The sequence below is a fragment of the Idiotropiscis lumnitzeri genome, chromosome 10 (genome assembly GCF_059441095.1).
Source record: "Idiotropiscis lumnitzeri isolate Australia: NSW breed Sydney's pygmy pipehorse chromosome 10, RoL_Ilum_1.0, whole genome shotgun sequence".
In the NCBI taxonomy this organism is placed as follows: Eukaryota; Metazoa; Chordata; class Actinopteri; order Syngnathiformes; family Syngnathidae; genus Idiotropiscis; species Idiotropiscis lumnitzeri.
This window is the reverse complement of record NC_142400.1, coordinates 405,863-689,452: the sequence shown is the minus strand read 5'-3', so window position 1 is coordinate 689,452 and position 283,590 is coordinate 405,863. Positions and strand designations below refer to the sequence as shown.

At 46.8% G+C, this 283,590-nt stretch overlaps 10 protein-coding genes across 21 annotated transcripts; 6 read left to right on the top strand and 4 right to left on the bottom strand.

The window, feature by feature from the left end:
- Positions 1 to 1,220: 1,220 nt before the first annotated feature.
- On the bottom strand, positions 1,221 to 62,156 carry LOC148328426 (uncharacterized). 3 transcript variants are annotated; one of them, XR_015845665.1, is made up of 4 exons: positions 57,486 to 57,961; positions 39,836 to 40,010; positions 4,800 to 4,925; positions 1,291 to 1,348 (listed from the first exon to the last, which is right to left on the bottom strand). XR_015845665.1 is itself a non-coding variant. In XM_088307459.1 (3 exons), the coding sequence occupies exons 1-3, from the start codon at positions 62,065 to 62,067 to the stop codon at positions 1,277 to 1,279; spliced, it is 300 nt and encodes a 99-aa protein (XP_088163585.1). In that variant the 5' UTR covers positions 62,068 to 62,156; the 3' UTR covers positions 1,221 to 1,276. The 3 variants fall into 3 exon arrangements, 2 of the variants coding, with proteins under 2 accessions (XP_088163585.1, XP_088163584.1); XM_088307459.1 differs by lacking the exons at positions 4,800 to 4,925; positions 57,486 to 57,961 and adding an exon at positions 62,015 to 62,156 and having other exon boundaries at positions 1,221 to 1,348; XM_088307458.1 differs by lacking the exon at positions 1,291 to 1,348 and having other exon boundaries at positions 4,395 to 4,925.
- On the top strand, positions 44,817 to 53,262 carry LOC148328427 (polycomb protein SCMH1). Of its 3 annotated transcripts, none has more exons than XM_088307417.1 (16): positions 44,819 to 45,028; positions 45,532 to 45,622; positions 46,326 to 46,398; positions 46,556 to 46,633; positions 46,905 to 46,975; positions 47,051 to 47,285; positions 47,356 to 47,444; positions 47,748 to 47,994; positions 49,116 to 49,354; positions 49,684 to 49,869; positions 50,096 to 50,222; positions 50,750 to 50,950; positions 51,018 to 51,188; positions 51,956 to 52,060; positions 52,127 to 52,260; positions 52,550 to 53,262. In XM_088307417.1, the coding sequence occupies exons 3-16, from the start codon at positions 46,374 to 46,376 to the stop codon at positions 52,667 to 52,669; spliced, it is 2,028 nt and encodes a 675-aa protein (XP_088163543.1). In that variant the 5' UTR covers positions 44,819 to 45,028; positions 45,532 to 45,622; positions 46,326 to 46,373; the 3' UTR covers positions 52,670 to 53,262. The 3 variants fall into 3 exon arrangements, with proteins under 3 accessions (XP_088163544.1, XP_088163543.1, XP_088163542.1); XM_088307416.1 differs by having other exon boundaries at positions 45,501 to 45,622; XM_088307418.1 differs by having other exon boundaries at positions 44,817 to 45,622; positions 47,751 to 47,994.
- Positions 62,157 to 64,858: 2,702 nt separating the features above from the next.
- cited4b (Cbp/p300 interacting transactivator with ED-rich tail 4b) lies at positions 64,859 to 66,468 on the bottom strand. 2 transcript variants are annotated; one of them, XM_088306726.1, is made up of 2 exons: positions 66,150 to 66,468; positions 64,859 to 65,708 (listed from the first exon to the last, which is right to left on the bottom strand). In XM_088306726.1, the coding sequence occupies exon 2, from the start codon at positions 65,670 to 65,672 to the stop codon at positions 64,881 to 64,883; it is 792 nt and encodes a 263-aa protein (XP_088162852.1). In that variant the 5' UTR covers positions 65,673 to 65,708; positions 66,150 to 66,468; the 3' UTR covers positions 64,859 to 64,880. The 2 variants fall into 2 exon arrangements, with proteins under 2 accessions (XP_088162852.1, XP_088162853.1); XM_088306727.1 differs by having other exon boundaries at positions 64,859 to 65,623; positions 66,150 to 66,464.
- A 50,282-nt stretch (positions 66,469 to 116,750) lies between these two features.
- ctps1b (CTP synthase 1b) lies at positions 116,751 to 127,266 on the top strand. 2 transcript variants are annotated; one of them, XM_088307348.1, is made up of 18 exons: positions 116,751 to 116,931; positions 118,769 to 118,949; positions 119,030 to 119,200; positions 120,174 to 120,274; positions 120,460 to 120,576; positions 120,986 to 121,069; positions 121,144 to 121,224; positions 121,342 to 121,493; positions 122,297 to 122,429; positions 122,517 to 122,605; positions 123,439 to 123,533; positions 123,867 to 123,929; positions 124,024 to 124,067; positions 124,456 to 124,552; positions 124,619 to 124,674; positions 124,798 to 124,894; positions 126,509 to 126,653; positions 126,728 to 127,266. In XM_088307348.1, the coding sequence occupies exons 1-18, from the start codon at positions 116,917 to 116,919 to the stop codon at positions 126,810 to 126,812; spliced, it is 1,806 nt and encodes a 601-aa protein (XP_088163474.1). In that variant the 5' UTR covers positions 116,751 to 116,916; the 3' UTR covers positions 126,813 to 127,266. The 2 variants fall into 2 exon arrangements, with proteins under 2 accessions (XP_088163474.1, XP_088163473.1); XM_088307347.1 differs by lacking the exon at positions 116,751 to 116,931 and adding an exon at positions 117,230 to 117,498.
- A 2,144-nt stretch (positions 127,267 to 129,410) lies between these two features.
- On the top strand, positions 129,411 to 132,031 carry LOC148328423 (ras-related protein Rab-39B-like). Its single transcript, XM_088306903.1, has 2 exons — positions 129,411 to 129,839; positions 130,598 to 132,031. Exons 1-2 carry the CDS (start codon positions 129,622 to 129,624, stop codon positions 131,031 to 131,033), a joined length of 654 nt encoding a protein of 217 aa, XP_088163029.1. The 5' UTR covers positions 129,411 to 129,621; the 3' UTR covers positions 131,034 to 132,031.
- Positions 132,032 to 133,876: 1,845 nt separating this feature from the next.
- taf12 (TAF12 RNA polymerase II, TATA box binding protein (TBP)-associated factor) lies at positions 133,877 to 136,471 on the bottom strand. 2 transcript variants are annotated; one of them, XM_088306851.1, is made up of 6 exons: positions 136,286 to 136,471; positions 135,298 to 135,489; positions 134,889 to 134,966; positions 134,650 to 134,764; positions 134,245 to 134,333; positions 133,877 to 134,177 (listed from the first exon to the last, which is right to left on the bottom strand). In XM_088306851.1, the coding sequence occupies exons 2-6, from the start codon at positions 135,376 to 135,378 to the stop codon at positions 134,142 to 134,144; spliced, it is 399 nt and encodes a 132-aa protein (XP_088162977.1). In that variant the 5' UTR covers positions 135,379 to 135,489; positions 136,286 to 136,471; the 3' UTR covers positions 133,877 to 134,141. The 2 variants fall into 2 exon arrangements, with proteins under 2 accessions (XP_088162977.1, XP_088162978.1); XM_088306852.1 differs by lacking the exon at positions 136,286 to 136,471 and adding an exon at positions 136,047 to 136,271.
- A 1,755-nt stretch (positions 136,472 to 138,226) lies between these two features.
- LOC148328421 (uncharacterized) lies at positions 138,227 to 148,693 on the top strand. The gene is made up of 7 exons (XM_088306902.1): positions 138,227 to 138,365; positions 138,676 to 138,797; positions 139,819 to 140,017; positions 141,293 to 141,438; positions 144,168 to 144,309; positions 145,248 to 145,386; positions 147,185 to 148,693. Exons 1-7 carry the CDS (start codon positions 138,314 to 138,316, stop codon positions 147,276 to 147,278), a joined length of 894 nt encoding a protein of 297 aa, XP_088163028.1. The 5' UTR covers positions 138,227 to 138,313; the 3' UTR covers positions 147,279 to 148,693.
- Positions 148,694 to 151,787: 3,094 nt separating this feature from the next.
- cadm4 (cell adhesion molecule 4) lies at positions 151,788 to 266,745 on the top strand. 4 transcript variants are annotated; one of them, XM_088307315.1, is made up of 9 exons: positions 234,972 to 235,224; positions 241,827 to 241,973; positions 244,439 to 244,792; positions 245,189 to 245,350; positions 246,238 to 246,328; positions 248,699 to 248,871; positions 260,745 to 260,873; positions 262,253 to 262,315; positions 263,032 to 266,745. In XM_088307315.1, exons 1-8 carry the CDS (start codon positions 235,089 to 235,091, stop codon positions 262,291 to 262,293), a joined length of 1,233 nt encoding a protein of 410 aa, XP_088163441.1. In that variant the 5' UTR covers positions 234,972 to 235,088; the 3' UTR covers positions 262,294 to 262,315; positions 263,032 to 266,745. The 4 variants fall into 4 exon arrangements, with proteins under 4 accessions (XP_088163439.1, XP_088163441.1, XP_088163438.1 ...); XM_088307313.1 differs by lacking the exons at positions 234,972 to 235,224; positions 262,253 to 262,315 and adding an exon at positions 151,788 to 152,239 and having other exon boundaries at positions 263,032 to 266,743; XM_088307312.1 differs by lacking the exon at positions 262,253 to 262,315 and having other exon boundaries at positions 234,974 to 235,224; positions 263,032 to 266,744.
- A 2,326-nt stretch (positions 266,746 to 269,071) lies between these two features.
- LOC148328419 (adenosine receptor A1) lies at positions 269,072 to 270,553 on the bottom strand. Its single transcript, XM_088305848.1, has 2 exons — positions 270,213 to 270,553; positions 269,072 to 269,876 (listed from the first exon to the last, which is right to left on the bottom strand). The coding sequence occupies exons 1-2, from the start codon at positions 270,551 to 270,553 to the stop codon at positions 269,072 to 269,074; spliced, it is 1,146 nt and encodes a 381-aa protein (XP_088161974.1).
- Positions 270,554 to 274,702: 4,149 nt separating this feature from the next.
- rps19 (ribosomal protein S19) lies at positions 274,703 to 279,235 on the top strand. 2 transcript variants are annotated; one of them, XM_088306030.1, is made up of 6 exons: positions 274,703 to 274,790; positions 275,494 to 275,564; positions 276,040 to 276,140; positions 277,574 to 277,757; positions 277,930 to 277,984; positions 279,183 to 279,235. In XM_088306030.1, exons 2-6 carry the CDS (start codon positions 275,494 to 275,496, stop codon positions 279,210 to 279,212), a joined length of 441 nt encoding a protein of 146 aa, XP_088162156.1. In that variant the 5' UTR covers positions 274,703 to 274,790; the 3' UTR covers positions 279,213 to 279,235. The 2 variants fall into 2 exon arrangements, with proteins under 2 accessions (XP_088162156.1, XP_088162157.1); XM_088306031.1 differs by lacking the exon at positions 274,703 to 274,790 and adding an exon at positions 274,828 to 274,851.
- Positions 279,236 to 283,590: the final 4,355 nt, after the last annotated feature.

Here is a 283,590-nt window from a genome sequence, read left to right as displayed (position 1 = left end):
ACGCGACAAAAGCATGGTGGGAAGTAACAACGTGCTTAAAAAGAAATCTGTGAAAAATAGATGCTGTACAAGTAATGTTTTTTTTTTTATCATTATCTGAGTTAGCATTTTTCATGACTCAATTGTTAGCAAAGTTAAAACTATCACGTATATATTAATAAGTTGCCAACATGCGCTCGTTCTTAAACAACATGCGGCATAATATAAGATTTGAATTCTTTTCAGTACCAACGCTAACCGAATTCATAAAAGAAGAAAACTATTTTGTCATCAGACGTTCGGGACGCTAAGGGAATCTGTTGCTTTGCTAGCATAAAAGTTGAGCCGCCGCTAGCTAGCTAGCTAGCTCCTCAAAGCCACGCGATGTATGTATGATAATTTTTGTCTTCTTTTCACAATCACGACGAAGCAAGTTAATAAAAGCGGACTAGTATTTTTGTTGTGCCAAACTATCCAAATGCTTGAAAGGCACATTAAAAAAAATGTAATGACATTTACAGTGTTTTTTTTTTTGTTTTTTTTTACCTAGCAGATGTTTTTGGAATTTGGGGGAAAAAGCTCCACCAAATCCACAAAAAGGCTGGAGCTGATATCAAAACCTCAGATTGGTGAGGCTTACAGTCCGTAAAAGTCCCCCCTCACAAAAAACAAAAAAAAAAGTCCCAAATGTGTGAAAGAAACGTCTTTGCCAGTGGAGAGGACTCGACAGTCACCACGACCCCCCCGGCGCCGGTCCCTGTGGTTGATCTCCACCGTGGGTTTGCCTAGCAGGAAGTTGCTGCAGGCTTGGCTTTGACAACAAGGATGGTCGCATTTGGAGGGCATTCGCCGGCCCCCTTTTTTTTCGGGCAATAGGCAATCAGAGATGTGGGATGAGGGAGGATGAGGGGTGCGTGCCAGGGCATCCATCACGATGTCGCGATGCCGACCCGGCGGCCCGCCTCCCAATCGCGCCATTTCCAACACACACTGTCGACATATGCGCACAAACAAGCATGCAAAAAAAAAAAAGCCCAAATCCATTGCCAAGTGCAGCTCCTCTGCCTCCCAGACATGCTGGTCATGTTGCACACACACACACGCACGCACACACACACGCACACACACACGCACACACACACACACACACACACACGGACTCACTTACTATTCCCTGGGCTGTGCACAGAGTACAGTGTGTAATACATTGCCTGCTGGTGCACTGGTGCTCCTGGGCTCAATGTGTGTGTGTGTGTGTACGTGTGCATGTGCACGTGCATGTGTGTTGCAGTCCAGTCTAGACGTAGGCGATAGACATCTCATTAGGGCCTCTTCTGCGGCTGCCACCGGCAAACGGCGCGTCCTTGCTCTGGGGGGGTAAAGGAGGAGTGGGTGGTGCGGGAATTGGGGGGGGGGGGGGCACAAACAAGGGACCAGAAGGGGGCGACAATCAAAGGCCGAGTCAAGTGAGGAGAGAGAGACGCACATTAGACAATGATAATAGCAATAATTGTCTTGATCCTTCAGGAGAAGACCCCCCCCTTCCTCTCCCCCCCCCCCCCTTTGGCTACCGCAGGCGTTTTGGCCCCCCCTTTGTAAGGCTCTCGTTTCCTTTCCTCCCCCGCCATCTTTGCCTCCTGCTGCTGTTTCACTCTTAATTAATTTCTCACTCCTCAGCTTCGGCTCACAGCAGGCGCGACGGCAGACTGATCTCGGATCTCGGCGGCGCCGAAACGCCTCGCACTCGACCGCACTCGACCACAATCGGCCATGTCAGGTATCCAACAAAAATACTTTCGTTAAAATCTCATGCGGCATTTGAAAATAAAAGACCAAAGAAATCTCAACTTCACCACTGATTTAAAAAAAAAAAAAATCGTTAAAAATTCAGTTTTCCTTAAAAGAATCAGCAGGGGTGGGGGGGGGGTCTGAATTCTTTTTATTTTGTGTGCTTCAGAACTGGTCTGCTTGCACGATAAGGCGCTTTTTAAAATTGTTTTGAAAGGAAGGACCATGTTTCGTTTTTTTGGGGGTGGGATTTAGAGTTTGTCAACCTGGTAAAAGTTCTTAACATTTCGATCCTTGTTCGTGAACATAACGGGTGCTTTTCTGTTTTTTTTTTCTTTTTAAAACCACATCTAGCGCTTTTGCTTTGATGAAGAAACGACCATGTTGTTTTGGTTGTTTGTTTTTTTTTTTTTTTTTAAAGTGACCATATTTAGCAAGGCGCTTTTTCATCATTTTTCCCAAACGTTTACCCTTAGCGAGTTCGCACATGTGAGTGTTATTTTATTTTGACAAATTATTGACCAATCTAAAGTGCTGAAAATAGCTTGCAAATGTTTGAACAAAAAAAACCAAACATTTTGGGGGTCTCCTGCATTTATGTGGCGTTTCTGTCTCGTGGCTTCTTCGGAACGCCAAGTTGTTTTTGGAACGCGACCCCCCCCGCAATAAAGCAGGTTGAACTTGCATTTGTGCAATTGTGCTCGTCGTGAGAGCGAAGCACGGCGACGAAGGACGCTCGCACAAAGGAAGCGAGGAATCTCCGAGGTCGCCGGCAGCTGTTGCAAAAGTGATGGAGGATTGGAACGGCGAAAGCGCACGGCAGCAGCGCAAGGCCAACTTGTGCATTGTGACTCGCCTCCGGGGAACCGATTACGTTGGGCCTTTGGGTTTCACCTTTAACCGCCACGACCGGCAATCGCGGCGCGGCGCAAAGTCCGGCTGATGTGCGTGCGTGCATTTCACTCCCATCTTTTCACTTTGCTGTTCAAAGACCACTTTAGCTTCGCTCATTCATTCCTTTCATTTGCACTCACAACATTTCCTTAAGTGGCTCTTTCAAAAAAATAGAAAAGTCACATCTGACATCTTAAGAAAGAACTACGGAGGGATTTTTTTTTATATATATTGAAATGTACAAATACATGATTTGGTTTCAAGTACATGGGACGTCATTATCTCTCTCTGATGTGTGTGTGTGTGTGTGTACGCACATATTTTTTATGCTGTGCAAAATATTTGTTTCCTTGCTGTTCTAATATCTAATCAATTTGAATGATACTCCCCCCTGGTGGCCAGGTTGTGCACAACAAAAGGAGCAGCACAATGTCCGTTAAATGAAAGCACGCAATCCTTGTTGACAAACTTTTGAATTGTTTGTGTTGCATTTGATTTCAAGTGTTTTCTTCTCTAAAGTTCATCCAATTCATTGCCAAACGTTTTTGGGCGTGAAATGTGAGAGCAACCCCAAGCGTGTTGCCCTACCAATGAGAGGTCCACTTTTCTCGCCTCCTTTGTGGCTTTGGCGTCGGACGAGGCCTCGTTAAGCGGGCGGCTGCACTTCGAGCGCCATCGAACGAGCGAGCGGCCAGACGCACGCCATCGTTTTGCAAACGCAAAAGCTTCCATTTTGCTGAGCAGCGGGACATACTTTTTGATTTTTCTTTCTTTTTTTGCTGTCCTACGTTGGTGGGAAAAGCAAAGCTTTCCTGTGTTGCGTGACGGCGACCTCGGACGTGACCCCGGCGTGACCTCGCTTCTTCTGAAGTGGGCGACGGTGCGAAAAACGTCTTGCTTGAGATTTGTCACGTTGGCGCGATGAGGCAACGTACACGCAGACGCCGCGTCGCGTCGCATCACCCGCCGGCCCCCCCCAACCAGATCACGCTCGACCCGCCCGCCAAGGTCAGCCGCCGTGCTTCGGCAAGGTCACGTGACCGACGGGAAGACGGAAGGGATCCCGAGTGCAGATGCCAGATTTGTGTCAAACGATTGAAGAATTTCTTTTGAATGTCAATAAACAGTTTGATCATATTTAATTTGATGACCTCATTATTTAATTTTATAATAACACAGATAAACACAAAATCTGCAAAATAAAAAATAATTTAGAAAAAAAAATTACAATTAGCCGAGAAGACTTTGAGCTTGCTAATTTTGTTGCAGAAAAAAAACATGTACTTCTTTCATTTGATAATAAATGTGTGATTTATTTCAGCTGGTGATAAATATCGCAATAATATTCCTATCGCTGTGGTCAACATCCAAATCGCAGATCACACGTTTGTCCAATATCGTGCAGGCCTACTTCAAATGATAAACTAAAAATAAACAAATTATTTAAATTTCCATTGTTACATGGAATATTTTTAACATTTTCAACGCTAACAGAAATTTAACGTCAGTACGTTTTAAGAATTTTTAATTGCGTATTCAAAAAACAACAAACATTTTCACAATTATTTACCATTGTATGAATTACTCTTTTTTTCATAAATGCATTTTAATGATTATTAGCATTAAATATTTGAACTTTATTCACATTTTAATCATGTAACGTTTAAAAAAATGAAACGTACTTGACATAAATTTCAAAAATAATTTGTAAATTTGACTTTTGTTTAATTATTTGAGATATATATATTTTTTAATGATCATTTTTGGCCAAGTGTCAAACACACTATTAAATAATCACACTATTTTAAAAGACTGTTTTCACGATGGTCTGTGTGTTTTTGTTTTAAATTTTAAAATCTTGAAATCGATCAGCAAGAAAGGCTCATAATCATCGTTCCCTTCAAATGCTGATTTCAAATTGGGATTGCTCGGCCTTGGCGGAGGTCTTCCAGTCAGTAAAATGGTCAAATCTCCTGCTCGCTTTCGACGTTGTGGCGACGCACCCGTCCCCATCCAGGACGTTCCCGTCTGTCCGTCTCATGAGAATTCCCTGAAGGAAGGTTGACACCAGCGCCCCACACACACACACACACACACGCACACACACGCACACACGCGCACACGCGCACCACCCTCACCCCCTCAGCACTTTGCCGCGTCTGTCAGTCGTCTTCGTCGGCGGGCTCGCACGCCAACGTCAAGTCCATGTCGGCGTGTGAGAACACACGTTGACCCGCACAGCACGTGTGTTTCTGCTCTATCAGCTGAAAAAAAAATAAAATAAAAAAAAAACTCAGTTTCTCTTTTTTCCGAACACGGACATTCTGGAGCTTTTACAGAGTTCATTTTAAAGTATCGGGTAGTTACGGAGGCTGTCGATACCAGCCACCGATACTTAAGGTAAAAAAAAAAAATTGAACATTGAGTAAATCCGCTTTGTCACTAGTTGGCGCTATACAGCGACAATTTGACAATTTGGTGAATAAAATTCATCACAAAGAAAACGTGTGCAGATGGCCTGGTTGTGACAAGTTTTGTTCAGTCTAAAAGTGAAAAGTGATCGCTTTCATAAATATATATAAGTTACACTGATGAAAGAAAATGTGTGCTGAATTTACTCAATGGATTTTTCATCATGTGGGGGCACAAAATAAAATCTTATGGATCTAGTTAACTTTTTTTTTTTTTTTGCGCAACCACTTGCTGAAATAAATTAGACCAAAACTTTTTTTTAGCGTAGCTCAAGCTTCTTGACTGATTGTGAAGGTCCATGGCAGATTAGACTGGCATGGCAACAACAAGATAGATGCTGAAATCTGATTGGACAGAAAAATTAATCAATAAAAAATGACAAGAATCGGGGCAGCCAAGAGAACGCATTTAAAAGCTTGCACGTGAACGTCTCCACTTTCTAATAGCGCAACCAACTTGGTGCAATAAGACGAGGTAAACACGCGATTGACCTTTTGGAATCGTTCGTATCAAGTACAACAAAAATGCAGACAAAATGGCGCCGATTGGGCCGAAGCCGAACAGCGCTCGTCTCAATTTTGCGCCGCACGTTCAAGACAAAAAAATCAAAAAGTCCGATTGACGGCATGTAAGCGGGGTCGTCCATTTTGTGAGGCCGATCCTGCCACTTTTATGCGACATGAAACGCGACGTATGAGTTTTTTTTTTTTTTTTTTTGACCGAGTTGAAATGTGGCCAACATTCTAATTGGACACGCACGAGGAGGGAAGAAGAAGAAGGGAGAACAATTAGCACAAAGACGTGACGTGTCTGCCGCCCGTCCCTCGGCTTCAGCCCTACCATGCCCCCCCCCCCCCCTCCCCCCTCGCCCCCCCAACTTGGTCGTCAGCCTCCAGTGGCACGCCTGCACTTGCACAACGCCGCGTGCTGAATTATTGATGTGCCCACGTGAAAGTTTGATGGCTGACTCGCGGGCATGTTGGACCTGCAGGCAGGCAGGCAGGCAGCAACGCCTTCGCCCGTCAGACAACTCACGCACACACTCACACGCACACGCGCACGATCACGCACGCACTTGAGCACGCAGTTCATGTTTCCCAGTGGACCGCCTCCATTCTTGTTTCCCGAAACTCTGAGAGATTTGTTGGAAGTTTTCTGCAACTGTTGCACATCACACCGAGAATGTGCGCTACTTTTAGTCGCAGTTGGCCCCCGCTCGCCCGCCTCAGTCGGCATTTTTTTTTGTTTGTTTTTTGGGTTTTTTGAAGGTTACTCGGGTCACCATTCCACTCGCGCTAATATTGCGCAACATTTGACTTAGACAGACAGAGACAGCTCAATAAATTTTGTAATCCCATTCATAAGATTAAAAATGATAAGTGTAATAAAAAAAAAAATCAATTCCCAAAAGATTGTTGACCCTTCCTTCTTCTGCACAAATGAAAGACATTTCAAATGAGTCCCGAAAGCTTTAAAGGTTTCATATGACTTGACCGAGTCGTAAATGAAAAACATTTTCACCATCATTAAATTGGCAATCGGCAAATTTTAATCAGCCATCACTTGACGTGTCGCAAAACATGTTTTTGTTTTTGAAATTGACTTAAAAAATAAAATTAAAATAAAATTGTGGACTTTTTGGAGACATTTTCATTTTTTTTTGTTTGACCTCTAAAAGCTTACGCAATAAGGATTTTATGAGCAACCATCCAAACACAACCTGGAAACAATTCAGTGTTCAATCAACCTACCATGCTTTTTGTTTTTGTTTTTGTTTTTTTTGGGGGGGGGGGCGATATGGGAGGAAAGCGAAGTAACTGGAAAAAAGCCTCGCACGCAAACTTGAAACTTTGCACTTTGAGGTGCTAAGCATGTTGCCACTGTAAATATTACCTTGAATTATTGTTACGATAGTGTCATTATTATTCTAATGAAGACCGGATGTGCTCAAGGAGAAAATGAGGACAGATTCGGAAGCAGTACCAAAAAAATAAATTGCTTGCGTCTCTGATTGAAAAAAAATAAATAAATAAATTCTTCAATTGTGTTGAGCCGTGTTTTACTTACTTTAAGTTTGTTTTCTAAATGTCAAAAGGAGATTGAGTTTTTTTTTTAATGTATTTGGGTTCTTTAATGACCTTGAAATGACCCCGCCACCTTTGCTCAGCGAGTCAACGCGGCCCGTGGTGTTTTTTTCCAAACGATTCCAGCGCGTTTCGGGCCCAAATCCCAAAAGAGGCCACTGAAGCCGTTCCATTTGCTCACATTGCATTTTCCAAACCTTCTCGGTTGGCGTCACGTCGTCGCAAACACTAATATGACCTTCAAGCCAATTTGTTGGCTCCTCTTTGAACGCGAGGCCTCCTCGCCCGCCTTTAGCATGCTAACAAATAGCTGCAGGCTCCAAAACGCAAAAACGCCTTCATAAAGTTGCCAAATGTGAAATGCGCCGAGCAGCTTTTGCGATACAGCCTCGAGTCATGTGCGCATGTTCTGACAACTTCCGAGACATTAAGAGAACTAAACGGCCAACTAATCGCACATTTAAGCGTTCAGCTCCATTTTGGTGGGGGGGGGGGGGGGTATTCATTTAATTTCCAAGGCGCCCCCAGTCGTGCTGCCGTGTGATCCTTTACTGTGGAAATGAGAGTTCATCGCCTCCAGAGTTGAGACTCATCTTTGAGCGCAGAACCCGCACGAGCCCGGAAAGGGGAAAAAAAAAACCTCAACTCGGTTCCTGATGGAGCTCGAAAATGTCTCGGAGCGGCGGCGACTTTAAAGGTTTACTGGCTTCGTCTTCTCCAAACGCGCTTTGGCCACGTCAACGAGCGTCTTTCATCGCACAAAACAAAACCATTTTTGGCCTTTACCAAATAATTCCTTCAATCATTTCTTTACGATGACAATGACTTCAATCGTAATCTACAAATCTGGAGAATTTTTTTTGAAATAACAAAAAACTGCCCAATGAATTTGACGTTTTTCCCAAACTTTTGCCTGGCGCCGTACATGTAGACAGAAAATATAACACCACTCACGGCTCGATCTTCTTTATCTTCCGTGCGCAACAAATCATACGAATGCCGTACTGAGTTGAGATGCCTCGAAGAACCGCAATCATTTCTGCACACGACAAAGAGCAACAATCCATTGACGCAAAAACTTTGGAAATCTTTTTCACTCCATTTAATGACGTCACGATGCGTTGATAAAAGACAAAATTATGGAGTGTGATTTTTTTTTATATTGCGCAATCACCGCGTAAAGCTCGTCACACATTAGGCAAAGCAAAATCCAAAATATATTAAATGGTGAAAAGACACACGCACGCACACACGTCTCCTCACTCTCCCCCAAAATGGATGCGTGTGCCGCACGCCGCCACCCAAAGGTGCCTGCAGGCCTATTTAAGATGCAGACTTCCATGTCCCAGTAAATGATATTAAAAGTCATATCATGAATAAATCAGCAGGCCGCCTCCTGATGTCTCCTCCATGACACATTCACATACAGGATGCGGGAGGAGGAGAGGAGGATGCCATCATGCCCATCGCGGCGCTCCCGGATTAGCTGGTGACAGCGCGTTAGGCGCTCAACGACGCGCAAACTTCAACTTGACGCGGCTCGCCAAAAAAACTAAGTCGGGGCTTCGTTAGAAAGACGAGCGCTGTCGTCGGAATTTCAAGTCGTCGTAAGTAGTCGTGAGATTGTTAGCATTGATGCTAATGCTAACATGTTATGAAATGTGTCCGGGCTGGTTTTGGAGAATAAAGAATATATGGAATGTTGCGGCTGATCGGTTCGTGTTCTTTACATTGTATTTATTTCCGCCATTACTGCAAGTTTGGAAATTTTGAAGTTTCAAAATTTAGCACAGGGGGGCGTGGCTTGAACCGATGAAAGGCTTTTCCATTCATTTCAAAGGGGAAAGACGATCTCATTTACGGGGCATTGACATGTTCTGAAACTTTTTTTTTTTTTTTTAGCAATATCATGATGGCTTGTCGAGTTTCTAAAGCCGTTAGACCGTTTTCACCATTGCTACGAACAGCTTCGGCATCCATCTTCCATCGGTTGGCGGGCGACGCGTGTTAAGCGCCGTACATTTATTCAGTCAATTATCTTGACGCTGGCAAAGTTTCTGCACTGGTCTTCCTATTAGCGTCTATAATTAAATGATGAGGAGAAAAGGTGGGAGGATGGAACCGGAGGCAGACGGAGAAAGGGGGCGGCGGCGGGAAAGCGCAATTTCATTTGGTTAGGATCTAATTTGCTTTGATTAAAAATGGATGCAAATCCCCGTCGGCATTCGGGATCAGTGAGGAGAGGCGACACCTCGCTCGCGCTCGCTTCCGTTCTCGAATTTCACTTCTCCTCAAATGGTCCAGTCCAAAGTGTCACGCCTCCCTCGCACATTGCATCTTTGGCCGTTCCAGCGGCTGACCTCGAGTCCATCGCAGGACTCCGCCGTCCATCTCCCCGTCAGGCCGACACTCTGAAGGTCACACACGCTCGGATATTTTTATTTTTTTTTTCCTTCTGCTTCCCAAGCGCCCAAAGCGGCGCTCGAGCGTGCTCGCGGGCAAGCGCAACCTTCAGCCGGGAACTCACTTCCGTGTTTTTTGTCAATATGTGTGTGCGCGCGCGCCATCGCACGTGTAGAAGGAGCAGGTCGGCTCGCTAACTGCATCGATTTGCATGCCGACCGGCGCTATTCTTGTCACTCTCCATTTTCGCTGTCCGAGTTGAGCGTAATGAACTCGGGTCCGCCCCTCCGCCTAACTCGTTGGCGCTCTCTCGACGGCTTAATACGATTTTTTTTTCTCTCTCGGGTATCAGCGAAAGTTTCCTGGAAAACTGGAAAAAAAAAAGACAGCGTATATTCGAGGACAAAAACGTTCAACCGTACAATGTCGATTCATCCAACAGATTAGTCGATTAATCGGCAATTAGTTGACTAAAAAATGAGCGACGATTTGTTCATCGATTCATCGCCAAAGAGCCGTCGTTGAACTTCAAATAGTCCAAATAATCTGAATTTCCGCTCCTCTCAACCAAACAGTAAATTGTCGCTGACCTTTGACCCCCCCCATGAAAGCAGACCGATAAGCTTTGTGTAGGAGCAAAATAAGACATTTGCAGACGTCTGCTGTTGCGTTGGAAAACTAAATGTTTGTCAATTTTCGGACTTCACAAACACAACCGTGGATCAGAACAGCTTTTTTTAACTTAAATAGTGGAAAACCTTTCGGCGTTTCCGTCGACGACGACCGAATACACAATCTCCTTGCGTGACTTTGAGTTTGCTGAGTGATTGGCAGCAAACTCAAGCAATGACTGAGCTCCAACTCAACCATGTGACATCCATCTTTGGTCGAATCCCAATCCCGCTTTTGGAATCCCAGCGGGGCAATTATTCCTTCATCACGAGCGCAAGTAACAGAAAAGAAGAGGAAGTCTTTGAAATGGCTCTCATTAGGATGCGCAGGTGTACTCGAGTACGGTGCGGCGCCGAGCTCATTTGCATGTCGGCGGGTCGTTAGCGTGTCCGTCAAGCGTGGTTTCGCCGTTCGGTCATTCATCCTGCAAGTCAGCCGCTCGGGCCTCATGTGCGGCTTCGCTTACGTAACTACGGCGACAGATGCTGAATCATCAGCTGTCGGCCGGAATGCCCTCACTACACACGGGACCGCGCACGCACACACACACACACATGCATGCACAGTGAGCATGTCATGCACTATTTCCCATCCTGAGAGCGAGGGAGCGAGATGGCGAGACAAAAGGAAGCGGGCGAGGCGAGGCGAGGCGAGGCGAGGCGAGGCGAGGCGGCGGTGGCGGCGACGGCGGCGGAGGCGGAGGCCCGGCAGATAGACGAAGAAGAAGAAGAAAGGCGAGCGAGATCTTCCCGCAGCTGCCTGTCAGGGTTTGATGTGCTTTAAGAGCTTTTTCATGTTACGCAACTTTGAAGACGACGCTTTTGATGTTTCGCCCTCACTTCCTCCTTCTCATGGCTAGTTTGTTAGCTATTGGCTAAATCTCGCTGCAACTTATCTGATCACGCTGCTTTTGTCGCCATCTTTTTTTCCATTTATTTTCCAGCTCCAATGAGTCCTTCTTCACAGCAAAAATCGAAAAAGTACTCACACTGGTCAACGCCGAAAATTTTGTATTTTTTTTTACCTCTTGAAAGATTTGAAAAAATCTTGAAAAAAAAAAAGTAGGCATTGAATAGTTTTGGTTGTCTGTGACTGAAATATCGACAGAACAACTATTTTCTTTTGTCTCATCTCACGTTTTTTTTTTTTTTTCCCTCCTCACCGCCGCCTCCAATCTCGCCCCCCCCCGCCTCCCCCCCAGCATGGGTGATTCATTTGTCTCCGCCACGATATCTAGCAACAACGCCGGCGTCCATATTGCCGCCATGCTTATTTGGTGAGCGGCGGGAATTTCATATAAATGCGTTTTCCACGCACGCTCCTTCCAGCATCGTGCCCTTTGTCGTCGCGCCCCCCCCACCACCACCATGCGCCCCCCCCCATTTATTCATCCTCTTTCCTCCTCTCCATCCTTCTCTCTTTTGCTCTCTCATCAGACGGATGTAAGAATAGAACAGGGGAAGCCCTCTCACCTCTCCCTGCATGTTGGCTCATTAGCATATTCATGAGCCAGGCCCATAAATTATACATGAGATCCGGAGGGGGGAAACAGAAGAATGAGACGCCGAAACACACACACACACATTCTCTCACACAAGCTGCCATATGCGCGCGCGCACGCACACACATCCTCGGGTTCCTCTTTCAATCACACAACACAGACGGAGCCATGCAGACAGGTAATTGGTGAGAAAGAGTGTGTGGCGGTTCGACGAGACGCCATGCGCAACATCCAGAGAGGGAGCGAGAAAAAAAAAAAAAAATGCAGCAACACACAACTCCACTTTTGGAGCTGGAGTTGACGTTCACGTGATGAGGAAACGGAGGAGAAAGAGTCAACCGAAATTCAACGGCGGGCAGAAAGAACGCACACTCACGAGCCAATCTTTGGACGGGCTCACGAGAGCACGAGCTCCGAGGTCTTCCTTGACTCTCGATTCGTCGGTCCGATGACGCCGCAATTTGACAGCATCTCGCGATCGCAAACTTTTGCGTGAAAGCGGTTGAAGCTCGGCAATGCCGGTTAACGGCCGACCGCGCGTCTTGACCACATCAACTCGGACGCCTGGATGAAATCAAGAGGCGGCAAACGACAAAATCTCACTCGAGTATACGTGCACGCGCATAAAAGTCGGAGCGACTGCCGCACAAAATTTGCACAAGCAGAGAAGGCAAAACCGCCACTTTCTTTGTGCGCTGACGTGAATATAACAAATTTTAGGGATAGAAGGACGTCACAAGCGCAAAAGACGTCTAATTGAGTCCGAAAATCAGGAGGCCGGAGTATCTTTGTCTCGTCACGCGTGCCAACGGAACCGGAATTTGGACCTTAACCCGACGAATATTGACCGCTTACAAACATTGTCGTGAGCTCATTTCATCAAGTCCACCGCAGAAAGAAGCAAAATAAATCCCATCCGCTGCCGGCACACAACCTGCACGCTTTCAACACGCTACGTGGCGAACACGTTAGCCACGTAGCAGCCAACCAACCGGACACTCGGATTGGTTGACGTGGACGTCCCTCCTCAGGGCGGGCTCCGCCTTTTCAAGTCACACAAATTCAGTCACAACTCAAGAGACGCCAATGGACACGCCCACAACCACGCAAACTGACCTTTTTTTTTGCGCTTCTCTGCAAAATTGCCAGCTCGCCATCCGCAAAAAGTGAGGGAGATTTTTTGCACCTCTGCAACCACTCACACACGCATCTGCGGGAACTAAGATCAGATTACGGATGTAAATTGTCAGAGCGTCTCGCTGCGGCTCATTATCGCTAATAAGACGGAGGCCTCGCCGGCCGCGCCCCCGCTCTGGCACTCCAAAAAGTGGAGGGCAAAGGTCACCTCACCCTGTTTGAAGACGACCCGTACGCACGCACACACAAATGTTTCCCGCTACACGCTCTTCGTGCAAGCTGAACGAACAACACGAAAGCTTTCTGTCCTTTCACGAATGCGCCGCCAAGGACGCCGCGTCTCACTTGACATTTTGTGGCAAGGGAAGCCGCACGCAAACGCACAACTCGCACTTGGCCTTGCCGCCCGTTTTCAGGAGCGGCTCGGCGCCATTGTTAACGTCGCTCGCTCGTGAGCGCGAGGGAGGACGCGATCGCCGCCGCTTGTTGTACGCCGCGTTCACGCGCAACAACATCATCGGCAAAATCTCATCGTCGCCGTCTCAAGGCGGCGGGACGCTTTCATCCCAAATAAACAAGAATAACAAAAATAAGGTTTCATTTTGAAATTTGTCAATATCGAAATGAAATCCATTTTCTCCATGCCAACGATCACCATTTCTTTCCATCCAGCATGCAAATCCGTACACAAGCATGACCAAGCACTTCTTTCAAAATGCAATCTTATTTTCAGTATAATGTCAAATTTCAGAAACAACAACACGCATGTTGTCATCCGTGCGTGTCATCGTCTGTCGCCGCGGCGGCGCGAGGCTGCGTAATTGCGCGCCGGCCATTACTGTCACGTTAATCACGGCCACTTTGCCGCCGCGCGAGGGTCAAAGTGCGACCATCCAAAGAGCTGCCGAGGCGTTCGTGTGCATGCATTAGCTTCATTTCATTCATTCGTCCGGCGGCGGCGGCGGCGGCGGCGGCTTGTTTGTTGTCCAGCCAAACGCGTGAGCGCCGTTAAAAGACATTTCATCATTAGCATGCTTGAATATTCATCCTTTTTCTTATTTCACGACAAGATTACGGGCGACACCGACGCCTTTGGCGGAAATGATTTTTCCAGGCTCATGTGGCAACAAAGACAGAATGTCCAAAGTTTGGAATCATTGAGAAAAGTGAGAAGTGCGATGAGCTGATTGCGAGCGGGAAACAGCAAAGTAAACACGGCTCGCTTACTCGGCCCTGTCGTTTCGCCACAGCCGGATCGGCTAGAAAAGAATGAGATGATGCGGCGATGGCAAAATGGCCGTACGGATGAAACGGCAAGCAAATATATTTTGGTCAGCATTCCTGCGATGGCCTCCGCTGACGGCGCGACGGCGAACGCTTCGGCCACTTGAGACAACTTTGCGTTCGTTGAGTCCCAACAGGCTCGACGTGTTGCGAGCACACGTTCAACGTCTCAGAATCGCAAGTGTGGCGACCCCAAGTGGACAAAAAAATAATAGCGGGCTCTCACGTGCATGTCATTGGCTAGGAATGTTTTCAACATGGACCAATCATAAAATACACGCTCGCCATTTTGCGGACTTTCATCCGCCCACGAATGACTGAGAAAGTCCAGAACCGAAATTCAAACGCCAAATATCAGAAGTAAAGCGCTAACTGCTGGCCCATCGTTATTTCCTGGCAAAAGCCGATTGGCGTGCATCTGCAAATGCAAAAGAATTTGAGAATTTCCCGTGGGATGTGAACGTCGCCTTGCCGGATTTTCTCCGTCTGCCTCGTCGTGACTGACGACGTAAAAAGGAAATAAGGTCACAAAGTCTCGGCCTCGGAAGCTCTTGTGCGCGTGCGCGTGTCAACGTGGCCGGCGTCTGCTCGCGCCGCACTCCGGCGCGGTCCGTCTGCTGTCTTTTATTTGGACTTTAATGACCTATAAAGGGACTGTTACTTTTTCAATAAACCATAAAAAACGGGTCATAAAAGGGGAGTGCACGGTTGGGCGCAGGCCAAGACGGGCGAGGCCAGCGCGTCCTCCACCGTCGGGTCTTTGCATGACGCGTGTTGGTGCGTGCGCGCGATGAGAAGCGGTGACCTCGCCTCACACTCCGTCGGGATCAAGATCTTAATTGTTAAAAGGCGGCGCGCTTTCATCTGCAGCCAAAATTCCAAACGAGATTTTCCCTCCGTAAATGCAAATATGCAATCCGGATGTGGTTCGGACGAAACCCGGTTTGACGCGACACCTCAACATTGGGGCGCGACGAAGCGCGCGATCTTCCAATCGGGTAAAGAAGTCATCCGGTTGTAGTCACGAAAAATATTACCAGCATAAAGTTGTACTTTTTACAGAAAAAAATAAAAGTATTGGCAAGTTGAGCAAAGTGAATAAATTTACATTTTTAGAAAATAAATCAAAAGATCTATATTGATTTATTCTGAAAAGATCTGACTTTGCAAAATAAAATGAATGAAATTTGACAGCGATTAATTACTGAGATTTTCTTTTTTTTTTTTTCCCATTTCACCAAAAGGACAAAATCTTTGTTTGTTTTTCTTCAACGTCGTCGCACCGCCGAGACGGAAAAGCAACGGGAAGTGTCTCAATTATGTGCCTTTTACTTTGTCGTTTTGTTTCGTCCATTGCAGAAAATATTTTTCAAAATGTGAAAAAGAATTGAAGCGAGAGGCTTTTCTCTTTGTTCGCTCATTTGCGAGAATGACGCGGGACAAAAAAAGCAAACTTGAAGCAGGATTGCCGACATGGTCTCAAATGCAACTTTTTCTAATCCTTCATTCCGCATCTTAATCGAAATTCACCAAGCCATTCTGCTCAGCGTGCGGACCGCCACCTTGGCGCTCCGTTGCAAAACTTTCATCAACAATCGAGCTTTTCTTTTTCCCAAATAAAACGTTTCTCTGTTTTGCGATTAGAAAGGAGCCGAATGATAAAACGAGACGTAAATGTTCCATCATCGCAACTCAATCGGAACGGAATTTGATTTTGGTTTCTTTTGTCAATCCGAACGAGCGTCACGTAAAAAGCCAGCCGCCACCGGTCCGCGATGCTCCGTCGTGCCGGAAACGAAGTGACGTGGTCGTACGCGCGCTTGAAAATGGCCGCTTCTCAGTTTGCGACGGCAGAACTTGTTTTCAAGTCATTCTCAGAATGGCGTTGCGTTCATAAAGACGTCGCCAAAGAGATGACTTCACGTCGATTTCGGCGTGTCACGCGGCTGGTCTGGGAGGAGCACGGAAACGGCGGAACGGAAAATATCAGGTGATGACAAAAAAGTCGCCATGGAAACTATTGATGAGAAAAAAAAGAAAGAAAAGACAAAAGGTTCTCTAGATTTGCACGGATGATTTTCAAGTCGCAAACAAACCATTTTGATTCTCGGTCGGACGGCGAGCGTTGTTGCCGTGACGAAAAAAAAAAAAGTGTCCCGCAATCCCTGATGGCCGTCACCGGCCGTTGCGGGAACATCAGGACACGGCCAAGCGAATAATAAGCTCCTTGGTGGAGGTAATAAACATCTTTATGGCGCCTGGTATCCCCAAAGACGCTTTTCTTTTCGCACCAGTGACAGCGCGAGCTTATGAAGACGAGAGGCGCCCGTGACAGTAATATATGAGCCTTAATAGGTGCATGCTGCTGATATCTGCGGGAGGTGTAATTTCTGTAATACTTGTGACAGGGAGGAGGGCAAAAAAAAAAAAAGGAGTAAAGCGGCTGTCTCAAGTCAGGAGCGAACGGGAGTTGCATCTTTTCGGCTTCGTTCAGAGCAAGCGTGTGACTGCGAGGCAACGCGCCCTGTCGCCCTCCTCCGACGGATGCAAAAATAGGAAATCAAATCAAATCCAAAACACCACAAGAAGAATTGTCCTTTTAAGGAAGAGTGGAACGAGGCGAATGCGGCGGCGCTCAAGCGGGCGCAAGCTTCAAACGGGCGCGGCGAGGAACACAGAGCAAATCTTAGCACGCCGCGTTTAGGACATCAAACGGGCCGCAATCAAGAACTTTGCAGTGGGGGGGGGGGCTGCTTGGCTCATTTCCTTTGACGCTTATGCGCTTCTTTCACGAGTGCATGCATCGGTGCACGCCGATGCCAGGTGAGGATGGACCATTCTTACTTCTTATTGATTGATTGATTTTATTGGGGGGGGGGGTCATGAATGAAAATTTGGCGTGTTTCAACTGCGCCTCACCTGACAAAATTGCAACATGAGGAAACGACGTCCGTATATTAAGAAGACGAGAATTTGCGAATTAAAATGTCGTCTTGTATGCGGAGTTGCATTTTTTTTTTTCCCGCCTTTCTTGTCAGCAAAGTTTTACAACAACACACACGTTGAAACGCTCGCGAGCTGAAATGTTCCACATCTTGCCAAGCGTGGCTTTTTTTTTTCTTTTTAAATGTCCTGATTCGGCCTGGTCAACTGTGGCAAAAATCAAAATCCCGACGAATTGAACGTTCGACCTCGATTCCGGCGAAAGCACGATGAGCACGCTGAACATGGAAAGTGGATGTTTTGAAAAAGAGACAATGGAGGCTGCTCAAGTGAAACAATTGAATTCAAAACAGAGCAAGACGGGAGCGGACAAAAGGCGAAAGTCACACGCCGTGGCTTTTTGTTGTTGTTTTTTTTTTTTTTAGAGTAGATGCCGACTGGGTAACATTAACTCATTTACTACCAATGACGGCTAAAGACGTCAAAGATCCATTTTTTTTTTTTTTTTTTTTCAATCTGTTCTTGACAACTTTTTATGGACTTTTTCTCGACGACAAGCTACTTTGTCGCTTGAAAGGGAAAAAAATGCAGACCAAAGCTCGCCGACGGACGCGGCGATGAGCCTCAAAGAAGTTTTCCCTCCTCCCCGGCGCACTTCACTCATTCCAATCTCAATTTGAACTTTTTGCATTCCAAAGATCGCCTCCGCCTTCCGCGCGTCATCTCTCCTCGCCTCGGCTCACCCTTCCCATCCCTTCGCCGCGCCGCCATATTTCACCTGTGATCTCAGGTCGCCGCCCCCCCACCACACTCCTCCGGCACTCCATCTTTCTTTTCATCACCCGCCTTTCCTGTCGCCGCTTTTGTCCTTGATTACCTGCTGGCGAGCTGGTGGCGGCGTCGCCTCTCGCCACAGCCGCTAATGGACTATTTGCATGCAAATGGCGGCGCCAGGAGAGATTAAGAGGAGGAAGCAAGGAAGGAAGCGAGGGAGAGGAAAGGAGGAGGAGGAAGGCCATAGGAGGCAGATTTCATTGAAGAGGCAGGAAAGGCGGATGAAAGGCAAGGACGCGTACGCTTCGCTTTCTGCCTCGGCTTCTTCTGAAGGTCTGCATGATTGTCTTGCTGAAGACGCTATTATTGACAGTTATCTTCATGCGGACGTGCGCGCGCGTGTGCGTGTGCGCAAGTGTCGGCAAGGCGAAGCTCAAAGACGGCGGGGGGGAAAAAAAAAAGTTTGAATGTCAGAGCTTCTGTATTTGCATGTTTATGTGCGCCTAACTAGCTTAGCTCTGAACTCGGGGAAGATAGGGCACTGCGGCATCTCCATTTCTGAAAAATTAAAGCAGGAGACCAAAAGGTTTTTCGTCTGGAGAGAGAAGCCTGCGCAGGCCCGCCGCCGCCGCCGCCGCCGCCGCCTCCCTCCATCCCTCCTCTTCCTCCAAATAAATAAGAATTTTTGATTACAGTAATCAGGGCTATTAATAATGCAGGCGCTGTGATGATGCAGAGGAGATGAAAGATGGCTCTTCGCAACCTTTCTGTGTTAGGAGCGAGGGGAGATGGCTGCGAGCGAGCACGCACCCGCAGCACGCGAACGCGCCTCAACGTCAGACAGCAACAACGGTTCGCAACTTTCAGGGCGACGGTATGGCGCCACCTGAAGTCACCCGCTTCATTTTGGACAAAAATTGGAGGTACGGGCGAGAGTCGGCTGCATCGCCGCTAGGGGGCGCCAGAGAGTGCCGCGACATCCACTCAACGTACGTTGATTGGAGACCGAAGAAAATTCGATTACGAGCTCTGTCACAGACGCAATTACACTTACAAGTCACCTCGAATAGTGAGTGCTTCTCAAACTGCGGAGCCGGAACAACTGGGCTCAGAAAGCCGCAGTCCACAAAATTGATTATTGTGGTGCTACACTGTATGGGTGCATATATATATATATATAAATGGACAGATCATTTAAACTTCTCTTCCATGCCTGATGAAGGCTGAAAAAAAAAAAGTGTCCACATTTTTCAAATGTGTCAAAGACCTCCGGCCGCTCGAATTGGTTTGCGGCATCTTTGGCACTTTTCAGAATGCCTCTCTCCTCGGCGTGGCGCGCACACACATAATTAGAACATATTACATCGCTCACCTTCCACACACGCACACACACGGAGACGTCGACGTCGACACGGAAGCGGGAGTACACCTCTCCTTCCCTGAGGCGGGCTTGGCAGCGGGCCAGCCGACGAGAGAGAGAGAGAATGCATAAAGAGCGATTGTGGTCGTTGTCGTTAATCAGGCCGCCATGCTTTCTGACAGCGGCGTGCGAGAAAGGAAGAGCGTCTCTCGTAGAGGCTCGCCGCGCACCTCCATTCAGGAAGGCCGCAGCCGCCAGACAGGCCGACTCCGGCACACAACATCCAACGGCGCGTCGCACCCAAGTGGGAGAAACTGCAAGTCCGCTCCAAGAGCACATGCCAGATGTCACGTTGTCACGTGACGTCGTGCACACAACGCCATCGGAAAGCTTTGCGTGCGCTTTTACATTCGGGAAAATATGACCAAAAGGGGGAGCGGCTGGCTCTTTTGGTCACTTGGCAAAATCTGTCTTTGGCCGCACCAACACGTCCATTTTGGCAAAATCGTTTCCACGTTGACGATCAGCAATGGAAAGCTTTGAAAGAAATCCTCTCAAAAGGCCACGCTCGATGACCTCATTTCTTTTTTTTCTTACCACTTCCTTAATATTTGCTTGATTTTTTGGGCGCTTTTGGAAAATCCCCGAAAAAAAAAATGTCATGAGTTACAACATTTTGCTCGTCGCAACTTTTGACTTTTATTGCAATTATCTTCATTGATCCATTTTCGCCGGCAACAGAATTCTAGACAAATATTTGTAAACGCTAAAATGATTTGTTTTTATTTTGGTAAATTGCACCTGGGGGGGGAAGTTGGTTTCGTGTTAAATAAATTCTTTCATTTTTTGTTTTTTTTTTTCCACTTCTTCAGTTCCGATTGTTTTCGCATTATTTTCGATACGATTGTTATCGGAGGCGACGTGACGTGACGATTGGATGTCGAGAACGACAGCCCTCATTCAAAATGGATGCCCGCAGTATGCGTGTGCGGCATCTCGTCTCGTACAGGTGGAGTCCCTCAACATCTGCCTGGCCGCATTTCAAAAGCTAAAAAAAAAAAAAAGGGCGGGGCTGCAGCGCAGTCATTAAGCAACGGAAGCGGCCCGACAGCGGGAAGCGCCACCGCGCCGCCGCCGTACACCTGCTCCTCGCATGCCGCGACGTGCCGCATGTCGGTATTTTCACCGCCGCTGCCGCCCACAAAAGCCGCAAGCGGGTAAAATAAGGCGGACATCTGGAGGCAATCAAGACCTCGGTGGGAAAATCGCACGCTTATTTTAAGTCGGCGATGATGACACTTCATCTTCGTCTTTCAAAGAAATTTCAAATGAAAGCTGCACTTTTATTGATATGCCGTGCAGAGAGCCTCTCGTCTTGCTCTAAAATCATCAATATTCTGAAAAAAAAGGAGCTCATCACCAGCATCCTTCAACATTCAAGACACAATTTTCATGAAAAAAAAAAAAAAAAAAAGCGGTGCCTCTAAAATGGTCTCGAGACGGTTCGAAAAAGTTTGGCTGGTGTGGACGCCGCCGCGTTCAAGCGGAACAACGCGCTCACATGACGCGCGGGTCGTCGGAAGGTCCGAGCTCGGCGCGACTTTTGAGCTTTGGCTGGCCAATTATTTATTTCTTCCTGTCTTTCCCTCAAAGGACAAATATCCGATTTCATTTCCAATGTGGGCGGAGCCGCGGCGCTCCCAATTCGCTGTCTTTTCATCGAGCGTCGCATCAGGCGCTCGCGAGCAGCGCCTCGCTCTCGTCAGGCCGCTCGGGTTGACATCAGGCGCGCGGATTGCTGGCGGCGTCGTGCGGCACGTCACGTCACGCCAACGCCCGCTGAGGCTGCAGATGACGAGGTGACCGCCGCCCTTCCCTCCTTTGTGCTAATCACATTCAATCTGTCTCCCGTCCTCATTACCTCACCTGCCCGCCCCCCCCCAACGCTCGCGACCTCAGCTTTTCCACTCCAGCTCATCAAATGCGGCCATTACTCGCATGGCCGCGCACCGAGCGCGCAAAGCCGTCGCCGACGCTGAAATGTGAGCGCGGCGCCCATCGCACGTCACCGTTTGTTAGTCTCAGCGCGCTGCGGAAGACACAAGGCTTGTTAGAATAATTATACACTCCAAAGCGCGGCCTATCATTTGGAACAATCGGCCGAGAGGAACGCGTCTCGACATAGAAAGCGGCAGCGTCGTGTGGTTCGCAAAGTTTGGTGTCAATACAACACCTGTGGTTCGCCACCAACGCCATGGAGGAAAACCAAAAGAGTTGGTTTGTTTTTTTTAAAAAAAACACAATCGTTCGTCTCTCAAATCATCTTTGCTCATTGAATGGAATGAAAATGCCATCAATGCAACTCCCAAAAAAACAACCTCAAAGTCTTGTGTTTTTGTTTTGACAGAAAAAAAACTGCACTCTCTAATCAAGTAATTAAATACAATATAAAGAATTTAACGGTTTGTGTCTCATGATTTAATGCGGCACCCGAGGACATTGTGTTGCTCCTTCTGGCCACCAGGAGGCAGTATAACGCTGTCATGCAGGCACAGACAACAAAGAATTTGAATTCCTATTCAGTACGTTTCTGTAATCTTGATCGTTTTTCGTACAGGATAAAAAAATATTTGCCCGTCACCAAGATTCTTGTTTGTCCACACGAGTTGTTTGAATATCTTTTGCTCCAAACCGTTTAAAAAAAAAAAAGTTGTTAGCATGGGAATGTCTTTTTCCTTTTTGCTCCCTATTTTGTTTGACAGTAAACTTTGAACAGGTTGAAGCTGCTTTTTTTTTTTCTTTTTTGGGGGGAAATGATGATTTCATATTTTGCCTCTTGAAAATGAGAGCCGTGCGCTCAAATGGCCTAATGGATGGAAGAAGCTCAAAATATTTGCGATGAAAAGCGACAATGTGTTGATCTCCTCATCCAAAATCAAAAATCGCTCCGGGCAGTTTCCGGAATGTCGGACCCTGGCGTGCACCCCAAATTAAAGTTCCGCAGGTAAAATTCAAGACTTTTGAAATGAAACTTGACGACGTTGCTGCTGTCATCTTTGACGACTTTTGAAGTACCCGTGAGAAGAAAAATCCAAAACGCCAACGCAGAGAGGATTTGATGATTTTTTGGGGGGACATGCTGATGTGAGATCTCGTCGTGTGCACGGAGGTCATAAATGAGAGCACTTTGAACTCTTGTCGTTTGTATTTTCCCCAAATTTGGTTTTGTCCAATTCCGACTCGGACGATCTCAGAGACGTTCATCGAGCGGACAAACGAGCAGTGCGGCTCTTTGAAGGCATTTCAAAGCAATGGCGTTGCAACTTTTTTTTTTTTTTTTTAAATAACGGGCTTTGGCCTCGTCTGTATGCTTTGCCTGTGATGGGAGCGAACTGTGAAGACTATAATCAGTGTCAGCTCACGCAGCCAGACCTGACACCACACACTGCGACGCAATATCTCCCCCTCTCACAAACACACACACTCACTCTGCCTGCCTGCGTCAGACTCTCTCGCTCTCACACACACGCACACACCCCGGCAACATTACGGCGAGTGACCAAACACTCAGACATCAGGGTTGAGGGAGCGGACAAAGAGATTGTCACTCCACATTGGCTGAAGTGTGTATTGATATGAGAATGGCAGGATTTGTGTCTTTGACAGTGGATGTGATTCTCGGTGGGGTGTGTGTGTGTGCGTGCTTTTCCTTTTATCTGGGTATCGCCGCAGAGCAATTCACAGCCTGTCAGTCACTCTCCAGGACTTGCAGCCAGGCTGAGAAGGGAACGAGATGGACGGGAGAACGGGGATGGGAGGACACGGGGGCCTAGCGGTAGAAACTGGGCTGAGGGGAGTTGTGTTTTTTTTTTTGTCGGGCGGCGGCAAAGATGGAGAACATAGAGGCCGTTCGCTCCCTTGGGTGCGTGGGGGCCGGGCTGCCCGCGGGCGCAGTTGGCATGCAGCTGGGCACACACGCTGGCGCTAGGCCCCCGCGGCGGCCTGTGTGCTAGCGCTTTCTCGCCTTAGAGCAGAGGTCAAAGGGAAACATGAGCGCGTGTGTGTGTGTGTGTGTGCGTGTCTCATCAAAAATGCCTTCATATCTGTTGCCGCTCACGGGGACCATTTGCACTCTCACTTGCATAATGATAATAATAGGATGACTTGCTATGCGTGTGTGTGTGTGTGTGTGTGTGTGTGTTTTCATATGTTCATGGTGATCTCAACACACCTCCGCCCGCCCAGCCTCAAGCGGGCACCCACAAGGAGGCCTGCCCATCCAACGGGCACACCGCAAACCGCCATACGTGGGACAAAAGGTGACGATTGCACCCCACACCCGCGCCAACCCCGCCCCCCGCCCCCCCCCACGCTTCCCTCCGCAAACCTGTCATTAGCTCACATGCCACCGCATTGGTTACATTTTCTTCTTCTTCCTCCTCCCATTTTCTAATTTTACAGAGCTGGGATCTTTTTTGCAGCCAATGTTCTTTTGGAAGGGTGAAGCATTCCAAGGGGGGAGTGGAACACAGGAGAAAGGCTAACCCAGAGGCGTCAAGAACTTTTATGGCTTGCGAGGGGATGTGTGTGTGTGTGTGTGGGCTCACAGAATTGTCACAGTAAGTACAATTTAGATTATGTGGCAAAAGTATTGATTGTATTGGAGCACTGCTTACATTGTGTGCGTGTGGGGGGGGGGGGGGGGTTATAGTTTGGGGGGAACTGCACATCAAATTTGTGCGAGCAGTTTTCACGAATTTTGTTTATTTTGTACTCCATTTATAGTCAACCACACATTGATTGAAACCAGAAAAAATATTTAAATGATAAATTTGGTGAGTGGAACCGATTCTTTGCATTTACATTCATTTGAATGGGAAAAGTGACCTCAGTTTGTGAACCTTTCAAATGAGGACACGGAACAAAATCATTTTGCATCTTGTCGCACCACCGCACGACTGGGTTGTCACGGACGCTAATTGTACAATTATCAAAATAAAGTCATAATATATAAAAGTTTCAATATGAGAGCTGCATTGAAAAAAAAAAAACCATCAATCTCGAGTCTCCCATTGGCTCTTTTTCTCGCTTGTTTTTAACTTGCAATTTTTTTTTCAGTCTGTCAATTCATTTGAAGAGACGTCGCAGCGCGTCAAACATTTTGTTTGAATGTCGATAAGAAAACGAGAACGAAGCACGACGTCCTCCCGCCGAATCAAGGCCGGTTCGTCAAGAGGCAACGATCTTGATCACATTAAACGCAGCAGGTGCTAATTGATTGGCGCCACGCGCTGCGCCGCTTCAACTTGACCTTCAACCTTCTGCTGTTCTTTTCTTTGGGCTCCGTGTGCCATTTGAGCATCTGCGGCCACATATGTGCCTCGGAGCGCCACGCCGCATTCCCGCCGTCCGACCCACCGCATTCCTGCCATAGCCGGAGCAATTAAGAGGCTTTTACCTCCGAATTCCCAGCGCCGCGCAAACTAAGAGCAGGGAAAGCCCATTAAAATGGCGAGTGCGTGCCAGCTTCTTAATCGAAACACATGTAAGCCGTTTGGGCTCCACTTTGAACTCTCGGCTCTTGTTAACTAAAAGGGAGAAAGCGCGGCAGGGAAGAGAGAGCACAATTTGGGACGCTCGGCTCACTTATGCAAATGTAGAAAGCGGTCGTGAAGACAGAAATGTCAGGGGGGGGGGCTAGGAGAAAAAGAAAAAAAAGAGAAAAAAAAGACAAAGGCTGGAATGTGCGGAGGCAACGGCGGCAGAATCCGGAGGCGCATCCGCATTCCTTTTTGCTCTTTGCGTGCCTCACATTCTGCGGCCGGGGGCGCTTTGAATTGGATCCCGGCGGCCGACACTGCGACGCTCCTTCATGATGCTGTTTGGAAGCGGCGGGGGCCGCCGCAAGGCCACTTCTGAGCGCTGCCTCTCACGGGGGGGGGGGCTTGCTGTCCTCATGTTATGTGGCGAATCTGACGCATGCTCCAACTCCCTTCACCTAACCCAAGTCTTTCGAAAAATAAATCAATAAATAAACAGCGGACGGACGGACATGTTGCCGAGATGGAACGGTGGAATCTGTCCAACATCGTTCATTCGTTTGTGCAAGGACACCGGTCGGCGGGATCATTGGAATTAAAGTGCCGCCTTGAGAGACGAGCGACGCCATTTACAAGATTTTCGAGAGCCAAGCCGAAGAACGGATGATTGTTTTTTTTTTTTGTTTGTTTTGACTTGCTCTTCAGTGTACATTTGAGATCGACAACCAAGCCGAGCAACGCTTTGAGAAGCTAACAACGCTAACGAAAGCTAATCGGCACGTCCGACAAAACTCCGCTGCAAAAAAAAAAAAGATGACTAAGTCGGAAAAGCACAAAAATACGTCGACGCAAAATGTTTGCCCAAAGCACAAACTGTAAATCCAATTGCACGATTATTCGACGGAAGAAAAAAAGTAGGTGACTCGGTGTCTTTTCAGTTGAAAACTTTTGTAAAAGTTTCAAAAGAAATCTGTAAATTCACTTTGCCGAATCTTTAATGATGCTAAAACAAAACTTAAAACATTAACCTGAGCGCCATTCGAGTTTTACGATGGCCGAAGGGCAAATTCATTTTGCGTCTTTCTAATTGGCAAAATGAAGACGCGGCGTGAAAAGGTTTGCGTTTGAGGTGGAAAGTTCTCCTCCAAATCCATCTCATCCAATTTTGCTAAAACGCTGCGAAAAGGTCACATTTCAAATAAAGCGGCACGAGCGTCTTCCCATTTGAAGACTTTGACGGTGTCCCCTAGACGTGTCGAGGCCTCGCGCCCACCCCAAAAAATAAATAAATAAATAAATAAACATTTTTATGGGCTACTTCCAACGTCCTCCTTACTGATTTTCTTCAGCTTTTGTTGTTTCAGTGCCACTGATGTTTTTTTTTTTCTCCTTTCTTATTGTCAAATCCCTCACGCGCCGTCTTTGAACGTGCGGACGCGCTCAATTTCAGAAGCTCACCCCGCCAGCACTCCTTTCCTTTTGGACTCTCTCATGTGTCCCTCACAGTCCTCCATCCCTCTCCTTTGTACGTTCACCTTCCCAATTCTTTATCGCCCTCGCTTTCTTCCGCCTTTGTCAGCCTTCTCGCGTCGTCGCTCGCTTAAAACGCCAACGCTGCCCCGGAAGCGTCCCGCATCGGCCAATGAGTGACGGGCAACGCGGACGGTCACGTGACAACTTCAAACAATCATCACAGCCGCCTTCCCAATCGTTCGCTCATTTCCTGCTCGCGAATCACCAAAAAGGCATTTTTGTGACGAAGCTTGAGAGACGGAAAAAAAAGTTTACTGCCACTCACAGTTGAAGTTTTCTGTCAAACTAAACGTCAAACAAAGAGAATGACACTTTTAAAACAAGCCTTTCGTCTGCTAGCTTAAGGCTAATGCTAGCATACGATTAGCAGGGCAAATTGTTGAATTATTTTGAAATCTTACTGGAGTATCATTTTATAGAAACTAATTTTCTTCATTTTGGTATTTTCATTCCTTTTGGAAAACCATTTTTCATCCGACGATTGAGTCAAGTTGAATTTTGTTTGGTGAGCACTCGTTGACGGAATTGCTGCGGCAGAATTGCAGCGGGTGGAGCTTCCAAAATAAAAATCAGGACATGACAATTGCATCATATATTGTTCAACAGCGGACGCGTTTTTTCCGTCTGCGTTCTCGTGTGTCGCTCTACTTGTACGAAAACAAATCTCATGAGTTTGTCTCGAGTAACGACGTCGTTAGCAACAAAACACCCGAACGGGTCGCCCGGCCGATCGCACGGCACGCAGACAACTTTGCACATTTGGTTCATCGTGATGTTATTTCTTTCTTTTTGTCAAATGCCGACTCACTTTGAACGTCGTTTTTGGTTGAACGTCAGCATCAAATGACAAATTGTTCAAATTTGAAGGCAATTTAGTCAGCAAAAATCAAGCCGGATTTACGGGGAGACGCTGCCATAAGCGCCATGTGAGTCAGGAAACGACGAAGCCTTTTTTTATTTTCTCGTTGCTGTTATCACTGTAACCATGACAACCAAGCCAAACTCAAAACCGTTTTCCCATTGCGCCAACCAGGAAAACGCTGCTGTCGCGATTGGCGTCCGACACAAAGACAACGACAGAAATACACAAATACGAGCAAACCACGCTAGCGACGTAGCGGCCGTGGCGAACGTGGGCGGCACGTGAATGTCAAGGCAAACGAACAAAGCAAAGACGTTTTTACGCGCAAGCGTGAGGAGAAATACCAGCCCCAAAAAAGATGACGGGACAAAAAGTGACTTGAAATTAGCCAACTAGAGAAGAACAAACAAAAAGTGGTTCCCACACCACATGGGAAGGTCGGAGTCGAGATTCCAACGCGAGACAAGCGGACGGCGAGGCGGACGCGCAAACCACGACGGCGCCGGCCGTGTTCTGCTGCGTGACGTGATGTCGCATCCGACACGTCACGTCACACGCGAGACAAATTGAAAAGCACACTTTTGGATTTTCTTACTCTTTCCTCTAAATTCAAATCAGATTGAATTTATCCCCGCGTGCCGTCGGCGTCCTTTCAAATAAATGAGGCCTCCGTCTCGGCTGGCTGGCGTCGCATGCTAATGTCGGGCGTGATTGACAGCGGCGCGCAGATTGACGGCATGACACGGCGCAGCCGGTAAAAAAAAGACCGGCGCGGCAGCTACACGGCACGAGCAGGCGCCGCGTCACCTCGGCAAGATCAAACTGGCACCTCAAGAAAAAGCCACATTTGCGCCGAGCCGTCGGATGCTCCCAAGCATCTTATTAGCGAGCTGGCCCGCAACGGACGTCAGCGGATCACTCAATGCTGATTTGATGGCTCTTTTCTGCAACGTGCTTGATTCGGGGTTTTTTTAGATCATCTTGAGCTGATTTTTGCGTGCATGTTTTTTTTTTTGTGACTGGCGCAGAGCCCAAAATGCAAACAATCACAAGGAACAACATTTTGAAGCGAGGGGAAAGTAAATGAACAAGAAAGGAAAGAGGTTGCCACAAGGGGCGGGGCTTGGGTAGGAACAACTTGCGACATGAACGGCAACATTTTAAGCATTCAAAGCAGCTGCCAGGAGTCACAAATCAAATCTTTTTCATATGCGCTCGATTATAGCTCCGCCGCCATCTTGGCGTTTCCAATCCTTTACCGATTCAGGGCATAGATTTTAGAAAAAAAAAAATAATTCACAAGAAGTTTATGGAACGGAATTGTCTCCATGTCGTGAAAGTCCTCCTTCAACAAAACAAAAAGAAATATTTTTGAAAGTGCATTTTCGGTGCCATTTTGCTTGCAAATATAACATTTGAAAATTCCCGACGAGCAGACGCGGAAGATGGCTGCATTGCGACTTGAGAGTGTTGGCAAAGTCTCCACTTGTTGGCTTTAGTTTATCAAACATTTCATTTTGGTTTTACACTTTCTAAAAATGAGCCAATGACAATTTTCCAAAATGTCATCAACGCTTCAATTTTTGGAACTTTTCCCGTTTTTTTCTGACCGTACGAACCGCACGTACACGTCAACGCGTTCGGCTATGCCGCAACCGCTCCTTCAGATGCGAATCATTTTGCAATCCGACCGGCACGAGACGCGTTTGCGCTTTTGTGACGACAACGAGGTCGCTTCCGAAATTGGACTTTGGTGACATTCGTTGCATGCCAAAAAAAACAAACAACGTGACTGTTTGTGTTGTCCATTGTCGTTTCCTGTCGCTCTTGTAACCATGGCAACCGAGCCACAACTAAAAAATAAATAAATGCCGGTCCTTTTTGGGGCATCTACTTGTTGGCCTCGCTGTGCTGTTCTTGCGCGTCTTTGTTCAACGAGTCCTTGTCAGTCGTGACCTGTTCCACGGCGCCGCCGCCATCATTGTTGCTTTGTCGCACAAGCGTCTCAACTCGTCTCAAGAACAGCGACATGACGTCGGCGAGAGCTCTTACAAAACACTCCCGTGCAGCACTTTTATGATCTCGCTTTGACTTGCGAGTTTTCGGCTCCAAACTTTCGAGACGCTTCTGAGACATTTGAAAAACCCGCCGAGCATTCGTGACATTTAAGTGGAATTCCCGTGCAGTCGAGCACGCCGACCTGCGGTTTTTGTGGCTTTGTCTCAGCGTCTGCACGCCGGGTCAGGTGGAGCGTCGGGCCGGGCGAGATGAATGAAAACCAAAAGAAAAAAAAAGCGCGTGATGAGGAGAGACAAAAGAGCAAGCAGATGTTAACTGCCCAATGACAGCAGAAGGGTAATTGCACGCTGACTAGATTCTTCTGGAGCCGTCTGCAATATGCGCGTGTGTGCGCGTGCGTGTGCGTGCGTGCGGCCGCAGGCAGACACATGGGAGCCTGAGGAGTGGCGAATATTACAGAGGAGTGGACCACAGAGGGCCGAGCTCGTAAATCCTCTCCACACTGACGCCTTTCTCCTCCATCTCGGCCTTTTGTCGCCTTCGACAGCTGCGTCCGCGCGTGCGCGCGTGCATGCGTGTCTGTTTTCTCTCACTTTCTGCGTCTTTGTCGCCTTGGCAGGCTTGGGAGCGTCGTGGGATCCTCGAGAATTGGAACAAATTGCAACTTCCAAATCAATGGACTCGACGAGCTCATTGGCGATAATCTCAACACTGCAAAAGATGACATTTTGACGCAGATGTGGAGAACGCTTCAAAAAATTGTCGCCTTAATGAGAGTGGAAACAACAACTGCAGATGCTTCCATTCAGAATAGAGGTCCTTTCCTTTTTTTTTTTTTTTTCTTTGATGAAAATAATCTGAATCACATGCTGGAGTTTTAGTCACGATCCCCAGATCTCATTCCAATTGAAAAGCTTTTCAGCATCACCAGAAAATATTTTGGGACAATGGCCTTCATCTCACCAAAAGAGTTCCACATTATTGTCCCAACGCCAACATGCAATCGAAGCGGATCGAGAATTCTCGTGGCGGCGGCGGCAAAAAAAAATGACCATTTGGATGGAAAGATGACCCGATTATTATTAGCCGGATCTGAAATCAGCACGCGGCGATCATCTCCGTCTTTGGCGCTTCTGTCGCTTGCGTGTTTGTGATTTCGCCGGACACTCGATGGAAGCAGAAAGGCGCCATCCCAAGGAGCAAAATGGTTGTGAAAGGGAAGATATTGATTGCAGTTTTTGTCATTTCGAGATTTTGCGTTGTTTCAACTATTTTGTCTTCATCAATTCAAATCAACGGTGTTCAAAAAAAAAAAAAAAACAAACTCCACTAAAAGCAGTGCGGCACTTGAAAGTTCCTCCACGCTACTGCAACAAGTTGGAAAGACCTCCTGTTGTTGTTCGCATTGTTGACGACGCTCACGGTCATTTGGAAGCAAACGCGTGTCGGCTCGGGGGCGGCGCCGGACCAAAAGGGGGGGCTTGGACTTCACACTCGGGAATGCAAACGTGGATTTTGCCCTCGGCGGGGATAATGCAATGCACGGTTCTTCTTCTCGGTCGAAACGTACGAGGCGTCCGAAAGGCCGAGAAGCCACATCGGTTGAGATCAAGCGAGAAAAGTAGCACAACTTTCTGCGTTCCACGAAAACGGAGTCGTCATTTCTTGACGATTTTGCGGAGGGCGCTTCATCGTCTTTGAGAATCACCTTTCATTTGTCACGTGATGATCCAATCAAAGCTGCCTCAATATCGTCACATTTGGACCTTCACCGTAAATTGGAAGCAGGTGAAGACCACAAAAAAAAAAAAAAGTTGGGACAAATACGCAGCAGATTGTGCGTGCCAAAAAGACACGTGAGGAAAAAAAAGAAAGTTGCTAAATCATTGTTATCGTGTCCCTGTAGCGACGTCGGAACTAGCTGAGGTCACAGCCAGCGAATTGCTTCGGTTCTCATCAGTCGCCTCAACTTCAGAGGCCGACTTCTTTTGAGCCGTTGTGAGCGGCAGAAATGAGATTGATTTTTGATCGGAGCGCCCGTAATGACGCCGCCGCCGTTGTCATCGAAGCCACAACAGGCGTCGTCACGTCCGTCCGTCGTGAAAGATGCGAGCGTTCGGGCCGCCCGCTGTCGTCAACGGCGACAAGTCCGATCGGTGCCTCCGAAAGGAATTTGTTGCTTCGGATCGTGACGCAATCCGCATTTTCGATTGGCGTTCAAGCCGTGCCGGAAAGGTCAACGCCAAATATGTGCAACAGAACGGAAAAGTCGCTTCATGAAGGGGCCGGCGCCGACTGGCCAGCGTTGTCAATGTTTTATACTTGGGACATTTACGAACGCGTCAATGAAGGTTTCGGAACGGCGGCACATTTGGACCGACAGATTTGGTTTACGGCTGAACCTGGTCACGTAAGTTACGATTTATACGTCCCAACAAGACGGCTGCGGTGGTGAAAGCAAAATAATGGCGACTCCCAATTTTCAGCGCAACCAAAACTCCACGCTATAAATTTGGAACGATTGCCAGGCCAACAAGTTTGGAACACGTGTTCCTCGCCAGCGCTCAATTTGGAGTCTTGGAATTATTTCGAAATGTCCGAAGAAGTTGAGCTGCCGCGGGTTAGCAATTCGCCAACTTGAGTTTGGTGTCACTGCCACAAGTTCAATTTAAGCCCGGTTCAAATTTTGAACATCTTTCAAACGTGACAACCGAAGGAGGACCGACGGCCAGCGAGAGCGTTGACACAAGTTGAAGCGGTCGCCAAAACTGTTGGCTAGCGAAGACAAATCGTCTTGACCCAAAATGGATTTGTTTGAGCACGACCAATCGAAATCTATCATCCGAGAAGACGTGACGATGGCCATAGATTGATTTGCAAACAAAACCCCAAAACAAAGTTCAAGACGGTCTGTCCCAAATATCTTCTGAGCAGATGGAGGAGGAAATATCAACTTGGACACGTCGCACGCCGCAAAAGAATCGTCTGGAGACGTCCGATCGTTGGATTTTTGCTATCTCGGCTCAGAAGGAGGCTAAATGCTAACATTTGGCGCGATTCGCGACATGTTTGCTTTCTGCTTTAGCTGGTCCCGCACCAGCATTGTCGGCGGCGTAGACGCGAAGGTTTGGATTCCAAAAAATAGCAAGCGCGGTTCAGAACAAATAAAAAAAAAAAAAAAGTCCCCACGGCTCCGCTTGTTCACGAGCCGGTGTGAGTGTCTGTCATGTTTGGCGCCCAAATCCATCGCCGCCGCCGCCGGGCACCACGCGGGACACGGCTGATCCCCGTTCGGTGAGAAGCCGACGCCACCGGCACGACGGAGGTCAACTCCTCGTGGCCGCGCCGGCGGCCATCGGCAACTCCCAATTAAAGCGCTGAGATTTCGCCCCATCAAGGAGGTCGCGAGAGGGGACACGCGGACACATGTAGCGACGTGACGCGGCCAGATGCACGGTCGAGGAAAAAATGAAGAAGCGAACGACCAGGAAAAAAAAAAAGGGGGGGGGGGCGGTTGAGAGACAGAAGGAAAAGGCAGTATTAATATTCACAGACTCCCAGTGCTTCCTAAATATTTTATCACTTCCAGCTGTTTGATGTTAAGGAGACTCACCAGAGAGCCCACACACACACACACACACACACACACCCACACACACACACACACACACACACACACACGCACGCACACGCGCAAGTAGACTTCCACTAATAAAAAAAGGATAAATGCATCACAAAGCCGAATGCAAGTCAATCCAAAGTTGCCGAAAGAAGAGCGAGCGACTCCTGAAGATGCTCTCACGTCGAGCGACAACACGGATGCTGCATGTGTGCACATTCGCCACCTTAGCAGGCAAACGTGCAGCGAGGAATTTATTTATTCTTTTTTTTGGGGGGGGGGATGAAAAATTGTAAAAATCAATGTACCAAGTCGGGAAGGCGCGCAAATGCTCACCACGACGGCATATCGATCACGATCCGTCCTTCGCAACTTTGATCATGTTTATTCAGATATTTACAGACTTATTTATTTATTTGCGTATTCATTATTTGTCGGACTGACTTTTTTCTTCAGATTTTCTTTTTTTGCATGCGCTCAATTCCGCGGGGATCGGCGGAGAGCATTCATCTTCTGATGAGAGACGCCATTAATTGGCCGAGCGTCGCCTCCGAGAATCCCGTCTCGCTCGCTCGCTCGCTCGCTCCGTCCGTCGGGCGGGCGGCTCCTTCGCTGTCTCGCCGTGCACATCGGCCTGAATTCCTGCCGCCGTGACTAATAATTTGGTCAAAGACATCTGCAAAATGTTAAACTCACGGAAGCAAAGATCTGTAAGGAAAAACAGCCCCTCTACGCTGCGTTTTGTTTCGATTGTGCGTCCCAAAATTGGAAATCAATGAGATTGTGCCGCTCTGAAAACGAAAACGTGACGACCGCCACCGGAAGAATAAAAACATGATTGTAACTCCCAAAGACTGATTTGACCTCTGCGACCTCGATGATCGGGGGTCAGATAGCATTAGAAAAGCCCACAGACGTTTTATCGTACTTCTGAAATGCAGTTTTGAGGACGAGCAGTTCAATAGAAACTCCTCCGATGAAGCGTTGGAGTTTTGAAGAGCAGTTCTCAAGAAACGGATCCAGAAAACTGGGCTTCCGGGTCCCAAAGGAGATCAGTTCACACGAAACCCTGACGAAGGTTTGCATTAGCGTTTCGCGATTGCGATCCAGGGACGGATTTTCAAGATTTTCCAGAAGGCCGTTCGCAGGACACGCGCACGAAACCGGTTTAGCTTTGGGTTGAGGCTCTCGCGCCCCGAAAAATACGAGGGCAGGGGTCAGAGTTGGCCTTTTGAAGAAGATGAGTTGACGAGACCAGCATATTCATAAAGTTCAGGTTTTCGGGGTCAAGGTTGGCCTTTTGAAGAATGAAATAATGAGGCCGAATTGTCGGTTCGGGTTTTGAAAAACAACCAATGTCGGGAACAAAAACGTCAAGGCATAAACGGGCGGGGCCAAACGTTGTAGTTTTGTCATCCGTCAACATTTTTTCTTTTGACATCAGAATGCCGAATGTCTAAAAAAATGTGCTCGTGCGCCCGCTTTTTTGTTTCCGCGGTCCAGCAAGCCCGCAATTAATTAGGCCTCAAACGGAACACAATAAGCTCCACTGAAGTCCAACGAAACAAACATTGAATGGCATGCCGTCAAACCAAATTTAACTGAAGCTGCACTGAACAGATTCCAGTTGTCGCTTCCATATTTTATTTTTTTGGGACGGGGGCAATCATAACAATCAAACTGAACTCAGGTCATACGTTTGGAATTTGACTGAAATTTCTCATTAAAATATGCCTCACAAAGTTAAAACTAAAAAAAAAAAAAATCATCTAAAAAAATAATTCAAGACTCATTTTATCACATAAGAGTGTATAAAAGCCTGAAAATAAATTGCATCTCATGAAAAGCCGCAAGGCCCAGAGTTTGTGAAAAAAAAGTAGCGCTCGTAATGTAAAAATGAAGGTCATCGTTTTTTGGGGGTTTTTTTGCAAATGAGAACAATTATTTGCCTGCGAGCGTGTGGATGCTTAAAGCCTTTTGAGCACGCTATAATGCTCTTTGTTAGCCTGTCTATGGCATTTTGCATTGTTTGGACTGCGCCTAAAGTCGGAATTTCGATCCGTACGACGGTTAACAAACGAACTAATCGTTGAAACAAATTGACCTTCGAGGACTTGACATTATTCCGAGCGTACGCCGAGCTTCCTTGTGTTGCGGCGAAGTTTGGGCCGTGTCCAACTTTTCCATCGGTCTTTTATGTCGCCCCCCACCCTCTTTTTTTTTTTAATGAAGCTGTATTTTTAGTGTTGTTGCCGCGGCCGCGTGGAAATTAATATGCCGTCTGAATGTGGCGGCAAAGTGTGGATGCAGTCGAACTTGCATGCCGCTCTTATTATTTCTCTCGCTGTCTATGTGTACGCCTGTGATCCATCTACAACCCCCCCTCGCACCCCTCCCGCGTGTTCCCCAGCTTGTTCATCAGCAGATTGTTAATGAAGGCCTTAGTTCAAAGACAGCGAGCGAGCGAGCGAGCGAGAGGAGAGAGCGTGAGAGAGAGAGAGAGAGAGAGAGAGAGAGAGAGAGAGAGAGAGAGAGAGAAGAGAGAGAGAGAGAGAGAGAGAGAGAGAGAGCGGTGGCACAGCGCGCTAAGATAGGGCGGAGTTTTGGACCAACTGTCTGTTTGTCAAAACACGTCCGTCCGTCTGTCTCTCGGCCTGTCTTCTCCTCTGATGTGAGTCCCACAATGAGCTCCCCGCAAGGACCACAAGATCGCATTTGCTCTTTGGGTTTCCCTTTCATGTCCCATTAATTGTGAGCGAGCAGACAGACAGACAGCCATAATGGATGAGAGGGAGATTCATGACATGTTTCCAGAACGGAGATTAATTAGTATTGTTTAAACATTGACGGCGCGACTTGGTTGTCAAACATTTTATTTTTTTTGGGGGGGGGCGGTGGCACGCGCTGGCTCTTTTGACTTTAATGGGCGCCCTCGCATCTTTTCCCTTTTTTGCAAGTGTTCGTCAAGCCCGCTGGCATCGAAAATTGTTGTTTTGCTCCCTATCTTTTCATGTGTAGTCCTACCCGTGTTAAGCTTTTGCAAGATAGAAATAATCTGCCTGACATTTATCGCATCTTTCTTTTTTTTTTCTTCCCCCGCATAGACAAACCGCATCTCCTGTTCGACAGCATCGCACAGAAACCTCTGAAAGTGGAAATGGTCAATTTAGAAGCACTCATGAGTCAAAGCCTTCCCCCCCCACTCGGCTTTAGTGGATTCCTCAACACAAAAAGGAAAGCAGACAGAAAGGAGAAAAGAAGGGGGGGGGGGTGGAGAGGTGGGGGTTGGGGGGTTGCGACAGCGCAAGTGTGAAGATGTCACACAAGTGGCCTCAAAAATGCCAACGCCGTTTCCACGGCCCCACTTGGAGTGGGTGGCAGGAAAGGCAAAGGAGAAGAGGGCGGGGGGGCACCCAACCAAACCACATCCTGGCACCGCGGGCTGACTTCACCCTTTTTTAACAGCATCATATTTCCCCAAATGTATCAGCCAGAGTGGGCGGGAGCCAAATGGCAACCAAAAGTCTCCGATGAATCCAAGCAGCAGATTTTCTTTCGAAGGAGGCGCTTGTCTGTTACAATCGTTGCAGCTCGAGTGACGGGAAGATCCGGAAATGTTCAAAAGAGCGGCAAGAACTAAAAATAAACACAATAAACACCAAAATAACATTCGGGCTCCGAGACACATTCCGCACACGCGGGCGCTCGTGGACGACGCGCCGCTTTCCGATGTTTCGAGTCGAGCCAAAACGCGCGTGAAGCTCAACTCATTTGCTTTCGACTTGGCCTCGGTCAGCCGTGGAAGAATTCCTCAGCCGGACCAACGAGTCGGACGTCGGGCAAGATAAGAGGAACGCGCGTCCTTTCGTTGCACGTCGTCGTGTTTTCGAAACTCGGGATGAAAAGGAAAGCTTCGGGTGACGACGTTCGAGTTGGTTAAAGAAACAGAAGACAAAAAAAAAAAAACATTGCTACTTTTCATTTTTAGATCATCAACAATTTCTACTTAAATTGATATCTCATCTCTGGAAAATGTCGCTAAATGTCTCCCCGTCGGTTTTGTTCTAAGAGACAAAGTGACGTCAGAAGCGCAGTCGCGTTTCTTGCCGGCAAAAAAAAAAAAAGTGTTCACTCGCTGCTTTTACATCTTAACTTGAGCGCTAGCAACGTTAGCGGCTAGCAGCAAACTTTGGTGACAGACGCCGTACGATACAAAGTCGATTTGTTAGCGCACTCGATTAGCGATTGGACGTCATTTTACGACAATGCGGCGTCGTCGTCGTCGGAAGCGGCAGTTTGTGGCGGCAGCGATGCTCGAGTGAAAATTTATATTGATGGGGCGATTTATGGTCAATGGACTCAATGAACTTAAAAAAAATGTTTTTAAATTCCCTTAGAGGGTTTTTTTTTTTGGTCACTCTCCTATCCGGCATTCGCAAGTTTTCAATCCTGAGCCCCGGTGAAATTGCGCAAGATCCCGCCCGGCTCGTGACGGCGCCGCGTCACGTCATCGGTGAGCAAACGAGGACAAAGCGAGTCAAAGCACCGCGAGCACCTTGAAGGGAGAAAGAGCGCTTTCGAAAACCCAACTCATCCATTTGAAACATTTCAAGCGTTTGGAGCGGCCGGGTCACAGACAATGTCACGGTGGAATTTCAGCAGGAATGCGTGTTGTTCGGGTTATGCGGGTCCACTTCAGCATCCCGACCGTCTCCATTTCAACTTAGTTTGCTTCTTCTTCACGCCAGCGTTGGCCCGCGACGTCCTCACCGGAAAAGTTCCACCAATCTTCACACTTTCGCGACTCAAAGCCTTGATTTGATCACACGAGTGAAAGTTTTGGCCGAGAAGCAAATGAAGAGGAGAACCGAGAGCTCGTCAAATTGTATTTTTCGGTGCTCAGATTTAACGAAACGGATTTTAAAATGTTGCCAAAGTGCATTTGTTGAACCGGTCTGCTCTTCCCATCCCGATGACGTGAAACTGCTTTGGAGTGAGGGCATCAAATCGGATTGGCAAACATTAATTAGCGGCTATTTTGTCCCAAAATTTCCGCAAGTGAACTTTTTCCTCTTGATTGTAACGTGCTTCCGAGTTTGCGCTCCTCCATTCACAACAACATTCAAGTCAATTCCGTCATTCCATCGGCAAACTTTTGGGCGGTAGATTTGGAGATGTATTTTCAAGTAAAAAAAATAAAATGAAATTAAAAAAAAAAAAATGTCTGCTTGAACTCTCAGAAGACGGAGATGAGGGAGGGTGAATTTGCGTGCGCATGTTTGTAACTTTTGGTGTGTGTGTGTGTGTGTGTGCGCGTTGTGGGTGTTTGTGTATCCTTTCTCCAGCAGGACCCCAGATCAAAACCGCAAACCCACTCTCCCTCCCCATGACTCTCTTTTTCGCCCTCCCTCTCTCTCTCTCTCTTTCTCCACCCCCTCTCTCATTAAAAACTGCAGGCCCTGGCTTCTAATTAAATCCCACTTGAAAAGTCTTAAAGTCAGCCTCAGATTGATTCAATTTGCATTTCTGAACAGAGAACATCGCCTAAAAGGATTAATAAATTGGACGGGGGAAGAAAAAAAAAAAAAGAAAGGCCTTCTTTCCGCGCCACGCCGCCAGAGCTTGTGAGACAACATCCAAAGAGAAATATCCCCCCTCCGACAAACGTCGATCCAACATATGCTCTCGCTCGCTCTCTCGCAGGATGCCAGCAGAGATGGGGAGTGTGTACCACGACTCCAGTTTGTGTGTGCGTGTCTGTGCAACACACACACACACACGGTCCTCTGAGGCACAGTTGGGAGGGAACACACGCAATCTGACTTTCGCCGTGTGTGTGTGTGTGTGTGTGTGTGTGTGTACTAATGACGCCGTGGATGTGGATATTTGTGTCCGTGTGAATAAAGGAGGGGTTGGTGCGGGGGTGACTTTGTTGGAGCGTGCCAGAGTGCTGCAAGTGACAAGGAGGCGCAGTGGGAAAAGATTGTCGCCGCCCCGCCTGCGTGAGCAGAAACAGGCCGCCGCGATGGAGCTCGGCCATCGGCGAGCGGACACCTTGGGCGACATGTTTGGGAGTCCAAAAACACGTTGCCAGCAAGCCCAGCCAGGCTCAATTAGTGCGATAAAAAGGAAAAAAGAGCAAGCAAGACGTTCGGAACAGACCCAAAAAGGGAGCGTGCTGCCAAAACGAGAAGCTGCGATTCGGAATATCGTTTAACCTGGGACGGGTCATCGGGACAAAACGGATGAGGCGAGTGAAAGAGCGAGATGCAAGCATTCCTCGACACATTTTCACATACACACTGTAAAAAACAGCGTGTTGAATTTATTAGGGGTGCCCCGATCTGATTCCGTTATCACAAAGAAAAAAGAAAAAAACAGGATCCGATTTTTCGGACTACGTCCAAAAATTAGACGAAGAAATCTCCGAATCAGAATTAGAATCAGAAAGTGCTGTTTTCAAAAAGTCCCGGTCTGAGATTTGTTTTCAAATGTTTGCATTCAGAGTCTCAAAATGACAAAACATTTTTTTTTTATCCATTTTCCCAGAAAACCAGTTTGGTGTAAACAGCTCCGTTCACACGTTCGCCTTTCGTCAAGCAAACGTTTGTCTTTTTCTTCAAGTTTTAAAGGTCAGTTGCCAATCGTTCATCCAACCTGACCGAATCCACTCAAGCGAGGGAAAGTGTGAAAACTGTGCTGCACCGCCACCTACAGGACTGGAGTCCCAAAAAAAAAAAAAGCCTCGAAAGCATTTGAATGTCTCCCAGTTGCGGCGGCTCGCTCATCGATCTGCGAGCTGGAGCAGAGGTACGCGCTCCCTCGGTGCTCTTGTTTACTTTTGTATCGATGTCGTTGTGCCGCATCAAAAATGTCTCTTTGTAACCAAGTTGACCAAGAGAGAATTAAAAGGCGGCCGAATTTGCCGGTTTGAAAACACATTTGCATGAGAATCGGTGGAGCGGACAAACCTTTTTAGTGTTGTCAAAATCCAGCCTAAGAAGTTCCCGAAACGGTCGCTTGTGACATTTCCATCCATAAGAGCAGCTTTGCGTTCGCCGTGACTTGTATCGTTCCATATCGGGAGTCCGGAACGGCGACGTCCAAAGTCCTGCTGACAAAGTGATGCAAGATGGCGACGCAGGCCTGCGGAGAAAAAAAAAAAAAAAAAAAAAAATCTCATTGAAACTTGCGACTGCGAAAGCGCGAGCGAGAGCAAAAAACACATTTGAGCCCAAAATCCGACGGGATGTTCACACTCGACACTGCGCTTTTTTGGGTCGCCAGAAATGCACCCGCCGAGTGTGAAGTAAAAACAGAAGGACACACAAACACACACTTGCAGCCGGAGCCCCTTGAAGAACGTCGGGAGAAGACACAAGCACATTTTTTGTTTTGCTGATGGGAATTATCACCGACACGCAACGTCGAGATCCATTTTTCAGGTATCGCTCGTCCATGGCGGGGATTCGATTCGGACCACCTCGGCAATAAAGCAAACGAGTATCTTGAGTATTTCGGGCCGGATTTCAAAACAACGCCGAACCTCGAGTACTTGCTTAATGAAGAAGAAGCCGACAATTGTTCAGGCAATGTGGTCAGAAAGCCAAGTTGAAAATAAACGTCAGAATATATGGAAAGGAATGCGTCCTTATGCTTTTACTTTGAAGTTGTTGCCGGCGTCCTGTCACAATGAAACGGCTGACGTTGGCGCTCCTAGAATAGGTTTGCATGTAACGAAAATGAGGCCGCCTGTTGCCAGCAAGCTCGCAGCGCTCGAGTGTCCCGAATAGGCGAGCGAGAACGTTTCAATGTTTTCAAACGCCGTTTAACAGACGTGAACGGTTCATGCAAACAATTATTGTGTGTGCAGAGCAACAAGAAATTGCTTTTTCCTCTTCTCAAGACAGCGATTGAAAGCGCATCAGTGGCTGCCCTCATCCGCCCTCCATCTAAACCACCAGTTGAGGATTTCAAAATGTTCTAACCGGCAATGTTAAGCTCTAAGCAATTCGCTAACAAGTTGTGCTTTGCAATGAGCACGTTGCGCTTTTGCTCGTTTTATTCAGTGACGAATGATCGCAAACTTAAGACATTCTTTGTCTTTAAAGCACTCTTTCGTCCTCTCAAATCATCTTTCTCCATTGAAGTCAACGGAAATGGCCTCAGTTCATTCCAGACTCCGCAAAAATGTTCAAATGTGCTTTTAATGAAAAAAAAAAAAGCAGTGTACAGTTTGAAATTTTATCCAAATATACAGTCAGGTAAATACGTTAAAAATATTCTCCTGCGGCCGAAATAGTGAAACGTGGAAAGCCTCTTTGAGAATGTAAGTGTCATTTGTCAAAATGTGCACTTGGCCTAACTGGGCGACCAGTCCAAGGTGTGTAGCCCGTCCGCCAACTGCAGCCCCGATTAGGGCCAGCGCTGTAGAAAAGAGATGATTATGAAATGGTACATTTTCAGGAGCTCAGACACGATCGAGAGGCGCGTTCATGCCGCTAGCTTTTAAAAGCACCGTTGCAAGACTTGTCGGACCATAATTTAGCTTGAAAGCGTGCGCTTCATAAAAGAAATGGCCGCTGAGCAAGGCCCATTGTCCGCACGGTTAATTGGCTCTAACGAACTTGTATGGCGGCTGTAATGGAGTTGGTTGCCGGCAGCTGCGTGGTTTATGGCATATTAATAAAGAACTAAGATCACATGGACTTATTGAGGGACACGCACACAATAACACTGGAGGGAAACTTGACAATGAGCCACTCGCAAAGACAAAATCGACTTAAAAAAAAAAAGGAGAGAGAGAAAAGAATGGCATAAATATTACATAATGGAAGAAGACGATCATTATTAGGATTTAACGAGTGATTTGAAATGACAGAACAATGTGCCGTGATGGATCACGTGGGTCCTCAGAGGATAGCAAGATGATGATGATGATGATGATGATGACGATAACGAGAGGAGAGCACCGGAGGACGAAAGTGAGAATGAGCCTTGATTGAAACACCACTGCCCCCTAGTGGTCAAGGCGAGAACTTAAGCGTGCTCACATCTCAGCATGAGCAGACTCGTTGAAAAGCGCCGCAGCTTGGAGGCACACAACCCCCCCCCCCATGATAAGAACGGCGTCTTTTAGGAACGTGCATGTCCACGAGGGGTGATTGTGTGAGTGCCCTAATAACCGTCTCCCGGTGGACTGGGGGAAGGGGGGGGGGCTTCCTTTGACGCGATGAAGGCCGACAGGCGTGAAACAGGTCCAATCAGGCGCGTGGGCTCTGCCAATTAACCCTTTTCACCGTGTGAAACCAAACATAATTGCCTGGGCTGCCAGGAGGACGAGGGGGGGTTGCCACGGGGTCACGGCCTGCCCAACGTAGGATGAAGCGGGCATTAGTCGCCCTGCCAGGTGACCATTACACACAAGCCGAGTGCTGGGGGTGTGTGTGTGTTTTGTTCATGATCTCCAAACCACATGGCATGGCAGCTCATTTCAGATTTTGCACACCTACATCTGAATAAAAGCAGTTTGGGACTGCGGCCTCACCAGGTGCAATTCTGGGATCAGAAGTTGCAAGGTGCTGAGCTCCCAACCAGGCAATCTGTTCTGCATGTCACGCTTCCTGAACACTGTAAAACAATTCCATTCTACATTGCTGAAAGAAACGCTTCCACTTCTTGGGAATGTCTGCCACAAAATTGTAAAAATCTGAAAAGGGTGATTCAAACGTTAAGCCACAGCAAAGGAGGAATGGCTAACATTTATAAAATCAACAGATTGTAAGCTCACTCATTTCTGACGCAAGACAACTCGACTCAGCAGCACCTCTTCCTTTCCCGGTTGTTGTTGCAGATTAAGAGGATAGAGGTCTGCATTTCACTTCATTATTGGGGAAGTGTCCTAAAAAATTTAAGAGACATTGTTGCATAAGATTTCATTCCGGGCCTAATATAGTCCGTGAATGAAATATTAAAATTCTCTATTTGTCAGTTCGCTATGTTAGAATATTTTTTTACTGGAACAAATAGTTATAAATAATGCCAGGATTTGCTCTTGGCAATCTTTAGTTATTTAATTTTTATTTATTTATATATTTTTTTACAACTAGAACACATCTTAATGTGCTTAAACTGTGCCAAGGCACTCTTACTGCAGTAACGTTTAAAACAATCATGACTTTCTTGCAGTCATTTTAATGAGGACGGATATTTATACAGTGGATGATAAGAGCATTTTATGAAGCTCAAAGTCTTTAAGTGTGTGTGGAAGCGATGAATAGTATTTGGTTACACTTTTGCTATTTAAAAAAAATGAATTATACAAATTGCAAATACTTTTTCAATCTATCCTTTACATTTCTCAATCTACGTAACAACCAATTTACCGTAAATGTGGGAAACTGTGTAACTTCACAGGCGCTTTGTATGATGGATGGATGAATTTATTTATCACAATGATACACATTTGTTCATCTATTTATGCAAGCGACGTTTAGTGATAGAATAAATGCAACGTGGTTCCATTACATAGCAGAAGTCACTTTAAATCCGTTGATCATGACTTTATGCAAATCCGCTTTATATTCAATGAAGCACACCGATTACGTCGGTTTGTGACTAAACTAAAATGAGATTTTTGTCTCTGTGTTTCAATATTCATGCTTTTTGTTACATTTATGTAAGGTGGTGAGCAGTGAAATTCAATGTTTTTATTCAAAACGCATGCCTTGGTTTACTAAAATATGGGACGCAATTGGCCAATATTTTTGAACATTTCAGGCCTTTTACAATTTGAATAGGAAGCAAGTTCCAAAACAACAGAGATGAGAGCGATACTTGGTAAATAAATCACCTTTTGGGGTGAATTAGAGCTAAGATGGTCAGCCAGGCCTCCTTGTCCAATATCCGTGAGTGACCTCAAGAACGGTTAAAAGGTCCCATTATCCCGTTCTGAAATCTTGTGGAAAGCCTTCCCGGAAGAGTTGAAACTGTTTGGGCTCCAAAGCATCGACCAATGTCACATTCAAGCCCAAGAATTAACAATGTCGTGTTTGATGTGATTTTATTGTGAAGCAATAATAAGACAGACAAGTAATAATTGTTAATAATACATTAGAATTGGTGACAGTGACTGTGGGTGTGTGTGGGTGCAGCCAGGTGGAGAGGGTTGACAGTATTAAAAAGAATAATATGAATTTGAATAATAGTAGGGATATTGATACAGTTTTGAAAACTAGCAGTAATTACACTTATTGGCAATAATAACAAAATTGAGAAACAAAAATAATTTTGCTTGTAAACTAATATGATATAAAGAAAAGAACAGTGAACAATGAAATAATGAATTTTAATCGGTATGTGGTAGGTGTTTTTTTGTTTTGAGTGATTAATGCTTTGAGTGCTTGTGTCATGTGAGCAGGCGAGGGGGCCACAATTTTTCATCAATGTTACTGGGGGCCACACAAGAACGCACACATCACAAGATATTTGCAGTGCAAGCGCCGAACATTTATTTTTTATTTGACACTGGGCTCTCCTATGTCAAAAATATCATTGAAGAATGGCAAAAAACTGCAGAAGAAACCAACAGTTTTGTTTTCACAAAAATCTTATCGCTCAAACTTAGTGAGGTATTATGTTTGTCCATCATATCATTCTAAATCCACCCTAAAATATTAGGCCTATTTACGTTGAAGGCTAATCAAGTAAGCGCAACGCCCATGTCTGCCATCTAGTGGTCAATGGTGATATTAAAACTTAAAAATACAGTCAACTCCTGCATTTTCGCAGTTTGCGCCCATGGTTTCCCCTTTTTTAATGGTTTTTTTTCTTATTTGGGATTTTTCCCCCGACTGTTGGTGTAAAAAGAAAACATTTTGTAGCAACGTTTTGGCCACTGGGTTACGCCATTTCCTCTCGTGCCCATTTTGCAAGCTCTCAGCGAACCCGCCGGTAAGCAACCCCCCCCCCCCTCCATCACTCAAGCCGATCGACTTCCAGTCGCAAAAATGGCGGCGTGGCGGTAACTCCTTGGCAACAACAACAACACGCCACAAAGCCGGCTCACGTCTCCAAACAAGACTTGAGAGCTTCGCCTTCTTTCAGGACGCGGCGCCGTTGCAGAGGCGCAAAAGCAAACGCGAGCGCCTCACAAAGTGTTCCGGGTACGCTTTCCTTCTACGAATTGCCATTATGTGATTTTTTTTTTTCATAAGGTCAACAACTAGCTAGCCTATAGCATGCTAAGCTAGTTAGCATCCTAGCCTAGCTTGCCTGCGTTGGCATGTATGCGTTTGTAATAACACGCCAATTACGCTCACGTTTTCCCGCACTGGCTTTGTTTTTCTTTCTTTTTTGCGGGACTTACGCGTTGGTTAGTCGAGGTCCTGACTAGTAACGCCGCCTGTCAAGCCGAGCTGCCTGGCACGTCTCCTCGGCTTGCTTGTGTGGGGTGGGGAGGCTTTTGTACTTTGAATAAGGCGCCGCGCGTCTGCCGTCTGCGAGTCACAACCGTGGGCGACCCACGCCAACCGCGCTCTGTTTCGTTTTTTTTTCCTCCCTCTGGCCGATTTGAGGCTTCCGCGGCCAAGGGGGCTTTTTGTTGAAGTCGAAGCCCCCCCGCTAATGTTGTTGCAGTTATGCGTTTTGTCACTCGTCGTGTTGGAAGGTGCCGGCTCGCTTGGATTTGAACGCAAGAAGAACAACGCGCACTTGCGGGGACGAGAGAGAACATCGCTTACTGGTCATGAGCTTCTAAGGTAAGTCCGTGCAATTTGGTGTTGTATTAGCAGTGGGGAAATAAAGTTGTTAGTAGCAATTCTTTAATCATCAAATTATTGCAAGAGCTTCATTCGGTTCACTTTCATGCAAAGTCGCGAGTTTGACATCCTTTTCAATTAAACTGACTGGTATTTCGAAGTTCCTTGTTTCATCAAGTGTCATTTTTTCAACTTAAAAGCAGATGATAGCAAAACAACGTACTTTGATTAAAAACAGGAGAACTGTACCACTTTCATAGAAAACTCCAGAAATCTGAATAATTACTGGTCAAGATGAGATAACAAGGAATCTTAAATTAAACAATGGTGTTGAATGATTAATCAATGATCAAATTAGCGGAAGATGATAAACAATTAGTTGTCACATAATTGACATTGTCGCACCTCCACCCGTGACTTTGCTGAGAACAATTTCATCACTGTACGGACAATGGATGAATTTTAGAAACGTCCACGAATGACGCAGTGCAACCTCAATTCCAAACCTGTTCGTAAATTAATTCCTTATTCTTGTGGCTGGCGTGTATACTTGAAGGGTCATCGAGGACTCCGAAACTTTTTCACGCGCCCCCTGTCATTCGCAGATGCTCAAAAGTTGAACCATAATAAATGTTTCTCACGCCCACAAAAATGTTTTTGCAAAGAAAATGTATAACCGTTTTTTTTTTTTTAAATCTTGTAGGGTGGTCGGCATCTTTCGTATCCTGAGATTGTTCCATACCATTGGAGCATGAGGAAGCCTGCGCCGCAAAAAGGTAACGTTATTACTTTGGCATTCAAAAGATTTAGTATTCATTGAATAGCTGTCCGGTCAAATATTTTCAGTCGATTACATTTTTTCAAACGGCAATTTTCATGGCAGTTCTTGAGTAAGAGGTATGATGAATTTATTTTACTGTCAAAACCTTTTAGCGATAGAGTGGAAAGATGCAAAAAGGATCAAGCACGCCAGGAGTGGGCGGCCCTCCCGGTTGCCTTCCCTCTTCCAAGGTAATTTTTATTCGTTTGTCCGAGAATATTTTGGGTCGCCATAAAAGTCACTCACATAATGTGACATATGGTTGTTATTTTAAAAAAACAAAAAAGCAAGATTGGTGTGTCAATAACTTACATTTGAGTACTTGCTGTTTCAGAGTATTGATACTCGATAAGTCGTCACGTCTTGCAAATTTGATGATCATGTGCTTTCGGAAGCTCCACTCGAAAAGCAAGTCGTGCACAAATATGTGTTGTTGACTTTCTTTTCTTTGTACCCCCACAGGCCATTTCAGTTGGGAAAAGTACCTAAAAGAGACGGGCGCCAGTGCGGCACCTGCGTCGTGCTTCCGTCAGGTAAGCAAGAGCCTTGTCGGGTGTACAAAAGAAGAAGCGAGCCGCTCACACGTGTCAATCGACAACGGCGTTTAGAGCCTGACGCCGCCACTTAATGAGTTCAAAGCGGGCATGAAGCTGGAGGCTCAGGACCCGCGCAACACCACGTCCACCTGCATCGCCACCGTGGTGGGCCTGACGGGGTCGCGGCTGCGCCTGCGCCTGGACGGCTCCGACAACAAGAACGACTTCTGGCGTCTGGTGGACTCGCCCGAGATCCAGCCCATCGGCAACTGCGAGAAGAGCGGCGGGATGCTGCAGCCGCCGCTCGGTAAGCGTCGCGCTGTCAATGGCCGTGATCGAAGTTTGCTTCGCTCAAATTCCGAACATTTGTGGGGCAGGTTTCCGTCTGAACGCATCCTCCTGGCCCTTGTTTCTTCTGAAGACACTAAACGGTGCCGAGATGGCGCCTCCCCGCATCTTCCACAAGGTAAGTCCAGGCACTCGCATGCGGGACCTCAACTTTTATGAACAAGGCCGGAGGGTCGGGGGACTGACACATGCCCAGCTATGCATTTACCTGACACGTTGCGGCCACGGAATTTGACACGTGAGTCACGCCTTCTGCTCCGTCCGTCTCTGACAAAAGCCAAACATGTCAGGTAAATAATCGACATTAAAGAACAAACGCGTTCAAAGGCACATGTGAGTCTCAAGGCCCACGCCATGTATTGCGCAAGAGCAGGTCCTGCCATCATGTGACCGTCTTTTGTTCCTGCCGCATCCTCCGCAGCAGGAGCCCCCCGCACCAGAGCACAACTCCTTCCAAGTGGGCATGAAGCTGGAGGCGGTGGACCGCAAGAATCCTCACTTCATCTGCCCGGCCACGGTGGGCGCGCTTCGCGGCGTCGACGTGCAGGTCACCTTTGACGGCTGGCGGGGGGCCTTCGACTACTACTGCCGCTACGACTCGCGCGACATCTTCCCCGTCGGCTGGTGCGCGCGCACCGGGGACAACCTGCAACCGCCTGGAACTAAAGGTGCGCGTGTCAAATTTGGGCTTGAATGTGGTGCGGGAAGCAAATATTTGAATGTAAGCTGACAAAAGCGGAGAGCGGTTAGCAGATGATGGGAGGAAGCGAGCAGGCGTGGGGGCGCACAGGACCAGTGTCACTGAGGCACGAAACGAAAATGAATCTGCGGAACGGACCAGAGATGACGCGTGACTTTGAGCGGGATACGAAGAATGAAATCCCGGAAATTAATTTCAAGTGACGAAACGAAGTGTGACGGGCGTGAAAACGACAAGTTGCTTGCTCACAAATCTGCCTGGCCAACGGCTGCCGCGGCTCAACAAACGTGGAAAACGTCCTGAAATCTATGAACGTAAAATTAAAAGCATCGTTAAGATTCGAGCAGCTTTCAGTGCTGCAGTTGTCGATTTCAAGATAAAGATAAAGATAAAGATGTCCTTTATTAGTCCCACAATGGGGAAATTTGAAGTCAAAGTGGTTTTCATTCCAGATCCCGCAAGTCGCATCCTCTACGCAACGTTTATTCGTTTCTGACTGTACTTCCTCGACGACATTTTCCTGGGATGTCTGTCGAAGGCGTTTGATTGACCTCGCCTCTGTCGGCGGCTGCCTTCCTCACCCCGGGTGGCGCCTTCAAAGCTTTCATTCACACCGTTGGTTGCTCTGTCGCGCTCGACCGCCGTTCGGGAGAGTCACAGCTCTCGAAAACCTCCTTCAGTGTGGACAACTCCATGAAATGAGTTAAGGCGTTAACTAACGTTGTGACATTCCCACCTCGTGTCAAAAGATTTTGAATTAAAACTTACATTTCATGACTTTCCCTCTTTGCCATCACAAAAAAAAAAAGCAAAAAGCTAAAAAGGGAAAGGCACTAGAAGATCAACACGGCATCGTTTGGCATTGAGATTGTTGTTTGAACCGTCTTCCAAGCAAATCATGTGACAATATTTCATAACATGAAGCGTTTTTCCGACAACATTTCGCAGTAAACAGCCTTACGTAACCTGCAGCTCTTTCCCTCCCTCGTGATCAAATGGCTCGGCTTGTCATTTGTTTTCATGTGCTGCATTTCCCCAAACATTCCTTTTGACACCCTCCCTGTTGTTTTGGTTTTTCCGTCATTGCAGCGGTGATGCCAAAGGCCGTCGGCTCGTTAACCGACGCCACCGTGGAGACCTCGGCCGTGCGCGCGCCGCTCGCCGTAAGCAAAAGTGCCGGTCTGAGGGGCCGCAAACCCGGACGCAGGAAAGCCAAGGGCTCTTGGAGCCAAAAAGCCTCGGCCTCGGGACCGCCAAGCATCCAGACGGACAAAGGCCAGGAGCCCGTCAAGATCCCCAAGAAACGCGGACCCAAACCGGGACGTAAGGTACGTTGCCGACGCCGACGCCGAGTGGTGCTTGCTTTCGACACGACATTCACAATTCTCAATTTGTTCCCCGAAATTAGATTCATTTATTGCCAACCGCTTCATTTTGGAGCAGCCGTGCTGGCCATGACCAAAATATGTCTCAACACGTGCATTAATACATTAAATAATCCGTATGAAGTCTGGGTTTTTTAGCGTTTTATGCTTTTGTTTATTTAAATGATGACGTCCATTGTCATCGTATCGCATTAGCCGCAAATTCGCCACCATTGCTTTTGCACGTTTTTGGCCGTACCGCGACCCTCAAGCTCTTTTGTTTCATTTTGCAGCTGGGTTGGGTAAAGAGAGACAAGTTCTTGCCGGACGCCACGGCCGGCCCCGGACGGCCGACGGCGGGTCCGGGTCGACCCCGCGGCAGACAACCGGTCAACTGGGCGCAGAAGTTCGCGCTGCCGCAGACGCAGGACGCGCCCGTCAAGACGCCAAAGAAAAGAGGCCCAAAGCCTGGCAGCAAGGTAGCGGGCGGTCACACGCACGCAAACGTTTTGCAGCGCATCGTTTTACGTGTGACGCTTCCACTTAGCGAGATGGCAAACCTCATAAAAGTGCTCATCAAACACTAATTCTAATAATAAAAATAATAACAATAATGGCGCCACCAGAGACTTGATTGACGAGCAGCCAACATTCATGTTGTCTTTTTAACGATGGCTACAAATGCTGTGCTGTTTCTTTGTCCAGAGAAAACCTCGCCTGGTACCTAATCGAGTCCCCGCGTCTCCCACCAGCAGCACACCGGAGCCCGACACCAGCACCGTGCCCCTCGACAACGCCACCATCCCCAAATCGGCACTACAGGCCCCCACAGGTAGAAAAAAAAAAATAATCCAACCACACTCCTTTGCAGCGCCGCTATATTGTGTTTTGACGGGCTTTTACGGTTCCTGCGAATGAGAGCGAAATGTGGCAGTAAAAGCAAAAATCAGCAAGTAACTGAGACTTCTGTGAAAAAAAAAAAATGTATACATCCATGCATGCATACTTCCTTGGTACCGAGATTGCACCAAAGCAGCAAGTTTAATACAGAAAAACGGAAACATTTCAATGAATCTGCGAGTAGTGAATCGCAAATTTGAAGGGCGACGCCCTCACATGTGAGGACGGCGAGCCGCAATCGCCCATGCCATTTCCAGATTTCCTGGAGCAACACGATGAGCACGCTCGCACAGGAGCTGCTGCTGCTCACCGCTCACGCCGACGCGTCCACGTCACAAAAGAACCCCAGCAGGCCCCGCCTCTCTAAGGCACATGCAGGCCGTGAGAATTCACTGCTTGTGTCACTGTCGTCATCTTCAAGTGCAGTTTAGACAGAATACTTTTTTTTCCCCCTCCTAGTATGCGTCTACCTAAACAAGTACGGCAAGGTCGGTCCCCATCTGGACCAGCGGCGCATCCAAAAGCTGCCGGACCACTTTGGGCCCGGCCAAGCGTCGGCGGTGCTTCAACAGTGCGTCCAAGCCTGCATCGACTCCGCCCACAACCAGACCAGCGTCTTCTCCTGCCTTAAGCCCGGCCAGGGCGGTGAAGTCATTTCCGGTGAGGCGATTTTGCAGATGAAATCAACGACGTCGCAAATACCCATCGATTGAATTTGTGTTTGCAGCTTTCTTCGAGAGGCAGCAGCACACGCTGACGCTGCCCACCGCCAGCAGCGTCACCTTCGTCCTTCGCTTCCTGGAGAAGCTCTGCCACAACCTACACTGCGACCCGCTTTTCGGAAGTCAGCCTGTGGCCCGCGAAAGCCTGCGTTACGACGGACGCACCTTCGCCACACGTACGCATCTCATCCGTCGTGGTTGCGGTCTTCACGCTTCCGCTGGCAGACAAATGAGCCCGCATTTAGCGCGGGGGACACGCCACATGAGAAAAGCTGCAGTGAGCCAACTTTTGAGTTGTCATCTGCGCAATTTTTTGTTTCGACTCACGAGCTCAAACTTGAGATATGAGCGCCGTCTGGTGGCACTGGCGTCAATTCATCTCACTTCACAATAAGTAGATGTTTGGAAAATTCTTTCAAAAATACGTTTGAATCCGACTTCTGTAAAGCTGAAGCGTGCATTGAGAAAGTGGAAGAGAAGAGAAACATGAGCTTTAGAAAATGTTTGACATGAAATCTTGAAAGGCGAAATTTTGAACACCTGACATTCGTGAAGCAGAAAGTTACGATGGAGTAAACGAGCTTGTCGAGTCATCTATAAAGCGGACGTTTCAAGAGACGCCGCCTTCAAACCCAAGTAAACAGTGGCGTTCAAAGACAAAGTGTTCGGCTTGGCATGCAAAGTTGAAATGAAAAAAAATGTGGCAAACGTAAAAGTAGACAAAAGTGCGCTCATGATATCTGTAAAGCTGATGTTAACGTCGATTCAAAAGAAAATCCTCAAAAGTGGCGACTGCAAAGCTCAATTTTGCGTCCGTTCTTAATCTGTAAAGCTGCGCCATTTAAAGAAAAAAGTTCTTAGGGTGGCATCTGTAAAGCTGACATTTCACTTGGCTATTTGTGCAATGATCGCATTTAATCACTGAATGTGGTGTGTTGGTCAGGGGAGTCCGTGGAGAGCGGCGCTGTCGCGGCAACGTTAGAACACTTGAAGGCCAGCTCGTTGACGCAAAAGTCGGGGAGGCGCGTACATGACGCCAGCTCCTCAGGTAAATAGCGACGCGCACACACACACGATCAGTCCCTGCAACGCGTCAGTGCTTTTGCTCCTTTAGGCTCGAGTTGTTTCGGGGAAAGCCCCAAATCTGGTGGCCAAGACCCCAACCTGTGGAGCGTCAACGACGTCATGCGCTACATCAAAGACATCGACCCTGTGCTGGCGCCGCACGCCGACCTGTTCAGGAAACACGTAAGCAGAAATAATATCTGCCTTCCAGAAATTAAATGATTAAAATACACCCGGATACATTTGTAATCGTATTTATGCAACACGCATTAAGAGATAAAGAGCGATGGATAAGACAAAAGTGTGTGTTTTTTTCCCCCCAAAACACTAAATGATCCTCTCGCAATATCCATCAATAACCAGGCCCAAAGTTTTTCTGTCGGCGTAAAAAGCAGGATGGCAGACAATAATTTGGACGTTGTTGAGCTCTGTCCGTACGCACCGCATGAACGTGAAATGTCTTTGGTGGCAGGAAATCGACGGCAAGGCGCTGCTGCTGCTGCGTAGCGACACCATGATGAAGTACATGGGCCTGAAGCTAGGCCCCGCCCTCAAACTCACCTTTCACATCGACAAGCTCAAACGAGCCTGACGCTGGCAGATTTGCCTTCCAAAGGTCTTCACTTGCTTCCGGGAGCACTTTTTGACTCGTTGCCATCTTTGGAGCCACGTCCGCCTCATCCAATGAGGACGCTCGATTTCATGTAGCACAATCCAGCCCCAAGGCAGTATGGGATATTTATCTACTTTCAGGTTTTTTTTGTTTTGTTTACTGTTATGACATTTTTTTCAAGGTGGCCTTTTTTTTTTTTTTTAAATGGGCTGCTTTTACATTTTCACCTTTCGTACTTTTAAGATGCGTTTTGCTGAGGAACGTTCATTGATTGAATCAGTCCGTTCTGTCCCAAAAGCGGGCAATGCTTGTCAGCAAGGTTTTTCCCGAGAGGCGCACGCAACGACCACAGCATTAACGACGGCCTCACATATGACATTTTTATTGTTAATTGACAAATTTGAAGAATTCTGCCGTGACAAAAAATGTTTCTTGTTATGGATGTCGTTTACATTGTCGCAACTTATTTGTACTTTAAAAAAAATGTTTTGATACTATATTATTAGAGTTCCTACATGAAGAGAACTATCATGTGTTAACATTGTTTAATAAATATATAATGCAACTTTTAATTTGTTGGAGTTTTTTATGTATTGGAAACAAAAGGCAGAAATACATCATCAAAGCAGGTATAATAATGTATATTTTCCTTTGTCTGATAGTATTTAGTATTTCAGTACCTCAAAAGTAATCAAGTTACATTACTTTTAAATGATGTCACTTGGGATACGTTGTGAATTTCTTGTTTTAAAAAAAGTAACTAATGATTTTCAGAATGAATTTTTAAAGCAAGCCTCTCAGCTCCGATGCTAACAATGTGAAATCCTTCCGATGGCACCAGAAAGTCGGATGTTAAAAACGGATGGTTTGACATTCCCCAAAATAAGACAAGCAGGTATCGCAACGGCAAAGCAAACTGACTGAAGTGTTGATTAGAAGCTACGTCGGAAGACCAGAATTGGCAAACTTTCACTTTGACACTGCACAAGCGCATTTAAAGAATGCCCAAAAAAATCGATCAATCCAACCCAACAACAATACCAAGATCCGCCAGATGAATACTATTTATTGCGATGGTGAACAACAGAGGAAAGTAAAAAAAATATATGAAGTTCACGAAGGCTGAAGTATGAGCTCTGCAACGTGCTTCATGTTTTACACTGACACGTGTTAACCTGCAGGGGGCAGCAGAGTCTCACTCGGTCTTCCTCCCTCCCCCCTCCTTCCTTCCCTTCGTCTCCTTGTTGTTTCTCCTTGGGACTTGTGACATGTGCCATGGGTGGGCCACATCTCCATCTGTTCCCCTCAGCACTATCATCACCGTGTGACATTTTTTTCTTTTCCTACTCGGACGCGTCACGAGCAGCCAGCCAGCCAACCTTTTTTTTTTTGCATCCGCCGCCGCCGCACCATTTTGTGCGCGCTCGGTGATGACAACAGTGGCCTTCGCTGTCATTGTTTGTCACCACACCAGTGGGCTTATTTGAGTGAGTGCGTGTGGAACGCGTGACGTGACGTCGGCAAAAAAACGTTCAACCGCATCCTCTGAGTGCAAACAGGAAAAGAAGGACCCAGCCCACTGATTGGAACTGACGTGCATGTGTGAGCGAACACATGCACGCTCGTGTCACAAGCCAGGGCTCATTGTTGATGCGAGCCGCAGCGTGCGTGCGTGTGTGTGTGTGTGCGTGGAAGTGGCCTCTATTTATAGCCCGAAATAACAGCTCTTTGTGCTCAATATTGCGTGTTTGTGAAGGTCCTGCCTGGCCGACTGTCACCTCTTAAAGCGCATTCGAGATGTATTGTAATGACACTTAATGGCACATAGATAGCAAAGCTTCGACCTGGATGTTTACGCGCCAGATTGACTGACTCATACATCACACCATGTGAGAAGAAGCATGCGCGCGCACACACACACACACACACCCCTATTTCCTGATTGGTGGCTTTCCAACTCAGCGCCTAGCATATCTACCTAAGAGTCAGGAAATTCGGGTTCAAATCTGTGTTGTGCTCCAGTTTCGTCGCTTGCTCCGAGTAGCTCGCCATGGCCACCTGGGGGCAGCATACGACTCACAGATAGTGATATTGTTCGCTGAGATTTCGCAACTCCTCTCAGCTCAGAGTTGCCGCACTAAAAATCGGTTGTTCCATTCAGAGGATGAAGAAGAGATGCGGTTGAGAAGTGTTACGTTGTCTGTCTACATGTGTTGCTCTGCCGTTTGTGTGCAGGCCATCTTCCATCCTCAAAAGTCATCTCGGTTGGACTTCAGATCACTCGTCACCTTAATGGCGATCAGCGCAGTCGAAAATGGATCGCTGGGAGGGGCTTCACACTCCACCGTATGCAAAAGCGATTGGTCACTTTTTGTGAATCATCTCTTAGCTCAACGTTTCAGTACGCCGGCGGCATCATTCTAAATTGAAAATGTATTACTTTCCACTCAAAATAAGCAGCAGACCTACTTTTGTGCTCTGAGAGTGCCAGTAGATGTTGGGGGGGGGTTTAATATCTTGTAATCTTGACAGCCCCCCCCTCCCCCTCCTCCCATTCTGCCCACAGATGAAGCAGGCCAGCTCATCACAGCCACGTTTGTCCTGGGAGGTAAACTGCCCGTTGGTCTACTGTAAGCGTTCGTAATAATCCAAGTCGCCGGCCGGCCGTGCGGCATTACGAGCTCCCTCGACGTTTCATACAGCGTGAAGACATCCAGTTGGAAGCAAAGTGATGGTCCAAAAAGAGATCGTGACAATTGACAAAAAATAATCATGCCCAAAGACACAAAGCGCCATCACTTTCTGTCGGTGTAAAAAGCAGGATGGGAGAGATTATCGTTTTTGCATCGGACTTTTCCTTTCCTATCCAGTCAACGCAAGATGACCCGGAAGTTCTAGGAGGATCGGATTGTTGAAATTCTCAAAATGTTTAGCAAAGGTGGTTGGCTGCAACCTTTAAGGCACCTCAAGCAAACGCAACTCCTCGCCAACCTTTACAAAAGGAAATTATAATACACAATTCTTGATGGCAGCAATATTAAAGCAACAGGGCACCGACCTAGTTGACAGATGCCAAATGAGGTCACAGAGTGAAGCGCGAAGAGGTCCGAAGGTACAAGAGCGCTACGCAAGTGACTGCCAAAAATGCAGTTTTAGCGAACAGTAGAAAATGTCAATGGAAAAATGCGCCTTAATCATTCCAAGACAACATTAGTCCATACAAAAAAAAACAGCAGTAAACAAGAAAAGTGAAATTTAAGATACATTTAGAGAGAGAGAGAAAAATGAAAGAAAAAAAAGGACGCTAGCATGTCATTCATATTTTTTCAGAAAACAGAACATCCAGCTCACTTGCCAAAAATCTTTTTTAAAATTCAGTCTCAAACTACATAATATGCCACCATCTGGTGGTCAACAGTGGAATTACACCTAATCTAAGCCCGTCCAGCAGAGAACTAGCAAGACCGCGACCCCCGAAGCCCGTTTAGCAGTTGAAGTGGAACGGCGACGTTTTTGTGACTTGATGAGCAGGGCGGCCCCACGTAAACCCTGACGAGACGCACTCTCGTCTATTAATTCCACCCCCACACTAACAGACAGCGAGTGTGCCTTTGCAAGCATGTGCTCGCCGCTGTCACCAGATTAGCACGTCGCTTTAAAGCTGCGCTCATGAAGACACTGTGTACAGAACACAGGCCGCCCTAATACTCTTTGGCTCCCTTCGAGCCGACCAACAAACCTGACAGTCGGCTGGCCGGGCCGGCAAAAGCCCCCCCGCCCCCTCTTCTGCTCTCATAAAAATTGGACGCGGCCGGCCGGGTCATATAAAAGCCGCGTGTACACGGTGTAAACAGAATCATATGAAGTCCTTGCAACATAATGCAATTCAGTGAGAAGGCCCCCGCAGCAGAATTGAGCCTCAGTCATTATTGATCGGCTTGTGAAATATGTTACGGCGTCAACGCGCCAATGCTTTGCCCATGAAAAATGAAAACAATTTTAGCAGTCAACACGCTCCGATTATTTGTGTTGGTTCATTCGGCCGGGTGTGAAGGCAGCACAATGGAATAAGTGTTCCTTTAAAAAAAAAAAAAACAGCAAGAAAATTGCCCTTGTTGTCCGCAGGCTTGTCGGAACAAAATCCGTTTGCAGCTCTGCAGCTAACCGGGCGACTCGGTATCACTCGCAGTCGTTTTTGGAGCCGGATTGGCGTACCGGCCTGGGCATCTGCACAAGCAGTAGTTGTTGGCAGTGTTTGGACAAAATCAAACAATAAAGATTTTTAAAAAATCTATATATTTTGCTGCATTCAAGTAAAATGCACAGTTGGAAATTTCGGACTTTCCAGTTTCCAATTCCACTCATGGGAATTTCAATGCACCTTGACCTCATTTAGCTTTGTTAACCCGAGGTGGAAACAGGCTTCAAAAGCTGTGCGGCGATCATGCACAGCATCCCTCAGTAAACGATTTTTAAACGATGAAATTGGGTGAATGCAATACGTCTGAAATTGGATCAAAAGTAGTTCATAAAGTTGAGGTTGGTGGTATGCATGGTGAGCAAAGAACCAAGCTAGTTCGTGCTTTCGATGTTTGCCACTTTGACAACAAATTAATTCTATTTGGAGCCTGTAGGGGGCGCCCAAAACAATTAATGCACTTTTGCAATCTTGGCATGTTTGGACAAACCACATTAGAAACTGAGGGGTTTTTTTTTTACGGGGGTGGGGGGGACTTCATCTGGTGACAGAATTCGTACAAGGCATAACATTTTCATTCCAAACTTTGGGGCCTACCTCTGTGCGAAAAGCGCAGCCGGTGTAAACATTTCCCACGGTCATTCGTCGTCGTGATGCCTCGACGTGAACTGCGTGAAGTTGGCCCCCATTTCACGCAAACGTGCTCGACGTGCTCTGATCACGACGACGTGTCAGCCGCGTGAGGCGCGATCAATTATTTACGCCGCCTGCGTTTGACTTGAAAGAGTTGGCAAATCAAGCGAGGCCAGATTTTGGGAGGGCGGCGAAGGGGGGAGGAGTCTCCCGTCGCCTGGCAACCTGTCACCTGCCTCGACATGCCAAAATGAGCCACTTAGCCGCCGAAGCTTGCATGTTCTCCATACATGGCTGCCTTTTAAAGCCCCCTCAACAGCTTGCGGGCGGAAAACAAAACAATTAGCTCAACTGAGTGTCTCCCGGAAAGAAGGCGGCGTGGATGCGATTAGGAGGCGCCCCCCCCCTCTCCTCGCTTGGCTTCTTGCGTGAAAACAACAGTCACGTGTCAGGAAGTTGCGCCCGAATCCAAAATCCAAAATGAACCTTAACCCCGGAGGGATTTGCTGTTTTCCCGCCAGCAAACTCCTAAACCGCCGATGTGAAAAAAAAAAACCCTGAAATTGTCTGACAAGTTCAAACGTGCTCCATCGAGGCCCCCCCCCCACCTTCCCCATAGAAACCGTCAAACAAACAGAACGAAACATGCCTGTGTTGTCAACAAATAACTCAAAGTTGTCTTGTCATCTTTCACTTTCTCTTCTTTGTGTTCAACGCGGATCGAATTGTGGCCTTTGTTGCAATTCTCACATTTTGTTCAAGAACTCATTCTGTGGCATTTATTTAAGTGATTCAGAGTAAGGGTGAAGATTTTGAAAAAAACAATCTGTTTAATAATATTGTTTCCCCCCCCAAGCTCTTCTTCCCATTGTTGCAGGAACGGTGAACATCATGTTTCTTTGTTTGTTTCTTAAGACAAAAAGCAAAACACTAATCTGAGTTCTAATTTTAAAACTAAAACAGATTTACGATCCATAAATGTTTTGGTCATAATTGGTTTGGCTTACACTAATATAAAGGCAAACGACCAAAGAATTCATATGAAAGGCAGTTTTGTTTTGTTGCGATGAACTTGAATCCCAGTTATTTCCATCCAAATCACAAGTTAGACGTGCTTTGAGCTCCTTCAATATTTTCTCTACTTTTTGCCACCGAATTGGAGGGTGCGCCAGGGGTGTGAAATGGAGCCAACGCACTCAGTCCTTCGAACGCCAAGCGACGTGCGGTGCGGTCGACCAAATTCACAAACAGCTCGACTTGCCCCGGCCCCAAAATGAAGACGCACCCATTTTTACTTTACGTCACATTTTCGGAGCAAATTGGTCAGGTGCGGCCGAGGCGTGGCATCTCCATGCGCTGAAAGGCGCACCGCGGTCCCAGGCACACTAAGTTGGACTTGAATTGTTGGCCGTTTTCCAAAGTGTCGCTCCTTGTGAGGGGACGAACAGAACAAACTCCAACGTGAAATGGATTTGTGGCATTTCAATTCAATTCAAAGGGAGGAGATGATTTGGGTTGTGAACGCCCGACTGTACTTGCAAAGCTAACAAGTGAGCGTCTCTGGTGTAAAAACAACAGTCAGAATTTTGTTTTGCATGTTTCAGACTTTGAGACCTTGACTTGCCGTTTAGTTGACTTTGTTCAGTGTTGCGCCAAAGGCTCTTGCAACGCCACCGACGCGACGCGACGCAACGCGACATCGAGCCTGCTTGTCTCCACGCCACGCCGATACTGAGGCGTCCCTTTTAGCTCGTTTGATCACGTTGTACACCGAGCGCGGGTTTGTGTTGGTGTGTGCACCTCCTCGAAGGCCTGCTCATGTGTGAAAAGTGCAAACGGACACTCGGCCTTCCCTGGAACAAAGCCGACCAATCGTAAAATTTCCATCGGCATCGTAAAAGTACCTGCTGGGAAAACCCACAACACAAAACACAAGACTTGTTTTTTTGTTTAAATGAGCTGGCAAGGTTCATATATTACCGAGCGTACAAATTGCGTGTGTGTGTTTCTCTTTTGCTTCGCCTTATTTGTCAGCATGCGGCTTTTCCCCGCTGACTTAAAACCAGAAGCCGGTGAGTCGACACAGGAAGACGGTTTGCAGCAAAAAGCAGAAGTCGCGAACGCATCCTGACTTTCAGCCGGCGGGCGGGCAGGTGTCCTCGCCAAGGCATCATTGCTTCCCGCAAAACCAGGGGCGGGACCAGCATTTTGGGCCCCCGGTGGGGACTTGAGTGACCCGATCGGCCCTTTAAGAGCACCGCCATCAATTGGATTGCATGTTGCTATTCGATGAGTTCCAGATAAAAACAACAAGCCCAGAGAAACATTTTGTGCATTTACGATGAATACCTTTTGTTATCTTCCTCGAAATTCACTCCAAACTGCGACACTACAATTTTTGGGGAGCAGCTTCCAACCAATATTTGCTTCCGTCGCCGCGACTGCTTCTTCTTTCCAGCCCCGGAAGTCCCCGTCTTTGCGCTAGCCCGCAAATTCCTAAAAAGTCCACCGAGAAAACGAACTTTGGCCCGATGTGCAAATTGCAAAACTATGACACAAAATGCTGACGTCACTCCAAGCCTTGGCCAAGGCCAGCGTTTGTCAAATCGGATTCAGGAAAAAACAAAACAACCGTCCAAAGATAAGACACAGCGACTGCTTCAGCTAACGTTAGCTTGTAAGCTAAATTAGGTGAACTTTGCAGTTCTAGCTGAGTAGCCTCACATTTTCTCACTGCCCTTAGTCTCCTCCTGGATAAGATGTGTGTTCTTGCCAGTGTCAAGTGGGGAATGTGGAGTATAAGACTGCACAGTCGTGAGCGATGGATGCTGTCCTGAGTCTTCTCTTCAACGTTTTTTGTTGTTTTTTAAGGAGACTAAGGGCAGCAAAGTGTCGTTTGTTGCGTGATTCTTTTCTTTTTTGGATGGAGTACGTGTATTGCCAAATGAGGAGAACGAGGGCAGCAAGAAATAGCCGTGATTGGTCGTTAGCGAGGCGCTGAGGATTTGTGATGTCATTTTCAGCAACAAAATGTCAACATTTAAAAGGGCAGCGCTCTCCAGCCGTAAACGGCAGCCACTTGAAATTTGTCACGCACGCGCCGAGCTTAATGTCGTCTTCGGGAGAAATCCTTTGAATGCTGCAATTTGTCTCACCATTAAGCCACAAAAAGTCAACTTGAAAAATGTGGCACGCCTCATCCAATACAGTCAATGCCAATGACCGGAAATTTCTCGCACAAATCTCGAGCTCGATGATCTCGGCACGAAATTCGGATCAGACTCGCTGCTTTTAAGCCACAAAATGGCCAAAGTCAAAAGGCCGCGTCAGTCGCCACACAAGTCCAGCTCAGTTTTCAGCAATAAATCCCCCCCCAAAAAAAAATGCACCACAGGATTTTCTCCTTGTTAAGCTGTTTGCATAACCGCACGCGTCAATAACTTGAAATTTGTCACACGCAAGTCCAGTTCAATATTTTCTCTTTTGTGATCGAGCATTTCGACAATGATTGTTAACGAAAATGTTTGCAGCTTGGCTGGAAAGCACAACAAGTGAAGGCCAAAAATTGGAGCAGCGACTATTCCGGGAAACGCTCGTTTTCCCCTAATTAGCGCTCGCGCCGCTAAAGAGGCTTCGGTTGACAATGCGATACGCCCCCCAACGTGACCTCCAATCAAGCGCCTCGTCGCCCGCAGGCACACAAGCGGCGCAAAAACTTGTGCGCCGCGTCACTCACTCTCTTCACCGTCACATGCAAAGGAAGGTTGCAAAGTTTGGGCAAAAAGACGCAAAGTCCAAAGTTGAAAATTCAGCTCGGGAAATGAAAAATCCAAAGTAGAATCTTGCTCGCTCATTAAGGCACAAAAAGACGCACGAAAGCCACAAAGTGCGATCCACTTGAAATTGGCATCACGCTCGACCTCCGAAAAATATGCTTTGCCTTTCGTGAGATTACAAAATCGTAAATACGCCTTTAAGGGTGACGAGCCTGAAATTTGTCACACGCACGAGTCAAGTTAAACGTTCTTTACAAGAAAAACGCTGGTCTGATTTTAGTAGCGGCCATTAAGCCCCAACATTGAAGAGGCCACACCCCTCAACCAATTTGTTAGCAAGATGGAAGCATACCAATATAAATTCATTTCCAATTTGAATTGTTGGAATGCGAAACGTTGGGGGGGATCAGCTCGGAATGAAGACGGCTTGACAGCGAGAGAGAAAGAAGTCTGACGGACTTGAAATTTGTTACACACGACACAAGTCCAGCTCCGAGAAGAAAAACATATTTTGCATTCACGACACGAACAAACGTCGGAACGGACAAAGAGAAAAAGAAAAAATACAAAATGGCCGAACGCGTCTTGCAGCCACTTTTGTTGACTTGCAACGTCTGCCGCAAGTCCACCATCGCCTTTTTCTACAACAACAAAATCTTTTGCCAGACGGGGGCGCTCTTTTTTAAACGGCAACATTTGAAAAGACGTACGCCTCACCCAATTCGTCGGATTTGAAATTTCCGGCACAAGTCTTGTAAAGTCCTCAACATCCATTTGACTTGTCCGTCCACCTGGTGTGTGCGTGTGTGTGTGTGTGTGCGAGCTGTGAAAAGGCACCAGGCCTCTTGTGAGTTGCGGCTTACGAGCTTTAAGTCACTTAAACCCCCATCAAGGTAAGCATTCTTTGGCCAGTCACACCTCCCCCAACACACACACACACACACACACGCAAGCAAGCAAATGTTTGCAGGGCTGTAAGTGAAACTAATGTTGGTTAAATACAACATTTTAAAGCGTCTTCCGGTTTGGTGGCTTTTTTTTTTTTAATTGAAAGTCAACATTGTGAATGTTACCTGCCGCTGGATTTTGCAAAGTAACCTCTGCCAAGGTTTGATTTCAAATTGATGGCCACAAAAAATGAAGGAGTGAAAGTAATCATAATTCATCAGCAGGCACAAAATGTGACGCTCTGCAGATTGTGCGCCAGAAAATTGAAAATTTCCCTTGAGTGGAAACATTGTCTACATTCGTCCGGGATTTTTTGTTCCAAGCGTTATTTTTGCATGTTGACAGTTGATGAGAAACCAATCAGCAACACAACCTCCGAGCGACTTCCATGTTCAATTTTTTCCAACTACAATAAGGTCCCATCTGGATAAAATCTGAATTCAATTTGGATCGACTTGAAATTTTTCCTTTCCACGTCGGAAAATGTGCTTTGGATCAGAACGTTTCACCAGTTGGGGGCGCTGCTGAGAAGCGTCATGATCAGCCAATTTCAAACGCGGCGCCTCTCACCCAATAAGCGGAGGAAATGAAATTTCTCAAACAAGGCCAGGTCAATCTTGTCCGCGTGAAAAATTGGATTCCAGCACAGAAGTTTGCACACGCTCACCCAAAAATGATCTCAGGCTTTTCCACAAGACACATTTTGACTCGGAAGATTTTTTTTTCCAGGTGAAGGCGCTCTTACGTAACCTCAAAATGTTTTTGGAGAAATGCAAACCACAAGTACATGAAATTTCTTCCAAAGAAGATCAGTCGAATAGAGGCCGCTGTTTTTCACCACTAAAATTGGATTTCCACTTTGAATTGGTTCACTTTTTCTCCTCCAATAACCGTTTGGATCATAACATTTCACTACGAAAACTGTTCATCTCCCTTAAGAAAAAAAAAAAGAAGACAAAGTCTGACCGACTTGAAAGAGGAAACACACAACCGCAGCGCTACAAAATCTTTGCATCGTACAATCTTGCCCGAAACAATTTCGACTGTTAATCGCTCGTATCACGTTTCGGCATTTAAAAAAAAACAAAAAAACGCAAGCCACACATTATTAGTCCGATTGACTTGAGACGGCTCACACAAGTGGAACTTGCCAAAAACAAAATCCGGCAGAACGTTGCCCAAATTGGGGGACTGTCTTGAGCGGCAAAACGACAAAACTCAAATGGGAACACACACACACACACACAACAAGACTGCTTGATTTGAAATTTTCTCGCCCAGGTGAGAAAGTCGTTCCCAAGTTGAGCAAACGAGCGGCAACATTACAGCAGCTCTCACGAGTTGAAATTTCTCAAAAATCGGTCTCATGGTCGTCTACAAAACAATCTTTTGGAATATGAAATTTCAAAAGGCTTTTCAGCTTCAGTAAGTTGGACTCGACTTTTCTTGCACAACTTTTAAACCCGGAAGACTTTAGCAAAGATGGAACTCCAACGTGGCGTGTGTGACTGGTCCCAAAAAAGAAAACGACTCGTCCATTCTCAGCGACTACATTTTCACGCGAACATCATTGGAAGAATTCGTTGCCATCCTCCTAAAATTTGTCTGGCAAGTTGCACACAAACAAGAAGAAGAAAAACAACAACAAGTCTCGCCGTGTGGAACAATCGGCCGACCTTCGCTTCTGAAGAAATATTGCATCACGTTTCCATGGCGCTAGAAAGCGAGGTGTCCCCTCAGCTGCAGGTTAAACCTCAGCACTTAGCTTTTTTTTTGGGGGGGGGGGGGGGGGCGAGAGGAGGCTTTGCAATGAATGGAAAAGCAGGCCACACTTCTATCCAGGCCGTCTTTATTGATCGCCAAAGACCGTCCCTCCCTCCTTTCCAAAATCTCAGCCACCAAAAACAACAATGACAACAAAAGAAAAGGACTAGAAACAACCAAGAAGAACAATAAATAAGAATCGGCGTGATTAAGGCGGTTCTACGTCTCCATGAGAACACAAAACAGTGTGGACATGTTGGAGTTAGTACAGCTTCATACAGTACAAGCAGTTGATTTCTGAGAACAGCACATCTAAAAAAAAAAAAAATCAAATCAAATAAAAATGAGAATTGAACGCTTTCCAAATGTGGACGTCACCTCGCAAAATTAAAGCTCCTTTTTGGACCTTCTGAGCTGATTTTAACAGCAAGCTGGAGGATGAGGAAGGCGAAAAAAATGCTGACTAAAGAAAGTCAAATTAGGACCAATCGTTTGGCCCGGCCGGGCGACGACGACGACGACGACGACGGCAACGACGACGGTTCTCCACGTCCGATTAGAAATAAATACACCTCGGCGGAAACACAGTGTCATTGTTCAGAGTGGCTTTGTGACTTCAGGGTTTTTTTTGTGTGTTTTTTTTTTTTTTTTTTACATTCACGTCCAGGAAGTGGGAGGCGAAACGGTATCCCCCCCCTCCCCCCGCCCCACCCACCACGTAGACCACAACGAACGGCAGAGTCCTCGTTTCACGCGCCCGGCGCCGCGACTCCTCGGCTCGGTGGTCGGTCCTAAGAAAAAAACGAGATGAGCGCACCATCCTTTTTTTTTTTTGCGGGGCGGGGCGGGGCGGGGCGGGGCGGGGGTGGTCTCAGCAGCTGACCGTACTAGGCTGCTGTTTGCTGACAAAGTCCGAGATGAAGTCAAACTCGTTCTGGCCCAGGAAGAGTTCGGGCAGCTCCTGGACTCGGTCCAGGCCGAGCTCCACCACCAGCGAGGTGAGCGCCTCCTCGTCGATCATGTCCGCGTCCATCCCGTTCAGCGCCAGCGCCGGGACCGCCATGTGCTGCATGTTGGCCAGCTGGGCCGGGTTCATTCGGTACTGGTTGGCGGGGCCGCCCATGTGGCCCCCGCCCCCTCCCCCCCCTCCCATGGGGCCCAGCGGGTGTCCGTGATACTGCGTGTTGAGTTTCTGGAGCTGCATGCTGGCCATGAGCTGCTGCGACGTCAGGCCTCCGTTCATGAACTGGTTCTGCTGGGCCGCGTGTTGTTGCTGGACCTGCTGCTGCTGCTGCTGCTGCTGTTGCTGCTGCTGGGCCTGGTGCATGTGATGCTGCTGGCCGTTGTACATCATCTGGTGGTGGTGCCCCATTTGGGCGGCGCTCATGGGCCCGCCGGGTGGCACCATGCCCTGCCGTTGGCGCATCTCCATGCCGGCCTGGGCGCCGGCGTAGTGCATCATCTGGCCGCCGGGCATGGCCCGCATGGCCGACGTCTGCTGGCCGTGCGGCGGGTGGCCCGCCTGCAGGCCGTTCATGCCCATCCGGTACGCGTGCAGACCGGCGCCGGCCGAACCGTGATTCATGGGCATCATGAGGTGCTCTGCCATGCCTCCTGTGGGGACAACACACTCAAGTGTTAGGATGTCCTCACCTTGCGCCATTTAGTCAGCAGGCTTTCTTCTTCCTCATCGCACCGCCTTGCAAACGTGTCACAAAAAGGACAATAAGCGTCGCGCAATTGCCTTTGAAAATGGCTTCAGTGTCCAATTCAATGCGATAGAGCGGTAGGAGGAGGGGGGGAGGGGGGGCACGCACGCGCACGCACGCGCACACACACACACGGGCACATTTTTACGCACGCAAGGTTGCAACAAAGAACACTGACATCATGCAACGCGCGGCGCGGTGCGTCTCATTTCGGAGTCTTTCCAAGCAATCGGAATCATCACGATTGTGTTTTTAAGGACGCCTTTGACACAAACGAGCAAACAATGGAGCGACGCGACGCGCAGAGGAGACAGCGAACGAGCGAGCGAGCGAGCGAGCGAGCATGCACGCGCACACGGGAGAGAAACGCCAACATTGTCCGGCTTGCAATTCAATGCCACAGCAACAACAACAAAATGTGCACCACGTACCGTGTTCGGCTCCACACGCACGCGCACAAAAAAGAAAAAACTAAAAGTTACTCCGCTCAGAGATCGGTCCGGTCCGGTCCGGTGGTTCGGTGGTCCGCTGCGGTGAGGAAGGAGAGGGAGGGAAAGGAAAGGAGAGGAGAGGAGGGAGGAAGAAGGGGGGCGCTCAGTGTGAGGAGTCCGCGGGGCCGCGCGTCATTGCCGGGTGAGGTGCGCACAAAGACTGCAGCAAGAGATCTTCAAGAGAGCGACTGACGATTTTCTGGGTCAACTCGGGGATTATGCACATCTAAAAAGCTCGCGAGGAAGGAAGGCGGTCTTCTCCGTGGAGGGAGCGAGGGGGAGGGGAGAGGAGGGGGAGGGGGAGGGGGGTGATGGTCCTCGCTTCCCATTGGCCCATTAGTGCAATTGTGCAGGGGCGTAACGGAGAAAAGGGCAGTCTCCAAAGCGGTGACACTGGAAACACATTTAAATAGTCTCCTCCCCGCTGTTTCACTCTTAAAAAAAAAAAACATTGTTTTGCTTAGATAAAAAGATAGATGAAGTCAGAATGTGACTCGCCTCCATTTCCAAATTGTATCCAGGAGGAGACGAAGGGCAGTGAGAAAACGGGCCATCAGACAAAATGGAGACTGTGGAGTAGAATAATATTTTTATTTTGCATGCGCCAATCTCGTTGTAAACCGACTCATGACAATAAAGGGCATTCTGATTCTGATTCTGATTCTGATCAATGGATGGACTGACAGATGTGTGTCGCCAACGTCCGTCCGTCCGTCCAAATATCACGCAGCTCGCTGTGTCGATGCATGATTCCATCAAGCTTTCCTTTTCTATTCACGATAAACGTGAAGGATGAGATTAAAAGCGATGCAGACGATGTAAAACATAAAACCGGTTTCCAACAAACAATGACAAAGAATCGAATAGTAGTCCAATTAAAGAATCAGCTCCGTAACGTGCGCGCGTCCATTTTGTTTGCTCAGCACTTTTCACAGCGATGACGCAAAAGTGCTTCACGAGCTCAAAGACAAAAACATTCTCCGGTTTTGTTGTCACAAAAAAGTTGAGGCTAAACGAGCCACTGGTGCATTTTGGATCTCGACGCGCAAGCACCAAATGTTCTCGGGCCAGCGATGTCCAAACGTGACCTCCACACAGGAAACGTTTCCACGAGGACACGTCGTCATTTCATGAGCACTTTTTGCTCACTTGTTTTTGTTTTTTTTTTCAACCTTGGTTGAACTCGACATCTCATCTCCAACGCTGCACTGGCTGCTCACAAAACGCACTTTACATGGCAGTGTCATTTTTTTTCTTCTTCTTTTTCCAACGTCGACTTAATGCAGCCTGAGTGTAAATGTAGCGGCTGTGATGTCATCAACCGGATTATTCAAGAGGGGCGGGGGGGGGGGTCAAATAGGAAAAGGCCCTGCAGCCAGCTGACCTCTTTTCTTTCCTTTTTTTTCTTTGCTCAGGAGACATGAGACGTGTGTTGCAAGCAACACAGGAAGCAAGTCAAACCTCGAAAGGACATTTTGGTGACGACCACGCGAGCTTGTCGTAAATTTGTGGGCGAGGAATTCTTTTGTGGGAACGAAGGCGTTTCATGTTTTTTTGCTCTTGCGTTTGTTTGTGCACATCCACTTGTGGTCCATGTGAGCTCGCAAGTGGGTCCTTGCGAGGGGGGGTGGGGGTGGGGGGGACGTATGGAGGAATGTGCTATTCTAGGCCATGTAGCTACAGCTGTGCGCCGATGTGCTCCGTGTGCAGACTATCGATGCGGCCCTGCGCTCGCCAGATGCACGCGTTGACGATTGCCCACTTGAGGACAACGACCCCGCGCCTGCTTTTGCAAATGAAAAAGCTCCATCCCACCCCACCCCCGAGTGAGTATGCAAAGACATGAGGGAGACGATCTATCGTCCGGGGAAACGCGTTTGTAAAAAGCAGTCGGTCGCCCAGCAGGCCTTTGTCATTGTTTGACATTGTCCGGGGCCATTTTAAGCGAGTATTAATAAGCCACTCCCAGGTGAGGGGCACTCTTCAGTCTCGGCTGACAAACTCGCCCAGCCAGTCAGTCAGTCAGTGCAAATAAAAAAAAAAAAGAATCAACATTGAATGCTCTTCTGGGCTCTGCTGAGCCACAGTGAAACAGTTTGATGGCACACAATCGCTCTCAGGCAAAAAAAAAAAAAAGAAATAATATTCACAATTGCACCACATTATTGATGAAAGAAGTAAAAAAAAAAAAAAAGAGTGCACTCCCATGACGACTGTTCCCCAAATAGTATTCATCGAAATTGAAATTGTGTGTATTGTTCGTGTACGTTTTGTTGAATTTGTAAAAATAAAAATGAAAATAAACAAAGTTAGTAGAATGCTGCGATCCAGCGCAGTCATTCAGACACAAACGATGAAGAACACGACTGGATATGATTCGTTATTTATTCATGGAGGAGTTTCGACGTTTCCGTGTGTATTGTTAAACTCTTTTTCTTTATGTGTTGCTGCACCATTTGTGTTCAAATTGCCGTTGCTAACCGTTAGCTTGTCGAGGATATTTTGCATCACTAAAAGTTGCTAGCTTAATGCAACGTTTTCTGTCCCCAAAGTGTAATTGTCTTATTTTTATGTTTCAGTTGACAGGAAATCGAAACGGACGCTGTCAAGTTTGCAAAAATGCAGGTCGAAGGAAAAAAAAAAAAAATCCAAATGTGATGTGTTGACCTTTGACCTCATTTCCACCACTTCGCGTTTTTGCGCATTTCCATCAGAATGGGAGACAAATGATCTGACCAGATTTTAGTTTTTCTTTCACTCCATTATTTTATTATTATTTTTAGCACATGTCAGACAAACAAGAAATAATTGCACCAAACGGCGCCGAGATTCTGCTTTGTGTACATTGACTGGATGGATCCTGCCCGCTGACTGGAGTCCACAATTTGTGGGCGGGGCCAACGCTCAACACAAACAAACACGCACACACGGCTGCCTGGAGCCATTTATCGATCCCCAACGAGCGTGAGCGAGCGTGCGTGCGTGCGCTTGCCGGGGTGGGTCATGTGACTGCGTTAATAGGAGCAAGCGGCGCTCGGACTCTGCGTTGGCGTCGCTCGCTCGCCGGCTGGCCGAGGCCTCCGAGTGACTCACTGAAACGCCGGGGCCGCATTTCACATATTTGGAGACGACGGGGCGATGACGCTCTCAAAGTCAATGGATGACTCATCTTTAGTGACAGCGAATAATGCGCAAATGGAAATTTGCCCCCCCCCCCACCCCCACATGTGATTTAGGGACTTAAGACCCACAAAGTGATCTATCTGCCTACCTTTGTAGCGCTGAGGAAAATTGGATGAAACAAATGCTCTTCACACATGCAGTTAATTAGTGTTGATTACGCATAAAGAAGGGCATCGTGTAATCGGACAATTACTTTAATGAGAAAAAGGGAAAAGCCGAAAACATAAAAGTTAAAAAAAAACAAAAAAACGCCAAGCTTTCTTGGCCTGCAAGCTCGTTGACACCAACCGGTCGGTCTCGTTGGATTCAGCTCAGCACGCGAGCATTTTAAAATCTCAAAATCATTGATTGAAATTGTCTCATTGTTGATAACCTTTTGTAGGTTCCATTAAAAAAAACAAAAACATTTAGAAAGTAATTAGACGTGCAGTCTTTTGACTGCACGGAATGGTGTCAAGTTCCTTTCCTTTGTTCAATTAATTGCACGAGGATTATTATGGTTAAAAGCCAAAAGACTTTCAGAAGCGGCACCGACACCAAATTGGAAGCGGAGATCGTTTTCACACCTTTTGATCTTGGAAACAAAAAAATAAATAAATGCTCCGCCCCACACGCCGCACCTTCTCCCAAAACATTTGGTTCAACAGACGGCACTCACCACGTTTACATTGAATTTTTTTTTTTTGGGGGGGTCACTACGTTTCGGGGTGAAGATCGAAATTCCGATTGAATTGGGAATACGTCGGCGTTTCCGTGGCGTCGTCCTCGTTCCAAAAGTGTGCCGTCGTATTTGCTCGAGCTTTCGACGTGTTTTGCTTCTCGCTACTTTTTGCGACAAACACCGCGCAGACAAGAGCTTCCTGTAGACATCTTTTTTTTTTTTTAATTTTTTTTTTAAACAAGCGCTTCCTGCACTCCAAAGACCACAATTCCTTGCGCTTTAGCATGCGTGCGATCGGGCTCCTCCGATTGGCGTACGCATGAGCGAGTTTTCGGTTGAGAAAAGGAGTGACTCAGGCAAGATTTTAAAAACCCAATGAGGGCATATTCGGGTAATTGCGTACGTTTACTTGACTTTTAAAACCCGAATGGTGTCAATGTTTGTCTGTTAAACGGTTGACTGAGAGCACGTCGACAAAGTCCGACAGCAGAAACGTTGAAAATTGGTCACTGCCACACGACGACTGGCGTGACGTTGACCTCGGCGGGCCAACGTTTACGTGCGGCCTTCTCGTCCCAAAAATGAGCCGTCCCACTTTTCAGTCGTCCTTCGTCCATCTGGGCTCCACTCGGCTCAATTGCGCAACGTGATGGATGGAAAGGACCGAAAACAAACGTGGCCCGCCGACTTGTTTCCGAAATGTACGTCGGCGAAGTCATCGGCCGATCCCACGCGGACGGCCGCAACGGCGAGAGAAACGCCACAAAATTGTTTCGCTTGTTTTGGGTGCGGAAGACGCCAAGGCTGCGTGTGGCGCCGCCGCTTTGCCCAAGTCGGGTCCAGAACCAAGCGGTTGTTTGTCGATGTTCACCGCGGGCCGTTTGTGTCAACGTGCCGTCAACACGCTTGGCCAACGAACGCAGTGAACGTGCTCGACATTCCAAAAAACATCAAACACAAAATGCAGCTGCTGCTGCGGCTTTATTCTCTGCCGCGCCAAATTCAGTATCCGGCACCTGGAATGACACGCCCCCGTCTGGCTAATGTCCCGACAATTTTCAACAGACGTCGAGTCACAATGTTGACTTTCGTTTAAATTGCGGATGAGAAAGTTGCGTTTTTGTTTGATTGAAGCGAGGTCCATAAATGGTGCCCGCACCAATTTGCATGTCCGACGCGAAAGCGCGCACCGCAACAAAAGTCACGTCCCACGAGCGTCTGCAAACGGAGGCAACAAGTCGACCGGCCGCAGTCCACTCACCGTCGCTCGCACATTTTCAGCCGAGCACAAACGTTTGCGTGACGACTGATTGAAACGATGTCGTTTTGACGGGTCATTTACACGAAAACATTTGTTTTTTTTGGGGGGAGCCTTCGGACGCAAACATTTGAAAAAGTCACCCGGTTGTACTTTTTAATGACTTTTTTTTTTTTTTGCGACGCCAACTTGAGACATTTCAAGCTTTTGTGTGATTATGGGCAAAAAAATAATTTGGAAATTGAAATCAGCACCAAAGATGATTTTTTTTTCTGAAACTGCGTCTTGGCTTTCGCGAAGCATTTGAAAGGCGGAGTCGCCGCGCTTTCACATTCGAATTTCAACTTTGAGCCGCGATTCGTCGCCGCCGTCGGAACGAAGCTCCGCCGTCAAACAGGACGTTCGCTTTGATCGTGAACGCAAATTGAAATGGTTCAAGAAAATACAGAATGTTTTCTCGAACGTGTTTTTTCTGAGCATGAATGTGCAACGACGTTTTCATTTTGCTATTTACTAAATTCTTCAATCACTCAAAGGCCGTCCAAAACACTTTTATTTCTTTTTTGTCGTCGTCGCCAACTACTGGCCTGGCGCGCGTGATGCAATTTTTACTTCCAAAGTTGTCGTGCGTACCCGAAACGCTTTCAAAGAGCAAACAGAAAAGTTGCTCAGACGTGAGCGTCGGCCCCGTCGTGCCGCTTCCTGAAAGTGGACGGTCGTCACGGCAGCTGCGTGTCGCGTTCGCAAACAAAGTTCACGTTCGAGTTTTGTTATCGCCGCATGTGAGCGACGTCAAGTGTCCCACGTGAAACCTAAAAGTCATGTGGCCTCTTCTCTTTGTGTGTGTTGGGGGGGGGGGGGGGTTGTTATTGTTCTGGTAAATGAGAGACTCTCTATAAATACTCCCAAGGCTTCCTTCTCCTCTGGCGCACCAATCAACAGCCAGCGTGGAGCTGAGCAGCTGAGCCGAGCGAGGGCAATAAGCCTGAGTCAAGGCCGGCGGGGGTTGGGAGGGTGGGGGGTGTTCTGAGTCAAGCGCACCGTGCTGGAACACACAACTGGGTGAGAGGGACTTTGGATTGGAGGCCGGAGTGAAAGTTAAAACAAAACAAAAAAAAAAGGGGGAAGGGTTGGTGGTCGGAATGTCGAAGTTTAGGAAAACGCACATTTGTGATTGTTTCACATGAATGCTGACTCATCTTGTTTTTTCTTGTACTTTAAGCTTGACGCGATTGTGCTATCTTTCCTTTTTTTTTTTTTCCTCCGCGTCCGCCCACAACTAAAATTAAACACGACCCACATCAGCTTCGAAGAAGTCGAATGCAAACGTGAAAATGGAACGCCAAAGCTCTTTTCACATTTTTACAAATCGCGTGGGAAAAGTTGAGCGACTTGCTCGCCGTGAGCAAACACCACCAGAAAAAACATTTTTGAGCGTTCCCGACACACGTGGACAGAAAAACATTTTGAGAGGAAGCAAAGTGAAATGGAATTCATCCGAATCGGAAGTTGCTTTCGAATCCTCTCCCAAGTCAAGAAAAGGCCAAAATGTTGGAAGCCAAAAGAGTTTGAAGCGTCCGCCGCAAACTATTTTGGTCACCTGCACCTGCAGCCGCCGCACAAGTGTCATCGCGTTTCGATCAGGACGTCGCCCGATAACTTGTTGGTGGAAGTTGCTCACCGTTTTCAGCTGTGTCATCCTCCCGTTGCAGAACCCACGGGTGACCTGCGACCCGGACCGAGCTCTCACGACTCAGCACATTTTGCGCCAAAACGCCTCGAGAGTCATAAACAAGCGTCCTCCACGTCTTCTTTTGCGTTTTGAGACGGAGAGACAACGTTCTGTTTTGTTCCGTCAAGTGGAACGCAACGTTTCGTGCGCGCTCACAAGTCGGCTTGCATGTTGCAGCAAAAATAAACTCATTATCAGCCGGACGCGACGGTAAACAAACACGAGTGACCTCGATTTGAATTGATTCAGGAAGTAATCCGAACAACGCAAAGTCCGCAGCCTCATTAATGATTCGCCAACCGCCACTGAGCCAGGAATTCTTTTTCTTGGCTTTTCTTGAAATTTGCCGTAAGGCTTTCACTAACTGCGGTCAAAGCGAATATTTTCATCGGCGCAAGCAAGTAGACGGCCCCCGTTTGGCGGCGGCATCAAAACGCACGCATCCGACCTCCATGCAGCCATCGTGGCTTGGGTTTGCAGTCAGCGACGGCGCCGAAGGACGTCCGCGCTGACATCGACCCCGTCCATCGAAACTTGCAGACGCATTCACCACGGCGGACTTGGTCCCGGAAAAAGTCCAAAATGTAAAGGGGGGGGCGCGGCGGCATTCAATTGCGGAAATGCTTCTGCCGAAACGTTACGGAGCGACTTCCAAACGCGCCGCCTGCGTCGCACTCGCAATTCATTTTAGCCGGTCATCGTTTCAAGCGCATTGGAATGAGCGACCGGGCCTCATCGCTTCTTTTCAGTTCTTGAACGAGTTCAAGACACCAGAAAATGGGCGGAATTTCTCAAATACTGATTGGCGGCCGTCCAAAAATGAAAGCCAAATAACCAACGGGGAGCTTTGCAATCTTCTTTAATCTGGAGCGTAAAGCCAGATGATGAAGTGGGCCCACTTCATTATAGAAAAAAAAAAAAAAAAAGTTCTCTTGAAAACGGGTCTGAAAGCGCAACAGCAAAACAATGAAGTTGTTTCGGTGCCGAAACGCGACGGCAAATCCTGGCCTCCATTTTCTTCTGCTTCTCTGCAGCAGGCATCAAAACCCGAATTTCCGTCTCCCCAATGGCCACAATCTGTGACTCGCCCTCACACTGACAAAATAGGCGGCGCTCTTATTTTGAAAGTTGCGCTTTTTCTGTGCCGCCGCCGACGAGAGAGCGAGAGCGACGACTTGTGTCTGCCGTCCCGCCAACTTTTCAAAGTGTGGCTTATATTCAAAGCGTCGCCCCCCCCCTCCTCGACTTTGAGGCGCAAATTTCCTTTTGCAACCGTTTTGTGGTTGTCAGTTGACGCGCGATTGCCAGATCTTGGACGGCTTCCGACAGCGGCGCCGTCCACATCCAAAAACAAAACCTGTAAAAAAAAAAAAAACGGACGCCAGAGTCGCTTTGGATCGGGCCCATTCGCAGCCGTCATGCGAGGTGCGAAAAGATTTTTCTGAAATCTTTTGCAAGCTTTCTCTGTCAAGTATCGTCGCCTCCGAGGACAAACGCTTCAAAGTATTTCTTCTGCCTTCCATCCTCCAGTTTTCACGGCGCGTGAAGATGGGAGCCGTTTGTATCGGAAACACTTGAAAGGCGTCGGCTGCAAAAGTTGAGGCCGTGAAGGGAAGTCTGAGGCGTCAGATAAGCGCTAAAACAACGTTCCCCGCCACAGCTGAGCATTCCCTCCGGCCTTATCTCCGTGCCGGAGGCGTGATAAGTGGCCTCAGCGCCGGCAGGTGTTCGCGCACGCCGATGACGACTTCATGCGAGCTTCGCAAACAGCACGGCGGCTCACGGAGCCGTCCTGCCGATGGCGTTGGTTTCCGGTCCGGATTCTTGGTCGTCGCTCGCCTCGGGCGTCGTTGGCGGCGCACACACTCATCACGTCCCCTCCGCTGCACTTCCTTCCCGTTCGCTCCAGGAATGCGCACGCGGCGCGGACACCAGAAGCGCTCGTCCCACCGCGACTTGCTCAGGAAGGAGGGAGACGAAAAACTCCAGCGACCTATTAAATCATTCCTCATCTCCGCAGCAGTTCATGAGGTGACGCGTCTTGAATAATTAGCAACGTGACAAACAGCAGTAGCCTGGAGGCTGTTGGGCATCGGCGACCAACGGGAAAAAAAAAAAAAAAAGGGGTGACGACGCGGTCTGGTGGAACTTGGCGGGGAAAAGAGGGCATCGGCAGTTGAGCGGGTCCGAGGCAAAATATTTCGGAACAAGAAAGCAACAAATGACGCCCAACGGGCGCGCGTGGAAGTTGATCAACTGTCGGCTTTGCGGCCACGAAGGCTTTTCGAGGCCGCAAGTCAACGGGGAAGCCCGCCGAGCGGCCCCGACGTGGCGTGGGCCGATTCATCTGGCACAAAACACACAAAAGAGTCGACCATGGGCCACATTCTTGACATCCAACCTCATCACCCCACCGCCCTGAATGTCGCCCCTCCCCCCACCGGCGCAGGCCAGACCGGGGCGGCTTCGCAACACGGCCGATGCCGGCCGGCTGGCCGGGTTGTCCGACGCTTGGTGGAGGAAGGGACGCACGCACGCACGCACGCACGCGGAGATGGAGGAGGGGTGCGAGAGACGGGGGCAGGGATGTTTTCTCTTCTTTCAGCTAATTGACTCCCAGATGTCAGGAGGTGCTGAGCAGAAGGTGCCACTCCTCGCGGCTCGCACGTGCACACGCACGTGCACACGCACGTACCCGCAGCCTGTTTGTCTTGCTTCGCGCAGGACTTTGGTCTCGTCACCCAAATCTTCTTTATGCGCCGCTCCAAACGAAAGCGCCGCAGGCCTGAATTGCGACAATCTGATTTACTCGGAGCATTTTTCAATCCAATTTACGATCAAAAGTCGGCAAAGGGCCAATTACCTCGGAAAGATTATCCTGAGCGATTATCCCTCGGCCTGGGCGGCGTTAAGAGTGACTTTTCCTCCCCGGGAAACGGTCGAGGCCGGCAATTATTAAATGTTCGACCGGTTCGGCATTTCTGGACTTTACGATCGGGAAGCTGAGAAAAAAAAAAAACTTTCGCAAACAGACGCGAACGGAATATTCGGAATAAAACTTTTTGCCGTTTGCCATCTGCGGCGCTTTCAAAAGTGAAGTCGGTCTCATGGTCGGACACACGGCCGAGCCCGTCCGCGGACCAGCAAACGCTTCTCTCGCGTAAAATAAGCAAAAGAAAAAGGAAACACCGAAAAGCGCTGTCAGCTGCGTTTGCGTCCTCCGACGAGACGGCCAAACAGCTGAGCCCAAATTGAACGTCAGCGCTGTCATTGGCCATATTTACCCAAATGACGAACAGCACAAATCGCTCAAGCAGCCAAATCATCCGGAAGTGCGTGTGTGGATGCTGAGGATGTCGCCGGATTATGAACACAAAAAATAAAACAATTTTAAAAAAGGAACGGGACGGAACACCTTTGCTTACGGGCTTGAAGCGAAAAATTGTTTTGAGTGCACTTTAGATGACAATAACCAAGGGGGGAACATTTTGGAAAGTTTCAGGCGCTGTCACACAAGTTGTTGTTGGCGTCTTAAGGCAAATTTGGCCCGCCGTGTAATTACATTTGGCCGGCGAGGCTGTACCAAATGACAACTACACCATTTTACATTCAAAATGATCATTGTATTTTTCAAAACTAAACACTGTATTGCATTAATAAATCCACTTATAATAAAAATGTTCAATAAAAGAAAAATGATATTGTTTATAAAAAAATGTTTGTTTAAGTTTGACAAAAAGTCAAAACGGCGACTGGAATTGGGCCGAGCAAACTTTGGTGTCCTTGCCACGCTCAGCCACAGCGACACCGTCTGACTTGGAGGGAAACTGCAACACATTTTCAAAACGTGGTCGAAAGGCAAACTGTGCGACGACCGATTCATCGTTTTTCTGTGGTGTTCGCGCTCACTCGGGTGGAGGGGGCGCTGGAGACTCTCCTCGCTGCTTTTTGGGCGGGAGGCAGCATTCGCAGCGAAATCGTACAACTCACGTTGACAGAGAGTCAACCCCAACAAACGCTTTGCTCCTTTTTTTCCCGGGTGAGGACGATTTCCAAAAGACTACGAAGGAAACGGACAAACGCGCAGCGTCGGGACGCCACCTTTTTGCCGGTCCGTCAATCTCACGTTGCCACGACTTCGGCTCTCGCCCGAGCGCTGACATTTCGACGTTGCCCTTTGACAGGAAGCGACGAGTTCTCCTTCCTGTCCGGGAAAGCGATCAGCGTTGCGCCACCCTCGCTTTGACATGTTGAGCAACGTCCTGGTGAGGCTTTTTATGTTCAGAAAAATGTGTGGTGAATTCAAGTGGGCCTTCTTCCTGTTTTGGCTCCCAACTTGTCACTGGAGGAGAAACGCGCACGGCGAAGTCTCTTTTGATGAAAGTGTGGCAAGTGTGGCGTACGTTACGCAGGGAGGGAGCGAGCGCCATGGAGACGGGGGCGGGGACCTAAGCCACGAGGCTGCCGGCTTATCCAAGATCCGCGGGATACTGCGCTTTCCGTCCATGAATCGTCTTTGCCGCACGTTTGTGACCAGACGCCAGAACAAGACTTGACCGGCGGTTTTGTCGTTCAATGGCGTGTACGCTGCTCACGAAGACGGACCGATTGGCAGCGTGTAACGATTGCTATCTCAGCCAACGACGGAACCGGCACGGAACCGGATTGAGTTTGCGGATTTTCATCTCGTGACGGAACGTGCGGACGAATCGCGACTCGAGATCAAAAAGAGCCACGAAAGATCGAAGAAACAAGTGGATTTACATTTTGGAAAGGTTCTGGGTTGGAATCTTGGCGCCCTTTTCGCACTGCAATTAGCACAGCGCCACGACACGGCGCGGCGGCCGGCACGAAACGGTCAGAGAACGTCGTCCCCGAGGTCTCCTCCCGGTGGGTCGTGCCCAGAACACCTCACCAGGGAAGCATCGTAACCAGATGCCCGAGCCGTTCACGGATGACCGAGCGTCAAACGGTTCCATCCCCCGAAAAATCGCCGCAGTAAATAAGCAATCAACCTTTCTGCTTCGTTGCCTCTAAAACTTCTGACGGCAGAGGACACATGCTCCATGTGTGGCTGATAACCGGCCGGGACAAGATAAGACATTGTGCTGTGCGGTCGGGGAGTACGCCCCGCCCCGTCTTATCCGCAGTGTGTTTTGACCTCCACCCTGTTGCGCGGTGTTCAGTGGCGGACGCGGAGGAGGGCGCGGTTCTTGCCAACAGCGTGAGACCGGGAAAAAGTACGAGGCAATCGTCTTGAAGACGCTTCCCAGAGCATTCCGCTTGAGACAAAAAGTTGAGTTGAGCGCTCTTGCGTAACACCGCCTCTAAATTTAGCCATCCTCAAGACGCAAATCAAATCGCCACGCCAGTGAATGGTGCGCTTTGTCAACATTTATCGCCCAGGGTCGTCCCTTTTTTAGTGCGGCTCTCGATCAGGAAGTTGCGCCGCATTTCCAGCCACGTTTTTCATTCTCACCGCGCGCGCTCGAGTAAAAGTTGTGATGGGAAAAGACAGACGGACAAAAGAATGCGACAGCCGCTTACGCGTTGTTTACTTTCACCACAACGCTATCGCAGCAAATCAGACGCTCCCTTTCAAAGGTTTGCGAGCGGCCATCTTGTTCGTCTTTGACAAGATGACGCGACAAGCGACTCTTCTTGTGGCGAGACGGAAGACAAAACTCGCAGTGTTTGTCTCCAAGTTGCATAAAAAAAACATTTTTTTTTCCTTTAAAGACTTTTGGACTCTTAACTCGGCTCACTGAAGGACGACCAATCGAGGCCAAAGATCTTGGTCGACAAGTGGACGAGTTGGGATCTTTTTGATACGCTGACAATGAAATGAATGACGAGAACCGCCGACGGGAAGTCCAAAATGATTTGGGGGAATTTGATTGAGACGCAGACAGAAAGATGAGGAGCTCGGCAGCCGTGCGTGGTGGACATCGTGTGCATCTGCGCAAATTTAAAGATGGATTGCATTTTTTTTCCTTTTAAGCTCATCCGACATCTCCCATCGGCCGCCACAGCAAATGAAATCGGACAACAAAGCAAATGAAATCTGCTGCGTTCACGCCCACAATGATGCAAAACGTCCGCCACTCTACGAAAATACCAACACTCGGTCTAACCCGCCTCCATGCAGATTTAGACGGCGCCTCGTCCTGAATGGTTTCTACAATTCCATTCAAATATTTAGGCGAGGGACAAACAACCAAATCGGACAGCATTTCTTTGAAAGAGAGCAATTACAAAGTCAAGCAAGGATCAAATAATTGTGCCCCCCCCCCCCACTTCACTGCAATTGCATTTGTGCAACAAGCTGAAGCTGTCATGTGGTCGTCACGCGACGCTTTGCAGTGTTCCCACGGGAGGGTCGGCACGTTGTGGCAACTAAAAAAATAAATAAATAAATCACCTTAGAAATTTGTCACCAAAAAGTCGTCATAATGGCCGAGCACGGTGTGCAAATGAACTTTTTTTTTTTTGCCTGGGAAATGAAAGCACTGCTGAGTGAGCGAGGCCCCGGCGGGAGATTCCCACGCACGCAATCCACGAGCGTGATTCGAAACGCGATATCGTGTCAATCACATCCAATTCATTGCGGACGCTTTTCGCCATCACGAGAAGCGGCAGACAGTCAAGCGCTCCGTTGGAATCAATACGACCATTATTACCCGATCGACGGCGTTTAAGCTCCGGCGTATTGTGCGCTCGTTACCATAAAATATCCCAACGGTCCACCGGGGGCCACTTTTATGCGCCTCTCCATTATCGGCGATGGCGGCGGCCCGCTTCAAAGCGTTCAGCCGATGAATTGCGCAGTTTTCGTCTGCTCGCGAAAGACCTTCAAAAGCGCAACCGGGTGCATTTTCTTTTGTCGTTTATGTTTTCAGAAGAAAATCCTTGAATTTTCTCAAAACGGGACAGATGGACGTCAACTTTTCAGTCTTTAGTTGAAATTGTCATCCGTCACATTTTGAAACTTGAACTTTCATGTACTTCCTGCTTTTGCGACATGTCAATCATGTCAAATGGCGTCCGACTCGTTAAATGTTGCGCCGACGGAAGCTGAGCTTTTCTGCCGGCACATTTACAACATCCAAAAAGTTTGGATGATGATGAGTGCGTTGATTGCTTTACGGACGTTGAACTGTCAACCCAGAACGTTTTCTTGGAACGTTTCTCTTTCTTGATGCAGGTCGGCGTTTGCAATTTTTTTTTTTTTCTTTGCACAAACACATTTCCAAAAGCCAGAGGAGCGATGTCACTTGTCGTGGCGGAGACTCGAGCGCAAGTGAAGTGAACTTTGTTAAATGAAAACATTTTCATCCCCCGTCGCGCTTCCGGCTGGCTCGGCGCCCACATTTTGAGCGCTCGATCAAGCGGTTTTGCGCTTCCGCTCGGATTTTAGGGAGCTGCGGTGAAGTTCAATCGGAAAAAACAACAACAACAAAAACGGCGAGGCGGCTTTTCCAAGCGGATGTCAAATAAAAAAGTTGAAGCTGCGAAGTAAACGATGACCTGATTGTGACGCTCCATTTGGACGCCTTCCACAGAGCACAACAAACACATTTCAAAGGCTGCATCCTCGCTGCTTCTCTTCCAAAATGTTTTTTTTGTTTTTAGGGGGGCGGGGGTCTCCATCCATTCGTTTCCAACTTGCAGCCGCGTGTCAGTTGCAAAAGGCCTTCGAATCGGGGGTGAGGCGCCACCAGCAGCCCTCCTGCTGATGTGGTGAGCAGGCGCGCACACTTCCTTTCACACGCACAAATACTTTCAGCCAGGCCGCCCCCCCCCCCCCCCACCTTGCTACGACCAAGCGCCATTTGACTGTCGTGACGCCTCGCCTCGCCTCGACAAACAGTCGCAGCCGTCTAGAATTCCTGTCCTGTCAACGGCGAGATTGATTGGAAAAAAACAGTTTGCATCTGAGCGAAAACCAAAACGCTCGAGACGGGAAAAGCGCTTTGACTTTCTTGGCGACGCCCAACGGCCACATCATTAGGCACACCCTTGCCATCAGATTCCTCGTTTCCTCACCACAAGAGTGCTCGCGACCACGATGCCGTTTGCTCGTCTCACGGGACACAATGACTTGATGACTCGTCGCAACATTTCGGTTTTGCCGCACGTGTGGTCCCCCGACAACGCTTCGAGGATATTTGGTGTTTCGTGGCTTCTGCCAGTCAGTCTGCCTTTAAAAACTCGAACGGTGTCAATTTTCGGGTTTCGAAATGTGCGCAAAAACACAAAGACGTCCGCGTCACCACTTTTCACACCTGAAAATTCTGTCACTTAAAAGCGATCGGTGAGTCTAGCTGGACGACTTTGATTTCTCTGCCGCGTTTTTGTGTTCAGTTGTGTCTGGACTGTGAAAAGGACACCGTTTGTATCCAGGCACGCTTGTATAAGTTTGATCGTCCGTCCGACCGGCACTAGCAGAGGTGAGCACAATTTTGAGCTAAACCCAAAAAAGTGATGTAACCTCAAAGGTAAAAAAAATGTCATTCGTGAGCTAGATTGATACGATTTTGTGAACGTGAAATGAAAGTGGATTAACCCAAAAGTGCTTTTTTTTTTTTCTTAGCTCTCGCATTTGAAGTCAATCGATTGCGCAGGTGTTCATCATGATGATGATGAGTGAATAAGGGAAGTGCAACCGGAAGCTTCCGACATGTCCAGATAGGACAGTCAAAGTTGTCGAGCGAATAAGTCATCGTCTCCTCGTGACTCATATTTTCGTCCCCAGTGCAGAAATGAAGAGGAAAAAAAAATAAAAAAATACGAAACAACGCATCACGACCACGATCAATAAGCACGTTGGCCGAAACGTGTTTGGCTCGTCATCGATTGGCTGAAATTTGCTGGCGTGTCATCCGATGGCCTTCATAAAATTGTTTCCCCTCGTCAGCCGAAGTCTCCGAGTTCAAGTGTCAACCCCCCGAGAAACAAATCCATAAATGCATATCTGGACGGCACGCTTGTTTGCGTTGGCCGACCTTTAAGGCGCCGCTCCGTGATTGGATGGCGTGTCGCCGCATGCCGCTGACAGTTATTGCTGTCCGCGGATTTTCACCAGTCAAGTCACATCGCCGCGCTGGATACACTTCTTAGCGGCGGGCAGCGCGTGACCTTTACAGACTTTTATGAGATTGCATTTACGCGCCATAAAAACGTCGGCCAGCGTTGGTCAGCGCAGACGAACGCTAATTGAAAGGCAGAGGCTACCACGACTTAGCAGATGATGACACTTTTACTGCAGGCGCTTTTTTTGCAACAATTTGGATATGGAAGAAGAAAAAAAAGCATGAAACTGGATTCCCCGCGCAGCCGGTGTGGCTAAAATCCAAAATGCATGGCACGCTCGGAAGAAACGAGCAGGTATCGTTGTCGTCGTCGTCAAAAATGACCATAAAAAAAAAAAAAATTTCATGACAATAACATGACGGTGATGTCATCAACAAAATGTTGGAAACTGAAGACAAGACGGGGCAAAATGTTATTTCAAAGCAAAGTTACGCCAACAACTTCTCTTAACATTTCGTATACATCGAATGTGACTCAACTTGCGATAAATTTTCCACATCGCGACCAATCACCAAACGCTGACGATCTTGACAAAGTGCGCATTAGAATCGTCTCGAGCATTCCCGGGTCATCCCGACGCAAACAAACTTTGGTTATTTTTGTCCAGGCAGGCCGTCGTTTGTTTTGCGTTGATTTTGTCATCTGGGTTGCTCCAGCGTTGTTGTTTTGGGATGGCTCTGGAGCCACTTTGGCTCCAAGGCTTCTTCTTGGCCTTCTACTTGATACGCGGTCCCCGAGTGGCAAGTTATCGACATGCAAGCCTTCGCTCGACTTCTGCTTTTGGCATCAGAATGGTCTTGAGCACGAGGTCCCGGTTTAAATGCAAAACACGAACAACAACCATCGGAATCCAATGCGAGGAAGAATGATCGTTTTTAAGTCTCCGGTCATTTTATGATTTCTATTCGCAAGACTGGCATGTAAACTCCAGCTGGTTTTGACCCTCTCATCAGTGCAAAAATATCAACAACGATGACGTGCTTTTTTCACACGGCGGCAGAATTAGCCCGATTTCAACCGATCCCTCCTGACGATCTTCCAGACGCTCCGATTATCGTAATGTCTCCAACAATAATTTGATCCGATATTAATCGTGTGTGCGGTGCATTGAGACTGATGTCACGCGCTCGGAAGGACATTTGGGCCGCTCCCATCTCCGATCTGCTTAAATTCAGCATGTTGGATTGTTTACGCTGAAGTCTGGAGAGGTTTTGCGAGCTTTCCCGTTCAACTTGAGAATATTCAAATTGACCACATTGCAGTTGGGCCCGTAATTTTGTTGTCTTTTTATTCATCATGTGTGAGGTCGATCCATTTTCAAACCGATTATATTTTCCGCCCATCCAGTTCTTAAGCAACAAAGCGCTTGAGAGCGACGAGCGCTTTTTTTTTTTTTTTTTTTGGTCTAATGTCGGCTTTAATAAAAAGCATCTTGTCCATATGGATGTCAATTTTCCATTTAGCCTTCAGCGATCTCGTGAACACATTATTGAGCGAAGGGGCGACATGGAAGCCGAGGTTAAGAGCACCCCCCTCGCCCTCACGTCTTTCAAGCATCAAGCCATTAAAAGGAAGAGTCCTCTCCGCTTCCAAGACAAAGTGTCCCCTCTCTTTGGACGGGACAAGCGATTATCAATATTAAAGTGGTGAGGTAGCAAATTTATGGACGGGAGCAGCTCGGCCTCGCACGACTTCCGGCGGGAATGCTCGTAAATAACCCGTGTTATGTGCTGTGTGTGTTTTGGGGGAAGGTCAGTGGGCCGGACGCATTGATCAGCCTTCAGCGCGTGTGTGTGCGTGTGTGTGCGTGTGGGGATTGTGCCCAGACGCAATATTGTCCCCTCTTTTGCGCTTTAACATCCGGAAAAGGAGCAAAGCGAGCCTCCATGTCCACCCCCAGCAGGCTTATCTCGCCGCCAGTTGATCCTTGCGAGGAGCGACGCTCGGCAGAAAGAGACATCTGCTCACTGAGAGAATGCCCTAATTATTCATGAGCATTTAACCATTCAGGATTTGCTCGGCGCGGCATATGTGGCATTTCTCATAAGTGTGTGTCAGCTTCACTTGTTAATGGCTCGTCCATTTGCGCTCGCCGACTGCAAAATGATCGCCACTAATAGTGCATTGACGCTCTCCTTAAGGACTTGCGACCATTCGGAGGGGGAGACTTTTTTTTTTTTTTTAATGCAGACTCTCGAATTGACATGTTGTAGAGCTTCTTCACGTATCAAACACGTTTACAGCCAAGCTGTTGTACGAGCTCAACGACCAAAAAAGAAGTTAGTTGAGTCATTTGAGATTTCTTGAATTCAACGTTGCAATTATTCATTTGCTGGAATTCCCCCCCGATCGGTCGGGCCGATGAGCAACATAAACAAACAAGATGTCTTTCGTAGTACCAAGAGCGGCCTGTGAGAGGCAGCGCCGTGCCACCGTGTAGCCAGACGAATGGAAAATGCAATGAAGAAGAATTAATGGCATCGGCGTCGCCGTGTCCAGCTGCTCAAAAGCGATTTTAGCGCTCTGGCCAACAACCACAGCAACCACGAAAAGCGCGGAGATGTTTTCGATTTAAAAAAAAGTAAGAATCAATACTTAACAGCCGCTGATAAAGTTGTCTTGATAGCTTGGGTTTCGTTCGCCTTTCAAATGAAGTCACATCAAAACGCACATGCGCTTACTCATTGTGCTGGAAATTTGTGTGTTTATTTTGGCTGGAAAATTTCCGACTAAATGGCAGCACAGCCGTTTAAATGTCACCCGATCTTCCAGGAAGGGCCCTCTCATGATGCTTTGCGCTCTTGACAAACAAATAAAACCTGTCGTTGGTTCTTTTCGTCTGACTTGATTGGCTCTCCAATTCCGTGATTGGGTCGTCCACAACAAAGCCTTGCCGCGGCCACGGAAATGCGCCGGCCGGCATCATCTGTTGCCAGCTGTTTACCTTTCGCTAAACAAAGGAGTCTGCCTTTTTGTTGTCGCCGGGATGGAGTGCTGCGTCGGCTGAGAGCTGTTATTCAACATACGCCCCCCCCCACCCGTCTCTGAAAAGGGCCAATTCAACAGAGAGAATCGATGGCGGCTGGAGGATACGTCAATGTGGGGGGTTGTTGGACTCTTTTAGGAGCCACGAGCAAAAGGACCCGACTGGACACAAAAGGAGGGAGATCACAGGAGAACGTGAAAAGCAAACGTCCGATCAGGTGTGCGCAGGAGGCGTTCTCCTGGGAGCCAGGCTTTCGTCTTGGACTCCGGAGGAGGCTTAGCAAGCCTGCGAGGTCGCAAGCGGGCTGGCCCGCGTCACCTAGGCAACAAGCCATCAGCGCCTCCCAGCCCGCTACGTTAGCAGCCACGCTTGTCAGTCTGCACCCCGCCTCGCTCCGTCCCCGCACGACCCGCCTCATCGTCTACCTGACTCGACCGGCGGGGGTATGCGTCCCCGTAAATCTTTTGCACGGGGACCAAAAAAAAAAGAGAAACGGCACAAAAAAGAGGAACGCGGCGTCCGCTTGCGTGGCGACGGTCATGAAATGGACGTGCCGCTGCGCCTCCTGCAAAGTGGCGGCCGTCGCTCGCTTGACGAGAAGCAAACAAGTTGCATGATGAAAAGCAAAATGGCCGCCGCGTGACACTCAGACAAAAGACGACACGAGGACCGGCATCATGGACGAGCCGCCTCCCTCACTTCGTGGCAAATTTGCTCAGATGGCAAAGCAAATTCAAGACTGGATGAACCAAAATGTCCTTCAGCTCAAGCAAAATAAAACGGAGGGAACCGTTTTTAGCAATCAAGAATAGAAGATTGCTGTGAAGGACAAAAAATCCAAGACCAAGACAGAAATCTCGAAAACTGACTTTGATATGCAATCAAATGATGAAAACGGACCGAAGAGTCGCATGCTCCAAAACGACCAAGAGGAGCTTTTATCTCCAGTAGACGTGCTTCTCCAAATGTTGTGCCGACCGGACTCGCAGCGAAGAGACCCCAAATTCTGCGACCGGTCTAGAATTTGGAAACGCTTTTTTTCACGACATGGTCGTAGTCAAGGAGGCCATTTTCTGACAATATTCCTTTGCAGTAAAACCACAATTTTGAGCCTCGACGCGGACATTTTCGCAAGAAAGCTGCGGAGAAGGTTCTTGCTGCAAAACATCCCAACTCGCTTGAGATGTTGGCCGCGTTCAACAAAAGGCGTACGAAAAAAGAAGTGCTGACTCCGCCTTCAATTCGTCATTGTTGGCCTCCAAGTGATCGGCTGCTTTTTTTTTTTTTTGGTCGCATCGTGAGTCAGTCGGTGAATGAAAACAGCTCGAGACGTTGTCAGCAAAATGATGTGTGGCCGTGGCTCCAAAAAGGCCGATCCGCTCCACTTAGCTTTCTTTGCTCGTCTTTCGGAGGCTTACGCCTCCCCCCCCCCCCCCCCCCCCCCCCCCATCTAATACGCTGCACACATCCTGTTTACTCTTGTGACAACTGGCAGAGAAGAAGCAGCAGACTATTATTTGGCTTGGCTTTGGTTCCTGCCCGCCAAAAAATGAAACATCCCTCGAGACATATTCCACAAGTCGCTTAACAATCGTACTTTTTTTTTTTTTCTTTTATAAACTTCCGCCTCACTCATGTGATGATAAACGTTGCGTCATCAAGCCGCTTGTCTTTTCAAATTTGCGAGGGGAGTCACCGTTGGCGAGAAGTGCGGCCCCGTGATGGAAAAGTTGAGCGCAACGTCTCGCTGACCGCACGACGCTTCACGTGGAGTGATGCAACTCGGCTTTCCTGAAATTTTCACCAAACGCAGACGCGAGCTTTGAAGCCACCGGAGCTTGAAACCAACTTGGCCATTTTGAAGGCCATTTGCTCAGACTTTGACGTCTTCAGCAGCGACGATACATTTCAGCTCGTTTTCTAGATGATTTTTTTTCCTTTTGTCACACGTGAACGGCAAGAATGATTCGAGTGGATGTGACGTGCGCGCGATGGCTCGGTGTCGCCGCCGAAACATTTGTCACCGGCTTACAGAATGTTTCGTGTCAGCTCATAAAAGCTCGGCTCAGGCCGCCATGACACTTACGTGTTCAGACTCACGCCCCAAATCGTGTTCCCGACTTGCGGGTGCCTTCCGAAATATTCTCCAAGCTCAGATCGTCGGTTCAAAGGCGCCGCTCGATTTTTCAAAGTGAGGGAAAGCTGCCGATTGCTTCCTCAGTGACGGCGGAAATGAAGGCGAGGCGAACACACGCCCGCTCTCAGACGGAATTTCCGAACGCACCTCGCAAACGAGTCCCCGTCGGATTTGAAACTTCCGCTTGTGACAAGTTGGACTTTTTCGCTTAAATTGGCTGACGTGGCCTTGGGGTCAAAGGTCGCATCCCGGTGGGTTTTTGCACCTTTTGCTGCCGTAACTGGTAAATCTTTGCTGCGGTGGAGGGAAGCCGCATGCTCAACTAGCGATATGTCACACATGAGTTGCCATGACAACGACCGCTACTTCTTGCGTGACTCCGTCTCCTTTCTTTTGGCTGTCGGGAAATGCGTTTTTGCCGGCGGCGGCCATGTTTTTGCAAACAAACCAAAAGCAAGTCAAGCAGATTTAGTTGAAACGTATCACACCGGAGTAGAAGTTGCAGGAACGATGAACTCAAGTGTGAAATATGGTCGGAAGAATATGCTAAATGTTAGCATTAAGCTCTCGTTGCACACTTGAGTACAATGACAATAAAGGGATTTCTAATTCTAATTCTAATTCTAGTGAGGCATTTTTAAGGGGACGCTGTTTGAAATTCACACGTTTGATCTCACCTCAAAAACGCCAGAAAAATCGTTATCCGGCTATGAGATGACCGAAATCAAGATGTCAAATTTGGTTCCGATGAGTTGAAAAAAAAGGATCTGCAACTGGTCATGTGACTTGCTCATACTTCTCGCACGTCAGTTTGCGTCCTTGCATTTAAGACGCAAGCGAGCCTTCGCCCTGCGCTGGGGTGGGTAACTTTCTCACGTGGGCTACGATTGGCCGCGTTGATGAATGTCCACTTTGTTAAAACAAAGAGCCGCTCTCGCTCGACTTCTGCTTGCCTGCACCGGCGGAGCAAATCCAATTGCTAAGCCATCCCCACTCGCCTCCCGTCAGGTCGTATGCGAGCGCTGCCGCTGTGCGCAGACAAGGATCTGTCCTCCCACACGCGTGACCTATTTTTCCTTCCACGACGTCCTGCGGGCAGTGAGCCACACCTCCGGCTGCCTTCGCCGCAGGTCCCGGCGCTCCTCGCCCGATCCGACGCGGCCTCGGCGCTCGTTGACGTTCACCGTCGCATTTTGTCGAGGATCCGTTTTGTGCTTCTTCTGCAAAACACACCTCGCCAACATTCCCTCAATTCTTCGGGAGTGTTTTTCAGATAAGACGGCTGAACAAACAAAGCCCCCCCCCCCGTCGGCGAAATGCTTCGGAAGGAGGTCTATACATGCAAATGAAATCAATTAAGCCGTGTCAAGAATGCAATCGGACCGTGACAAGATGTTGAAAAAAGATCAATGAAAAGCCGTTGATTTTTTTTGTATTTTGCACAATTACGATTTGAGGAAAAAAATGGAATTGCGATTTTTCTGATCGATATTGCGATTTGGATTTGATTTGCCATTTTTTTCCACAATGTCCAGTAATATTTACAAACATGACAGAAAATTAAAAACAATCAAAGATATTCCTGTCATAATGCAAGGAAATCCAAAGAGGGTTTGGTGACTTTTTACAAACGTTTTTCTGTCAAGTCTTATTTTGTATTAATGTGGAATTGTGTAACGTTGTGCAACACACAGCTACTCGCCTCCTCTCCGACGCAAAAAGAAGAGCAAAGGAGCGTTTTCCGAATGCGGCCTGGACCAATGGAAGAGCAGAAAGCTGCTCGTCGCACCGTGGGCCACGTGCGGCTTTGCCTTCAGGGTACGCGCGAGTCAGCGGGAGCATCTCCGGCTTCCTCTTTGCACAGCCAGTCTTTCCAGAAAGTTCAGCCAGTCCAGCGTTGGGCCAAAGACACACACGGCGCGCCGCCTTACACGAGACACGCCAACTCAAAGGCCTCATTTGCATATGCAAGTTGCACGGTGCCTGCAGCTTTTGCTGAACCTGTTCCGAATTAGGTCACTTGAAAGCGCCGCTTTTTGTTTGCGTTGCAGCAGGAGGACGCAAACACGTCTGCGACCAGTTCCACCAAATTGTGAGCCGGGCTGGCAAAAATGAACACATTTCAACTGCGGTCACCATGACGAGGTGATTTCCTCACTGACTTTTTCCCAGAATCACGCAGAAACCGATTCAACAATGAGCAGGACGCTTTGGAAAAGAAGCAGTGACAGTTTGCCGGAAATTTGTTGGCCTTTTGGTGTCCTTATTGTTGTTTCAAAGTTTGACAAAAGCGGCAAGTTTTTGCGATAAAAAAAGTCCTTCGATTCAATGCACACCAATTTTGTTGCTAGGATGTTTCATTTCAAGAGAGATTTGCTTTTTAATTGTTTTTGGGGCACATTTTCGACTTTTTAACCATTTAAAAAAAATGAGTGTGACTCTGACCCAAAAGTAAGCAAACATTATTTTTAACAATTAGCAGTTACACAAAATTCACGCACATTTTAAAACGATAGCAATACGGGAGGATATTTCTTCATAGCGGCTTTTTCGGTATTGACAAAAATATCAAAAAACAATTGCCTCAAAACTTAAAATGGAGTGCATTAAACGTGAGAGTGAGTCAAGAAAATTGTCCTTTTACTAAAGTGGCGAGGATTTTTCTTTTTCTTTTTTCCCCAGAGTTCCACAAACACCACTTTAGAGATTTCCATGAAGCTTTGTGTTGGGGTGTGACATCAGCAAAGAAAGAAACCATTCATGTGTGGCGTGGATTGAGGACATTTTATGTTCACTTTTCGCTTCACGCTCATTTAAGGAAGGACCAAAGTTATGCAAAACCATTTCTTCATTGGCGGTTGTTCTTTTCTTTCCAAATCTAATTAGCAGGATGATCAACGTTCATTTCCACAAATATTTGAGCAGGATGGCGCGTGGGTCCCAAAGAAGAACCTATCAAATTTTCATGTCGACTAAGAAAATATTCTTCCCTTTTAGAGGATATTTTTGATTAGCTTCTGAATTAGCTGGAAAAAAATGCATGACCCAATTGCTTCAAAAAGTTAACAGCCGAGAATAATAAAATGTTTGTGTGCATCAAAGAAATGTTCCTTTGACTAAAAGTTGACTTACACAAGCACAAGCTCCATGAAACCAGTTTGAGCGTGACATCAACAAATTCATTTTGCTGTGGATTAGTGAGAACGCGATTATCGGCCGGGTTGATTATCAACATTGGCCTGTTTTTTTTTTTTATAACTTGTGGGGCGGATAAATTAAAAGCTGGTTTATTTTGGCTCGCCGCAGCACACTCTCTCTCTCTTTCTCTCTCTCTGCTGTGCTGGCGGCCCTGCCTCCAGAAGCAGTTTGGCCCGCCCACTGCACCGTCTGATTGGTTCCTTGTGCAGTGGGTAGCATCCAATCAGCAGTAAGCTGCCCATTTTCTTTTTCGCCGAGAGTTTTTTCAACCAATGAATATCGGCTTCGAATATCGGCGATCGCCCTCCATGACTGCTCAGAATCGGTATCGGCCTGGAAAAAAGCATAGCGGAATATTGCTACTGTGGATTGGGGTCCTTTCATTTTCACATGCAAACTTATTTTTTTTCTAATAAGCAGTTATGCAAAAGCAATTTCTTTATTGATTTTTTTTTCTAAACACATTTAACGGGTTTAAGAAACGAATCCACCCAACACTTCACGACTAATTTGCACAAATGAAAGTGAAGGAGAAGCCAGCACATTTTGGTGCCGATCCAAATTAGGACCGGTCGACCTTGGCCAATGTCTGTTATTTGGAGTGGGATAATTCCGCTGGAATATGCGGTCCAAATTTTGGATCGAAACGCCGAACGAAGCCGACCTTGGAAGACTGCAGCAGAGTGAGCCAGGACGGCGGTAAGAAAGTAACGCGTGGCAGATAAGGAGCGCTAAAGACGCGAAAGCCTGAAGGTCAGGCCCGCTGGTGCTCGGAGCTCCCGAGCGCCGAGGATTCTGCTGACATCCGCTGTCTTTGTTCTGCGTAATTGGCTAAAAGACTGAGCAACTCTATTTACACCCCCCCCCCCCTCCCCCCAAGAAGAACATTAATTACAGGCTGAGGCAAAGGAAAAACGTAGCAAAACCTTTGGAGAAAGAGCCGTCGTGGCAACGTTTGGCCGCATCGCCGAGGTCGAGCATGGCGCACGCACGACCAGCATGAAAAAGTGCCACCCAAAGAGATTGGATCCGACATGTCGCAGCTTAGCATTAGCAACAATCTTGCAAAACGTCATCGGATTGATTGCTCATGTCGATCTTTATCTGCTCCTTGGCCACCTCCTTGTGACAGGAAAACAAAGTCATCCATCCACACGAGGAAAGAAAGCACGTCAAAGAGGGAAAATGCCTCCTCACCAACACAACGTGACCTTTGGCGATGTTGCATCATCGTTTACCGAGAGAGGGAGAAAAAAGAAGGCAACAATCTCTTCTCATTTTTTCCATTGATTAGTCACAGTGCAATGCCGCCTCCCCGAAATAACTCCACAACATAAATTCCAAACCGCAAATGAAAACACGCTTCTGTTTTGAGCGTTTTGTTTGTCCGCTGAGGTGCAGAAAAAAAAAAAGAGGAAGTGCGCCCGCTTTCCCTCCAGTAGCCACTCGCAGCCAGCCGAGCACGATTAACATTCACATAAACATGACGGCGCTCGCTTCATTTGTATGCGCGCAAGGTAAAGGTCAGCGCTTTTGGAAATATACAATAAGTCAGCCCTTGCCTGCAGTTTGCACGCGTGCTCGCATTATTCTCGCGCTTTTCATTTCATATTTTGGTTTCCATTCAATTTCATTTTGGGTTGTGAGGTTGTTGCTGAGGTGGGAGGATGCGGCCAATTTCCCCGATTGGACATGACTGGCGGGTACCTTGTTAACCGCTTCCTGTTATTGTCTGGAACGGGAACTTGATGGTCATTGCACGGCGGGAGTTCAATGGCAGACTGTCAAACGTCAGCGTCGACCTCCGCCCGGGCTGAGGCGTAATGGCGGGTAATGGAACATCTCGCCGCTAGTCGAGTGACTCGTGTCATGTTGGACGTACAAAACAGCAGGAAAAAGCAAAGTATGCAGTAGAAATGTCGGCGGTTGTTTGTAAAAGCTGGCGTTGTTCTGATGGTTGTCAAGTGGAAGCGGCGTGCAACCCCACGTGGAACGAAATACGCATTTAAGGTCGTCGACGTACAAAGAAACAAGTGACGGGGGGAAGCGATATTTGCACACTTGACAGCTGCAATAGGATTGATTGGCGACTCAATTGAAATTAACGCTAAGATGTAAACATTTGCACTTCGCCCCGAACACCTTTTTTCAAATAACAAATTGCAAAATGTCATCTTTCCCAAACAGATTATGTTTGCTCCGCTCGATTACAAAATATTCCTGAGAGTCGTGAGGTGGGAGTCCAAGCACCTGACCCGACCTGAGCGACTCGCTCCGGTCATTAAAACTCTTCGATTTAGTAGGACCTTTGTCATCGTTTGTCGATTTAAAAAAAAAGTGAAGCAATTGACCGGAGCACAAGAAACCAAGATGGCAAATCACGATAAAAGCCAGCAGGCAGCGCATTAAAGTGGATGATGGAGCCTTTAAAACAACAAATTGTCCAACTTGACAAAACTGAGCAAGTCACCGGCGTCGGATTCAAAAGACGACAGTGATGCAAAAACGGCAAATTCAAAGAAATCAAATCCGTATGAATGATTTCCGACTCGCTCGGATACCAATTCTTCACTTTATGGCGCACCTGCCAAGGGGAGGGGAGGTGCGCGCTTTTTTTTTTTCGGGAGGGGGCGCTTTGCGGCTCCGGGAAAGGCAGCGGCGTGTAATTAGAGGCGCATGTAGCGAAAGCACTAAATTATATCTCACGGGCATCTTTTTTTGCCCGTTGCAAGTTTCCAATGCGTGACCACCACCACCTTATTATTTGGTGGAACAAAGCAAGCCGGAGTGCTGACGCAAGCCAATGAAACGCTCCAATTTCCCACTGTCGCCATGCTCTGGCGTTGTGCGACTGACACTTTGTTTCTGCCTTTCAGAATCGGTGCCAATCACAGTCTTGCTATTTCTTGGATTGGTTTTCCTCCCCTTGCGTTATGATTACGGCCTGAGCGTCAAGCGCTACTTAGGCCCACTTGAAAGGTTTTTTTTTTTCTTAGGCCAATGACCAACCAGATTTTGGGGGGCCTCGACAGAAAGGAAAACTAGATCTTATATTTGACGCGATGGCCTCCTCAAACTCACTCGATGGCGCCCCCTGAAATGGTGGGAAAAAAAGACAGTTGCAGGGATTGACGCAAACATTTTGCGGACGTCCCTTTGAACAGAACGCACAAAAACGTTTTAAGGAGCCGTGCACAAAAATGGCCATTTAATTAAAAGCAGCCATGTTGAATTTAAGGGAACACATCGCGATGAGACTTTTCAAAAAATGACAGTCGGTCAAAATGCTGAGTCAACCCGAGTAGAACGCATCAAAAATTTCGATAATGGGAGAAATTGAGTTTTTTGTAGAGGATAAAAAAAAGGGGCACTTTCCCCCATGTCACTCAATCAAATTGCAAATAAATTTTAAAAAATCTGAAATTTTGTGGAAATCTGCAAATGGGCGTGTTTTTCAGCAGATAGTGTCGATTTCTCCGCAACATTTCCGTAGGTGAGTTAGTCGAGTATTTATTCTCTTATTCCTCTTCTTACTCAAGGCAGAGTGCAGATTGAGGTCGACAACGAGGGGGGCGAAAGAAAACAGTTGTTGGTGAGGAGGAGAAGGAGTTGGCTGATGTAATTGAGATGGAATTAGATGCTATCAGCAACGGGGTCGTCATGAATAAACACACGGAGGGCATCCAGGACAATTGAGTGTGTGAAGGAGAAAAAGGCCGCCCGCCCCTCCGCGAGCATGTGTGTGCGTGCGTGCGTGCGTGCGTGTCATATGCCTTCAAGCATATGAGTGTGTGTGCGAGCGAGAGAATCATTGTTGTGTTGTGTGTGGGGAGGGGGGAGGGGCAGCCTTCAACATAAGCTTCACAACTGACAGACTTTTGGCTGTTTGTGCAGCACGGAATGAAAGACCTCGCTGGCGGGAGGAGAAATACCTGAGGGACGCTCACCTACACAAAACCGCAGCACAGCGCAACAACGTTTGCCGCTCTTTGTCCCGCCATCTCTCCTGACAAACTGCGCCGCAGCATCGTCCCCATCAACACGCAACGACTCGCGCACAAAACTGACACCGGTGGTTAGAAGAAAAAAAGAATTTCATGAATCTGGAAAGCAGGTGCCAATCGAGAAATATTTGCAAATCAATGTTATTGACGAGTTTGCGGTATCGCAAAAATCCAATTTTAGGCCAAACGACTTGGAAATTGTCGCAGGGTGGCTAAAGCTAGCAGTTAGCGCGCACCAAATATCCGTTTTTTTGTTGATTGTGTTGAAAACTTCAGAATTAGAATCAGAATGCCCTTTCTTGTCATTGTACTCAATGAGATTCGAGAGCTCCCCGCTCCAGTGCAATACGACAAGAATTTCATTATATATATAAAATAGATTCATTAATGATTAAATAATTCAATAGAAAATAAATGTGAAAAAAATAATGGATGACGGAACCATTTTTTTTCTTTTTGTTAGTTGTTTGTTTTTTTTCGTGGAGGGCTAAAATCATTGCTCGAGGTCATGTTTAAAACTTTTGTTATAAGAAAAACTACGGCGAAAGCTGAACAGTGTCAAGTTCCGAGAAATGTAACGTTGCATTTTCAGCGGCAGCTTAAGTTGTTGATGTTGGCCTTTGTGGATGCTTTCAACACGTTAGTGGAACAAAAGCCAAGCTAACACTTTCATGGTCAACGCAACGTAAGCAACACAAAAGGACAATCTTGTGCAAACTTTTGGTGTGTCTTGGCGTGCAAAACGTTGCCTCAAACTACCAAAAAGTAAGAAAGCCATCGACTGTGAGTAGCTGAGATTGTGACCCATTTTGGTCAAAACGTTGGATTTGAAGAAAACATCACGAGAGACACAAAATGCAGCGAACCGCCACTGTTACAGTAAGCTGCCCTTTTTAAATTCATTTTCCTACGACGCCAAATCTCAAAGAGCGTTGTGATTTGTCAACGCATGTTAAAATCAGGCTCAGCGAACCGCGCCGTTCACCAAATATTTTGGTCACTGTGGGTGCAATAAACAAAAAATAAAAGATTAAAGAAGCCAACGTTAACAGTTGTCCATCAATTTGTCTTTTTTTTTCCCACCGTGCTCTCAACACGTAATCCTTTGACGGAAACAAGAATCTGCCAGGATAAAAATCAAATAAATGCTTGCTTGGTATTTGTTCAGCGCTGACGTTGGCTCGTTGCTTTTAATCTCAACTTTGTGAGGTGTGCTCGCCGATGTGGTCTGCTTGCGGATTGACGTCGAATAGCGAGCTTTAGAGCTCGCCTTGTTCACCGCAGAGGCTTTGAACATTGTACGGCAACAAAAGAACGGCAAAGCCTCCGACACTAAGACAAAAACAACACGGGCCGCGGCACAAATGATTCCAAGAAGTTGTCTTTCAACGAACACAAACTAACTAAATTCGTGGGACGATTTCTTGTCATCGTTTGCTCGCATTCAGTCGACATTTTGCTTCTTCATTTGAATGTTTCAGATGAAGGCTAGCTAAGTCATTTGCAATTTCATGTTGCATCCACTTCAAAACGCTTCCTGTCCATTTCTTGTTCCACATTTCAGACCGAAAATCAAATGGATTTTTTTTTTTAACGATTGAAGTTCGAGCTTGACTTTTCGTGACCACTCACAGATGAAATGCTCACGCTGATTTTCCAAGAGCCAATATAATTTGAGGACGAATCGTCACGCACGGCATCGTATTTGGATGGACATTCGATACGTGTGGCATCGACGTCGATTATGGGGCCGCACGTTCTTCGATTGTCGGTTGAACAAGCGAGAAACGACGTTTTCATTGGCCATTTAGACAATATTCACTGTGACATCATATTTAATGGCCAAAATCATATGTATCGCGTATCGGATGTATCTTTAGTCGGCGCTTGTGTATCAAGACTCTGAGAAAACCGATATTGATATTTTGTCCCATCCGTCCGCTCAACTTGAATATTCACCATACTGTCAACATTCATTGCCAAGATTTTTTTGTTGGTGGTCCACGCAACAATTTGCTCCACCTTTTGTTCAGTTTCTTGATGGCTACGTTGCTATCAAGTTAGCATCAAGCTTTAGCTTAGCATCGGCGTACGATGGCAATGGAAAAGACGCTCGCTCGTTGTCCCGAGCAGCAATCGACATGTGGGGCATGTTCTGGCGAGTCTCCCTGGAAGCGGCCCTTGAGGAGTCACAATGAGCCCCCCCCCCCCCCCCCCCCCCCCCCCCCCAATTCCTTTTGAGTCGTGGCTGGTGAGGGGCAGGTCCATTGTTAAGGACAGCTGGGCCTCCGCTTTCTTGGATACTCTCTGGGGTAATGTGCACCCAATCTGAGGGGATTGAGTTTCTACCACCCACACGCCCTCCACCCTCGCATGCTGCCCAACCCCCCGACACATCTGCAGCAGCATTGACGCTGAGGACACCGCTGGATGAGAAAGCCATTAGAGTAAATGTGCACCGAGGAGCCTCCCGAGACCGCGAGCTTTTAATATTGCCTGGTCAGGTGACATTCATTAGACTCCAAGTAACGAGCACTTGAAATGTTGCAAAATCGCTGAATTATGGCTGAGGCAATCACATTTTCATTTGTATGATTCACATCTCATTTGATCCTGATTTCAAACTCGAAATTCAATTCAATTTTGCACGGAAAGGATACGGATGACTTTTATTGTCAATGGACAAGATAAGGTTCATTTCTTTGAACGTTCCGAATATTCTATTTTTGGCCACCAAAATCTCTCGACAGTCACTTGCGGCTGAGAAAATTCAGGGGAAATAAGCGCATGTCGTATGAAGGCTAATGTTAGCAGCTAACCGTCACACTTTGTTAAGGAGAAGTTGCAGCTTGAAACGGTTTTGTTTTATGTTTGAAATTCAAACAATGCAACCAAAACCGTGAGAAATTTGGAACGCTCTCATGTTCAAAGCAATCCATTTTTTTTTCGTTGTAGCGTACTTTACCATCAAAAGTTTGGACACACCGTCGAGTGCTATGAAATGTGATTATTTTTCAGGAAAAAAATAATTGTTTGCAATTGACAATTAGCCGTGTGTTGGAATATCTCAGTCGGCCTGAAGATCTAAAAGTGGCGAATTCAGCACATGGTCAACAATCTGGTCCCTGAGCGCTCAAGCAGAGCGCCACACAAAAAGTGTGTTTGTTGCGTCCACAGACGCGATGGCTCAAATGCACATTTGGTGCAAGATTATTCTCTTCTATGTGTTGTGGCCGACAATCGGGTGGCGTTCCGCAGGGCATTGCTCAGGACCCGCTCTACTTTGCAGAGTGACAGATGTCAAACGACTTGCTTTCGCCACGCAGCGTTCGGACCCGAGTCCTCGTCGGAAGCCGGAGTAGAATCGCTTCAGCTTCAACGATCTTCCAAAGCGAATCGTTGTCAACAGAGTCAACAGCGTCCAACGAGCAGACCGTTTGATTTTATTTTTTGGATTGACTGGGACGTTTTTGAGGTCGGGTTTCGTAAACGTCAAGCGGGAGGAACGAAGCTGCTTCCTACGTTCAAAACGCTCACACACCAAAGATCCCACAAAGGTAAACGGTTGCGCCGTTTGCTTCTATAATTCCAACAACACGGCTTGCAGCTCCTTCTCGTCACCCTTCTTTCCGTCCAGCCCACCGCTATTGTTCCAGCGCCCCTCCTTTTTCCCACACTCTCCTCCTTCCCTCTCGGCCCGAGGGAGCGCCGTGATTGGGTGAATGGAGCCGCTCTCAGCGGAGTGTGCGCCGTCTGTCACTAGACTTGTGGCAGCAGAGTGGATTGGAATAAAGCTCCCCAAACGGGGCTATTAAAGGCTATTTTCATCCCTGCACGTCTGTTTCTGCGGGCTCGCGCTCCATATATAGAGCTGCCGCCGGTGACGCTAATGAAACGCGGCCCCGTTTTCGCCGCTTTAAATCTCCTTACGTAATCCTCCGCCTCGCATCGACACAAGTCGCCTCGACCTGACCATCTGGGCGGGCTCAGGCCCCGCGGTTGTCTTACTTACAACAAGCAGTCAGGTACGCTCTGGCCTCACTTACGCAAACGCCGACCGCTGCTGCTGGAAAGCTTGGAGTTGGGCAAATCCAAGAAAAACACAATGGGTGTGACCTCCAAAGCGGCGGTTCGGCGGCCCGGCGGCCCGGCAGCCAGGCGGCCAGGATCCTGTCTTTCCAGTGCACAATGCAGGGAGGTGACACATCCCTGAAGCACTTTGTGTGGAGAGGCCGGCACAAATGTGCTGGATGCTGCACGTTCAAACAAATCAATGACGGCGCCATTCACCTTGTCCAGCCCAACGCGAGAGCGAGAAACCAAACGCATGCAAGGGAAGCTTTCAATCATGGGAGTTTACATAACCACACGAAAGACGCAACTGAGAGAGGATTAGCTCGTTCCTAAAGAGAACATTTTCGAAACAAAGTGGCATGACTCAAATAAATGATGGAAGCGCTAAATTATGAATTGTCTTGCTGGCTCAAAATATCTTGACAATGAGCTTTTTGACTCATTGTTGCAAAACAAAAAAAAAACGAAAGAATGTACAGTACTGTGCAAAACTAATCCGTTTAGCTTCTAAAACGTAAGATAACGCGCTTCTAGGTGTGCTTAACTTACGGCGGTCTCGGAGGTCAAGAACGACACGCGGCGTAAGAATATGTTGTCACGTGCCACAAGAAGATCACGGTTTTTCATTTGCTTGCTTTGGATGAATGTCCTCAATGGGTTTTTTCCAAGTCATTATGAACTCTGCTGAATTGGCGCAAATTTAGGTCACGGCCATCTAAAAGTTAAGGCAAAGAAAAGGATATGTCGTGAACTTAAAAGACCCGATGAACGGCATGACCATTGAAATGCCGAAAATTAACAAATGAATGTCGTCTCCGTCTTTGCATTTTGGGCAACGTTGCCTTCGACTGTCAGACACGCGTCCAATCAAGTCGTAAATGGAGCGACTAAAAAGCGAACCGGAACACAATGTCCCTAAATGAGCGTCCCGATAACGTAATCAATGGTGGCAAATGAGATGGATGAGAGGCGAGCTCCTCCGACGGTGCGCACGCGGCGGCGCCGCTGTGCTGAGCCGAACGGGGGTTGGATGGGTCAGTGGAGCAGCTGGTGACTGGGAGGAAGAACTTAACCAGCCCCTCTTTTGTGGATCAGCTGTGTCTGGCGGAGCTTTGTCATTCCAAATTGGGTCCCTTACATCCCGAGCCCGGGGAGGTTTTCACATGTAAATGGAGGATTGGGAGCTGCAAATCCCAACGATTACTCACTAAAACGCGACAAGAGCCCCCTAAAAAATGATCATAAAATTTGCCGAGATGCTCAGTTGGTTTTGGGGCGTGTGTGTGTGGTGCGCGCGGCGGAGGCGGACACACGCAGGCTCACCGCCGCGAACTGGAGTGTGCCTCGCAGTCTGGAATTATGTTAATGCTTAAGCTTCCGTCTGGTCACCAAACAGTCTCCACCCTAATTGTATTACTTATGGATGATATGGCAAGCGGCTGCGTGGGCACCGGCATGGAAGGAGACGAAAAGTAACGTCAAATGTCGTCCGTCTCTGGCCCTGATTGCCTTTGAACATGACGCAGTTGAACTACTGCTGGTTCACTTCAAAGATGGTGAGCGCAAAACACGGCTTGACAATTAAGCTCCAGTTAGTCTTGTTTCATTATTTTGAGGCTGCAATTGTTGCAAAGGTTACCTAGGTGACCAAGGTGAGAGAAAAGCACAATAATAACTCACGCTATGATATCATTTGGCCGATGATACCGCAATAATTCATATTCTGAAAAAACAGCTACGTGCTCGAGGGTATCAAACATGCAAAAACTGAATATGAACATTCGGAATTAGTCAAATGTGCAGTGCCGATATGTTCTTTTAACTGAAGTTAACGGAGTTCTTTTTTATGACACCACGACATTTAAAAAAAAAAAAAAAAAAGATATCCTTTTGAATAAGCAAAATGTCAATCATCTCCATGAAATACAAAGTGATTCAAACTCATTTTAGGATGTCAAACTAAATTGAATCTGGATTGGATCCAATATTGAAAAATTGCTACAATATTTTGATGAGTATGGCGTGCTCTAACAAAGTGTAATTGCACATCCCCTCCAGTCGGGGGCAGTGGCGCTCTCCTTGCCTATCGTGCGCAGCGAGTATTAACTCGACGGTGTAGGTTTGTTTTTAGTATTTAGAGTTACGTGGGTGGTGGGGTGGAGTCGCAAATTGTTTTCTTCATGCGGGGGGGGGGGGGGCGTAACCGGAAATAATTGAGAAGACTCTCTTGTGGCAAAAAATGTTGGACAGTGACGATACTTTTTTTTCTCTATTAGTTGTTTCTCCATTTACACAGTTTAAAAATAGGACATATTCTTGCATACAAATTGTGGCGTGTTTGACGTGTGGCAAAACGACGACATCTTTTGCCAGATGAATATTGCTGAAAACGGAAGCTGTAACGTAATCAAGAAATGCTCGACGGGGTTGTCGGCGTGGAGGCGGGCGCTAATTGTGTTTGGCTATGTGTCCGCTGCCGGTGCCACAATTAGTGTGCAGGCAGCAAATGGGCACACTTAATGAGTGTCATTTGCCAACGTGGTGATGAAGTGCTCCCGTTGCGGTCAAAACGCAAACCGTGCTTTTACTTTGTCGTTACAGAGTCTCGCTTGCGTCTTCAGACTCAGGGCCGTTTGCAGCTCGCCTAGTCGCAGAGCCCGACCGCCACCCCGGTTGCTAACCCAAAACAATATTGAAAGCAATCATTTGCATCGGCTTTGCAGCACAGGACGGCTGCGTGAGCAGTGGCATTTGCATGAGACAAAGCGCTGACGACTCCGCCGCTGCCAGGTGCAACCCACCTTGGACTCCAAATTGCGTCACACCGTGTCGTTTCAGCCACAGCCAGAACACCCCCCCCCAAAACTGAAAACGGTGTAGTTCTCCGTTTCAGCAATGACTTGATCTTCAAATCGGCATTTACAAACAAATCTTGGAATTCACTTGACATGGGCAGTTTGTCTTTATCCTTTGCGTATTTTGACAGAAAAAAAACAAAGTCTCCTTGGAGCCGCGTTCGCGGTCTCATGCCGTAAAGGCGCTCTTGCTTTAAAGCTAAAATGACTCCAAATTGTTGCTTGAAGCACCCCCGGGGAAAAAGCAACTGCTCAGAATTGTTTTTGTTGTCCTCGTCTGTAATTAACGACATAACGTGCAGCCACATTGTCCGCACTCTGGCGCAGGGAGGCGAATCTGCGAAATTAGATTGCGGTCCAAAGAAATTGGCTTGTAGACAAAGTGAAGACGGATTTGTTCCGTGTAATACAAACGCGGTCTTGCTCCGAGCTCGCCTTGGTTGAAGGTTTCGCTTGATTTTGAAAGGCGTTGAAAAGTCGCTCATGAGCTCCTCATCGGTTGCCGGCAGACAAAACATCTGCGGATAGAATTCAGGTCAAGAAATGTTTGCCCGCTTGGTGCACTTGAGGATAAACTAAGAACTAGAATAGCACTCGTGAGCGCAGACCTCCGCCAAGGCAAAACAATCGTGCTTGAATGCCTGACGTTTGCCTTTCAGATTCACGTGCTCTTCCTTGAATCGTCAGAAGAAATGTCGGAAAATAAAAAGAACGGAGATAATATGGACGAAAGGAAAAAACAAAGAGACTTCCAAAACATGATGTGAAAATCATTGTTTGCTTGTTCCCGGTTGACCGCAATCAAACTCTGGTAAAAAGGTGACTTCGAAGGAGCTGCTATCACAGCTTCTCTTAAGTTTGTTTGACGTCATGAGTGAAGTTTCTCAAAAGTGTAAAGCTTGTGCGATTCCGAATTCAATGAAAAATGTTGTTGCAAACGAACAACGACATCATGCAAGAACACAAAAGCTTCTTCTTGCGATCAGACGGCACGGCGCGAGCTCGTTATTCCATTTGTGCGTTTAAGACAACGCTGAGGCCGACGACCGACGACCGGCCACATTGGCACAAGACAAACAGTCGAAAACAAACAGGAGGAAAAGCAACCGGCGCAACCTTTGATCACTCGGCTCGCTCAATAAAATGACGCCAACGGCCAGACAGCAGCGGGCCCTCGCCTCGGAGCACATCTGCGTGCCACATGTGTGCGAGCCGTAAAACAAGCGACACCTCCAGCGCAGGAGATGCCGTGTAGCAAACAAGAAGAACGGCGGGCGCATTTGGCCCAGCGCCACGGCTGCAAACATCCCGCTCTTACGCAAACACTGGCCTCAATCGTGCAAATCACGCACGCATCCGCTCGGACGAAACATATCGAGTGATATTTGCCGCATTGGGGCTACAGTAGCCTGCGGGGATAAGCGCTAAGCCCGCTGGCTCGCAAGCTAGCGAGCTACTCCACGCAAGCTTCCGTGCGAGAGGGAGAAAGAGCCTCTCTTCCCGACAGCTGTCTTAAGCGGCGCGCACACGCAAGACGCACGTCAACACGGACTTAGCCGTGTCCTCCGTAGCGCACGTACAGTACGCGAGCTATTATCCGAGGCGATAAAGCCGCAGCGGCTGCCGACTGTGACGCGGGCTGCCCTACTTTCCGAGTGGCGTCGATGACTTGGATATCGGCTCCGAACGGCCACTTATTGCCGTTCTCTTTTTATGTTTTGCCGGTTCGGAGAGCAAATCAAGTGGCCCTACAAATGGGGACAGCGAGCAGAGCGAAACCCGCGCGCTGAAAATGAGGTGGAGACGTGACGGACGTGATTTGTTGCCATCTTCAGCGGCGCAACAAACCGATGACCTTGCCTGCGATGGCACGCGTGTGTTTGGTAACACTCGCGAGCGTTTGCATGCGCATTGGCACGTATGAGCCGGTACGGCTGGCTCACTATATGCTTTCGTAAGGAGCGGTTTAAAATTTATGGTTTGGGCTTAAAAAAAAACAAAAACAAAACCATTATTAGAGGCGGGCCTTCTGCCAGTCCGTCGCTGACGGATCTTGTTGAATGAGGTGCAATTTAAAAAGAACTGACGGGCTACGCATGGACAGAAATGGGCTTTGGTCTGTCACCGGAATCGTGACTGACCGGGTCAGCGCAGACGGACCTTCTCAGTCCATCACCGACAGACTCCCGTTTGGCTGACGTGCCGCGTGTTTGTTGGAAGGCGTGAACATACACGCGACGCGGTTGCTTCGAGCGTCGACGATGGGGGCTCGTCTCGTTCCGCTAATTGCGCGTTCCTCTGCCCTCGCTCCGCTGTTTGCATGCCGGCACCGGAAAGGGATGAGGTCAAAATGTTTTGGGGTCAAGAGACGCCGGCTCGTTGGATGGCAACGTCTGCAAAGGATGACGTCACGCGATTGACGCGTGTCATAAATGTAGCGACTGCGTGTCCGAATGATCACTTTTACCGCAAAAACGAGCAACAGGCAGAGCGAGATTAGCGCGGGTGTGTCTGGGAGGCGTGTCTCTTGACATTAAGACTAACCGGAAGAGACATTGCACTTCTTGTCACGTTTGATATCTTCCGTCCACAGCAGGACGAGTGCACGACTATCATCTCTAGACGAAGGCTACATTTTGTCCTTTGGTTTGGTTGCACAAATACATTTGGGAATTGGCTCAAACTTCATCAACGTTGTAAATAAAATAAATAAATCAAAATCTGACCGCGGCTGTAGCCCGACCCGAGGCACGGTTCCATTGCTAAAATTATTATTATTTCCCATCTCACAGCTTCAGCGGTCCGAAATTTGTTTGACCGACAGGAAAATGAACAAAATGAACGCAAAGTCGTCGCGCGTACCGAATGTCGAGCACAAATGTGGCTCAACTCATGCCGTGTTCAGGTACTGATTGACTTTTTTTTTTTTTTCCGTTTTAGCTGGATGTGAAGCTAGCGAGCAGATAATGACCTCGGCTTCCATCTGCCGGGCACGCTGGGGCGGAGACACCTTCAACCTGCCACCGCAATCTGCCGCTCCCCATCGTCTTGGTGACATCTGCTTTTGGGTGACGGGGAGATGAATGCATGCAGCAGCCCGCACCGGGCTTAGAACAGACGTCACGCAGGCCAAGAGGCGCACGCGCACGCACACACAGAGCATCACTGCGGCACAGATGGCCACGAGCGCACTACTGTGGAGATTACAATCTAAGCATTCTGCGTTGCCTCCAACCACTCGCTAACATGGACATGATTTCACTGCAGATTTGTTGTTGGGCTTTTTCCTATTCCTCAAAAGTGGCCCTCTGGAAATGTTGCGGCAATCACTTGCAACACGCCCACAATCTCCCGATAATAAACGACCCGACAGACTCAATGACCTGCTTAAAGAAGGACGCGCAACACAAATTGCGGTTCTGGCTTCACATTTGTTTGTGTTTACGCCACGGGGGAATTAAGCGTTGTTGCTGACTAGTACTCTGTATCTATGGCGATATCGTTTTGCTTGACGAGAGTCCCCAGCCACAGCTGTCACAGTTATTTAGTGCCTCTGCGGTAACCTTGGAAACACCCTCCCCACGTAGACACACGCACACGCCAGAGTGTTTGCACAAAGTGAAATCCTGATAAACAGGTGACGCGCAGGCAATGTGTCAAATTCACACCGAGTGACGTGACAAAAGCAACTTCATGTGTCAGAAAAGGGCATCGGGAGCAAAAGAGAAAATGGCTGAGTGCCACTCACAAGAACACTGAAGCACAAGTAGCGGAGGACGGCGAGGCGAGGCGAGGCGGAAAAAAAACAAAAAACGAGAGGAATTCAGGTCAGCGTTGGGGGATTATGCATGCCAGACTGGGCATTTTGGTTCCACCTCTGGTCTGGATAGACCGCTGGGTGAGGGAAGGCCAAGCGGATGACCGACGCTTGAAGAGAGAAGACGATCAATTGGAATCGACTTTGATCATTCCTCAGCGGGAGTGAGCGAGTGAGCCAACTCGGTCACGAGGCAGCTGATTTCGGGTGTGTGCGCGTGGATTCCGGTCCCCTCAAAATAAATACCGGTCACCTGCTTTGAAGTGCGTCTCAGCGCAACCGGTGGCGCTCGAAGCGCCCACCAGAACAAGAAATGCAATTTGTGGCCGTCGGAAGGCAAACGCAAGCGAGTTGTTGCATTTTCAATTTGTCTATCTGCACTTTTATCTGGAGTTGCACCAAGATTTTCTTCACGCCTCTTACACGATCCCGCCAGCTAATGGACAGACTGACCGACCGACCGAGTCGAGGGGAACCATTCACTTGTGATCATCACACGTCAATGTCATGTGAACAAACTTAGCGTTAAGAATGGCATTTTTCCGGATGTTTCCTAGATGAGAAAGAATCGCTTCAAGGTGTTGCGATGCGCCATGTGCCGGAGGCAGGCTTACCTCGGCCAGGCCCGGAAACTCCGCAACGTCTTGATCTCACCAGATGAGCTCCAAAAGGCTCAGGAGCTGGCAGGAAGAGGAAAGGAGAAGAGCAGAGGACATATGATGAGAAGCCAAGAAGAAGAAAGACGACGATGACTTCATTTCAAGCCTTTTCAGAAGCAGAAAATAAACTCGAAATGTTTGCATCCCACAAGCATAGACAACAAGCTGAACCGCTGAACCCGATCTCGGAAAGACGGGAGCTCTTAATACTCAAAGAATACTTGGCAAACGTTGTAGAAGGTTGCTTTGGCAAGTGAATGCTAGGCTAGCTAGTTAGCACAAAGTGTGCGTCCGTTGCACAATACGAGTCGCGTGCTCGTGCCCGAGCTCACATTCACATCTCGGAACAGTTTTGGCTCTTCGATTAAGAATGTTTTGGGGTGGTGGGAGGAGCTAGGAATACCCAGAGAAAAGCCGTGGGAAGACATGGCAACTCCACGCAGAGATGTGAGGCAGAGGCAAGAACCACGAGGACACCGAGTGAAAGCAAAATGTGCAACACCAAACAACAAAGCACGTTGCATCAACTTTGATAACAAGCGATTGCGTCAGGGCTCGGCACTTCCGCTCCTCGAGATCCGTTGCCCTGCCGCTTTTAGAAGTTTCCCTCCCCTGACACACATTTGTCCTTGAGGCAGCTGGTGAGCACCACTGCCTCACATCTTTGTGGCGTTGGCATCTTCTTGCATGTGCTTTCGCTGCCGTGTCGCACCAAAACATCCTCAATTCAAGACCCCAAATTGTCCACAAGTATGCACTTAAGTGACAGCGATTGTTTGTCGTTAGCGTGAGGGGTTTGAAAATTGTAATCGTTGGTGCATGTCCGTGATTATTATGATGGTTTTAGATCATCGTGTAAAAATGTTTCAATCGCCCGTGCGGTTAAAGCTTTCATGAGAATGTCAGTCTAAAAGGAGAACTGCTTTATTTCTTTTCCGGTGTTTTCAGCGGAGTCACTGCTGGAGTCTCGGTAGATTCGAATCAATTCCGTGGAGGCAGCGTGGGAACAGTTGCCACTCATCGGTGGTGTGAACGTGAGTGTGAACGGTCGCCTGTCTTTGAAGGACTGGCAACCACTCAAGGATGGAGTCCGCCTGTGCCCAAAGTCAAACGGGCTCGTGGGATGCGGTCCAGTTTCCTGCTGTTTGTGCGAAATTTTGGATCAGCTGCAATTGCCGGATTTTCTTTTTTTTCTAAGACCTGCCAGGACACCGTGACAATAATCTAGCCGACTGCAAATAAAAGCAAAAACATTTTTCAGATTTAGTGTTAGCTTTTAAGTAGTTGTTCAAATTCAGACCCGAGTCGATTTCTGCCTTGATTTATAATATAATAATATTCCTTTATTAGTCCCACAATGGGGAAATTCGAGATTCTAACCCAGGCCTCCTGGGGAGACTGGGTCCTGAACGCGGCGCCTTAGACCACTCGGCCATCCTGGCAGCCTTCAATGACAACCGGTTAAGACGAGCGCCAATTTTGATTTCATTTTTTGGGCATGTCAACCGACCTCCTGGAACAGATTGTGTTTTTGTCCCGGAGATTACACTGCTTTCGAATGCAAACGTGTTTTACTGTATTTATCGGAACTGCAATCAAACGGTTGTTTGCTCCCAAAATATTGTCATCCAGCAACAGAGTTGCTGCAAATTTAGAAAATTTAACATCCCACGTGGAAGACTCCAGCCACTAAGCCGAGCCAAGTGTCGAAGTAGCGCGCTCACACACGCACACACTCCAGATAAGCACGACTGGCCCCACACTCACTCGACTCGCTGACTTGCACATGCACACTGCAAACTCCTGCCGTGCTTGTAAAAAAACAAAAAATAAAATCTGCACTGCTCTCAGAAATTCCAGCAACACATCCCGCCCTATGTGGTCGCACACATACACGCAATTAACGTGAGCTCACATCCATCTCCTGGTGCCTCAGCCCCTCCCCCGTGCTCTCCATTACAAAGAGCTGAGGATTGCAATCCTTGCCCAATGTTGTTTCTTTTTTTTTTTTTTAACGTCTTGTTGTGTGCTGCTCTCACCCTCGTGCTAGCCATAAAATTGCCCATCATGAGCACGGGGGGGTTGATGGCACGTGCACGGTGCATTCCAAGCTCATTGGGTGCGGAGGGACAAAGAGCGAGGTGAGATCTTCTGATTCTTACTTTTACGGCAGCCGCGCTTCAGCGCCCCGGCAAAGCGGAAGGAAGCGACTCGCCGGCGCCCGCTGAGCTGACGGGAGTCCTCAAAGTCAACAGTCTTTAAGTGGATCGTTTCCTTGTAAGTTCAAACATTTCCTTGAGAAACATTGAGTGAGAGGCAGGCCATTAAGATGCCGCTTGGCCTCCGCAAAGTCACGGCAAGCCCAGGACTGAATTCAGGACGGCATACGGACAAGAGAAATATTATCGAGAGGTACTGTGTACAGGTAGTGTTTGTGAGCAACCGAGAGTGACGCGGGCCCTGTGACAGGGAAGGTCGCTTTTTGTTTGTCGTCGGCAACAAGTGGGCCTTTTCTGCCGCACTGAGCCACGGGAGGCTTTGAAGCTCAGGCGAGACCTTGATGAACCTTGCTCCCGATGCCTTCACACTCGTCGGGCTTGTTCGTAGATGTTCACGGTCCGCACGGGGGCCAAACCGCATCGGTTCTGGCTGGTCATGCTCCCGCATTCCTCTATACATGTGATCCAAAGTGAGACGTCGTTCCGATCAAGCCGCCCATTGTCCCCCGTGAGGACTTCTCACAGACAAAGACGAGGCTGAGAAGTGGAGAAACAAGTCCCCTATTGATGCGGCCACCAAAATAGGACACGGCATTGTGTAACACTGTAGCGTCTTTGTGGCCATGATGCTCTGACATTTGACTTATGATGTCCGGGTGGCAAAATAAAATGTGTTTCAAATTGCGAGATTGTGGGGCAGCGCAGTTCAAAGAAGAAATCATTAGAATAAAACCAGGAATTGACATTCATCAACATTTTGGCGCGGGCGCTGACAAGAGTTTGGAATACATGTCATATGAATGTCTAGTTATGGAATTTTCCTCCTGGAATCTATCTATCCATCTAGCTAGCGAGCTAGCTGGCTAGCTAGTAAGTCAACATTCCCAAAACAAAATGTTGCCTGCTTGCAAGAGTAAATGTTTGCTTTGGCTGGAGATGGAGGGGACAGGGGGGGTTGGGGGGTGCTGGGGTTGATGATCAAATTAGCTTATTTCCTTGAGCAACAAGTTCATAACGATCTGATTCCAGCAACAAACGTCATTTGGCCACAATTTGTTCTACAAGGAAATACAGTTGATTGTCAAGATAATAAGCACTAATCTCGCCCCGCCACTGTTCCATCTAAATACCTTCAAGGAACTCAAAAGTGTTTTCACAATCTTGCCTCATTCATTCACTGGCAGTTATGCAATCTCAATTAAAAATCATAAAATTAATGATGACATTGAAATATTTTGGTGTATTTTCCATCCATCCATTTGAGCCGCCTCTCGGGGGTCGCGGGGGTGGCTGCAGCCTATCCCAGCCGTCTTCGGGCAGTAAGCGGGGTCATCCCTGAACTGGTTGCCAACCAATCGCGGGGCACACAAACAACGAACGACCATCCGCTCTCACAAACACACCGAGGGACAATCGAGAGTGTTCAATCAATCAACCTACCTTGCATGTCTTTGGGATGTGGGAGGAAAGCGAAGCACCCAAAGAAAAGCCACGCAGGCACAGGGAGAACACGCAAAGCCCACATAGGAAGGCCGGAGTTGGAATGGAACCCACGAACACGGCACCGTGAGGCCATCGTGCTAACCTGTCGTCCACCGTGCCGCGATTGCTTATTTTATTGCACAACTAATTTCATTAATCCATCCATCTTCTGTACCGCTTCTCCTCACTACGGTCGCGGGGGCTGCTGGAGCCTATCCCAGCGACCTTCGGGCAGTAGGCGGGGGACACCCTGAACGGGTTGCCAGCCAATCACAGTAATTTCATGAATACAAAAGTTATTCATCTTCATTTGAAATGTTTTCAAATTAAAGTTTATGACTTTCGACCCACTCCAAAATTAGAGCTAAACATATCAAGTGTTCGTTATTCAATGTTTGTGTGTACGACTACAGGTCATGTGTCGGCTGCGGCATTTCTGTAGGAGAGGAACAACCCTGACAATGAGAGGTCATGCGTGTTTTTTGTTTTTTTTTCTTTTCCTATCAGCAGGCAGAGCAGTCACAGCTCTGGGCCCGTAAACGGCGCCGCCACAGCTGAAAGGTGTAAGCGAGCGCTTTTCAATGCATGAAGAGGCCGAGAGTTGTCAATAAAAGAGCCACTTGTTCGGCCGGGCCCGCCATCTGACTTGAGAGGGACATGTGGTCGACGTGCCCCGATGCACACGGTCACAAGTCACCAGGGTTCATCCTTATCTCTGCTCCCCTCTCACTTTCCATTCCAACGAGTCATTTTAGGGCCCCAAGGCGGCGAGCCGATGACCATATTTCCAAGCGGACTTGAATTCAAATCACTTTGGACGCCGACGACCCGTACACGGCAATGGCTACAAGATTAGTTGTTTTTTCTGAAAAAAATTGTTATTCTTTACGGTCATGTAAAGCTGGTTGCAGACACACTTTTAACATCTTAACTGATGTTTCCAATGATGACCAAAAGAAATATGTGTATTTGTGATGTTACTGCTCCTAAAGTGTGTGGCGAACCAAGACCCAATACCCTCCTCACGATTTGGCTGCCTGTTGCAGTACCAAAATTGACCTGTGAGAGGCGGTACAAGATTCAGAAAGTAATGCGGCTACTGGAATGAAGATGTTCAAAAATGTGGGTGGTGGTATGCATGGTGAGCAGGGGGCAAAGCCATTCTGGGGTCTTGCCAATGCGTGTTTTGTGGCTACTGTATTTATTTTATTAAAAAAAAAGTGGTCCTGACTCCATCTGCCCACTGTTGAAGTGTCCTTGGGCAAGACAATGAACCCTACATTGCTCCCAGTGGGACAGGCAGCATGTGGCTTGCAGGACAGCAGTCACCCATTGGTCTATCAAAGTAGGTGTGAATGGGTGACTGAGAGGCCCTGCGAAGTACCGAATGGTGTAGATTAGGGCGGGGTTAAAAAAAAAAAAATCAATTTATATTGATATGAATTGATTTTCCATTTTATAGCCCGATATGGATTCATAGAAACGTACGGTGATACTTTTAATAACGTCTCTTTCTCCCAAAAATGTACATGACTACACACGCCACCCGAGATCTTAAACAAAATGGCGGAAGCAGTGAAGTCAGCGTCAACAACTGCGTGAAATCTTTGAATCGAAAATCAAAGTGAATCAGGAATCGAAACTCAAATCGATTCGAAACCTTGTGTGTATAGAGTAAGAGGTTTTATGTTTGTATGCGATTGGTGGGGGAGGGGTGGGAAACTGTGGACAGAGATGTGTTTTATGTGTTGTGATGTTTGATACTGTATGTTGGAGCCACTCTAAAATGAGATGCTCATGGATCTAGGAATAATAAAAGAATAAATGAAAAAAAAAAAAAGATTCAAAATTAAAAAAAAAAAAAAAATTTAACAAACAAAATGAAAGAAATGCTCAAAGTTATTGCTATTGTGTAAAACGACGTCCATTTCATCCACCTCCCTCTGGGGACGTCTCTCATTGATTCCATCTTTCCTGTCCTATTTGCGTTCAACTCTGTCAATTTGTAATTCTGGTCATCGTCATCCGCGCCCACTGATCCACACAATCGAGCATTGAACAAGCTCAATCCCTCCCCAACGCTCGTAATCAAATTAGACTTGCCGCAAGTTACGGGAGGAGCAAGCAAAGACTTGAGTGTGAGCGCAAAACAAACAGGAAACGCCCTTCAACCGACATTGGTTTTCTCAATATCTGGCGGCTTATGTAATGAGAAGACAACGGTGGGTGTCTCACTCTGCCATGCGGCGTGCATGCAAATACAGAGCAGTTCAAAGTCGCCACGAGACAAAGCACAGACAATTATGGAGCGATTGTTGACATGCGACTCGGAACGTGTCCAATTTTTTTTTGTTACTAGAATTTAATGGCTGCCTGTCAATTAAATGAAAAAGTGAATAGACGAGTTGAGAGCGGCGAGTACATCGACACAAAACATATGCTAGATAGATTCTAACATGGCACACATTTCACCATTTTGCAGAATTAAACAAAAAGAAATCATTATTTATATTGATGTCATAAGTAGCAACGTGACAAGATTTGCCTTGCCAACAGTGTAAGTCTGGTAGGACACACAACACACCAAGAATTTTTTTGAAATGAGTCATTGAGTGTTTAGTGTCTTAAGATTTTGTACGACATTACCCATACAAAGAAAAACTGAATTTTATTTCATTTAACATGCAATAATTTTTAGGGGAAGGTCCTCTGAATCTTGAATCTGTATTGCAATACAAATAAAAACTGTATCATAATGTTTTGGTCTTATAGGTTAGTGTTAAGATAGAATAAAAGCAAATGCAAAATGAATGACTTTATTATTACAAACATTTGACTTGTAGTCTTTTAAGCGCCACTACAACAGTTGACAAAATTCGTAACAAACAAAAGACAGTACGTCATAAATCAGATGACAACAAAACCCCAAACGGATAAAACACATAAACTATTATTTTAATTTGCTTGACCCGTTTTTTTTTTTTATTTTGTCTTGGGGTATATGCTGTTTGGATTACACTAATCATCATCTTTACAAACAGCTAAAACGTTGGCTCCTTTTATGTTGACTTAACAAGAGTAGCAGAGCACTCTTAGATGGCACTTTGCATTAAAAAAAAAAAAGAAAAGTCGTTTTTACTGAATTTGGTGTTGAAATAATGTGATGGACACAAACGAGTCCATTAATACCATTTTCCGAGTCACTTCCCTGTCTGACTTCCTGTTTCTGCCAAACTATACTTGAGCAAATTTGCAAAGAAAATATCATCATTTATAGTTTGCCATCCTCAATTGTACGCTACTGTAGTATCTGTGACTGAATGCGTGTGACTTTAGAAGGTGCGTCAGCAAACGTGAGTGTGAATTTGGCTCGCTGTTGGCCGTCTAAACCGTTCGTCACGCTGCGTTTGAGTGACCTGGCGTCAGTGTGGTCATGTGTGAATATTTACTTTTTGGTTATTTTGTTGCCTTTGTTGAACAAAGCAAGCGCACGTGCGCCAGCAGCTGTGACTGTTCTTGACCACACATAGAAGGATTACAATTTGGTAGCCTAACTTAAATCAGCTAACAATGTTGACTTTTTCATCGACGTCTAGTTGTGGAACTTAAACTTGTGACACTTTGCAATAGGCACACTGCACTTTAGCTTCATCAAGAATGGCGTGTTCATTCTCAGCCATTAACACACTCTTTGCCTTTTTTAAATATGAGCGAGCCCATGTTTGTTTTTATTGCTCTTATAGCGTGTGCACGTACGTGCATGTGTTTGTTGTGCACTTGAGGTGATCAGCATAAGGCACATCTACGTTGATAATCACAAGTCTACGAACCTCAATCCATGGCTGTCGTAGTACCAGCACTGACCAGTGAGAGGCAGCATGGTTCCACAGGACACCCAGTATGCCGGAAACTGCAGAGAAGAAATTGCAAGGCGGACTGTTAGTTTATCTGCTGAGTACATTTGGGAGAAGAACTTCTGAGTGGTGAATGACTTGTGCCACACGTTATCCAAACTTTCAACACAATCGGTTGCTCCTCTATTCGTGTTTGGTAACAGCTTCAACGAGCATCCTGATTGGCTGTTGTCGCATTTCATGTCACAATCACATGGCTTACTGCGAATTGGTGTTAACATCCCACAAATGCCTACTCGAGGGAATAATAAATACATATCGGGCATGTTTCACACTTGTATCAACCATTTTCCAAGCAGATAAAAGGGGAACAATCCCTATGAACACATGCCCCACATGCCAGCACAGAATCACTGACAATCATCTTTTCGAGACGTCCGAAAAATGAGGGCTTTGCAAAATTTGATCGCAAGGGGGAAATTGCTTACGTTGGGCCCGATCATCGGCACGTGTGGACTCGGCTTTAGTGACGGTAGGAGGGTGAGGAGACAAATCCCTCCCGGGAACATTAGCAAACATCCGTTTCTTCACATTCACGCTGCAGCCACTCTGCATCAGACCGTGCAAAGACGAATGCAATTTCACTTTTAATTTGCTCAATTTTAATATCTCCATAAACCTCGCTGAGCGTAGCCGTCACCGGCGCAATCACATTACGACAGCCCGGTGTCCGTTTTAATAGTGGCAAAGTCAATCAATTTTATACGAGCTGAAATAGGTGCAAGAAGTCATTTGAGGTGGGTCGTCATCGTCATCATCATCATCATCATCAGAGCTGGGCAGTCCGTCCCGGGGGCGGAAGGGTCCGACTCTCCGGATGCCCATTTTTGGGACGGGGGGCATGGAGTGACAATTTTTAACAAAGGCCGGAGGTGGATTTTAGTCCTGCCCACGAATCGGCCCTCGTGCGTGTCATGTGTTTGCGAGGCAGACAAAAATTACCTAGTCAGCAAAATGGGCAAACGACAAAAATTGCCTTTGAACGCATCAAAAGCGCCACTACCAACTGTGCGTACTTAATTGCATTGGGCACGTTCGCGGAGAAGAAAGAAGAAGAAGACTAAGAAGACGGAGACGTTAACCCACTTCAGTTTGATGAAACACTTCCCACCATAATAAGACCATAATCAGGTAAGCGGATTTGAATAGTAAATTAGCCAACGAATGATCTTTAAATAAACCTCTGCCGTTAGCATCGCTCCGTTGGCGAGGTCTTTTCTTTTGTTACGGGGTCAGGGGCTGACAATTTTTAAGAATAAGAATACGCCTGGAGGACGAGGGACTGACCGGCAAAACAGGGCCAAGCGCCAAGCTTTGACAATCAACATCCATTTCTGAAGTTTCGTCAGTCTTGTTGTTCCCAGACGTCACATTGAGAACAGGTATAGACAATAATTAACACTCCAGCACGTGCCCTCGCACCTGACTTTGCCAACACTAGACCATGTGACCAAAACATATTGCAAAATATGGCATGACCTTATCATCATCTTTGCTTAAATGTGATTCGCGCATTCCAAAGAGGTGGAATTGCCTTCGGTTTGTCCGCCCGCCGGCGTGTTCTTTGCAGGGAGAGACGGTGGGCAGCCAAAGGAGCTCTTCAACGTAGGAGGTTAATGTGTGTCGGTGCTCACTTGTCATCAGTAATTGAAGGGAGCGACTTTTGGAAATGAGGTGGCGAGGATGAGGCCTTTAATTAGATTGAGACTGGTGCAGGATTAGAAAACTGGAGCATGCACCACAGTGGTCTATACATTAAGGCAGACTTTTAATGTGCCAATCTGTGTGGCATGAGTGACATTTTAGGGAGCACCGGTTGATTTTATAACACGTCACTTAACCACAGAGATTACCTCCTGGAACAACAAAACCAATCCTAGTGTCAAACGGATGTTTCATTCCCCCTCCATTATATGTGTGTCTAACCTTACCCATGTTATTGTTGGCTCATTTTGCTCAGCAGCTCAAAGTCAGGCAACGTATCGTGGAATCGCCATGACATCTAGTGGGGAATACCCGTGTCAATTTTTCAACTAAAAACAACTTGGGTTTTTTATATTAGGTGTTTAAACCAAAACCTATAAACGGACCATTTGTTTTAATATGATGACAAAAATAACCCACGTTGACTTGTAAGGCCTCCGTTTACTTGAATAAAGTTATACAACGCAAACCACATCCACGAGCTTCCAATCCGGAAGACTTTCTGTGGAATGAGCGGAAACCACGGCTACTGATTGGCCGACCTTTAAAGGGGCGCGGCATGGAGGTGAACTCATGAGTGACTCCGGAAGTAAAGAAGCTTGCTAAAACCATGTGACAACAACAACGGAAGTGTAACCCGGCTGTTGGGATACAGAAGCAAAACGTATTTATTTATTTGCTTAATTCGATTGTGTGACTCTATACTACCGAGACTTTAAATATGGGATGGTAAACCAACAATAATAAACTGGAAATGTTGTAAAACATATTAATAATAAACCTGTTTATTTATAGGTTCAGATTCATGAATTAGGTCACTGATAGTGTAGTGGTACACTCGCCCGAGTTGTGTGCGGGCAGCGTGGGTTCAGTTCCCACTCAGTGACGGTGTCTATGTCTACCCTGTGACTGGCTGGCGACCAGTTCAGGTTGTAGTACGCCTTTCGCCCGTAGTCAGCTGGGATAGGCTCCAGCACCCTCCCGCGACCCTGTACACGATACGCGGTGTGGATAATGACATGACATGATTCATGAATTCTATCCATTATCTGAGCTGCATATCCTCACAATGATTGCGGGCAGATTTATGAATTGTCGCCCGTTGTTTTTGGATTACTTGAGATAAATTGATAATTTTAGAAGGACATTGAAGAGGCTGAAAACAAAACAGGCAGTTTTACGGTAGTATGATTTTTTTGTTTTCTGAGTCTACCTCAATTTCGTTCATATTTTTTCTTTGTTTATTTTTGGTGAGACTGCACAGTTGGAGTATGTTGTTTGTGTACTCAGTTTCCAATACAAATGTTTCATTGGAAACGATTGTTATCACAAGTATTGATTAATGATTATTTTTGAAGAAATAGTTTTATATTTTAAACTATTGCATGTATAAGAACACATCGGTCATTGTGAAATATGAAAATTAAAATAAAATAATTAAATAATTGTTGTATTTATGAGACAATATACGCAAAAATGTAAGGTAATTTATTATCCAGACTGCAATGTAATCTAATATATACGCAATAAAAATACTAACCAGTAGGAGGCAGCAGTCCACTGAAAGTCCTTCAAATCGAGGCAAAGTGTAGTCGAAGAAGAAACGTCGAGGAAAGTCAACCTGTCCTGCACGTGTTGCCGTAAGCGTGTCAAACATCCTCTCGAATACAAACAAAAGGTGCGAATCGCGCTGATAAACGCGACGCATCCGTTCAACTTGACTGGCTGTCGATGCGTACTAGCTTGGTAAGGAAGCCGACCTTGATTTCGCGCACTTGTTGACGCACGAACCTTGTCGGTTGTTAACAACGAGTTCTTCCCACTCGTAAGCTAACGAGACTCGAGTTTGCAGCATTGTCGGAACATCGCGATGATTCAAATCAAGTCAATTGACGTTTGCAAATGAATGCAAAAACGTGAGTGGTCTTGTTGCTTGAGTGCGGAACCGCCGCTAAGCTAAAACTCCCGCCATTTCACTTGCACGGCCACCATGCTTGAACGACGTCTTCGTGCACACGTCCGGTCCTCGAGAGCCCCTCTTCAAACTGCTTGTCATGTTTGCCTCCTCCAACGCAACAGATTCAAATGATCCATAGCAAGCTTTGCACGAGCCGGATAAACATCCCGATCATTTGAATGAGGTGTGCTGAAGGAGGGAGACATCTAAAACTGGCTACATGGGGGCTCCTGAGGCCCGGAGCTTTAAGTAATATCAAGTCAAACTACTCTCCGTTTGAAGTCAGTGGACAGCCGCGAACGTCAAAGAGTTTGTTTGCAGGCTTCTTTGGATCATTGTCATACCCTGACCTAAAGGTGATGCAACTAAAAAAAATCAGTAATCAATTTAGTCCACAACTACTTTGATAATTGATTAGTTGTAGAGACCCATTGGCTAACGTAATATTATTCTGTTCCTCTCGTTTACGCCATAGTGTCTGATTTTGTCTGTCCTCTATCAAAGCCAACAAATTTGCTTGTTTGACCCAAGTAAGACATTTGCACACACTTTCCCTTTGGAAATCAACTAATGATGAAAGGAGATTTCAGTTTCATGTCTCCCTCTTGTGCGATATTGCTATCTTTGTGTTACTTTGGTTTTGTTTAATCATTGAACATACCAAATGAAATGCAGTAATTGGTTAATAATAATCAGGGCAAATAGATTTTGCAATAAAGTTGAATGCATTTTCTGAAATTAGTAATTCCAAAAACAGTTTGATTGTGAGACAGCTCTTGTTGGGATGTCAAATGTTAATTTATTAGTGAGATTTTATACTGCCCAACAAAAACATTAAATGCAAAACTTTTAATTACGCAGAAGTGATGTTCCCCTGAAATCTTCAACAATACATAAAAACTTGGCTTTCTGAAATAATTGAAACTTGTCATATGATTACATCATGAATGGAACCGTGTCAAAAATATAAAACAATGAGGGAAAAATGGTCAGCAAGGCGGTCGCTGAACATGATGTATTCTTTGGGGATTTTTTAGTTTTGGAAAGGAATTTTCTGATGTTAAAAGTGGAACCAGAAAAGGCACCTATTGCGACACAAGAATGTGGGAGGCTGCTCTGTACACGATGAGCAGTGTGGCGAACCCTCGCTTAAGTCCTGGTGTGGGATTTGCTTCTTCCCATTTTTTTTGGGGGGAGGGGACCCTGTCGTGCACTCTTCCCTGAAAGGTCAATGCCATGAAAGTAGTTCTTTGTTGCCTTCTAGTTGAATCAGGTTTGATTATTTGAGTGTTTGTTTGGTCAACAGGCCTTGAATGCGCCTCGTGCACAGTGAAAGCGAAAGTGTGCTTGCGCTTCTCTCCGGATGCACCTGCGTGCGACCAAATAATTGCCCCTCTACCTTGCTGTGACAATTTGTCTGCATTGGCTAACATTTATTTTGGTGTGTAACTGTCAAAATGTCTTCTGTAAAGTGCTTGCACGTTTTTTGCTCGTGCGTGATTTTGGCTAGTACGCCATCCAATACTATTGACGAGCCTCACGTGAAAGTGTCGAATGATCAAACCGTTGACGACGGTCCTTTTTATTCTTCGTCGTATTTCGACACCATTTGTCTTGTGCGTCCAGCTCTCCTATGCCACTATGAAGTACATCCTGGTCACCGGCGGTGTGATTTCCGGCATCGGCAAGGGCATCATCGCCAGCAGCGTGGGCACGCTCCTCAAGTCGTGCGGCCTTCACGTCACAGCCATCAAAATCGACCCGTACATCAACATTGACGCCGGCACTTTCTCGCCTTACGAGCACGGTCCGTCTTCCGGACGTCTCGGCTCCTTTTTGTGCCGTGCGTTGATAGTTGACAAGATGGGTCCGAATATGCGTTCTCAGGTGAGGTTTTTGTGTTGGACGATGGCGGCGAGGTGGATCTGGACTTGGGGAACTACGAGCGATTTCTGGACATCCGCCTGACGAGGGACAACAACCTGACCACAGGGAAGATCTACCAGTCGGTCATCAACAAGGAAAGACGAGGCGACTACCTGGGCAAGACCGTGCAAGGTGAGAATGAGCTGATACCCCCCCCCCTCTTTTAACATCTCTGTTATTCGAGGACCAATAGACTGAGAAACAGTTTCTTTCCGAGAGCCATCTCCATTCTGAACTCTCACACACACACGAGAACACCCTTACCTTGCAGAACAGCATTGTGATGTGTTTTTAATATACCCTATTCAGTACTAAATTCCATTGCACTCTCTTATTTATTTATCTAATTTATATATTTGTCTGTATTATTGTTGTATTGCACTGGAGAGGGGAGCCCTCTAATCTCGTTGCACACTTGAGTACAATGACAATAAAGGCATTTCTAATTCTAATTCTAATTCTAATTTGTTGACTTGGTTACCGAACGGTATTTTTCTGATAAAGCTTTATGTTCTGAAATCTTGGTCATAAATATAGACTCCATTCTTTGGCAAAACGTTACCATATAGTTACATAATATTCATTTATGAAGTCCATTAATTGTAATTAAAATGTTTGAAAGAAAAAAATTTGTCATTGGGAAACGGAAGAAGCTCATAAAGCTTCATTGGACACTTCATGCAAATGGAAGCAGGAACTAAAAACAAAAGTTTAAAAAATATTTTTAAAGTATGCAGCATAATTTTTTTAACTTTTCTTTGTTAAATTTTTTTTTTTTTTTTTAATTTTCAAAATAGCTCTTTTTTTTAACTCAAAGGCAGTAAGTTAGACATCATTTGAATGCCGATCTAACAAACTACAAAAAATGAATTATATTAAATGGATTTTATGTTTGTTAATTGTGTAAAATAGATGACCATTTCGGTACATTTATTTTTTTTTCTCACTATGCAATTTTTTTTTTCACACTAATTGTGCTGGCCGTCAACTCCAGTTTTTTTTTTTTGTACAAAAACCTGACTTCCGCTTGCTGTGATGTTTGCAAGGCTTTGCCCTTTTCAGTAGTTCTAAGAAGGTTCTAGTTGTCTGTTTCCCCTTCGTCTAGTTGTTCCTCACATCACGGACGCCATCCAGGAGTGGGTGATGCATCAGGCCAAGGTCCCCGTGGACGGGGATGGCGTGGAGCCTCAAGTTTGTGTCATCGAGGTCAGTTTGCTCGGCTTTTAAACACAACTGGCAAACAAGACTGAATGTTTTGCAAGCTGCGCGTTTCCCGAGGCGTTGACGCGCACGGACATCTGTCGGGTGCGCCGCTATAGGCGTGTATGTTGATTTATTTTTTTGTCCAATTACGCCACAACGCGCTCCGAGCCAATGTGTGTTGTCCGCAGCTGGGGGGCACGGTGGGCGACATCGAGAGCATGCCCTTCATCGAAGCCTTCAGGCAGTTTCAGTTCAAGGTGAAGAAGGACAACTTCTGCAACATCCACGTTAGCCTCGTGCCGCAGGTGAGCGAGAGTCGAGCCTCATTTTTGCAGCGGTCGGATTCAAAGTGCTTTATATTAATTGGAATGTATATTTCAAAAATAAAGGTCTAATGCTCGTTTCAATTTTTTTAATGGTGATTTTCCTCGCCCATTGCCAATAAATAAAAATAGATTGATGTTTTTTTTTAATTGAATGGATGTGTTTTTTTTTGTGGTTGTTTTTCAAATATGAAATGCAAATTTGGATGGGCTACATTCTTGAGTTTTTTTGATGATTTTAAAATAAATGTATGCACCAATCAAAAAAGTCATCCGCTTAATTTTGAATATATTTGTATGACAAGTATTTTAATACAGCGCTCAAGACTTGATATTTGATAAGAATACACGTGAATGTTGTTCAATGAGTTCTTTTTTGCTTTTCCTCCAGCCAAACACGACAGGGGAGCAGAAAACGAAGCCGACGCAAAACAGCGTGCGGGAGCTGAGAGGCCTCGGCTTGTCTCCCGACCTGGTGAGGCAAAACATCCGCAATTCAAGATGTGGTAGCGAACACGCGTGAAAAGAGAATTCCGATGTGTGCTTCAGATCATGTGCCGTTGCGCAACGCCCTTGGAAACGGCGGTGAAGGAGAAGATATCCATGTTTTGTCACGTGGAGCCCACGCAGGTGACCGAGACAACTTTGGGGCCAGTTGCTGAGTTGTTTATTGTCTCCGACCCCCCCACCACCCAAAAAAAAAAACCAAAACCCACAAGGCCATAAATCTGAAACGGTGTCTCGCAGGTGATCTGTGTGCATGACGTGTCCTCCGTGTACCGAGTGCCTCTGCTGCTGGAGGACCAGGGCATCGTCAGCTACTTCTGCCAGAGGCTCAACCTGCCCGTTGAGATGAGGCCCAGAAAGATGCTCTCCAAGTGGAAGGAGATGGCCGATAGGTGGGCACACTTTTACTTTTGCTTTGTTTGTGTCTGTTTCTGGAATTGGATCAAATCTGGCTTTTTAAATGTGCATCGTTGTTTACGCCCCAGTTCTCCATGAATAGAAATAATCGAATTGTGCTTCACAATTGTATTCGAATGTCTATTGGTGAACATTCTGATGGACTTGCTCTTTAAAGATAAAATGTCAGATCAACGAGTACAAATAAAAGGGATAAGAAAGGCCATCACGGGCTGTGATTGGTTGGTGAGCTGATCAGGGCGTTCCCCGCCTCTCGCCCAAAGCTCAACCATGACCGCAATGAGGACAAAGGCGATCGAAAATGAAGATGGCCTCGGGTTAAAAAAGAGAAATAAAAGTCAACTAAATGCTGGTACGGGCGGGGAAGATGAATTGCGCGGGCCGTAAAAGATTTTGTGGCTCGATGAGTTTTACTTCTTGGTGAATGGAAACGGAGAATTTATCTTTTCAGCAGCACAAATAATTTATTGCCCTTTTGTGATAGCTTTCAGTGTTGCTGAAGAAAAAGAAAATGTTTCCGATGAAATGCTCATTTTAGTCTGTTCATATATCCAAAAGATCTTCACTCGTCTCCCCTGTCGTGAACGTCTTCTAATGATCGACTGCGTTTAGCATATTTGACAAGAACAAAAAGACCATTTATGGCCACTAGAACATAATTGAACGAGCTCAATTCAGCAGCTGCCACAGTCTTTTGAGTTTCGACTTGAATCCATGTTGATGATTTTTTTAAATTAATTTATTTTTTATCCCTCGCATGTCCTCCTTCACATTGCAGGTCCGATCGTCTGCTGGAGCACGTTTCCATCGCGCTGGTGGGCAAGTACACAAAGCTGTCAGACTCGTACACGTCTGTCATCAAGGCCCTGGAGCACTCGGCGCTCGCCATCAGTCACAAGCTGGAGGTCAAGGTATGGAAGGAGGAAAATAAATAAACGTCTCGCCACGGCCTGTCACGGTGTTTGCCTGGCATCTATTTGAACATGCTGCCATTCCAGTACATAGACTCGGCCGACCTGGAGCAAGCCACTTTGCTGGAGGAGCCGGTGAAATATCACGAGGCCTGGCAAAAACTATGCAGCTCCAAGTAAGTCTTTTCACGACCATGTTTGTTGTAGCCACAAGATGGCAGCAGAGAGCCGCAGCTTCACCCCATCTTGCGCTGTGCTTTTTTTTTTTTTTTTTAATTCAGGCTTCTTTTTTTTCCCCTCTAACTTTAATAGTTCATGGGTGTCTTGATGGCACGTATGCGAAGTGTTTTCCCTGAAAAGGACCAAGAATTTTAGCTCGCCGTATTGTCAACTTGACCGAGCTATCGATGACTGCATTTTGGGCTAACGGAGGATAACGCTCATCTGTGCATCCAACAAAACTCACCGCAGCTCTGCTTTCCATTTTAACTGCAGAACGGCTTCTTCACAGATGAGATGCATGTTCATAAATTAGAAGAGGAAAACAAATTGTGGTTGTGTAATTTCACTCTTGACAAGTGGCCGGGCATCCCCGAGATTATTTGCATATTGTCCAAACGAACCTTGAAGCCCCCTTGCAAGCTTTGTCTTGCTAATTCTACCACAGGACTTGTAGTAGCAAAGTGCCTTTTTTCCCTCCTTCAAACTACTGTTAAAAAAAAAAAATTGAACGGTTGAGCTCGACCTTTTTTGTGTCTCCATTTGGATAACAAGTTTCAGTTAAAAATGTTCACCAAAAATGTTTATTGAGGCCAAATTGTGAGGTTTTTTTCTTGTCAATTTAGATGTTACAGCACATTATTTTTCTTTTATGTACGTTCCATCATTTTTAGTGAATTCCACAAGTCTGGCGGCCTCTTGTCACGTTGCGTTTTCCCGTTTTTGTTTTTTTGTTTTTTTACGTCATGTTCATGCTGTGTTAATGCCGCAATGTTTCGTTTCCCTCCAGCGGCGTCTTGGTGCCTGGTGGTTTTGGTGTGAGAGGGACAGAAGGCAAGATGTTGGCTATCCACTGGGCAAGAAAACAGAATAAACCCTTCCTGGGTAAGAAATCAAGCACTTGTCTCAATCGCAACACAAGTTAATGAAATCCAACGCATTGGCGTGTTTGTCAACCTTCGAAACTTTCACAACAACAATTCCACTCTGTTAAATTAGTGCTCGTTTGTCAAGGCCAAATTTTGATGACGGCCTGTCTTGATGAGGCGCACCGGCGCAACTAAAGTCTCTCGTCATCGTCTCGCTGCGTTGTTTGAAGAGCACTTAAAATAAAATCCATTGGACGGAAGTGCTGCAAACGAGCCGTTGTCGTCAAGCAGCAGCGGCAGTTGAGAGCTCTTCCTTTGAAAAAATGCCGTCGGTCTTGTTTGCGTGCAGGCGTGTGTCTGGGCATGCAGCTGGCCGTGTGCGAGTTTGCCCGCAACGTTCTCGGCTGGGAAGGTGAGCGCTTGCCGATGGCGACACACAAATGTTTGATTCCGTTTTCAGTTTGGAGGGAGGAGGAATTTGATTTGCGTTGCTTTTGTTTTCTCAGACGCCAACTCCACAGAGTTCAACCCGGACTCCAAGTACCCTGTGGTAGGTTTCTTTGTGTCCTGCTGTGCTTTTAAAAAGGAAAGAAAAACTCTGACATGCACAAAACTGAATAAAATGACTCCTAAAAAAATTGTTGGCCCTCCAATCACCATCCAAATTTGGCAACAATACGTTGCAAGTAGAAGAGTAAGCAAAAGTGTTTGTCACAACAAGGTAAAGGTTTTTATCACTTGTAAAAAATTAAACTGTAAAATGCATGCACTGAAATTATTGCGTTAAATAAATATTTGACTTCAGTAAATCGAGTTGACTAATTGTTTTGCGTAGTGTTACTTGTATCAGCCTCGCTGTCGTTTGGCGGGAAAGACGATTTGCTGGCGTCTGTTTGTCCGGAGTTGCCGTTTTAAATGCCGTCGTCGGTTGTCGGCAGGTGATCGACATGCCAGAGCACAACCCGGGCCAGATGGGAGGCACGATGAGGCTCGGTCAGAGGCGAACCATCTTCAAATCCCAAAACAGCGTTCTGAGTACGTGCACATTCGGGACCACCGCCGTCTTTTGCAAGCCGCTTGACTTTGAATGACCCTTGACAGGAAAACTCTACGGCGACGTGGACCACGTTGACGAGCGCCACAGGCACCGATTTGAGGTGAGTCGCGTGCCGTTCCCAAGCGGCGGCCATCTTGGATCAGACCCATTTGGGCTCCGTTGGAATCTGCGGCAGATGATTTGATGTCTAAACACCCACCCCTCCTCCTCCTCCTCACTGCAGGTGAACCCTGAGCTCAAGCACCACTTTGAAGAGAAAGGCCTTCACTTTGTCGGCCAGGACATGGAGGGGGAGCGCATGGAGATCATTCAGTTGGAGGGTGAGTTCATCACTTGATCCGTCACACTCTTGACGAAATCAATCAAAGTTGAACAACAACTCGCGTTATGCCGCCATCGACGTGCCGGTCGAGATGTAACAAAGGGGTGGATTGCGCTTGTGAAAAGCGAGTCGTTACCTTAGTCAGCTGCCTAAGGGGGGGGGGGGGGGGTCGGGTTGGAGCTGGATTTAACGACAGCGCTAATTTGCCGGTCGAATTTCAAACAGCAATTGGAGCCTGTTGGCCTTGGGTGAGGCGCCAGAAGGTCCCAAGTCAACCGGGACCGAATGTCGCGACGTTTGGTGGCGTCCAGGATTTGGATTTCTGCCAGGCAGGACAAAACTGGCCACAATTCGCATCTGTGGCTCAACCGGCAAAATTCTGTTTTTTAATGATGAATATTTTGGACTAAGCCGCAAAAAAATGAAGCGAAAAGTGGTGAGGGAGTACTGTAATGAGTTAAAAAAAAAAATTTTTTAGATCTCATGGTTACAAGAACGATATCAATTCCAGGCAGAACATGTTACAGTTTGATGCTGCTTTGCTGGAAAGTTAAACAAGTGCTCAAGAACAACAAAATAATTTTCAAAAGCTGGAACTCGTTGTTGCTGACGGCAAGCGTCATAGATCTCAGTATTGTTCCATCTCGTCTCGTCTCGATCACGAGCCACGAACTTGTCCGTCCTTTAATGTCCTGAGCTTGCAGTTTTCACCCTGGCGTTTGATTGGTCACATTTGTTGTGGGATGAAGCGTTGAGAACGGCGACTTCCCTCAAGGCCAGCGGTGCACAAAAGCACTTTTTCGGCGTGTTCAATGCTCGCGCTGCAATTCACTTAACGGCTTTGTCTTTGCCTCACGCTGAGGCTTGTTCAAAGAGTCGCTAACACGCCTCCACTTGCAACGCCGACGTTGGGTGGCTGCGATTCATGATGCTCTTTTTGCAGTCTTTGTCCAAAATGAATGCGTCCTCGCAGTTTTTACTTTTGCAGTGATCATGTTATTTGCTTTTGCTTTGTACTTTTTATTTTTATCTTAATATCCTACAGGGATGCATCTGATTTTCTTTTTTTTTTTTCCTCCCATTTTAGGAGTCTGCCACATACAGATTTGTATTTGATATTTAGAGCCTATTTGCAATTTGTGTGTGCCAAAATAATTGAGATCTCTGCGTAGTTTGGTTTTGTTTTCACCAACTTCTCCACAAGTACGCCAAATGACTCCCGATGACTTTTTTAACGTGCGCTGGAACATGTGACTGACACGCATGCGTAGTTTCATATACGAGCGGTCGGTGATCGGGAAAAAAAATCATTGTGGAGGTCAGCGATGGAAAAGCCAATGAATTTCATTTTTGTGACGCGTTTCTTTTTTAATGAGCAAATCGATTATGTCCGTAATGAACGCATCCAGTCATGGCATTAAATAGATTGAATAATTAATTACGAAACCATTTTTTGTCACACGTTGGCCTTCATTTTGCTTCTCAAACAACTTACAGCCTTTCTCACCTTCTCAGTAGAACAGGAATATTAGTCGTTGTTTGCAGAGGATAAAGAATAGATGACTGCCAGTTTGAAAATGCGTTGCTTGAAAGCTAACAACTTTCTTTTCAGAGCATTGCTACTTCATCGGAGTGCAGTATCACCCCGAGTTCACCTCCAGGCCCATCAAACCTTCTCCGCCCTACTTCGGCCTCCTGCTGGCTTCCGCCGGCAAACTCCAGAGCTACCTGGCTAAGGGCTGCCGTCTGTCTCCACGGTAACTCGCACAAAAACAAAAACCTTCCCTCGTTGGCCTCGCCGCGGTAACGCCGGTCCTCCCGCTTTTCGCAGGGACACGTACAGCGACCGCAGCGGAGGCAGCTCTCCCGACGTCGACGTCGACATCGCCGAGCTCAAGTTCCCGTCCTTGTCGTGAGGCCGCAGGCGGCGCAGCGCCGACCGCTAGACAAAGTGCCGCTCAAAACGACTTTTCGTGCTTTTGGGGAAAATATTCCGTTGATTTACTTATCCTCTTTGGTGGCTTCGAGGGACGTTGAGAATAACGATGATGTGGTTGTTGTTCATGAGCAGCTGCATCGCGTTTTATGTCGCGGGTGACGAGGGGAGTTTAGAAGGCATTTGCCTCTCAAAAGGTTCGACATAAATGACTCCTTTTGCATTGCCGAAAGTTGCGGGCGTCGTTGGTTGTCCTGCACACTCCTCCAGTCGGTCGTCTCAGTCCTGCAATTTGATGTACATATCGATCATTTGCTCACTGACATTGAGTGTATATACTGTACAAGTTTTGTATGAACACACAAAAAAAAATACTTCAGGTTCAGTTTGATCACCTCTGCCTTGATGTAATAAAGAAACGGCCTTGGCGTAAAGTTCCTTGCTTTAACTTTTGCCTTATCGTACGCTTGGAGCATTTTCATGGCGTGGTCATTCAACTCTTGAATTTCATTGTCAGTTCAAGTTTGTCCTCCGTCACAAAAAGGTCATGCAGCTTAAACGAGCATCCTTGAAGATTTCTGTTGCAAGTATGTCGTTTTTCAAATTATTAATATTAATACGGCCTGCTCGCTCTCTGGCATTGCTATATTAAAGTCGTCCGAGATTTTGATTGTAATTGTATGCCCCGACCTCAGGAAAATGCATGGACAACATTCTGTTCATTTTCTTTTTCTTTTTAGGGCCAAGCAGCATTTCCGTTGCGTTCAATGAAGAAAGATGATTTGAGCTACAAACGTGCTCCGGGAGCAAAGTTAGCTCGTGTCTCAAGGCATCGCTGTTATTATTCCTGATTTGTAGGAGACGCTTAACAAAAAGAAAAAAAAAAATATCTGAGGACTTGTTGAGGGTGCACGTTCAAGATAAAGCAATTTCACTTACGCGCTGTTGAACGAAAATTCCAAAACAAAAGAAAAAAGCTTTCCGATATTTGGCAGCTGAACTTGATTTTCTCCAGTCGCCGTTTTGTGTTGGCTTGAAATTTGCAAGACATTTCCCTCCTTGGCACAAGCGGCAGCTTCTGCTCTTTTTATTGATTTTTTTTTCTTGCCTTTTCAACCTGTGTTGCAAAACTCATGTGATCCTCAACTGAACTGTGCACTGCTAGTTTCTGTTATGTTCAACACTTAAAGGTTTGCCAGCCCTTGCAGGATCTCGGTTTTAATTGACAAGTTCACTTGAGTTCAGTGCCTCGCGATACGAGTGACGTGACATTCGTGGGGGGTTTTTTTTTTCTTCCTAAATAACAGCTGTCCATCATCTGAAATCCCCGTATTAATGTGACCTATAACCTGGACAACTTTTTTTTTTTTAATCATTTTAGATGGGGAGAAAAAAATATCAACCGATATGTGGTTGCACAAGTGTGCACATCCTCTTCGAAAGATCATGTGCTTGTGATGTCAAATGAGTCAAACGCTCAACTGATACAACTCAGAATAAAGTTCAGCTGTTCTAACGGGATTTTTATTTTCTTCTTCCTAGCAGATGCCTGAAAGTTTAGATGCTAACACTAACTGCTTTGGACAAGTGTTCATATTTCCTTGCACCTTATTTAAGGCTTCACTTCCAGCTGAAGAAAAACAGAAGCACGTCGAAAAAAGCCGCACAAACATTTGGCACGCAAATAAAAGAGAGGGGCATTTATTTTTCTGGTCTTTGATATACTGTCCTGTCATCTTTGTGTACTGTGCCTTTCCCAGAAGGCCTTGGAATTGCCAACTTCCTCTTTTGGGGTTGTATTGTTGGCCGCAAGCGGATGAGCGGATCAAGATAAGGTCATCATGGGTTGCTCACATTCATGCAAATGGTGTACAGCTTCTACTCGACAGACCTTTTTGAGCGTTCGTAACGTGTGAAAGCCTTGACAATGACTCGCGTAGATAACGGAAAATCACGGCTTACTCGATCAATAAAGTAGGATTTTTTTTTTCCTTTCCCGATGAGATCATTGGATTCTTTTATTTGAATATGATCTTGCAAACAAAACAAATGTTGCCTTTGAAAGCCTTTCTCCTTCTAGACGTGGTGAATAAAATGATACCAACAAAGTTTGAACATGTTCTAATGAAGCTGCTCTGCTCAGACATTTCTTTCTCCACGAAACGTTATATTTCATAATGAAGTTCAATGAAAAGTTTGGTATTCCGCTAACCAGCTAAAATCTTCACGAGAAGTTGCAATATTTGGTCGTTCCCAATGACTTTCTGAGCGTGTTCATCAAAAAGGAGCATTAATACTCAATGTGTCAACGTCACGGCAGTATTTTTTTTTGTTCAATTCGATGTTTGGACTGTGCAATATTTCAATACTTGGACAGGCACATGCCTGCATCTTTGCACATCATATACTGTTTTTTTTTTTACTAGGCCCTCTTTTTCCCTTCCGCATTTATCTTTTACTTTTAAAAGGGAGACTAAGAAATGAACCCATTGCTCAGTTCTGTTTTTATTCCACGTGTGACAAATTGACGTCTTGAATCTTGTCTGTGCGCCTGCCCAAATGTCCCTAATCAAGTGGCCACAAACCACGCGCGTGTGGGCCGCGCCTAGCAATGACGTCACGGCACTCCTTCACGCCAATCGTGCGCGAGCGAGCAAATGTGAGCGACTTGGCCAAAGTTTGCATGAAAGGAAGCGCGTCGTCTGGAAGGGAAAATGCAAGCCACAAGTCGTCGCCACATATGGCGCACAATTCGACTTTAATTTGCGCGCCTCGCACGTGTCGCGAGTATGGACCCGAGCCTGTGGCAGTACCAGTTCCGCATCATCATGCTGGGCGACTCGACGGTGGGCAAGTCGTCGCTGCTCAAGCGTTACACCGAAGACCAGTTCTTGGAGGCCATCGATGAGACGGTGGGGGTGGACTTCTACGTGCACTTCCTGGAGGTGGAACCCGGCGTCCGGGTCAAGTTGCAGTTCTGGGACACCGCCGGCCAGGAGCGCTTCAGGTGAGCCCAAAGGAAGTGACTTTGAAGTTCGCCATTTCCAAAAAACTACAGGCCGTAAGTTTTTGATTTTTGTGACGTTGCCAAACGTCGTCACAAGAAGGCACCCTCCCAAAATGACGAAAAATGCCGCTTTGCATTCGCTTGTGCTTGTTTGCTGGATATTTGATCTCAGAAGCAGGTACCACCTTGAAAATGATTGGAAATCAGTTTTTTTTTGTTATTTATTTATGTGGAAATGGTCTTATAGTTCACCCCCTTTACTCGAATTCATTTATTGTGAAAAAAATACAAATGAATAAAATCACTAAACAAATGAGGTGCAAAAAAATTACTTAACATTTTAAGTATGGAGTGGTTTTAAAATAGGAACTTACTCTAAAATGATCCCGTTTATGGAAGGCACAATTTTCACAAACGCTGTTAAATCCTGCGCGGCGTGACTGCGTGGAGCCGGCTTTTACTCCTCAAAGTGTTGGTTGAAAAAAAACAAAGCAAAATCACAATTTCCCGGTCCCCGTTTTTGTATGTGGAAAGTTTCTGAGCACTCCTGGACCTGCAACCTCCAAAGGCGCTCTAATTTCCGCGTTTCCAGACTTTGTAATGCAGAAGCAGCAATGCACTTTTGTTGCATTTCGGTGACTCCCAAAGCAGGCAAGTGTTCAGATACGCTTGTGGAAGAAGCAAATTGCAGCCAGGAGGCAAACGTGGCGTTCATCTTCTTAAGCTGATTGTTTGGTCTGACGTCGGCACTCTTTCAGGTCGGTGACGCGCTCGTACTACCGCAACTCTGTGGGAGGCCTTCTGGTCTTTGACCTGACCAACCGCGCCTCCTTCGAGCACATCCGGGACTGGCACGCCGAGGTGTGCGAGCACGTGCTACCCCACCGCGTCCTCTTTGTCCTGGCGGGCCACAAGAGCGACTGCGACGGCCACGCCAAGCGGGCGGTGAGCCGCGACGAGGCCGAGAAGCTGGCCGCCGTCTTGGGGGTGCCCTACGTGGAGGCCTCGGCCAAGTCGGGCCACAACGTCAACGAGACCTTCGAGCTGCTGGCCGGCCGGATCTACGCGGGCCTGGCGTGCGGGGAGGTGGATTTGCACGAGGGCTGGGACGGGGTCAAGTGCGCCGCGCCGCTCGCTCTGCAGGGACACAAGAGCAGCTTGGCCCGCAAAAACAAAAAGAAATGCTGTGACTAGACCGGCTAAAGCCGCCGGCTCCGACCTCGTGAAGCAATATTTGGATGGATTGCCACACAAACCTATTGAAATCAACATTAAAAGCACAACACACTATTACTCTGAATGAAGTTGCTTTAATTAGTGGCAGACGTGCTCTTGTTTCGCGTCTGGTGGGACTGGAAGTCAGTAACACCCCAAGTGTGTTACGGCACGCTGGAACTTCCATTTTAGGGACTAATTGGGACGAGCGGTTGAGCAGTAAAGCGTTTGCATGTTTGGCTCCTGCAAATGGTCATTTTCCCCTGAGCTTTTCTGGGACTATCGCCCCTGCCAACATGGCCGCCGTAGAGGCCCCTCCGTAAGCCGGCCCGAGTTTTATTGTATGTCTGACAACTGCGTTGTTAAATGTTGGAAAGGGAATCCCTCCATCTGGGGTCTCCTCTCAAGGTTTTCCCCAAATGGCATTTTGAGTCCTTCCTCGCCTGTTTTGTTCAAATGTGGGCTTGTGAAACCTTTTGTGACGCTTTTGTGATCAACGGCTCTACAAATAAACTTGACTTGATGTGTAGCAGTCTTTGTCTGTTGTTTACGCCATTAAACAACTGCAGCCAATTCTGGAACTCACAGACTTTGACAACTGCTGCACGACGGTGCGTTTTGGCTGCACTGGACGCTTATTTTCTATTTCTGTTGAATCGGACTCCTTTAAATCGAAGCGCCGCTGTACTCGCGTTCGGGCTATGTTGTCATTTTGTTGTGGACGCCATTATTGGTAAAAACATGTTCTACATCCACTGTAGTATCTGTGATGTTGAATGTGTGTGTGCCTTAAAGGGGCGGACCTGGCCTATTGAGTGATGTGGACGTCAATGAATGAGAATGTAGTTTTGATTGGCTGTTAGCCGGCTAAATTGTTAGCCGTTCTGCGTGCTCAGTTGAGGCCATCGGCAGGTCTTCTGAGAATGTGCTTGTTGTGTTTCCTGTATTTTCCTACCTTTTGTTCAATAAAGCGCTTGAAAGAACAACCGTGGCTCTGTCCCTCCTTGACCACCTGATTTCAGATTTCAATTCATCCAAACTAATGGTGGTAGTATATTTTAAATTGTCTTAAAGCTGTAGATATCCACTTGTGTAACTTTAGCCAACCAAATGTCCTTTGCACTGTAGCTTCTTTTATTGTTCCTTTTTTCCTCTTGACTCATGCTTATTTTCTTATGAGTCTGCAGTAACAGTCCATGTGGAAAATAACCAGCAAAAAATAGCAAAGAATTTATTAAAAAAAATAAATAAATTCACAATGCAGTCAATTAATCAGCATGCCGGACAATCGTATTTTTCACACTTCTGATCAAAGTGAACAAAGGCTTTTTTTAATCGGTGTCCGTGAACGATTAAGAGGAATTTTCCTTCCTTAAGCCACCCAGAAAATCCAAGTTGTTAAAACTCTTCTGTATTTACCAGTTTTGTAAATGTGCTGCCCCGTCCAGGTCAGTATTGGTACTGCAACAGTCATCTCGCTGAAGCTTAGTGTTCGTAAGAAATTCACGTTAGTTCTTCAAAGAATAAAATTATGCGATCGATTCGACCACTCGTGCGTGCAGAAAAACTCATAATCCAAATATGTCAAAAGTGTGCTGTTGAAGAGCATTTTTTGCACCGAGCATCCAACGACAAGATGCTCACACTGAGCACATTTGTTGGACATTATTCCAAGAAGGTCACGTGGCGCATCTGAATGTCGTCGCAGAGCAATGTCGAGAAGTCATCAAGGCAATTAGTGCCCCCACCCGCCCCCTCCCAAAAAAAAAACCCAACTAAAAAAGCCAATTAGTGTCGCGCTGGCTGTGACGAATGAATCTCTCGTGTCCTTTGCAACATTTGTTTTTGCCTCGAGGACGCATCACCTTCCCCAAAGACTCACATTGCGCGTGCAAGAGGTTGGCGAGTAAATAAATGGCGAGCCAAGTGATTAAATGGCACTTTGTAGCCCCAAAAGTCAGCCGGAACAACAATGCTTGCCTGTCATGTGCATTCATCAACAACTTTTTTTTCATGGGAGGGAAAACTTGCTAGTCTTCTCATTTGGATGAATACCACCTTCATAGAATTAACATTCACGTTCGACAATTGTTGAACTTCTTTTTGTGCTGATTTGTGCGCGTTGGAGATGTTTACTTGATGTATTTTTGACATTGGTTGAGCATAAAAAAAGCACACGGACTAAACATTTCCAGATTTCGGCAAGCCTTCATCATGGATTTTAATTTGCGGTATCACTTGCCATTGATTTATTGCAGACTCATTTGGAAAACTCCAATGAATATTAATTAACTTTTTATAAACTTAACTGAGAATATTTAACAACATAAAAATCTCTCAAATATCATGTGCTTTGGTTATGAATGATTGATTTTGATTAATTTTCAAGCAAAAAAATCGTTTTTGATCAACACATCATGAGATAGTATTTTGATCTCATAATTACATAGAATTGCATTTGGTCCAACTTGTTTTTTCAGTGTGTCACAGTGATATGACTTTGGTGCTTTTTTTTTTTTAACTTTAGAACTGATAAAACAAATACATTTGTTTTTGTCCTTATATGATCCAATGATTGTATACTGACAAACTCAAAACCGATCGGAAAAATCCTCATCGATATGACTTGATTTCATGGGAATGATTCCATAAAATGTACAGGTTCATCTATTTTTTCTTTCCAAGTGGTTGGCCCCTTGATCCATTTTTTGAAGACGACAAAATGCTCGTTAATATTTATCCTACCAAAATCGAATTAATCCTGACAAGTGTTAGGCGTATTTTTGCAGTTGTTGTCATTTGGACGAGCCAGACAAATTGAGTAGTGGTCACAATCCAAACAGGTGATGTTGTTTATTGACATAAACAGCTGAACGTGTCAACAAAACAGGAAGGAAAACTAAACTAACGAGTACATGATGATGTTGGCAATATACTTCAAAATTAGGAAGACGTGACAATGAAATACTAATATCAACATATTATTTTCACCAACTCATGAGACCTTATTGAGGAACCCCCCGCGCCCCCCCGCCCCCAAAAAAAATACAATTACAAGGAGGGCTCGACAAGGAAAATGGAGTCTTGCTACTTTTTGGTCGTCTTGCGGATCAAGGCCATCCTCTGGAATAAAAAAAGTCAAAATAAATCATTTGCTACAATTCACATGATGAAGAAATATGCGGCTCACCTGTTTGTGAGCCTCTGTGGTGCACGCCTTCTTAAAGGGCCGGATCTCGTCTGACCCGTAACCCGGGATCCACATGTTCCATTGACGCTCTGACAAAAACAAAATATTAAAAAAAATAATGGAAATACTAATTTACAATCAAACCCAATTGTATTATTGTAAAGTGACACAAGGCCCATGCTCATTATCACACAACTTTGAAATCACTATATTGTGATTTATTAGCATTTAGCAACAAGCGTAAGTGATTCCAAACGACGACACATGAACATGCCACAATGTATTTTGCCTTCTTTGAAGTCATTATTTCTCAACCAAAGCCATGTGCAATTTGCAAGCGCTCAACTCTTAGGTCACAGAAAATGTCACCTTGACGTAGTGAAAACGTGCGAAGGCAAAGCTCACCGAGGTGCAACTGGACGTCTTTGACCTCCAGGCTGTTGGACTTGCGGTGGCGCGCAAGCTGGCAAGCGGCCGTGACCACGCTCTCGATGAAGTCATCGGCGATCTGCAGCAGCATCTGCGGAGACGCGTTTCCAAATGACACTTGAAAATGGCGCTCGATGGATTAGGGAGGGCGGGGGGATAAAAACAAAACAAAAATAAAAAGGTGGGGAAACGTCAAAGGCAAAACGCAGACGGACCTCCTCGACGTCCTCGTCGAGCTGCTCGTTGGGGTCGATTTCTCTCACCAGGTCTTGAAGCTTCTTCTTGCTCAGCACCTGAAATGAAATATGTCAATAATGAACACAATACTTATTTTTTTTCCTCCCCTTCAGTCATCTAAAAGCGACACGAGGGAATTTAAGTGTCACTTTTAAAAAAAATGTAATTACCGTCAGATGTGCAGTGCCCGAAAACGCTGCTTCCCACTCAAGCCGTTTTACCGTCGCGCATGTGAGCGTCAATGATGAGTCGCCAATAGTACTTCACGACCGCCCAGTTCTGTCGCGCTCGGCCGCATTGCTCTATGTGCTGCGGTCGGCCCAATTTCGGAGCGCAACCCCCCCCCCCAACCTTGTGATGGCTATGCACGTGCTTGCACCGACCCACCTGAGATCCTTCGGGGCTGCTTCTGCCCGCAGGGCCGGGCGCTCCCATAACCTTCACTGCCGTCGCGGTGCTGTTGGCCATGCCGGGGCCCTCCGAAGGATTGGCGGGATGCACAATGTTTGAGTGCCGAATCACTTTCAGAACGAACACTGCAGATTGGATTATATGCAAAGCGGGACCGCGTCCATATATCTGCGGAATGGGAGGGAAAAGTGTGTCAGCACCACAATACCACTTGCTGGATCATTACTTTGTGACTGCTTCTGATTCTTTTTGGCTTTTAGCTACTTGCTTATTTGACTGATTCAAGTCATTCAAAGATCCAAAATATTCAGCACGAGTGGTTATTTTCCACTTTTCAAAAAGAATGCCACTGCCGTCCCAGCCCCAAAAAAGTAAATGAATGCGACGTTACATGACAAAAAAATACTTTCTTCTGCATTCCTTTGAGCCAATCCAACTTCAAAATATGCCTCTTATTTTCTCACATGACTTAATTCCCAAAAGTCCCACTTTATTTTTTATCCCCAACTTTAAGTGTTCACATTTTGACCCCCAGGTTCCACGTTTCACTATTTCTGACTTTATTTATTAGACTCCACACTTGTTGAGTCCTTCAAGCTAATTATAAATGTCAAGTAGTAAATTTGAACATCAATTCCAACGCACTTTGGATATCCAAACGCAACTTTGAGCGAAATGTCATTCTCCAATTCTTAAAATCTTGTGACGTTGCCTGCAAAACTCACCGCCACGAAAACAGATGTAGCGTCTCTTCGAGCGCTATCCTTAAAATGAAATGTTCTCACCCCAGAAAAAAACCCCAACAGCGAATGATTTCAAAGGAAGTTGACGCGCAAAAAGTGATGGCGTGTTATGCTAAAAACAATAGCAGCCGCCTAGCTTTGACGTTAGCCGACGAAGCTAACGTTAGCATCGGTGCCTTTTCAACAGCGATTCATGCAACTCGCTGATTTAATCTTCTTACCCAACTACGCAGACATTATCTGTCCATGTTTTGGTGCTGCTCGAACGGGGAGTTTGGTCGATAAACACACAGAAAAAATACACACGCGTTGGCGCTGCTTTAAAGTAGCGAGCAAAAAAAAAACAAAAAAAGAGGCAGCGAGATTGTTTTTTTTTCTTTTCACCCCACTACTTCCGGTTGCATGTGTCTACTTCCGGTACTAATCTAGCTTCTCTCTTGCGCCACTTGTAGGATATGTTGCGTCATTACAGCTAAGGCAGTTTCCACAGTTGACGCATCGTTGAGGAAAAAAACAATTCTCAATCGTTTTAGAGCGGAAAACATCCACCTATCATTATCAGAGCCATCATTATGATTAATATTAAAATGCAGTCGAGTAGTAGGCCAAGGTGTTCATGGTTTCCTAAAAAGTATATGGTAAGCCATTGTTACGTACTGCTTAAACATTAACTTGCACTTTTAGGAGCAAACATGCACTTCTAAAATGATCAAATAAAAACGGGCATTATTGAAATTAAATTGAGTTTGTAGACAAACAGTTCTTCAAATGTAACGCTAATGTAGTGAACTAAAAATGCAAATACAACTGAACTGTATTTAAGCAGTGATTCGTGCTAAAGGAAGTTCAGGGACCACAAGTGCAACTCGGCCGTAGAAGTTGATATTTGGAGGAAAATAGGGATATGCTAAATGAATACCAATTGATACATCTAATTACCGAGCATCTTAACTACTCTTGTGCCACTGATGAGCGGAAGTAATCTACTAATAAAAAGGAGTGTAGTTGCAATTGTATTATTCTTATTGACTATAATGCAAACACAATTTTTTTTTATCTCATGCACTGATTGGCTGCCTAAAAGCCAATTAGAGACTGACAAATTGTCACAGACGGCCGGCATTTTGCGTACTGTCGCTTTCATTCAAATCATCTAAAAAGCACAAGGACGCCCACTTCTCTTAATTCTTCACAATTCGAAACTCTGCTTTTTTTCTCAAGCTTGTTTCTGTTTGTAATTTGATTGTTTTGAGCAAGGCATTTTTTTCATGACACCGCGACTGTGGATGGTATGACGAACAATGACTTCTCGGCTGTGTGGTTTGCATGCTACAACGCGAAAGTGATGATTTCGTTTGAACAAATCAATGTTCTTTACCAGAGTGCAATTATTTTACAGTTTGCATTCAGATCAATCTTAAACTTATTATTTTAAATCTACGGGTTTGGGTACATTATGATGGAAAGTTGGGCTGCACAATATCGGAAACATTTTGTCACTGCAATGATGACAAGCTGTACAATGCATTAATTAAGATAATAATACAATGAGTATTATTATTATCATTATTGTTATGGAATTGTCGGCTTTCACTTGACTTTGACCAATTCGATGCAACCTTAAATGTGCGTTGACATCAAATAAAAGAACAGTATTTAAAAGACAATAATGACACTAAATCATTTCTAAAGTTCATTTTGCTGCATGGAAGAACAATTTTCTTCCATCAGATGATCAAAATGTCGTCAATAACATCGCTGTTAATGGAAGGCGACCTCAACACCAAGTAGAGATGGCTTAAAAAAAGTGCTTGAATACAGCAAGAAAGCATTTGTCCGTGCGTGCTTACTTGCCACCACAGATTCAAAGAATTGGAATAGCTTTGAGCGGCACCAAACGCCGAGTGGCGTCACGATGATTCAAATATCCAACAAACACACACACAAAAAGCAGCAGGTGGAACGTTTACAAGCCACGCTGCATCATTTTACTGCTTGCAGAAGCAATCTGGAGCTTAAATGGCTCACGTAAGCACAAAGTGGAGGCTATAAAAATGTGTCAATATGATCCGAGCGTCCAAAAGGGTTTGACTTGTCTGTCCACATTGGTAAGCCACACCTGCTCTGGCGTTCGACAGCTTCTAACTTTGTAGTTTCGTTTTCAAATCACACCAAGACCTACTTATCTCGTGCATGTTTATCCAAACAATTGGCTATTTGGATTCAAAGTCTGGCTGGGTTCCCTTCAAATGGACTCACTCTTTGTGGTTCTTTGCCTTGCAGCGGCCTCCATAGTTGATGGTAAATATAATTTGCGCGACAAAATCCCGAGTCATTCTTCTATGTTGATATTTCTCTTGTTGAACATCTACTAACAACATAAAGTTCCTTTTGGCACGGTGGAAATTGTACAAATTCTATACAGTAAGTCATATTATGGATATTGGTGATATATTTGGCCACTCCAGTTCAATTATACTGTGGGCTCAGTCACAAAGAACCTGTTTTTCTTCTCCACCACTGGATCCCCCGCGCGTTCAGGTGCAGTAGTTATGCAGGACATGTCAAGTTTGTGGGATTTCATCCTTGTTTGCTTTTGGTTTGTGTGCAGGGGCGTTGCTCATCGAAGGCCCGGACAAAAGTGTTCTGGAAGGTGACAGTGTGACGTTGGAGTGCTTCTACTCAAACAACGAGGCCAACATCAGCAGCGTAAGATTTGAAAGCTTCTCACAGGTGAGCAGCCTGGGCCACATGTTTTTTTTTTTTTTTAATTCAAGCACCTCCTTGTGAAGCAAACATGCTGCCTTCAGATGGAAGTTGAATTTATTTTGTGGGCCAGCTCAAATCATCTTTCCACATTGAAAGGAATGAAAATTCCATTCAGCTTCTTCTGCCCACTGATCACTTTTTTAATATGGAAAAATAGCCCCCTTAAATTGTACTTTATCAAAGCAGAGGAACGACGTAATTAAATAGAACGTGAAGCAGTGGTGTGCACACTTTGGCCACTGGGGGGCAGTAATGTATATTACGAATATGCACACACGAACAGAGAAGAATACACTTCTACTGTAATCAGTAAGTTCCGATAATTTTATTCATTTTAATCAATAAATGGTTATATTGTCTGTCTATATGTTTTTGAACCATTCTTCCTCAAATATTTGTAATTTAAATTGCTCTAAAATCACGACTATCAATGCTAACACTAGCATGTCAATGTCATTTTTCATTCATGTTAGCATAAAGCTAGCGGGGCCATTCTTAAAACAACAGTTTCTTGTTTGAAATAGCACACAAAGTGTAAACTGGGAGTGGCATTACACAACTCGAATTTTTTTTTTGTTGTTGTTGGAAAGTTCACATTGCTAACTCATGCTTGTTGTGATGTGAGTTGATTTTTTTCTGGCACCATGCGTTGCTCCGATTAGCTCAAATCTGCACTTGCAAGTCAAATTAAATAAAAGACTGTGTTGGGTTATGGCTCGTAACTGGAAAAGATTATTAGAAAGCTCTTATGTTGATGGCTGCGGATTTTTTTCTCTGCGCTTTATTGCAATGTCCTGCCTCGTGGGCATCTCATGTCAATTCAACATCAATTGATGTCATATTCATGCCCACTGGGAGAGAACATTTTAGTTGAAAGAAAAACAAAACATTCTATTTTAAAGCTCTCATTTAATATCTTTGAATCCATATATTTTGATGTCAGTATTTTCCATCACGCCTCCTCCTCCTTTTATCACCTGCACAGAGCCTCCAGATGTGGCACACCTTGTGGCCGACCTCTTGGTGCTTCTACGACCTGAACGTGGAGCAGGTGGACGACAAGATGCTGTTGCACATTGGCCACGTCGCCATGTTTTACGGGGGCCACTTCCGTTGCGTGTCGGACGACCGCACGTTGAGCGCGCCGAACGACGTCTCCAAGACGCTGGCCTTAAAAGTGCACTGTGAGTGTTGCTGCAGTTTATTTGATTATTCATTTGGAAATGTAAGTTTTTACAGAAAAAGGAAAGCCGAACAGTCCTTTGAGAACTTGATTAGACCATACTTGGTGACATTTTTGTTTAATGATATTGCGTGCGACAAATACTGCATACATTTTTACCAAATAAAACAAATACAAAGACTAATAAAACGTACTACTATAAAGCTTTACCAGTCTGGGCCTGATACCGATCTCAGGTATCGGTACTCACCCATACGCGTCATATACAAACTTGACATTCCACAATAAAGGTAGCAAAACGTTGTTTTTGCTCCTGTCAAAGCTTGCGCATTGGAATCCAGAAATCAAATTTTGTTCAAATTTGTGGCATTTGCAGTGAGCGAGGGAAGGACACCAGAACATCTCAATAGTTAATAACCAAAGAAAAATATCCCCGCGCTGCACTTACAGCCAGCAGCACGACTGTCGCCCTTTGCAGATTGAAACTTTTTCCTTTGTGAGCAGGAGCTGCAATCCATCAGCACGCTTTGCGTTCCGAAGCATCTACGGCACGGCCGCTCGGACGATCGGCGTCCTCTATCTTCTCCGTGGCCGTGCAATCGACCGGCGCCACCGCGCGATAGCCTCCTCGGCCTCACGGGAGGAATCAATAAGAAGTTGAGATTAGACGGCGGCGCGAGGACAGTGAGGACGAAGGGCTTCTATTGAGACGGAAGAGAAAAAGAGCCATTATTCACAAGACTTTGTCTCAATAAGTCCATTACGCTGCTCTCATTATTGATGACTCCGCATTGTGAGAGTCACCGCGAGGCTTTCTCATTTGAGTCGATCATACTCCAAATAAGGCACTTTAAAAAAAAAAATGTTTAGCTCAAGGGAACCCGCTCTAGTGGCAAAGTGAAACATTTTCATGTTGAAAAACAACTCATTTATAACTTTTTAGAAAAGAGCAATGTTTTCTACAATTGAAAATCAATTCAAATGGTTGCCAATGGTAAAAAAAGAAACTATTTACAAGAAATATTTCAACATCTTTCCAGCCAAAATGTGAAGAAAATTCTTTTTTTGTTTTGAGTTAATGAGAGTTTCACTTTGTGTATTTAAAACAACCGTTGCTTAGAATTAGAAATCCCTTTATTGTCATTGTACTCAAGTGTGCCTTTCAGTCCGAATTCCGTCTGTGGTGCGCTGCTTTATTCATTTAAAGCCACCGATTTTTAAAGTGCACAAAATGATGTTGTGCTATTTTGCTTCTTGAAAATGTGTTTACTTGTAGATTTGGGAGATGTGCAGCTTTCCAGGGTGGGCTTCAGCAGCTTCCTGGGTCTGTCGCAGGAGCTCCGCGTACGCCAAGGAGACAACGTGGCGCTCGAGTGCTCGGCCGGCTGCTCGGAAGAGCCCAACTATTGCTGGTACAAGGAGGTGAGCCTTGAATATTGCTGTCTGCTTTTTCTGTGCATAGATATTTGGGGGGAACGTGATCAAGCCCCCCAAAACACAATAAAGTAAATTACAAAAAACAAAAACAAATGACCATAATTGTTGAAATAATTATGGAAAGCGACAATATGTCTTGGACTTTTGTATTTATTTCTTGTAACACAAACAGCAGAGCCAATAATACAACTATGACCAGAGGTCAAGGGAAGCTGCAGTGCAAAAGTCTACACACCCTTGTTCAAAGTGCAGGTTTTGGTGACATAAAAATGAAACGAATATAAACCTTTTTAAAACTTTTCTTTTGACTGTTAGTTAACTTGTAACCCAGACAACGCAATTTGAACAACAACGAGAGAGCGGAACTAAGAGAGCAATTTTATTTTTGAAAATATTGATCAAAGAAGAAAAAAAAGGCCACTTGTTTCCTTCCGGGCAGAAAGGCAGGTGCTTGAGCGCCCCCTGCTGGCTGTGTGTGGCATGTCATCATTTTGTCAAGCTGCTTCCTTTGCCTTTTGTCGTCTTCACGCTCGGCTGATGTGAAGTGAAGCTCGCGTATTTGAAGAAGGCGTCGTGCACTAACGAGGTTGACCTCCACGCAATGACGCGCGTCCATTTGTAACGACGCTTTCTTTTGACTCTTGAGCAAAACCGAACCTTGAATTATTCACGCGCTGCGCCGGCGTCGCCGCTCGAGGGAAATGAATGTGACGCCCTGACAGTGAACGTGCCAAGCTGGCAAAAGTTGATGAATTGGCAGACGCATGCCAGCGTCAAAGTCAACGTCAGAGGCCAAGGCAGACAAAACAAAAGGTCAACTCAATAAGGATATTGATTGTGAGCGCTATCAAAGAGGGTCAAAGGTCAAGGCGGTGTCGACATCATCATTCCAGTCCTCGCCGAGCCACGATTGCTTCCACAATGCTGACGGGCACTTCTTGCTCGCTCGTGAGTCCAGGCACGTGCAGCAAAAGATTATTCACATTTTTTTTCATGATATATGATCAAACAATTAGAATACTACAGTTTACTGTTGGGAGCCTGACATTTTAAATTAAACAAGGTCCTTAAACGATTAATAGTTAATTTTGATAATTGATCAGTTGGCGATGAATGGTTGCATCTCTGAACTTTATTAAAATACAATTTATAAAATACATTTGATGAAAAAAAAAATAATAATGATGGAATGAATTAAATACTAATAAATTCAATAAATGTATAACTTGATTGAAATTTTGAAATATTTTTATTTCAATGGAGGAAGCAAAGCGTTTTTGTCTTATAATAGAATTAATTCAATGAAATATTTGAACATTAAATGCATAAAATACATTTAATAAAAAAAATATGACAAACATTCTATATCATATATATTTTAAGGACAATTGAAGTAGAATTTTGTACGTTCTGACATGAAATAGCAGCATTCTTGTTCAAATTGTGCCTAAAGTTAAAGCGGCATAAGAAACTATTCAAGAATCCTTTCAATAAGAACAAGCCATTGACGGCTCTTCGATTCAAACTGCAAACGTTGCTTCTGAAAGACAATTTGAATATCGCAAATATTGAACACGATTCCATTTTGAACCGGCTTGTTAACGCTCTGTCGGCTTTTCTTCTTTTCTGACGTGTGTCGTTCGCGCTTCCTGGAAGGTATTGCGCAACCGCCGGCGTCCTGGCTGGCCCGTCACGTGACCGACACCTCTGCGGCAGCGAGCGCCGCGTGTTGGGCCGCGATTTCGGGCGTCGCAGCTTCCCGTGTTGACAGACTGCAAAGCGCTCCACGGACACAATCGGGGCCGCTCGCTTTGCCAGCCTGCAGATTTGCATACAAAATGCGGCTCGCTTATTTGTTTCTTTTTTTGGGCTTGGGTGCAATCCTCTTAATTCTCATGCATTCCAATTGAAATGGTTTTCCTTGGCAGGTGCGGCAGCTCCCGGGAGCCAAATCATTTGCATGGTGTAATGTCTTTTCTGTTGTTGTTGTTGTTGCTCCTTCGCGCCACGGCCGCGTTTGTTTGCCCGCTGATTTGTCGAGAGCGCCGTCTGGTAATAGTGATGCTATTTCCGTGTCCAGATTCATCCCTTACTCCCTTGCCATCTCATTACGCTTTGTGTCGTTGTCGTCATTGTTGCGGCGGCGGCGGCATCGCTCATTTCTGCAGACGGCGGAGTTATCTAGGTTATTGGCTTGTGGCAATGCGTGCGCAGTTTTTCCACGTCGCAACCCTGCTAAATTGATTCTTAAGTGGTTGATTTTTGTTTATTTTTTTTTTTCCAGTGTAGTTGCACATTTTGCCGTTATTAATAGTTGTTGTTCCCACAGAGCAGCTATATGTCTGCAGGTATTGTCCTGCTCCGTTTGTTCTTTGTTCACATTTTCTTTCACAGATTTTCTGCTCTCCGCCACGATCAATGAGGATTCACTCATTTTAGATTCACCTATTTACAACTTTCAAAACAACATCCTGTCCTCGACGTGACGTTATTCTTTAAGATGCCACCAGATGGCACCGAAGCTGTGTCTGTTCAGCCTGGGTCGTTACAGAGAGTCTTTGCCACGCGGGTGTTTCAAGTCTGACTTACTTCACATGACCTTGACGATGATAAACACAACTTACGCCAAAAAACCCAAGTACACACACGTACGGCACGACCAGGCTGCCGATGAACTTTTTTTTTCTTGAACTTTGTGCTGCTGTTCCCTTCAGGGCGATGACTGGATCCTGCCCTCGCCCGTAATGACGCTGAAGAAAGTGAGCGCCAAGGACAGCGGCGTGTACACGTGCACGGCCGATCACCCCACCGCCTCGCTCGACAAAATGCGCAACATTAGCCTCATCGTTCTGCCCGGTAAGAAAAACTTTTCCTGTCTGCATCCTGCGAGGGATCACGAAAAGGGCAAAGTGCGCCTCACTCCTTAAACGGGAGTGAGGAAGAAAAGGCCCAAGCGCGAGGACGATACACCGGCAGATTCCGATCACAACTGGGGCAGAAAATGAAAATGGGAAAATAACGGCATAACGCTACACTTCAAGTCACGTTTACATGTGTAATTTTTCCCGTGCAAAGAATCCATCGTAAGTATTTTGCCGCCCCCTGTGGCCAAGGCTCACACACAAGAAGGAGCAGCGCAAAATCCATTGAATTGAAACAAAAAAAGTAATTATGGCATTCATATCAATTTTTATAAAGTACAATATTATGGTATGCGATTTTTCTCTTTCGAATCAGATATTGCGAGTTGTTTTATGAGAAAATGAAAAAGTGTTTTGAGTTGAGCGTGGTCGCGGAACAAATTCAACTTGTGTCTCAAAGCACCACGGGAATGCTATTTGTAGTTTTGACTTCATTTGTTTGGAGACTTTTTATCCTTTCGCTTTGGAAAAGACAAAGTCATTCATGGCACTTTCCTGCGCTCGGCGACATCATTTCATTCCCCGTTCTTCATTTTCTTCTGTCGTCCGAGCGTTTCCCATCTGTGTTGTGTTGCAAAGATCCCGAGAGACGCCGCGTTTCCGAAGCGCTCGATCGCAGGCGAGCTTCATGAACCGTGAAAGTCGCGCAAGTCACGTGGGCGCTCTCGTCCCGCCGGACTGACGCTGGTATCGGAATGGGCCCAAATCACCCTTATGTTATGCTATCGGATACTCACGGAGGCCGCCGACACCAGCCACCAATACCAAAGGCAAAAAAAAGTCCATTTGACCTATCGGTACTCAAAGCAATTGCACTGATAAAATGGAAAAAAACAATTTGCAAATAGTTGAAAAGTTTTCTTTTTCTGGAAGACGCCAGCTGGTTGGAGACCAGCGCGGGCCGTCTGGTGCTGATGACCTCGTTGGTGGTGATCTGCGGCTTCTCCGTGCTCGTCGCCGCCTTGAGTGTGTGCGTCTACCGCAGGAAGAAGCGAGCCGACCACAAGCCCATGTGAGCCGCCGCCAACGCGTCACAATATTTTGATTCCGTCAAAAAAAAAAAAATCGAAATCGCAATTTGATTTTCCTCACTTTTTTTTCCTTTGCCGTTGTTTTGAACTGATTAGCCTTATTTTCATATCATTTTGTAACTTTATTGCCATTTTCTTCTAGTCAACATAATCCTCATTTCAACTTTTTGTCATAAAATTCCAACTTGTGATTTTCTTCTCAAAATGACGCTTCTTTTTCCAAACTTTACGACTTTTCTTATAAAACGCCGACTTGATTGTTGCTACATTACAACATTATTCTTGAAATTTCGTTTTTTTTACTCTGTTCTCCTTATTCTTTCATTTTTTTCCTCTCAGAAATTTGGACTTAATTTTCGTATCATAACCATTTTTTTCCGATGAGATGAATTCTTGTAAAGTGGAATGTTTTTCTTCTAAATTGAAGACTTATCTTCCCGTACAACAGCCCGCTTTATGCTCAAATTTAGATGTCATTTTTGTTAACTTTATTCCCTCACAATATTACAACTTTAATCTTTTATTCATTTATCCGCTTTAAATTGAAGCTATTCTTGCTTTTTTTTTTTTTTGTTAAAGCTAAAAATGGTCCCACTCCATCGCAAGATCGCATGTTGCTTCTTGTCCTCATCAGCTGCAGCTTGCGTGCCTTTTTTTTTTTTTCACTTCAGTTTCTCGCCTCTGTGTGTGAATTTGAAAGTGGATCCCAGCAGGCTCGCCTTCACCCTCGCCGGCGCCCACCGCCGCCGACCTATTAGCATCGCTCGCTTTTCAAGTGTCCAAAGCGCCTCGGCAGCCAAACGTTAATGAAAGTCACGTCAAAGTTGGCCGTTGACGGCGAGTTCATGCGCACGGTGACCCTCGCCGCTGCTTTTGTTGGAAAATTTGCATTTTCATGGCAAATTGCCGGAGTCATGCATATGGATGGCGTGCAAGAAAATCTTATTGACCCTTTACATTTACATCAATCCCAAGACAATTATTAGCATGAACATTTCTTCCATTTTGATGCCGTTTCTTATCTTAGGCGTTAAAATTCGCTTTCATGCAAATTCCAAATTCCAGTGCAATTGGCTGGCGATCAGTCAAGGGTGTAAAGTCAGCCGTGATCGGCTCCGGCTCGCCAGCGACCCCGATCGGGACAAGCAATACTGAAAATGCGTCAAGGAAGTTTCAAAATAGAATGAATATATAGAAATATATATATTTTTTTGCTACGACCAACCATCAGTGCTGAAAGTTGAAGTTCTCAAATGAAGAGAAATGCAACAGTCGGGTCGATGACGACGTTTCCCCTCGTCGTCATCGACAGCAACAACTTGACTTTTTCATTTGGAGTTATCCTATTAAAAAAAAAAAAGAAAAAGACTCTTTTCATATCGTTCAAAATAAAAGAAAGAAATAAAATCTACTGAAATGACTAAAAGAGCGTACAGATTTTCAAAAATGTGAAAAATGCTTTGAAAGACTTTAATCGGAGGGACGGGAAAAGCAAATCTTGATTCATCATCATTTTCTTTATTGAGCAAATAAGTTTCACAATATTTCGGAAACTCGTATAATAGTAAAAATGGAATCGTTTCTATTATTCACGTGACAATAAAGAAGAGCGGCAAATGGGGGAACCTTTTTCTACACAAGTACTGAGGGAGAAAAAATAGTTTTTCCGGGTGATTTATTGATTTCTTTTTTGCATCTGACCCACATGTGGTTGTTGCTTGTTTGAGCAAGTTCCTTCAGGTCCTAATGGCGCCCACCTGTCTTTTTTGGCTTCCGTAGCGACGACCGTTCCCAGAGCCAGCCCATCTACAAGGACAGCACAGACGCTCTCCACTCCAACTGCGACGACAAACAACCTCTCGTGGTCGTGTGACGCTCGCGGCCAGCCAGAGAGTGACGGATGGCGTCCGGTGGCGACTCAAGAGCCACTCTGACGGTTTGCGATGATGAGCTAGTGAGCCAGCGAGCCTCTATACTCCAAATAAGTAGCTAGTTTAGGGGAATAGCAAAAAAAAAGGAAAGGGTGAGTTTGGGTGAGATTTTGCGGGGGCACAAAAGGCGTGCAATTTCCTCCCCATTTATTGAACGGCGATGAGCTATCCGCTTTTAGCGTTGTTAGCTGCTTTTCGGGTGTATGGACTTGAAAATCAATTTCCTGGCTTTCCAATTTGTTGATTTGCGCGCGACGTCTTCATCGGGTTCCCGTGACAGCATTTAACACTTTCTCAGCAGTGTTGTGCTCGACCTTTGCACTTGTGGATTGTTGATTTCATGAAGGCCATCTTACAGACCGCCCACAGCTGCAGCCGCCGCCTGCGCATATTTCATTGCATTATGAATACTAATCAGCAAAATGTACAATCGGGGGGAGTCCACTCACACTTTTGAACACACAAATGCTTCATGCGTAATAGAAAATTGAGGAAAATTGCTATATAAAAAGACTTTTCCTCTAGTTGTAAGCCTCTGACGCACTTTAAACACATTCCTATGCATGAACACACTTTGCAAATTTATTCCAACACCCAAAAAATGATGGGAAGCATAAAATGGATCTCAAAACATATCTACTGTACTTCGAGTTGTGTTGGCGTTCGATATATGCGTGTGCCTTTAAGAGGCGGGGCCCAGTGGTGTTGTGACTTTTACTCTTCTCCCAGTGTTCAACAAACAGGCTCTCATTTCCACTTTTGACAATTTTTATTCTTATGATTGACTTCTCATCAAGAATCAGGGTTTGATTTTCATTCCAACCGTTCCAGACTATTATGATGACAAGTAGAATTATTTTACGGTTATTTAATTTGGGTATCTAAACTGATAAATAAATTCAATTTTTTTTCTCATGTGTAAAATTTGTTAAGCCAGCAATTGAAAGTGTCTTCACTTGTCTGCCTCCCGCATTTTGGTTATTGGGTCTATTTTTTTTTCCCCTCTGATTCTTATTATTTGAACAAACTTTTGTGAGTCTCGACTGCAATCATTTGTTTGCTAACAAGCGACAACACGGATGGTGACACAGGAGCATGCAATTTTGTTTTCTTTTCTTTCATAACAAAGGGAATAGAAAATCAAACCTAACCCAAAAACATGCAAGGACAGATGATGCTTTTTCAATTGACGTCACACTGTAGACATATTTAGCGGAAAACGTTCCAAATCCTCAGCGGGCATTTGACTGTAAGACTTTTTGTTTTTCTCCTGAAACAAAGACCAAAAAAAAATGACTGGACAAATAATCTGGTTCTAAATTTCCAATGTGATTGCTGCAATAAAATGTAGAATTAATTAATTCTAGTGCTATTCTTTTCAGGTTGTTTGTCTAGTTTGTAGTTAGCCCGGCTACTTGCTGCTTGTAGCTAATGAGCTTGCTAGCTTGCTAGCTTGCTAGCTAATGAACCAGTTGTGTTGTGCTATTTGCAGTGCTCAACTTTTCCGTTTGTCCGTCCGTTAGTTAGCAGGCTACTTGTTGGTTCGAGCTCATGACCCGACTGCACAGGCAAGTAACCAACTAGTCCTGAACTTCGTCTCCACACTCCAAACATGAATAGCCACTCAAAAAGTGAGCATTCGTTTTGTTCCGCCGGTTCTCGTGTTGTCGGGTATTGAATGTGTGCGCAAGTGTAGCTAATGGAAAGTCACGCATAAATAGTCTGAGTGCAAATAAGACTTTGTACAAAAGTCAGGTCGCCTTGAAAACACGGCCGTTTATTCGGATTGCAGGCAGCTAAAGTAAATGAGCTTTGTTCGAATTCTGCCCTCCTCCCCCAAAATAACCGTCACGGACCACCCGTTCATCTTTTTAATTTTCCACGAAGCCGTCGTCGTCGTCGTCGCTTATTAACATGAGCGTGCTCGCCGTCCGGATCGTTTCATCATGCTTGTCGGCTCAAGTTATGTTGGCTTTTATGCGCTTTTATTATCCGTGCGAGGCTGAGCGTAGGCCGCCGTTAATAAACGGGAAGAAGCGGTGACACTTCATTAACGGCCCACGTGTCCGCGCAGCGCCGGGATAACGTTATTAAACTAATTATTCAAGCGCCCGCCGTGCCACGCTGGATGTTTTACACACTCTATATGTATCTCCACTCCAAGCGGAAAGACTTATTGGAGCCCGACGCCTCGGGGGTGCTCGGAGAAACAACTTATATATCTTAAGCGACCCGTGGAAGTCAGCTATGCGGTCCAAACTGAGGACCGACGGAAAAAGAAAAAAGAAAATTTTTGCCAGGATTTCAAGCGGCGCTGCGCAACTTGCAGCGACGACGCTGTGCTTATGTAGCGTGCTGAATCGTGACCTTTTTCCTCGTCACGGTGCCCTGCGGATGAACCTTTGAATAAGAGCTTCGAGATACATTTATGTGCAGGATCATAAAAAAAAGAGAAGTTAAGGCACCAGACAATAAATTAGATTAGGTTATATAATATTATTATCTTAAAAACATCTGCGATTGCTTTGTGAGGAAGTGTTGGGTTGACAGTGAAAGGAAATATTTCCTAATATTATTTTAGTGTAAAGGTTCGGAGCTTTTTGTATTTAGGCGCACTTTCCCTCAGAGTAAAAACTGGCCCGCGTTCATTTTCATGCTGGTTTGCTGCGTTTCGGAATTTGGCCGATTTCTATGACTCGCGTGACAATTTGGTGACCGAATGTCGGCTGAACCTTAGGCCGGCTAAAAGCAGGTCTAAGTTGCGGCGCAGCATTTTGGAATATTTGATGGAGGCATTCAAAAATATGACAACAGCTTGCATCGAATCATTGTAGGAAATAATTGGTTGCATTTATTCGTTACAGCGGCTCACAGTAACGTTCAGGCTACTTTTTCGAGTTTTCACTGCTGTCTTCCATTTAACGGACACTTGGGCCTGTTGCGTTTTAATGTTGGTCGCGATGATGGCACTTGGAATGTTCTTTTTGGGGGGGGGTGTAAAAAGTTTGAGAAGCTCTGCTGCAGGCAAGTCCAAACAGAAGCGCACTCAAGGATCTCCTTGATGGATGTTGAACTCTTTGTGCACTGAAACAATCGGTCCGCGTTGACTGGCGACATGACATCATCGACGCTTGCCGGGCCACCGCCTAAGCGGCCCTCTTTCCAGGCCGTTGTGCCGAACGGGACACGGGGGAGGGGGGGCTGCCAAAACTGCCGCCGTCACGCTCACTTTGTTTTGTGTGCGCTCGCCGCATATGCTGTGTCACACGGCTGGGAATGAAGCGCGCACAAGCAGGTGTTTGCCACTCATTACTCTCTGACAATGACCCATCTGCTGTTGGGAGGCCGTTCGGGTGGGGGGGGGCAGCTCCCTGCCAAAATGGGAACAAACACTCACCGAGAGCTTGACGAGGAGGAAAGGAATGACATGGTTTTTGGGGGAGCGAGGAAATAAGAGAGTGGATGTTACTTTTGCTCATGTGGTGACAACAAAATGTTTCACACTTGGAGCTCTCCGGAAGGTTCCATTTTACGACCTCGAAAATCAACTTAGTTCTGCTTGATCATCTCGCCGACATCGGAGGGGAAAAAGGTCTTGATGTGTTTTTTAGTTTTTGTTTCCCTGTCAGTCTCCGGTTAGGTTTTTGTACTTTCCACCTGTTCTTGTCAGCCTCGTTCCTTAAATCAGTTTCCTCCAGCCACTTGAGTCTTGTCTTCTCCACGTGTGTGCCTTATTGTCTCTTCAATGTGTTTGTATTTAATTCATTTTTTTTTATAGTATTAGTATTTAATTTGTCATTTTCAGGCACACTTTGTATGTTTCCAACCAACAGTGTTTTTCTTCAATTAAAAAACATTTTTGGTTTTCTATAAATTTCTATAAACTTCAAACTGAGTCATTGGCGTGCTATCTTTTATATTTATGTTGGGAGCAACGTTTGGGAAAATAAATGAATAAACAAAAGTTCGGGTTACGTCGCAAACCGAGTCGTAAATTGAGAATTCTTTTACAGGACAAGTTAAAGAAAGTGAGACCCGACGCTATCCACCATGCTGCCTGTGGAGGGCGCCAAAGATACAAGTTTGAAAAATGCTGCGTTTAAAACTGCGGGTTAAAAAAAGACAAAAAAGAACATATATATATATATATGTACATATATATATAACTCGAGACCACAAAGGGCTAATATTGTTTTTGACGCAGACCACCAGTTTGTGCTGAAGCTCTTAATTGTCTCTGACCGCATAATGTCTCTAAAGCATGACGTCACTGTTGACTTCTCCCAAGTCCTCAGCACTTTTAATGCACATTTGCGAAAGCAAATAAAGAGAAATAACCTCTAGCGTCCGTAATCTGTTTCGCTCTCTCACCGCGCGCTTTATTGGAATCAATTGCTTATTTGCATCGTAACGGTATCATTGAGGGATCGATCACGTTTTGGGGAGGGAGACGGCGCCGATTCCATTTATTCGCCGCCGCCTGCAGATGTTATAAAATGTCAGCACCAGGAAAAACCGGCCCGAGCCGTCAGCTCGACCCACTCGATCCCTCCTTGCGTGTTGACATTCCCGCGGAGAGAAAGTGGGCGTAGGCGTGCGCAACCGCAAGAAAAGACGCACACGGACGCGCGCGCACGCACACCTCGCGAGTGCGCGCCAGGCCAGCCGGAGCGAGCGCGTGTTCCCGATGCGAGTGACTGAGTGAGTCGAGCAAACGCCGCGCAAAAAGCCAAAAGGAATTACGACGACTCACCGCCGGGAAAAAGAAGCAAAAGAGGAAGAAGAGGAGGAGGAGGAGGAGGAAGACGAAGAAGAGAGGAATACTCGACCATGGCGCTCGCGTCCGTGTGGAAGTACGGCGTCCTCGTCGTCGCCATCGTCGTGATTTGCCTGGCGCACACCGGTGAGAAGCTGCTTTGCTTTGCTTTGCTTTGCTTTGCTTTGCTTTGCTTTGCTTTGCGTTGCTTTTATTGGCCTTTGCGTTGCTTTTGTGTTCCGCGTGCAAGTTTGCGTTTCGGAAGCTTCGACCTGAGCTGGCTGTCAAGTGGCAAGTGGCAAGTGCACTTGACTTGTTTTTGCGTTGCTTGTGTGTCACTTCTTGGAGTCCTTGAACGCGTGAAGAAGAAGTATGGGCCCATTATTGTAGCAAAACTATTTATAAAGGTGTCAAAAGAATCCGTACCTGTAAGCAGAGTCACAAATGTGTACCAAGCATCTACAAACGTGTACGTTGATTTGTATGCGCACTGGGCCTCTTGATTGGCTGCGTTCTTGCATGTGACTTTTGCTCCAGTCCTGCCGTGGACGAGACACAAATGCGTGTAGCGATTTGCAAAATGCGTTTCTGGAGACTTGTGTGGCGGCTCAGTAGCTACACATTCAGACCACAAGAGGGCGTAAATCCATGACATCATATCCTGCGACATTTTTGAACGGCGAACTTTCTGCAAATGTATTTAAACTAATGAAGGTGCGCCCATGCCAAGAAGGCAACAAAAGGGGCAGTTTTGGGGTCGCTCGGTCATGAAGTTGGCGTACGAATGTCTTGTGGTTAGCATTTGTTTATTTTTCTCCCGCGTGCTTTTCTGCATTTGTTACACATTTGTTGGTGGCGCTTTCAAAAAGTATTCGGTTGCTTTTCAGGTTATTGTCCATCTGCACTGCGAAGCGCCGTCCAGTGAGTTCGGAAGCTTTTGTCTGAATATGAGCCGAGAACGCTTCCGAATTTCTTTTGTCAGCCGTCACTTTGTCAAAAAGGGCACCGGTGCGATGTCACCGCCATCATTCGAAACGGGACCGAACAAGCAAAAAGAAGCCCGATGGGGAAAATGAAGTGCCGCTATGTTGGCTGCCAATCAGGAGCAGTAAATACTTTGACGTCGACAAGGAATGAGAAATTTTTGCGCCTGATGGCGGAGAAGGAGGCATTTACTTGTGGGACGCGTTTATTTTTCATATGTGAACGACGCTCCTTTGGTGCCACTTTGCGGCGCGACCGCAAGTCAGGCTGCCGGAAGTCGGCTCGGGATTCGTCCAAGAGGACGTTTCCGTGCCTCGGTGGGCGCTGCTGTTTTGGTGCGCAACCGAGCTTGACCGTCCACGTGGAGCCGAGAGCGGCCGCCCACGGAGATGGCGACACCTTTGGCCACGTTTCTCTCCTGATGCGATGAGGCAATAGTTTGTTTTTCCGACGTGGCTGACACACACGGCCGCTATTTGCGGGAAATATAGTGCGACGGAAATAAAATGTCTGCCCCTGCTGCTTGTTTTCTCCTGCCGGGCTGGTTAAAGGTGTGAGGTTGCTTATCGTCTCACTGCTGCGTTGTTGTTGTTGTGCAGGTGGGAGACCCGCACGGCTTCCGCATCAGCTGCTCTCATGCCAAGCTCACCCTTTTATAGCTTGTGTATTGATTGATCCCCTCATGTGTGTGCGTGCGTGTGCGTGTGCGTGCGTGTGCGTGAGCCCCTAGGAGTGATGCAGTGAGGATTTATATGCATGCGTTTGTGTTTCCTACCAAATGTGTGTGCGTGTGTGTGTGGGCACCTCTTTATGAAATTGGCGGTGCGCTGCATTCAAATGCGGCCCACGTCACCGTTTACATGTCGCTTACAGCGACGTCTTCTTTGCATCAGCGCCTCTGGGGGGGGGTGCTCCTAGCAGATCACTTTCATCAATCTCGCCTCAGTCAGACAGCGTCCAGGAGAGACGGCGAGATGAAAAGGTTGTGCTGGGTTGACGGTCACGGAAGAGCCATAAAGCCGCGCTCTTTGTGAATCCGATGCATTTATAATGTGCGGGAAGGGCTTGATTCATGGGAGGAAACGGGCAGAAGCAATCTTGAGGACAAGATGACGGGCGTATCGGTTATGGCAGCGAGGAGGCCAACGCACGGATGGGTCGGCATCGACGGACGGGAGCGTGTGCCCTTCATGTTTTACGCCTGCAGGAAGCGAAAAGGAAAGGAAATGAGCAAGTTGGGTCGTCTTTGTTTTCTTCAAAGATACGCATAAAAAGATTTGCTTTTAGTTTGGCGCATCCAAAGAAGCAAGTCCCGTAACAACGGCGCTTGAGGGGCCATCCCGCATTATGGAAATGCATTTTTTAATTGCTTGTGTACAAATAATTTGGTCTCCCGAGTGTCTCGCTAGCCATCAAGTGTGAAATTAAAGTGCCAAGTAAATCTTTTGCTGCGAGCAAATGCGTCGTTTTGTTGACTGGGTGAAGATTCAGAGCCATTTCCAAGCAATCGTTGGCATCTGTTCCAGCTGCGAATGGCGAAAATGCGCACGCAATAGAAGTGACTTCTCCTCAGAAGCTTCAGCATGCATTTTTTTCAGCAATAAATGTTCCAAAAAATATTTATTTTCAACTAGTTGAAAAAGATTTTTTTTTTGTGTGGTTAAAGACAACCCCAAATTTATTTAATTTATAACGAGCGTCAATTATTGGCTCCTTTTCACTTTTTGCACTGGATCGTTCCCACGAATAGCCGCACGTCACGAGGGATGGTGGCAATGCACTACTTTTGTCGAAAGGAAGCTCCCCAAATGACGTTTCTTGGCCCCCGTATGCCGCAAAAAAATGACGTTGACATGGCACTGAGTGCAAAAGCAGCTACATTTCAAAACATTTGCTATACGCTGATGCGCCATGTTTGCTTTGGAAGCATACAGTCGTCCGATGTGTCATTTTTAATGGATGTCGAACGGCGGGAGAAAGTTTGGTGGCGGAAACGGCGACAGCGCTGCAACGTGCCGGCGTGTGGAAAGCGCACACGCCGACATTTTGCACATCAAATGCCTCCTGAGCTCACGCCCCAAACATCCTCATCTGTATTGGCCGCCATTTGGAGGCTCCATTCGCACCTGGCTCATCGCCGGCCGCACGAAATTTGTTTGCTTGAATGCTCGCAATGCAAAGCATCCGCTTTGCGTCGTTATCGTCGGACCTCGCTCGGGCACTTTTCTGTCCGTGTGATGCCATTTGAATAGCAATTCCGTCGGGCGGCAAAGCCGAGTGCCCTTCCGTGCTCATGATCATGCAAAAATATGGAAAAATGCATTTGCTTACTCAACCGCAGATGGGAGACGAGGACATTTTCATCTTTTTCGATTCAGGTCACTTCCCGAATCATTTTCACTCCCGACCTCTACCCTGCTTGAGTGCTGCTGTTTTGGTTCGCAACAGCGATCTTACGGGACCTTGATTTGTTTCTGCGCGACTCAGCCATGATTTGAGCGAATGCGGCATGTTGAGGAAGACGCTTGCGTGCGTTTCCTTCGGCGTCGCGGAGGAGCGCTCACGGCAACGTTTGTCCGAGGCGCCGCGCCGCCGTCGACGCTCGTCAGATCGCATCGGCGGACTTCCGAATGACCTTCGCTTGGCTTTGCCGCTACCTCGCCGCTCGCTGCCTTTTGTTCCAGCGCACTGCGGCTCCATTCAAGCTTTATCCTTTGATCCAAAGCTTGAAGGGAGAATTCCCCCACAAATAAACTTGTCAACAATTTAATTAGAACGAGCGCGGCTTCTCCGCTTGCTCGACTGGACGCCGGCCGGGACTTGAGAGGAATACGCAATTGTCTTCTTTTCTTTAGCGGAGTAGCGAGCAAAGAACGATTATCCTGACGATGCTGTCGTGTTTTGAGGAGGATTTTTGTCTCTCGGATGTCAAAGATCTTGAGAGATGGGTTCTATGAGTTTTGTTAAGAGTCAATTTTCCTCTCCAGATTCTTCTCTGCTGGGATTAAAAGAATAAAAAAAAAGAACAAATTCTTACCCAATGTGAAAGATTGAAAGTGTGTATTTCTGTGCCGTGCAGTGCGTTCAAAGAGATTTTTCCTTCGCGACTTCATGACCGATTATATTATTAGGTGGTGTTTTTCCGACATGATTTCCTCTCTCGGCATACAATCGAAAATATGAAAACTGCTTAATAGTTACGATCCTTGTCATCTTCAAGAAATGTGGTTGGGTCTTGGCACGATGAGTTCAAATAGAAGCAGAAAGTCGGTTAAATGTTGAAAATGCTTGTGGGCGTGTCAGTCGATGACTCGCAGTTTCAAAGCTTCGTCCGAAAAGGCAAATTGGCGCATTTTGCGAGTCTTGACCGAGGGAGTGTCGCAGCTCATTGTGGGATGGCTTTTATTCCCCCGGAGGATTTTCTGGCTGGATTACTCAGACGAGGCTCAAGTTCCTCACGGCGGTGTTTAGTGGCGCTGAGGTGTTTTTCTGGGATTGGCTCCTAATCTGCCCCGTAGCGTCCGATACGATTGCTAATTGTTTTTGGAGCGCTCGTCCAATTGTCATCGTGTGCGAGGGCATCGCCATTCGGGATGTTTGGACGAAAAGCCGTCTGTGCCAGTGTGAAATGAAAAAAAAAAGTTTGTGCTCATTCCAACCACGTTATGCAAATTGACTTCACCTGCTCTAATTTGCACGGCTTCCACTTCGCGTGAGCGCTTGTTGCCATCTAAAATGGAAATCACATGCAAACGGAGTCATGGATTGGTCCAAACGGTAGGTTGTGTTCCACTTTGGAGGTTTCACAACAAGTCCAATGTAGAGTGCTGATCACTTTTATTATTGGCGATGTAAACATTTTAACGTCAAGAAGCCCCGCCCCCAAAAAGGCTGCAGATTTTTTTTGCGCTTTGTGTGAAATGAAAAAGAGAAAAATGATAAAGTGATGCTTCCTCAGGTGAGCCGCAGCCACCGATGCCCTTTCAGATGAGAATTCAAACGCACAAATGTGAGCCGTTTCCATGGCAACGGCGATTCGCAAAAAAACGTTTTGCAAACTTTGTGTTTTCACATGCGGAAGGCCGAAACGGTCCAACCCACAAGAGTGACTCAGGCCACGCCCCTTAAAGGTGAAACACTGGAATTGCACTTCCTAATACTGGTTTCCTTCGTTACATTCTCTTTAATTCCGCTTCATTCTTCATTTCTTTACAATCAAGTTTCATTGAGCAAATGAAATTTAGGCGGCGGCTACCCTGGATCACTTCTCAAAGATTTTATTGATTTATTTATTTTGACCGCAAAGAGGCGTGACTAATGGAGGGCCGTCTCGGCAGGTCACGTGATACGAATGGGCTCCTCGTGGCCAACAGACGAGGTGAGATGGCGTGATTGACGTGCGCACGGGCGGCTAATGGAAGCCCTCCGTCTCCGTTATTTGCACGTCGGCCAAACGTTGCGAAGCTAATCGAGTCGCCGCTAACGTGGACGTGCGTTTACGGCCGCCACCTCATCACCTCGCCATTACGATTCCCCCGACGGGGGGCGGCTGGCGCTCATTCCAACGCTGACAGATGTCGTCCGCTTGCGTGCCGCTCGCCGCTCACAAAATGGCTTCCTCGCGCCCTCTAAGTTTCCCGCTCACTTTTTGCCGAGAACGACGGCAAAGACGTGGACTCGGTTGACCAAGTGGCCTTTTTTTTTGGGGTCTCGTCCTTGCAGCTGCTTTCCTTGCTCCGCTTTCCTCCAAGTGGTCACGCGGCGTCGTCTTTATCAGGGTCGGGGGGGGGGCGGGGGTCCACATGTAATCCCTTCGCTTCACAGCGTCTTCATGTGAAGGTCAACACGGAGTGACGTTTGAGGTCCGTCCGAGATGAACATGGGATCCAGAAGCCTGATTCCACTCGGGGCGAGCATTCCGATGGGTTGCCATGACGTCCACGTTTGAGCTTCGCCGTCTGCTCTCTCGCCGGTTTCGCAGCAACGCTCACATTGTCAAGCACTTTGCCGTTCTCTGGTTATCGTGACGTCTACGTGGTGCTGCCAGATGAGAGCCGAAATCTGAAAAGTAGCCACAGAGTATTTATTTTGACGTCAACCTAACAGCTTTTCAAATTCCAAGTTAATACCGCCTCACCGCGTCTGCACGTGAGGCGTCGGTTCTATTTTTGTGGCCGTACTCGTCGTATTCCGTGTAGTATCTGTGACGCTGAATGTTGTGCGCGCTCTTCCCTGCTGAGCGTTGCAGAATGGACGGAACAAAAATTTGCGCTTGAAATGTCGTCGTCATCTTAACGAATGCGCTCGTCTTCCGCTTTGTTCCTTAAATCAAATGAAAGACGACCAGCGGCTGAAAGACGACCAGCGGCTGTTTTCCGTCCTCCCTCGATCCGAAGCGCCAATTTGTCGAGCTGCCGCTGATTTATTCAATGAGCTCAAAATGTTAGCGTTAGCGTAGCCGTTGGATTTGTCGCACTTAAGTCCGTTGTACTTTGACTTTGAAGAATGAAATGATCCCAAACGTTCAACATTTCCAATCATCCACAAAATGTCGAGGGATGAGCGTAGGTCTTAATTTCCTGAAATATTCTGTTGCAAGTTTGGATCGGTATCACCCGCTCTTTTTCGTTTTATTTAATGAGTGTGCCGTCTTAAATGTGATCGGACTAGCCTCAAAAAAAAAAAAAAAAATGTCCGAATTGTTTTCCTTAAATGCGCAGACAGCGTGGGTCGCTTTTTGCTTAGCAGAAGGATAAAAAAAAAAGCAAAATGATGTTTGGGAGGGGAGTCTCTTCCCATCAAGTTGAAAGACAGAAATCGTCATCAAGTTGTCGCCAAGTTATCGTTATCCTAAAAATGAAGAATCAAAATGTTTGTCATTATTTTAGGTCGCAAAATAGAAATGAAATTTGATTTATGAATTAGATATCTGTCTTTTTTATTTACTTTTTTCAAATCCTTTATTCAGCTTCTTCTGAAGGTCGAATTTTGATGTGCGCAGTTTAAACGAGCAACACAGCTGCAAACCGAGAGGAGCTACTTTACAAACGCTGAGTCACTTTGGCCTACTTTACCCTTTAGTCACTTTTTTCTTTTTTTTTTTGCATAAGCAGAATCTTTTTCACCAAAGATGCTTGCATTGTGCAAATAAGCCCCATTTTGATTTGCCTCACTTGTGAAATATTTTGTGGTTAAGGCTGGACGGAGCTCAAAATCCATTTGCTTGGTCTTCTGTCATCATCGCAAAATCTCAAAACATAACGTGTGGCGTCTAAAACTGGAAGCGTCAGCACGCAAGCCGAGCGTTTCCATGACGACTTGCGTAAACATTTGCCCCCCCCCCCCCCCCCCCGCCCGGTCGGGATGCTTGTTTAACAGCCGCCTTCACTCTCGTGACACCTGTCTGAGCATCCGCTGTCGGGCGCGTCGCCAACACGGTGAGACAGCCGCCCTGCGTGATTAGCCCCCCCCCCCCCCCCCCCCCCCCCCCACCCCGACTGCAGATGCGGCCATTGAACAAGAGCGGCTGATTGGGCTGAAAAGGCCAAGTCGGCAAAATTGAAGGCTTGCGATCTGTGTACGCTTCCAGTCAACTGGAATGAAGAGGTGGAGTTGTAACGAGGTCCTCATCCCAGATCAGGAAGTGGCGCCAATTTCTCTCGTCGCCCTCTGGAAGGAAGGTCTGCGAGTCCAGTCGGGCCCGGCTGATGAAGAGCGAGCGGGCAGATAGCCTGGACCGGCCGGGGACTGATGAGGTCACAGCCGGCCGGCTGGACGGTGTATGAAAGAGCCAAGCAAGGAGGGGGGCAATTGAGAGTCGCCAAGGGGCAGACGTCGCAGACCACTGAAGCGCAAACGTGCAAAAGCTCAGGAGGGGAATCCAACAAACGAGTGAACAATGGCGCCATTTGGGCTGTCAGATGAAGGGAAAAAAAAAGCAGGAGAGGGAAAATAAAAGTGCGGAATGGAAGGAGTGGGCGGCAGCTGGATGGATGGTGATGAAGATGAAGTGAGGGGGGGGGGGGGGAACTGGAGAGCATCGCGGACGCTCGTGACGGATGAGGTCGCAAAAGCAAACGACCGTTGTCGTATTTAGCTTTAGCAACTAGAAATGCGTGCTTGCGGACGACCGCACGGAATCTTTTGGACTTTCTCAAGCGTTCCACTTGAACCGGCGGGTGTCGTTGTCCCCCACAACTGCTTTGAAAGCCTTTTTTTTTTTTTAGATATACTGAGTTGCTAGACAGATGTCCAGCGGGCCGCAAATGGCCCCCGGGCCGTATATTGGGCAACTCTAATTTATAACAAGTGGGTGGGGCTTCACAGGCGTCCTCACACACACGTACACACGAACAGACAGGCGTCAAGTTCCCGCCCGCCGCCGTGACGTCACGTCGCTCGTGTTGCCTTGAGAGCGATTCGTACGTTTGCCACATAAAAAAAAAAAAAAAAAAAAATCATCCTTCCCAGTGTCATTGGCGTTCATAATTTGGCTTTGATGAGATTGTCGCCGGCTGGCAATTGCCAGTCGTAGCTGAGTGCCATCTTCAGGGAAATCAGATGCAATTTTTTTTTCTCACGAGCGAGCGAGGCGAGCGCAACAACGACAAAAAGGTCTCGGAAGAGTTTTGTGTGTGCGCGAAATGCTCGTCTGCGTCTTTGCCTTGAGTGGCGAATTCATTTGAGCCATCGTCGCGCGTGACGAAGACGATGCGCCGATATCGCCGACTGGGATTTTTTTTTTTGTTTCTCTTCTTTGCTTAAGTGTGATCAGGTTCTTATCGCCGTGTCGTTTCAAACAACACTTTGAGCTCCAAGAGTGACTCAAGTTCATTTCTTCAAATGAAAAGGATGGCAGCTCTCTTTGGAAAAATCAAAAAACGCGTTTGACTTTTTTTGTGTTGCAAACGCTTTCACGTGATTGCAAATGAAACTAGCGGAATAATTGATCAACTTTACTGTGAGTAAAATTCTCTTGTCACAATTTTGCCGGATGAAAAAAATACAGATAGTTGCAAGTGAAGTATTTTCTTTTTCACATTCCGGCAGCCAAAATAAATGTTCCTCGACGCAAGAGCGCCATTTTGGCTCGCGTCACCTTCTGCTGTCGACACAAATGAACGTCGCAACTTGATTGGTCCGGAAAAAAAAAAAAGAGAAAGAAATGACGTTGATTTGAAGCTTGGCAGTCAAGCAAAAGACAAAAACAAAGAAATGAAGACAATTGAAATCCTTGATTCCGATTTCATTGAGTTTGTAACGTGGGTTTATGTTTGCGTCGGTCGGCTTTGAAGGTGCCGACTGAGCGCGGCGTCGCGTCCTTCTCCTTTCAGAAGCGCTTAAAACGGGAGCGACGATGGTTTCCATGAGGTGTGAAATCGTTTCACGCTTCGTCTCCATCAAAAGAAATTCCTCAACTTGCATTTTGTGAGGACGAAAGCGTTGGCTCGACTTTCTTGCGCTTTTCTGCAGGCACGGAGAGAAATGCTCTTTCATCCGCTTCAGTAGTCGACCGCAAACAATCGTTAATTAGAGACAATTAATTAGCGGGGCAGCAAAACAATCCGGGCAGAAATAAAAAAAAAACCCAACCAAAAAGTTGTCAGTTATCAAAGGCCCAAAGCGCCGACGGAAGAAGCTGAAAAGGAAAATGTGTCGTCTCCTGACTGCAGATTGACTGCACGGTCTTTCTTTCTTTCTTTTTTTTTTCCAATTGAGAATTCATGAGGTCGTCGATTGACGGCGGCAAAGAAACGACGCGGCCGCGAGCGCAGACGGACAAATTGACAGCGTTTGGACACGAAGCACAAGCGCCTTCAGGCGACTGCGGCGGCTCACTCGGCTTTTTGGACCTACTTTGGGGGGGGGGGGGGGGGGGGGGGGGGTCATGTGTCGCAAGCTTTCCACCACGTACGTGCACGTGCACGTGCACATGTCCATAAGTGCAAATTTGAATCCAAGACAACTTGATGGATTTTTGATGCCCATTTCCCAATTTTTTTTTTTGGGGGGGGGGGAATCTTTTGACCCTTTTTAGCTTTTGGAAACATTTTCACTTGTGAACTTTGACCTCTAAAAGCTTGCAATTTTCGTCGTCATTCGACCTGAATTCATTTAATCCTTACGCGGACGACCAAAAACAAGTGCGCATTGGGAAATTCATTTTCTGAGGAGCTCATAAAAAAAAACCCAAAACATTTTGAGCAGTGAAATCCAAATCTTGTTTTCTTTCGACTTCTCATCGCTCAGCAAACTGAACGTTTTGGTGGCAATTTTTGTAGTGGCGGTCCACGGTGCGACCGCCATCCGATGCCCGCGAAGACGATGGATGGCGACACGCGAGCCGCTGATCCGACGCATGTTTACACTTTATCGAGACAAAATGAGCGACCAATCGTTACAAATGCGACCTAATAAACATTTTGATTGGTTGGCAAGAAACGCCGCGTCAACGCCAAGACATAATCCGAAGAAAGTCCAGAAGCGTGGACATGAAATTGCCACAATATTGATATTGGGCGCCGTCGTGTGGCGCTAAATTGCGACGTGGCTTTTTTTCGCGGGGACTGGTTTGCACTCAGAGTGGCTCCCGCGTGGATTGAACGTCTCGGACCGGAGTCGCGCACGGCCACGTCGCCAGCGCCAAAGGTCCATCCGTCACGGCTCCTAATCGCCAGAAGTCGCTCTGCGGAGACTGAAGCGCTTTGACGCCGTCAGCGCAGTTTGCCGCGAGGCCTCGGTTGCCGAGGACACGTTGGCCGACGGAGCTGTGCTTGGCGGGGGGAAGGGGGGGGGGCGGCGGTGCCCCTGCAGGGACCGGTGGGGTTCTGCAGTCAAGCTTCCGTCCAAGGGCATCCGGTGCGCTCTGTATCATGGCAAAGTTTTCATCCCGCGGCGGGGCGGCGTCATTTCTTCTCCGTGCGTACACTTGGAAAGATTTTATTTTCAGAGGAGCTCATAAAAGTGAGCGCATTTTAAGGGCGACCGAATCGAGACTTCCTCGGCCCAAAATTACACATTCAGCTCCCCAACTATTATTGGATTGATTATTCGAACGGTAGCGTTGGTCAGTCTTGGAAATTTCTATGCAGTCAAACTACTTCATTAAAAATGATTTTTTTTTTTTAGGATGTGTAACAATTTTGCATTTTGCCTTGGTGACTCCAATTAAGATTTGAGCATTTTATTGCTTTGGTGTCCCGAGTTTGACCGTGGAACAAATAGTTTAGAAATTGAACTACCCGAGCTTTGGAATGTTTTTTTTTTTTTTTTTGGCATCTGTCTGTGACTTTTAGTAAAGTGACAGTCTCCATTTACAAGGCTCAGGTAGCAGCCGAGTGCCGCGGGAGAAACGATTTACGAGCTTAGCGGGGGTGGAATTAAAAACAAACATAAAACACTAGTAATTAGGAAGCAGGTGGATCCCAAAAGATGACTGATGTGTAAATCACGGACGGGGCGGGGGAGGGGGGGGGGGCTTTATTATTGCACGAGGAGCACAGAATGTGCGGCGGCGGACGACATGAATTTGCATGTGGACGATTTTACGGGCTCTTGGGAGGCTCCCTAAAATTTTTGGCAGCTCCTCCATTGCAGTCTGCCAGTTTAAATGCCACAAGATGGCGCCAAAGTAATACTTTTAGACTAGACGAGGCTTTGGCCTGCGCATTGTGAAACATGAAATTGAAAAAAATGTTTTGTAATCATTTCCAACGTCTTCAGCTCCAACTTCAACATTGAAACGAGTGAAAATGCCAATCATTCGTTCCTGCGACCCTCAAAACAAACAACCCCCCCCCCCCCCAAAAAAAACATCGTCTTTGTGATTTTCTTTTCTTTTTTAAACATGAAAATTAGCATCCGGCATATCGTATTTTATCAAAGCATAACTTATTAACAGTAACGATTTGATGTTGCAATCCAATTGACTGTGCTGCTCCTTCTTGTGGCCACCAGGAGGCAGTATCGCTACTTTGTCTCCCACGACTCGGAGTAAACCGTAAGATGATGCATTAGTTGTGACTATTGACGCTATCGTTAGCATGTGAATGGCTTTTTGCATTATTTGTTAGCATTTAGCGAAGCTGCCTTTTTCATATCAAAGCTAAAAAAACAAAAACAAAAACAGCCCAATGACGCTCCATATCTGTAAAAATATTCACTTGTATCTCAAGGCACCGAGAATCTAATTCAGTCTCTTTAATGCCACTTTGAAAATCCTCCCCAGTGTGGGGCCACTAAATCAAGTCGGCCCCCCAGCGGAGGCTTAGTGTCCTTTTCCATGTCGGCATCGTCCTCATCCAGCTCCCCCCCGCCTTGCTGCCTTTCTGCCGTTTTTGGCTGGATTGCGGCTTAACCGGCGAGGCCGGCGCTTGTGCACAGCGCCGACGTCGGAGCTGCAGGTGCACGCGCGCCCACATGCATCTGCCGCCACTCTTAGCGAGGCTTGCATGACCAAGACGGCGGGACAGCTTTCGGTGAAACGTGCCAGCCGAGCGATGTCAGCGATGCTCCCTGCACGCGCGCAAATATTTTTCATTTTCATTCGGCCGGTTTTGTTTTTGCGATTGCACGACACGCAAACGGAAGAGTTTGAAATAGTGGCAAAAAAAATTCAATATTGTTGACATACCACAAGTACACATGAGATCACAAAAAGTTTTTCCAAATATTAGCCATCGTTGGACAAATTCTTTGCCTTGACTTGCAAGCAGAAATTTGAGATGAACTCAACTCAGTAAAAAAAAAAAAAAAGTAGCAATTTGGCAGAGAACAATTGAAGAAAAAGATTCTCAAGCTGTTTTATGCCACTCTCACGTCAAGTTAACGCTCAAACTAATCAGAAAACAAAGACACAAAATAATGTCGCCGTTTGGCACACTCATCGATTTTTTTCCAATGATGACGATTGAACAATGATGAGATGGCAAAATCGGGATATTACAAGAGCTCGTTTTCTTGTTCCTTCCCAAATGTTCACTTTTGCAGGAAACCCCCAAAACGGCATTTTTGTTCAATCAGGATAATATTAAGATTGATTTCGTCAAAATAACACCCACATGTGGTCTGACTCCAAGAAATTAGTTGAGAACAAATTGTGACGGTAGATGGAAAATGTCAGACGCTTTTAGTTTGATTCCAGTCTCGCGGGAATTGCGAAATCTTCCTTTCTGTCCACATGACTGCGCTATACTGCCCCCGGTGGCCGAGTCATGCGCACGAGCAAGACTCGTCATTAAAAAAAAGAATGAAAATAAATACAAATTCAACGTCAGTGATGAGCAGCACATCTTCCAACTCACATGCAAGAAATTGTTTGGCGATCCGCTGCATCCTCGTTTGCATAGCTCTTCATTTTTTCCATTTGTTTTCCTCCTTTTGTCCAATTTTTACTCCCATTTCCTGCTTCCGTTTGATCTTCTCGCCTTTTGCGTCTCCAGGCGGGCGCCGGGATGCTGACGCGGGCGTTTTCATGGCACGGCCGCAACATTCTGGAGGCGGCTTTACTTTTTGCAGCGTGCACTTAAGGGACCCCAGTTGACGGTCTCCCAGCCAGCTTGCGTTTCTCCCACGGCCGCTTTAAGCGAGGCCCCGGCGTCTTCGGGCCCGCGGCTCACCTGCCGCATAACGTCGACGTCTCGCTCTTATTTGCAGTAAAGTGCAGTTTGGCTCCCTCGCAGGCCTTTTCAATTCCCTCGGATGCTTGCCTGATCTCTCGCATCTCACATCTTGTTCCTCCTCCACTTTTTTTCCATCTCTCTTACTCGGCCCCTGAGGCACTTTGCATACCCTCAATTTAAGGAAGTCGGCATACTATCTAAAACTATAAAAAAAAACAACAAAAAAAAAACCTCATTTCATGTCTTTTATCTCATCACAACTAAAATCTGTTTCCGGGTTCAATTGTCGGCATAATAAAACTTGACAAAGTGTAACAGGCAACGTTTTAAATGGCACGCAAGTGTAAAAATATGTTCACCGCGGTAAAACAAACATCTACCTCAAACGTTTGATAATGAATCGAATGACGCAGGAAGCGGAAGTCAAAAAGTTTTTTTCAATAATGGATTGAATTTTACGCGGCCTCACTCGCTATTTGAATTGTAATGTTGCTTTTGTGAAATAAGAACAAAGCGGATGAATTATCACGCGATGTTTGCAATGCGAGCCCGAAGGCAATGTGACGTCAATTCCAGGCGACAGCCGAGGGCGCTAGAAAGTCAAAATGGCGCCGCCCTTTTGATGGAGGAATGGGCGGAATTGTTCTCATCCATCCGAATGCGGACTTTAGGCGGGTGGGGGACATTGAATATTTCTTTCTTTCTTTTTTTTTTTTTTTACATGTCTTGGGAAAACTCGTCAGTGGTTGAATGACAGAAAATTGGGACGTGCCTTGAGATACAAGCGAGCCGCTTTGACTTGTGAGTGCCAACTTGACTTGCGTTTCCGGGATGGCGGCGGTGGACTTAAGTCAAGTCACTGACAGTATTTCAGATTCGGACGTAGGATGTCTTTTCTTGACAAGATTGGTTTGGATTTTGAAGTAAAAAAAAAAAGTTGATCGAAAACGAGGCATCCGGCCGGCCGTTCACTGGCTAAATATTCCATAAAGCTAAACGTACAAGAAAGGTATTGTGTATTGAAGAGGACAAGCTTTGCTTTCTGAAATAACTCGATGCTAACAAACGTCTTTGACATGCAAACGTCAAAAGTCGGTCGCGGCCAAAAATAGTTGAACACAAACGTAAGAGAATGGAACCGTTTTTCTTTATCGTCAGGGAAAAATGACTTTTGCGTTTTTGTCAGTCGCAGTTCAACTCACTTTTGTTTCCTTTGTTTTGTCACTTTGACTGAATTGCAGCTTTACAGATTGAATTCTTTACATTCTAATTTCTCATTTTCTCTTTTTAGTACGTACAATATTAGAGTCAACCGTGAGCCACCGCACCCCCCCCCAGCCTATCCGACCGATCACAATTCTTGGACTCGCTTCTTTTTGCTCATCCGCTCGTCAAGTGTGGCGAATGGCCGGCGGTGACGGGCGCTTGGAAGACCGCAACCCGGGGATGTGAAACGCGTTCGTCCAAGCTTTCCCTAAAATGCCGGTCGGCGAAGGCGAAATTTTGGAGGTTGCGCACACACGTGTGACTCACTTGCACGTCAAAATACATTTCCACCGACGATATCGGAATCCTCACGAGGATATTTTCTTTATCCTCTGTGAAGAACAAGCATCTGAACTTCAAAATGCAAAATCAATTCAATTCTTTTCAATTCCATCGAATAAAACCTCAGAAATGTCGGCCTAATTTTTTGGGGTGTAAAGTATGAACTTGTACGCTCCAATTTTTTTTTTTAAACTTGTTTTCAGTGCTGATTATTGGAAGTCATGGAGTGAAAATGTTGCCCGGCAGTTCCCGAGATAATAGAGCATCAAATTATTTTGGGGTGTGTGAATTTGCCACTAAATCCTCGTGAGAATGCATCGAGCTGCCGCATTAACGTCATCGCACCAAGATGGACTTGATAACTGCAGGCAATTTAAGACGCGCACGCGCACACACACACACGCACGCACGCGCACGCACGCACACACCTATTGGGATTTTGCTGGTTGCAGCAGCTGTCTCCTTTTGTTCCTTTTTTTGTTGGCTTTTCCATCTTTTATTCATATTTTCTTTGTTCCCTTCAACCCATCGCCGTGTCTCCCGTGTCACTCTGCCTTCGTTTGTGTTTTTTTTTTTTTTTTTTCCCTTTCTCCTTCTCTCGCCACTCGTCCACTTCTGAATTTCTCACCTGCTTTCTTTTCTCGCCGTCCTTCCGGTCTTGTTCCTTCTTGGCCTCGATCAGTCCTGCGTCGCTCCATCTTTGTGTTCGCTGCACGTTATCAAATCGCCTTTGTCTCTTGGGACCAAAACCTTCCGCCCCTTCTTTTTTTTTTTGTGTGATCTCCGGAGGGCCAAATTGATGAGAGACTTGAGAAGAAGAAACCTGCTGGATTGAAGCGTGATCACGAGCAGATAGCCACGGCGACTTGATGGTTTGTATTTCCCACAGGAAATTATGCGAACCGGGTTAAACGGTCCCAGAGGAAAAAAGAAAAAAAATCTGACATTTTCAAAGTGTCGTTGGAAAATTGCTCGGTGTTGATAATTATACAAATGTCAAAGTAAACAAGAAAACTTGTCATAATCGTGGCAAATAAATCACAAAGATCACCAAAACACACATCGTCACGTACGTATTAGAAAAGAACACAAAAAAATGGCGCCGGTCAAGAATAAAAATAATCTCATTGGAGCAAAAAGAGAAATTTCAGAAAATTCATTTCAACACGTGAACAGAAATGCTGTGAAAATAAATGAAACACAAATCTTAGCGAGACGAGCATTTGCCAAAACATATTTCGCAAAGAATAATAAAAAAAAATGAAACAAAAAAAAAACACTTGAGCCAAGGCAACATTCTACATGTTCTTGTTTTTGTTGTTCTGAATTTTCACCATGACTGAGAGGAAGAGTTTAAAAAAAAAAATCTCCAAAGGTCCCAATCTTGCTTAATTGCTGCTTTGCATTCCGGACACGGCGGCAGGTTGGAATCAATATTGGGCGTCATGCAAGGTGAAAAGGGGGCGGGGTTAGCAAGGGGGCGGGGTTGTCCCAACTCGCCGGGACGAGGCTACCTTGACGCGTGGCCGCTTTCCGTTTTAATGAGACTTGTTTCAAGTCACCTGCGGCGTCCGAACGCTCGCCGCCAACAGATTTGCGCAAATCAAAAGTGTGACGGCAAAAAAAGTTTGATTTGTCTAAACCGGATGCGATAAAAGCCAGGCGGGATCTTTTACGGCCGCCCGTAAACGAGGCGCGTTGGCGCTTGTTTGTCATTTAGCTCGCCCCTGCAGCAACTTGCTTTTACGGGCGCCGTATTCATTACAGCAAAATAACGAGCCGATGGCAACGGAGGAGGCCCGCAACCCGGCAGCCCCGCCCCCCTCCGACTTGGGATCGTGGCCTACTTGTGAAACGTCTCCTCTTCGATATGTGATGTAATTTTGCACGCTGATGATTTAACGCCGCACTGCGGCGGCTGCTCCCGTGATGGGAAGTTCTTCTTTTAGTCGAAAGGAACTTTGGGGATTTTTTTACTGTCCGTAGCGCCGCTCCAATATTGTCCAACACTGCGGCAGCAAAAGTGAACTGACAATGGGCCGGATGACGGCGCGCCACTCGTCCGTCTCTCTGCCAGTGGCGGCGCTAGACTTTCATCCTGGGGGGGGTGTGCAAAACAAAAAGTTGGAAACGCGTCATCATTAATTGAGATGCATTTTTAGAATCAGGAAAATGTTCATACGTGCACGTCAAATATTGGCAAGAGAAGTCAAAGCAAAGATTTTTCACGAGGTTGGACGGAAATAAAAATCAGAAATGAAACGGGAATTGACGTTCCTTTTCCTCACCGTCTTTTAATTTTCTGTGCAGCCCGTGAAAAAGATTTTATTGATGAAGTTTTGTTACTTGATCACACGGCGCTCTCAAATGTGGCTTCTTTTTGGCCAAATTGTTTGACTTTTCTTCATCCAAATGAACAGGTTGAAAATTTGCACGAGTCTGCAGCGAGAAATTTTTAACATTACCGGATGTCTTCGTTAGCGTTATTTCTGAGTCATCTTGGTGAACTTAATCCCGCCCCTTTTCATCACTTTGCTTGGAATCTTTCTGTTGAGTTTCAATTTGCAACGGGTCGCCATCTTGCTGGAATAAAAACTGACGACTAAGGTTTTGATTTTTGATTTTTTTTTTTGTAAATGTCTCAGGAATCTTGGAGAAAATATTCATTCCAACATAGCAGCTCATTGTTGGTTCATTTTTAACTGTTTAACTCGTTAGCCAATCAGAGAGCAGGTTCCCCTGAGTAGCAGCCAATGCGGAAGATTCAAGTCAATGTTGACAAACAATCACGTTAGGCTGATTTGCTCGAAATTGGCGTTTTTTTTTTTTTTTTTTTTTAAACCATTTTTCTGTTGACGGAGAAAAAAAAAAGTGATTTTTGCAACTTGTCGCCGCCTTGCGACGGCACTCAGCCGGCGACGTGCTCGCGAGCGACCCCAGCCACGTTTTGCCGGCGAGCGTCCTCGTTGGCTTGGCGTGCTTTTTCTCTGTGAGCTCACGCCGAGCGACTCTGCCGGCGAGACGACTCCCGGGTGACGGAATGCGCTCGTAAAAATGTTCTCTTGTTTGCGCTTTTCACGTTCATGGCGACGGCGGGAGGCCAGCGACAATCTTTTTACTGCACAAAAATGACTCTTGTTTCATAGCCAACGGCTTCTTGTCCTGTTGCCAATTAAAAAAAACAACAAAAACTAACGCGTTTTCCTGCGTGCTGAACTTATGACAGCGACAAAATCTGCCAAAGTGCGTCCATCCAAAATGTGTTTCCGTTCGCAAACCCAATTGTGCTCCGTCGTTGTTCGTTCTCCATCGCAGCCTGTCATTGACATCGCTCGATATAATATTCCAACTTACGAAAAAGAGAAACATCAAGACGGTGTGGTAGCGCTTTACTCTTTGTTGCCACCTGGGGGCAGCGTAAGACAGCCGGCCGTCCTCTTTCTCGAGACGCCTCAACTCGTCTCGGCTCATCACGACGACACTAATATGAGTCGTTGTTTTTTTTTTCTTTGCTGAGGATAAAGAACGCATGACCAAGCAGTGGTATGTTGTCACTCGACAAATGTTGCTGCACTCTTTGTATTCACTCCGCTGCTTAAAGTGTTGGCCCTGCAACATTATGCTAATTAGCGTTAGCACGATTATGCGCTTGTTTTCAAAGCACAAGTTGTCGTTGAATTTGTTTGATGTGACGGCAGACTTGAGCTGGGAGTGGCGGCTTCTTTTTCTCACACAAGTGAGTTGAGTTCACTGCCACCGCTTGCGTGTCTCAAGTTTGCGCTGGCAAATCAAAACAAACCAAAAAAAAAAAAATCAAGTCGGCTTGTATCTTGAAAGTGGAGTGCAAAAAACGGCGACCGAATGAGAAGGAAGTCAAATTAGCATGAGAAGAACAAGTGGTCCATACTAATCTTATTTCAGTTTGCCGGTCAAGTTTTGAAGTCATGCGGCGCTTTTGCAGCGATTGCGCCAAGAGCCGCTCGCTGCGTGTGATGTGATGGAAAGATTAAAGAGCTCCAATCAGACGTCGCCCAAAGCGGGCGCTCCCACCGCGACGTTATCGCTCTCGTCGCCAGATTGCCGTAATAAAAAAAAAAAAAAAGCTTGGCGCTCGTCTCGGCTCGCTGCGGCCGGCCGCCGATGTCTTTTGAAAAACGTTTTCAAGTTGCTTGCCGCCAGACGTTTGGTAGATGTTGAAATTGACCATCAATTTTTATTGTTGACGGTCAGGAAAAGCTCGGGACGGACGAGTTGCGACATCGGCGAACTTGATTCCGAGGATTGTTTCTAGCTTGGGGTGAAACATTGCGGAACTTCGCGTCCGGGTGAGCGACGTCACGCGTGACCCGCGTCACGTTTTCGACCACGTGAAAAATAACGAGGCTGCGAGGCCACAGATTTGCAATTTGGAGGACCAAATATAAGAAAATGCTAAGCTATCTTGCGCATGACAAAGTGTTAGCTCGCTTCGAAAACGCTTCCAGGATGTCAAACCGAAAATGATCTCCATCGCAGCACATTCAAGCTTGGCGAGAAAAACGGCGTGATTAGATTTACAAACAAATTCAAATGATCACAAACAGTTTAAAACTGACTAACTAAAAACAACTTGGGATTTTTTGGGTTTGCAAATAAAAGGAATGTTTGTCAATATGTCATGCTTAAAAAATATTCTTGAAGGTTGTGCTTCAAATCAAGAATTGGCAACACAATTTTGAATAAAGTAACTTAGTTGGTGTTCTCAATAACGAGTTCCTTTTTCGAGGTACGTTACTACGGCAACCGTGACGTCGACTTCAGTTTCCGAAAATCTAAAAATCTGAATTTGCCCTGAAAGCGTTTTTGGGAGCTGAGCAAAAATGGAAAGAAACAAAAAGCAGTTTTGCGTGTAATAAATCAGATGAGGGATGCTTTCGCCTGCGCATCTTTACTTGAGCTTTTTCATTCGAGTGTATTAATGCGTTTCAAGGGATGTGCGGGCGTTCCATTTTTTTGTGGGTGAGCGAGTGAGTGTACGTCGGCTTGGTGTTTGTTGCACTTTTGGTGGGAGGGAGTGCTCAGTGCCGGTGGGCCGTGATGGAGCGATACCGGAGCAACAGAGCTGCCACATAAAGAGTGTTAATTAAAAGCAGCGCGCGAGATAACGGAGCGTGCAGGCAAACTATTTCCGTGCATTATTTATCGAGCGGAGCCAACGCAACACTTTTGAACCCGAGGCCGGGAGGACGACTTGAGCCGTGTTGCCAAAGTGCACGAAAGGGAGCATCACTTGCGAAGCCGGCAGTGGGAGGAAGGACGGAGTCATTCGGACTCTTTTTTTTTTTTTCTTCCCCAAACCGGTTTTCTGGTGCAGCTTTCAAGGAAGATAAAGCAGAGAAAGAGTTGCCAAAGGATGAGGTGGCAGGTGTGAACAATTCAAACAAAGCAGTCGTGTATTTCTAGGAGGAGATAAAATTGCAAATGATTTCACTTTGTCAAGTAGCGTCATTATTTGCTGCAAATGGAGGCCACGTCAGTTCGAGAGTCGACGGCCGACTAGATGGCGCCCATTTGTGGTCGAGGATGAAGAGGAGGACCGACGAGACTATTTCCAGAATGTTGACGCGGCAGCGTTTGGATGGACGAGCAACGCCAACGTGCTCCAAACCATTCAAGTCGAGTCGCCCGCATTTGTGGACTTTTATGGGAAAAATCCTGAAATCCAGCCGGTATTTGGTTGCATGAAAACGTTTCAGATTTGTTTTGAAAATGTGATGCCATAAAATGCGACAAACGAAAAAAAAGTTCCCATAAAACAAAAGCGCCGGTTTCATTTGTCTTGTTAACGCCGTAAGATCATTTAGCGTCCAAAGACGTCCAACTCGTATTGTGAAATATTTTCGACGGGGCGTGCCGTCTTCATTTCTATTGTTTGAAACATTCCAACATGGCCAGGATGAAAACTTGCTGCTTGTGTGACTCGCCGTTCGCAATGTCGCCGACAAAGCGTTTGATATTTTTGCTTTGTTGTCTGCCATTCTTTGTCGCAAAAGTGGAATCGTTTTAAAATGCGACCTTTGACCTCTTGAACTCACTCGATTTATTTTCAAGTTGTAAACGACAAAAGTAAAATTGTGCGCGCGTGACTTTGTTCAAAATCAAGCCATCGCGTCCAGACTCGCGCCAGTCGGCCAACGCGACAAATTCGCGGGCCCGAGGAAGCCCAAATCCATTCCAGATGCCTCTTTTACTCTTCCCTGTCAAGCCGGCCGTTGAAGCCCTCTTGTGGCATCTTTGGGTATTACAGCAAACGAGCTCCGTGGCGGCCCTTCGGCGAATGGTCGCGCAAACGTTTCATCTCAAACGAGAAGCGCGAGTAGCTGTGTTTATGCCGTTCTATAAATACTCGCTCGGCTTTGACAGAGAACAATTCGATGATGCCACAAAGGTGTTTTCAGAGCGCATCGAGTGTGTGTGTGGGGGGGGGGGGGGACAGAAAACAGACAGTGGATCACAAAAATAAATTAAAAAAAAAGGTGAGAATTTTATTTTTTGCGCACCGGCTTGCCTGTGCCTGCGTGTAATTACTCTCGGACCCGTCGCCGGTGGCGCCGTCATCGTCGTTCTCATGTGGGCCACACAAACACGCAGCGGCCTCCTTTAAATCCAGCCCAGGGCTGCACAGGCAGGCAAGAAAAAGCACCTCGGAGACTCCTAATCTCCTCTTTTTTTCCCCCCCTTCTCTCTGATCTCTCCCACTCGTGAACGTCGCCTCCCTGCTAAATCCTCATCTCCATATTCATAGATTTGGGGGGGGGGGGCCTGCAGCATCATCTTGTTTGCGGCTCTCCAAAGCTGGAGAAAAAGTCATTTCCTCTGGTCGTCAAGCATGGAGGTGTGCACCCGTGCTCGGATGGAGGCCGGCGCCGTGTTGTCCAAACATGTGAGACCACGACTGAAAAAAAAAGTGTCGCTGTAAAGTGTCGGCAACAAATCCAGTCTATTAGCGCCCTCTATTGGTGGAAAATTGCGACTGCAGCCAAGCCATGAAAAGTCAAGTCAGCTTTTGCTCCAACGATGACAGATTTGACAGCGGATGCGCTCGCTGAGGCCGTGCACGCATTATTATTCAGATTGCGACCTGAGAGGGCGACGCGGACCTCACCCAAATGTTGCCGTTTGTTTACAAAGACCGACTCGATTATTTGTTGGATTAATCGAGAGGGCCCGACTGATTACATCGCACATGAGCTCTTTTATTTCTCTTACAACAAATGACAAACACAACGGCATAAAAAAAAAAAAATCTCGAACCCCCCCCAAAAAGTAAACACCCAATATGAACATTTTTTTATTGCACATTTTCAAGATCTTGACGTAAAAACATTGCCCCTAAAAACAATCGGCAAGATATTGTTCAACATTTTTTTGCACATTACGACGACGGTTACAAATTTTGACATGAAAAAAATCTCCCCTTTTTCTCTCTGTTGTAACGTCAAACAAATACGACAAAATGTGGTAAGTCACCAAGATTTTATTCATCATGTCGTTTTTAAATCAATCATCCAATCAATCAGTTATCCGAAGAGTTTTTGCCTTCCTGATGCAACATTTGAATGCGAATTTGGGACCACCCTCGTGTTGCCATTGGACGGATTTGTCCGTCCAATTAGTCGATTATGTCATTGACTAATTGATTGAAAAAGAATCGATCGTGACGGCCCCACTGGAAACTGCGTCCGCGTGCAGCGGTGGAGGAAAAAAAAAAATCCCAAAAGTGAAGACCTTGACTGCGTGAAAAGCGGCCGGAACGATCCCGAGATGAAAGCGACATCGCTCGCAACGCGTCGCTTCAAAAAGCGATGACAGATGGATTATTTGTGGGGGCTGAACGCGCTTTTGTGTTGCCAAATGAACGACGCAAACAAACACACTCGCGCTTGTTGGAATGTGTCAACGCAAAAAAAAAGCTGTCAAAGATGAAAACAAGCAACTGGTGAACTGAAAATAATCCTGTCCATTTTAAATAATGCATGTCCCGCAAATAACATCTGATGCCTGCTATAAATAATTGCGGCAACTTTGTCGGTGCGCCGGAGTGACGCAACACCACGGGAGCCCGAAATTGAGTCCAATCGCAACTCGTCAAACAAATCTCGGAACAATTCGGCGGACGGAATTGCAGACTTGCTCGCGTTTTGACCACGTATCCATTGGCAATTTTGTTCCCTCCAAAATGGTTTGGTGGCACAAAAGCGGCGCCATCTGTTGTCTTTTCATCACTTTTGCTCGCAAACGTCTCGACAGCTCGGCGGATTAAACGAAGCGCCAAAATCAAAGCAGCTTGTTGGCTACTTTGTGTTTGGGGGGGCGCCAAAATGGTGGCCTTCCGTGTTCAGTTACAAAACAACAACGTTGCCATGTCAACCCACCCGTGCGAGTGCGAGTGCCTCATTGCTTGTTTTTGGCGCTTTACAAATGAGACGGACCCTCATCAAAAACGTTGCCCCTCAATTTTTCTTTCGTTTGCTGTGAAAACAAAGCCCGCCTCGCACGCTTGCACATTTCTCCTCATTTCCTCCCGTCTGCCCCGCCGCCTCGTCTTCTCGAATTCTTTTTTCTTTGTCCTCGGCGGCGTGATTTCCGAGCGCCGGCCGTCGTTCTCGCGCTCCTTCCATTTTTCAGCTTCTTCCTCGTTGATTTCTCCTGACTTATTCCCCTTTCCGTCGCTACTCGCCCCCGCCCTCACGTGCACCTGCTCGGCTCCGCTCGGCTCGTTTTCCCCCCCTCGCGCATCGCCGCGGACTGGTGTAGTCAATTATCCGTTGTGTTAATGAGCAGATAAATCTAATTGCGCTTGACGGCGTCTCTCTCGCGCGGTCCCGACGGATGAGCGTCGTCGCTCAAAGGGGGCTGCGTCGAGCCGTGTCACGAGGGCAAAATATTAGGAACGGCGCCGCGTTCCATGCCCGACAAGCGCATGAAAACAAATCCATTGGTTGTGGAATGTTTGCCAGACGAGCTGAGAAAAGCCGAAAAAAAGTTTCAAACTTTCCATTGAAGTCAAACGGAATGTTTGATTGTCACAATTTCCGTTTTGATAACAAAGCGCGACAAAAATGCGGGGAAAGGCCCTCGGGCTGGCGTTGCCGACGTCGCGTTCGCGACATTCGCCTCAATTTCAAAGTCGAAAGGCCATTGAAGGAAACGTCACTTTTCGAAAAGTCCACTTAAGAAACAAAACAAAAAAAAAAATCAATCTTTGTTGCTTTGTCCTGTCGCGAGGAAAGGAAAGCGCGCGTGACACCAAATTTGTCGACGTGAAAGCGGACGTTGCGATGTTTGCTCTCTGTGGCCCTCGTAGCATCAGATTCCAACTTCTTGTCCAGTCGACAGTCGCAAACTCGGCTTTGAAATCGGACCGCGAAGAAAAAGATAAAGATGTCGTTTATTCGTCCCACAATGGGGAAATTTGAGGTGTTACAGCAGCAAAGATCGAGATCACAAAGTTGGCGTGGTTTATCAATTTTTTGGGGGACTTGGATGCGTCTTTGTCTTTCGACGCCGTTATCGGAAGAACTCGCAAGACGCAATCGAAAGAGAGCAGCCCAGATATCTTGGCGTTTTTTTTTGTTTTTTTCCATCTGGTGCGCCCCGCCAGGCCCTCCAAGGTCGCGTTTCTTTTTCCTCTTGCTTCTCATGCCGTCTGTTGACTCTTTTCAAGCATTTTGACCTCGTCCTTCTTCACTCCTTCGCTTTGCTGCGACCGACGGTTCGAGTAGAAAGCGCGACCCCGGGCCGCTTTATCCACTCGCCGTTTGGCGCTGATAATCTCGCCGCCGCCGAGCAGAACCTAATTTGGGCTTATCAACAAAAGCGCAAGAACGCCGCCGCCGTGTTCAAAGTCGTCTGCCGCTTGTTGTTTGAAGCGGACCAAGCTTTCACTCTCCACGGGAAGAACTTTTTGCTCACTTCAGGAGCTGCTGAAAATGCTCACCCTAATCAGGCATGTCTTGCCATTGGCTGTCCGTCTGCCGCTCCTAAAACGCTCCCTTGCCATATGAGCCACCCGACGCAGCATCTAAATTTTGTTTTTGTTTTTGGGGCTTTTGAGGTCCGAGCAATATGTTGGCAATGAACTTGAAGCGGCAAATGCGGTGCAATTCTTGAAAAAAGAGGCTTGGAGCTGTTTAATGCCAAGCCCAGTTGAAGTTTTTGTGTCAAACAAAAAGAATTTCTCCTCAACAAAAGCACTTGAAGCTCGCCTGGAAAGCAAAACTTGCTCATGGTGAGCATCTATGTGGTGGTTTGCTTTTAATTTTTAATTTTTTGGAACGCTGCAAGCAACTGCAATGCGAATACAAACGCTGGAGCAACACGTCGACAGACAATCTGGCGATACCCACAAGCGTGTCTTCTTTATCCTCCGCAGAAACGCGACATCATTGCCAACGATCGACTCGGTGAGAATCGCAACGAGATGATTTGAGTTGCGCGCATGAGAGGCCAAACGTCTCGGACAAAAAAACCAGATGTCTCGTTTAGTCGTGTTGGACTTCTTTGTCTTGAATCGTATTTTGCGTTCACGTGGCTTAGATCGGATATCGGTCAAGTCCGAAAGAGAATATATTTGGGGGCCGCTTCTTTTCAAACCAGGCTTCAAAATTTCTGCTCCAACTCACAGACAAATTATTCAAGTTGTGAGGCGGGAAATATTATCTTTATTTTGCCAGCACTCAAGGAGAACATTTCAATTTCAAGTGGAAAATTGACAAGGTTAGCTTTTTTCTTTTTTCTTTTTTTCTTTCCCTCCCCTCTTTGCCACTCCATAATGGATGTGCGACGCCGGCAGAAGAAGCGTCTTGTGGCCGTAATTGATGCTGTTTGGACGGCGGGGCGACGGTAATAACATGCATTACAGTGTGGCGGCAAATAGCCCCGAATGAGCCGGTGGGGGGCGGGGGCGGGGGCGGGGGAGGGGGTGGGGGGGGCTCTCACTTACCGTCGCGCTGGAAACAAAGCGAGTGTGGCGAGCGTGCAAATCTGGAGAGATGCTCCAAGCAGTCCGATCCGAGTCTGGCGCCGACGAACCACATTTCAAGATGGCCGTCGTTGGCGAACGTCGCCGACGGGATGATTCCAAAGTGGCAACGCTTTGTCCAGCTGGAAGAAGAACGCAACTCAGCAGCTCTTGTCTTGACAAATTCGTTTTGGTGCAAAACGGACTTTTTATTTGCCCAAATGATGATCCCAAAGAAATGTTTGACGTTCATCCCGATGCAAACTCATTTTCGAAGGTTGTTGATATCGAATTAAAAAGCAATGAATGGGGGTTAGAGCGCCCCCTGTTGCTTGGTCGACAAAAGTTCATGTGATTTGTTCCGAAATGTTCAACGGTCGTGTTGAAAATTTGCCGGAATAAAGTCGCAGGCGGGCACTTGGTCCGGCCCTCGCGATTTCGGTCGCGATTTCGGTACCGTTCTGGTTTCCACCCTCCGACTTTATTCAGAAAAAATGTCGCTTCCTGACTTTGTTCCTTTTTTGAAAACTTTTGCACACAAAAAGGCTCGTCCGCGATCATCGTCACAATCACTCATTTGCATGTGCGGACGTCACTCGCGCCTTCGATATTGAAAATTTATTGATTTTTTTTTTTTTAATTCATTTTTAAGCGACGTATCACGCATGGATGGAACCATTTGCGATGTCGCCAATTACCGGAACAAAACAATCTGATTATGCAATATCATAAATAAATCTTCATCGCAAGGAGACGCAGCGTTTCGCGTTCCAGCCCATTTCAAGCACTTCCCGTCTCGCGAAAACTCGTCTGCGACGTGCGTTTGTCAAACTATCCCGACGGCCAAGAATCCTCCGGCGAAGCTTTCGGGCAAAAACTCGGAACACCGATAGCCCCACGTCAGCTTTCTGCATTGAACCGAAACGCAAACGAGGCGGCGCGGTGGCGAGCGGTTGGCGCGGTCGCCTCGCAGTGCAAAGCTCGTGCGTTCCATTCCGGACTCCGGCCTTCCAGTGTCGAGTTTGCATCTTCACTCCGTGCCGGAAACTTTAGGAAATGAAAAGGAGAAAGGCTTTGGAACGATTTTTCTTCTCCCGATTGGAAGCTTGGCCGTATTTCAAAGTGCTCTCCTCGTCGTCAAGCGGAAAGGAACGCTTTGACGCTTTTTTGGGGGGATTTTGGTTTTTGATCAACCTTTTCGGCATTCGCAAAGCGGCCGACGTTGCGAGATGATTACTTTCTTTGTGGAGGCAAACGCACGCATTGGATCTCCTTCGTTTGCGCACAAACGAGAAATTGTGAACGTCTCGTACGTTGGCCCGCGTCTGCGATGAACATCAAAGTGCCTCATCGGAGACACGAATGCCAAGAAATGTGGAAATACTCGACGGGGTCGGTGCAGATGCAGGAAAGCGCCGTACCTTCAACACAGCGGGACGGACAAAAGGAGTGCGTGAACATCTCACACACAAAAACTGGCAGCAGGTCCGCGGGGAATTCCAACACGAGCGCAACCTAAGTTGTTGTTGCACATCCGCAAATGAAGTGTCTCTAATTTAAGTACAAATTACATTTCCTCTCAAAGCGTAGCCGTCGAGCTTTTATCAGTTCATTATGGAAGGTGCGCGTGTGCGTGCGCGTGAGTGCACCGAAGGTCAGCTTTAGTTCATTTCCAAGCGCGTGAGCCTCCAGCTCGCCGTTCCCGGCCGAGCCAATCGGCGTCCCCCGAGACAACCCGAGTCTCCAGCGGTGCCTCGAGAGCCGGGCCGCTTGATGAAGCAAATGTCATTTTTTTTGCACGCGCACACGCACACGCACACGCATGGCGATGCGTGATTTGCCCGCACTCGAGTGGGGGGGGGGTCACGCTTGGCCGAACGGCGAGCCCATGACGGGGGAGGCCGATGAGGATGGTTGGGTCGTGACAAGAGAGGCCGTTAAGGCTTCATTTGGCGACGTTCCCGCCATCAAACACGACTCCAATCAAGAGCCAGTCACGCGCACGTTCGCACGCACACACACACACACGCGCGCGCAGGCCAATGGGCGGCGCCAACGATGATCCGTCTCTCTGTGAGCTGGAGGCCGCGCCAGCGGAGTCGCCATCTTCCGAGGCTCCGACTCTCATTTGCCACCTGCCGACGCATTAGGTGCCAAATTAGGAAGCCTGTTGTTTCATCAGGAGTTGTGCGTGTGTGTGTGTACGTGTGTGTGCGCGTGTGTGTTGCGACGGGAAAAGGGCGACAATCAAAGTCTGTCTCTTCAGGGTTGAGCCATTACAATCAGTGTTTTTTTTTTTTTTTTGTGAAATGTGAAGTCAGGCCTATTGTGGTGGAATTCTAAGCTCTGCCTCGTGGCTGATGAGATATATAATAATAATAATATAATAAATATGGAACTTATGCACAACAAGTTATCTGCCGATGCTAATAATAAGGTTGCCCCAAAATTAGGACTCATAACGATGCAAGTTGTCGGCTTCCTTTCTGCGCCAGAAATTAGCATGCTAGCACAAAAAAAAAAAAAAGCAAGTCAGTTGAGGTCGATTTCGTGAGCCGACGGCACAAAAAATATGGAATGCAGAACGGCACAAATACCGTAAGACAAGGCAGCCAACTTCCCATAATTTCAAAAGGCAACATGCGACATTTCAATGCAAAAGAGTTGAAGACTTTTCAAAAACTGAAACTAATTCGGACATTTAAAAGCCAAGTAAATGAGTAAAAAGTCGTATGAAACAAACGTAGTTCGACGCGTGGCTCGGCGGACATTTTTTATTTTTTTTACTTCGGAGTGAGCGAGTGAGGATGCGAGCCCGAGGAACAAAATAAACGTGGGTGGCTGTCAGTTAGCGTTAGCCAAGACGCTAACGTCAAGCCTGCCAGTCAGTCTGGCCTTTTACGATCAAGCCGTATAAAATGATGGCAGTTTATTGGCGCGTGATCTTGCCGGGCGTCAAAATGGACACCGAACGCTTTGAAAAGAATAAATGAGCTCAATTTGTTTTCATTGCGCCACGTCTTGCTTCTGAATGACGTCTCTATTCCCTCGCCGCTGGTTTTGATGATCGATAGGTGTGGCGTCCCACGAAATCTCTTGGAAATCCACTCCCGCCCGACATTTTGGAAACGGAACAAATCCAAAAGCGGTCACGTGACACTCCACGTTTGGCGGATTCTCGTCGGCTCGTCACGTGACACTCCACGTTTGGCGGATTCTCGTCGGCTCGTCACGTGACACTCCACGTTTGGCGGACTTCATTCACGTTCCGCCATCGGGGAAGCGTCACCTGTGATTGATTTCATTGGAAGATGGACCTTGATACGATCGATCGTCTGCCCTGCCTTGGGAAATAGCCCCCCCCCCTCGCCGCCGCCACAAACGGCTTGCAGCCAATTTTAGAGCAGCTCGGTCCAGTTTGTCTTGCGAGGAATGAGAAAACTTCAGTCAGCTTTACAGCCGGGCTATTTTTTTTATTTTTTTCCATTACAGCCGCTCGTCCGAATTTGATGACAATCCATTCCGTGATGTCGGTTGTCTTCCAAGTGGAAATCGTTTTCCATGAGCTGGAGATGATCGCGGCTGACTTGGTGTCCATTTCCAGTTCATTTTCGATTCCGGCTGAGCTGAAATCGCGCCAGATTTCGCCTCAAGTTTTGCCGCAAGCTCACCTCAGAGTTTCCATTTCTTCTTCTCCGATTATTGTGCGCAAAGAGCAAACTGGCTAGCGGTTAGCAGTCGCTAACTTGAACAGCCAACAAGCTCTCATTCGCTGACGCGTGTAACTCACCAGTCCAAGCCCCGCCTCTTAAAGCCACACCCACTCAGAGTCACAGATGTGAGGATGGCGACGCCTAGTGGACATTTGCAACAAATGCGTCTCACGGGCACGTTTCAATTTCAAATGTCGCTGCGGCCTAATTTAAGATTTGCGAAAAACGTTTTTGCTGCAGTGGGTGAACGTCGCAATAAGTTCTGGACTCCGTGGAGGTACGCTGCGCATTTGGTTGCGTCATGCGAGCGCTGAAGACGCTGCCGGACAACAGAATGCAAATGCGGCTTTTAAATCTCAGGCGGAACTCTGCTGGGATTTTCTCGACTTCACAGGCGCCTTCGTTTGCACTCGGGGTGACTTTGATCAAAATTGATATGCCGCAGCAAATCCGAGCGGCAAAACAATGAATTCATAACTTTTGCTTTTTGAACATTGACGTTCGTCGAGAAGGAGAGTGAGGCTCCGCTTGGATGTGAATTAGCATAAGATGAAGTTGAATTTATTATTATTGATTTTTTTTGGGACGTTTTTTTGCATAGAGCGCCTCCTTTAGCTGACCTCAGAACTCCCCAGAGTGTGCCGACTATTTTTTTTTTTTTCATGTGTGGGGGAAAAAAAAAAACAAACAAAAAAAAAAACTAACTCGATTTCTCAGGAGGCGCTCACGATTATTTCCGCTGTTCGCCGCACTCCGAATCAAATGCACTTTACTGACAAATCGAGGCCCGGATGCGCTGCCGTGTCTTTTTCCAAATCAGTGTTTTTTTTTGGGGTTTTTTCTTTCTTTTTTCCAGCATTATGCAAAGCGAGAAGAAGATAGACAAGACTGTCAAACAAAGAATCTCCAAAGAGACCATTTTTTTCCGCGAGCGTGTTTGAAAGGAGCGGGGAAAATGTTTGCACAGCGTCTCGAATCGGCAAGTGCGGAGATTTAATTTGACTGCCGAAAAAGTGTGCAAATGACTTCATCTGGCAACCCGGCAAATGAAAATGTTGCCTCATTTGCGAGGCTCCCCCAAGCCCGATCGCGTCTTGATGGAGCACTTTGCCGTCGGTTCATTAATTCTCGCTCTTCTTTTGCGCTAATCGCGACGTTGCTCACGTCCCGCCGCCGTTCAAAGAAAATCGGCTCAAATGTTTTGCAACGTCAACTCTGGACGATGACAGCAAGCGAAAAAGCCGCCATTGCTGCCGTGTAGTGCTTCGAATGGCCTCCATGTGGCGCCATCACGGAGGAAAAAAGCAAACGTGGAATTCCAGCATTTGGACAACGTGTTGACGGGAAAATGAAAAGCGGACGGTTGGACTGCTTCACCGTTGCAGAAGTTGGCATTTCGAGAAAAAAAATGGACAGATGGAGTTTCAATTGAACAATATTGATTTCATTTATGCGCCGACATTTTGGGACATGACGCAGGAAATGAAAATGGGGCTGTTGTCGTGGTTCGCGTCGCGGACACAAGATCACCACGTGGAGGAACGGTGAAAGAATTTTTTGGAGCGATTCATGAGGTCGAAATGACTTGAGAGCAGTGGCGTGGTGAACGTAGCTGACTTGGAAGAGCAAGAAACAAAATCCGCAGATGCGGCATCAATGAGATGAGTTTCACAATATGCGGTAAAAAAAAAAAGGAAGGAAGTACAAAAGCGGCATTAAAATATGCGCCTGTTGCCGATGTTGAGTGGCGGCTTCAGCGCTAGCAGGCGCTAGCAGGCGCTAGCAGGCGCTAGCAAGCGCTAGCAAGCGCGCCATAAAGGCTGGCGAGAGTCGTCGGATTACTTTTCAAAGGCAGTCGATGAAAATTTGTGACGTCGACATGACGGTTGAGCGTTCATTCATATTGATCACTTTTGAACTCAGCAGGCAAGCTGACGCAAATGTAAAAATGCAACATCGCTACATCTCGTCGACCGAAGAGATTGAACAAAATCCTCCTCGATGTTTCTCGAGCGGAAAATATTGTGTTGCTCTGCAAAGTTGAAATTGAAGTGTAAAAAGGAAAAACATTTGGTTGTTTCTTGGGAAGTGCAAATGTGTTTTGTTGGTCTTTTGCGTCTTTAACCAAGCAAAAAAAATTAAATAATAAAATAATTGGACAGATCTTTGAATTTGTCGATCTGCTGTCGAGGACGTGGAATGCGTCGCATGGGCTCGGTCGGGATGGCATCGCGTGGCGTGGCTTGACGTGGATTTACGGTGACGACACGTCTGCCGCTCCACTGGCTGCTTGCATCGTGCTTTATGGCGGCCGCTGAAAGGAGAGCGGCTCGCTTTTCATTGATTGATTGATTGATATGTTTTGTTTTTTTTGGTGCTGCAGACGCTTGTAAAAGTTTGCTTTCCCGGAAGCGCTCTCGGTCCGCCTTTATGTCGGCAAATAAATATGAGAGAAAGCAGCAAGCGATTCATTCAAAAGAAAGAAAGCAAAGATCAACAGTAAATAGCGATCAAGTTTAAAGGACGAAGAGAGCTGACCCAAAAAAAAAAAAGACTTGTTGGAGCAAGCGTCCGATCTATCAGCGATTTCGTTTGGGGAAAAAAAAATCATTGTCCACGTTTGTTTGTTTTTGTGAGCTTTCATTTTTTTCAAAATTTTTTTTGAACATGAATTATTTGTTGAAGGTAGGCTTGAAAAAAGTGAAACCAAACCAAAGTTTGAACTTTGGAACTTTCAGCAATACCCAAATAAATCCATTTCAAATGAACCCTACAAGATCATTTTGAACAAGGAACTTTTTTTTGGAGCGTTGGTTTTAGTTAGATGTACGTTTTTATGAAGCATTTTCGTTTATTTTATTTTGTTCACCAAAAACTTTACCAATTTTGTCTTCATTTATTTTCGTTCACTTTAATAACCGTGCAAGTCTTCAGTAAGCTGCACAATTAGTCTTTGTTTTCCCGCAGAGGAGAACAAATACAGGATTCCTTGATTTATTTATATTTTTTTTTAAATATATTATCTTGCGTGGTTCTAAAACGTAAAATGCATAAAAAAAAAGAAAAGCATTTTGTTTCATACAAAAGTCTTTTTTCTTTGTCTTGGCCCTCGCGTGTAATTCGTTGTCGTGGATTGTGAAGATGTCGACACATTGTTTTTGTGTTATCGCCGTCGTGCTGCGCTTGAGCGATTGACTTGAGCCCAAATAGCAAAAGATTAGCACCGGCGTTGTAATTGGAGTGGAGGTCGCCCACCAATCGCTTTGAGGGAGCATCCATTTGATGCCTTCCCCGCAGGCCACCTCATTTCCCCAAACAGATGTCGCTTATCAAAAAAAAAACAATGAGGAAAGAAAAAAAAAAAAAATGCAACCCCCCCCCCCCCGCTCGACGTATTGCAGCTGCAGATTGACACGATTGTCAACGTTGCGTTTGTCTGATGGCGTTCCAAAGTGTGTGTGTATGTTCCTTGCAGACACACACACACACACACGTTACACAGCAACTTCCCACAACACAATTAAACGTCGCACGGCACACAATGACAGCATGTCAAAAAAAAAAGCGCCAAGAAAAATGGTGGTGATAAGCCAAAGAAGAATGCCCAATAAAGCCCAAACTTTTTTTTTTTTTCTCCTTGGTTGGCGTTCGTTCCTTTTGGGAAGTTTTTTGTTTTTCGGCAAAATGACTCACTTGCAGTGCAGCGTCTGCAAACGTTGACACGCTGCCGCAATTGCCGACGTCGGCCTTGGACGGCGAATGGCGGTCGTGTCGTCGCTTCTTTTCGGGTTCGTGGTGGCCGCACACGCCGGCATCTTTTTTTTTTTTTACAAAAAGTGCACAAAATGCGTGTTTGAAATGTGAGGGAGGGGTGCAACCGAACGAAACGAAATTGGTTTGGCTAATGTGGACTTTCTGCTGAATTCCCGCCGGGCCGAACTGGAATATTTAGTGGCGCGGGAATTTGCTTGTTAAATTATCGCCGACGGTCTGGATTGGGGGAGGTTTTTTTTTTTTGTTGGTTTTTTGAGTTTTTTGTCCTTTCATGAGTATGTTCATCACACACACGAAAAATCCGCCTCGTTCATCGAACCCTTTTTTAAAAGTTTTCACCCCCCCGCCCCAAAAATGGATCAAAACATCAAATGAAGTGTTTAATCTCGTTAACTTAACAAACGTTTAGCGTGAATGAATGCGCGCTTGCCTTTGGGTCTTGAAGGTGGGCTCCACGATAAAACGGGAAAAGGATATTTGGATCGCTCAAAGTCGACTTTTGACGCGGGTTGTCGGTGAGCCGGAGCTCCGTCCGAAGCGGGCAGATGGCGAATTTGGAGGCCAAATCAAGTCCAATCCGATTTGTCCGAAATTTGGCGCGAGGACGCTTGAAAGCGAGAGAAATCCGCCGAGCGAGCGAGCGAGTGGCGCGCGGACGCTGTGGCCTTAAAAGTGTCGCCGACATTTCGCGACCTTCCGCGCGTGCTCGCGTCTCGTCTCGTCTGGCCGCGTCGTGTCCCTTCTTTGCAATGTGGCATCAATTTTTCAGCGTCAATCTGGTCCCCTCCGTGGTCTCATTTCCAATTTCTTGGGCTCCCTTTTTTGGCTTTTGTCGTGCCTCGGGTTGCTCTGTTTTTATTTGTTTGTCCCTTTATTTCCCATGGCTCCATTTGTCTCTCTTGTTTGTTTGCGATAGATAAATATAATTAGACAAATGAAATAGCGCCGCGGCTGCTTTATCTCTCTTTGGGCTCGTTCGGCGCCGCGTCATCCGTCTGCGGCGCCTTTGCCACCAACCTCCATTTCCCTTTTTTTTTTCTTCCTTCTCAGCCTCGCCCCCCTTGCCCCCCCCCCCCCAGCCATTTTGGTTTTGGCCTGCGCAAGTTGCTGTTTGAATAGGCATATTTGTCCTGCTTAATCGCATACCTCGGCGCTCGCCATGTGATTTAGCTCCTTGGCCTTATCTCGCGCAAACACAACCACTTGGCTTTCAATATCAGGGTGCTTCTCACACTCTCGCTTTCTCAACCTTCTTCCCTCCCGCGTGGTTGGCTTTTTTTTTTTTTTGGATTCCGCCCACACCTCCAGCCGCCGCAAGACCAGGCGTTTTTATCGCAATTACGAGGGCCGACGACTTTTTTTTTTTTTTGTGCCACCAGATATGATAACGCTTCCATTTTGAGTGTTCCAGAAGCCGTCTGGTTATTTATCTCATGGACACCTGAATACGTCTTTGTGAGGGCTCAACATCCTTTTCTCTTTCTTTTTTAATCATTAATAGACGAGCCAAAGACCCGAATGTGAACTCGCGGCTGTAAAATGCACACAAGCGAGTGGAGCCTGACAAGCGGCGGGCGCTTTTTGCCGCGTGCTTCATGTCAGCAGCGTTGCCGGCGCATGACGATGATGTCTTTTTTTTTTTTTCCTTGTTCACTCGCATCTCACCTTTGCGCTCTGCCTGCAAACATTTGAAACGTTTGCAGAGCAACGGAGCGAAATACCGAAGCTAGAAAAAAAAAAAAAGAGAGTCTCCGCTGCTATAAATCATCAGCAAGGTGACGTCCTCGCAGTCGCGCTCGTGGACTCGTTAACGGCAGCGGAGTGAAATTTTCTCCGAAAAGTGGGTGCCGATAATGTGCCTGAAATTCACTTGTCCGTATTTCAGGAATATTTTGGGGAGAATTTGTGCATCTGGTGAGCATCGCTGACGTTGCCCATCCCGAATGGAAATCTTCCGTTAAAGGTTCCTTATGAAGTGGCAACTGTTGTAATACGCAAAGACTTTGCGAGACAATCTGGATTCTTTTTTTTTTATCTCTTCCATGTTGACGTCCAAACTTTCCGTTTTTATTTTGTTTCTTGTCAGCAAAAATGTATTCTTGCTGCTTTTTTAGTTTGCATGAAACTTTTTGGCCAGTCAGTCCCTCGCACTCCAGCCGTGATTTCTGGCCTCGACCCTGCGAACTTTTTCCCCCAAAAATTGTCGGCCCCCGCCCCCCTCCAAAAAAGCGTTTGTGCGTGACGCCGCCGCAAGAAGATCAGAAAAAGGAGTCTCATTCTTCATTCTTCTTCTCCATGAGTGGCCCAAGTTAGTGCGCACGGTTGGTCGTGGCGCATTGCGACTTTTGTGATGACTTGCAGGCGACGTGCGCGCGTGTGAGGAAGAGGAAGAAGCAAAAGTGTGGGAAAATAAAGCCGAGCGACTCTCGCGTCTTCTTGAGCGACGGGGCTCCGCCTTTCGACGACAAGCGCCGGCCGGCCGCGAGCGCGGAGGCATCTCGCGTTTCTGCGTTCTGTGCCCGCCTCAGGCGACCGAAGCAGGAACGGACAACAGGCGCGCGGGAGGCCATTTTGGAGATGAACTTTTGGCCGCTCCATTGGTGGGCCGGACTAAAATCCATCTCTGGCCTCGCTTCATTAAAGCCATTTGAAAAATTGTCACCAAAAAAGGGCACGCGCCATCCGTCGGCCGTCAGCTCTCGGGGCTGGCCCACTTTTTACGTGTTTTCCAAACGGAGTCCAAAATTGTCTCGGCAGGACCGCGAGGAACAAGGTTGGCTGGATTTCCGCTTTCCATTTTCTTTCTTCCCTTGGCTGCAAATGAAAGGCGGCATTTTCCCGCGCTGAACATTTTTCCAAAATGTAAGCGTGACCTTCTCGTCTTCGATTGACGTCCGATCGGAAATCACCTTCCGCCGTTTGTCTTCTTTTGTTGCTGCCGATTATTTCGGTCAGTGTGGAATTGTTATTTGCTGAGATTTCCATGCGCGACACAATGTCAAGGTGCGATCGGATAGCCGACCGCGTCTTTCGTTTTTCCCGGCCGAGGCCGTCGTCTTTCTGCCGTCGTCTTTCCGACTCTCGCTGCGTTTATGACGTCCAAGTACAAAGTCACATTTCAGCGCCGCCGGGAAATGCGCTTGTTTGTTTGCCGTGATTGGTATCATTTCCAAAAACAAAGAGCGTGTCCTCTAAATTGGACGGCGCAATCTTGCACGGACGGATGAATGCACGACGACCTCCGTGATTGCGTCTCGCTCGAGTAGGCAAGAAAGGCAACGTTTTTTTTTTTTTTTTTTTTGTCTTGCGGGTCCAAACGGTTTCCTGCCAGGCCGGCTCTGGCGCGTGCCCAGAAGCGCTCGCTGCCAGTTTCCCCGTGTGAATATTTGATGAGGGCGGCGTGCATGCTAATAGGCCGGCTGTAATTACCGCTTCCTCCGCTCGATTCCCCCAATTTCTCTCGGCGCTGGATGGCGTTGTTATTTTTAGAGGGCGCTAACGACACGCGTCCTCGTCAGCGAAGCGTCCCTCGCGCCGACGATTAGACCGGGCCGAGCGCCCGCCTGCCCGCTTTCCCCGCTCATTTCTCTCAAACACACACACGCATTAATTTTTCCATATCAGAAGCTCATTTCTCCTCCCTGCCCACTCTTTTCTAATCCACTCTTCCTCTCTTTCATCTCCGCTGCAGAAAATGGGATCTCAACAAACATTCATTCTGCCAAGCGCTTGTTTGAATATTTTTTTTTTTTCTGTCGTGGCCGAGCTTCGTCTCACTTGATTCTCAGACTTTGTGGCCTTCTTCTTGCGGCTCACTCAGCCATCGTGTACGCGCCGATGCCGTCGCTTCAAAGTCATTTTTTAAATTCTTTTTATTTTCTTGGTTGCTTTGTGTTAAAAACCCAAATTTAATAATGCCCTCGCATGTGGGCAAGGAGAGACACAGTCGCCGATTTCGGGCTGACCAGTCCATCGAATTGGAATCGACGTCACAATATAAAAGAATCGCATTTTAAACGCTGCAATTTGCAATGAAACGAGTTTTTGTTGAATTTCTTCAAGTTTATTTTTTTTATATCGTTGCAAAAAATAAAATGAATTTTTTTAAGTGGCTGTATTGTCGACTTGAAAAATGATCTGCAGCCAGATGGTTTTATCTTGAGAAAATAAAATGGTGTCGATTCAACGTAACATTTTTTCAGAGTGTAAAAAAATTTGGTTTCACTTGGGTTGGTCGGTTTGTTCGTTTAGTGTTTTGAAAATTGCAGCGTTCAAGAAGTGCCGTCCACTCGTTGAAAGAAAGTCAACATGAGATGAATTTGTGATCTTTTTAACTTTGACTTTGGCAGCCTCCCAATTCTTTTTCTTATTTTATTTTACTGAAGCGAGACTGCGGGCAAACGGGCCCCTGCAGTCCAATTGAGACTGCGGTGTGCAGCACTGCAGCATGTCCAGCTCAGACACTCGTGTGCTCCAGTGCAGAGGGACGAAAGAGGAGCGGGGGGGCGCTATTATTCACCCCCCCCCCACCTTGGCAGCGGCCTCACTCGCCTTTTGTAAGAGCCTCTTCTTCCATTTCCACAAGAACTTTTAGTGCCTGTGAGAAAGTGTCAGACTCAGCGATGACATTTTTCTTTCTCCGTCCTACGCCACCGCCTTCATCTGTCTCGCTCGCTTCCCGGCCTCCTTTATCTTCCCTTCATCCGCATTGCCCCCCCCCCCATTTATTAGTATGACATTCATGGCGACGAAGCCCTTCATCCGGCTCCGCCCAGGCCGACCCGGCTCCGTCCGGCTCCGTCCGGCTCCGTCCGGCTCCGTCCGGCTCCGTCCGGCTGTGAGCTTGTTGTTGTTGTCCTCCTCGTCATCGTCTTGGCCACGTGTGGACAAAGACAGAGATGTACAACCGCCCCCCCTTTTGCAATCTAGCGGCTGATCTTCCGATTCTCTGGTCTGCCCCCCCCCTCTCGACTCCTCCCCTGAACTTTTCACCGCGCTCTCGTGCACCTTTATCTTGGCTTTCTTTCCGACAGATTGTGTCGGATCTCGCCCGAAGCTTGAATACTGCCTCGATATTTTCTTGAAGTTTTTATTTTCATTTTTGCTCTCACGAGGCGTTGCCTGACTTCAAATGTATTTGAGCCGACGCTAACGTGATGAAAATCAAGTTGACGTTAATTAGTTGCTGATGTTTTTTTTTTTTCTCGCCGTACGATTTCTGATGATTCATGACGTTAGACGAGCCATCTGTGTTTTTATTGCCACTTTTCAGCGACAGTTTTTCAAATCAGAATAAAAGATGAAAAAAAAACTTTTGAGAACCGAGTGAAAATTATTGATCGTCACTTTCCTTGAATCTGAAAGCAGTTCGGACAACAAACGTCAAACTGTTCAGCTTTAATTTTTGCGGAACTCTCAAAATGACTTTCGACGCTTTCATGACTTTGCTTTCGTGCTGCATCATTGAGGCCGCTTAATTATGCCATCGCCCCCTGGTGGTTGGATGACTTCTATTTGACAAAGTGTCGGCCTAAATGCAGCCGAGGTCAACTTTGAAATGTCGACATCGGGTTCATTTTGTCGTGGCGGCGCAAGAAAATGTCATTAATTGTGCAAATTGATTTAAGGACAGACGAAACTCGGTGGCGGTTTCCTTCTGATCAAGTGTTTGCCGTCGTCTGAAAATGTGAACAGCGCCATCACGTGGATGCTTGAAATCAAAATGTCAATTCTCATTGCGGCGGGAACGCAAACTTTTGCCATTTAGAGTTTTCAAAAAGTTGCCAAGCAGGACAGTCGGAAACGTCGAGACGCGTCGATGTTGCTGGAACCTGCGTTGTTCTTCCTTCTCGAGGTTGTTTACTCGCTGCTCAGCCTCGGCCACCAGAAGGATGTGAGCGGCGTGAAAATCCATCATTGCCGCCCTTTGCGTCTGGCCCTCTTTCATCTTGCCGTGGCGTGTCTTTTGTATTTTTGGCTTGGTCTGCCTCTTCTTCCTCTCCTCGCCGTCCTCCTCGTTCGCCTTTGCAAATCGTTGCGTATTTGCTTAGACGGTTGGCGGGACGGGGGGGGGGGGGGGGGGGCGCTGAAACAAAGCGGCCTCAGTTTAGCCTTGCGAGCGCTCGGCGTCATGATCTGCATAACGATGCGACGGTGCCACGTGGCTTCCCCCGTTTTGGGCCGCGCCGCGTCCTTTTTAATTGGCCGAGCGTCGTCCGATCTGTTGTCCCGTTTGAAAGGAGTAAATTCACCTCCGCTCTTGGTCGTCCCTCGGCGTGTGGGAGCGAGAGGAGTGACAAGGGCCCATTTGGAAGCCGCCGGTGGGGAATTGCCAGCGTGGATGCGCGCGTTGGTGAGTCCTCGCGAGAAACGGGCCCACCTCCAGTTTTGTAGCCGGAGGACGCGAAACGCGAGCCGGGCCAAAACGCCCCTGCGAGTTTCCTTCACACCAATCGGTTGCGAACCTCCGCCAGAGTCCGAGACCTCTCGCGTACGATATGCAAATGAGCAGCGTGCGCCGGCGTTTTGCTCATTAGATCAACTCGAGTCAATAGAGGAAATAATGAAAATTGCGTATTTCACGCTATTGAATTTAGTGCTGTGGGGGGAAAAAAACACGCACACACACGGGCGACATTATGGGTGAGAACACACGAGAACGCTTTCGCAGGCGAGAGTCAAAGCAAATAAGTGAAATTGTTGAGACGGAAAGTTGACGGCACGAAACGTCAAGCAAAAACAAAAGCAAACAAATGGCCGCATTCACTTTCGGTCTCGAGGCCGTCGTGAGTCCGTGAAGGTCAAAGCACGTTTTGATTTCGCTAACGGAACGTTCTCCGACCGCCATATTGTGTTCCGATCACGACGCTGCAAAAGTGGCGAGAAAAGAAGAAGAACGCTTGCAGAAAGCGACATTTCCGCGCCGACGTTCTGATGAATCTCGTCAGCCCGAACACTTAACTTTTTTTTTTTTTTGGACGTTGCGAGCCACGAGCGCATATTTCCAACCTGCGGAGCTCATCTCCTGCTCAATGTTTAATTGAGGCAAAATGACCCTTTAATGTTTGACCGTGGCCGACTTTTATATGAAAATCCTGCTTGAGCTTTGGCGGCGGGCGACACTCGGGTGCAAAATGAATGCTGAGCTTTTTTTTTTCTCACTTTTTTTATTCCCTTCTAAAAAGTGAAGCAAACGTCTCCATTTGAGGCGGCGGATTTATTCGTTGGACTCGGCGCCAAGTCCGCGAGGTTTTCATGCTATTAAAATTCTATACGTCCGCTTGCACTCGGCGACCCCTCCCACACACGCTCGCCGGACGTCTTGTAACGTCCGCCGGAAGCGTCGACCGAGGATGGTGTGCGCTTCCGGCGCGTTGTTCAGACCTCCTTTTCGGACGGTTCCGATCGGGTTTTCCGGAACACCTCGAAACATTTGCCGTCGTGTTTTCCTCTTCAAAGTATCATCGAGGCAAAAGAAAATGGAACGGCTGGGTCAGAACCACGAACAACAACGAGGCGCTCATGTTTGGATCCAACCGGGTCCAAAGTGCGGACGACTCGGTCATCATCTTGAAATGTTTTTGTCGATTCAAAGAAATTAAATTGGACAAAATGAAGCCCGATTTGATGGCACAATATTTTCTTTTCAAATGTTTTCATCCATCAAATGGTAACCTAAAAAAAAAAAAAATAATGAAGTCACGATGGAAAACCAAAACTTTTGCGGCAGAGCTGGGCACTTTTTCCTTTTTTTGCCGGTCAGCGCCGTGACCGAGGTAGCGTTCTGGCCTCGACCCTGCGGCCTTATTCCAAAAAATGGTGAGCTCCTGAAGTCACTCTGCACGCCGACTTGACCCTCGATGGTCGCATTTTGAAAGGCGACGAACCTTTTGAAGGCGTTTCCGTCTCTCGGCGTTCGGCCAACTCTCGGCCATCTCCTTCACGTCATCATCGGGTCGCCTTGCACGAGGTGTTCCCCTTCCGAGTGACTCCCGGCTCGCTCGCACTTCCTGTTTTCACCTGCGCCGTTTCCATGGTCGCGCTTCCCGCCCTGGCATCTTTTTAATCCTGCGGCTTCTCTTCGAATCGCTCTCTTCCGCGGCGGCGTCTTCTTCGCGTGGCATTTCCACTTCATCTTCCCGTTCTAAAAAGCGTCGCCAATGTCGAAAGGATCGTTGAACTTCCTGTCTTGCATCTTCGTCTCATTAGAGAGAATGTTGCTCGCGGTGAACTTTGGACTTTATTTCATGCACGAGGTTACTCGTGTGATTCTCGCGCACGAAAAGAAAAGTTTGGGATGAATTTACTCCCTTTTATTTTTTTATAAGTTGACGCATAAATAAAATGGGGGGGGTCAAGATTCAGTTCGTAAGTAGACGTCACTAAACCTTAAAAAAATGCATCTGGAGTGCACGGGAGTGTGTGGACTTGCTCGTATCTTTTTTTTTCTTTCCCACTTGCTTCAGCGACTCACCTCAGTCCATCACAAACGACTTTTCAGATCGAAGGTGGCAGTCAGGTTGGGAATGATTAACAACACCTGGCTTTGAATAAGTGTGTGCGTGCATGTCCCGTTGCGCTCACGCTGATCCCAAGTGACAGCCGATCACAAGCCTTTCGCCGTGTCCGCGTCAGTTTCTCATCTTGCCGCTGATCTCTTTGACTTTTGACACATCCGTCCTCCTTTGATCCTCCTTTTGAGTCGTCAACAAAATCTCCATCTCATACAACGCCCCCCCCCTCACCATCCTTCTCTACCTCTCCTCCAGAAACGTCTTTATTATTCTTCTTCTTTTTTTTTTGCCTCCCTTTCTCATCTAATCTTGTCACAAGTTCTTGTCAAGTGAAGAAAAAGAGAACGGAAAATGGAGCCTTTCTTCTCCGCCGTTTCTTTTTTTTTTTGGGTTGCTTGAGAGCTATGTGGCACATATCTGAGTCAGGAAAAAAAAAGGTCTGCCTTTTGAAGGAACGAGCGTCGCCGCAGGAACAGAAGGAGGAGAGGGAGACGAGGCAAGGAAAGTGTTTTTTTTTTTTTGTGTTGAAGGTTGTCACGGAGAAGAAGAAAAGCGTCCGTTGGCCACGCTCGCCGGCCTTCGTCTTTGCTCGCAAAACCTCTTCCGCAATTTCATGTCGTCCACCTGCTTTTCGCTCGGCCAAGTTCTTTTTTTCTTTTTTTTTTAATCTCTGCTCCTCTTCAATGTTCGAAGGTTTTCTGCAGCACTTTGTCGACGTTTTATCTTGACATTTGAAAATCGAAAGCAGCTACCAGCGAGTCGCTCGCAATTGTCGGCAGCCCGCCGGAAGACGACGACGTCACGAAGGACACGACGCCGTGCTCGGTTAGCGCTTCCTCGTTTTGGTGACAATTTATTTTCTTGGGTTGCTGCCCTCCTGGCAAATGCCAAAAGTTTTGTTGTGCACTCCTGCAGATTAATTGGACGACTCAAGTACAAGATTCTTGCTAATGTGTATTCTTGTGTCGGAATGTCACTTGGGGTGCTCGTGTGTGCGCGCGTTTCATACGTGACCCAATTTTCCGCTAAAAAACAGAAAAAGCAGCGCTAGAGGTGCTAAACATGTTCCATCCTTTTTCCATTGCGTGCGGTCACGCCAAATGTTCTCACAAGATGTTTGCGCCTGCTTTTTCTTCTTCCTGCCGTCTCACGAGAAAGTGCTGAGATGCGAGGGCTGACATTTCATTAAAAAAAAAAAAAAAAAGACTCCGGAAACCCGTTGGGGGCTGGCTGAGCAACAAAGTCCACACATTTGGACACGGAAAGCAAAAAAGTTTCAAGCGTGTCGGCTGTCAAGTCCATGCCAGAGCAGCAGGTGGCGCTCTAAACTCAAATGCGATTTTCACAAATCTCAAATAATGAAGTTGGATTGACTTGTTGCAAATTGACACGTGAGAGAAGGGGAGTGACTCCGAGTCCCGTCAATAAAACCTGATCAAAGCGGGAAATTAAAAATCAAATATAAGAACAGAAGTTGAGCATAAGAGAGAGAAAAAAAACCACAAGAAGCTACAACCAATGAAAATAATGTCAACAGGTGAGCCCAGCTCGAGAGCTGTCAGCGTGTTACGTCATCTTTCACCTCTGAAGGGAATAAAAATGTCACAAATTCTTTCCAACTCCACCACAGATTTTAGCATTTGGCTTTATAAAAACAGAATTCACTTGAATGTAAAAATAACAGAGCTGGGCACTTGACCCTTTTTTGTCAGTCAGTCCCCCGCCCTCCCGCCGCGATCTCGGTACCGTTCCGGTCTCGTCACGTTCTCGACATTTATGGTTAGTTTTTTTTTTTAACTTCAAGCCCGCGTTCAAAGCGTGCTGCAGGAGTGAACTCCATTTAAGTCTGTCAAACATTTTTTCTGTCTCGTGGATTTTTGAACAAATTCCCCGCACAGGATGCTACGAGCGTGCTTAAGAAAAAAAGTGACTTTGGCCATTAATCTTCGGTGCGGCGGCGGCTTTTGTGTTGTCATCTGACAAGGCAACAAGGAAAGCGAGATGAGAAATAATGTCACGGGCGCTCCAAGTTGATTGAGAGAGACGAGCGACAAAATGAAACGGCCAGCGGCGGCCGCGCGCGCAAAGAAATTGACGGGGAGAAAGAAAGTCGAGGAGGCATGTTGGCGCCGTCACCTGTGAGGCGCGAAACAGACGGCGCGCTAATGAGAGAAAAGAGGGGGGGGGGGCAATAAATGATGGAAGACGGGCAGCCAGAGGTGGCGGCGGACGTGACTTGGAAAGGAGGAGCGGGATAAAAGCCGCGTGGAGCGCGTCCCGAGGAGACGTCGCCCCCGTTCACCCGCCGCGCTTATTACCGAGACGTTTGGCGCCGGACGGCCCGCCGGGCTCAAGTGGTGCCGACCTGAATCCCGAGTACCTTGTAGCACCTTTGCACCCGTCCCGCAAAGTCACTCAGTAACAAGTGCACGGAAAGCTTGGTGAGCTCTCGCTTGCCCCCCCCCCCTCAGCTAAGTATTCATGAAGTCGAGCTAAAAAGAGCACGGCGATGAACTCTGCCGAGCGGCGCCGTGCCTTTCTTGAAAATGTCAACTTTTCCAAGTGGTTTGCTTCAATATTAGCTGACTTGTGGTGGAGCTGCTAGCAAAGCCGGCGGGTTAGCTTGTTAGCTCACGGCAACGCTTAGCGTGACGCTCATAAACATCACGTTGACTTATTTCACGTCAACAATGAGAACTTGAAAAATGAATCGCATTTCTCCCAGAATTAGTGGCAACCGACTTCAAGTTAGCTTAGCAACTGAGTTGGCGGCAAGCTAGCATACGCGGCTCGGGGGCCAGCTTGTTAGCCTGACATCGCTCTTTTCGATGCATTAAAAACAAACGGTGACATCTTAAAGTAGCTGACAAAGCAAATCTTTGTCTTTTTGTCTTCTTTCGTTTGTTATTTTAGCAAAAAGACGCTGGAGCCGTTTCATGCGATGCTGAAGAGCAGATGCATTTTCTTCCCAAATATTACAACGTCGTGATGTTATTTCCGTGATTATATCGTGAGACGCGAGAGGCCTCATAAGAATCCACGTTAAATGTCGTTCCAATCGTTCTTGATCGTGTGAAGGAAGTTAAAAAAAACAACAAAAAAAAACAAAACTACAAATTATCCCGGTGCTCGTCTTCTCACAATAAGGCCAATTTTTTTTTTTTTTTTTTTTCATTTTATCTGTGCTCCTTGTTTCTAAAGCTTTTTTTTATTTATTTTTTTTATTATTTCCCACTTGAAATAGTCCTCTCCTCCTCCTAAGGCCACGTCATTTCCAAGAGCGCCGTCTCCTCTTTCTCCTCAACGGCGAGATTACAGATCGCAATCTTTAATTTATCAGTCATTGCCGATGCCGCCTCGCTCTTTCTTGTCCTGACCTTTTGCGCCTTTTCTGTTATTCAGCATTCCTCTTAAGATGACAAGACTTTTATTTCATTTTTATTTTTCGCCTTTTTTTTTTTTTTTTGCCAAGTTTGTCGGGTCGCTGCAAGTCTGACCTTGCGCGTAACGTCCCCGTTGGACTCCTCGTGCTTCCTCCACCGCTCGTAATCAGGCGGCATTTATTCATGCAGTGATGGTGAATATTATGGAAATGCGCCAGCGTGAATTTCTGCAGCCTGAAAGGAACTTTTCCAAGCGTCTACTTTTTCTTGCGTCGACGACCGTGAGACGGCGGCGCTCCGCGGGGGAACTTTGCAGCAATGGCGCCCGACGGGCTCCTTAAACAAGTAAGCATCACATTTGGATGGAAATATTTGCCGACAGACGGACAAAAAAAAAAACGAATCTAGATTGCAGGTGCATCGTCTAACTGTAATGGAAGCGATCGAGGGCTTAAATACGTACGGCCCACCTGTGAGTGTTAACGCTTTCGTCCGCCGCGGCTGTGAAAGAGTTTGCAACACTTGCTGCAATGCGTCGTCTTTGTCGACACAATCAAAAAAACATCCAACCAAGAGCCCGCCTCGCTTTGTTGCCGCCCAACAGACGCATTTTCCCTTTTTTGGCCGTCATTAGTAGGGGGGGGGATTAAATGGCCAAAATGTATAAATGGAAACAATATTCAACCAAATCAAATGTATTTGATCTTAAAATATTTTTTTAAAAGTTGCAAATATATAAATTGTTTGATGTTTTCCTTCTCTAAACAAACATTGACGTTTCCTTGCTGTTCACTTCAATAAAAGAAACGTTGCAACCTTGAACGCTCACATTTTGATTATGCCCACTGTCGTATTAGAAATTGTCAAATGCAAACTATTTTAACAATCCTGTACGAATTATGATGCTGTATATAATAAGCTTTTTTTATTTTATGATTTTTTTTTACGATTATACCAATTTTGTAATCGTTGGGTGTAATTCTCGTGATCGCAGTTCAATTTTCGATTAATCGTACAGCCTGCTCCGAGCAGAGCGTGACCTCTGTCTCCCCCCATTGACGTGTTTTCCCGCTGGCCGCCGCCGCCGTCACGTCGGACTCTCCTTGCCTCGCGCACTTGCTTCCTGTGTTTGCTCCCGTTTTTTTTTTTATTGCTTGGTCCGTGTTATTGATATTGACTTATCGGCCGCCCGCTTTCTCCTGTGCTGTATGACTCAGGTGGAAGGCGTTTGTGTTTTTCATTTACTCGGGGTCAGGCGTTGCTCCGTCTTTTTGCTCTTCTTCGCAAGCCTCCGCGCTTGCTGGCATGTTTACGGCGTCGGTGGAATGAAACCAATCCGAATAAGAGTTAATTGCTCTTTCCGCTTTTACTGCCAAGCGTCTGAGAACGACTTTATTTCCTTTTTCTTTTTTTTTTCGGGGATGGGGGGGTCACATAAAAGACGAAGCGCTCAGGCAAGGCGTCTAAATGGATCAACGGTAATTAAATAGTGCAATTAAAAAGACGCAGCAAAAAGTCTGCGAGATCGTCACGGGCAATTGAGAGCAGCTCACAATATGCGCTCGTACTGTAGTTTGTGTGGCTTGCATTTATTGTTTTTGCAGAATAGGAGGCCATTTTCGAAATGGGAACGGCCGTGATTGGGATTGCGTCGTCTTAAAAGGGCAACGTTGTTGATTGCCTTCTGCATGCATTCAGTCCGATAACATCAAAGGACAACGTGCCGCACTCCAGCGATATGATTTGATTTGCCCGAAATAAGAATATGTCCAGCTTTTCAAAAGCAGACCCATACTTGTACGAGCAGTACTCGCCAAGACACGGTTTAGAAAAAAATGGCACTCCACTCAAATGGTTGCACAAAATCAAGTCATCTCGACTTTAAAAATGTTTCTGGAAGCGCATGATTTTATTTTGTACAAGCACCTGAGAAAATAAAATTTTGTAAATTCAACAAAAACTTTTTTGTAGCGTGTAGTACATTTGGTCAAAAAAATGTCAGTAATCATAATTGTGAACAAATTATTATTTTTTTTCTGGTCTCAGTCCATCAATCCGGTTGAAGCTACAATCGTGCGTGTGTGCGTGTGTGCGTGCGTGTGTGTGTATACCAAGAGTTGTTGCATTCATAAAGGATGAAGAAGGAAGCAATTGACACAGGAAAATGTTTTGCCAACCTTGCATTAAATTGACTTCAATGTAGGAGAACGGCCACAAGAGGGCGCTTGAAGTATCGCTGGCCGGCGTCAGCAGCCTTTTCGAATAACCGCTAGGCCAGTATCAGCCTGATAAGCGATATGACGGTACTCACTTATCCTGAATTTTCGTGATTCTTTGTTCTGAAAAAGAAATGAATAAGAAGCAATTCCTCTCAAATTTGCAAAGTTGCGTCGGTGCGGACGATGGAGGTGCTCTAGCGAACGTTCACGTCATCCGAACAGTAAAAGTCAGTCGGTGCTGTCAAGTTGTTGCCTCACCAACGCGACTCCCGTTGCAAGCGGCAAAAAAGAAAAAATGCCGCCACCTCTTAAAACGAAGCGTGTCAAAAATGGAGGCGTCGTGTTTATTAAAAGCGTAGACGTCTTTGTTTTTAATTCAGTGCCGTCTGACGAATTATCTTGTCTGCGGTGGTGATGTGATGAACCGACGTGGAAGCCGCTCACTGCGACTGCGACGCCTCCTCACCCGGCGCGAGCAAATAAAAGAAACGCTCTGGCGTGTGTGCGTGCAGCACTTTTTTTTTCTTGATTGTTTGAATGTTGAAATATCATCAAAACATTTTCGGCTCGATTTTTTTTTTTTTCCGTGGCTAAAACGGTGCCGGGTGACGCAACACGCCTCTCTCAATATACCGTAAAAGAAATTGAGCGCCTTTATTCACATCAGCGCGCGATTAGCTGTGTCCGTCATCTATTCGAAAAATCTGCCGCGGATTTTTTAGAGCGCCTCGTTGTTGGCCATGAGTGCATGCGTGAGTGTCTTAGGGAGAAGGCGCAAGAGCAAAGTACAAAAAAAAAAAAAATAAATAATAATAATGTTAAAAAGTCTGACTTGACTGCTCGTTTTGTGACCAGAGCTTGGCACTGCTGCTGCTTTCGAGCGCCTCGTTGTTGTGAAGTGAGGAAGACTTTTTGTCCTTCATCTTTACAGTCTGCATGGATGATGTTTTGTTTTGTTTTGTTTTGTTTCAATATCAACCGTGGCTATCTTATAATTGATAATCATAAAAGTTGTTGTTCACTTTGGCGACTTCTGCTCATTTGAAGTTTTGTTGTTGTGAAAATTGTCTCCCCCACATTTCACAACAAAGATTTTTTTTTTTCTTCTGCTGTGCTAACATTGCTGGCATGAAATGTCAAATTTCTATTTGAAAGTCGTTCCAACTTAAACGACGGTTATATCCGAAAAAATGACCAGATGTTTTCCCCGTCTGGCGTCATTTGGAAGATGGATGGCATCAGCTGACCGCACCAAGGTTGTCTTCCTGGCTTGCCCGATCTTTTTTACGTGGGAGTGAATGCAGCCAGCCGAACATAACAATCAGCGCTACCGAGATGGACAAAAGGAAAAATGGGAAAAGAGAAGTGGCTGGCTATGAGTGCTGAAATGGTGGTCCTTCCTGGCGTGACTATTTAATGGAATTGGAGGCTACTGTTGCGTTACGTCGTGTGGATGCAGCAAATATAATCATGTCGGTGGACTTCTGTGATGAGTTTGTAGGCGTGCGTGCGTGAGATCGTGTGTGACTGCGTTTGAACTCGATGAATCTCAACAGGCGTCCGCATGAGCACCTCCTGTTCTTTCTATCATGTACTTTGGGTCTGCGCGTCCTCGTCGTCGCCACGGCAACGACACAAATGGGAAAACCAAACAGACGGAGCCCAGCGCAAAAAGCATCGAGGCGCGTTGTCTCGAGTTTCACGTTGTAACTCGCCTTTGAAAAGAGAGTTAGCTTAAATGCTAACCGTGCGCTGACGTCATCCGCGGAATGTGCGGCGAATTTCTTCTCGTGCCATTTGCCGAATGGTTTTGGGGCCGACCGGATGACGTCGGCCCATTTGACGACGCCTCGGGTCATATTCTTCTTGAGGAATTCATCTGACGCTGACAGCTAACGTCCATCACTGAGCTGGAGCTTTTCCAATTGAACGTGATGCCCTTTGGAAGCTCGCTACATCCTGACTCTGCCATGATTTTTCTCCTCCACTTTCTTTTTTTGCTGAGCTCAGCGCCGTCTCGCATCAGCGCAGCTAATAAATGTACGCATTGCATTTTTTTTTTTTTTTAACCATATGTTTCATCATGTCTCTGTGGACCTTCAGCATCCTTTTTTTTCTCTTAAATCCTTGTACCTGCTGTCAACCCGCTGAGCGGAAAACGCATGCAGATTAAAGTCCTCTTGCGTTAATGTTCCATACGGACAGTTGTGCACTCGCACTGTGTGAAGGCACGCGCGTGCATTCTGGAAATGCGCTTCCGTTTTCGAACACTCTTTTTTTTTTTTTGTGTATTTTTACGGTTTTCGGATGCTTATGTTAATGCGTAATCCGATGAAAAGAAAAGGTTATTCAATGAAAATATTCCCGTGTTGATCGGCCTCCCATTTCATCCCAGTAGAGCTCACGGGAATCGAAACCTATTTGGATATTTCATTTCAAATGTGATGGCTAAGCGGGAACTCTGGAGAATATGTCAGGTGTCGTTAGCGGGTTGATACCGGTCTTGGTATCGGGCACTCGTCGCAATGCTTGCAAATAAAAAAGGACATTGAGTAGTTGGTGCTTCACCGTTGCTATTTGACAAATCTGAAAATGATGCGCCGGAAAGACGGAACGGAATGAGCTGTCATTGCGTTGATTGGAAATTCTCCGTGGTATCGGAACCAATGATGAACGCGTACTCGTTGTGGTGTTGAAAAAAGTGTCATCAAGACTCCTATAAGAGTTCTTGTCCGGCTGACGGATCGGCTCGCTGACGGCCGATCGCGGCGCTCGTTTAACCCAACAGCCCGACTCGATTGGACGCGTTGAACCGGACCGACGCGCCCCAACAACGACGTGGCGCTCGACACCAAACGGACCACGTGTAGCCCCTTCCCGATGTGGGCTCGGTGTGTTGACGTCTTTACGGGAGTGCTTTTGTGACAAAGCGAATCCAAAATCCACTCAACAAAAGTCGATAAATTGTGCGCCGCGATATCGCAAGTCACTCACATTTTGAGCGACGCTGTTACGTTAGTTTTTCGATGGGCTGGGAGTTTGTCAAACTGTCAGATGGAGAAGCACACGTGCGCGCGCACGCACGCACGCACACGCGCACGCACGCACACACACTGAGCAGCCCATCAGGGTTCATCTTGCTCCTCCCGACTGGCCACATGACAAGTCTTCATGTGTGGCAGAGCTTGTTTTCGATTTTCGATTTTCTTTTCTTCATTCGGGCTCGCCCTGCTGTCGGGTGAAAATATTTCCGTATTTGCGTGTGCGCCCTTTGAAAGGTGCGGACCGCTCCGTCACTTTGCACGCGTCGGCCTTTCACTCAGACGAGCGGAAGAGGCGATGCGCAACTTTTTGGAGCCAAAGTCTCGTATTTCGGGCATCTGGCTGCCAACATTTGCGGATGCGCTTGAGTGTGTCGCGTCTTTGACTTGAAAAGCCTCAACTCGCCAAATGGAAGCGTTTCCAGGAGTCAAGACTTGACTTTATTGTTTCATGTTCTGGCGATCGCGACGCTCTCGGGAACTGCTCGTCTTTTCTGTCCGATTTTGCAGTGGCGGCAAAGCTTGCGAGATCGTTGACGGCGCAACGACGAGTTAGTCTTGGGTCGTTCTTCAACCGTTCGTTCAAATAGAACGACTCTTTGATTCGTTCTTTTCTGCGTTCGCTTGAGCTGAGGAACGCGCCTTTGGTCATTGGTCGGACGCGAGCAATCGGCCGCCAGGGTCGGATGGACGACGGATTTGACTGAACATGCGGCCAGGTTTTTGGCGATCACCGAATCGGTGCTGTCATTTCCCGTCCGCCAACGAGTCGCTGAAAGAAAGTGACGTCATTTCCGGTTAACGTTCGATTGAGGCCGTGCGTGAAGGTGCCGTCCTGCCTTCCTCATTTGTACGTTTTTGGATAGAAATAATGGCAATAATTCCAATTACTGCACCAAAAAGTTTTTGTTTGTTTTTTTAAACTCACTCCATCTGGTGGGAGGGGTTGTGATGGGGACGATCGATTCTGTGAACGAATCTTTTGAACGAATCTTCTTTGTTGAACTGATTCAAATGATTCCGCTGCCTTCAAAGAATTGTCACCTGCTTCGCTACAACGAACAAAGCCATCATTTTAAAAAGCAGAACTTGACTTCCTTGGTCTGAATTATTTTTCTTGAAATATTTCATGCGGACAAAAGTATTGGGACAGCCACTCCAACTAAATAGAAACCACTTTGCTGTCGAAACGAACACCAAAAAGTAATATTCTGTACGAACGTCGCCATTCTTTGTAATCTTCCGACATATTATCGTAATTATTGCAAAGTGAAGCCTTATTAATTGTTGTTTGTTCTGCCTGCCCTGTAGACGTCGTCATTTCCAAAATGGCGGCCCTCCGTGACATAACGCCGTTCCACCTTGACGTCATCCATTCTTTCCAACACATTTGCGCTGATGGAAAGCCGCCGTCGCAAAAAGCGGCAAATTGCTGCTGCGAGCAATCACGACTTTATTTCCTCTTTGGCGACTCTTGCCACGCTCTGCATGTGTACAGAAGAAAATATTCGTTGCAAAGTTGCCCTTGGGCCTTTTCTTTTTTTTTTTATGTGTTTTCAAAAGAAGACGTGAAAAAGATTTGTCGAAAAGAAATCATTTCCCGCAGACGGCCGTTGGAATCGTTGCTTCTTCTTCCCGAGGTCCTCAACGGCACGGAAAAGAGGCGTCGTTTGTTTGCATCCTGGTGACAAATTATTTTTCGGGGCTCCCCAACACCATCGTCATTCACGCAACGTTTGAAAAATGAAATTGTTTGATCGACTGCCATGAAATTGTGCGGAAACGCTCGCTTGCATGTTGGCGACGTCCAGCAACCGTCGCTTTGGAGATCCTTCGTGTCGCTTTGCAGCTTTTCGACGCGCTGATCCGTTCTCCGATTTCGATGGAAGCAGACGCCGCGTTTTTTTAAATGAGCTCCTGCAGGAACGCCCAAATACGACAATATGACAAATACGTCGCCAACACACGCCGCCAGCCGAGGAAGGAGTCAAACGTCTTTTCCGAGACGCTGTCGGATTGGCACGGCTGCGCTGACGAGCTCTTCAAGCCTTTGCGGGCTCTTAACAAGCTCAAAGTGCGCGCAGAAAAAAAATTTGCGCTTGCCCGACTCTTTTGAACGGACTTTCAACAACTACTGTGCCCCCAAAGCATTTAAAAGCATTCCAAAAAAAAAGCCCGATAATCGACTTGTTGACCCAGGAAGAGCAGCAGGAACCTCTTCAAAAGAAAATAAAAACCCCAAAACAAACGATTGAGCCGTCCGTCCGTCCCTTTTGAGAATCCATCAATGACCTTGAGGACAAAACCATTTTCTCACCAGCGACGACACTCAAAACTTTTTTTGTTCAATTGTATTTGGTCGCGATTGCACAAATGATTCAACCCAGATTCAATTTTTTGCAAGTCGACTATTCATTGACTTCCAAAAATGTTTTATTTCGTGCAACCTCTTGATGAAATCAAATTGAGGGAATTCAAGCCAACTCGAGTTGCAAATGAGAAAAACGTTCATTAAAAATTGCTTTTATTGGCTGCAGTTTGGACAGGCTTCACAATCGTGTGATGCCGTGCGAGATGCATGCATGCCGTGTGTGTGTGTGTGTGTGTGTGTGTGTGTGTGTGTGTGTGTGCGTGGGTGTGTGTGTGCCTTTTTCTTTTTTTCAAGCAATTATAGTGATGGCAAGCAATCAATTGTGCAGAACTGCCTTTAGTAACGCCCGAGAGTGGCGACTGTATACGCAGTTTATGTCCACGGGGGGGGGGGCAGCTCGTTTATTCTTCGTGGTTTGCATTCCCAACGCAAGGTTGGAGAAGGCAGGTGACAAGGAAGTCAACAAAGCAACGTGGATCGGGCCAGACTTGGAAGAAATCCCGTGGCCTGTTGTGGAAAACGCTTCCTTGATTTCAATTCAATCTGTGAGCGAGCTCGTCACTCAAATGGACTCGTCTCGCAAATCCTTTTTCCGTATTGAAACGGAGGTAAATGTCTTCTGACCCCCCCCAAATAACCCCAACATTGTTTTTGCACGAAATTGCCTTGAGATACGTTGAATTGGTTCCAAGACCAAGCTTGTAACTCAAATCACTTTGATGTCAAACAGAAATCGCGTCGTGAGGACATTGTTGAAATATTATTAGAATCTATTTTGCGTCGCCCGAGGGAAGCATAAAGACGGACGGACGGACGCATTTACTGTGCATGAACTCATTTTAGCTCCATGCTGAGGAGAAAGAATATCTGACGACTTTTTCTATTGCTGGTGTGTCTTTCAAACAGGCGTACGGGAGATTTCAAAAGTAAATTTCAAGTAGCATTCATGCCAAAATGAAAAAAATCAAACTAAATGTTTGATCACGCCAAAATCCTCAGCGTAGCACAAGTCGAGTTTCTCACTGAATGTCAAAAATAATGCCAAAGGCGGAGTTGAGAATGGTGGCAAGTCTTCTTGAATTCATAAAAAGAGATTTTATCAATATTTTTTTTAGCAGTTTAATGTGTGAAAGCGCTCCATCAATAAAGATGACTCAAGTATGTTTGCAAGGATTTTATTTTGAAGAACAAATACATTTGACGTGCAATTTTTATTGCAAATGGATATATTTTTTTCAAATAGTTGTCGTGATCACCGCAGAAATGGACACATAAAGCTGATGAGTTCTCTGCCTCTTCTTTGCAACAAAATCGTCAAAACAACAAAAAGAAAAACCAAAACCCTCCAAAAAGAAAAGCACATTGCAGTGTGGCCAATTTTGGATCATCTTTTTTGGCCTGAAATCGAAAATGCGAGAAGCGACGCCATGTGATGCGCAAGAGTCATTTCTGCTTTGCACTCATTTTGAATGCACACTTTCCATGAAGCGTGACTAATGGTTGCATTTATTCATTTGCTACTTTCCGTGAATTCCTTCCGACTGCACAGCGCTCTAATGATGTCAGCAATCCGGAATAGGAAAGAAAAATGTGCCTTTTTATTTTATTTATTTATTTTTTTGTGGGGGGGGGGGGGCAGCCGGAAGTGAACTTTTCGGCGTCTTTTCATCCCTCCTGGCTGCGGCTGCGTGACACAGACAAAGTAAGTCGGGGACAAATTGGCCAATTTAGCGGCCATCCTAACAGCGGCGGCCATTTGCATCCCGGTTGATTTGGTTTAGCATTAGCCTCGCTAGCGCTGCTTGCTAATGAAGTGGGCTTTGCGCAGATTAGGTTAGCGCGCCAAGTCAAGCGGGACCACTCGGTCTCGCCTAGTTCGCCCCCCCCCCCCCCTCGCCTCTCACATTCTTCTTTTTCCTTCCTTGCTTTCTCCTCGTCGACTCTCGCTCGGTCCACGGGGTCACCGACCGACCGTGACGAGAGCCGAGGCCTCTTTGCCTCGCGTCCGTGTCCTTTTACGGCGCTCGTTCCGGTGCTGGAGATGAACTCGGGATCAAGTTAAGGGTGAGGCCAGGTTAATAAAAGGTTAGAGCCCGCTTCCAGAACGTCCAGCCAAGCGCGCGGCATCGATGCCTGCGGGTCCAGAAGACAAGAAGCGTTGAGGGACGGGCGGCAAGGAAGCACTTTTATTGGACGCTGAGATTATTTATTTATTTATTTTTTTCATCATCGTGTGGGTCTGTCGGTTATGATACTAGATCACGCTTTTTACGACGCCAAAGATTCTGTTTTGAAGTGTGAGGAAAGACTTTGGAGAGGGGGGGGGGGCACATGCCCTTTTGCTTTCATTTGCAACTTGCTGCCTGACGCTTCATTTGTTCTGCACTTAAAATTAAAAATCATAAGCAGCACGTTTCATAAAGGTCACTTTTGAGAGAAGCTTGAGTTGCTTTGATTGAGTCACCCGACTGAACAACTAGAATGTCGTCCACAGTCGTCGAAAGCAAGTTTATGATGAACGAAAATGAATGGAATAACTCAAATGAGAAAACTCCAAATCATTTTAATACATTAAGAAAATGAAGACCAGCCATAGTCTAAATGTCCTTTTTCATTTTTTTTCAATTAATTTCATATTTTTAGATTTTCAAATTTTGATTTCGGTATGACTTTTAAAACTTTGCTTCCGTTGACTTCTGTAGTCTTGAACACGCTCAGGTTTTCAAATGTAAAACACTTGAGAGCATTTATTCAAAATCTATTTAAAAAAAAAAAGTCATAAAAATGTGTCATTGAAATCCGTCCTCAGACCTTCCTGTTCCATTTTCAATTTTTTTTTTCCAAATGAATCTTCCCAACATTGGTGAACACACAATATTTGTTTCTCTTGCTCTCTTTATAAATTTCGTGTTGAAATGCATTTGTAGTATGTGAAAAGTTTCAAAGAAGAACATTTACAAAAATAAGAACTGTAAATGCTACAACAAAATTAAATCGGCCTGTAACCGATATCGCCGATTTCCTTATTGTAAGAACGGTCTGAAATTTCGACTCGCGCCGATGCAGAAAACTCATTTTTATTTCCAGTCAACCGAATTGAGAGCTTGAACTCGCGACGTTCGCCAAGGTAGTTGCGTGCAAACATGGCACGTCTCTTCATCCTCGCGATCCCGTCGCCAATAAATGTTTTAAACGCCGTTCGGTGAAGCTCATGCGCGCCAACTGATAAGGCCGCTAAGCTAACCAAATAAATGTCAGTTTTTAACGAAGGCACAGCTCACGTAGAGCGACCGCGACGGATGACGAGAGCGGACGAAGCGAATGGCGAGCGCGCGACGAACGAACAAACGACCGAACGGCAGCGCGCGCAAACACTCTAATGAAGATGAAGCGCGTGGCGCGGCGCCAGGCTGGAGAGCGTCCACGTTTGATGGATGGCGCCGATAAAGGACAACATGGCCGACGTGGTCATCGCCCGCCTCAGCCTCCGCCTGCACGCGCCGCTGCGATTGGCCGTTTAGCGGCAGCGACGCTCGCGCCGGCGGAGAGGACGCGCGGCTTTAGTGTCACCGCGGCAACTGGCTCGCCTCCAGCTGTTGCCAGGCGCCTGTCGCCATGGAGATGTATATGATGGGGGGGCGGGCCAGAACCGGGAGGGAATGTCAATGAGGTAAAGGGTTACCCTCTGTGTGTGTGCGTTTAGCGAGTCGCATGAGATTTAAGTGCATGTTCATTCAATTTTATTGGCAAACGTGAAAATGCCATGAAATTAACATAAGGGACAGTAACCGTGCGTGTGCGTGTGTGCGTGTGTGTGTGTGTGTGTGCGTGGCTGTGTTAAAAGCATGTTTCAAGGCAACATAGTGACATGAATACGCATTGGTGGGTGACTCCAGATTGTTGATTAAAGTGTGTGCGTGCGCGTCTTTGTGCATTTGTGTGTTTTTGTTTGAGGTCAGTTGTCCCGCATTTCCACCAAGAATTTATTTGTCGGTGCAGCCGTCCTCTTCTCCTCACTCAAATTGCAGGTGAGCGAGCGCTTATCTGCAAATTATCCGTTCTTGCAAATTGTCCTGGAAAATATCGTTCCATTCCACCAAAAATATTTTCGCATACTTTTATGGAAGCCTTAAAAGAAAAAAAAAAACTTTTGGTGGTCTTATTCTTCTGCTTCTTCTTCTTTCTTCTTCATCACGAATATTCCCAATGCAAGTAAGTACGCATTGTTGGTGTTTTAGGGATTTTGTGTATTTTTTTTTTTTTTACTAACTACATAAGCTGTTGGAAGGCGGAAGGAAGAAACTTCTTGAATGTGATGTCAGAATAAGTGTGTAGTCCTTGATGGATGCAAGACACACGTACGCACACTCATTGGAGCTCGTTGGTCTTGTTGTTGTCTCTGCCACCCCGCACGAGCTTTCGTGTGTTGTCAATGTTTTGTGGCGTGCGATACAAACACAATCTGCAACAAAGCAACACGCAGCGACGGGACGGAGTGTGCTTGGAGGCGTTTCCACGCACGTGCACACGCACACGGTGAGCTGCGTTGTTTCTCGCACACTTTCAAAACAACACGCTGCGTCAAAAGAATAATGGAAATTTGAAATGAAAGTGAATAAAAGCATTACAACAAGATCTATGTAATTGTAAAAACAGTATTTAGAAAATAAAACATGAACAAGGTTTATTCATTTCATTTGAATCCGGGCCCGATTAAAACGATTAAGGGGCCGCATGTGGTCCCCGGGCTGTAGTTTGCCCACACCTGCTCTAAAATGTACAAGAGTAAGAATGAAGGAAAAAAATAGAACATCTGTTTTGATAAATTGGCACAACAGAAAAAAAATGACCCCCCCACCCCCATCATTTATTCCAAAAACGATCAAAGCGATGCTCAGACACAATAACATTTGTAATCTAAGTATTACTACTTTGTTACTTCTTACAAGGGCAAATTGCTGCCTAACAGTTCGAGTGGGTACCCCCCCCCCCCCACCCCCCCCCAGCAACTGGCAGCCCGTTATTTTTTGGTCGCCGTGTCGACAGCTCGTCAGCCTTAAGTGTCATTTTGCTATCAAAACACGAAGCTCCCCAGAGCTTTTTGGGCTTATTAAAAATGAACACACTTCCCCCCCCCCGCTGCTACCAGGGGGCCGCGAGCCCGCGTTTGTGCGTGTGTGCGCGCTTGCGAACACGTGTGATGTTCATTTTGGCTGCCGAGAGACGTTGCTAATACACTCGGTGTTCCCTTGGAGGAAAAATGAAGTGTGCGTGTGACGGGTTTTTTTTTTCGGTGAGTGTGATTAGTTTTTGGTGCTGATGAAAGTTATTTTGGGCTCATTTTTCTGGTATATAAGCGAGGTTTTCCTTGTGAGCTGTTGTTTTTTTTTTTTTTTGTTTTTTTTTTGGACCATTATTTTTTTTAAGTGAGAGTTATTTGATTTGATTGTTATTTGAGGTCCAAGAGTTGCATGAGTTCGTTTTTGGTGTATATTTTTTTTTAATGATTGGAGTGAGATATTTTTTTTTTCTGGGCGCATGTGAGGGCCGTCACTCCAGATGTTTTGTTCGTTCGTAACGGTTTGGCCAGGCCAACTGTTTATCCTCATTTGTCTGCTTACACGTCACTCAACAGGTTAGGCCCGCCTCTTAAAGTCACCAAACGCATTCAGCGTCAAAGCTAATCCAGTGTAGCATGTGAGCGAAATTGTTTTGGGTTTCCCTCATTTTTGTCTGTCAGGTAGCAGACGTCCTCTTTCCGCATGCGCATTCATTATTCTTGGCTCCACATCAGTTTGTTGTTTTAACGCTGTGATGTTCTTTTTGGACGTGGATAGAAGGACACAAAACTTTGTTTGAATGTTAGCATTAGAGATTTGATCACACGCCATCGGTTATTTTTGGAGTGAAGGTCACACAGGAAGACTTTTTATCTGAGCGTTGCGGCGGCAAAATGAGCTGTCACACTATTTGCACATATTGACTATTTTGTGCGTGTGCTCATTTCAGAAAACACAATGACAGAAAGCGCGGATGTCAGCGCGTACTCAAAAAATAAGCACGCTTCAACACAATTCTCGCCTGGGCTAAATCGGTGGCGCATTAATATTTATAAATTCGTCTTTAATTTTCCACTCATTTACTCAGCGAGCGTGGGTGCGTCGGTGTTGCATAGAATACACGTACGCTCACTCAAGCTCTTTTATTTGTTTGTGGGAGCTTTAACGCTAATTACTTCGAGTCCAGGGGAAAACAATAATTGGCTCCCCGGGGACAATTTGGGAGATGACAAAGGAAGGAAGCAAGCAAGGAAGGAAGGAAGGAGTTGCTGAAGAAGTTGGAAGAGAAGATTGGACGCGAGCTGCCAAGTGTCACACGACATTCGAGAGAAGGTGCAAACGACCCTTTTGGATTTGTTGTTCTTTTTTCCCGCCAAAAACTTTCTGCAAAATTTCCCTTGGCGCAAGTAAACAAAAGAAACTAGCCTCTAATGATGTGTACTCTAACATCTACTACGTCGACGCGTCATCATTCCCACAAAATGTGGCATCTGTAACGCTGCAATATACACGCGCACACACAAAAAAATACAAGTGGGAATCCTTTTTTTTTTTTGCAGAAAAGAAAAATCCTTCCTGGCCGTGTTTGCTCTCACATTGCGACTGGATGTGAGACGTCAACTTTTTGGAGTCGCACGCTGCTTTTCGTCAAGGGTGTGTTTGCAAGTCGTGAGGCGTCTCTAACCGACGCTGACAGGAGCGTAACATTTGAGTGACGCCGAGCCCCCCTTGCCGACACACACGCACACGCGCGAGCGAGAAGGGGTGACAAAGTGAGACAAACAAGAGCGCAAAATGGCAGACAGGCTGCCCGCCCGCCTGGTGATGCACATTGAAAAGATAGCGGCGCGGTGAAATCCAATGAGGGTGAAGATGATGACGATGACGATGATGAAAAGTAGGCCACGCACGTCCCGGACAATCAATCATTCTCTTCGTCTCAATGCCGTCCCCCATTTTTTTTCCCATCCCAACACACGCGCAAATCTGCTCACCGGCCAGTGTTGCAAGTCATCGATTCATTATTTTTACTTAGATCTCATTACTTAACACATGGAGCCTCATCGTCTTCCGTCGCCGTAGTTTCACATCCCGGCAAATTAAGTGGGGGGGCGGAGTCAAATGTCTTATTACATTTCAGACCATCTCGCTTGAACGCCGCAGCGTCGGAATACGCCAACATTTCAATTTCGAGCCAGTTGAAATGTTCGAGATTTTTGTGCTTTGAAAACACTCAAATCAAGATCAATTCATTTGAATCAAGACAATCAAACAACTAAAAGTCATCAAAGAGGTTATTTTTCTCTTGAACACACCTTAAGGTTAGTCAGACGTTTTTTTTTGTGCGTGCGCGAGTCCATTTTCAAGGTTGGTCACATGACTTGCTACATGAGGTTTTTTTTGTAAATTGGACACTTTGGTGGCTGCAAAAAAAAAAAAAAAAACGAACATAAAGATGCAGGTGATTTGTGGGTTCAAAGCAAACATGGTGACGCAGCTTTTTGGCGTTATGCTGCACGCAAATGAAAGAAGTTGCAAAGTCATACGCTTTTAAACGTATCTTAAAAATGATGCTTTTATTATTTTGTAGATTTTTGTCTGTCCCTTTGATGAAAACATTTTCGGCGCGCTTCATTTCTGAGTCGGACGGGCTCAGTTTGGACGCGGATGTGCCGAGCCCAGGCCCTTAAATTCGCCTCCTTTGTGGGATTTCGCAGCTGGTCATCGCGGTCCGTGCGAGCTCTTCGAGCCATTCGTCATATTGTCACGAGAGGTCACGAGAGGTCACTCGCGAGCGCCGCCAACTCGCTTGCCGTCGCCTGCTCTGAGCTCAACTTCTCGTGACCCGCCATCTCGTCTTTTTTGGTTTCGAGATCCTCCATCAATGCTCGTTGGCGAGCATCAGCTGGCCGTCGCTTTTGTGCCCAAATATGTTTAGCCGCACTAAAGAGTGGATGTAAATGTAAATCGTCTCCTCGCGTCCGGCCGATGAAGCGATGGCGTTCTTTTCTGGTTACAAATCAGCAACGCGTCTCAATCGAGGGAAACAAACGGCGAGCAGATGTGTTTTCTTGCTGCGTTTAAAGGAGCGACTTGCGCTTCTGGGACGGAATCCAGGAAAAATGATTGAGCCCGCGAGACGTGATTAATAAGCCGCGCACGCCGCTCGTCTCCTTTAATTGGCCTCCAATTTTGCAGTCATCCATCTGTCTGGTGGAAGCCAGCATCCGGCGGGCCGTCCAATCGTCCGGCCGACGGTTACCAGACTGCGTTGCGGCGTTTTGGGTCCGGCCGGGGTGGTCGGAGGCTCCCAAAACACCTCGGAAGCGAATCCTTCCGGGTCGGATGACCGAATTGACGGGCTTTCCCGCGGCCCAAAATCTTACGCCAGAACTTCCACCTTGTTGAGGTTGCAAGCTCAAAGCTTTTTTTTTTTTTGTTTTTTTTTTTTTTGCGCCCATCCAGGTTGAAAGCGGATGTCTCTTTTGTAGTCACAAAGCACATGAATTCAGATTTTTGCCGGACGGATAAAAAACGCGTTTGGAACGCTTGAGTCTCGGTCCGGACAGCTCCAAACACGCCGAAGGGTTCGGGAGGTCTGTGATGTCACTCGACGCCACCCCAGACCGCCGAGCGCCGATCCAAGTGAAAAATCTCATTTGACGAGGAATCCGACGGGGGCGGGGCCCGACAATTTTTAGGAGAAAAGCCGCAGGGTCGAGGCCGGAAGGGTACCGAGATAACGGACCGGGACTGACTGGCAAAAACGATCAAACATGAAAATGCAGTGAGAGGCAAATGAAGATGAAGCCGAAAACGTTGGCGAGCGCGTCGGGGCAGCCGTGCGTCGCCTTTCAAAGCGTAATCGCCTCACGTCTTGACGCCGAGAGGTGGGAGTGACTGAAACTCCAGCAAACTATTTTCATGGCCGGAATCTGTGACGAAAACCCCCCCCGCAAAAGTCTCGCTCGTTAAGCGCAGGTGCCACCAGTGGTTCTTGTGAGCATGGAAGCGCCCGGCAAAATGAAAAGGACTTGATGCACGAAATGTTGTTTTCCTGGACGTGGGAGACGAGGATCGCAGCGTGTGGTTGGCGCCGTCGTGATTCGCCACCAAAACGGCGAGCCGGAACGGTTGCGTCATCAGCTCGCCGCCGCGTCGAACTCGGCGAGCGCTCCGGCCCGAACTCACTCCCAACACGGAAAAGCGATTGTTGACCCGAGTCGAGCCATCAATCGCTTTCCCGAAGCCGCAAAATAGCGCACGGCCACTTTTTTCTTGTTGTCTTGGCAACAACAAAGTCGCAAAGGTGTGCCATTTGAAATGTTTTTTTTCCGACTGAGCCCGCGTGTGGGCGGAGCCAATCCATTTCCTGCGGTTTTTGGAATTTGCTGACGGTCACTTGGCAGCCGCACCAAACATTGAATCGGTTGAAATGGCAGCGCGACATTTTGCTGGCACCTCACGGCGGATTAGCGGCGAGTGAGCACTTTCGAAAGAATGCAAAGCGCGCCAATTAATTTCCGTCCGTGTTGTTGCGAAGCGGCAAGGAAGGCATTATTGAAAGTTTATCCATTCTTGTGGGGGCAAAACGGCGACGGCGTAGCCAGCAAACGTACTTTCGGTCGTTAGCGAACATTAATTAGCCGCTATGAGTGATGGAAGCGCGACACAAAGTTGTCGCTTGGCATCGCCCGCCAGCCGTTTTCTTGCACACGTTTCACTTCTTTGGGAAAGAATTTTCTTTTATTAAGAAAAAAAACAGCACTTAGTTTATTAGTTTCGTCTTTTTATCATTTTGGCTCTTTGCGGCGGAAAATGTTCTATTGGAAATAATCCTCTCAAAAGAATCTTCGCAGCCCCTTAAAAGTGATGCGTTCAAAACGAGCCAATGTGGGGGAAGCGGTTCGGTTTTCTGCCCAACTTGTCCTGATTTTGGCCTCGCCGGTGTTGGCGGAATGTCGGAGGAAGCTGGAGGAGGCGGGATTTGCTGGCGGAGGCGGGATTTGCATCATTGGACCTGATTGGAGTCCGCAATTTAGCGTGAGTGATTATCGCTGGTTTGCGCGAGTCCCGCCCAATATTCCCGATGGCAAATTTGTTGTCGATGCAGACTTTGCCGTGAAACGGAACCGCAGCCGATCGGGACGTGACCTGAATTCTGGGATGCGCTCACAGTTTTAGGAACAACCATTGAAGAAACTGCTGAGAAAAAAACCCCCAAAAAATGTCAACTTTGCTTTGGTGAAAATCCCATTTGGCCTTTTGTTACGTTGCCGTTGACTATTTATTGATTTATTTATATTGCGGAATTCTGCGGTGATTATTCCCAACATGGATTGTCACGACCGACTCGTGTGGCAAAAAAAAACAAAAAAACCCCCAAATTTAGCGGGGCCAATTTCCCACTTCTTAAAGAAGCAAAAGTGCAAACGCGCTTAAATGGAAGATCTTCGCAGAGCGAAGGAATCTGCCACTGGTGCGCTTTCAATCGCTTTCCTGAATCAACGCCGGCCGATTGGTTGTTGCTCGATGACTCGGAAATCAAATAAACCAAATTAAAAAAACGGTTGGCAGCGTGTCGACTGGACATCCTCTTTGGGCAAGTTTGGCGTCGCTCGTCCGGCCGGGCCCGCCTCTTCATGGCATACACGCGTTCAACGTCACACATTCGACAGTGCGGAACATGAGCGAGCAAAAGTCAAAAATAATCCCTGCGCTTCAGATATGCAGGAAGCCTCGACATATTTCACATCGATATTTGGTTGCTTCCTTCGCGGAGGTGGTCCCAAACGTAAGCTCGCCCATGAGATTTAGTCGCGTTGCCGTGCAAGTTGTTTTCAAATGTTCCTTCTTCTTCTTGGCGGCTCTTTAAGTGTACAAGGAAGCCATTTGTGGAGCGTCGGACCTTCTGTTTCCACTCGGCCGCCTGCCGCTTCAAATCAATGCGAGTGCTCGGGTCCTTCCTGTTCCACGAATACTTTAACCTCCCGCGGCGTTGCTGTCTTTGAAAACTCTCGCCCGCCGTCCGTCCGTCCGTCCGTCCGTCCGCCCGTCTCGCGCTCCACGTGTGTTTGCGTGTCCGCAGCCGTCATCTCGGCTGGATAGTTCATGGAGAAACTGTTTGTCTTTTCTGCCGGCAGCCTTTTTAAATGTCAAGCAAGCGGCGGAGTGCCGTGCTGGGTTTTTTTTTTGTTTGTTTTTTTTTTTTAGCTGTCAACTGCTGCTGATCGCAATTTCTTCTTGAACATACACAAAGTCCCTTATAGTGTCGGCGCAGTTGCACAAGCAGCTTTTAATAATAATGCCTTTATTAGTCCCACAATGGGGAAATTCGAGATTCAAACCCAGGCCTCCTGGGGAGACTGGGTCCGGAACGCGGCGCCTTAGACCACTCGGCCATCCTGGCAGCCGTCCTGTCTCAGACACAAGACATTATTTATGGTCAACGTTTTGGAGGGGATGGCTTCACTCACACATTGTCTCATTCTCTCACAAACGATCGTCTCTTCTCTCGTAAACAACGCGTACACCCGAAGAAATATGGAAAAGGAGTCGCACGTCCGAATGACTTTAGTTTTTTCCGATTGGCTCCAATGAGATCGACGTCGCTCCAATCGCCTTAAGTCCGTCGACCTTTTCCCGAGGCGCTCCCGTAAATGGTCCGTTTGGAGTTGATTGCAGAGGAAGGGCCACGCGAGGCCAGCGCCAAAGTCGTCGCAAATACACTCGAGAAGGTTTCATTCAAAGTGTTTGTGTTTGCAATTTGTGGCGCGCTGGAGTGGAGGAAGCAAATTAATGATGCTAATCTACCGCCAAAGAGAGTTTGTCTAATTGAAAATGTTGTGATGTGCGCTGGCCAGAAAGAAAACCAAAGCCTTTGGAAAAACAAACAAAGAAAAAAAGAAAGCTTTTGCTTTTGTGTGTGGCCAAGCACTCAAAGGATTTTTCAACGTGGTGAATTTGCAAATAAAAAAAACTTGCTCGGGGATTTTATTCTCAATGCGGCAGTGGAAATAACATTAGTTTGTGCGTGTTGCCGAGACTGAATCCGAAGTTTGTTCGCGTTGTAGCGCTAAAATTTGGTTAACAATAAAATGGGGCATTCCTTTTTTTTTTTTTTTTGTGGATCATTTCTTGTCATTCTGTTTCTGTTGCGCAAGCTGGCGGCCATCTTGGATGATGGCATGAGAAGTCACATTTTTGTTGCATTATCTACCAAGCGTAGACGGTCCAGCGGAAGGCAAACTTTGGTTGGCGGACACTTGGTCGAAATTGGGAAGCAAAAAAAAAAAAAGCGGCAACTTGTTCTTAAACCAGATTGAGTTGAGGACGCTCACATGGAGAGAAAATGTGCCGCCGATTCCCTGGCGGCTGTCAAAGTAAGGAAACATGCAAATGAAGCGCGGCGGTTGGGTTGTCGAGTCGACGTCGCCATGGCGATAACGCCAGAGGCAATGCGTGTGCGTGTGTTTGATGAATGAACAGTGAGACTGGAAAAGGTTGAAATTTGCAGGAAATAATTCAGAATTTTGAAAAGATAAATATCGGCGGGATTGTCCAGAATGTTTTGACACCATACCAGCAAAAGTTTCGGAACACCTGCTTGCCATATCGGAGGAACATGTTTTGCTCCTCCACTTTTGTGCGTCCAGTTGTGCCATAATAAACATGCAAATGAGCGACACAAAGAATTTATTTTCTATTTAGATTCTTCGGAGAAAATATCTTTAACATTTCGTCACGTGACGTCGGCAAATTACAAATCCAAGAAACGGAATATTTGAACCTTTTCTTCAACCCACCAAACTTCTTTCTTCCATTTATCAATTTATTTATTTTTATTTCAAAAGCCGAATTTGTTCAGATGGACTTTGAAAGCGAGCCACTTCACGACAAAAAGCCACCAAAATGAAATGTTTGGTCCATCCATGTCCAAAAAATGTTGCCTTGTCGTGGAACACGAAAGCAACAACAAGAAGCATTTTGGCATTTTGGCATTTTGGCATTTTCACCACAACGGAGGACTTAACGACGGCGCCGTGCGTCCGACATGCGAGGTCTTGTTGGGGGCCGTGGCGCAAAACGCCGTCTTCCCGCTTGACCTCAGATGGTCGCCATGGTTAAATTGGCCATAAAAGCCGCGACGTTGCGCCTGCGCGACGTCATCCTTCCGGCGGCTGGTGGCCTCGCTCACGGCCGTCAAGCTCCAACGAGGACGAAGATAAAGCTCGCCGTCCTCCAAGGCCGTTTCATTTCCCTCCCATGTCGTTGGACTTTATTCATCCTAATTGCGCACACAAAACTAATCCCTCAAATGATTGTTACGTCCAGAAGGCTTCTTTTAATCGGCAGACTGTTTGTTTGATTTGGAGCTTGATTTTTTTTTTTTTTTTGAACCAATATCCACGAGGTTGTTCGACGTGATGGAAAATGGGATTACGCCAGCCAATTTCCACGTATAGAAATCATTTCCTGTTGGGGAAAATGATGAGTTGCTTGATAGATTTGCATATCTTTAAAATGGCCAAATTGCTTCTTTTTTTTTTTTTACATTGAAAGATAATATCTATCTCATTGGCCACGAATGAGATCCAATGCATAATAAATCAATTGATTTTCATAACCTGGTGTATTGGCTCTTATTAGATGGACGCACACACACACACACACACACGCACCCGTTGGGGATTCACAAGCGCTAATTAAAAGTGTAAAGGCGCTCACATTGAATAATTACACATCATTGTCAAATATGAATATTTACTGCATAAAAGGCATTCTTCATTTAAAAAGTAACAATTAAAAAAATAATAAAATCATTTGTGATGAAACGTTAAATAATGTTGGAATAGTTATTTTAAAATGGATTTTAAAAAACAATTGAATTAAAAAAAACGAATTAAAACAATTCATTTACATGAAAAATATACAAATACTTATTATGTAAAATGTTTTGAATTCAATTGCAAAATTAACTGATATTTTCAATGTTTGTAAAACTTGCGTACATAATTAAATTGTCTTTCCTTCCATGCGTTGGCAATATTTCACGTGATATTTCAATGAATTTGCAAGCGTGCACACAGATGTTTTTTTTTAATACGTTTTGCACAAAGTATACTTTGTTTTTTTTTTTTTTAAATCAATAGCAAATCCTAAATCAATAACGATAATTGTTCAATAAACAGATTTTTTTTAATACCCTCGTATGCAAAATTAAATTTGATACAAATGAACAATTTACAAGCAATCAAAAAGTGCATTTTCCATCATTGAGCTCCTTTTTTTTTAAACCAAATTTTTCACTTCTTTTGATTGTCGGTCTCAAATAATGGTAAAGAAAAAGGGGCTTGGAGTTGATCCCTGATGCACTCCCACCTCATGTCTGCGATCCTCCTCCTCGTCTCGCATTCTTCTCTGCCGCGCCACACTTGCGTTCTGCGTGGCCTGTCAAGCGTTTTCTCAAGATGTACAAAAGTCGCAGCGCCGCCCTTCCCTCAACACGACGTCGTGTCGTTGTTGAGGACTTCAAAACTCAAACTTGGGCGGCTCGTCAACTTGATGGCTCTCGACTTCCCGCGATTCCGCACGCCGCTTTTGTCCTTCAAAATGGCGTTTTGCCTTCTTCTATTCAGCAAGCTGCCTCGTTGCTTTCGTACCTCCACAGGAATGTCATCGGGCCTTTCCATTTTTGCTCCTCTTTCGTGTTATAAACGGTGGAAAAAGCTTTTGCACAAAACCAAAAAAGGGCTGCGATGCAAAGCGCTATGACGCTTTTTTTTTTTTTTTTTTTTAGTCCGACCTCAAATGGATTCAATTTCCAGGAAGGTGCGGCCAAAACAGCTGCAGGTGACATCTCACACATCAGTCAGCTGCCGGAATGAACCGGTGGCAGCTCTTTACAATCGGCACAATGTTTACAATTAGCTTCAGGGCGCCGTTGCCTCCAAATCATGTTTTATTCAATCGCGGGCGTCGCGCTACGTTGTTTTTGCCGAGATTTTTCCCAGAGGGAGCCGGCAACATTTGACTTGCTTTGCTTAAGGAGGCATCGCAACATTTGAGAAACGCGATTGTTGCTGCCGGCTGAGGGGCGTCGTCTTGACGATGAGCTCACCCTCGGAAGCCGTCGAGTCACGTGGATGGCCAAGGTTCCTCATTCCGATTCATCCAGACCACATTTTTTGCATTCATGCTCCTCCAAAAGGCGCAAATGTTTTTGGGAGCATTTTTGCAAACATTGCAAACATTGTGCTGCTCTTTCAGGTGTGCACAACTTGGCCACCAGGGGGCAGCATATCAAAGACACCTTGACAAAGTCAACGGTACAATTCGTTGTTCTTCGCAGAGGATAAAGGATATATTCTTGCTCGTTGGCCCAACTATGACATTTTACATTACAAAGACATCGTTATGTGGTTCTTTTAGAAATGTGGAACTATTTAGCTGGACATTGAACTCAACTTGGATCAGCGGGACACAGCTCCACACATTATTTTTTTCAAAGATTTGTTTACTTTCTGTCAAACGAAGCTGGTTGTGAAGTGAGCGCTTCGACGTTCATTGCTCATCTCGCAAGTCAAAGCAAATAAAAAGAAATTGGCTTGAATCTTGGAAAAACTCTCAAGTCAGGTCACTCAAGGCGACCGCGTGAAATGATTGCGTTTGAGAAACCATTTAAGTGCTTCCGAAGCAATAGAATGAAAATATAAATGTTTGATGAACGGTGAATTTTCTTTTGCGGCCGTGAAAATATACACCAGAGAGAGAAGAAAAAAAAAAAAGTCTTTACATTCCTGGCAATAAAACTGTTGAGTGAGCGTTTTTTCTGGTGCATTTTCATGAAATACGTGACGATAAAACGCTTATTTTATTGCCCGAATGTGTCATACGTGCTCGTCATTAGACAGCCGCCGTATTTTCTTGGGATGTTTCTTGAGGAAATTGCTTGTGGCAAAAAAAAACAAACAAAAAAAAATAAATCATGGGCCGGCTTAGCACGTCCGCTTCACAATGCGGGTGCAGGGTTCCATTCCGGCCTTCTTGCGTGGACTTTTGCGTTTTCTCACCGCGTGTGCGTGGCTTTTCTCCGGGTACTCCCACGTTCCCCCAAAAAAACAAAAAAGATGCACGGGAGGTTGATCGGACGCTGTCAATTGTCACTCGGTGTGTTTGCGCGCGCGGACGGTTCTTCGTCTTTGTGTGCCCTGCGATTGGCTGACGACTTTGGAAAAAAAAAAAAAAACATTCCGATAAAAGAGCCGACCCTCTTTGTCATCAACATCGCCCGCTTGCTCAGTGGCTTTTTTATTTTTTCCCTCTTTGAGATCAACTCGCCTCTCAAATGCGCGGCCACCGTTGCACTTTTTTCGTGTCGCGTCCTCGCCAGGGAAAAGTCACCAAATCCATCCTGGCGGTATTTTGTGGACGTCGCTTGTCGCTGACCTCAGACACAAAAGGTCGTTGCGACCATTTGAAGTCGCGTGCTCCCGTCTCCCACCGAGCGTTTTCCAGGGACGACGACGTCCATTTGGAGCAGCCGCAGATTGAGGAGGAACGCGTGCGCCGTTCTAGGCCAGAGGCTTTTCAAGCACTGCCTGTCTCTCGGGTCTTCCGCATTCTGTTTGTGTCGCGCTGCGTGTGTGTGTGTGTGTGTGTGTGTGTGTTTGTGGGTCAATAAAAAAGCTGATGACAGGCTGACGTAAGCAAAGTCAAGCTCGAAAAGAAGCAGGAGGCCGGCGCGACTGTCACATCGTCTCGGATTCACAGATGCGACCTCGATTGATGTTTTGGTTGTTGTTGCGGTTAGCGACGCCACCCTGGGGGGCGATCCAGTGTGTGTGTGCGTGTGTGTGTGCGTGTGTGTGCGTGTGTAGAAAGCGATGGAGCCTCCTGTTATCTCGATACTCTGCAGGGATCTCCCGCCAAGGAGTGCCCGCATGACGCCAAAGAAGTCAAGTCTTTCTTTCTTTCTTTTTCTTTCGTTTGTTAAAGACGGGCGAAAAAGCAACTTTCTATCGATGGAACCAAAATGGAATTAAATGACAACGACTTGACTTCACCGTGAGCGAGAACGTACTTTTTTGTTGATTTTTTTTTTTTTTTTTGGGGTGACTAATTCCCAATAATGCCGTCTCATCCGTCTTTGTTTTGAAGATGGTGCGAGGAATGTCGGTCCTGTCGTTTTCAAATAATGTTTCTGTCGGCCCGACGGGCTTTGCGGTGTTTGTGCGGCCGCCCTTTGAACTTTGATCTTGATCGAGGTTATCCAAAGTTGTTTTGTCGTTTCTTTAATCCGACTTTCGCCGTGTTTCTGCTTGTTGCCCCGACAAGATCATTTCTTCTTTTTCTGCAAGTTTGCCCACCGCAGTGCTGAAGAAGAAAAACGAGCACTTTTTTGACGTGCGCGTGCCTCAGGGGTCCGTGATCTTTTAATCCCCGAACAATTTAGGAAGCTCTCTGGTGCATCATCGCAAGCTCAAAGCCCCGTTTTTTGTTTTTGTTTTGTTTGGTTCTCTCTTTCCCTTCCGAAAAGACGCTGACTGACTGAAAACGTTTGTTGTGGTTTGCCGCTGGCGACGGCGCTCGTGGGTTTGGTTTGGGCAAATATTTGATGCGGCTGACCTTTGACCTTTGCAAAACGGGCCTCGGCTCGCTCAATGTTGGGCAACGACGCTGACGAAAGTTTGCCTTTGCATTTCATCCAACGTGACCCAAAATTTCATCACGTTTTTGCAGAACTGACAACGGCGTCAGGGGAAACTTCTTTTATTTATTTATTGAATTGCCTCGCTTGCTTTTTGTTGTTGCGTTTATGGCAGCTTTGATAGCCAAATGCGGTTTGGCTGACAATCCGAGCAGAGGGCAATTGGGCTTCTCTTTTTTTTTTTTTTGACGCTCGTCGTCCAAGATGCCGATGAAGATGAGCGAATTTTCAGCTCTTCACACAAATGACGTCAAGCGTTTGACAAACGAGATGCACGTCAGAGGCGGCGGGAGAGGCGACATCTGATGCAGGACTCGACTGTAAATTGTAAATAATCCCAACGGAGGGCTCGAAAGGCAATGAAGGAGCACGCGGCGGCGGCGGCGATTTTAAAGTCCCCCCGAAAATTGTGTGTGTGCGCACATGAATGTGGAACTAAACCCCAAATGATGTTTATGCGCTCATTAGTCAAAAGGCGATATTCTGATCAATAAAACAATCTGCGCGGAATAAGAAAAATTCAACAGACCTCTTGAGCAATCGAGAAAATAGGGAGGGAGCGAAAATATCGATTCAGAAAATCCGCAAAAATGTTGAATATTGTCTTCCAAAGTACGTGTTTGCAAATTTTGAAGAAAGAAAACAAATTTGTCTTTGCCCCAACAAAATCGGGTCCGGATTCGTTCGTCTTCCAAACGGCGTTCGCTTACCTTCATTTATTGTCTCCTCATCGTCAGCGTCCCCTCGAAGTCTTCATCGCAAGTTGAGGGGTGAAAAAGGCACACTGTTGTAATATTGCGGCCCCCTCCGCATTTGAAGTTGCTCACCCTCGAAGGAAGGTTTGTGAGCGCAGACATGCATCGCGTGGAACTTTTCTGGCAAAATTTAAACGCAGCAAAAATGTTGCCGTCCACTTGGAGACGCCGGATGTCGCGCTCGGTGAGCTAATCAGGAAGAAAGAAATCATGCGCTGTCGCTTTTTGATGCCTGATTGCAGACTTGGATGCATGTGGAGTGAAGCGGATGGGAGGAACAGAATTGCCTCTTGCAGGAGAAGAAAAGCGAAGGAAGGAAGAGAGCAAAATGAATCCCCGGCAGGACACGAGATGTGTGGCGTGATGCCGCCGAGGAGGACGAAAGTCTTGCTGAAGGGGGCTGGGTGATCTATTGACCCCAAAAAGATTCGGAGGGGTGTTGTAAAGGAAGGCTTGTGAAGCAATGAGGCGAGAAAGCGTCGCACACGAGGGAAGGATGAAGATGATGGAAGCATCGCAGCTGACGGAGGAAGCCACGAGAGAGAGCGAGACAAACGACAGGCGGAGGTGGCCGCGTTTCGGGATGTTGTTACAAAAGCACTTTGACAGGCGCACCCAAATTTTTATTAGCATGAGGGACACTCTCGCAAAAATATCTGCAGATCAACAGTCGAATAAAAAGATGCAGCCGCCCCAAAAAGTCCCACAGTGTCTCAAAAAGGAACAAAAGTGAACCATGTATGATCGGCTCTGACGGCCAACCCAAAATGGCCGACCAACTAGCGGACGGCTCATCTCATCTTCGGATTAGCTTGTTGGTTCTCAGAGATCAAAGTCAAAAAGTCAACCTGGCGCTAACTCAACAATGTCAACTAGCTGACTGGCTACGTTAGCAACGAAACACGCTAGCAGCCAACCAATTGATTGCCTAGCTTACTCGCTAACGAACCCGCGCAACAAGCGATGTCATCAACTGCCAGGCCGACGATCGGACGAACTAGATGAGTCGTTTGCGACAAACGACCGGCCGACCCAAAGCTCAAGTGGTAACTCGACAACTAAATAAAATGTTAGCGAGCTAAAGCGAAGTGTTAGGTGACGAACGAGCTCAAGCATCCAACTCAATTAAAAGCAAAATAATAGCAATGCACCGCCTTAGTTAAGAGCTAGCTAATCGGACGTAGCTCTGAACTCGGTGCTTTTCCATTTTAAGGTTTGAAATGTGGACTGCAACATTAGTAACATCGCGTGAGCAGCCAAAAATAAAGCCCCCCCACCCAAAACAACAACAAGAGCGACAGTTAACATTTTCAGTTACGTTAACATGTGTTAGCGCTTTAGCTTCTCTGAGTCTTAAATACACTTAATGCCTCATTCCAGGATAACTCTCGTGACATGTTTCTATTTACTTGTTTAATCCTCGCGGCTGCCTCCAACAAAACGTCACCAGCCTGCAATTTCTCGCTTGCGCCGGAATATGATATGAGCAAATCCTTTTTGAAAATGATCTTTTGCCAAGTTGCTTACTGGACAAAATCGACGGAGAAAAAACATTTTCAATTTTGGCTTTGACTGCATTTCAAACGGACTACTTTTATTCGAGTTCCTTAAAGACAAATATTTGTACTTGTACTCGTTTACAGAGCGTGAGTACCTTTGCCATCTTTGTCTTTTCCTGAAGGAAGTTGGCGTCATTCATCATATGAGACAATTTGTCTCAAAGTTGCTCCGCCACCCCTGCGGCACGTTTGCGCGCAAATCACTTTCTCTTCGACAACTTTTAGAAAATCACAAATGACAGAACATCGATCACAGAAAAAAGAAACTTGATTCCCTCGCGGCGCACTTTGTGTTTCATCATTATCTCATTGTGCCCCGAGAGTTCGCAGGTGGAGCGTTTTTTTTTTTTTCATGTTGTGCCGCCACATCGCGCTCCGCGCTGCGCACGCTTTTGCTCGACTTAGTGTCAAACAGCTGACAGCTTACCGCGAGCGAGGGAATGAAACACTCCGGCGAGACGTAATCCCCCCTCTAAACATGCCCAATTACAAACATTATCCAAACTCTCATCACAGGCGTGTCTTCTTTTGCCAGACATCTTTAGGAACACGCCACAGCTGGCAAAGTGAAAAGAACAAAATGTTTTTGCAAGCTGACTCCTCAGTGGCGCCCCCTGGAAAGATAAATGATACATTGCGTTTATAAGGCCAAGACAACCGTTTCTGTGGTGGACACGGAATGGAATGGACAGCACGCACAAAAATATGACAGGAGCCATGCTGGAAATTGAACAGGAAGTCAAATATTTTTATTTCTAGCAGAAAATTGACATTTCAATTCTTGGACGGGCTTCCGTCAAAACCTGCCGAACGCCGGGCGATGCTTTCGTTCCCACGGAAATCGTTTTTCCCGCGTTTAGAGCCAACTGCCTCCAAGCCGTGCAAAGGCCATACAAATAATGTTTGTAATCGAGTGGTGCGCTGGTGCGCATGAGCCTTGCCATTTCAATAAGGCGCTCCAGTTAAAGCCTGACTCGAATAATGCGGCTCCGTCTGTTGTCACGTTCTGCGGCCTCCATTTTGCTGTCAAGTCAACGACCTTCAAAAATGTCGACGTTGACCCTTGCAGCGTGTTGGGCGGAACCAAAAGTCAGCGACCAATTTTTGAAAAAGTTCAAATGGCCAAACCTTCTTTTCTTTTTTTTTTGCCCACGCTATTTAATATGCATGCCGTGATTTGGGGGATTTGCTTTGACACGTTTTCATTTGAACGCGTTTCTCCAAATAAAAGCCAGCCCAGTTGTGCCATCTATAAAAGTCGCCACACATCCCGACCGGCTGCTTCAATATCCGTTCCCGTGATGCGAAGCCAGATTAAAACTCTCCATTTATCTGCACGGCTTTTCCTCACCTCGTATTTTGGGCTGCGAGCGCCGGCGTGAATCAAACAAACGCGTTTTGGTGTCGGACGGCGAGCCTGCCAACGTTTTAGCGCGGGAATCCTGCGAGTGCGTGCAAGTGACTCACGGCAATTAAACGCAAGTTCAGCCGCCCGCTCAAATTGGCCCCAAAATGAGCCCGCGCGGCCGACACAAGCGACTCTTGCCGCTATCAGGCGGCGTTTTCTCGCCAAGGCCGCCTTCCACCTGTTGATTATTCTAATGAACACAATGAGAGTCCCGGCAGGGGACAAAGTGCCGCAGTGCACCTCTTAAACAGGCTCTGCGAGGTGTGGGGGGGGGTTTAGTTGGGGGCTGAAGCAGCACAAATGAATCCATCTCGTCGCACGAACTTTCCGACATCCCTCTTTTCCTTTCAGTTGCGAGAATGAGCGAGCGCTTGGGCCGATCCGTTGCTAATGAGAGTAATTCCACTGATGTGCCAGCAGGGGGCGTTCCCGCTAACACAAATAGGCCTTCGCGTCTCGGCAACTGACTCGCGTGCTGTGCGGTTTTTTTGGGGGGGGAAAGTCACGCACACACACAAACACGCCTCGCCACGCCGGGCCGCCTCCGCTGGCGAGCGCTCGTTTTAGCATCAAGCGCCTCCCGCCCGCCTCTGCGCCGAGAAGCGGCCAATCGGGTGGACCGCCACCGAAGCAGAAGCCGAGTGCAAGGTGGCGTGTGATTACGGATGACTGATGACGTGCGAGTTAGTCGGGATTTCTTTCACCAACGGAACGAAGTCGAGGTGCTGAGGAATTTTTAACCTTGAAAGAACAATTTCGACTTCAAGCAGCAGCGTATTTTCTCCGCTTGAGACTTGATGCGGTAATTGCCCGCGAAGCTTCGGCCACCGGCCGTTCCAATTTTTTGGCTCGCTTCAAAAGCGGGAGGCTTCCGAGCAAAGACGCTCTTTCCCGAGTTGTTTAAAAAGATCAACTTTTGTTTTCGGATTCGTCTTTTGCTCTCAAATGTCTTCAGTATACAACAAAGACCAATTGAGCTGGTTCCAAAACCTTTGGAGGAGATTGTCGCAGCGATGCGAGCGTCATCACCACCTCACATGAGAGAGAAATGAAAACGGAGCCCATCGGAACCTCCCAAAAGAATTCCCGGTCATCCACCCGTCCTTCATCGGAGCCGCTGCTCCTCACGAGGGTCAGCCGGCGTGCCGGAGTCCATCCCAACCGTCTTCGGGCAAGTTTTGCGCTTTTATGAATACAACATGCCATCGTTTCCCTCAATTTTCGAATGCAAATCCGCGTTAAAGAGGAAGTCGACCGGCTGCTCGCGTCTCACGCTTCCATCCAAAACTCATTTTGGACATAAAAACGCCGGCGCCGGCGCTAAACTGAGACCGCTCGAGGTTTCCCGCCAAACGCACACTCACTTTGAGTTTGTTGCCGTCTTTTGACATTATAGACGACGCAAGGAAGTCACGGCGGCGCTAACGGGCCAATAAAACACGCATCAAGAGCTCCTAAAGCGCTCGACGCCAACCGGGAAGCGTCGGGAGCCGCCGAGCGCAAAAGCAACGGCAGAGACTTTGCCGGATAGCCGTCGTCGTTGGAGCAAATCAAAGTCAAATGAAGTGCATTTCCATTTTCAGATGAGCCCAAGAAGTCCGCCCGTCTCATTTCTCATGCGCCGTACAATGTGCGAGCGGCGGCCCGTGAGGAAACGTTTCCCGTCCTTGCCGTTATCGCGCCGCGCGACCCTCCTCCCGATCGCGGCCGTCATTAGCATAGCATCGCTTTTTCTTTTCTTTTTTTTGTCCTCATGCAGCTCCCGTCGTCTCCCGCCATGTTTTATGCATGCCGGGATTGCGCCACCGACGTCCGAACTCACGTTGAAGACACTTTGGCACCGTCGACCGACGCCAAAAGTTCCGGAAAATTGTTCATTAAAATCGGCTCAGTTGGGCGCAGCCGGCAGGCGAGGACGTGGCGCCGCGAACAGCGAGAGATGCCGGCAAGGCTTCGACTTTGAAATGGGCTGGAACGCAAGAGAGATGACGTCATCGTCTCCACGCCTTCGCGGCGGAGGTGGAGCTCTCGCGTCAGCCTAAAATCTTGGGCCTTTTTTTTTTGCTGCCTTTGCACCAAAACACATTGGACGAGACTTGAGTTCCAAAAAAGGGGAGGAGCTTCACCTGGAAGAGACCAACCAGGAACACCAATGTGTTGAAAGCGGTCGTGGAAATTTCTTGATTTATTGTGCGTCGGAAGGCGCAGGCGCAAATTGACGCGCAAATCGTGCGATGATTGCGGAATGAAATCCAATTTTGGAAAGGTTTTCGTTGAAATGTCATCAAATAAAATCTGGATGAGAGCGAAAACGAAAAACAAGTGGCTCTTTTTGTTGTTAGCCGACTTCAACTGTTTGGACCATCAGTTCCCATTTCTTGATTTCTTTCTTTCTTTATTGTTTGGTGCGACGTGTTCCAAATGTTCTGAAAATCGCAAGCGTTAAACCAGAGGCCCAAAACTCTCGTTTGACCCGAATTTATTCGCAAACGGATCACGCCTTCGAGATTTGCCGCCCAATCTATTTCGGGCCTCCGTTCCTAATCAACACGACACTCTTTTGTTTCGGCTTTTTCTTTTTTTTTTTTTTTCTTTTCGCCTCTCTATATGCATGCATGCGTGTGTGTGTGTGTGTGTGTGTGCGTGTGCGCTGTGGCATAAAAGGTTGTTATGAGCTTCAGGTGTTAATTGGCTGAGAGGAAGCATGTTAATATTCTCCTTGCGAAACAGCAGCAGCCGCCGCAGCAAACTGATGAGTGCGTGATTTCACTCCAGAGGAGAGAAAGTGTCAGAAAGCGAGACAAAAAGTGCAAAGGGCGTCTGTAAGGTCACAGCCGGCGAGGAGCAGATTAGGGGAAGAATAAAAAGAGGAAGAGACGGACGGGTCTGGACTTGGCGAGGAAAGAAAAATGTGATTCCAAAAAAGTCAACGACATCGTGCAAAAGCGAAATGAGCACTTTTGTGGCGTCGGCGGCTTGGCGAGGTTCGATTGTTTTTTTGCCCTTCTGAACGGGAATAAGAAATTCCAAAGCGAGATCACCTTCGCCGAACAACATTTTGGCGTCTCGTTCCGGAAACCACAAAAAAATCACAAATGAAATTGTTGATTCGGAGCGACTGTGGCGCGTCGTTTCTTTTTGAGGACGTCGGAATCAAGGAAAATAATTGCGCCCTTATGACAGACGTCTTTTTCGCGGCGTCACCTCAAACATCCGATTGAGATTTGCAGCAACGAAAAACAAGAACAGCATTGATGGAAAAGTTGGGCGCTTTTATTGATTTTCGTAATTTTGCTCTTTTCCGAGAAGCGCGCGTCTCACAAGAACAACATGATGAGTGCGCTCCTCTTAATAACTTGAAACATTTGCGACCATTTCAAGATGAAAACGCTACGTTCGGCTACTTTGTCGTCTTTCAGACGTTTTGGAAAATCGGAATCGGATCTTTATCACATTGTCCGTGAAAGGCTTTTGTTTATTGTGGAGAAAAATAAACAAAAAGCTGGTGTGCCTGAACTTCCCTCAATGATGAAGAGAAAAAAAAATCGCTTCATGAAATTACTTTGAAGTGGCTGCTATGAGTAGACCTGCAAAAAAAAAAACTAAAAGTCTCAAGAAGCCATGAGAGAAAATGGCAAAGAGGTTTTGTCATTTTGGTTCGAAAGGTCACTTTTGAGGGTTGACTTCCTGGAGTCGTCAGAAAAAGAAAAAAGTTTCACTCAGCGACGTTGAATTTGGCGGGCCTGTCGATCGTGAGTAGACCTGCAAAAAAAATACATCTTCCACTTTGAGGGAAGTACAAATTTGTCCTCAAGATCTTTTTGGGATCTGATTCGGGGGGACCCTTCATTTTTTTTTTTTTTTTTTGCACAGCATCAAGATCTCGATATTTGGGGTCCCGAAAACGCTCATTCACTTTGTGGGCACAAGTTGCAAAGTGGCAAAAATTTGTCATCTCCGCCGTCAGCATGAAACGGGTTGCACAAAATGGAGCAAAAGTCGTTTTGCCGTTTTGGTGCAAATTCAAGGAAGTCGCCAAAATCGGCGGCAGGCATCAAAAGAGATGGGCCAAAGCGTTTCCTGCCGCTGTGAGGTGTTCAGGGCCTTTCCGTTGATGCTTGCATCTTTCCTTCTCATTTTTTGAAATGAAAAGTGACCAAATCAAAGCGGCAGCAACCTGCCAGCAAAACGGCTCCAAAGCCCATTTTTTTTTTGGTTGATTCTTTTTTTGTGCCTTCACGCTGGCACCGAAGAAGAAGAAGAAGATTCACAGTGTGCATCTGGCGATGGATGTCGGCTGCTTGGCGCACCAAGTGGCCATTTTTTTGCATGAAGCGACGCCGAAATCAACGCAAACTCAAGGTCGTCGTTTAAATAATGCAATAATAAGCTTCGAGGAGGCAGAATCCTTCAAACGTCACCGCCCGGCCGGCTTCTTGCCAGCCTGGGGAGGAATCGGCGAAAATTGTCACCCCCCCCCCCTTTTTCCTAATTGTCAAGATTGATGTATGATGGGATGAGACCAATAATGGGATGCCCACAATGGCTACCGACCATCCTTTCTGCCTTCGCTTCCGCTCGGCAGAATCCGAGCAAAGCCAGTGCCAAGCCCGCCGACTTCCAAAGAGAGAATTTAATCTCCTGCCTTATTGTCGACACACAAAAGAAGGTGAATCAGAGCTCGATGAAGACCCGGATAATCACTCGGACGCTCAAGTTTAAATTCTAATATCCGGCCGGGAGAAGATGTACGTAAGCCAAAAAATAAAAATCCAAATCCAAACGTGTCCAAATCTGATGAAATGTACGCCAACATATCGATCACCGCGAGCAGGAATCAGGCCGCCTCGCCGAGGAGTTGTGACTTTTCTAATTAGCGAGTTCAGAGCAAATCCGCTCGGATTAGCTCGGCTCGAGGGTGGCGATTAACAGCGAGCGGGCCGCAAATCCCCCAAAATGAGCGAGAGACGACCGTGGACGAGCGTCTGCCGAGGAGGCCGACCCTCGTGTGCAACCGCAGCGCGCTCAAAATGTGGCGTGACGAGTGAGGCGCTGCTCAGCAGAATTTCGCCGCATTTTGGACAAAAATATATCTTGGAAAGCAAATGTCATTTTCTTTGAAAAGCCAAAAATGTTTGGAGGAAAGCATTGTTATTGTCTTTTGCCATCTAGTGGCCAAGTTGGTGTATTGCAGTTTGTAGATCAGGAAAAGTAACATTAATTGATATGGTCAAATCACAAAAATCATTCCAGATTTTCTCAAAATGTAAAAAAAAAAAAAAAGAAATCACAAGCACATGCGGAACAGACTTCCCGTAACTTCCACTAACAACCCAGGCTAAAGTCCCGAAAGTCCCTTATCTCCCAGTGGAGATGTATCATTTTGACACACTTCCTTGACACCGTTGAATGCTTTCCTCCATCAGACAGGCCTTTGAAACCGTTGTGGCACCTTTTAGCATGAAAAATACCGTCGCTAAGGTTTCAGCGAACAGCGAGCTTCCGATTGGCAGAGAGCGTACGCAGCTGCCGTAAAAATGGAATGCGGCGTCTACATTTACATTTACAATGACGTTCTTTTCAGAGGGCATGTCCACAACCTGCAAGCATCTTCACACTCAATTATGCACTCACATGGGAGGGGGTGAGGGGGAGGGGGGGGGAGCCTCATCGCTACACTAGATCAGTTGTAAACCACGCTAAGACTCCGATGCTGCAGAGACGTCCTTGGGGGGGAATCTTTGATTTATCTGCACGTAGCCACAACACATGGCCTCCCTCACACTTTGCCAGCTAATAAACCCTCAAGATCACACACACACACACGCGCACACACACACGCGCACACACGCACACACACGCACTCAATGTTCATACTCACACACCCGTACGTCCTCCAGGGAGGGAAAAGGATTCAATGCTACCCAAGAAGCGCCTACAGGACAAAAATAAATTTAATCTTGGCTAAGCCCCTCCCCCTATCGCGCCCCCCCCCCCCCTCGAGCACGGTCACCACTGCACCTTCGATACGATCTCGACATTAGCGCCCTGCCTCTGCTTCACAGCTGCCCCGTCATACAGTTTGGCCCCATTCCCTTGCATCTCCAACATATGGTCCTCTTTTTCTTGCCCGCCCCCCTTGGCACCCCCCTTTTGACTCACCCTTATCTTCTCCTCTCCTACCATCATCGGGGCCCACCCGCGCTGTAAACATCTCTCTTGGCGTCCGAGTGCTTTGATGGCGCCGCTCTTAAACGACCTCCTCGGCGTGCTCGAGTACTTCATATTTTGCGCACGCGGCTGACTGAAGCCCCTTAAGTGCTTTGGCAACACTTATTCCGACGTGGCACGACGGAGACCATTCAAAGTTTCATTTGAATGAAAAGGCGCAAGACAAAAAGAAAGGGAGGCGAAAGGCGGTGCGATTGGGGACACACTTTGACATGAACACGCCCCCCACAAACACATTTTCTTGCTTGCCACATCCACGGACACCCAAAAAAAACATTCCCATCAGCACACGTGGCCAACAGACTTTCACATCTTTGATGAAAAAAAATCAAGAATAAAAGTAGTGCATTTGCGCCATCTTCATTCCAAGGAAGTTGTTGAGGTGCTTCATTTAGACAAAAGTAGTCATTTGCCACCATCTTGCAGGCCCTCGGTGCCCAATCAACAATGTTGAAGCGAGTTGAGGCGCTTCATCGACAAAAGTAGTGCTTTGCTGCCATCTGGTGGCATCGAAAGGCACAATCAGACAACAAAACGTTTGCCGTTTTTGTCTGACTTGCTTGTCGTGCGCGTGGACATTTTTGTGGGTGAGGCGGAACCGTTTTGGACGGAACAAGAAAGTCAGGGTCACGGGGTCATCGGCTTCGATGGCCGCCTTCGTTGCCAATCGCTGTCATGATGGCGCGCGTGACGGTGGCGAGTAGAACAACGGAACGCCATCGTGGACGCTGCCATGAAAATGATAGCAAGCGAAGAAAAATGGAAAGCGGCACGGAGGAACGAGTTTGGATCGCGGAAGGTCACGTCGGCCACACGGACGTCAGGAAGTCGTCTGATGCCGAGAAAACGTATCGCGATTCCTGAGTTGACTTTTTAGAATTGTTCAAGTTTGGCTGCAATTCTTAAAAAAAAAAAAAATTCTATAATGTGGAACTCTCACTTTGAACAGAAGATCACGTTAATGCTCCACGTTGAGCTGACGAGAGAAGACACCAACAAGGCCGTCGCTTGTCAGCCGGCGTTGAACAGAAAGAGGCACTGTGACGCCTCTGCGGGCGGAGACGTGAAGTGAGAGGCCAAACAGTGAAAAGGACCAACAGGGCCCAATTTGCACCCGCTTCGGTCAACACACGCACACACACACACACACACACACGCACACACGCACACACACGCCGCCACTGTTTGCAGACCTGAAAGACAAGTATTGTGTCCCGTGCGCGCGCACACGCGAGCAAGCGTTTAACCTTCACAAAACAGAATATGCAGATGGCGATCCCACGCTGGCTTTGGAGCACGAGCAGGCTGCCGCCGTTATATAAACAAGTCGCAAGTCGCAAAGCGGACGGACGGACGCCTCGGCGTGTTTACACGTTGACAGACAAAGACGCCAACGGAAATTTGGTGCGGAGACGCAATTTGAGGAAATCCTTTTCAACTTTTTCTTGCGACTCGGCACTGGAGAAGCGCAAGAGGTGGCGAGCGCCTTTATTTTGCGCGTTGACGACTGCCGAAGCTCGTTTTCTTTTGTTTTTTTTTTTTTGCAAGTGGCGTGCAAAGCGGAAGCGCGTCGGCCGTCTTGAGCTTGCCGACGTTTTAAGCGCTCGTTGAGGTGCGAAGCGGCGCTCGCGCCACAGAAAAAGCTTCCTGCGGAGCTGGATTGCGCAAACGGGGCGTGTTCGCGGTTGCCCCGTTTCTTGCGTCCGCCGAGGCGCTGCGACGCGTTCGTGTGCGCCTCCCAAATTTGATGAAAACTTGCCTCGGCTGGAATGCTTCTTGATATTTCCCGCTGCGCACAACCGGCGCCGGCAGGTGGCGCTGTAGCGTTTGATGACGTTTGTGGAAGTCACTCATCTTTAGGAAGGAAAAAAAAAAATGTTTTTCTTAAATGAAAAAATGAGGTAGGCCTCGCTGTGTTGTCGGGTCGTGTCGTAAGTCGCACAAAGTTGTCGTTAAAGCGCTTCACTTTTGTGAACGCGGCAGTGCTGCTGTTGTTCTTTTTTTGGTTGTTTTGTTTTTTTTTTTTGGTGCGCGGACTTGTTAGTCTGCAGCAGAGCAGGCAAGGTCGCCGAGGAGCATTGATTGCAACGTGCTCGTCAATACGCAATGAGGCCCGCTTGGAGCTTTGTCTTCCGCCGCCGCCCCGACGCGAGCGCAAAGTCGAGTCCCCTCTCGATGGCCCCGCGCCGCCGGATCCCGGTCCCGGTCCTGGTCCTGGTCCCGCTCCTTCTGGGCTTTGCTCGTAAGTCCCTCACGCACACACATGCATCCCTATTAGAGGAGACGCGCCGAATCGATTCGTCATTATGTGGCAAACAGGCCGCAGGAGGCCGGCGCATAATTTCGCCACAAACACGTCGGATCCATATTAAGGCTCGGCTTGTCTCGGAGTGGACGACGTGTAATTACCGCCAGCGCCGAGCGGTTATTTGCTGCAGCGTGAATGTTTGTGCGCAACTTGTCCTCAACAGTTATTGATAAAGCGCATCAATTGCAAGTTTTTGTTTTTTTTTTTTACATTTTGGAGTGGGTGGGAAAACTTTTGTGCTTTTTCTTTTTTTGAAAAACCAAAAGAATATATGAACATGCATTTGAAGTAGTGAATTTGAAAAATAATAATCCATTTTGTGAAAATGTGCTTTCCATCGACACTCTTGAGCCATTCGTTGCTCAGCAGCCGGTCGAGGAACGTTTGGCTGCGTTTCCGAATCTTTGATCGTCATCCGTCGCTGGGGATGATTTGTTGTAGCGGCGGCCGAAGAAAATGACAAAAAATGCCACGGCGATAGCATCCATGTTCAACGATCACATTCCGTTCATATGAAAATCGATTCCGAATCGGAGGTGGGCGGGCGAGACCTTCGAGGCCTTCTCTGCTGCTTATTTGAAAAACATCATCAAGAAATCTTAATCGTGACGATACTTTGTGTTCTATTAGGTTGTCTTTTTAGGCGAGGTCCTTTTTGATCCGATCACAATTCAGCAATCTTGTGTTGCCGGGCAGATTTCGTCAACCTATTTTTCTCCACGCCGTCAGCTCGTTTGTGTCGCGGTTGCTCGACCGTTGCAGGAGCCGATGGGATCTCCAGTCGGCGACGGTGCACCTTCTCGTAGGCCGCACCTCGAAGGTGCCGTCGTGTCCTGCGATTGGATACTCGCTCGTGAGGGGGCGGGGCCACGCAAGAGCTTCCGAAAATCAAACGACTCACGTTGGCCAAAAGAGGCAAAAAGTCCGGATTTAATTGCAGTTGTCCTTGCGCGGCCATTTTCAAGAGAAGCTTGCTCTCGCTCTCGTGAGTCGTGCGTCTGGATGTCATCCGTCCAGCCGCGGTGTCCGAAATGATGGCGTCGTGAGGAGGATTTCTTCACTGAAGGTCGACGTGCGAAATGCACGACCCGCCGTTGGAACTTAGAAAGAAAGTGCGACCATTTCAGGTGCCACGTTTTGAGCTTTTTTGGTCGGTTTTCTCTTTTCAAAAGGTTTGGAAACATTCGAATGCAAGCTCATGCTGCTGCAAAGGACAATTTCAAATCGAAAAAAAAAATCCGTGGAAGAGCACGATCGTGATGCAATATGCGCCTCGTCTCAAATGTTCAAGCTGCCAGTAATTACGCTTCAACTGGGATTCGGAAAAGAGCCAATATTAGGACGGCGGCGTCTGCCCCCGAGGGCTTAAAAGAAGACGGGGGGGGCAGCCAGTCAGAAATGAAAAGTACAAAAAAGATAATATGATTTTTCCGTGTAAATGGCGAGCATGTTGAAGCGGGAAAGCGAGATGGAAAGAAAGAGGAGGAGGGCGCCGCATGACGACGACGTTCGGAGACGCGATGAATACCCGCCGTGGTTTTTGCCAGCGAGCGCCGCGCTGTCGTCCGTCCGCCGTCGAACGCCATCAACAGAAGGACTTTGTCTAACGTCGTCGGGATGGAGCGATGGATGTCAGGCGTCGGCTGCGACGTCTTGGCAGCGCTTGTTTGCCAAAATGCCAGCTTTGTGTTTGCGCGGAAACACAAGTTGATTTGTGCGACGGCATTTTTGGGGAATGCTCTCCGACAATGTTCGTGCTGTGTGACGATTCGTGCCAAGTGGGAAGCGAGGCCACGCGTGCGTCCGTTTGCGAGCGCGGAGACGGATTCGATCCCGCGAGGGCGACGTCCAGGCCGGACGTGTTGGCGGTCACGCGCAGAGCGCACCGTGACAACAACAAACAAAACATTAAACACTCACTTGCGTTCAAGAGAAAAGAGCACAACCTCATCCATTGATTGTTGTTCCAAATGGAATCATTTTAAATCGGAACGTATGACACGCGAGTCCAGCTTTGGAAAGTTGCCGCGTGTACGTGGCAGCTTTGACTTGGAACCAGAGCAAAAGTTGAGTCCAGTGCCTCCTCAAAAGCCGTTTTGGGATGAGCGCACGCGGCGGCCATTGTTGCCTTCTGGTTGGGCTCGTTTACGAAAGGTGAGGAGCGGTCATGGGATGGGTGGACGACGGCGCCGCGCTGGAGACGGAAAAAAAAAAAAAAAAGCGGAAGGTCAACATGGGCAAGCGGCACTGAAGCTAAATTGCGAGAGTTGAAAAGGATGGAGGTGAAAAATTTTGGCCACCAAATGAAAGAAATGGCGTTGAATGCGAGGTCGCGAGTGAGCGGCGACGATTTGATGCTGATGAGGCCGATGAGATTCGCCGTCCTCGTGGAGTTGCAGAGTTCGGGGGATTAAGAAAGAAGTTAAAAACAACGACTGCCAATTAAAATTGGCCAAAGCAGAGCAGAAGATGAAAGCGGGATGGCAACCAAGCCGCTCATTTTCTTGCGCCGCTTCTTCCTTCTTTCTTTCCTTTTGCGCTGTGGAAGCGTCACAGATTATGCCGCAGACTTGAGCTGCAGAACAAATCACATTTAGCACAAGCGTGGGGGGAGGAAGGGGGGGGGGGGGCGACGATTCCCACTGGGTCCACCGCTCCCCCGAAAAAAAAAATGGAGGGGGCATGCGGGAAGGGAGGCTTTTGTGCAAAACAAAATGGCGGCCGGATGATGAGGAAGTGGCTTGACGGGACCACAGGAGGAGTTTTTACAAACGTTTTCGCACATCACAAGATGAGGCGCATTTTTTTTTCTTTCTTTTTTTTCACCAGACGAGCAAAATGTGCAGGCAACTTGATTTTCTCTTGGACGCTCAAAAATGTCAACTCTTGGAAAAAGCGGTTTTCGCTCCCAAGACGAGTGAAGGTTTTTATTTTTTTTTTTTATTTCTTTCTATTTCTTATCACTTCAAAGTTTCCTTCGTTTGGCCGTGGCCTCAGCACCCACAGGAAATCGTGGAAACTTTTTTTTCTCGCTCCAAACAAAGCAACCAACAGCACATTTTTTGTGTCCCAAATCCACAAACACGTTTCCCCATTTTCCTTTCCGGATTGTTCCCGTTTCAAAAACGTTTTTCCAGTCAAAGGTGAACGTTTGGTGGCTCCAAAACGAGGAACCAAGCGCATGTTTTCGAGCTGTCTTAAAACTTTTGCTCACATGCAAAGAAAATGATGAATCTGCCGCCCACGATCGGAAACTTTTGTGGAACGACGTCCACGTTCTTGACTTTTCGTTCGTCGCGACGGCTTGCCGCCGGGATGCCGCGACATCGTTCTGCTTTTGCTTTGACGAATTGCTGACTTTTTGAGCTTGGGAAGACGCACGTGCCACTTTTCCAGCGTGAAGGTTTGTCTCATTCCGCTGGATGACCTTTGACCTGAAAATGTTTTCGGGGCGCTTTTAATGGAGGAAATTGAGATGAAAGTGCGGTTGATGTTGGCGGATTAGGCGGCAGTGAGGTGAGCTGAGAGGACGACAAAAGATTGAAAGATGTGCAAAGGATGATGTTTTATTTATAGCGGGAGCCCCCCCCCCTCCCCCCTGCGCCCCCCCCCCCCCCTTTCTTCGCTCTGCATTTGATTGGCAGTTTCTCCCCAAAGGAAAGAAAGCGAGATGAAAGTTGGCATGATAATTTTAGATGGGAGATGCGCTGCGTGCATGGAAAAGAAGACGTAAATTGTCATAAACGCGAAGCAAGCGTTCATTTTGTACACAAACGACCTCCCGTGCACGCCGCCGCCGACGCTGGCTCGCTTGGCTGACTCGAGGGATGATGGCCAAATTGGATGTTTGGATGGGAGGAGATTGCACGGACGCCGGCGGGTGAGCCCCCCCCCCCTCCTCCCGTGAGCCCGACGAGGCGCAGTTATTGTTTGAAATTAAAAGCGGTCATAACGCGAAGGGCCGCGCGTTGTCATCGATTCTCTTGTAAATCCTCGGCCGGCCTGCCGAGGCGACACGAGCTCCTGGCCGGCCTCCAGTGGCAAGATAATGAGAGATAATGAATAGGAAGGTAGCGGCGGCGGCGGCGGCAGCCCCGCCCCCTCCAAATGGCCCCCCTTCCTCCGGGGTTCATTTGGGGCGCACTGACACAGCACATCGCTTCTGTTGACGCACTCCCAAGGATGGAGCGAGGCGGTCACTCAGCTGGCGAACTCCGGAGACGGCGTCTCAGATTTACCGACAGCGAGCGGTCCAATTTCCACATCCGAACTTTATCGTACGTCGTCGCGGTTCGCTCCAAGTTCACGACGTTCAACTTTGACCCAGAGTGACGTTTCGAGACACTTTTCCGAGTTGCAATGTTGCAATTTGCGGGCTTCCTCGAACGCATCGATGGGCACCGATTAGCGTCGTTCCAGCGCCGTAACCCTGCGGTGGAGACTTTGAACATAAACTGTGGCGCAGCACATGTAGACAGACAATTTCTCGCAACTTTAGCCGGTGTGAAAAATGGCTAAAAGGCTCAGCAAAAGTTTATTTGAAAAACAAATATTTGCATTTCCGGATGCAATCACATCAGATGGCTTTCATTGAAAAGTTGATTTTAATTTGTACCTTAATGAAATGTAATCTGCATTTTTAATCAATCTGTCAAGGGTTTTTTTTGGGGGGGCGGGGGGGGGCAGGCAGTCGCCTTAAGTTCTCAGGGTGCAAATAATGGGCGATTTTTAATGAAAGCCATCATTCAGTGTGACAGAACGCAGCGTTGTGCCGCCGCTTGAATTCTTAATCGTTGCCGGAGCTTCTTTTGGGCGCCGTCGCCTACTTTTGAGCGGCGCTAAACTTCTTAAAGCTGCTGAAAAGAAAGCATTTTTTTTTTTGGGCAGCGTTACAGACAATACTGCCCCCGCCTGGCCGCAGGCAGAATCTATCGACGGCGCCGCCATCTTGGTCTATCGACGCCACGAGGTCAGTTTCACGGCCGATGTCGTTCGGGCTGCCTCCATCCATCTTTGCTTTTTCTTCTTCTTCTCTCGCTGCGCTTGATCACAAACTCGTGATGTTTGATTTGGAAGCGTCGCCCGTAAAACTAAAGTGCTGCGCCAGCTGCTTTTAGCGCCGCCGCCGTGCGTCATTGCCCTTATACATTATCGCCCCCTCGCAGCTGCGTCGTTATCGTACCTTCAGCAGTCGCTTTCTGTAAGCGGCTGATTGCATTTCCTGCGAGAGGCCGTATGTAGCCCCGCCTCCAAGCTGCAGCTGCGTCATTTTCACGTGATTGTCGCCACTTCAAACTTTGTTGGGACAGCTGATGAGGTGATGGGGGACCAATTTGCTTCTATGAATAGAAGAGCGGCAACATTTAGGAAATATTTTCGACTCCAGACCAGAGATGGCGCTGAAAGGGTCTCGCGCTCCAAAATTTGTGTCGCTCCATCGAGCCCCTCGAACATTTATCTGATATTGTAAAATATAAGAAATATTTTCTCTGGCTCCCTCCGTATCAGTCGAGCCTCTTTTTAGTCCCACGAGTGGAAAAAAAAATCTAAAATAAACTTCTTTGCCTGCTGAACGCTCTTAAATGCTCGGAGCCACTTCCGAGCATTTTTGCTGCTCTCGATCTTTTCATTTCCGTTTTTGCTTTGCAATGGATAATTGCACGCGCACATTCCGTTTCTGTACGTTGCGCACACTTTGACCTCGCACGGTGGCTTGAGCCGCACATGAAGGGCGTGGCACGCATTCAGTGCAAAATGTTTGCTGCCGTCCAACCGTTTTGCATTTTCATGGCATCTTGGCGAGTCTTTGCTCTTCATTACGGGCAGTCGCCGTCGCGTCGGAGTGCTGACAAGTCGCTAATGGAAGACGAGACACGTGGCGCTGAACTTGTCAAGACGCGGAGCGGGCGACGCTAATGTCCTCGCCAAACAATGGCGGCCCGACGTTGGGCCGGCCGCTCGATGACTAATAAGAGTCATTCGGAAAATTATTGCGACCGAGTTGGCAAGTCATGACATCACCAAATCGACGCGCGGAATGGACTCGATCGCGCCACTTGTCCACATGTTTGTCATTGCGGCGCTCGCCGCTTAATCGGTGCATTGTCGATTTTCTGTGAAGATGAGATTGCGATCTACGAAAAGCGATGCCGATGAACGAAGGGATGTCAAAGTCTTTTTATTGCAACGTGAAGAAGACGCTCCGGCTGGCAAATGGCAGTCGGACGTTAGCGTAATTTGCCGGCTGACAAAAAAAAAAAATCATATCCAGGCGAGGTATGAAACGTTTTTAAAAAAAACAAAGTATTGTTCAAATGCATGGTAGGGAATAAAAAAAAAAATCTTTTTTTTTTTTTTTTAAGCCACCAAAAAATCTGGAAGGCGGGCCGCAAATGAGCCAGTCCAGTTTGGGACGAGCTCGTCGTTTGGGTCTGTGTAGGATGAAGAACTCGAGAGCCCAACAAGCCAGCGAGTGTTTTTATTTTGATAAAGAACAGCGAGGTGAACTTTTGCTGCTCTTCTGTGTCCTCTTCCAGCGAGTTGTCAGGCGGTCCAGGCGGAGAACGTCACCGTCTTGGAAGGCGGCACGGCCCAAATTTCCTGCCGCCTGCAGAACTACGACGGCTCCATCGTGGTCATCCAGAACCCGCGGCGGCAGACGCTTTTCTTCAACGGCACGCGCGGTGAGGACTTGCATGGGTGTCATCTGGCCATGACCCAAAAGTGCACACACACACACACACACACGCACACACACCTACGCGCAGTGTGTATGTTATCGCTTGAAACGCAAAAGTAGCCAAATTGCATGAAATTGAAACATTTGCTTGCGATCTCACCATTTTCAAGCTACCTTTTGAAAAAGTGACTTTAGGTGTCACAAGACGTTGGGTCGCATCACGTGACGCTTGATTACATGACGCCGCGTTGCGTCAAGTCCAGCGCTCGGTGTTGAAATTCGTCTTCAACTCGAAAATGTCGCCATCCGTGAATCGTGTCTTACATCGTCCTGCGTGGACCGCAAACAAGACGTGATTTTGTTTTCTCCTCTTCCCGTCCACCCCAGAATCGAAACGAGCACAAACCCGTCGTCTTCCGTCATCCTCGAGGACGCAGGTTGGGCAAAAAAAATAGATCAATGATTCACATGCCTACAATTTCGTTTTCACTTTTGTTGCCGCAAATGGCTTCATTTTGCCATTTGGGCCTTTCCTCATTAAAAAGATAACCAATGAGTTAATTGAGGTGACTCTTTTATTTCCCAGCCAAACTATGTGACTGCTTTTAAAAGGACAGTCCGTGCGCCGTTAACCCCAATGATGAGTTGCAGGCGCACTGCAGCTCTTTATGGGAGCGGCGGCGGCGGCGGCGGCGGCGGCGGCGGCGTTGCTGTTGTGCGCAAATTGTTATGTGGCTACCGTTGGATTGAGTCAAGAGCCTCGGGCTCGGCAAACAGCACTTTTGCCCTTTAATCACTTGTTCCCGGCAAGCTAATGTCGCCTCCGAGCGATGCGTACGAGGTGGAAATCGTGATGCAAAAAAAAAAAAAGGCCCCGAGAGCTAACATTAGCGCTTCCCATTAAATGTCATTTTGGAGAGATTGCTACTTTTCAAATAATCTCTCGTCTCCAAATTGACGACGTTTTTGTTTGTCATTTCCGCTTGAGGCCAACTTTCGGACAAATGCTTTTTTATTTTCAAGTCCTTTCTCGACCACGTTTTGAATATTTAATACAGAGCAGAAATGGAATTGTCAAACGAAGGCTTGTTTGTAAAATCGTCCTCGGCTTTGCGTTGCTTTACATGATGACCTTTAAAAGAAGACAAAAGCGTTCCACTCGCGCGTCGTTAGAAGGCGTCGCCTCACGTTGTTGTGCTGCTACGCTAACTTGTTTCCTTTGATGCGAGGCGACGTTGCCTTGGGTTCTTTTCCATGACGTTGCTTATGAATTGATTTGAGGAATTGATGAAATGATTTCATTTTTTGCCATTCAGTTTGTTTTTAAAGCAAATCTTATTTTTATTTTTTACAAAATGTTTTTTTTGTTGAATTTTTCATCGTTTTAGTGTTAGTTTTAGTTTTTAAAAGATTTAATATTTGTCAAGTTCAAGATCATTTTTTTTTCACTTTTGTTTTGTAATAAAATGAAATTCATATCCCTTTCAGCTCTTGTTTGGTATTAATTGAGAAAGATTATAAATTCTTTTTGGCTTGAGTTCATTTTGTCAACGTAAGATGTGGTTTCAGTTTTGTTTTCATCGAAAAATGTTTTTCCTCGTTTGTTTTCGTGAATTGTTTTACGTGAACCATCCCGACCGCTCGTCATTTGCCGTGTTCACGGTCTTGTCTCGTTTGTCTTTTCCCAATTTCCGGCTAACTTGCAAGCACGGCGACCGCGTGGCCCGCCCGATTATCCTCCTTGTGCCAAACGCGTTTTCCATTTCGCTCTCGTTTTCGTTCCGTGGCTTTATCGGTTTGTTTTACTCACGCTGGCTTCCACGCTCAAAAATCCAAAATCAAATATCTTCTCGGTGCCGTCGAGACGAAGGAGGTCTGGCGGCGGCGCATCACGAGGTGCCTCCCGCCCCCCCCCCCCAGTCGACAATTCCCAAAGAAAGGGAGGCGGGCCAAATCAAGGTGTCAATATCGACTCTTTCCCTGAAGCATTCGCGCCGATCTGCCGACACGGAGCCGCTGCCGCTTTGTTGCTCGCCGCCTTTCTCGTCGTCTCGGCTAACAAAAAGAAAATCGGTGCAAATTTGCCGCCTCTAATCATCTTTTGTCCAAGCTTCGTCTTTCCAACGTCAGCTTTTGTGTGCGTTCAATGGCGCCATTTAACCTGTTTCCAAATTGCTAAAAAGGGGCTTTAGTCGCCCCAAAACTTGCTCAATCCTTCACGCACCCAAAAAAAAAACAAAATCAACTCCAGAAGAACAATTTGAAAGGGAGGCACTCATTTGACATTGTTGGATGAAGAATGGATGAGTGCGAGGCGTTGTCTTTCATATTATGCACGCTCCTCCTCCTAACTTTTCACATCAATACAAAAAAGTTGCTGTGAGGCCAAAAAAGAATTTTCTTGAGGAGTTGCATAAAGTTGGGAAAAATGTCATCAATGAAAACAAATTTGTCATGTCGAACAAATAGCATTTTGGAGATGGACGGAGCGAGATATCTTTTCCACGGTGCTAAAATGCGTCGCGACACCTTCAGCCCTGAAGGACGACCGCTTCCAGATGGTGCTGTTCACGCCGCGGCTGGTGCGCATCACGCTGACCAACGTGAGCGTCTGGGACGAGGGCGGCTACTTCTGCCAGCTCTACACGGACGCCACGCACCACCAGGTGGCCACGCTGGCCGTGCTGGTCCCCCCGGAGACGCCCGTGGTGGAGGTGAAGCAGGAGGCGGTGGAGGGCGGCGAGGTGGAGCTCAGCTGCGTGGCGCCGCGCAGCAAGCCCGCCGCCAGCCTGCGCTGGATGCGCAACGGCCGCGAGATTCCAGGTACGCCGCCGCAAATGTCGGTCATTTTGGGTTACGCCCCCTCCCAAGAAGAAAACAATTTGCACCCACACTCCGCCGCAACGCTAAAGAATTGCATTTTGGCTGCGAAACAAACCGACATCGTCAAGTTCAAACTCGCTGCCCACGATGAGCAGCGAGAGCGACACTGCCACCTACTGGACGGGAGGTGCAATGACACGTTATTGTCGTACGGCGGGGGGGGGGGCATGTTTCCCAGGGCCACACGCGCCCCCCTTTCTCATCTTTCTAATGGACGTGAAATGTAAATGCCCGTCCGTCCGTCCGTCCTCGAGCGCCTCATCGGCCGCTCCCTCCCGCTTGTCGCGCTGCTTCTTCTCGCCCCCCGCCTCACCCGCTCTCCCTTCGCTCCGGCAGGCGTGGTCTCCCAGCAGGACAACGGCAAGACGGCCAGCGTGTCGAGCACCATCCGCCTCGCGGTGGAGCGCAAGGACAACGGGGCGGCGTTGAGCTGCGAGGCGCTCCACCCGGCGCTGGCCAACCAGAAGAGGATCCGACATTACCGCCTGGATGTGTTCTGTGAGTATGGGAGGTGTCGACGAGCTTCCGGCGCTTCGGGCTGCTTTCGTCGCCACAAATTGGAAATGTTGCCTCGCAAAGGCCAAATGTCAGACGGTGAGGCCTTGGCTCATATTCATAAGCACGAGAGGCTCTTTGGGTCCCTCCGCTGATATTCGGCAATTTTCGTCCGGCGTGCTTGACATTTATTTCCTATTTTTGGAAGTCGCGAGGCGTGATTATTTTGGAGGATCAATGAGGCCCGTTTTTGAAGTCGAACGATCGATCGTCACTTGGGATTATTGCGTGCGTCGTTGTGGACGAGGGGGCGGGGCTATTAAAATGATTTCAACTGAGCTCGTTTGTGAAAAACTTGATAGCGAGGAAGTGACGGGAGAATTGAATTTTCAATTTCTTTCTGCGTGTCCAAAACGTTTGTTTCCTCACAAGCGCTTGTTGACTTCCAAGCTTCGTCGCTCGCCAACTTGGCGTGACGTCACGCGTGCGGCGTGCGCCCATGTCTCGGCTCCACCCTGGGAAGGAGATGAAATCTCTTTTTTTTCATCTCTGACCGCTTCCAATAGCGAGACATATGTCGGAAGCGTTTGGACGGTATTATTTGTTTGCTGATGTGTTCTGCTTTCTTCTTCTTCCTTTTTTTTTTCCCGTTTATGTTCTGCAGCGTTATCTAAATAAAGATGCGTTGGATTTTCCCGACCGTCGACTTTCTTCATGGTCAACGAAGTTTGTTGATCGTCGCAACGGGGAATACTGCCACATCTCTGCTTGTTGCTTGTCAGGCGGTTGGTTGCCTTGGCAACGGATGGCAACGGCGCCACAAGCCATATTTTGTTGCCTTTTTCTTCTCACGTTGGTTGTCTGTTTTTTTTTTCTGTTGTTGTTGACAGTCGCACCGACCGTGCGGATCGTCCCTCCAGCCGGCATCTTGCGAGAAGGCGACTCGCTGAGCCTCTCCTGCTCGGTCGTCGGCAACCCTCTGTAAGTCCAACTCATGGAACTCGAAGCGCACCGTAACGGCGCCGTCAAATGTTGACTTTTTGGACAAGGTGCCATTTATGAGCCGCTGCAAAAAAAAAAAAAAAAAAAGCATAACAAAATATAGTTTATGAATGGCTATCCGAGGTTCGAGTGTCCTTCTTTTACAAAATGGCATCATGACAAGATATGTTGGTCATATGACACCTCACGTCTCTCGGCAACTGCTCCTCTGCGGAGCCTCGGCAAAACGCCGCAAACGCAAGCGAGCTTGCTACGGCCGTGCGTGCGTGCGTGTGTGTGTGTGTGTGTGTGTATGTTACGTAACTCCGCAGCAGCTTTCGGAACTTTTGGAGCCGCTGATGAACTCGCAAACAGATTGCTCCTCCCATCTGGCAATTTGCATCTTTTGAGCCACTTTAAAATCGGTGAAAATTCAAATCGGAAAATCGTTTTTGGATTTAAATCGAATCGCTCCACTTCAAAGTATATCAGGACACGTATTAAAATCATCTTTTATTGGAGAGAAATAATTGCGAAGGTACGCAACAGATTCTGTCGTGTATATTTTACTCTCAGAGGTTTATATTTGGTCCCTGAAATATTCAGCGCAGGAGTCAGCGTTAAATTAACTCTGAAAATGTTACGCGGCTATTTTTACTCTCATTCGTGAGACCAAATATATTCTTTTTAGTTTAGATTGTTATCTACGGAATTGACGGTGAAACGGCACGTTTGCATTACGGACAAGTTTGTTGTAATGCGTGTAAAATGACAACAAAACAAAAGTGAGTCCCACCATGCGACATCAAATCATATTCCCACTCGAGAGCGACCAAAACAAATCGGCCCACGTTCAAATTGAATCGTTTTGCACCCCGACTATCGAAAAATGGATTTATTGCAAATGTGTTTTATCGTAATCGTGAGACCGCATCGTCGTCGTCGTCATTATATGTTTGAAGTCATCCCCCAAATGATCGGGTTAGGACTGTGCCGGGTGGTGCCGCCCACTTCACAGCGACGTGACCAGCGCACCACTTTGAGCGGGAACGAAAGGAGTCGCCTTGATTGGCCAAGATTGAAGTCGACTGCGGCCACTCCCGCGGCAGCGCAGACCTCCCTCTCACAGATCTGCGCTCGTTTGCGAAATGAACAATTTGGGGACGAACTTGCGTGCGCCGCGCCGGAAATCGAGCCCTTAATCTTAATCTTTGCCTTTTCGACGACTCCTGACTAAAATGAGGCGAGAATCCCTCATCCCACCTGTGGATTTTTTGGGGTGTGATTCAGGCTTTAATTGTCAAATATTTATTCTAGCAGCGGGGCTCCCGGTGCCACTTGAGAGGAGGCCGGCGCACCTCCCACGGTGCGCCGCCATTTAGTAATCCCTCAATGAGTGGACTTGCTGTGATCGGCGTATTGACGAAAGCCGCCGCGAAAGCTTTGCAACGCTTGGTCGGGGACACTCGCTGGGCCAGCACGCACGCGCGCGCACGCACACGTCTTCAGCGACACCCTGTCCAATCCCTGTCAAGCGTTAACCACCAATTTGGGGAGGCGGAATGAGAAGAGGACGTGATGTCATTCTGCTCGAGTGCCTTCTTTTTAGTTGTCACGTGCCAAAAGTCATTTTTGATGATCCGATTTGGGACTTGACTCGAGAATCGTTATTAGAGATAAAAGTTTGTTTTTTTCTCCCTCCCCCACACGTGTGTGCGTGCGCGTGGTTGAAATCAACTTTGCGAGAGATTGCAGTCGCGGCTGCCTTGACACGCGCGCGCGAGCGCAGCTTTGTTCAGCCGAGTGTCGCCGTAATCCTCGCACCTCCTGTGTGCGCACGTGCATGTGTGTGTGCGTGTTTAGATCGTGTGTGTGTATCCCCAGCCCACAAATTGGTCGCATCGCAGCCGGAACGGAAGATTTTTATCCGCCGCGCACAACTCAGCCAAGTGCGTGTGATCATTTTTCTTCGTGAGTCGAGATCTCGTGCGTGGAGGTGCTGCTCTTTTGCTTCGTGATGGTCTTAATCATGAACAGAATGTCTTTTTGTCTGCCATCTGAAATCATTCGCGTCACGAATTGTTGTTTTCACGTTCGCATCAATTTGCCGTGGCAGGACAACATCACTTGGTGGCGCTAACGCGCATTTGAGTTGCACCTGTCGCATGCGAAAATGCGAGCTGCTGAAGGGCCGGCGATGCCTTTTTGCTTTTGAAGTTCATATTTGCTTTTCAAATTGCTCCCCAGGAAAATGTTGGAGTCAAGAAGAGAAAAGAAAATGCAGCTTGTTGCTGTGAGCAATGACAAGTTTGGAAATATCAAGTGAAATGTCTTGTTTTGTCTCTTTTGAAAAACAAAAAAACGCCGCAGGCCTCGCACCATCCAGTGGTCAAAGATCAACGACACCCTCCCTGAGCGGGCCGAGATCTCGGGGCCCACCTTCCAGATTTCCCGCTTGAGCCAATCGCACAACGGCACGTACTTGTGTCAGGCGCAGAACAACTACGGGCGAGCCGCCGATCACTACACCTTGCTGGTCTACGGTCAGTCCGCCGTTTCTCGTCATCGTCTCGTCACATTGATTCTTCCTCGCCGTCGCATCGTGTTTGTCGTCCACGTCGGACAACGGACGGATTCAAATCCTGACGTCGCCTTTCACTTTCGTTTGCTTTCCTCAAATTGTTTCACATCGGGAACATCCTCGACGACACCGACTAAACTGTTACTGCGCCGGCCTTCTTGTTTCTTTTCATATGAAGAGAAAAGAAACACGCGGCAATCGAAAGACAAGAAAAGGCGCCGAAAAGAGGCCATGCATGAGCGAGTCTGTTACATTTTAGATGATGGCAACAACAAAACATCTGCTGGGGGGGGGGCAGATTTGGGCTGCAAAGGTTTCAGAAGTCTTCAAAGACCCACCGCTGACTCAATTCTTCATGAGGGCTGACCTAAATAGTCGTCGCGGCGGCGGCGGCGCTCAAAGGCGATGATGATGTTGATGCATGCAATGTTGCTTGCCGTTTTTTGGGGGGGGAGGGGTGGGGGTTATTCAGGAAACGGGAGAAAAAGTGGCGAGCGTATTTTGACTTTTGACCTGGTTTTCTTTGGGGGGAAAAAAGCGAGAAAGCCGTTTTGGATTTTTACAGGAAAAATTTGACAAACACAAATTTTGTGGCGCCGTTACTCGGTGGCAAATGTGCCACCATGACGTTTTGTTTTTTTTCTTCCATTACAATCTTTTGTATTTAATACAGAGCTGTGATCGACTCATTCTCTGCTGTGGACGTTTTAAAATTGTCAATTTGATTCCAACCGTACATTTTTCAAGGTCTGGTGCAGCTTGTCTTGGAATATCAAGTTCATAAATAATTGTATGGTGAGCCGATCGCTGTAGATGGCGGCGATCGCCGTCTTTTGGATTTGGGATCGGCACCGCTTTAAGATTGAAGAGAGAGATTTTTCTCAAATCAATTATGAGGGAGAGAAATGGCAACATGTCGGAAACTGGACAAGTTTAGTGAACAGATATGCGCTCCGAACAAAATTCAGTCAACTCCGGCTATTCGCAGGGAATCGAAACTCTTCAGACCGCCAAAGTCACGTCGAACTGATTTTTCATTCCTTCAAATTCTTCCAAATATTCTGATCATGACTCCATCCATAACGCTCAAAGACCATTCTTTGTAAATTAAAAATTAAAAAAAATCTGTGAAGATGGGAGAAAATGTAGCGGTCACTGTTTGTGTGGCGGTGGTTCATGAGAAAGTGTCGCCATCCTAAAAAAATCGGATGCCATTTATTGAGTGCAAACAGTACGTATACTGCCCCCAAGTGGCCGTGTTGGGAAACAACACGATGGCCATTTGCGAGTGATAAAACTGCAACTGCACTGTTACTCGGTGGCAACTTTGTGGCTGCCCCCGAGTTGCGTGTTTGCTTGCACGGCAGAATGTTGTTTTGAAGGCACAGCTGTGCGTTTGTCCTCAGAAATTGGAGGGCGACGTGTGACAATTGTGCATTTTGACCAAGCTGTTGATGTCTTTGACGTTACGCGACAAGTGGATTCCAGCGAGCCACTCCCATTTGTTCTGTCGATTGCCTTCACTCTCAAGACGCCTCCAAATAAGACGTCAGATTGTTTTCCGTTATTGATCGAATTAGATTAAAATGACCCAGACACGATAGAATTTTTTTTTTACTTTATAGTATTTCAAAAAAAAAAACTAGAGTGAGCAGTCTGTTGCCCCTCTTCAATAAGCCGTCTTTTCTATTGACACGGATGTCACTCAGCTTCCGGTTTGGCCTTTTTCCGCTTGCTCGCCCCCTGCTGGCTGCCGGGGTCACCGCACCCCCTGCGTCACCTGACATACATTCGAAGCGTTCAAGCGTGGAGAAGGCATCAAGACATGGGAGCCTGCGGAACATTTTAGGGTTGGCGCCCCCTCCTCATCTACCCATCATGCTCACACACACACACACACACACACAATCAGCACATTCGCACTCGGCATCAAACGCCACAGATAATGGAGGTCTTCCACAGGCGTTGTGGGGGGGCAAGAGCGACAAGATGAAAGGTGGCGCCTCAACCCACTTTGACTCCCCCCCCTCCCTCCCTCCTTCCCGAGCAGGTTAGACATGTTGAGCTTTGATGCACGTTGCCGCCTGGCTTTTCCTCTCTCTTCATTTGTCGTCTCCATGCGGGAGCTCGGTTCAGTTCATTAATTTGATTCCCAAATTGTGCCGATGTGGTCAAATAGATGACATAAGCCGCAGCTCCTCCAGCTTTGCAGCCGTCATTCCGTCCGCTTTGCTCTGACTTGGCCGAGTGTCGCACTCCGCCATGCGGGCACGTTGGCTTTTTGTTCCCGTGCGTCGCGTCGCTACGAAACCGCCCCTTGCCAAATAGTGATCCCACGTTTGGCACGACCTCGTTAATTATTATTTCTTACAGTCTTCAACTAGACTTCCTGTTCAAGTTACTTTGCGGAACCGCGGAGGTTAGAGAACAGATTCTCGCGTAAGTTGCCATGAGATGTGAAGAGGAGGTTCGAGAGCGGCCTCGAGGAACTCGCCATGACATTTTGGTCAAAATCAAGCTGGTGCAATTCAATTTTGGGTGGTCAAATTTCTTTACGAGAAATTTCAGGTGACGGTTGATTCCAATTGTTACTCGTAAGACACCTTCGTCGTTGTTCGACTTGTACGCGCGATTGTCTTTCTAGTAAGGATAAAGAATGTTGGAGTGTGTCAACCTCAAACTGAAATTCAAGTGGCCGTCTCGAGTCGTCGTCGTCAAATGGTTGAGAAGTTAAGAGAATGAGGGGAAATTGAATCCATGTGAGGTGGCGAGAGCATCGTTCTTTTCCGAGGTCACCCTCGGCTTTCAAAAAAAGCTCCTTTCGTCATTTTACAATGTCTGGCCTGTGCGTCTTTGCCGATTCTTGTCCTTGGCAGAGGGCGCCCAAGCGGGAATCAAATGGGTTCGAGATGAGCAGTTTTATCCCACACTTGTAAAGGCGAGAGACCATCTGCCGTTAAAAAAAAAAAGAAAGAGCAGAAGCCTGCAAGCCTCGAGGGAGGCGAGTACGGGGCTCAAAAAGGCAGAAGGTGTTAACAAGGCGCACTCTCCTATTGGATGGCGTCGGCAAAGTTACGGCTCTTTGCCCAAATCCCTGCGGTCCTCTTGTAACGGGCCGAGGCGGCCCGAGAGGACTCGCGTGTGTTGGGAAAGTCATAAACGTGTGAAATAAGATCGCTCTCGCCCACCGAGTCCAACGGCTGTAAATTAAAGGCTGAGATTTACACGCAAACCGGAGCCACTGCTCATCATTTATGGGAGCAGAAACAAGAAATCAGCCCGAGTGCCGCCGGCTCACCGTTGAGATTCTGCAAGAAGGGCTCGTTTTTTTTCTTCTTTTTTTTATTTTTGCTCTTTTCGAAAAATGTCGTTTGTCATGTTACACAGAGGAAGGGTGACATTGGGGATGGACAAGAAATCACGCTCAAGACGACGTACGCACCGACACCGATATCGATGTTTCAAAAAAGAAAATTCTTTCCCAGGCAGGCAGGGCCACCAGCACAGCGCAGAGAGAGAAAGAAGTACGCTGCAGCCAGCCAAAATGAACCCCATTTGAATTTAGCGGCCTTGAAAGTTATTAAAACGCCCGATGCAGGTTAGCGGAAAAATGCTCAATATTGGCCCAGCCTTGTCGACGATGTTTCCCGTTTATACGTTAGCATTAAGCTAGCGCACTTGAAGGCATCTCACGTGTTTGTACAAAAAACAACTACAAAGTCTGCGTTCCCTCGAATTTCCCGTTTTCGATCAAATATCACATATGTGCTGATGTCCCTCCGTTTGATTTGGAATAAAAAAAAAATTGAAAAGCCTGCGGTGAGCGAGCGTGACAGAACGCCTTCTTCACATCTTCCTAAAGAGCATTTGCGTCGTAAGGATGATCCATTGTCGCTTTAGACGTCACGTGGAGCCCTCCGCCTCCGTCTCCTTCGCCCGCGCCCGCGTCGTCTCACCTCATTTTCACCTTGGCGTCCACTTCCCCTTTTCCTCGCGTGGCTCCTCCCACGGCCTTTGGAGCGTTTATCACCTCAGCGACAGTCTGCCCTCCCGTTCTCGGTTCACCTGCAGTTCAATCCCTTTAGCACCGGCGGCGAGCGCTTGACGAGGGGGGTTGACCAAAGTACAAGGGGATAAAAAGCGAGGCGGAGGACAGAACGACGGATGGAGGTGAAACGTAGTTTAACACGAGTCATTCGAGTAGAGCGCCGATAAGTAACTGTCGCCTCGGCGTGGCCTGACATTCATTTTTGCCATTCGAAATGCTTAACGCCAATGAGCAGCTATAAGTTGTCATAATAATGTTCGCCACTAGGTGGCAGACTTCACCAGAAAAGTAGAGAGGACGACATCTAGCAATTAAACCCAGGTCCTTCTCACGAAATATTTTTCAATCTTTCTTTTTTTTTTTTTGCTGTTGTTTTCACAAAAACCGTTGACAGATTGTTTGAAGTGCAGGGAGGAATGACTAAATTCCTGTCGTCCAAAAAGGCTTCCGAACACATCCGCTGTCTTAAATGGGCGAGCGGTGGCTTTCCTTGACGGGCGGAGATGTTTCTTTGCCGGTGCCGTGTGGCTGCGGGTGTTCTTTCTCATCTCCCTCCGTGCTCATTTTTTATTTCCATCTTAGTGAGAAAGTGAAATAGTGTCCGTCTGCAGCCGGCGTTAAACTGCAGGCGAAAAGCGCCAACCAATTTATGGGCCGCTGCCTGCGGCGCTGTCACCTTATGAAGGCAAGATGGGGGATTAAATCTCCCAAAAAGTGAAGAAAAGGTGAGCGCTGCCAAACGGGAGCTCCGAGTGGAGAACGGACGCATTCGTGGAAATGGGAAGCAAAAGTGACATTCGCGTTCATTAAGACTTTTTGGGTTTTTTTTTTTCACATTCATGCCTTGAGACTTTGAATTTGTCCACGAAACTCCAAATCATCTCAAATCATCTTTCGCCCTTGAAATGAATGCAAATGTCGCTAATTGTTCCAATTTGAATGGAATCATTTCATAAATGAAATCAAATCAATTTTTTTTTCCTTGGGCTGATCACGCCGTCTGCATCTTGGCCACAAGGGGGCAGTAACAAGCAGACCTACGGATATACTTTTAAAAAGTAGTCATTCTTCGCCGAGGATAAATAATACGTGCTCCTGAGTGTTGCTCTCTTAGCTGCTGGTTGTGCTAAAAGACGTTGATGCTAATTGTTAGCACACGTGGGGGTGCGCTTAAGTCGTGGAGGCTATGTTGTTGTTTTACAACCGATGGACTCATCACAAGTCACCCTGTTCCAACACTTGACTAGAAATAACCAAACTGACTCCCTTCAGCAATGAATGCAAGCATATATTCTTTATCCTCGGCATAGAATAAGCAACGTTGCTGCTGCCTGCTGCAAAGCTGCGACCAGCAACAGTTTGTCTGTCTTATACTGGCCCCTGGTGGCCAAAGTGGGCGCGCAGCACAATGTCGATAGAACGGAAGCAAAAAAAAAGAAAATGTCTCCATTCTCCTCCATTGCTTCTTTTTATTTATTGTTCATTTTAATTTCGGGTGCAGCGAGATTTGGCGCAGTTTCCCTCACCGAGCTGCGTCGAGCCAAATGTCAGCGCCACCGATCACGTGCTTTTTCCGTCAGGGAATAAGTTCATTGGAAAAAGATGCTGAAGGTTTGGAATGTGCGAACAAAGTTAAAAAAAAAAAAATAAAAATAGGAGCACCTTTTGATGACGCGGCACAATTACGAACTGCAACTCTGATTTAAAAAAAAAAAAAAAATTCACGTTGAAGGCTCTATTTGACCTCATTAGTTTCAGTTCATGCCTCTAATGAAGCTTCTAGTGATGTGCACACACACACACACGCAGAACTCAGTTGTTGCGTTTGCAGCTTCGTATTCCATATTTCCTTTCGGCTCACCGCACCAACACAACACCAAGACAAGTTTAGGATGTTTCCATCTCGCTGTTTATTTTTCAGTCACTCGTCTTCCCACAGCCAACGTCCATAAAAAGCATTTCAACAAACGTAAAACGTCATCACGTAAACCACGCGAGATTTACGACAGTAACAAAAATAAATGTGACGTTCAACAAAATACACACGTACCCAAACATATAATTAAATATATCATTACTTAACTAAAGAATACCATGAGAGCATATAACTCAGCATCAGTCAAGAAAATATGATAGAAAAAGGAGGTTGACGCTTATTTATTTATTTATTTTTTCTATTTTCGTGCGTGGTGGGCCGAGCCTCCGATTGTTGTTTCTTTTCTCTGCAAATTTTGGCGTTAGAAAATGCGCGTCTTTGCGTTGAATGCGACGCCGCCCACGTGCGCGCCGGCCACCGCTCGGAGAATGTGCCGATCGTGTGACGAAAGCCCCCGAGGGCTCCTTTATGTCATTGAACGGAGCTGTTGCACTCAAATGAACGGCCCAGCCCATAAAAGCACGTTGGAACTGAATTGCCAGCAAAGAGACGAACTTTCAGCCGCACGTTTACGAGCGCCTGTGCATAAAAAAGCCAGCTTGTGTTTAATTGTTTGGGGCCGCTCCACCTTTAATGCTCCTTCCGATTTTGGTTTTCCAATTTGGCTTCTTAAGGGACGAAACATATTTCTTTTTATCCAGACTATTCCCTGGTTAAAAAATCCCGCAGGCATAAAAGTGAGATTGTCTCCGTGCTCGTCGACATGTTTCGTGACTTTGCGCGCCCTCTCCATTGAGGCGTCGTCGTCCAGGGAGTCGCCATGCATGCGCTAGTTTTGTTCTTTTCATTTGACGCGGATCCGCCGAGGCTGCCGACGTTCCCAAAAGGCCATTCGGAGAGGAGATGAGCGCAAAAGATGGCAACGAAACGAATACCACCTGACCAGGGATTGCGTTTGATGAATGAGCCAACGAGAAAAAAAAAATCCCGTCGTTGGCGAATGTGTCCGAATTCCGTCCGCGTTGGCTCGCGTTAGCCACCTCGCGACTGGTTCAAGTTTGGTTTCTTGAACTCGTTCTCGTCTCGCATCATGTTGACTTTTAAATTCAGTTTGGGCTCATTTTGTTTTTGTTCCTTTAAAGACTCGTCGATCGTTCGTCATCCAGTTGATTCGTTCTCTGCCATTCCGGATTCGTGACGCTTGCGAGTTTGTTTCTTCTGCTGTGCGTTCAATCGTTTGCATATCTCAATATCGCCAATTGCTTTCGGATTAGTGCTCATTGGTGAGTGAAAATTGCAGCTGCCCCCGTGGCACCTCGCTCGCTCGCTCGCTGGCTGGCCGATTGGCCGCCGCGTGACGTTCACGCAAAACCATACGGCCAAGAGCTCGACATCTTGCCGAGCGTTCTCCTTAATTAGGCCGAAGGGAGGCGGGGCGGCGACGTCGAAGGACGGCAAGTGTAACACACACACACACACACACACACACACAAAGCTGTAAATGGTGAGAGAGAAAAATGATTAGGTCACCGGTGCTAAGAGGAATTAATCAGCGTCCAGTTAATTAGCGCTACAACCTTGATCATTAATCCTCGGCCTTCACACGGGAGTGTCCCGCACACACGCACGCACACCCCACGCACACCCCACACACACACACACGCACACTAGCAACTTCCTTGTGTTCTTGACTTCAGGGATGAGGCGTTGATTTCCACCTCCAAGACTTTTGCGCACGCTTGACAAAGTGCACATTTGCTTTTAAGAATGAAAAAGTGAAGCGGGGAGGATGGCTGCAAGCGTTCTTGCCGCCAACGAGAGCAGCGCCCAAAGCGCTAGAAAGAGACCAGCAACAGCCCGGCCGCTACTTCGCAATCAACGAACTCCGGGCTGCAGCTCGCCGGCGGGCGTCGCCACGCAAAAGCTCCAAACGCCAACGTTTGGCTTCGGAAATGGTGGAAGCGACCCCAAACGATTTGGTGAAAAATGTTGACTCTTCTTGATCTTCTCTTCTGGCATTTGACTCGAGTCGGCGTTCCAAAAAGACGGCGTGAAAAACACACAAAGCGTGTGAAGATTCTATCAAACAAATTCGACGATACCGTAATCCCTCGCCGCTTTGCGCCGCTTCACGGCTTTTTCCAAAATATTCATATAAAAAAAAATCAAATAAAAATATTGGCCACCATCTTGCGTAACGGCGCGTTGTTTGGAAGAGACGAGTTGACGTGGATGCTTTGCGCATCACCGCGGGAACTCAGGCAAGGCGCGTGATTGGTTCCTGACCGCGAGATGAACCAATATTTATTCCTTTCTTGTTGAATTAAAACCTGAAAAAAAAATCGATATATTATCATCTAATTAGAGCAGATATCAATATAAATAATAATCAATCAAAATAAATAATAAATAATTCACGTTGAGTAAATAATTCAAATAAAATGAGAAGTAAACATCCGTGTTGTATGACGAGCATCGTCGTCATCGTCATGCTGAGTCACAATTTGCCATGACCTTCGCTCGCTCTGTGGTGCTCGTGCACGTGTTAGCATGTTGTCGTCCATGAGTGTCATCCCCTCCCTTGTGTGTGTGTAGATAAAGTGTCATTCCCAAGCGCCGCCCCCCTCACACCCACGTCCCATCCCAACGTCACCCCATCCCTCTCGCCAGACCCCAAAGGTAACGCACAGAAAGTTTTGGGGGTTTTCCTTTTTCATCTCCATCCTGGTTCTCCTTTGGTGTCGTCCTCTTTTGTTTCAGGTGCACACACACACACACACACACACACACAAGTGCAGCCATTGTTGTGCCGCAACCTTCCTTTGTTCCGCATTTCCACACGCTCGCACACCTGCAGATGCTCGGCGGCTCACAATCGCCCGCTGCAGCTTCGTCTCTTATCGCTCGCCGCACATTTCGCCTACTCGGCGTCCAAAGCGCACGTGTGAGTGCGCCCGTGGATCGTTGGATGCCTCGTGCGCCATCCGCACAAATGGTGATGTGGAAACGGAACATCCGACAGAGCCGTCCGGGTGGATGTCCGATCGTTTTATCCCGCCCGAGTGTGACGGCCGAAGAAAAGCGCTTGGCGCACGTCCGACTCTTCCACGGTGCGTCACAAATCAACTTTCCGCAATTGAAAAAAAAAAAAAAAATGTGACTGGATTCCGAAAAATAGCACCTTTAATATCGTCTGGTATAAAAGCTCCTCATGAAGCCGCACTCGTGTTGATTCTTTGTAGAGGAGAAAGAACATATACTGATAAATGCTTAAAATGAAGCAGAGAGCGACCGATAATCGTCTTCTGTTGGAGTCGTCGTTATTTTTTGTGAATGTCCGCAATCCTGAATTGTGTTGCTGGGACGCTAACTTGGGTTGAAAAAATTGCAACTTGTTCTGCCCGTCAACATAAAAAATAAATGAAAGATCATTTTCAGGCACATTTTGTGAAATTGGGTGAGCGGCCGCCCAGTTCGGAATCATTGCGTTACGTCAAAGTCGTCGTTTTATCTCCTGCTGGCTGCCGTCGCGTTTTCTTTTCAACAAAATGGAGACGCAAGGCAAAAAAAACAAAAAGGCCAGCATGTTTCTCATTCTTTAGACGAAGTGGCCTCGTCTCGCAGGTAGACACGATTGACCCGCTTGTGCGTGCGCGTTTGTGTAAATGTCACCGAGAGTCGCGGGAAATGAAGCCGAGGCCGGGACGCAACGTTTAGTCGATGCGCTCGCTCGGGAAAAGCAACACGTTGGCTTGACGTCGCCGGCCGATTAAAAAGGAAGCGAGTGCTCTTGCAAAAACAAAAACAAGGACAAAAAACCAGAGCGGCGGCGCCACTTGCACTTGTGCCACCTGAAAAAGGATTTTGCTCTTCAAGCGCCGTTGAAATGGCTCAATATTGCAAAGTCGGCCAACCTGCTGCCTTGCGACGCCTTCGGACGCTTTACTTTTGAGCTCCCTTCATTTTCTCGCCGTTAGTTGACGTCAAAGATTTTTTTCATTCATTCCATCATGTTTGAATAGGGATGTAACAACTGACTCAAACCCCGATTCGATTCGATTCGATTCGATTTTCGCTTCCTGATTTGATTCGGTTCAATTTTCTTTTTCTTTTTTTTTAAATGATGAACTCATTTTACAACTAAAATGTGTTGAATTTTGTCTTGGATACAAAGAGAAACTTTTCGGTAACTTAATATATCATGCGTACGTATTTGAAGCAGTTGGAATCGATTTGCTTGATTGTACTGGTAGCAGTGACCTTGAAAAAAGTAACTTAGTTATTTTACTGATGACCTGATTTGAAAAGTATCTTATTTAGATTTCAAGTTAGTGACGCATCACATTTGTGCATTTTTTCGCATCGTGATGTTTTTAGCGCCAAAATCAAATCCTATCAGGAGCTGCTGTAGACCACAGCACACACTCACACACTCGCAATGAATGCGCGCATCACACAAATACGACAGCACTCGGATCTTATAAAAGCAGTTTTTCATGACTTTTATTGGGGATCGAGGCCATCTGGTGCTCGTTTTCTTCATTTCAGAAGAAGAGAGAAAAAATGGCGGCGGTTTTTGATCACATTTCGCATTTCGCTTCATTTCAAAGGGGAACATTTGGCGGTGATTTTGTGGCGTTTCACCAGCGCGCCGAGCAACTAAAAAGTTTTTGCCGATCTGCCTTCTCCTTTTCTTCTTTCAGACGACATTCGAATCTTTCAGGTGTGCCTAATGTGGTGGCTGACGGCTTCAAAAATCGTTTTACGCGCGAGCGCTACGTGCTTCAACTTTTGATTTGGCAACACGTTGAATGTTCTTAAAAAGGTCGACGCGAGCGATGAAACAAAATGCCACTTGCGCTTTTACGTCTTTATCTCTCCTCACTCATCTTAAGTGGTTGATTCCATTTCGCGAAAGCGGGCGGCGACGAGGGGGGGGGGCGATAAAAACACCTTGAAAATTTCCCTCATTCAAAATGCATTGCGCTCTCCTCTCAAGTGCTCGGCCACGAATGTTTTTTTTTTGCTTTATTCACTGTGGTGGTTTGTCAGGCGGCCATTCAGTCGGTGCGGTTGCAGCCGAGGGAGTGATGAGAGGAGATCGTGTAGCTCGGGTGGAAGATGGCCACTTTTTCATTTGCCGTCTGCCCACTCCTGCTGCTTTCTACCTCCCGACCGTCTTCACTTCTCTCGCTTGTATCGCTTCTTTTTCTTTGTCCGCCCTGCACTGAACTTAATCCGGCAGAATAAAAGTGCGTCGTGCGCACAACTGCACGCGCACGGGAACGCCAATCCAACTCATTGTCATCACTCCACAGGTGGCAACGCGCACGCGATTATGGCATCCATCGCGTTTTGGAGCAAATGCTTCCAAAATCCAGCCGAGAAAAAAGACGTACTTGCTGACCGCTTCAACTGACGTCATCGCTCAACACGTCCGCCGACTCGACATTCTCGTTGGCTGAATTTCATGTCACTCAACATTCCACGAAATAGCTCAAAATCATTTACGTTCACGAAATCAAATAAAAATGCGTTCTCCAATTTTTTTCAGATTGCAAATTTCCTACACGAGACGACTCAATGAAGCAAAGTCACACGAGCTTCGTGCTAAGCGAAGTCAAACTACAATTTTTGGAAAAATCTCCTTGCTTTTCATCTTTGTCACTTCTTATTATGCATGAAAAATGGAATGAAATTGAACCTAAAATGAAGCATTTAAAAAAAAAAAGATACCTAATAAAAACCTGCTCTCAAAACGAATGAAACTGAAAAAAAAAACCCGTCGCGGCACTTTCGGATGTTTCAGAACGAAACGTTCCATTTTTGTGGTTGTGCAGAAAAAGTGGAAAATGGAGAATTTGCAAACGAGGACTTCCTGTCGCTGACGTCATCTGCGTCTTTTTCGTAGATCCCGGCGCAGTGGTGGAGACTCACAGCGCGGTTCCCTACGCCGTGATCGGCGGCGTGCTGGCCTTGCTGGTTTTCACCGTCATCTGCGTGCTCATCGTCACCATCTGGTGCTCCGTGCGCCAGAAAGGTAAACGACACGCTTGCTCGTCACGCCAAAATCCACAAATTGGCTCTTATCGAGCATCAAATGCGGCCGCTGACCTCACTCACGCTTTGTCTTGTCTTTCTTGTTGTGTGCGCCACCGCACTACTTTTGGTCGTTGTGTGCCGCACGCCGGCGTACTCAACAACACACACAAAATAAACATCCGTCTACCCTTTCAAAGAGGTGACGCTACACTCAAAAACACCCAAATATTATTTTCCAATAGATTTGGGAATATTTCTGAAGTCAGGCGCCGGTTTGGCAAAGAGTGGATGCATTATTTTTTTCTACAACTACAATGTTTGACTTTTGAAGGTTAAATCCTAAAAAGTCCTACATGAAAATATTTGAACGTGTTTGGCCAACTTCGGTCCTCGAGGGCCGTCGTCAAGCAGGTTTGAGATGTCTGCACCCGTCGTACTAAATTCATTTCGCTTGATTTGTTCCATCACTAATTTGGAATTTTTGGACTTGCGCAAGCTATGCCGGACCAAGAGCCGCCATTTTCAAGTGATGCTCGCGGTCTGGAACGTTCTCAAATGCCGACTAAAATGGATGACGTCGGTGTGCCCGCTGCATGCGCCACGTGCGTCAATCAACTATTTAAAAAGAAAAACAAAAAAAGTCTCATTTGTCAGCGAGCGGATGAAGCGCTGCCTCCGTGGGTGAAAAAGCTTCTATTTGGTTTGCATGTGGTGCCGCTCGCCTCGCCGCTCGCCTCGCCGCTCGCCTCGCCGCGCCACCCGAGCTCTGCCGCCAGGTGTCACGCTTTGAGCAGCCTCATTTTTTTTTTCCCTCTGCCCTTGGCTGGACAACGAGGAGCTCTTTTCAAGTTGTGACAAGTTCGTGTCGGCTGCAGGCAGCTCTCGTCAAGTCGAGTCAAATTGATTTGTATGCATTCCAAAAGAGTCTCAAAGGGTTTCGCCCGTTAAGAAGGCGAGGGCAAATCCAAATTGAATAAAACCACCGATGAAAAATAAGCAACCTTGAGAAGGGAGGTCGCGCGACGTCCATCCAACGTGATGAAGTGCTGCCCGGACGAGTGAAAATCGAAATGAAGCTCTCACGTGTTGTCGCTTGCCTACTCACAAAGCTCCGACTGTGCTCCCGGTCGTCATGGTAACCAAAGCTGTGAGGTGAGCAGTGGCTCATTTGCAATTGAGAGACAACTTTGAGAAGGATTTGGAACGGGGCCGCCGCGCGTGAGACGACGTTGCGCTCGCAAAATGTTTGCGGGCGGCGCCACAGACGAGCTAACTTTTGTCTGTCTGTCTCCTCTTTTGTCTTTTGTCCCCTCTTGGCCTCTTCCCGACCGCCGTTCAACTCCTCGCTCGCTCGCTCGCTCGCTTTCAATTGCCAAGGCTCGTACCGCACCCGAGAGCCCGTTCTGGCTTGGTACTGAAACTAATCAATTAACCCGTCAGGTACAAAACAAACGACCGCAACGGGAGCTCCACTTCAATTGGATGGAAAGTCGCTGCATGAGCTGTGAGCGTGCGAGACGCTTCGTCGCCTAACCGACCATCTACAAACCCCCCCCGCCCTCTCTCTCTCTTTCTTTCTCTCTCTCGCTCGCTCGCTTGCACTCTCTCTCTCCCTCTCTTACCCTCCCACCCCTCTCTATGCCGCTCTCCTCCTCTCTGTGCCTCCCTCACTCTCCTTTGCTCTCACTCCTCCCACTTACTCTCTCTCTCTCTTTCTTCATCTCTTGCTCACTTGCTTGCACTCTCCCTCTCAAACACTCCCTCCTGCCCTATCTCTCTCTTTTGCTCGCTCTCTCTCCCTTTTTCTCCTTCTCTCACTCTGTCGCTCCCTCTCGCTCTCACACGCTCTCTCTTTCTCTCTTACTCCTGCTCTCTCGTTCCATTTCTTCCTCTCACTGCCTCCCCTCTCTCACTCTCCCTCTCTCCCCTTCTCTCTATCTCACTCACTCTCCCTCTCTCTTTCTCTATCTCTCCCTCCCTCTGTCTGTGTCTCTCTCGCCCTCTCTTTCTCGCTCTTGGCTTGCATTCTTTTCGTATCGCTTCCCCCTCCCTCCATCCCTTACTCTCTCTCTCTCTCTCTCTTTTCCTCTCATTTTCTTTCTCTGCCCCCCTCCCCTCCCTCTCTCCCCTCTCTCTGTGTCTCTCCTCTCGCCCAGGCTCGTACCTCACCCACGAGGCCAGCGGCTTGGACGAGCACGGCGAAGTGCAGGAGGCCTTCCTCAACGGCAACGACGCCAGCCAGGGCAAGAAGGAGTACCTACTGTAGCCCCCCCCCCCCCTCGCCTCATCAACCTCTGACCTTCTCCCTGTGCCCCCCCCTCCTTATCCCTTCCTCCCAACATCACACATCACACACACACACACACAATACGCACACACCTTGGAAAACACACAAAACGCTCACACACGCCTGCATAAAGTGAGAGCCAATGAAGGCGTTGCCGCTTTCTGTACATCGTGTACGATAGGAAATGAGCGTTTTGCAGGAAGCGTGGGAAGAAAATAAGTGGCGGGTGTTAAAATCCTCTCCCATTGTGGATATTTAAAGAGGAAAGGTTCTCGTAATAACGGCAAATGATCAAGAGTCTACTGGGCGTGTCGATGTAGACGCTAGCGTGCAGCGTCGCGTATGAAGTCATGCCTCCACGACATTTGCTTTCCCCCCCCCCCCCACAAACATCGACAACGAAAGCCAGATTCGCCATTGGCCGCGTGGTGTGTGGGGGGGGGCTGAGCAGTGGCTCTCTTGAACGAGACAGGACCGCCGCCTCAAAATGGGCGAATTCCCACCAGACAATAATGAGGGTGTGTGAAGTTGTCTTTTTTTTTTTTTTTTTTCTTATTTCAAAAAAAAGGGAAAGGAGAGGTGCCTTGACATGCGAGTGAGCTGACTTGGACAGTTCTTATTTATTTTTTTGCTTTGACTTGCGATCAAAAACTTGAGATATGAGTGCTGCGTAGGGCACGTGAAGTCTTCTGGACTTCAAGGAAAAGAGTCTTGACGCTATTTAATGCCACTCAACTTCTGACCAACTCAACATGAAACAAAGAGAATTACACCTTCAAATGAAACCTCGCTGCCGCTTTGCAAGATGCCATAAACAGGCTAATGGAACTAGCATTGAAGTGGCTAATCACGCTTTTCCTGATGCGGTACGTGGGCTCCCTCTAGTGGCACGTGAACAAACACTCATTTCAACGTTCCAACTGCTCATGAAGTTACAATGTCCTCAAGGTTTTTTTTGGTTTTTTTTTTTATCCAGTACAATACATTTGTTGAGTAAAATTTTGTTGTATTTATTTTTCACTTTTATGGGCCATACAATTTTGTTATATCATTCGGATTTTTTTTTTAATGTTCCGATATTTACATGCAGTATTAATTTTTGAATTGTGCGTCGTCTTTTCAGTGGCTTACAATAATTTGAGCAATGATATCTCGGCCTTATTTTTGAAGAAGGCGTGGGCAAAAAAAAGATGTAAAAAAAGAAAATATGTTACGGCCGCTAAGAGATCAATTTAAAACTGTTCACTTAAACTTTTCAGTTAACTTTAAAAGAGCAGCTGCTGATCTTTGAACTCTCTAGTGCTTTTGTTTTTGTTCAAATCAAAGATAAGTGAAACTTTATTTTTTGGTTGTCATTCATTTGTTTGTTTGTTTTTTTCTTTACTGTGTATAATTATACGGAGCTGCTTTCTTGTTTGAATGTGAATTTTGGCAGCTCCCTGAAGTTCGAAAGCAAAAAAGTCTATCGTTGCCCTGCAACGTGCCGTCGTCTGCCCGACGTCGTTATGCTTGAAGACATTTCAAGCATGTTTAGAGTCGGATTTATTTTTTTCAGGCCCAAATTTGCCCTTTTTCGGATTTTGAACATCAGTTCCAAATGTTGGACTCGTTGACGGCTAATAATCGGGATCGGTCCTAAAAAAAATCCAATGTGTCTATTTCCTGTTTCCATTCGCTCAAGTTCTGAGCGCGACCACGGAACAAATCCAACTTGCATGTCAAGGCACCGCTTTATTGACTCTTTGAAGTCTCTCAGTCGCACTTTTTTAAATTAAATTTTATTTATTTTTTGCTCCACTCCTTTCGTTGGACTTTCCTGCTGGGGGAGGTGAAGTGATTTGCTTTCTTCAACACACGAATGAAAGGCAAGCCGTCTTCCCTTTGAGTTGCCTTCCTCTCCGTTCTATCTCGCCAGCTTTCTTCTCGTCGTTTCGCTCGAGTGAAAGGCTTAACGTCGGGCCTCGTTCCTGACGAAGACCGAACGAGCACATTCAGGAAAAGCGCCATTATTTTCTAATGTCATTAAGGGGATCAAAAATGGTTTAGAAGTCTTAATAGGAAAGGCGAGAACAAGAAGGTGGGATGGCCCAATATTGAATGAGACAATAAAAAGCTAAATGTTTTGGGGTTTTTTGAACGCTAACACACGCACACGCATTCACTCATAAGAAAAACATATTGATAAGCGAGTATACATATCTCTGAATTCTTTGTATAAAAAAAAAACAACCGACGCGTAAATTAAACTTTTAAGAGAGAAGAAACTGTTTACTATTGCATTATGAAACTATACTATACTAACACTGAATATTAGCCAATAGAGGCTCAAAGCCGAACAAACTACTGTCCAGTGATCTTTAAAAAAAACAAAAAAAACAACAAAAAAAAAACGTGATCAGAACTCTACGAAGGCGTATTAGGGCCACACGGAAAAGACACTTCTGTATAATATATCAAATATTATCCAGACAAATAAGTCACATCTTTGCTTTTTTTTTTTTGTAACATGTCGTGTACGGCAGGTCCAAAAGAGAGAGACATTGTGACTGTTGTTGCGTTCACGTGCATGTGGGAATTTTCGAAAGCCAATGTTGAAATTCTCACTTTTTACTTCCAAAAAAATAAAATCGATAAAGTTGTCTCCTAATATTCCGTCTTCATTCTGATGAGATTGTGATTTGGTTTTCTCAGATTTACATTTTTTTGATGAATTTTTTTTCTTTTCACATAATTCTCTCATAAACAATGTTAACTTTTAGCAAACACTAAAACTTTTCCCCCCATATTCTTATTTTTTAAATGAGGACATTAGTGTTTCTTAAACATTTATTTTCTCGTAATATTGCAATTTTATTCCATTTTTTCTCTCTCAATTTTACACTCTAATCTCATAAAATGAAGATGTGACTTTATGGCTCTGTGAGATGACTTTTTTTTCATTCATGAAGAAATTTTTTTTTTTTTTTCTGGAAATGTCAAACAACTTTATTTTCAGTGTAAATTTTCTTGAAACAAATTGTATTATTTGCAGTATTTCAAATTTGTTCTGGGCATTTGACAACGTTCTGACATTTTTCCTCTTATCGTTTTGTCACATTTGAGTGTGGCCCTAATACTCCCACGTAGAAAGCAACGGTCTTACGGAGATTCTTTTTTTTATTTATTTTTATTAGTTTTTTATTAATTATTCTTGTTTGAACAAATACGATTGTTGTTCCTGTTCCTGTTATTATTATTCTAATAATTATTGACGTTGTTATTATGACAATTGTAAATGTTACAAGAAATGTACACTTTTCATGCTTTGTTTATAATTCTACCGTAGAGCAGTTGTCGTCTTCTTTTATCCCGAAAGTTTCCCGCCAACTTTCCTCTCTCTCTCTCTCTCTCTCGCTCGCCCTCCTTTTCTTCTTCTCCTGTTGCCCAATCGTCGCCTCTCCTTCTCTTTCACCTTTTCTTTCCGTGTCCATGTGTCATTGTTGATATATAGCTAACTATTTCTTTAGAGGGGAAAGCTACAAAGCACGAGAAAATAAATAAAAATAAAAAAAAGACTCCAAAAATAACCTTGATGTGCTTTGCTTTGGTTTTCTTTTTTTTTTTTTTTTCCAGTGCTTAGCGTGGAATTAGCAGGTGCCGTTTTTCCCTCAGAAAAAAGACAACGAGAGGCGATGCATGTGATGAAATCGATGGGGAATTGTTGAGCGGCGTGCGCTGAAGGCTGAAGATAAAGACGTGGAAGGCGGCGGCGCTGCTTGAGTGCGGCCGGCGAGTAAACAAAGCAGATGGAAGCGCGGCGCCGCTAATGAATCATAAAGCCGAGAAAAGAAGATGGAAAAAACCCAAATGCATCTGCGCCGTTAAAGTTGCGCGCGATCGATAGCCGATTCTGTCAAGAAGCTCTCGACGACGGGGCGAAATTTAAAAGCGGACGGAGGTCGCCGGGGCGACGGATCAATGGCGGGCCTCCGTGCCGCGCTGCCATAAAGAAAGATTGTCGTGGACTCGCACGGGCGCTGCCACCGTGTCAAGTCACGCCGAAGGAAGCTCGTCCTGGATGGCTCATCAAAAGACAAATATTTTATTTGTCTTCCAAATTGAAGTGGCCTTCATCTGGTTCCCGCTGGCCTTTGCCACCGGACGACTTTGCCGCTCGGAAAACGGTTGCCAAAGTCAAGAACAAGTTGTCAAAATGACGCCCGCGCCGGCCGATAATCTTTCAGAGTCAACTGAGCTCGTTCTCAGGCCGCAAGGCTAATGGCGCTCGAAGGTCCCATTTTGCCGCTTCCCAACCAAATACCACAAATGGAAAAACAACTTCAAGGATCATCCGATAAGACGGCAAACCGGTCGATGCATCGTCGGCGCGTACGCGGACTGGGGAAAGAGGATTTTTCTTTTTTTGTGTGTGTATGCGTGCTCATATTTTAGATTTGGTTTTTGTCTATCCCGTCAGTCTCATGTCCACCCAAAAATTGAAAACGAGAATGCGAGTCACCTTTAACCTTTGGTGGCGCATGACCCGGTGAGACGCGGCAATCACAAATTCTTTATTTATTTTTTTTTTTGATTCTCATTCAAAGTTTGTTTGTTTGTTCCGCAATGCAAAGAAAGCGAAGCTGGATGGCCGAGAGAAAACGATGGTGACGTTTCTGCACTGAACACGCTCCAAAAAGTGCGTCCTTGCCTCGCCCGCAAAGGTAGGCGCTGATTTGCTTTTTTTTTTTTTTTATTACAAACTGAGCGATGTGCCTGCCTTGCATTTTCTATTTCGCTCATGTTCGGGTCTGTTACGGCTGCCGCTCGTCGTGGCGTGAATGCGTGCGCAGGAGAACGGGTTGATCGTTTTTTTGGGGGGGGTTTTGATGTCGGGAAGTATTTTGTTTTTGGGCGACATTCGACAGCATTCTTGACAAACGCGCGCGATCACGTGAGCTTTCAGCCACGGTGGAGCCCAATCTTCATGCGAGTTCTTTTCGGCACACAACCACAGACGGTCACATTTTAATCGCCACTTGTGCAATTTCTTTTTTACGATTTGAAAAGTGCTCATGTGTGTGGCAAGCCTAAAAGTGGCGTTTGCACAAACACTTTTCCACAAAAGGCAGACGAATAATTGGTGGCAATTTCAAGCAAAATATGAACAAAAAGGCCGCGAGGATACGGCCGTCCATATGTTTTCCTTTTCACGCATTTGGAAGAAAACGCAGCGAGCGGCGCCGACATCGATGAGTCGAATCGATGGACATGAGCGAGCCCGACGAGAAGCAAAAGCAAATAAGTTGTCGAGTTTATGACATCCGGCGAACGGATTGTTTGCCCGTGATTGCGCGAGTCCGCCCCGTTTACGACCGGCGTGTTTGATTGGCCGGACTTGCGCAATCGAGATGGGATCTCTTTCCATTTTGGCTTTTGTAATTGGCGCTCGCTTCCTGATTTCGACGGCGTGACTACGGCGGGGGGTTGCGAGCGAGTGTGATCGACGTGCGCGTGTTGAGGCATAATCAGGAAGCCGAGAGCTTTCAAAGCAGACGGAACAATCGACGGGGAAAGCGGAACAATCCATACTTTCAACCCCGTCAACTTTTGGGAGAGCGGGCGGGAAACGCACTTGGATTTAGCTTTAGCTCACTGAGCGAACCCAAACGTAAGCGCTCGGAATTTCGGAAACAATCCGCGAGCGCGAGCCCGTCTCGGACTCGGAGGCGTTTTCCATTGTGACCGTTTTCTTGCTTCTCTTTTTTTGAGAGCATTCAAAAAAAATCTCGCCCAACGTTCCCGAGTTGCATTCAATTTGGTCCTTCTCGAGCGTGCGACACCAAAGTTGGACATTTTTTGAGGACAAATCACAAATTGGGCAATTGGAAATGAATTGGCGTCAATTTTGAAATATGACTCAGCCGAAGCTTTCAGACCTCTGGGCAGACTTTTGCTTTGAGGGAGTTCTTGGCCGACGCCCACGAAGCGGCGCGCGCCGCTCGGCAAAAAGTCTTATGCACAGACTTTCCAGCGGGTGGCGACACCCCCGGCAGACCCGCCGCCCGCTCGTCACCCGTCCCTTTTTTCCCCGGCGGAGTGAAGAGAATCCGCGGCACGAGGCCGTACAACTGGAAGGAGAAGGCGGCGGTGGCGTGAACCCACGAGGGCGCGGCGGCGCCGGGCGAGAAGAGCAAGACGGCGTGGATGATTTGCAGCGGCAGGCAGAGCACAACTAAGAAGGAGACGGACAGAGCCAACGAGCGGCGCCTCCGGCAGGCGTCGGACGGACTCGACCGCTTGGCCTTCTGGCACTGGAGATTGAGGTAAAGAAAGAGCAGGCAAAGCGAGGGCAGCGTGAACACCGCCGTCCCGTGGACGTAGACCACAAAGTGCGGACTGAGAATTGTGTCCGGGGCACAAACACCCCAGTGGCTGCTGTGAATTTCAGCATAGGTCAAATTGCGCATGTCCTCCACGTAGAACTTGGACAGGAAGCCTCCGTACGGAAGATGCTGCCCGATAACCACGCGTCCGTGGGGCGATTTGGGCCAAGGTGACGGCGTGGTCCAGTTGCCCGGCAACCCGAGGTCGGCGGTGTGCTGATCTTGGTTCTTCCTCCCCCACCTGTCCAGGACGTCGGAGCTGATGAACTGGCCGAAGGAGGTCAGGACGGAAGCCATCCAGCAAAGGAGGAGCGCACACAAGGCCCGCTGACGGCTCACCAGAGCGGCGTACCTGCCGTCAACAAAACACGGCGGTGAAACGCGCGCTCGGAAGAACCCGTCCGCTTTCGGTCGGCTTCAAATGCGCAAACCTCGCTCAAGACCAAACGCCGGAAACCACCATGCCTTTCCACCGCACGCCACAAGTGTTACGGCTCCTTTGGCAACACAAACTGTTAGCTGTGTTGCCTGCCATGTTTGCAAGCCTTTTTTTTCTTTTTTTTTGATTTTCTTCATTTCCTGCAGAGAGCCGCTTGCGTTTGGCGCTTAATTAACGCCATGCGTTTGCGGCAAAACTGATGAGGAGGCGCCATCGTGTCCGCTTGTGTATTTGTGAACGTGGACTCACCTGCTGGGCCACTGATGCCGCAGGTGGCGGTCCAGCGTGAGCAGCACCAGCAGCCACATCGTAAACTGCCTGACCAGCAGGGGGCAGCACACCAGCGTGATGCAAGTGTACAAGCACTGCGGGGTCCTCAAGTTGAGGAAGACGATGACGGGGATCTCCAGCGCGCCGCCGATGGCGCCCACCCAGCCCAGGCACAGGCCGAGGCAGCGGGACACACTCGGGCGCGGCGGCGCTCCGGCGTCCCGGTTCCCGCCGAGCGCCATGCACAACCTCACGCTCGCCACGATCACGCCCACCGACACCATGCACTGGCAAAGGGAGTACAGCCACAGAAATTCCATGCCTGGAGGGATGCCAGCAAAACATTTCAGGAGGATGGGGAAACCTTGGAAGATTGTCCGCGCATACAAATCGTAGAAACAAAAACGTACACTTATTGTGTTTTATAACAATACTTAACCGTATTCGCAATTCCGAAATAAGTGAAACCTGCGATAAATATTTGGTTGAAATGAAATGAAATGATGGTTCAAATGAAAAAACAGATTTGATATTTCATCCATCGATGCACGTGAAATTGAAAGTATTGTTTTAAAACACAACAGATTCTGCATTCTTCTCGTCCAACCGCCATTCATATTTTTGAATCGTTGCAAAACTGAGACCGGCCCAATCGTAAAGTCTGTGCCAAAAGTTGCCAAAAAGTGCCAAAAGGTGCCAGTGTGCGCCGGCAGCTTGCAAGTGTCACTTGTTCCGGCCCCACGCGATCGCCACCTCACGTAACGATCGAAGCAACAAAGGCCCGGGCCGGTCACTGAAGGAACATTTCATGGAGAATGGCCTTTGGGTTGGAGTCCTGGAACTTTTCTGACACACCCTGTCCATTTTGTCATTGTCTTCATCTCCCAGTTTGAGGCTTCCGGGTTGTGCAATTCGTATTTGGTCAACTTGCACTCCATGTAAAACCTGAACAGCTCACGATGAAGGTCTTGTGTTGGCGTTTCCGTTTGGACAATTCTGCTTCTGACTCTCAACAAATCGAGGAGCAGGTTCAGAGGTTTCTCTGGAATCCACGAAAAAAAAAGCCGCATGAATCATCAAAACAAAACAGCAGAACGTGTGAAGAAAATGTGATCCGAGTTTGGTCCGGGGGCTGACAAACCGGCAGGGAGCAGGAGGATATTTTGGACGGGTTTAGCAGAAAGCCGGAAACCGGGCCGGAGAAAAGGTCACAGAAGCGAGCTGCTGAGAATGTGAGCGCCATGCAAACGCACAACAGGCAGCTGCGCACTTTTGACCGCTCTCGTTCACTTTTCCCATCACACCCGCTGCCAACACGCCGGCCCGATCATGCAAATTGCAGGGGAATCACAATTCGCAACGTGTTTGATGATTGGCAGCCAATTCCTGCACATGCTCAAACATGCGGCCTCACATACGCCACGATGGAGTTGCCGAAATGCCACCTGTCCATTTTCTCACGGGATGACTTGACCTTTCGTCAGCGTCACTCTCCGTTAACAACCTTCGTGAAATGACCTCCCCCAACTGCGTCTCATGCAAGCGTCCCGTGAAAGCAGACAAAAAAAAAACAAAAACGCATGCATTGCCAGGCTTGGAATAAACGTTTGGCATCGCGGTTTGCGAGGCAACGTTCGCATTCTGCGCCTCCTCAAAAATCAGAGGCGGGCACTTGACCATTTTTGGCCAGTCAGCCCCCTGCCATCCAGCCGTGATCTCGGCACGGTTCCGGTCTGGACTCTGCGGGCTTATTCGTGAAATTGTCAGCCGCCGCCTACCCGACCTCCCAAAAAAAAAAAAAAAAAAAAAAAAAGCCTCCATGCATGACGCCGCCGCAGGAGAGATGTGAATGGCAGAGGTTTCTTTCAAGATCATTAGCTGGCTTATTTACTCTTCAGATCTGCTGCAAATTTCCCCCATTGTGGGACAATTAAAGGACATCTTTATCTTTATCATCTTTCATTTAGGATGCTCTTCTTTGTCTCCACCAATGTTCCCGATGCAAGTGAGTACACACAGTTGGTGTTCTAGGGATTGTTGTATTGCCGCCCCCCCCCCCCCCCCCCCCACACTTGTAATGGTATGCCCCAGTAGCAGGTGGGGGGTGCAACTCACGTGACGTCACAAGAAGGAAATCGAGGCACGCTTGAACGCACGCCTAAAGACGATTTTGGACTTTTGAGTTCAGTACAATAAAAGTTCTAAAATGACAGTGGATTTTTTTTTCAAATCAATTTAGTTTTGCTTCGAGACGAGAAACTACTTTGGTGCTATAACTTAATGTCAATTTAAGAAACCAGTTGTTCATTTCAAAATATTGTCTAACGAAAAACTTGTTTCATGTCCCTACGATTAACCTGCAAAAATAAAAACAGTCCAAAAAGTTGCTCCTCACATGAATTCATTGATTTGCAAAACTGCTCCCCAAAGAAAAGAAATATATTTCAAGTCTTGCATGAAGTATTGCATCTTTTTCCATGAATCCAAATCAAAGTCAAGATCAAAATTGAAAAAGTGTACGTTACCTGTTTGCAGCGACAAGCCGTGGTTGACTGCAAAGTACAACGTGTCGCTTTTATGGCTGCATTTATATCCCCCCACTCCCCTCAAACCTCTAAAAGCACGTGACAGACAAAACCGGATTTCTAAAGCTCCAGCTGCCTCATATCTCTCTTCCCAGTCTGTGCAAACATATCAATTGTGTCAATGTTGTATCATGGATGCCCTTTCAGTCCAAGGTGTGCAAAGGGCAATGCCGCCACCTCTGCCAGCCGGCGGAATATGGAAAGGAGGCGCACGCAGGCATGCTGTAAAAGCGAATCGCTACAAACATACAAAGTGCTTTTGGAAGTGCGTCTGACTTGGAGCTGATAAAGATGATGAAGAATATCAAAAGGTCCTTGCTGAAAACGAGCGTGAGACGGACGCACGGCGCACCGGGATGGCACCGACCGGATTATGTGCCCCCGTCCCTGAAGAAAATAGGCCACCCTCAGCTTTGGCTTGACATGATCCACATGATGGCGCGTGATCTTTGACGCCTCGTTCAATAATACATAACACGCAACAACACAAAGGCGGGAAATCGAAAAGCAAAAGCCACGAAAATGGAAAAATCAAAAATGTGTTTTGTGCGCAGCTCTCCAACTGTTACTGTGTTGTTTTTGTTTGAATATGCAGATTGTTTGGAATGAATTGGAGGGCTGACGCTTTGTGGCTTTGAATATTCACCAACGCAGAGAAATCGATTTCAAAATCATTCCCCAGTTGAATGGCTCGAGGTTTAAGCCCCAGGCAGCATTGGTGGCCAATTTTCATGCCCCTGGAAAAATCATTTGTCAACAGCGAGAGGCCAGTGTCCGGCTGGACTCGTCCTGAATTGATGCGCATTGATCACGACGGGACTTTCATTTATCTATGATCGGTAACCGACATGCATGGAAGCAATTTTTGCGGTGGGGGGGGGGGGGGGTGCATACACACACACAGACTCTCTGCAGGCCCCTAGTTTGAAACTCTAACCTGACTTGGAACCCCAACCCTCGTTTAAAACCCGAATTTGAAACTCTCCACGAGTGCGGTGGGTGGGTCGGAGTTTTCCCAAATTGATGCCCTTCAAGTCTGACCAAATGCCCCTTCAACATAAATCAATACATGATCGTTGATTGTGCCGAGGATGCAGCCCCCAAAGTTGGATGAACTGCTCCATCGCCCCTCCCAACACCCCTACATTATAAAAGAAATTTTTTTTTATAAGAATTTCACTGTTCCCTGGGAACATGATTTAGGTATTGAGAGATATGCATTTGAAAATAATAATGAAAATAATTAAGAGCTGTTTGTCCAACACAAAGGAAACAATGAGGGTTCGTTGTAGAAAAACAGACATTTTTGTTCCCTATCAATTGTGTGGCCTTTGGATTACAATATACCGTAGGCTTGTTTGATTTATTAATAGTCGATAACACAAACAAATTTGTCAAAAATGTTTACCAAAATATTAATTTAACGCGTTTTTATTTTATTTTATTTTAATGAGCTGATTAATTTATTGTAAATGTACAATTTATGAAAGACTTCACAAACATTTTAATCATTGTGTATTTTATTTATGTTTCACCATTGCTTGATTTTTTTTCATCATAAGTTTTCAAATATTTTACATACACTTCGCACACGTTTTTAGTTACTGTATTATTTTTTAATAATTGATTGAGTAATTGAAATAGAGTTATTTTGGGAACATTGATTTCATAAAATAAAATATTTTACTTTGATAAGCTACGTTTCCATGATTTAAATTGACTTTTTTTTCCAATCCGATCTATGAATGAGAGCTCGAAACTTTAACTATCTCAGTTTAAGGTCATTATTTGTTCCTGAAAATAATTCTTAATGTAAGTAAATTGTATTTTTATTATTATTTATTTGGGGGGGGTAAAGGAAAAAAGTTCATGTCACAGTGTTCTCGCGTTACTTAGCGCGCGAGATTTGCCCGCGTTAACACTCGTAGGAAACCCCGTCGCAGCCTCTTTCCCTTCGCTGTCCACAAGCAAGGTAAACGCGCCTCCTTATTTCTTCGATTCTGTTGCGTATATTTCAGCTAAGGATCCCAAATGTAAGCGTCTCGCGTGGACACAATCTCGGCAAACAAAAAATTCTCGTCAAAGTGGCTTTGTGTGTCTGATAGGACCAAGCGCGAATGTTTTAACGAGGTTTTGGTCGGTCGCGATGCTAGCAATGGCGCTTCCCATGCCGACTCGTTGCGGCCTGCTAGCCTAGCCTAGCCCAGCCCTATTAGCTTAGCTTGGCATATTTTAGCTTTTGAATCAACTCGTCTCCGCCGACTTTTTCCTTTACGTCTGTATGACTTCGCCAACCCGAGTTATGTTCGGGAAAGGAGGCAGTCTGTCATTTGGCGGCGTTCTAAAGAATTACTTTGCTACACACCGTGCTAACTGAGGACGTGCTGCATGTGAAGCTAATGCCGGCTTAATGTACGAAGCCAATATCATACAATGTGATTTATATAATTGGCGCTTTGAACATTACTATTGATGCATTCATCATTATTAGAAGAGGCTTACACTGGGGGGAAATGTGTTAAATATACACAAGTCCCTACTTATCAATGTTAACCGTGGCTAATACTGTCAACCGTGCTCGCACTCTTTTGTATTTTAAGTTATTTCAATCCGTGTCGAATGGGCTTCTCTCCCCCAGTAATACTGGAGTCTAATTACAGTGTCTGTTTTTCAAGATGCCAGGTGTCACAGTGAAAGACGTCAACCAACAGGAGTTCGTCACTGCACTGGCTGCCTTCCTGAAGAAGTAAGCAACTTTTCGTAGCCCCCCGAAATGTCAATCGCTTTTTATGTTGTATCTTAGCACGTGCATGCTTAATTTTTAGTGCGATTGTCGTTGGTACTACAGTTCACGACTGCAAACGTTTGGACTTGAATTACTGCCAGATTGCTTCAGTTTGTGGACAGTCACCTCATATATATACACACACACACATCAGTCACTTGTGATTTTTGTCAGGGTGAACCTCATTTGCAGAACTTGGCATTTGACCCTTTTTTGCCTGTTAGTCCTCCGGGCCACAACCTCTGTACCCTTCCATCTCTGGACTTTTTCATAAAAATTGTTTTTATTTATTCCATTGACCAACATTTTTATTTTCATTTGGCAAAGAGTCGTGTCATATGTTTGTGAGCTGAAGTTCCACAACAAATTGCTTTTGGTGCAACGGAATGGTCACGTGCTGTGTTGATGCTGATTGTGATTTTACTTTGTTGTTTAGGTCAGGGAAGCTGAAGGTGCCTGATTGGGTGGACCTCGTCAAGCTAGGCAAACACAAGGAGTTGGCACCTTATGATGAGAACTGGTTCTACATCCGAGCTGGTACGTGTGAAGCACATCGCATCAACTTATTATTGCTGGATGGTCCCATTGGTTGTAGATTTGGTCCATAAATTCATTTGAGGACAGCAAACTCCTGGATAAAGCATTCCCACAAACATTTAATCCATTAGAAAAAGTAAATGTTTGGATGTCAACCCCATACTGCCTTTCTCCTTTTCTGTTACATGAGTAGCATGGATGCTCTGTGGCATCTAGGATGCTATAAAGTCCAAAAAATGCAATGATTATCGCCCAGAGGTGCATTCTACAGCCTACTTTAAAAAGCAAATTATGAGTAATGGGAAAAGCAGTCTTTTAAGTATCTTATCTTCTTGCGCCTAACACGGCTGCCGTTGGATTTCTGATTGGGCGAGTGAGTGCGGAACGGCCGCCTGGAGAAGTTTGCCTGGGTGGGCAACTGCTTCTTTTGTTGTAGTCTTTTTTTTTTTGTTTTTTTTTTTGCGTGTACTTGCAACATACAGCCAGTCACCTTTTTGCTGTCTGAATTGAAGTGAGGCCACCATGCATGCTGCAGTATGTTGCCACCAAAATGAAGCAAAAAAAACATTCACATCTGAGAATGTCACGGAAGATGAAGGGATAAGTTAGTCGTTGCATAAAAATGGAGGATGAGTTCTAAAGAATACGTTTAAGCCGCAAATATCTGGTGGTGGACCAATATTTGCTTGTTTTGTGAAGCCAAGGTGGGCAAGTGTCTTGTGTCCACATGATTTGTTTTTTGCTACCGGTTATGTGCTGCTTAGCCAAAGAAAAGCCAGAAAATGGCAATTCAAGACTTTTCTTGTCCTGCTGAACTCACTCGGGTCTTTTTGTGGTATTAATGGAGACCCGTGAGACCGCTTCCAGGGTAGATGATCACGCCTCAGCATCCCGATGCTAACTGGATGGCGTGTGTGCGTGACACACAACCACATGAATTCAACCTTTTGGCACATGCATCTCACATCTTTTGAAAAGAAAGCTGACACATGACAGTGGTCGGTCTGCAAAAACCTCTTTTCAGCATCGACGCTGACATTACACGTAGGGGTTTCCTTACATCTTCAACTGCTCACGTGAGCCGAGGATCCTAAATGCTTTGGAACGGATTTCGCTCTGACTACAAATAGTCAGTTGCGCTTGTACTCTCAGAACATTTCTTTAAGGTTTGTGTGATATTTTCATCATCTTTTCCTTGATTCTGTCACGTCATTCAAGACATTTCTCTATCTTGTGGGACTAATGTTGGACTTGAATGTTAGTTTTATTCTTTAAACTCACTCGTAAGAAAAGGGATGGCGCATCTCGAGAGAAACTACACGACATCATTGTTGGGAAATGTTTTCTTTTGGGCCTCCTCGCTGGCTTCGTCTTGAAGTAACATCGTCGATGTTTTTTTCCTGTGGTGCCATCGCGTGCCTCTGCTCACGCAGCCTCCACAGTTCGTCACCTGTACCTGCGTGGGGGAGCCGGCGTGGGCTCCATGACCAAAATCTACGGCGGCCGCAATAGGAACGGCGTGTGTCCCGCCCACTACAGCGTCGGCTCCAAGAACGTGGCTCGCAAAGTGCTGCAGGCGCTCGAGCTTCTCAAGATGATTGAGAAGGACCCCAATGGGTAAGCGGGTGGGGTGTGGCTTTGATTTTTATTTTGGGGGGGGGCATGTCTGTTAGCTGTTGGGAGTATTTAGATGTCTTTATTTTTGGGGGGGATTTGGCCCCCTGTTGCGAGGTTGATGCATCTCATTTTTACTTAACATTTTCTTTATTCTACCTTTGGTCTCCTCCAGCGGTCGCAAACTAACCTCCCAGGGAACCAGAGACCTGGATAGAATTGCCGGCCAGGTGAGCAACTCATTTCCTCCGTGATCATGGGCGGGCTTGCGATTTTTGAATCATCTCCAGTGTCTTGCATGCATGCATTAGATTTTTTGGAGTTGTTTCTCTCTGCTTCTGAGTCGCCTTTTACTCTCGTCACAAATCAAAGCAGTTGAACAAAACAACCATTAAGTCTCGTTGTCTTTTGATTATGGCACTTAGCGGATGTGAACAGTGAAGGTTATTGTCAAGAAATGCTTGAAATCTTCATTTTGCCAGCTGTATTCCTCTGCTGCGTTTATTGTGCACCAGTCTTTACGATACGGCGCATACAATTGATTCCACATGCACATTTGTGTCATTTTTCTTTACCGCAATTGTTAGTTTTTCTTAGTAAAGGCCGATGTTTGCAAATGTCTTATTTTGATTCCGCTTTTTTATAACAATCAAGATTTAAATATTTGGATTCATTGTTTCGACCTCTAAAAGATGTCCAAGTTGCATTGATTCTCATTGTGGACGCAATCACGTCTCGGCCTCCTTCTTTGCTAAATTTAGCCTCACTTGTGTTTGCAAATACGTCGCGCTCAATTTTGTCAAAGCATGAGAGGAATCTCGTTTTCAATGTGATGTAACGCTTTTATTCAAGCTCGCGTCCTTGGGCAAATGTTACCCGTCAGCCAAGTGAGTTGTGTCGCACTTGTATCCCGAATCGCGTCGCACTCGGGTCTTGTCAAGAACCGGAGGGGGGGGGGCCGAAGTAAACCAAGGGTAAAAGGGGTAAACATTAAGAAAAGCGTTTCATGCTCGGCGAGCCGTCCGTATGGCGCGCTCGCCTTGTTTACTCGTGTTAATGAACGGTGCACATGCGTGCAGCCTTCCCGCCACACAAATTGTCCTCCCCCTTTTTTGTGTATTGCACTATGCAATGCCTTCTTACTCTTGTCGCTGCTTTCGGCAGCTTGTACTCAAGGTCTCGTGGCGTTGTTTTCAAACCTTGCCCGTTCAAAATGCAGTCAAGTGAGACAAATGTGTGGAAATGGAATGGAAAAGAGCCGGGTGGTTTCATTTGATCAGTTGAACGCAGCCGTTGAGGTCGTTGCCCAGCCCGTGGATGCGTTTCCGTTTGGAGATGTGATGCTTAGCATGCGCAAGCGCCGCCACCGCCTGCTTGAGGCTTCATAAGATGTTGACGCTTTTTTTGTTTTGTTTTTCCTCTCAACAGGTTGCAGCTGCAAACAAGAAAACTGTTTAAATAAATCTTTTGGACAAATGGAATGCTGTGGTGTGCCTTTTTTTTTTTATCTTCCCTCTTGTGTGCGAAAGCAACAAACGACAATGCTGCATTGAAAGCGTCATCGTTGCCTCGACATCTTGCAAGTTCATCATGCAAATGACGGAAACCAGCTCCAATTATTTGCACTTTTCGTTTCCTCCTTTTGGCTGCGTGCAAGGACCTGTCCCAATGATACGAGTCACCTTTTGCTGAATAACCCAAACTGACCATAATTGAGCCATTGTTATTTTTTATTGTTTGGACTTGTGCTTTGCAACTTGGATGCCATCTTTAGAACAAAACAACTCATGCAGCCGTGGCCAAGATCAGGTAACAAAGTGGATCAAATCTGTCTACTGGAGAGATCATGGTTTCGTTGACCAACAATAAAATGCTTTCTTGCCGTCTTTGGCAAGCATTCAATTTAGTTAGAAATCTGTGACTATTAATGAATCTGTTGCCACTGGCACAAAGTAAGATTCGGATGTGCCAAACCATAGTTTTTATAAACATTTACTTTTGAGTGCTCTTAAATTTCATCCCTCAAGTGCATTTATTTCCCCAAATTAATTTCAAGTCAATGTGGATCAAACCTCGATGTTAAACGCTTCCTTCTATTTACCGTTTTCATGTGTTTTTGGGCTTCCTGCGCGACTATCTCAGGGCTCGTCGTGACGATGGTATTCGGAACTTCATTTTAGTATTTTATTTCCAAGGTTTGCAATCACTGGCTTATTTAAAGTCTACCAGGATGACTTTTAACTAAAATCCTTTCCCTTCCAAAATTCCTGCAGAGGGCGCCAGAGGACCGATTTTATTTTTTAGGAGTGCCAACCAACTTTTCCAACCTGTTAAATCTTTAAACGCCGTTTTTGTCTTTAAAATGCGCAAATTCATTTTGTTTGACAATTTCAAGAAATCCCTCGGAAGGGTTATGGAATGTGCAGCGCTAATTGGCTGTTAAAGATCAAATATTTTCGCGACTTTTTTTTTTTTCATCTCTTGATGTACGCAAACAGTTGAAGTGTTCGTGCCGTGTTTTAAAAAAAAAAAAAAGAAATGTTTTTCGCCATCTTTCGTGTCAACAACCTTTCTTGGGCCTTGACCTGTGCGCTCTAGCTCCCTCTTATTTTGTGGCGTCCAGCTGTTTTGTTCCCGCTGAACACAACCCCCCACAAGCATTCTTTTTTTTTTTTTTTTTTTTTTTATGCCCTCGCCTCCCCCTGTAATTTGCCAGTAAGACGCATAAACATGCCCTTCGGTGTTTGGGAGAAATGTGTGGAATCCGCCACTCAAGGTGTTGTTTGCTTGTGCTTGTCTGTGCAGGCTTCCCACGGACAAGTTGCACTTTCCGAAGCGCTGTTTTTAGTCGGAGCTTGAACAAGCTGAGAACGGAATGGATGCAGACCTGCCTCGCACCTCCTCCAGGCTGCAAACGGCAGATAGCGAAGAAATGCCTCCGCTGCTCAAATCTCTCCAAAATAGAACTGCTATCAGGGGAGCTCCCACACACACACACACACACACACTTTTCATCAACCCACGAATTCATGCCCTGTGGCACACCATCCACTTGGGACGAGGTGTTCCTTTGCAAAGTTCTGCTAGCCTTCCCCAACTAGAATTGCCTCTCCCAAATTAACCGAGATCGTTTCCGTTGTCCCTGAGCACCTCTTTGCGTTTTGCACAAGCTCTTGAATCTCAATTGCTTCTTCTTCTTCTTCTACCCGTGTCATTGTCAACAAAACTGGAATAGCAAAGGCCCAAGTCTCTAATCCTTCATCCTGTTTGGCCTGAAAGCAGATGCTGTCCACATGCGACATGCCGCTTGCGCCGGCCTGGCACCACCGTTCCCCACAGCAGGTGTGTGTGTGTGTGTGTGTGTGTGTGACACTACTAAGCATGTGTCAGTGACTTTTCGGCTTTATGTGCGCGTGTCTCCCTTGATTCCGAATCCCTTGCACCTGTCAGGAGGAGGAGGCCCGACGGGGCGCACAACAGATGCTGTCCTCAAAGCTCGGCGTGTTGTCGGTGTGTTCCGCACACATCGTGCCATTGTTTGAACGAGGCGGCGAGTTACGCTCACCGCTAAAATCATCGCTTTCAAGTCGTTCCGACTTTGAGTGGTCCGAGCTTTTTTTTTAAACTTATGGTGGTTGCCGCTGTGAGAGGAGGAAGTGCGTTTGGCTGGTTTTGTGTGTCCATCGTGGACTCTGGTCTATTAGCAATGATCTTTTTTCAAAAATTCAGATTCAGTCATCGCAACGCCTTAAGTGACCTTAGCAGATTTCTGTCCTCTGATTGGTCGATTCCAGTTAAGTGTGGGTGATTAAGGAGGACAAATGTCGCAGATAATAAAAACAAAGAAATGAAGGCGATCAAGGTCGCACGTTACTTGTGGTCCATTTTGGCAGGAAGGGAGTTTCTTGCCAATTGGTGTCGGGCAACGTTTGAAAAGTTTGTCAGATTTTAAGCAAGCGGTTCGGATTCGGCTCCTGCAGGTGCTTTGCTGGACTTGAAACGCCAGGCTCCCGCGAGGTCAAACGCTTTGCGCTGCAAAACCCAGACTTTGCCTCCATCTTGGAATTTTTATTCTCCGAACACGAGACGCCGTTCGGCATTCGTGTTCGACGTGAGCGCGTTGGCAACGATGTTGGAACTTTTCGGGCTCTGGAGGCATTTGGAGCTCTGTGGGAAGTCTCCATCCACGGCGACAGCGTGTGAGCGCGCGTTACGAGGATCTCGTGACCTCCTAACGTGCTTCGTCATCGAGTTTGGCTTTCCTTGTTGGCGGGGAGCGATGCGCTCCATTCAAAGCTTTCTCTCTCTTGCGATGCGTTGGCCGTGGGGAACGCGCGGCAACCTGACCTAGTTGGAGTGCGCATTGACTCACTCACTGCAGCTCACTCTCGTCTCATTCAAACAACTTAATTTTTTTCTCTCTTGGTACATATTAACGTTTGGACGTATTCAAGCATGAATTCTTGAGAGTTTTTTGTAGGTCTCCTCATGATATTCATATCGCAATGTGAACAGTGGTGGTTTTCTGTTATGTGCAAAACGTGCGGACGCACAGAGAAGGCAAAATCTCCCCCGATAACCACGAAATAGAAAAAAAGAAAAAAAAAAGCTTCCGGAAGTCACATTGCATTTGTATGATGACTTTGCGCCCGCTAGTGGAGGCATCGTGACATCTCTTCAGTGATTTTGCTCATTAAAGTTGAAGTGAATTTGGTTGACATCAAGGAAGTACGACCTCTTCTTATTTGCCGGTCAAGGTTGATGACTTTTGTCTATCTGAAAACCCACAAAGTTAATTCGGTCCGAACCCAGAAAAAAAAAATGCACGCCTGCAAAAGTCGGCCATTTTGGATCGCAACGTACACTTTTGATGAATTGCGGCGCGAATTGGCCCCAATGTGAAGCGTTGTCATCGATTTTCGTCTCCGCCGTAAAATGTTGGCGGAAAACTGGGCCATGATCATTTAGCGCACTTTTGAGGTCATCCATTTTGCGGATTTAGCTCCTCGTTGTCTTCATCTTTCAGTCGCTTTCCAGCCTCGTTGATATTGCAACAGGTGACCTTGGACTTTTTTTTCAAAGGCCTTTTGTATGCCACGAGATAAGCAATCTGTCCTCGCTGAGCGTTTCAATAGCTCACTGTTTGCCTCGTGCACGCGCAAAAAAAGACTTTTTGTGGGAGTGAAAACAGCGGACGTTTCCTGTCGCCGCGCACAATGAGACGGAGGTGAAACTTAATGAAGAGCGCCATCCAGATGGTGGCGACGAGTAAACAGGATGCGCTTACAAATGCTTGCGTCTGCGATGTTGGCTTGGGTTGTCGTCTGCTTTGACGTCGTCAACATCAACCCAAAAAATAACCCAACACATTTTGGGGTGGTTCCGCTCGTCGCAGTAAACCACCTCGCCCGAGGAAGAACAACCATCCATTGAATGCGACTGTGTGGTGTGCTCGGAGAAACGGACGGACATGCTCGAATGCTAATTGTGACTCCCACTTGAGTTGTAGGCCATCCTTCCAGGTAGAGTTAGCCGATCATCTCGCAAATGGGTGTGTCCTGCTCAGAACCGAGTCGCCGCTCATCGGTATGGCACGAGTGCGAGTCGTTCGATGTAGCGCGTCTGTGTTCAATCAGTTGCTTAACGCGCCGTAACAGATTGAAATTAGCGTTAGCATTAAGCTAGCAGGTTGAAAGGTGCTCGCTTGCACGACTCAAGGTTGAATTCTTAACGTATTTATTTTTGTATCGCAAAAGCAGCTTTTATTAACGCCGCAAGCAAGAACGATCGCGCCAGCAAAAGTCACGCATCGTGCACATTTTTGTTATTTGCATTT

Excerpts from the sequence above, each read along its gene's own strand:
- cadm4 (XM_088307312.1), top strand. The coding sequence starts at position 235,089 with ATGAGGCCCGCTTGGAGCTTTGTCTTCCGCCGCCGCCCCGACGCGAGC. Across the intron at positions 235,225-241,826 it reads GCTCCTTCTGGGCTTTGCTC|CGAGTTGTCAGGCGGTCCAG; the intron begins GTAAGTCCCTCA and ends GTCCTCTTCCAG. Across the intron at positions 244,793-245,188 it reads CAACGGCCGCGAGATTCCAG|GCGTGGTCTCCCAGCAGGAC; the intron begins GTACGCCGCCGC and ends TCGCTCCGGCAG.
- ctps1b (XM_088307347.1), top strand. The coding sequence starts at position 117,322 with ATGAGGTGTGCTGAAGGAGGGAGACATCTAAAACTGGCTACATGGGGG. Across the intron at positions 117,499-118,768 it reads TGTCATACCCTGACCTAAAG|CTCTCCTATGCCACTATGAA; the intron begins GTGATGCAACTA and ends TTGTGCGTCCAG. Across the intron at positions 124,068-124,455 it reads CGGACTCCAAGTACCCTGTG|GTGATCGACATGCCAGAGCA; the intron begins GTAGGTTTCTTT and ends GGTTGTCGGCAG.
- LOC148328426 (XM_088307458.1), bottom strand. The coding sequence starts at position 57,517 with ATGTTTACACCGGCTGCGCTTTTCGCACAGAG. Across the intron at positions 40,011-57,485 it reads GCTGCGCTTTTCGCACAGAG|GCCTGCGTCGCCATCTTGCA; the intron begins GTAGGCCCCAAA and ends TTTTCTCCGCAG. Across the intron at positions 4,926-39,835 it reads ATTTTGACAACACTAAAAAG|CTGATAGAGCAGAAACACAC; the intron begins GTTTGTCCGCTC and ends TTTTTTTTTCAG.
- LOC148328423 (XM_088306903.1), top strand. The coding sequence starts at position 129,622 with ATGGACCCGAGCCTGTGGCAGTACCAGTTCCGCATCATCATGCTGGGC. Across the intron at positions 129,840-130,597 it reads GCCGGCCAGGAGCGCTTCAG|GTCGGTGACGCGCTCGTACT; the intron begins GTGAGCCCAAAG and ends GCACTCTTTCAG.
- taf12 (XM_088306851.1), bottom strand. The coding sequence starts at position 135,378 with ATGGCCAACAGCACCGCGACGGCAGTGAAGGTTATGGGAGCGCCCGGC. Across the intron at positions 134,967-135,297 it reads GCAGCCCCGAAGGATCTCAG|GTGCTGAGCAAGAAGAAGCT; the intron begins GTGGGTCGGTGC and ends ATTTCATTTCAG. Across the intron at positions 134,765-134,888 it reads TCGACGAGGACGTCGAGGAG|ATGCTGCTGCAGATCGCCGA; the intron begins GTCCGTCTGCGT and ends GCGTCTCCGCAG.
- LOC148328421 (XM_088306902.1), top strand. The coding sequence starts at position 138,314 with ATGGACTCACTCTTTGTGGTTCTTTGCCTTGCAGCGGCCTCCATAGTT. Across the intron at positions 138,366-138,675 it reads AGCGGCCTCCATAGTTGATG|GGGCGTTGCTCATCGAAGGC; the intron begins GTAAATATAATT and ends GTTTGTGTGCAG. Across the intron at positions 140,018-141,292 it reads GCTGGCCTTAAAAGTGCACT|ATTTGGGAGATGTGCAGCTT; the intron begins GTGAGTGTTGCT and ends GTTTACTTGTAG.
- cited4b (XM_088306726.1), bottom strand. The coding sequence starts at position 65,672 with ATGGCGCAAGGTGAGGACATCCTAACACTTGAGTGTGTTGTCCCCACA.
- LOC148328427 (XM_088307417.1), top strand. The coding sequence starts at position 46,374 with ATGAGGAAGCCTGCGCCGCAAAAAG. Across the intron at positions 46,634-46,904 it reads GTTGCCTTCCCTCTTCCAAG|GCCATTTCAGTTGGGAAAAG; the intron begins GTAATTTTTATT and ends GTACCCCCACAG. Across the intron at positions 47,286-47,355 it reads GATGCTGCAGCCGCCGCTCG|GTTTCCGTCTGAACGCATCC; the intron begins GTAAGCGTCGCG and ends TTTGTGGGGCAG.
- LOC148328419 (XM_088305848.1), bottom strand. The coding sequence starts at position 270,553 with ATGGAATTTCTGTGGCTGTACTCCCTTTGCCAGTGCATGGTGTCGGTG. Across the intron at positions 269,877-270,212 it reads CGGCATCAGTGGCCCAGCAG|GTACGCCGCTCTGGTGAGCC; the intron begins GTGAGTCCACGT and ends TGTTGACGGCAG.
- rps19 (XM_088306030.1), top strand. The coding sequence starts at position 275,494 with ATGCCAGGTGTCACAGTGAAAGACGTCAACCAACAGGAGTTCGTCACT. Across the intron at positions 277,758-277,929 it reads ATTGAGAAGGACCCCAATGG|CGGTCGCAAACTAACCTCCC; the intron begins GTAAGCGGGTGG and ends GGTCTCCTCCAG. Across the intron at positions 277,985-279,182 it reads TGGATAGAATTGCCGGCCAG|GTTGCAGCTGCAAACAAGAA; the intron begins GTGAGCAACTCA and ends TCCTCTCAACAG.